At 42.6% G+C, this 268,390-nt stretch overlaps 1 protein-coding gene and 3 long non-coding RNA genes across 12 annotated transcripts; 2 read left to right on the top strand and 2 right to left on the bottom strand.

The window, feature by feature from the left end:
* The first annotated feature begins 37,687 nt into the window (after positions 1–37,687).
* ptprfa (protein tyrosine phosphatase receptor type Fa) lies at positions 37,688–247,150 on the top strand. Of its 8 annotated transcripts, none has more exons than XM_041070382.2 (34): positions 37,688–37,828; positions 70,543–70,700; positions 80,794–80,939; positions 96,078–96,219; positions 99,146–99,334; positions 100,651–100,668; positions 101,651–101,761; positions 121,075–121,086; positions 124,185–124,454; positions 124,639–125,220; positions 125,664–125,800; positions 126,228–126,372; positions 134,658–134,851; positions 159,134–159,251; positions 159,526–160,107; positions 164,507–164,604; positions 165,036–165,292; positions 166,072–166,153; positions 169,562–169,756; positions 184,215–184,375; positions 185,005–185,016; positions 186,413–186,522; positions 189,201–189,298; positions 191,687–191,810; positions 191,898–192,073; positions 194,700–194,819; positions 195,140–195,294; positions 232,201–232,486; positions 233,104–233,282; positions 243,073–243,199; positions 244,860–244,985; positions 245,164–245,318; positions 245,834–245,969; positions 246,155–247,150. In XM_041070382.2, exons 2-34 carry the CDS (start codon positions 70,556–70,558, stop codon positions 246,221–246,223), a joined length of 5,457 nt encoding a protein of 1,818 aa, XP_040926316.1. In that variant the 5' UTR covers positions 37,688–37,828; positions 70,543–70,555; the 3' UTR covers positions 246,224–247,150. The 8 variants fall into 8 exon arrangements, 7 of the variants coding, with proteins under 7 accessions (XP_040926316.1, XP_029003592.1, XP_040926319.1 ...); XM_029147759.3 differs by having other exon boundaries at positions 184,212–184,375; XM_041070385.2 differs by lacking the exon at positions 121,075–121,086.
* LOC129603950 (uncharacterized) lies at positions 85,794–89,183 on the top strand. Of its 2 annotated transcripts, XR_008694389.1 has the most exons (3): positions 87,103–87,577; positions 88,539–88,640; positions 88,895–89,183. It is a non-coding gene; the product is annotated as an uncharacterized LOC129603950 (long non-coding RNA). The 2 variants fall into 2 exon arrangements; XR_008694390.1 differs by having other exon boundaries at positions 85,794–87,577; positions 88,539–89,183.
* Positions 89,203–90,509, bottom strand: LOC129603951 (uncharacterized). Its single transcript, XR_008694391.1, has 2 exons — positions 90,003–90,509; positions 89,203–89,571 (listed from the first exon to the last, which is right to left on the bottom strand). It is a non-coding gene; the product is annotated as an uncharacterized LOC129603951 (long non-coding RNA).
* Positions 171,084–176,052, bottom strand: LOC129603953 (uncharacterized). The gene is made up of 2 exons (XR_008694393.1): positions 173,876–176,052; positions 171,084–173,720 (listed from the first exon to the last, which is right to left on the bottom strand). It is a non-coding gene; the product is annotated as an uncharacterized LOC129603953 (long non-coding RNA).
* Positions 247,151–268,390: the final 21,240 nt, after the last annotated feature.

Raw genomic sequence — 268,390 nt, 5'->3', positions numbered from 1 at the left:
AATTCTATCCTACATTTTACAGGCAGCCAGTGCAGAGAAGCTAATGTAGGAGAAATGTGATCTCTCTTTCTAAGTCCTGTCAGAACTCTGGCTGCAGCATTTTGAATGAGCTGTAGGCTTTTTAAGGAGCTGTTAGGACATCCTATGAGTAAGGAGTTACAGTAGTCCAGCCTAGAGGTAACAAATGCATGGATCAGTTTCTCTGCATCGCTCTGAGAGAGGATGCTTCTGATTTTAACTATATTTCTAAGGTGGAAGTAGGCGGTTCTGGAGATTTGTTTAATGTATGATGTAAAAGAGAGATCCTGGTCAAACATGACACCAAGGTTCCTCACAGTAGAATCTGAAGCTAATGTTATGCCATCCAGGGTGGCTATCTGACTCAATAGTGTCTCTCTCAGATTTTTAGGCCCAACAATAAGAATCTCGGTTTTATCTGAGTTTAGTTGAAGGAAGTTTTGGGACATCCAGGATTTGATGTCTTTTAAACAACCCTGAATTTTGACTAGTTGATCTGTTTTATTTGGTTCCAAGGACATGTATAGCTGAGTATCATCTGCATAAAAATGAAAATTAATAGAATGCTTTCTAATAATCTCACCTAGAGGAGACATGTATAGGCTAAACAGAATTGGACCCAGCACAGAACCCTGTGGAACTCCATAGCTAATCCTTGTGCGTGTGGAGAATTTATCATTAACATGAACAAACTGGAATCTGTTCAACAAATAGGATTCAAACCATCCCAATGCTGTTCCATTAATCCCGATTCTATGTTCTAGTGTCTGTAATAGAATGTGATGATCAATTGTATCAAATGCAGCACTAAGATCTAACAGGACAAGGACAGAAACTAGACCATTGTCCGAAGCTAATAGAAGATCATTAGTGACTCTAACCAGAGCTGTTTCTGTGCTATGATGTTTTCTAAATCCTGACTGAAAATCTTCATACAGGTTATTCCCACTAAGGTGGTCAGATAATTGTTTAGCCACGATTTTTTCCAGAATCTTGGAAATAAAGGGTAAATTTGAAATGGGCCTATAGTTGGCTAGTTGTCCAGGGTCAAGGGTTGGTTTTTTCAATAGAGGTTTGACCACAGCCACCTTAAAAGCTTGTGGTACATAGCCTAGTTGTAAAGATTGGTTGATTTGATTTAATATGGATGAGCTGATTAAAGGTAGAACTTCTTTGAGTAATCTGGTTGGGATTGGATCTAAAAGACAAGTGGACGACTTGGAAGAGTTAATTATTGAGGTTAACTCCATATGAGTTATGGGGGAGAAGCTGTCTAGGTAAGACAGAGGATTTAATAAATTTAAAGTTGATGGATCTAGACAGTGCTTTCTGTCATTTGGAAGAAGTCGCTGCTGAATGTTTTTTCTAATGATGATAATTTTATTAGTAAAGTAGTTCATAAAGTCATTGCTGCTGAGATTTAAGGGGATAGTAGACTTAATACAGCTATGACTCTTTGTCAGCCTGGCTACAGTGCTGAAAAGAAACCTGGGGTTGTTTTTGTTTTCCTCAATTAGGGAGGAATAATATGTTTTTCTAGCAGCACAGAGTGCTTTTTTATATTTCATTAGACTGTCCTTCCATGCAATGCAGTTTACATTTATTTTGTTGGAACGCCACTGTCTTTCTAGTTGTCTAGTCCTTTGCTTTAGACTGCGGATGTCTGAGTTATACCACGGAGCTAACCTCCTCTGATTCACTGTCTTCTTCTTCAGAGGAGCCACTGTGTCTAACATTGTACGTAGAGAAGCTGCAGCATCATCTACAAGACAGTCAACCTGTTCATAAGGATTAAGGTGACTGTTCTCTGTGTATCTGCAAGACATTGAGGCAAAAGATGATGGAATCATCTGCTTGAATCTGGCAACAGCATTGTCAGATAAACACCTGCTATAGTAACATTTCTTTCCAGCTGTTATAGGGTCAGTTGTGCTAAATTCAAAAGTTAATAAGAAATGGTCAGATAACAGAGGGTTTTGGGGAAGAACTATTAAATTATCAATTTCAACCCCATATGTCAGGACAAGATCTAGGGTGTGGTTAAAACGATGAGTGGGTTCATTTACCTGCTGTGTAAAACCAATAGTGTCTATTAAGGAGTTAAAAGCAGTGCTGAGACAGTTGCTGTCAACATCTACATGAATGTTAAAGTCTCCCACTACAATGACTTTATCTGTGCTAAGAACTAAGTCAGATAAGAATTCAGAGAATTCAGTTAAGAACTCTGAATATGGAGCAGGAGGACGGTAAACAATACAAAACACAACTGGTTTCTGAGTTTTAGAGTCTGGGTGAGAAAGGCTCAGAGTGAGGCTCTCAAATGAGTTATAACTATGTTTAGGTTTAGGAGTAATTAATAAATCTGATTTATAAACTGCTGCTACTCCTCCACCTCTACCTGTACTTCTTGGAACATGATAGTTGATGTGACTCATTGGAGTCGACTCATTTAAAGTAACATATTCATCCTGCTGCAGCCAGGTTTCAGTGAGACAGAAGAGATCTATGTGATGGTCACTTATCAAGTCATTTATTAAAAAGGATTTAGATGAGAGAGATCTGATATTTAATAAACCACACTTTATTAGCTTACTGTTACTTTGTTCCGTAAGAGGAACTGTTTTGATGTTTATTAAATTCTGGTAAGTCACTCCTCTTTGATTTGTTTGTGACTTGTATAGTTTAGGTGGTCGAGAAGCAGACACAGTCTCTATGCAATAACTAAGACTAAGAGTGGGTCGCGGCGGTTTAGCAATGTATTGGAACCAGAAGAATAAACAATTATTATAAGATTCGTGAAATATTTCTGTCAGCTCCCATTTCCTTAAAATTAAGAAAACAGGCAAAATGTAAAACAAATTAATGCAAAAGAAGTTTAGTTATGAAAAATTTAGATTTTTTCCCAATGTTTGCCTGGAAAATAAGGCTGTCATGCTCATTAAAACAACATGCATTCCCACATGGTGAATGGTCCGGCTCAATGGCAGTGATACAGTGCCTCAGATGTACAGGCAGGTAAGTATAGATAGTTTAATGGCATACTCGTAATTCAAGATACAGGCAGAGATTGGTACACAGGTTACGTCTTTTACAGTAGCTCTGACTTTTCAAGAGGAGGTAATTAATTAAATCATTTGGATGGAAGAGCAGAAGAAAGATTTCAGCCCTGACCCCTCAGGCTTGAAGGCCAAACTGTCAGAACGATGTCAACGACTGAACTGTGACAGACATGTTATCTTCTGGCACAACCAACGTTCTCTTCAAGAAAAAAGACACCATTGCTCAGTCAGGCCTTTTACACGTCACCCGAGGACCGGCATTGTGTGTTCATTAACATGAGCTGATGTTTATTGAGATCACTGCCCTGAATGACCCTGCTGACCTCTGCTGCTCAGGGATGGCAAGAGTGAGGCCTCTATGGGCTAGTCTACTGGAAATATCTTTTGATTTGGGTTTAATGTTTGTCGTCATTGTGTTTGGTGAGATTCACCTACAAAACGCACTTGGTGACAAGTCCTTCTCGTAACTTAACTGACTCCAGAAAGAGTCTCAACAATCACAAGTTTTCAATTAGTGGCTAAAATATTTTTGAACGGGGCGCACAACACATCAAAGACAAATCAGATAAACAAATGAACCTTGATTTGGTCAGCATCCTTGCAGTTTCTCTGCATGTACATGTGTACAGGTGAAAGAGTCATCATGGATGCATGAATGAGTTACATGTGATATGTCATGTGGACCAGCTGTACTTTGGTTCTACTTCACGTCTTTTGCTTCAGTCACTTCCTTAATTGTCTCACTTGGGTTCTCACACTTGTCTTCTGAAAAGTATTGTCTGACTTGTTTGTTTGTGCAAGCGATTAAAGTTCATGCCACATGAACTAACAGCACTTATACCCACTAACTAGTCGTATACAGGGATAATAACAACTATGCTCACTACTCTTCAGAGCCAGTCAGGACCAACAAACGAACTCGGAGAGGAGGACCTTAATGCTACCACCCACAGGTGAACTGGTACATTCAGTAGATTTAATTACAATAAACAGAGAGGTGACAAACACAATGTTTGCTGGACATGATCATCATTAATATAATAATGGTAAAAAAATTAAACAACACTCACTGCATACACTGCAATACAAACAAGTGAACACAAACTAATTATGATGGTTAATACCAACATCATAAAAAGGCAAAATGAGTAATATAGACTTGGACAATACAAACACCTCCATACAAACATCATACCACCACTTAACACCCAGAAACACACAATAACTTTAGAATCAATTAGATTTAACTTTATTGTCATTGTGTAAGGTACATGTACAGAGCCAATGTAATGCAGTAGCATCTAACCAGAAGTACATGAGTGGCCTATTTACAAATAAAACAATGGAACAAGGGAAAAATTTAATGTACAGTAACATGTATGAATATACGGTGACTGTATGACAGTGAATGTAATGTACATTAAAAAGTAAGCTCATTATTGAACAGATGTAGATAGACAGACATTCACTAAGTGTTCAGTTGAAACAGAAAGGTTTGAAAGGAACATTAGGTTGGCCTGTCGTTAGTTACTGTAAAAATAATGTATTGTTATTGTAATGTAATAATGCATTTATAATAATTTAGATTGTAAAATAATAATTAATAAAACATTTATAAACAATTTAAAATTATTAAGGAATGTCATGGTAACATTTTATAATAAAAATCTTTTATTAATTATTTTTTAAAAAATCGTTTAATTAGCACAAAATAAAAATGCAGTGTTGGCCAAGGCTCTGAACAAGAGGTAATACAACAATTAGAACATGATTAAAATCAATGCATCATGCCAACACTCAAGTGCTGTGGATAAATTTGAATGGCTCATTATTTCCCCACTGTGGAACAAAAAAAGGTTTATGTTATCTTAAAAGGTTTCTGATCCCAAGAGGGGCAGAGTGGATCTTGATTTGTAAGCTTAGTGCTTGCCTTGAGAGCATAGAACAGAGCTTGATAAGTCAAATGCAGTAATTATGCAGGAACATATACACGTATTAGACTGATTAAATAAGAACTTGCAGAGCCATGAGTCACCTTAAAGCAATCACTAACACACTTATAGAGCACAGGACTAGTGCAACAGCACTGAGGTCAAATATGGAGCTGCCGACTTGTTGATGCAAGTGTATGGGGTGTTACAGTAGTCCAGTCTAGAGATGATGAGAGCATAAATGACTCTTTCTAGGTGCTTCCCCCTCCTGAGGCGGTCAATGGTTTGTCCGAATCTCTTTGAGACCAAACGATAGTCCTCCTCAATGGCCTCCCTGAACTCCTCCCAGGCCTGAGTATGTGCCTCTGCAACAGCATGGGCTACAGCACACTTGGGCAATTGGTAACCATCAGTGCCTCAGAAGTTCCACAGATCATCCAGACCTGATAGGACTCCTTCTTCACCTTGATGGAATTCCTTAAATCTGGTGTCCACCGTTGGGTTCGGGGATTAGCACTACAACAGGCACTGTAGACCTCCACAGCTCCGAATGGCCTGGTTGACAATGGACTGATCACTTGATGATCGTTACTCGAGTATCCAAAACACATGGCCAAAGGTCAGATGACATGACTACAAAGTCTATAATTGACCTCCAACCATTCAACGACAATGAGTGACCTATCTTCAACTTGAAGATGCAGAGAAACAACCCTCTCATCTACCAGGGAAAACTTCAACACGTGGCCTCTCACCCTGGGCAACTCCAGAGTAGAGAGATTCCAGCGCCTCTCAAGGAGTTGGGTTTCGGAGCCCAGGCTGTGTGTGGAGGTGAGCCTGACTATTTCTAGCTGGTTCTGCTCAGCCTTCTGCCCAAGCCCAGGTTCCTTTCCCCTAGTGACGTAACATTCCATGTCCCAATAGCCAGATTGGTTGTCCAGAGACTGGGTCGTTGACGCTCAGGGCCTTCGACTACCACCCAATCTACTTTGCACTGCCCCCCTACGGCTCCTCTGGGGGTTTGGGGGTCCACATGAGGATGGTTCCACGTTGCTCCTTTGGGCTGTACCCTGCCGTGTCCCATGGGAATAGGCCCGGCGCTCGCATGCATGCCCCAACCCCGAGCCTGACTCCAAGGTGCGGTCATACCAGGCGATGTCTCCTTGGTAGTTTATCCATCATAGGGGGGTTTGTGAACCTCTCTTAGTCTGTGCCATAACCCAGGACCTTTTTGCCATGGGAGACCCTACCATAGTAATGTGCTACTACTATTAACACAGCTCCCAGAGTCCTTCGGACACACAAACTCCTCCACCACAATAAGGCGGCGGTTAATAATCAAACAAAAGCAAAGCTGCCAATATTACAATGTCCACCACTCTGTACCAGAGGTCAATTAATAGAATGCTTTCTAATAATCTCACCTAGAGGAGACATGTATAGGCTAAACAGAATTGGACCCAGCACAGAACCCTGTGGAACTCCATAGCTAATCCTTGTGCGTGTGGAGAATTTATCATTAACATGAACAAACTGGAATCTGTTCAACAAATAGGATTCAAACCATCCCAATGCTGTTCCATTAATCCCGATTCTATGTTCTAGTGTCTGTAATAGAATGTGATGATCAATTGTATCAAATGCAGCACTAAGATCTAACAGGACAAGGACAGAAACTAGACCATTGTCCGAAGCTAATAGAAGATCATTAGTGACTCTAACCAGAGCTGTTTCTGTGCTATGATGTTTTCTAAATCCTGACTGAAAATCTTCATACAGGTTATTCCCACTAAGGTGGTCAGATAATTGTTTAGCCACGATTTTTTCCAGAATCTTGGAAATAAAGGGTAAATTTGAAATGGGCCTATAGTTGGCTAGTTGTCCAGGGTCAAGGGTTGGTTTTTTCAATAGAGGTTTGACCACAGCCACCTTAAAAGCTTGTGGTACATAGCCTAGTTGTAAAGATTGGTTGATTTGATTTAATATGGATGAGCTGATTAAAGGTAGAACTTCTTTGAGTAATCTGGTTGGGATTGGATCTAAAAGACAAGTGGACGACTTGGAAGAGTTAATTATTGAGGTTAACTCCATATGAGTTATGGGGGAGAAGCTGTCTAGGTAAGACAGAGGATTTAATAAATTTAAAGTTGATGGATCTAGACAGTGCTTTCTGTCATTTGGAAGAAGTCGCTGCTGAATGTTTTTTCTAATGATGATAATTTTATTAGTAAAGTAGTTCATAAAGTCATTGCTGCTGAGATTTAAGGGGATAGTAGACTTAATACAGCTATGACTCTTTGTCAGCCTGGCTACAGTGCTGAAAAGAAACCTGGGGTTGTTTTTGTTTTCCTCAATTAGGGAGGAATAATATGTTTTTCTAGCAGCACAGAGTGCTTTTTTATATTTCATTAGACTGTCCTTCCATGCAATGCAGTTTACATTTATTTTGTTGGAACGCCACTGTCTTTCTAGTTGTCTAGTCCTTTGCTTTAGACTGCGGATGTCTGAGTTATACCACGGAGCTAACCTCCTCTGATTCACTGTCTTCTTCTTCAGAGGAGCCACTGTGTCTAACATTGTACGTAGAGAAGCTGCAGCATCATCTACAAGACAGTCAACCTGTTCATAAGGATTAAGGTGACTGTTCTCTGTGTATCTGCAAGACATTGAGGCAAAAGATGATGGAATCATCTGCTTGAATCTGGCAACAGCATTGTCAGATAAACACCTGCTATAGTAACATTTCTTTCCAGCTGTTATAGGGTCAGTTGTGCTAAATTCAAAAGTTAATAAGAAATGGTCAGATAACAGAGGGTTTTGGGGAAGAACTATTAAATTATCAATTTCAACCCCATATGTCAGGACAAGATCTAGGGTGTGGTTAAAACGATGAGTGGGTTCATTTACCTGCTGTGTAAAACCAATAGTGTCTATTAAGGAGTTAAAAGCAGTGCTGAGACAGTTGCTGTCAACATCTACATGAATGTTAAAGTCTCCCACTACAATGACTTTATCTGTGCTAAGAACTAAGTCAGATAAGAATTCAGAGAATTCAGTTAAGAACTCTGAATATGGAGCAGGAGGACGGTAAACAATACAAAACACAACTGGTTTCTGAGTTTTAGAGTCTGGGTGAGAAAGGCTCAGAGTGAGGCTCTCAAATGAGTTATAACTATGTTTAGGTTTAGGAGTAATTAATAAATCTGATTTATAAACTGCTGCTACTCCTCCACCTCTACCTGTACTTCTTGGAACATGATAGTTGATGTGACTCATTGGAGTCGACTCATTTAAAGTAACATATTCATCCTGCTGCAGCCAGGTTTCAGTGAGACAGAAGAGATCTATGTGATGGTCACTTATCAAGTCATTTATTAAAAAGGATTTAGATGAGAGAGATCTGATATTTAATAAACCACACTTTATTAGCTTACTGTTACTTTGTTCCGTAAGAGGAACTGTTTTGATGTTTATTAAATTCTGGTAAGTCACTCCTCTTTGATTTGTTTGTGACTTGTATAGTTTAGGTGGTCGAGAAGCAGACACAGTCTCTATGCAATAACTAAGACTAAGAGTGGGTCGCGGCGGTTTAGCAATGTATTGGAACCAGAAGAATAAACAATTATTATAAGATTCGTGAAATATTTCTGTCAGCTCCCATTTCCTTAAAATTAAGAAAACAGGCAAAATGTAAAACAAATTAATGCAAAAGAAGTTTAGTTATGAAAAATTTAGATTTTTTCCCAATGTTTGCCTGGAAAATAAGGCTGTCATGCTCATTAAAACAACATGCATTCCCACATGGTGAATGGTCCGGCTCAATGGCAGTGATACAGTGCCTCAGATGTACAGGCAGGTAAGTATAGATAGTTTAATGGCATACTCGTAATTCAAGATACAGGCAGAGATTGGTACACAGGTTACGTCTTTTACAGTAGCTCTGACTTTTCAAGAGGAGGTAATTAATTAAATCATTTGGATGGAAGAGCAGAAGAAAGATTTCAGCCCTGACCCCTCAGGCTTGAAGGCCAAACTGTCAGAACGATGTCAACGACTGAACTGTGACAGACATGTTATCTTCTGGCACAACCAACGTTCTCTTCAAGAAAAAAGACACCATTGCTCAGTCAGGCCTTTTACACGTCACCCGAGGACCGGCATTGTGTGTTCATTAACATGAGCTGATGTTTATTGAGATCACTGCCCTGAATGACCCTGCTGACCTCTGCTGCTCAGGGATGGCAAGAGTGAGGCCTCTATGGGCTAGTCTACTGGAAATATCTTTTGATTTGGGTTTAATGTTTGTCGTCATTGTGTTTGGTGAGATTCACCTACAAAACGCACTTGGTGACAAGTCCTTCTCGTAACTTAACTGACTCCAGAAAGAGTCTCAACAATCACAAGTTTTCAATTAGTGGCTAAAATATTTTTGAACGGGGCGCACAACACATCAAAGACAAATCAGATAAACAAATGAACCTTGATTTGGTCAGCATCCTTGCAGTTTCTCTGCATGTACATGTGTACAGGTGAAAGAGTCATCATGGATGCATGAATGAGTTACATGTGATATGTCATGTGGACCAGCTGTACTTTGGTTCTACTTCACGTCTTTTGCTTCAGTCACTTCCTTAATTGTCTCACTTGGGTTCTCACACTTGTCTTCTGAAAAGTATTGTCTGACTTGTTTGTTTGTGCAAGCGATTAAAGTTCATGCCACATGAACTAACAGCACTTATACCCACTAACTAGTCGTATACAGGGATAATAACAACTATGCTCACTACTCTTCAGAGCCAGTCAGGACCAACAAACGAACTCGGAGAGGAGGACCTTAATGCTACCACCCACAGGTGAACTGGTACATTCAGTAGATTTAATTACAATAACAGAGAGGTGACAAACACAATGTTTGCTGGACATGATCATCATTAATATAATAATGGTAAAAAATTAAACAACACTCACTGCATACACTGCAATACAAACAAGTGAACACAAACTAATTATGATGGTTAATACCAACATCATAAAAAGGCAAAATGAGTAATATAGACTTGGACAATACAAACACCTCCATACAAACATCATACCACCACTTAACACCCAGAAACACACAATAACTTTAGAATCAATTAGATTTAACTTTATTGTCATTGTGTAAGGTACATGTACAGAGCCAATGTAATGCAGTAGCATCTAACCAGAAGTACATGAGTGGCCTATTTACAAATAAAACAATGGAACAAGGGAAAAATTTAATGTACAGTAACATGTATGAATATACGGTGACTGTATGACAGTGAATGTAATGTACATTAAAAAGTAAGCTCATTATTGAACAGATGTAGATAGACAGACATTCACTAAGTGTTCAGTTGAAACAGAAAGGTTTGAAAGGAACATTAGGTTGGCCTGTCGTTAGTTACTGTAAAAATAATGTATTGTTATTGTAATGTAATAATGCATTTATAATAATTTAGATTGTAAAATAATAATTAATAAAACATTTATAAACAATTTAAAATTATTAAGGAATGTCATGGTAACATTTTATAATAAAAATCTTTTATTAATTATTTTTTAAAAATCGTTTAATTAGCACAAAATAAAAATGCAGTGTTGGCCAAGGCTCTGAACAAGAGGTAATACAACAATTAGAACATGATTAAAATCAATGCATCATGCCAACACTCAAGTGCTGTGGATAAATTTGAATGGCTCATTATTTCCCCACTGTGGAACAAAAAAAGGTTTATGTTATCTTAAAAGGTTTCTGATCCCAAGAGGGGCAGAGTGGATCTTGATTTGTAAGCTTAGTGCTTGCCTTGAGAGCATAGAACAGAGCTTGATAAGTCAAATGCAGTAATTATGCAGGAACATATACACGTATTAGACTGATTAAATAAGAACTTGCAGAGCCATGAGTCACCTTAAAGCAATCACTAACACACTTATAGAGCACAGGACTAGTGCAACAGCACTGAGGTCAAATATGGAGCTGCCGACTTGTTGATGCAAGTGTATGGGGTGTTACAGTAGTCCAGTCTAGAGATGATGAGAGCATAAATGACTCTTTCTAGGTGCTTCCCCCTCCTGAGGCGGTCAATGGTTTGTCCGAATCTCTTTGAGACCAAACGATAGTCCTCCTCAATGGCCCTCCCTGAACTCCTCCCAGGCCTGAGTATGTGCCTCTGCAACAGCATGGGCTACAGCACACTTGGGCAATTGGTAACCATCAGTGCCTCAGAAGTTCCACAGATCATCCAGACCTGATAGGACTCCTTCTTCACCTTGATGGAATTCCTTAAATCTGGTGTCCACCGTTGGGTTCGGGGATTAGCACTACAACAGGCACTGTAGACCTCCACAGCTCCGAATGGCCTGGTTGACAATGGACTGATCACTTGATGATCGTTACTCGAGTATCCAAAACACATGGCCAAAGGTCAGATGACATGACTACAAAGTCTATAATTGACCTCCAACCATTCAACGACAATGAGTGACCTATCTTCAACTTGAAGATGCAGAGAAACAACCCTCTCATCTACCAGGGAAAACTTCAACACGTGGCCTCTCACCCTGGGCAACTCCAGAGTAGAGAGATTCCAGCGCCTCTCAAGGAGTTGGGTTTCGGAGCCCAGGCTGTGTGTGGAGGTGAGCCTGACTATTTCTAGCTGGTTCTGCTCAGCCTTCTGCCCAAGCCCAGGTTCCTTTCCCCTAGTGACGTAACATTCCATGTCCCAATAGCCAGATTGGTTGTCCAGAGACTGGGTCGTTGACGCTCAGGCCTTCGACTACCACCCAATCTACTTTGCACTGCCCCCCTACGGCTCCTCTGGGGGTTTGGGGGTCCACATGAGGATGGTTCCACGTTGCTCCTTTGGGCTGTACCCTGCCGTGTCCCATGGGAATAGGCCCGGCGCTCGCATGCATGCCCCAACCCCGAGCCTGACTCCAAGGTGCGGTCATACCAGGCGATGTCTCCTTGGTAGTTTATCCATCATAGGGGGGTTTGTGAACCTCTCTTAGTCTGTGCCATAACCCAGGACCTTTTTGCCATGGGAGACCCTACCATAGTAATGTGCTACTACTATTAACACAGCTCCCAGAGTCCTTCGGACACACAAACTCCTCCACCACAATAAGGCGGCGGTTAATAATCAAACAAAAGCAAAGCTGCCAATATTACAATGTCCACCACTCTGTACCAGAGGTCAATTAATAGAATGCTTTCTAATAATCTCACCTAGAGGAGACATGTATAGGCTAAACAGAATTGGACCCAGCACAGAACCCTGTGGAACTCCATAGCTAATCCTTGTGCGTGTGGAGAATTTATCATTAACATGAACAAACTGGAATCTGTTCAACAAATAGGATTCAAACCATCCCAATGCTGTTCCATTAATCCCGATTCTATGTTCTAGTGTCTGTAATAGAATGTGATGATCAATTGTATCAAATGCAGCACTAAGATCTAACAGGACAAGGACAGAAACTAGACCATTGTCCGAAGCTAATAGAAGATCATTAGTGACTCTAACCAGAGCTGTTTCTGTGCTATGATGTTTTCTAAATCCTGACTGAAAATCTTCATACAGGTTATTCCCACTAAGGTGGTCAGATAATTGTTTAGCCACGATTTTTTCCAGAATCTTGGAAATAAAGGGTAAATTTGAAATGGGCCTATAGTTGGCTAGTTGTCCAGGGTCAAGGGTTGGTTTTTTTCAATAGAGGTTTGACCACAGCCACCTTAAAAGCTTGTGGTACATAGCCTAGTTGTAAAGATTGGTTGATTTGATTTAATATGGATGAGCTGATTAAAGGTAGAACTTCTTTGAGTAATCTGGTTGGGATTGGATCTAAAAGACAAGTGGACGACTTGGAAGAGTTAATTATTGAGGTTAACTCCATATGAGTTATGGGGGAGAAGCTGTCTAGGTAAGACAGAGGATTTAATAAATTTAAAGTTGATGGATCTAGACAGTGCTTTCTGTCATTTGGAAGAAGTCGCTGCTGAATGTTTTTTCTAATGATGATAATTTTATTAGTAAAGTAGTTCATAAAGTCATTGCTGCTGAGATTTAAGGGGATAGTAGACTTAATACAGCTATGACTCTTTGTCAGCCTGGCTACAGTGCTGAAAAGAAACCTGGGGTTGTTTTTGTTTTCCTCAATTAGGGAGGAATAATATGTTTTTCTAGCAGCACAGAGTGCTTTTTTATATTTCATTAGACTGTCCTTCCATGCAATGCAGTTTACATTTATTTTGTTGGAACGCCACTGTCTTTCTAGTTGTCTAGTCCTTTGCTTTAGACTGCGGATGTCTGAGTTATACCACGGAGCTAACCTCCTCTGATTCACTGTCTTCTTCTTCAGAGGAGCCACTGTGTCTAACATTGTACGTAGAGAAGCTGCAGCATCATCTACAAGACAGTCAACCTGTTCATAAGGATTAAGGTGACTGTTCTCTGTGTATCTGCAAGACATTGAGGCAAAAGATGATGGAATCATCTGCTTGAATCTGGCAACAGCATTGTCAGATAAACACCTGCTATAGTAACATTTCTTTCCAGCTGTTATAGGGTCAGTTGTGCTAAATTCAAAAGTTAATAAGAAATGGTCAGATAACAGAGGGTTTTGGGGAAGAACTATTAAATTATCAATTTCAACCCCATATGTCAGGACAAGATCTAGGGTGTGGTTAAAACGATGAGTGGGTTCATTTACCTGCTGTGTAAAACCAATAGTGTCTATTAAGGAGTTAAAAGCAGTGCTGAGACAGTTGCTGTCAACATCTACATGAATGTTAAAGTCTCCCACTACAATGACTTTATCTGTGCTAAGAACTAAGTCAGATAAGAATTCAGAGAATTCAGTTAAGAACTCTGAATATGGAGCAGGAGGACGGTAAACAATACAAAACACAACTGGTTTCTGAGTTTTAGAGTCTGGGTGAGAAAGGCTCAGAGTGAGGCTCTCAAATGAGTTATAACTATGTTTAGGTTTAGGAGTAATTAATAAATCTGATTTATAAACTGCTGCTACTCCTCCACCTCTACCTGTACTTCTTGGGAACATGATAGTTGATGTGACTCATTGGAGTCGACTCATTTAAAGTAACATATTCATCCTGCTGCAGCCAGGTTTCAGTGAGACAGAAGAGATCTATGTGATGGTCACTTATCAAGTCATTTATTAAAAAGGATTTAGATGAGAGAGATCTGATATTTAATAAACCACACTTTATTAGCTTACTGTTACTTTGTTCCGTAAGAGGAACTGTTTTGATGTTTATTAAATTCTGGTAAGTCACTCCTCTTTGATTTGTTTGTGACTTGTATAGTTTAGGTGGTCGAGAAGCAGACACAGTCTCTATGCAATAACTAAGACTAAGAGTGGGTCGCGGCGGTTTAGCAATGTATTGGAACCAGAAGAATAAACAATTATTATAAGATTCGTGAAATATTTCTGTCAGCTCCCATTTCCTTAAAATTAAGAAAACAGGCAAAATGTAAAACAAATTAATGCAAAAGAAGTTTAGTTATGAAAAATTTAGATTTTTTCCCAATGTTTGCCTGGAAAATAAGGCTGTCATGCTCATTAAAACAACATGCATTCCCACATGGTGAATGGTCCGGCTCAATGGCAGTGATACAGTGCCTCAGATGTACAGGCAGGTAAGTATAGATAGTTTAATGGCATACTCGTAATTCAAGATACAGGCAGAGATTGGTACCCAGGTTACGTCTTTTACAGTAGCTCTGACTTTTCAAGAGGAGGTAATTAATTAAATCATTTGGATGGAAGAGCAGAAGAAAGATTTCAGCCCTGACCCCTCAGGCTTGAAGGCCAAACTGTCAGAACGATGTCAACGACTGAACTGTGACAGACATGTTATCTTCTGGCACAACCAACGTTCTCTTCAAGAAAAAAGACACCATTGCTCAGTCAGGCCTTTTACACGTCACCCGAGGACCGGCATTGTGTGTTCATTAACATGAGCTGATGTTTATTGAGATCACTGCCCTGAATGACCCTGCTGACCTCTGCTGCTCAGGGATGGCAAGAGTGAGGCCTCTATGGGCTAGTCTACTGGAAATATCTTTTGATTTGGGTTTAATGTTTGTCGTCATTGTGTTTGGTGAGATTCACCTACAAAACGCACTTGGTGACAAGTCCTTCTCGTAACTTAACTGACTCCAGAAAGAGTCTCAACAATCACAAGTTTTCAATTAGTGGCTAAAATATTTTTGAACGGGGCGCACAACACATCAAAGACAAATCAGATAAACAAATGAACCTTGATTTGGTCAGCATCCTTGCAGTTTCTCTGCATGTACATGTGTACAGGTGAAAGAGTCATCATGGATGCATGAATGAGTTACATGTGATATGTCATGTGGACCAGCTGTACTTTGGTTCTACTTCACGTCTTTTGCTTCAGTCACTTCCTTAATTGTCTCACTTGGGTTCTCACACTTGTCTTCTGAAAAGTATTGTCTGACTTGTTTGTTTGTGCAAGCGATTAAAGTTCATGCCACATGAACTAACAGCACTTATACCCACTAACTAGTCGTATACAGGGATAATAACAACTATGCTCACTACTCTTCAGAGCCAGTCAGGACCAACAAACGAACTCGGAGAGGAGGACCTTAATGCTACCACCCACAGGTGAACTGGTACATTCAGTAGATTTAATTACAATAAACAGAGAGGTGACAAACACAATGTTTGCTGGACATGATCATCATTAATATAATAATGGTAAAAAAATTAAACAACACTCACTGCATACACTGCAATACAAACAAGTGAACACAAACTAATTATGATGGTTAATACCAACATCATAAAAAGGCAAAATGAGTAATATAGACTTGGACAATACAAACACCTCCATACAAACATCATACCACCACTTAACACCCAGAAACACACAATAACTTTAGAATCAATTAGATTTAACTTTATTGTCATTGTGTAAGGTACATGTACAGAGCCAATGTAATGCAGTAGCATCTAACCAGAAGTACATGAGTGGCCTATTTACAAATAAAACAATGGAACAAGGGAAAAATTTAATGTACAGTAACATGTATGAATATACGGTGACTGTATGACAGTGAATGTAATGTACATTAAAAAGTAAGCTCATTATTGAACAGATGTAGATAGACAGACATTCACTAAGTGTTCAGTTGAAACAGAAAGGTTTGAAAGGAACATTAGGTTGGCCTGTCGTTAGTTACTGTAAAAATAATGTATTGTTATTGTAATGTAATAATGCATTTATAATAATTTAGATTGTAAAATAATAATTAATAAAACATTTATAAACAATTTTAAAATTATTAAGGAATGTCATGGTAACATTTTATAATAAAAATCTTTTATTAATTATTTTTTAAAAATCGTTTAATTAGCACAAAATAAAAATGCAGTGTTGGCCAAGGCTCTGAACAAGAGGTAATACAACAATTAGAACATGATTAAAATCAATGCATCATGCCAACACTCAAGTGCTGTGGATAAATTTGAATGGCTCATTATTTCCCCACTGTGGAACAAAAAAAGGTTTATGTTATCTTAAAAGGTTTCTGATCCCAAGAGGGGCAGAGTGGATCTTGATTTGTAAGCTTAGTGCTTGCCTTGAGAGCATAGAACAGAGCTTGATAAGTCAAATGCAGTAATTATGCAGGAACATATACACGTATTAGACTGATTAAATAAGAACTTGCAGAGCCATGAGTCACCTTAAAGCAATCACTAACACACTTATAGAGCACAGGACTAGTGCAACAGCACTGAGGTCAAATATGGAGCTGCCGACTTGTTGATGCAAGTGTATGGGGTGTTACAGTAGTCCAGTCTAGAGATGATGAGAGCATAAATGACTCTTTCTAGGTGCTTCCCCCTCCTGAGGCGGTCAATGGTTTGTCCGAATCTCTTTGAGACCAAACGATAGTCCTCCTCAATGGCCTCCCTGAACTCCTCCCAGGCCTGAGTATGTGCCTCTGCAACAGCATGGGCTACAGCACACTTGGGCAATTGGTAACCATCAGTGCCTCAGAAGTTCCACAGATCATCCAGACCTGATAGGACTCCTTCTTCACCTTGATGGAATTCCTTAAATCTGGTGTCCACCGTTGGGTTCGGGGATTAGCACTACAACAGGCACTGTAGACCTCCACAGCTCCGAATGGCCTGGTTGACAATGGACTGATCACTTGATGATCGTTACTCGAGTATCCAAAACACATGGCCAAAGGTCAGATGACATGACTACAAAGTCTATAATTGACCTCCAACCATTCAACGACAATGAGTGACCTATCTTCAACTTGAAGATGCAGAGAAACAACCCTCTCATCTACCAGGGAAAACTTCAACACGTGGCCTCTCACCCTGGGCAACTCCAGAGTAGAGAGATTCCAGCGCCTCTCAAGGAGTTGGGTTTCGGAGCCCAGGCTGTGTGTGGAGGTGAGCCTGACTATTTCTAGCTGGTTCTGCTCAGCCTTCTGCCCAAGCCCAGGTTCCTTTCCCCTAGTGACGTAACATTCCATGTCCCAATAGCCAGATTGGTTGTCCAGAGACTGGGTCGTTGACGCTCAGGCCTTCGACTACCACCCAATCTACTTTGCACTGCCCCCCTACGGCTCCTCTGGGGGTTTGGGGGTCCACATGAGGATGGTTCCACGTTGCTCCTTTGGGCTGTACCCTGCCGTGTCCCATGGGAATAGGCCCGGCGCTCGCATGCATGCCCCAACCCCGAGCCTGACTCCAAGGTGCGGTCATACCAGGCGATGTCTCCTTGGTAGTTTATCCATCATAGGGGGGTTTGTGAACCTCTCTTAGTCTGTGCCATAACCCAGGACCTTTTTGCCATGGGAGACCCTACCATAGTAATGTGCTACTACTATTAACACAGCTCCCAGAGTCCTTCGGACACACAAACTCCTCCACCACAATAAGGCGGCGGTTAATAATCAAACAAAAGCAAAGCTGCCAATATTACAATGTCCACCACTCTGTACCAGAGGTCAATTAATAGAATGCTTTCTAATAATCTCACCTAGAGGAGACATGTATAGGCTAAACAGAATTGGACCCAGCACAGAACCCTGTGGAACTCCATAGCTAATCCTTGTGCGTGTGGAGAATTTATCATTAACATGAACAAACTGGAATCTGTTCAACAAATAGGATTCAAACCATCCCAATGCTGTTCCATTAATCCCGATTCTATGTTCTAGTGTCTGTAATAGAATGTGATGATCAATTGTATCAAATGCAGCACTAAGATCTAACAGGACAAGGACAGAAACTAGACCATTGTCCGAAGCTAATAGAAGATCATTAGTGACTCTAACCAGAGCTGTTTCTGTGCTATGATGTTTTCTAAATCCTGACTGAAAATCTTCATACAGGTTATTCCCACTAAGGTGGTCAGATAATTGTTTAGCCACGATTTTTTCCAGAATCTTGGAAATAAAGGGTAAATTTGAAATGGGCCTATAGTTGGCTAGTTGTCCAGGGTCAAGGGTTGGTTTTTTCAATAGAGGTTTGACCACAGCCACCTTAAAAGCTTGTGGTACATAGCCTAGTTGTAAAGATTGGTTGATTTGATTTAATATGGATGAGCTGATTAAAGGTAGAACTTCTTTGAGTAATCTGGTTGGGATTGGATCTAAAAGACAAGTGGACGACTTGGAAGAGTTAATTATTGAGGTTAACTCCATATGAGTTATGGGGGAGAAGCTGTCTAGGTAAGACAGAGGATTTAATAAATTTAAAGTTGATGGATCTAGACAGTGCTTTCTGTCATTTGGAAGAAGTCGCTGCTGAATGTTTTTTCTAATGATGATAATTTTATTAGTAAAGTAGTTCATAAAGTCATTGCTGCTGAGATTTAAGGGGATAGTAGACTTAATACAGCTATGACTCTTTGTCAGCCTGGCTACAGTGCTGAAAAGAAACCTGGGGTTGTTTTTGTTTTCCTCAATTAGGGAGGAATAATATGTTTTTCTAGCAGCACAGAGTGCTTTTTTATATTTCATTAGACTGTCCTTCCATGCAATGCAGTTTACATTTATTTTGTTGGAACGCCACTGTCTTTCTAGTTGTCTAGTCCTTTGCTTTAGACTGCGGATGTCTGAGTTATACCACGGAGCTAACCTCCTCTGATTCACTGTCTTCTTCTTCAGAGGAGCCACTGTGTCTAACATTGTACGTAGAGAAGCTGCAGCATCATCTACAAGACAGTCAACCTGTTCATAAGGATTAAGGTGACTGTTCTCTGTGTATCTGCAAGACATTGAGGCAAAAGATGATGGAATCATCTGCTTGAATCTGGCAACAGCATTGTCAGATAAACACCTGCTATAGTAACATTTCTTTCCAGCTGTTATAGGGTCAGTTGTGCTAAATTCAAAAGTTAATAAGAAATGGTCAGATAACAGAGGGTTTTGGGGAAGAACTATTAAATTATCAATTTCAACCCCATATGTCAGGACAAGATCTAGGGTGTGGTTAAAACGATGAGTGGGTTCATTTACCTGCTGTGTAAAACCAATAGTGTCTATTAAGGAGTTAAAAGCAGTGCTGAGACAGTTGCTGTCAACATCTACATGAATGTTAAAGTCTCCCACTACAATGACTTTATCTGTGCTAAGAACTAAGTCAGATAAGAATTCAGAGAATTCAGTTAAGAACTCTGAATATGGAGCAGGAGGACGGTAAACAATACAAAACACAACTGGTTTCTGAGTTTTAGAGTCTGGGTGAGAAAGGCTCAGAGTGAGGCTCTCAAATGAGTTATAACTATGTTTAGGTTTAGGAGTAATTAATAAATCTGATTTATAAACTGCTGCTACTCCTCCACCTCTACCTGTACTTCTTGGAACATGATAGTTGATGTGACTCATTGGAGTCGACTCATTTAAAGTAACATATTCATCCTGCTGCAGCCAGGTTTCAGTGAGACAGAAGAGATCTATGTGATGGTCACTTATCAAGTCATTTATTAAAAAGGATTTAGATGAGAGAGATCTGATATTTAATAAACCACACTTTATTAGCTTACTGTTACTTTGTTCCGTAAGAGGAACTGTTTTGATGTTTATTAAATTCTGGTAAGTCACTCCTCTTTGATTTGTTTGTGACTTGTATAGTTTAGGTGGTCGAGAAGCAGACACAGTCTCTATGCAATAACTAAGACTAAGAGTGGGTCGCGGCGGTTTAGCAATGTATTGGAACCAGAAGAATAAACAATTATTATAAGATTCGTGAAATATTTCTGTCAGCTCCCATTTCCTTAAAATTAAGAAAACAGGCAAAATGTAAAACAAATTAATGCAAAAGAAGTTTAGTTATGAAAAATTTAGATTTTTTCCCAATGTTTGCCTGGAAAATAAGGCTGTCATGCTCATTAAAACAACATGCATTCCCACATGGTGAATGGTCCGGCTCAATGGCAGTGATACAGTGCCTCAGATGTACAGGCAGGTAAGTATAGATAGTTTAATGGCATACTCGTAATTCAAGATACAGGCAGAGATTGGTACACAGGTTACGTCTTTTACAGTAGCTCTGACTTTTCAAGAGGAGGTAATTAATTAAATCATTTGGATGGAAGAGCAGAAGAAAGATTTCAGCCCTGACCCCTCAGGCTTGAAGGCCAAACTGTCAGAACGATGTCAACGACTGAACTGTGACAGACATGTTATCTTCTGGCACAACCAACGTTCTCTTCAAGAAAAAAGACACCATTGCTCAGTCAGGCCTTTTACACGTCACCCGAGGACCGGCATTGTGTGTTCATTAACATGAGCTGATGTTTATTGAGATCACTGCCCTGAATGACCCTGCTGACCTCTGCTGCTCAGGGATGGCAAGAGTGAGGCCTCTATGGGCTAGTCTACTGGAAATATCTTTTGATTTGGGTTTAATGTTTGTCGTCATTGTGTTTGGTGAGATTCACCTACAAAACGCACTTGGTGACAAGTCCTTCTCGTAACTTAACTGACTCCAGAAAGAGTCTCAACAATCACAAGTTTTCAATTAGTGGCTAAAATATTTTTGAACGGGGCGCACAACACATCAAAGACAAATCAGATAAACAAATGAACCTTGATTTGGTCAGCATCCTTGCAGTTTCTCTGCATGTACATGTGTACAGGTGAAAGAGTCATCATGGATGCATGAATGAGTTACATGTGATATGTCATGTGGACCAGCTGTACTTTGGTTCTACTTCACGTCTTTTGCTTCAGTCACTTCCTTAATTGTCTCACTTGGGTTCTCACACTTGTCTTCTGAAAAGTATTGTCTGACTTGTTTGTTTGTGCAAGCGATTAAAGTTCATGCCACATGAACTAACAGCACTTATACCCACTAACTAGTCGTATACAGGGATAATAACAACTATGCTCACTACTCTTCAGAGCCAGTCAGGACCAACAAACGAACTCGGAGAGGAGGACCTTAATGCTACCACCCACAGGTGAACTGGTACATTCAGTAGATTTAATTACAATAAACAGAGAGGTGACAAACACAATGTTTGCTGGACATGATCATCATTAATATAATAATGGTAAAAAAATTAAACAACACTCACTGCATACACTGCAATACAAACAAGTGAACACAAACTAATTATGATGGTTAATACCAACATCATAAAAAGGCAAAATGAGTAATATAGACTTGGACAATACAAACACCTCCATACAAACATCATACCACCACTTAACACCCAGAAACACACAATAACTTTAGAATCAATTAGATTTAACTTTATTGTCATTGTGTAAGGTACATGTACAGAGCCAATGTAATGCAGTAGCATCTAACCAGAAGTACATGAGTGGCCTATTTACAAATAAAACAATGGAACAAGGGAAAAATTTAATGTACAGTAACATGTATGAATATACGGTGACTGTATGACAGTGAATGTAATGTACATTAAAAAGTAAGCTCATTATTGAACAGATGTAGATAGACAGACATTCACTAAGTGTTCAGTTGAAACAGAAAGGTTTGAAAGGAACATTAGGTTGGCCTGTCGTTAGTTACTGTAAAAATAATGTATTGTTATTGTAATGTAATAATGCATTTATAATAATTTAGATTGTAAAATAATAATTAATAAAACATTTATAAACAATTTAAAATTATTAAGGAATGTCATGGTAACATTTTATAATAAAAATCTTTTATTAATTATTTTTTAAAAATCGTTTAATTAGCACAAAATAAAAATGCAGTGTTGGCCAAGGCTCTGAACAAGAGGTAATACAACAATTAGAACATGATTAAAATCAATGCATCATGCCAACACTCAAGTGCTGTGGATAAATTTGAATGGCTCATTATTTCCCCACTGTGGAACAAAAAAAGGTTTATGTTATCTTAAAAGGTTTCTGATCCCAAGAGGGGCAGAGTGGATCTTGATTTGTAAGCTTAGTGCTTGCCTTGAGAGCATAGAACAGAGCTTGATAAGTCAAATGCAGTAATTATGCAGGAACATATACACGTATTAGACTGATTAAATAAGAACTTGCAGAGCCATGAGTCACCTTAAAGCAATCACTAACACACTTATAGAGCACAGGACTAGTGCAACAGCACTGAGGTCAAATATGGAGCTGCCGACTTGTTGATGCAAGTGTATGGGGTGTTACAGTAGTCCAGTCTAGAGATGATGAGAGCATAAATGACTCTTTCTAGGTGCTTCCCCCTCCTGAGGCGGTCAATGGTTTGTCCGAATCTCTTTGAGACCAAACGATAGTCCTCCTCAATGGCCTCCCTGAACTCCTCCCAGGCCTGAGTATGTGCCTCTGCAACAGCATGGGCTACAGCACACTTGGGCAATTGGTAACCATCAGTGCCTCAGAAGTTCCACAGATCATCCAGACCTGATAGGACTCCTTCTTCACCTTGATGGAATTCCTTAAATCTGGTGTCCACCGTTGGGTTCGGGGATTAGCACTACAACAGGCACTGTAGACCTCCACAGCTCCGAATGGCCTGGTTGACAATGGACTGATCACTTGATGATCGTTACTCGAGTATCCAAAACACATGGCCAAAGGTCAGATGACATGACTACAAAGTCTATAATTGACCTCCAACCATTCAACGACAATGAGTGACCTATCTTCAACTTGAAGATGCAGAGAAACAACCCTCTCATCTACCAGGGAAAACTTCAACACGTGGCCTCTCACCCTGGGCAACTCCAGAGTAGAGAGATTCCAGCGCCTCTCAAGGAGTTGGGTTTCGGAGCCCAGGCTGTGTGTGGAGGTGAGCCTGACTATTTCTAGCTGGTTCTGCTCAGCCTTCTGCCCAAGCCCAGGTTCCTTTCCCCTAGTGACGTAACATTCCATGTCCCAATAGCCAGATTGGTTGTCCAGAGACTGGGTCGTTGACGCTCAGGCCTTCGACTACCACCCAATCTACTTTGCACTGCCCCCCTACGGCTCCTCTGGGGGTTTGGGGGTCCACATGAGGATGGTTCCACGTTGCTCCTTTGGGCTGTACCCTGCCGTGTCCCATGGGAATAGGCCCGGCGCTCGCATGCATGCCCCAACCCCGAGCCTGACTCCAAGGTGCGGTCATACCAGGCGATGTCTCCTTGGTAGTTTATCCATCATAGGGGGGTTTGTGAACCTCTCTTAGTCTGTGCCATAACCCAGGACCTTTTTGCCATGGGAGACCCTACCATAGTAATGTGCTACTACTATTAACACAGCTCCCAGAGTCCTTCGGACACACAAACTCCTCCACCACAATAAGGCGGCGGTTAATAATCAAACAAAAGCAAAGCTGCCAATATTACAATGTCCACCACTCTGTACCAGAGGTCAATTAATAGAATGCTTTCTAATAATCTCACCTAGAGGAGACATGTATAGGCTAAACAGAATTGGACCCAGCACAGAACCCTGTGGAACTCCATAGCTAATCCTTGTGCGTGTGGAGAATTTATCATTAACATGAACAAACTGGAATCTGTTCAACAAATAGGATTCAAACCATCCCAATGCTGTTCCATTAATCCCGATTCTATGTTCTAGTGTCTGTAATAGAATGTGATGATCAATTGTATCAAATGCAGCACTAAGATCTAACAGGACAAGGACAGAAACTAGACCATTGTCCGAAGCTAATAGAAGATCATTAGTGACTCTAACCAGAGCTGTTTCTGTGCTATGATGTTTTCTAAATCCTGACTGAAAATCTTCATACAGGTTATTCCCACTAAGGTGGTCAGATAATTGTTTAGCCACGATTTTTTCCAGAATCTTGGAAATAAAGGGTAAATTTGAAATGGGCCTATAGTTGGCTAGTTGTCCAGGGTCAAGGGTTGGTTTTTTCAATAGAGGTTTGACCACAGCCACCTTAAAAGCTTGTGGTACATAGCCTAGTTGTAAAGATTGGTTGATTTGATTTAATATGGATGAGCTGATTAAAGGTAGAACTTCTTTGAGTAATCTGGTTGGGATTGGATCTAAAAGACAAGTGGACGACTTGGAAGAGTTAATTATTGAGGTTAACTCCATATGAGTTATGGGGGAGAAGCTGTCTAGGTAAGACAGAGGATTTAATAAATTTAAAGTTGATGGATCTAGACAGTGCTTTCTGTCATTTGGAAGAAGTCGCTGCTGAATGTTTTTTCTAATGATGATAATTTTATTAGTAAAGTAGTTCATAAAGTCATTGCTGCTGAGATTTAAGGGGATAGTAGACTTAATACAGCTATGACTCTTTGTCAGCCTGGCTACAGTGCTGAAAAGAAACCTGGGGTTGTTTTTGTTTTCCTCAATTAGGGAGGAATAATATGTTTTTCTAGCAGCACAGAGTGCTTTTTTATATTTCATTAGACTGTCCTTCCATGCAATGCAGTTTACATTTATTTTGTTGGAACGCCACTGTCTTTCTAGTTGTCTAGTCCTTTGCTTTAGACTGCGGATGTCTGAGTTATACCACGGAGCTAACCTCCTCTGATTCACTGTCTTCTTCTTCAGAGGAGCCACTGTGTCTAACATTGTACGTAGAGAAGCTGCAGCATCATCTACAAGACAGTCAACCTGTTCATAAGGATTAAGGTGACTGTTCTCTGTGTATCTGCAAGACATTGAGGCAAAAGATGATGGAATCATCTGCTTGAATCTGGCAACAGCATTGTCAGATAAACACCTGCTATAGTAACATTTCTTTCCAGCTGTTATAGGGTCAGTTGTGCTAAATTCAAAAGTTAATAAGAAATGGTCAGATAACAGAGGGTTTTGGGGAAGAACTATTAAATTATCAATTTCAACCCCATATGTCAGGACAAGATCTAGGGTGTGGTTAAAACGATGAGTGGGTTCATTTACCTGCTGTGTAAAACCAATAGTGTCTATTAAGGAGTTAAAAGCAGTGCTGAGACAGTTGCTGTCAACATCTACATGAATGTTAAAGTCTCCCACTACAATGACTTTATCTGTGCTAAGAACTAAGTCAGATAAGAATTCAGAGAATTCAGTTAAGAACTCTGAATATGGAGCAGGAGGACGGTAAACAATACAAAACACAACTGGTTTCTGAGTTTTAGAGTCTGGGTGAGAAAGGCTCAGAGTGAGGCTCTCAAATGAGTTATAACTATGTTTAGGTTTAGGAGTAATTAATAAATCTGATTTATAAACTGCTGCTACTCCTCCACCTCTACCTGTACTTCTTGGAACATGATAGTTGATGTGACTCATTGGAGTCGACTCATTTAAAGTAACATATTCATCCTGCTGCAGCCAGGTTTCAGTGAGACAGAAGAGATCTATGTGATGGTCACTTATCAAGTCATTTATTAAAAAGGATTTAGATGAGAGAGATCTGATATTTAATAAACCACACTTTATTAGCTTACTGTTACTTTGTTCCGTAAGAGGAACTGTTTTGATGTTTATTAAATTCTGGTAAGTCACTCCTCTTTGATTTGTTTGTGACTTGTATAGTTTAGGTGGTCGAGAAGCAGACACAGTCTCTATGCAATAACTAAGACTAAGAGTGGGTCGCGGCGGTTTAGCAATGTATTGGAACCAGAAGAATAAACAATTATTATAAGATTCGTGAAATATTTCTGTCAGCTCCCATTTCCTTAAAATTAAGAAAACAGGCAAAATGTAAAACAAATTAATGCAAAAGAAGTTTAGTTATGAAAAATTTAGATTTTTTCCCAATGTTTGCCTGGAAAATAAGGCTGTCATGCTCATTAAAACAACATGCATTCCCACATGGTGAATGGTCCGGCTCAATGGCAGTGATACAGTGCCTCAGATGTACAGGCAGGTAAGTATAGATAGTTTAATGGCATACTCGTAATTCAAGATACAGGCAGAGATTGGTACACAGGTTACGTCTTTTACAGTAGCTCTGACTTTTCAAGAGGAGGTAATTAATTAAATCATTTGGATGGAAGAGCAGAAGAAAGATTTCAGCCCTGACCCCTCAGGCTTGAAGGCCAAACTGTCAGAACGATGTCAACGACTGAACTGTGACAGACATGTTATCTTCTGGCACAACCAACGTTCTCTTCAAGAAAAAAGACACCATTGCTCAGTCAGGCCTTTTACACGTCACCCGAGGACCGGCATTGTGTGTTCATTAACATGAGCTGATGTTTATTGAGATCACTGCCCTGAATGACCCTGCTGACCTCTGCTGCTCAGGGATGGCAAGAGTGAGGCCTCTATGGGCTAGTCTACTGGAAATATCTTTTGATTTGGGTTTAATGTTTGTCGTCATTGTGTTTGGTGAGATTCACCTACAAAACGCACTTGGTGACAAGTCCTTCTCGTAACTTAACTGACTCCAGAAAGAGTCTCAACAATCACAAGTTTTCAATTAGTGGCTAAAATATTTTTGAACGGGGCGCACAACACATCAAAGACAAATCAGATAAACAAATGAACCTTGATTTGGTCAGCATCCTTGCAGTTTCTCTGCATGTACATGTGTACAGGTGAAAGAGTCATCATGGATGCATGAATGAGTTACATGTGATATGTCATGTGGACCAGCTGTACTTTGGTTCTACTTCACGTCTTTTGCTTCAGTCACTTCCTTAATTGTCTCACTTGGGTTCTCACACTTGTCTTCTGAAAAGTATTGTCTGACTTGTTTGTTTGTGCAAGCGATTAAAGTTCATGCCACATGAACTAACAGCACTTATACCCACTAACTAGTCGTATACAGGGATAATAACAACTATGCTCACTACTCTTCAGAGCCAGTCAGGACCAACAAACGAACTCGGAGAGGAGGACCTTAATGCTACCACCCACAGGTGAACTGGTACATTCAGTAGATTTAATTACAATAAACAGAGAGGTGACAAACACAATGTTTGCTGGACATGATCATCATTAATATAATAATGGTAAAAAAATTAAACAACACTCACTGCATACACTGCAATACAAACAAGTGAACACAAACTAATTATGATGGTTAATACCAACATCATAAAAAGGCAAAATGAGTAATATAGACTTGGACAATACAAACACCTCCATACAAACATCATACCACCACTTAACACCCAGAAACACACAATAACTTTAGAATCAATTAGATTTAACTTTATTGTCATTGTGTAAGGTACATGTACAGAGCCAATGTAATGCAGTAGCATCTAACCAGAAGTACATGAGTGGCCTATTTACAAATAAAACAATGGAACAAGGGAAAAATTTAATGTACAGTAACATGTATGAATATACGGTGACTGTATGACAGTGAATGTAATGTACATTAAAAAGTAAGCTCATTATTGAACAGATGTAGATAGACAGACATTCACTAAGTGTTCAGTTGAAACAGAAAGGTTTGAAAGGAACATTAGGTTGGCCTGTCGTTAGTTACTGTAAAAATAATGTATTGTTATTGTAATGTAATAATGCATTTATAATAATTTAGATTGTAAAATAATAATTAATAAAACATTTATAAACAATTTAAAATTATTAAGGAATGTCATGGTAACATTTTATAATAAAAATCTTTTATTAATTATTTTTTAAAAATCGTTTAATTAGCACAAAATAAAAATGCAGTGTTGGCCAAGGCTCTGAACAAGAGGTAATACAACAATTAGAACATGATTAAAATCAATGCATCATGCCAACACTCAAGTGCTGTGGATAAATTTGAATGGCTCATTATTTCCCCACTGTGGAACAAAAAAAGGTTTATGTTATCTTAAAAGGTTTCTGATCCCAAGAGGGGCAGAGTGGATCTTGATTTGTAAGCTTAGTGCTTGCCTTGAGAGCATAGAACAGAGCTTGATAAGTCAAATGCAGTAATTATGCAGGAACATATACACGTATTAGACTGATTAAATAAGAACTTGCAGAGCCATGAGTCACCTTAAAGCAATCACTAACACACTTATAGAGCACAGGACTAGTGCAACAGCACTGAGGTCAAATATGGAGCTGCCGACTTGTTGATGCAAGTGTATGGGGTGTTACAGTAGTCCAGTCTAGAGATGATGAGAGCATAAATGACTCTTTCTAGGTGCTTCCCCCTCCTGAGGCGGTCAATGGTTTGTCCGAATCTCTTTGAGACCAAACGATAGTCCTCCTCAATGGCCTCCCTGAACTCCTCCCAGGCCTGAGTATGTGCCTCTGCAACAGCATGGGCTACAGCACACTTGGGCAATTGGTAACCATCAGTGCCTCAGAAGTTCCACAGATCATCCAGACCTGATAGGACTCCTTCTTCACCTTGATGGAATTCCTTAAATCTGGTGTCCACCGTTGGGTTCGGGGATTAGCACTACAACAGGCACTGTAGACCTCCACAGCTCCGAATGGCCTGGTTGACAATGGACTGATCACTTGATGATCGTTACTCGAGTATCCAAAACACATGGCCAAAGGTCAGATGACATGACTACAAAGTCTATAATTGACCTCCAACCATTCAACGACAATGAGTGACCTATCTTCAACTTGAAGATGCAGAGAAACAACCCTCTCATCTACCAGGGAAAACTTCAACACGTGGCCTCTCACCCTGGGCAACTCCAGAGTAGAGAGATTCCAGCGCCTCTCAAGGAGTTGGGTTTCGGAGCCCAGGCTGTGTGTGGAGGTGAGCCTGACTATTTCTAGCTGGTTCTGCTCAGCCTTCTGCCCAAGCCCAGGTTCCTTTCCCCTAGTGACGTAACATTCCATGTCCCAATAGCCAGATTGGTTGTCCAGAGACTGGGTCGTTGACGCTCAGGCCTTCGACTACCACCCAATCTACTTTGCACTGCCCCCCTACGGCTCCTCTGGGGGTTTGGGGGTCCACATGAGGATGGTTCCACGTTGCTCCTTTGGGCTGTACCCTGCCGTGTCCCATGGGAATAGGCCCGGCGCTCGCATGCATGCCCCAACCCCGAGCCTGACTCCAAGGTGCGGTCATACCAGGCGATGTCTCCTTGGTAGTTTATCCATCATAGGGGGGTTTGTGAACCTCTCTTAGTCTGTGCCATAACCCAGGACCTTTTTGCCATGGGAGACCCTACCATAGTAATGTGCTACTACTATTAACACAGCTCCCAGAGTCCTTCGGACACACAAACTCCTCCACCACAATAAGGCGGCGGTTAATAATCAAACAAAAGCAAAGCTGCCAATATTACAATGTCCACCACTCTGATCTCTGATTGGCTGTTTTGGTAGAAGCTGAAACTGCAGAATATATTTGAGAGTAAATCATCTAAATCATTATCTAATCATAAATATACAGTTTATACATACACACAGTATATACATACATATAGTATGGACTGTATAGATCTAAAACACAGGTGCCAGTAACTGCTGCAAACAGACTGCATGACAGTGGAGCTAACATCTAGAATATTTTGCAGCTCAAAGATGGCCTCTACACGGAATATGCGGATCATCACAATCGTACTGTAGCTAGTCAAGAATGTTCAGTGTCCAAAGAGTGTAATGTAAAATGAACAGCATTTGCTCAAAACCCAGTGTGTCAACATAAAATTCAGTTGCTTTATTGTAGTCAAGGACAGGCTTGGGTAAACATCCATCCATTTCCCATACCGCTTAATCCCATATGTTGGGTCGCGGGGATGCTGGAACCTATCCCAGCTGGCTATGGGCGAGAGGCAGGGGACACCCTGGACAGGTCGACAGCCCATCGCAGAGCAACACAGAGACAAACAACCAGTCACACATGCACTCACACCTATGGGCAATGGAGAGAGGCCCATCCATCCATCCATTTTCTGAACCGCTTACTCCCTAGTGCGGGGTCGCGGGGATGCTGGAACCTATCCCAGCTGGCTATGGGCGAGAGGCAGGGTACACCCTGGACAGGTCGACAGCCCATCGCAGAGCAACACAGAGACAAACAACCAGTCACACATGCACTCACACCTATGGGCAATGGAGAGAGGCCAATCAACCTAATGCATGATTTTGGACTGTGGGAGAAAGCCAGAGACCCCGCGGAGAACCTACGCGAACACGTTGAGAACATGCAAACTCCACACAGAAAGGCACCCGGGGCGGCTCCAGGAATCGAACCCAGGACCTTCTAGCTGTGAGGCAACAGTGCTACCTGCTACCTGTACCCAATATTACTCTATAGATGTTTGGATGTTTATTTCCCTATGCGGAGTGCAGTAAGAGCCCGACAGAATCCTGAATCATCCAAACCCCCACAGCAATTTTAAAACCTCATTGAAATTGTCCTAAGAAGCAGTGTCAACCACATGGAAGAAACCATGTGCTACATGGTTAGTTTTCATTCACATTGAGTCAAAGATGTTCACATGCCACCTGGAAGTACCTTGAGAAACATTCTAATATCTAATATTAGCTGTGTTTCCCAGCATACATGCCTTCAGATGCAGTATCCTGGGGGGGACCATCTGTTGGCTTTGTTCAGGACATGAACGAAATGTGAGTGGAGGAGGAAAGGAGCCGCACACAGACACACTGTATACGTAGAATGATCAAAGAGGGCCTTTTATGCCAGCTTCCATGTGTAAAGAAGAATGTGAATTCTGTTAATGAGCAACGTCCTTCAGCTTGCGATAAAAGAAAAAAGATCCAAACCACGTCCTGCAAAAGGTTGTGTATCAAGTGTAGGACTTCTCTGCATCAGTGAGTGTAAAAGAACTGCAAATTGCTTTTGACAAAACCTTTTGCCACAGGCATGTACAGTATGTAGCTGCATAGTCATATAGCGTCAGAGCACAGTAAGCAGTATCTAGTCACTGATCTGGAGGTAAACTCCAACAGCATAAAAGACGGAATTACAGTCTTTTCAGTATAAGCTCAGTACACCTGCTGCTGGGTGATATTCCTTTGTGCTTGCATAAGGCTGATATTAGAGAAAATATTTGCATTTAACTTCCAAAAATCTCTGATTATGTCTAATGATTAGAAGAGGATTAGGGTTTGTAACTAATAAGGTGTGATCACTGTTCATTATTTACACAAATCAGTGGCAACTGGACCTGCTTTTAGCATCAAAAAGGCCTTGTCGCTTTTGAAGGATGACCCCTGTGGTGTCAACAATTTGCCCATGGACTGTCTGTGATGTCTTTGTAAACAACTGTGGAACTGTTCATTGTCAGGATCACATAATCAGCAGGATTTCAACTTCATTCATAACAATTTTATTTCCTGTTTTATGTGGCCCATCACTTAAGTGTGTCGGACCCACATGCACAGCCAGAGACGGCAGGTATGAATAAAAAGGGTTTAATGGCACGGCACAGACAGGAATCAAGCAGAACGGCGGTCAAAGGCAGGCAACAGTCAAACCTAACACAGGCGGACAGGTATGGCAGGGACAAGACTGGAGATGAGGTCGGGTTCGGAACAGGATTAAAAACATGGCAATGGTAACAAGACAAAACGCTGGATAGTGGTGAGGTCACGTAAAAATCTGGCAATGGTTCAGGTGAGTACTGGATCTTAAATAACAAGAGACTAATGATGAATTAACTGCAGTTGGAGGAGTCATGACACGATGGCAACTAAACACAGCATGGTATGACCTGAAGTGGAAGTCGAACAAAATAAAACCGGAAGCAGCTGGAAACAAGATGCATGAAAAGAGTCATGACAACGTGCTGTGGTTTTGATTCACATACACTGGGCTCTAGTGACCCTCAAACACAAATTGCCACAGCTGAAGAGAGAGCACAGAGGGAGCCTGCACAGGTGTTAGTGTGGTGGTCAAGCCTTCGTCTGCCTGCTCTTCCTCTCACAGTTCTGTGATTTACAGCTACTGTACTATAGCATAGGCTCCAGCAGGCCTTCAGCCTTATGGGCTAAGGAAGCTCAGCGAGTGAGTTGACATGGTAGCTCTCCATAGCTTAACACCATTAATCAGACTGTTGACTTCAAGAAGTGAGTATTAACCTCCATAGTCCAAACACAAGTAGCCCCTGCACATCCTGATAGCAGAATAGTTTATACAATGCGCTGATAAAAATGTAGAATATTACAAAGCAGTTATGTCTAAATGAGATTTTGCTACTGAATGGCATATTTTTCATATTTCATTTCATAAACGCTAGAATGAATATTAAAACAATGTTTCAGATTACATTTAATGCAATTGACGTTGCATCTACAGCACATTTGAGTTTGAATGTGTTCTTGTTCCCACACAATGTTATTACTTAACTGCAGGAACATACAATAAACTGGTCCCAGAGCAGCCTGTGGTGCAGGTTTGCTCATGTGGAATCAACAAAGTGTCCAACAAAGTCTTTTTCAAGATAAATATTTTGACAGGTTTTTTGTTCATATGTTTGTTCTTAAAGAGACACATTAATAAGATGAATTGATATAAACTGATTATATGTCTCCAATTTCTCAAGCTCATCAAGAAGATCAAAAGCACGTCTCAGGTCCAATGACCCTGTAATGATGGATGCTTTTTGTTCACATACCGAGCCCATCGTTTACAAATGGGAGGACACAACTCTATGAAGGATAAATGTGTGGCCTTCAGCTAACTTTCCTCAGACTGAAGAAACTACTTGGTTGGTAGGTAGGCCGTCCTCTAACTGCAAGAATGGCAATTTGAGCCCAAGGCCGATATGACAAAGTCCTTGGGCAAGACACTGAACCCCAAGTTGCCTGTTGTCCTGGCAGTGTGAATGAGTGAGGGCATGGGTGAATGAGAAGCTATTTTAAAAGGGCTTTGGATCTCTAAAAAACATAAAAATATTTTATTTACACAATAAAACAAGATAACATATAGTAGTCCTTTATTCGTCCCACAATGGGGAAATTTCCACATTGCAGCAGCAGTACAGTACCCTTCATGCATGAGGCCCCATGTATTCAGTAATCCAAATTTTCTGTTCCTTCCATAGTGAAACCTGCACTACGTCGTCTACCACAAGTTGTATTGTTTACAGCTTGAACTTACTGTATGTTGTTGTGTAATGATTTTGACCAGTGTCAGTCTCTTCCCTTGTACCCTCAGTTTGCCTACAGGTCCCTGTAAGATTAGTGTCTGTCCTCTGTGTGTGCTTGTACTGAAGACAAGCTGCTGACCGATCTTGTAATAGGTTTTACTTTGCCGTGTCATTTTTCTTGTCAAGTGATTCATGTCTTCATTCTGAGCCTTGAAGGTTAAGACCTCTTGCCAAGTAGAGTACACTATACGTGTAACTCATAAGGTATTGAATGAACCATAATGTTTTTATGTTATTCACAGTATGGGAACGTTTGTGCACACAAACCATTATGATATTGCCTTACATGATAAAAATAACAAAACAAACAACAACAAAAAAAAACATAAACCAAGAAGACATCCCAGTTGCCGCCATTGAAACGTGTCCTCCTGAGCACGCTGCCCGTGAGCTTTTGAAATATTTGGTAGCATGATTCGCTAAATCATAGTGCTTTGTGCAATAGTGGCCAATTGATGTTAGTGCATTCGCGCCACTATAACATTCTTCCATTATGGCGTTTTGTGATCCGTGTTTTTTTAACTAATTTGTACAGAATCACACTTCAGGTTACTGCAACGTTAGGTATTGTGCTGAAGAAAACCCCTGGACATTCACCCACAGGCAGCAACTCTCCTGGGTCTTACCCAGCGGGGGTCACTGCTCCTTATTACTGGACCAGCTTCTGTGCATTTACAACAGTCTCCAGCATCATCCATTCTCATCAGCCTCATCACTTTGAGTTCAGGTTTCCTTCCCCTCTTCACCACTAGATCGCCATGTATGGTATGCATATCATTCTTGCTGCTACCTGTACCTTTTGTTCTGATCACTACAAAGATCGTACAGAATTGAAAAGCACAACTGTATGAAACAACAAAACAAATCCCACTTGAACAAGGTTCTCAATTTTTAAATCAACAAATAAATTCCTTGTGGATGGACCCTGGTACATTAGTGGCATCATTCACCTCTGTCTTTGCTTGAATAAGCTAGCTCTGGTCCAACAGTGACCTGACCTGGCCCCAGGTGCTCTTTTTGTAGCTACTGGAAACCTGGTCATGGAGGCAGTGGGTGCTCAGTCCTCTGGCCCCCTTGTGTTGTAATGCAATAGTGGTGTGCAATAGTCGTTTGACCCCACCCCCTTTCCCCTCCATTAACACAAATTTCCCCACTGAAATGAATGGAAAACCATTTTTCAAATCCTTTTCAGCCTTGTTTTATCTAATTCAGCATACTTCAAGCTACAGAAACCATTAAAACTACAAAACAATCTTCAACTATTTAACTATTAATCTCTTTTTCAGCTTTTTAACATTTTTAATACTTTCTGATCTATAGCAGTTTAAATGTGTGGTTCTGAGGAATTTTGAGCTTTGCCATATGTGTGTATTGCGTGAGTGCATAATGGGGACAAATTGTTTAAGCCAGAACATCTGTTTTTAACTGATCACTTGTCTAAAAATTCATAAAGTTTGAAAAGTAATTACTGTTGAGATTTAAGAAGACAATGTTACGGCACCTGCTGTACTACAACAGCACCCACTGTGGCAGGTGTGGATAATAGCACTCACTCAGTCACGTGTGTAAGGAGACCCGGTTATGCAACAGAAGTGTAGTAGCACCAAGACCATTAAAACTACAGTGTGTTTTACTGACCTAGATAGGGCAGGTGGGAGGAGTGCAGCTTCTGCTGCAAGCTCCTGACCTACAGTAACCTGACCTTGGGAAAGTGAAGGTTTGGAGGGGAGCTGCCCCGCCCTGGGAGAAAAGGGCAGAGCAAGTGTCTTCACTTTGTTTGGGATTATGATTGGGTAAAAAATACCCTAAAAAGGTCAAGATGATAAACCCCACCCCGTGAGCAACAGGTATATAAGGTGATGTTGTGACCAAAAATCCTCAGTCTGTCTTGTCTTCTGTCACTTTTCTGTGGAATAAACGCTTTGTCGACCCTTTATCTTACAGCCTTGCACTTAGTCATTTTTTGAGACCCTTCTGCTGGGACTAATAATTTTGGGATCTGGCTGCTGGGACTTAGAATAACTTTGGGATCTTGTTTTGGACGTTTATTTTCCACACATTTTTAGTTTTATCTTTTCACCTTTTTGGAAAGTTACTAATTTTCTGGAACCTTAATACTGTTAATATCTCTTCTTTTTGGGATTTATCATTTAATCTCTGGAATTTATATATTTATTATTTCATCACCTCAACAAAGGATAATATACACCTATTGGATTTATAAAAGCTCAGTCAGATTGGAATACAAATTTAAAGGCTTTAGTGTCGAACACGACACACTACAGCCACAGTTTTCACTCTATGAACAAATCTTTTTCACTCATTCGTAGTCATACGAATGAGTCTGTAGCTGTCAGGCAGCTTAATATGGCGGACCCACATGCCCGGCGCCTGAGACAGGTAGGCACGATTGAGGGCATTAATCACAAATCCAGGAATGCAGGTACAGTAATCAGACAAACAGATGATCAGATCAGGCAACAGTACAGACAGGGTTCAGGCAGAATCGGAGTACAGACACAGCTTTTACTGGTAACCAGGCAATCAGATTAGGCAACAGTACAGACAGGGTTCAGGTGGAATCAGAATGCAAACGAGACTTACTGGTAATCAGGCAATCAGATCAGGCAACGGTACAGACAGGGGTCAGACAAAATCCGAGTTCAGGCAAGGTTTGGTCACAGATTCGGTAACAGGTTAGATCTAAGAGAAACGCTGGAAAGTGGTGATAACACGCGACAATCTGGCAGAGGTATGAGGTAAGTACTGGAGACTAAATACAAGACAGATTGTTAATTGACTGCAGCTGCATGAGTCATGTGACCGTAAGATCTGGAGCGGCAGTAACTGGAAAAGCACAAAATAAAACAGGAAAGGGAACCAGGAAAAATAATAAATACAAACACGAGTCCAGAGTATGACAGTAGATGCCTTAAAGCATGGAAAGTTCCACAATTTCTCCCATAGACTCTAATGCATTTGTCTGAGAGACTTTTTTAGAGAAAACACAGCAGTACAAGATTCTGAAATCATGACTGTGGCCACAATATTTAGTCTTCAAACATAAAACTCATACCAGTTGCTCATTAAAGCCTTGGCATTCATAAAGTAAACTTACTTTTGAAAGTCATTATGGTTTTGCTGTAACAAGCCTGTTTAGCAGGAGTGCAACTCTGCTTTCACAGAGAAGAATGGAGCTGATTTTCACGCCTTTCGTCTCCAAAAGTACAGTTGCAGCTTTGACTGACAGGTCAATCTATCGATGCTCAGTGTAGCAACTCGATGCATGGTATTGATTAGTTCATTACACTGTTTGATTGTTTAGTAATTAATCAGACATTTCCTCTCAATCCTTTCAAAAATAAAAGCACCAATCCACCAATGGGTCCCTGCTGGTTTTCCAACTCCCCGATAATAACCTTGATCAGATGTGTCAGTTGGCATTTCCAGCTTGTCATTGACTGAACACACCTGGTCATGGTAATTAGTAGGAGCTGGGGCAGGGAGAGGTGGAAAACCAGCAGGGCAGTGGCCCTCGATGGCATCAGTTTGACACCCCTGCTTTAGCCTAAATAGCACCTTTTTCTGCTTTTGACCAGTTGAGAAGTTAATAAGACTATTTTGCTGTTTAGCAATTACCTGCACATGCGTCTATTTCTTCTGAAAACTTCAGCTGTATCAAATATTTCCACAACTTTGAGCTATTCTTTCAGCTCTTGAAATCAGACTATTACAATATTTCACCATTTTAATACATTTTGATATATTCCATCAAATTAAGCAAACCTTTATACACTTCCTTCATTTTCAGCAGTTCTTCAATTTCTTCAAATAATTCAACAGCATTATGTCCAATTAATTAATAAACTGTATATATTGATAATGTGTCTTTAAATTATTTGTTTAACATCTGAGCAGTAAAATGACAGAAAGCAGTTTCTTCATCAAACAGGCAGTGCAGTATCACAGCTAGAACGTCACTGATGGGACAAAACCTTAAGCTAGTGCTTCCGGAAACAGCCGACTGCAGCCGACACTTCTCGAGAGTGTGTACAGTATATTGATGAAGTGGTAGAGACGATGCTTTGACACGGCGGAGACACCGCGGACGTCCAAGCTGCGCGCGGCTGTGTAAAGCATTGAGAAAAGAGAAAGTCCACGACGGAGCGGAGGATTTAGCCCAGCAGCCGCTGCAGCTTCGCCAGGTTTTACCGGAGGATCTGCAAGACGTTTCTAAACCGTTTTCATTTTCCGTCTCAGGGTTCTTTCCAGGGAGACAAATGCCGAGGAACCGCCAGAAGATGGTGAGTTGTAGCATGTTTTGAAGTAGACCGGTGCATGCGTTGATATTTGTGACGCTGCAGAGCACTGACCAACAACTTCCACAGTCCATGAGGGGAATAAATCACAGCCTGTGGCCGCAGCGTCATCTCTGCTGCAGCTGCAAATATGTAAACATTGAACTTTCTTAATTGAATGGAGCCAACACGTTCCTGCATAAATAATTCAGCTGCATCACCACATCTCCATCTCCAGCGGATTTAATGAGAAAGACTAATGAGTCAAGAAATGACACTTGATGCATCAAAGTTGCACTGCACGCGCTACTTTCATCATGTGTTCACATAGTTTGCTTCGTTCTTTTGCTTATGCAACTTACATTGATAAGACGCAGGTGTCATTGTCAGTCCATCACATGTTAATTCACCAAGTGTTTTTGCTGGTTTTATGCTTTTTAATATGTTTGAAGCTGTTTGCTGTTTCTTCTAGAGACATGTTGTCTGCTTCTGTGATCCACTGGGCTCTGCAGTCAGTCCCAGCTCTGTAGCTTTGCCCAGTTCATGCTTAACATACAAAAATCCAAACGCTTCGAACTGGCATTAGACACTGAAAAAGAAGAACAGTGACTTTGCGACGTGGTGGTAATTAGCTGTAGGCTCATCTAGATTTTGAGTAAGCCTTAATTAGGCTGTATAGAGTATAGAGAGAGAGTGAAGAGTGCAACAGATGGAGAGAATAGACTGTGGGGGGTGGGGGGGTTGTGTAGTTCATCCACCCCTGACCAGCTGCATGATGGAAAGCCCTGGCTGTGTGCTCTTTACTAAGCGTGATGAAGGATGCATGCGAGCAGAATCAATTAAGCATTGCCACACACACACACACACACACACACACACACACACACACACACACACACACACACACACACACACACACACACACACACACACACACATCCCAGTACTTACATCGAGGTGAGGACCTCCATCCATTGACAACCAAGCAGAGTCAGTGGCGGTTGGGGTTAGTGGCAAACAGACAAAGAAAAGAGCACAGGCAGATGGGTTGGGCCCACCACTGGTGACACACAGGTCACTGGGACCATAGCAGCGCCTCCTTACTTTGTACAGACTTGGGTGAACATGGAGGAGAGATAGCGTAACACTGGAAAACTGATAAGTCATAAGCAGCTACAAGAAACAGTAAAATGTAAAAACAGTGAGAATTAGAAAATGTGTAAACATAAAAGCATTTAACAAATCTACAATTTATACAATAAATGTATATGTACAGTGTCCAAAACTGCTTTCTACATCGTGTGTATACAGTATAAGTCTGCTACTAAAGGAGATGCTCAGAGCCTCCACCAGGGCAGACTCTGGGCATAGGTGAACTAGGTGGTCGCCAAGGGTGCCACCTTCTGGGCAAGTGCTGCTCCAAGCCTTCAGAAAAAGAGGGGGTGGAGAAGTGGTGAGTAGAGGGCGCAAAATCAGGATCTTGCCTAGGGAGCCAACTTGGCCAGTGGCCTCCACTGTCTGATGTAGTGGATGTAAGAAATTGTCTTAGATGAAAGTCAGCTTGACCAACATCCTCCTCCACAGAGTTCAGTGGACAGTCCAGGACAGAGCTGACCTAGCTTGTTCAATCCAAAGGACTTCAATCTCCTCAGCAGGTGGTCAGACACTGTTTCCAGAACAGGTCTGATCCCCGATTCTCTTGGTGGCCAAGCCCCCATGACAGCTGTTTGTGACAATAAAATATCAATTGGACATTATTATAGAAAATTATTTGTATTCTTCTATGCGTATTTACCTTCGACATGCTTCTGGACCAGGTTCAGACATGTTTGTTCTTAAAGATGTAACGTAATGTATCACATTTAAATAAATACTTTAACTTGCAGATTAAATTTGAAGAAAGTGGGTTGTTAATGTTTGTATTTGTCTGCTCTTTCTCCTTCTATTGTTTCCGGCTGGATTCTAATAATTGTCTGTCTTTTACTCGTACTTCTGGGTCTTTGTGGACTGGTTCATCGAGTCAAGCTTGTCTGTTCTTTGTCGTTGGTTGGGTTTTGATGTTTGCCATATGTAGGTTAGCTTGTGCCACCTTAATGTGTAAGAACAGTTTCTTTTTTGGTTATACTATTTTCTAGTTATGCAGTCAGCTTGTTTTTGGACTTGCTTTGTATTTGATAGTCCTGATTTCATACTTTGCTTATTGGCAGTCAGTTGGTTAGTTTGCTACTAAGCTGCTGCTCTGTGAGTTTATTCCATGTTTGATCAGTAACTCTGTGATTGATACAATGCTATCTCCATTATTTCATTCCTACTACACTTCATTCCTACATTCCTAATGTAAACTGTTTTATGTTTAAACGTATCAATCAACTCATATAATTAATTAATTAATCAAACTAATGTGTTTCTTTCCCACCTTTAAAGATTTTTAGAAGTGTTGGGAAAGTAAATGTGTGGATTTTGGTGGCGTCCATATGTGTCCTGCATACAGTATAACACAATACTCAACTGATTCCTGTTTCACTGCCAGAACAGTCCTGGGCATCGGGACATGGTTTCTACCAGAGCCCTGATGGTGTGCTGGGACGTTAGCAGCATACCCAATGCGTCACATAGTGCATCCTGTTGGATGTGATCCTCAGGAAAGTGATAGACATGCATCCATTTATCTACGTGACCAGGTCTCCTTCTTCCTGAAGCTCAGGTGCTCATTGTGGGTGGACAGGAGCCTAACTGGTTTTAGGCTATGCTCCCTTATTAGCCTCTCCGACAGGTTACTGTATGTTTGTACTGGATAATGTCAAGGGCTGAATGCTAGTTCTAGTTGTGTATTCCACAAGTGAAACAGTTAGAGGGCTCTATTGTGTGTTGTTCAGGCAAGGTGCAGGGTTATTTCACTTACAGCAGAGTGACTGCTCAGCACTGACAGACCTGGGATTTGATCAGTCTGACATTGTTGGTGTTGCTGTCAGAAATGTATGTTTGCAATGTGCATTTGACCTGTGCAGAGTTTGATAGTGTGGGCGGCACGGTGGTGCGGTGGTGGGTAGCACTGTCGCCTCACAGCAAGAAGGTTCTGGGTTCGATTCCCGGAGGCGGACCTCGTGCCTTTCTGTGTGGAGTTTGCACGTTCTCCCCGTGTTTGCGTGGGTTCTCTCCGGGTTCTCCGGCTTCCTCCCACAGTCCAAAGACATGCATTAGGTTGATTGGCCTCTCTCCATTGCCCGTAGGTGTGAGTGTGTGAGTGAATGGTTGTCTGTCTATGTGTTGCCCTGCGATGGACTGGCGACCCGTCCAGGGTGTACCCTGCCTCTCGCCCGTAGCCAGCTGGGATAGGCTCCAGCACCCCCGTGACCCCGCACTAGGGAGTAAGCGGTTAAGAAAATGGATGGATGGATGGATGGAGTTTGATAGTATTCTGCTGGTAGAATGTCACTGACAATCTGCTGAGGCACTATGAAGAAAACCTCCAGACTGCAGTGGAAGAAATCTTTAGCAATGATGACACAGAAATATTCTATTAGGAGTAAACATCTGTCCACTGGATGGATCCTTCTTTGGCCTTTTATCCAGTAGAGACCTACAGACCTCTTCCTCTGGACACTACCTTCAGCTCTACTAAGGCATTCACATCCAGATTTGGAGACCAGCTCAGTGGAGTCCTCTCAATGTGGAGGAGCAGCAGCTGTACACCCACAAGCCTCTGATGTGTAGGTTTAAAGGTTGGCCTCCCTCAGGATCTCGTCAAAACTCCTCTAGAGGTAGATGTTAAAAGAGGTTTAGCTGCATGTTCCCATCAGATTCTCATCATACTGTACATTTGGGCCTGTCAAGTCTGTCTACCTATGTATTACCATGTAGGCCCTCATAGTGTATCCCAAAGCAATACGCCTTGAACTGGGAGCTGGGAGTCAAACAGGCCACCTCTGTCTATTGATGTGATGCTATACCGAGTTAGATCAGGAGCTTTCACTTCAGTTTGATTAGTAGTCCAGCGTCTCTGCAGTGACTCAAAGTGCCATTCAGCGCCTCTGCTTTCTCTAGAATCACGGCGCCGCTGGGTGATAAGGCTTCTATTTACTGCACTGCATCCATTAATGTGGCTCCCGACTGCCGGAGCTTATGGATGAATATGTCCCAGTGTTGGAGCTGTGACCTGCACATGGCCCTGAATGCTTTGTGAATGTAAAAGCTTTCCTTCTCATTAGTCTGAGACTGTGGGCACTATTTTGACATACAGTAAAAGTCGTTGGTAGTAGCCAAACAACATGAGAAGCAGTCATTACTCCCTTATTGTAAATCTGATTAAAGATTAAAGGTCAAACAACTGTTCCACAAACTGATAAGTCACGCACTGAAACTTTAGTCCATGATCTTTTGCCTCAGAATGTTATAGTGAAAAGCACAAACTAAAGCTAGATATTAAATCTATAGCAGCACTGTGATGTCCTGTCACCTGCAGCAGAGCAGGTTTACAGTCATACTAAGGTTCCGTACTGTATATAGCAGCGAATGTGTAGATACACAGAGCCACATAAGCATGTGCAGCAGTTCTGGAACAAGTTAAGGGACATGTTCGAGGCCTGCTTCTCCAACTGTCTGCTAAAGAAGATCAACTCCATTCACTACTGAATCCCTCGGAAATATTTTAGCTCACTATAATAATTTGGTTAACTAGGCTAGATCAACGAGCACTGGTCAGACAGACAAGGACCCCACACAGGGAAATTCTTCTTACTATTTTTACTTACTATATTCTAATTAGAAAAAATAATTTCTTGAGAAATGGGGGCGCTGTTATGTTGCCGAAAATATGCCAAATGCTGATAAGCTGCTGACGTAAAGACGTTGACTACAACAAAACAAAGTAGACTAACATTGAAGAGTTGACCAACATTGAAAAAGTGACCAAAATAAAAATGTTGACCAACATTGAGAAGTTGACCAACATTTCATTTTGACCAACGTTAAAAAGATGACAAAGGTTAAAAAGCTGACCGAGGGACATTGTTAAGGATCACAAAAAATCTAGGCTGATACAAATACTTATTTGATAAAGGAAATATGTAAGAAATCTAAGCAAAAGAACATAATAAACACACTCTGTGAATCAGGACACCTGCCAGTCAAACTGTTTCAGTTAATGTTGCCATGCAGACGAAAGGTGAGAAAATCAGGCTCACTCTGCTCTGTGAAAGAAGAGTTTTACCCCTGTTACACATGCTTATTACAGTTAAACCATAATAGTTATAAGATAAGATAAAAAAAGATAAGATAAGATAAGTCCTTTATTCCTCCCACAATGGGGAAATTTCCACGTTGCAGCAGCAGGATGGTTATAAAACAAGAGCAGGATCAAAAGTATGTACAATTTGAAATAAAATAAAGATGTATCATATATATAGACACATACATACTGAAGAGGTGATGGGTAAATCCACCATGGATTGTCTGGTTATTGGCTGTAGTGACGAATTAAAGATAGAAGTTCTGTCTTAAAAAACGAGCCCTCGCACGCTAGCTGTGACATACACACTAATGGAAATGCTGAAAATTGCTGAAAAAAACCCAAAAACTACCCGGTATAAAGCATTGAAAAGTAGATAGCAACAGAAAAATAAGATTGTAAAAGGAGCACGAATAACTAGTTTTCTCACATTTACCTAAATGACAGAATATATTTTTTCACATTTAGTTATATTTTACAAAGTCTAAATGTAAATGTAAATGTTAAATGTAAATATAAATATTAAATGTAAAAATAAATGTGGAATGGTAAATATAAATTTAAATGTTGAATGGAAATCTAAATAATGTTTCTAAATGTTAAATGTTAAATATAAATTTAAATGTTAAATGGAAATGTTAAATGTTTCCTAAGTGTTAAACTGAATATTCATGACATGTGCCAGTAGACTTCACCCCTACCCTCAAAGTGCTTGTAATGCTGAACTCAGATCAGCGACTCAAACACCTTAAACAATGCGTGCAAACCCAGCCCACATCTGACCTGGAAACCTTCGTTTATAGCTTGCAAGTAAGTTACAAACAACGGCTAGCTAATAAAGTTAACTAACTAGTTCTCCACCGGTGCAACAAAAATATTCCATTCCATTAATTCACTGTTAATGGTATTTACAGTGCCTACGGAACAACAGCTTAAAGCGGAACCTCAGCCTGCACACCTTTTATTACAGCCCCTTCAAACTCTGCTAACGGGAGGAAGCCGGAGTTGATGGCCATGATGGCTTTATTAGTGGGAGAGCTGGCAACAGCTCTTACACTATTGATATCTTTGGTCTTTATTCTTCTTCTTCTCATTTATTATTCCAACCCATTTTTCCATGGCAACAGCGCAGCTGCAGATTTGACTTACAGGTCAAACTGCTGTTGCTCAGTCTACACAACAGTCCCATGTTTATTACTGATTAGTCAACTACAATATTGGAATGTGTAGAAATTAAGGACACACTTCCTGTAAATCCTTTCAAAATAAAAGCACCAATTCAAACAATTAGCTTTTATAGCAATATTTCTAATTTTGCCGGGGTAATTATGACTATTTAAAGATTGCTTGACAGTTTAGTAATTACCCACTCATGCTTCCTTTAAATCTTTTCGAAATAAAAGCACAAATTCAATTTATTAGCTTTAATAGCACCATGTTTGCCTTTGAATGGTTACTTATGACTATTAAGACTAATTGACAGTTACATGATTCCCCCACACACTTCCTCTAATTTCTTTCAAAATAAACGCACCAATGGAAATAATTAACTTTAATAGCATTTTTATGCTTTTGAATGGTTAATTATGAATATTCAAAAACTGACTGATAGTTTAGTAAATACTCCCACACATTCTCTAAATCCTTTCAAGATAAAAGCACCAATGGAATTTTCAGCCTTAATAGCATTCTGTTTTTGCTTTTAAATGGTTAATTATGATGATTTAAAGACTAATTGACAGTTACCCTCACACACTTCCTCTAAATTCTTTCAAAATAAAAGCACCAATGGAATTTATTAGATTTATTAGCACAATTGTTGCTTTTGAATGATTAATTATAACTAATGACTAATTGACAGTTTAGTAAATACCCATGCACACTTCCTTTAAGTCATTTCAAAATAAAGCACTAAACCAAATCTTTATCTTTAATAGCACTATTTTTGCTTTTGAATGATAAATTATGACTATTTCAGGACTATTTTAAAGTTTAGCAATTACCCATGCACACGCCCTATAAATCCTTTCAAATAAAAGCAATAATGTAATTCATGACCTTAAATGGCAAGAGCTTTGGTAATTACTGGTTCATTTCGACTAGTTATTAAACTTTTTAAAAGTTAAGCAATGAACCAGAAATACTTCCTTCAATTTTTTAAAAATAGCTTTATCATGATCGTCAACGATGCACCTTGGTCACCTATTTAACCTGGTGAACTGTTTAATCTTTGTCATCTTTTTACCTTGGTTAACTTTGTAATCTTTATCATCTTTTTACCTTGGTTAACCTTTTAATCTTTGTCATCTTTTTACCTTGGTCAACTTTGTAATCTTTATCATCTTTTTACCTTGGTCAGCGTTTTAATAGTTGTTATCTTTTTAATATTTGTCATCGTTTTGTCGTAGTCAACGTGGCATTGTTTCGGCAACAAAACAGCTCTCCCACATAGCGTTTTTTTTTTCTTATTACTGTATTTCGCCCCGTTTTTCAGTCAGTTTCATTGTCTTAACGTTTCATCATAAAAATGACGTTCTTTCTAAATTTGTGTCGTCTTTAGGAGATGGGGGCTATTGCTTTTCATGTTTTCAGCTTTTCAATTTTTAATGTTATTCAACTTTTTTTGTTGTTTTTTTATAATGGTCATCTATGGGAAACATCGTCAACATTTTGTCAATTTTGCCTCATCAACTTTCCCTCGTTGGGCATGGCATTGTCATACTTTATCGTACAATCATCGTTCAACATTCTCAACGTGCATCATCATTAGACGATCAATGATATCAATTTTCACGTTTTTAGCTTTTCAACTTTTAACGTTATTCAACTTTGTTCATCTCTTTTTTATAAGAAGAAGAAGTGGACGATTAAGACGTCTGCATCAGAAGCCTGAGTGGAACCTCAAAGACAAAGTTATGAATGAAAGTCCTACAATAAGAACAAAAACCTAGAAAAGACATAAGTTAATACTAAGTTTATACAAATCTGTGTGTGAGCCACAGGGAAGCAGGGGTGTTTGGCTCAGAGCGTCCTCTGAAAAATAAAAATAAAAACAAAAGCATGTAATGTCATTAGAATGTGGAGGTACCAAGTTCACTGTTTGTTAAGCATGACAGGCAGAATAAAAATATTAAGAAGTTTTCTAAAAGCATGTAAAGTGGGTAAAAACGTTACGTGGGGTCAGAAATCGTCCACCAGTCTCCACCCCGTTGATATCTGTTCACGAAAGGACCCACATCCTGCCATCTGTCTCCATCATGGTTTCACAGAGGGACGTGCGGAACTGTAGAATAAAATTTTAAAATCTTTTCGTTTGTTAGTAAGAGAAATTGCAAGCGCAGACCTGTGTTCATCCCAAAAGAGGGAAGTTGAGGTCACTTTGAGTGTGTGTGTGTGAAATCACAAGTCTTCAAACTTATCATCAGGACCAGATGACACATGTGCTGTACAGGACCATTATATATATATAATTATAATATATATTTTATATATTAGTCTGGTACGTAAAGTAATTATTACTACTTTTCCCTAATAGTCGTCTTCCCTTTAATAGTCATTAATAGTCTGTTTCAGTCTTTTAGTATTCCTATAGTCTGGTTTTGTTTTGTTTTCTTCTAGTCTGGCCAGACAAACCTATAGTGTGCACAATTTTTTTTAGAAACTGAGGATTTTATTACTGAATTTGTTGCAAATTGAAATAGTTTAAACCATTCAGACTGTAAAGTCATGCAGCAGTTGTCATTTAGCTGTTTGTTATAATTTTAAAATCACTCTGTGGGATTTTTTTGAGCAAAAAGAGGTTCTTCATTGCAAGCAGATAAGCATGAATTTGGATTAATTGAGCAAAGATTTGGATCAAGATTTGCGGTACCGTCTTCTGTCACCTTCCTCCTTCCCCAACCATCAGTCTGATTTGAGCGCCAGAGTGGGTGAAGCCTGACGTAGATGGGACAGTGGTACTTCCATGACAGACATTTCCTGGATCCTTGGATGCAGCTCTATTGGGCCAATCACATCTGAAGCCTCTCCTGTTGTTTCAAGCGGCGTCTTCTCACATGGAGCTCACTCTGCTTTTTCTCTGTCCTTGTTTTCCTTTGCTGATTATCATAAGCAGGTGTCTGTGTCAGACACACACGCTTGTAGTAGATGGTTCATCTGATGAGCCCAGAACGTGATGGCGGCAGACGTTGTGGGAGTCGCTGAGGCCTCCATGCTGTGGTCTGTGTCCTCCAGCTGCTGTGGTATCAGAGCTTCCACCCTGTTCTGGTTGTTGATCAGGCGCTTCTTCTCCTTCGGTTCTTCTGCTGATGGTGGGAAAGGAGTCCAGATCCGGATTTACCCTCATCGCGCTCAGTTCTGCATTAGGACAGAGAGCAGAAACAATGGGAGCATTTGCCCTTGCCCTTGTGTGTGTGTGTGTGTGTGTGTGTGTGTGTGTCTGTGTGTGTGTGTGTGTGTGTGTGTGTGTGTGTGTGTGTGTGTGTGTCTGTGTGTGTGTGTGTGTGTGTCAGTCAGAGCGCAAACAATTCTTCCCCAGAGTTGTTATCTCCTTTTTTTCTGTTACTCTCATTTCTCTTTTGTTTCTTTTAGGGGTTTAGTTTTAATAGTTTTGCTTTTTCACATCTCATCTTTTGTATCTAATTCTTCTTTTAAGATGCGTATGTCCTTTACACTAAGCGGTTCTCCTTTTGAACCCATAATCAGTTTCCCGCTCATGGAAACATGAAACGCAATAATAACCATATTTACTTTTTACTTTAAATTACTTTTAATTTTGCAAGGTTGCTGTCTGGTGGTGAAGACTCCCCGAGTCTGCCCTGACTGCCCCGAACCCGTCTTTCAGAGTCTGGCGGTTTGCGCTCAGATCTGCACACTGGTCTGTATCCTCAGTACAGACAAAAGCTCGGTTCCACAAGCCAACCCTTAGCAACCATCGTCTCACCAACCAGAGCAGACTTTGACCTAATTAAGAACATGTATTATTGGGATTATTATTTTTTTTTTCGATCTAATTAATTTTCCTAATCAAATTTAGTGTTTCAACCAAATAGAAGATTTCTTTTTTTTTCTTCAACCAATTAAAATGTTTCAGCCAAATGAATAAGTAGTTCCAAACTTTTTTTTTTTTCCAAATCAAATCAATCACCACAAAAAAATCTCTCTTACCGGGCCGAGCCAAGTTAAGATTTGAGTTTGAATTTGAGTTCGTGGATCTCGCCAGAGGTGATCCAGACGGGTGAGCATTCCTTAGGACTATCGTCCCTGGTCACACCGTCCAGACAACCTCCAGCGGATCCTGTTTGTGACGCCAAAACTGTGGTGGAAATTTCCCATAAAGAGGCAGATGAAAGAGTTGTCTTTTGTGAGATTTATTATAAAAATAAAGGAAAATAAAAATAATTGGGAAAGCAAATCAAAAACATGGATGTTGATCGTGCACATCAACAAACCAAAAACCAGCTGGGGAGATCAGTGCATCACACCTTTGTGGTGTATGCAAAGAGCCCACGATCCTCAAGTTGCTTCTGCCTTTTAACCCCTTTCTCTGGCTATGGTGGAATGTCTCTCTGCAGCAATGGAATTGTTTGTGCCACCTTATCTTGCTGTGAGTAAGAATGTTTACATTCTCACTTCTGCATCGTCGTGTCTTGTTATCAGAAAGGAAGGAACACCAAGCTTTGAAGACAAGGTGCATTCGCTTTAACAGCCTTGGGTCTGGTGGGGAGTCAGATAGGATGGAGCCAGAGTCCGGGTATAAAAGACAAACATTTATCATAAATTATTACTCAGTCAAATGGAACATCAGATGTTTAGACTTGATGTACGACAGGGCACAAGAGATTAGATGTTTGTGTAAGAATGTTCAGTATTGCACCTAACCAGCACATGACGACTGTGTTGGATAAAAAATAGCACAAAGGCACAATTTTTCCATTACAGTCGTCTATGGGAATCATCGTTCCACTTTCTGTCAACTTGCCTTTTTTCGTCAGCTTCTGTCATCGTCATACTTTAGAGTAGAAACGTCATTTCAACGTCAAAGGCGTTTATCATCGTTCAACTTTCTCCTTGTAAATCAGTGTTCTCTTATGTTTTATACTTTTTGACTTGTGAGCGTCTAAATATCCTGTGGTTTTCAGTGATTCTTCAGCGTTTCCATTAGTGTGTATTGCGTGACCTAGAGTGCGTGATGTCACTATATAACTATTATGGTTTTGCTGGAATTACCCTATTTATCAAGGGTGAAAGTCTGCTTTCACAGAGCAGAATGAGCCTGATTTTCCCGCCTTTCATCTACATGGTGACTGCGCAGCTGCAGATTTGACTGACAGGTCAAACTCAACAATCTGACAAAATAAATACTCCATACCCTGTGCAGCTGTCTGGTCCAGCTGATCGTCCATGAGAGTAGAAAAGTAGATCCAGCATTAGCACAGGTACGCAGCCTTGATGTGAGGAAACAAGATGAACAGTATTTACAGCACTGAAATCCCACATTCATAAGCAGTAGCTTCTTCATTAGATTTAGTGTCAAGATCCCAGGCTGTAAACACCTGCAGTCACGGATAAATAACTATGATCTGCATTATTAGTGAAGCCATAAAATTATAAATTAATAATTAGAACCCATTACTGAATCAGACGGTTACTGGATGTCATGATATTGGTACAAATCGCTCTACTTTCGGCTGTCGGCTGCTAAGGCCAAAAGACTGAATCCCAAACTGAGAAATGTTAAACCTACTGCATTTGAGGCCAGCTCTGTTTGGAGCTGTGGACAAACCGACAGACAGAGCTGGGGAAGAACCCAAATGCAGGACCCACAATACACAACAATTAATACTTGAATTTAATAAAGAACATAAATAATATAGACACGGACAAGGCAATGAACGACGTTACAGGGTGACACAAGACACAAGACACAAACTAAAGTAATAAGAACTCAAACTCACTGCAGGAAACATAAAGGGAAAGCAGAAAAACACAGAACACCAGAACCGAATCACAGCACCTCTAAAAGCTGGAGAATGGGTATCACAAACTTTAGAGATACAAGATAATGAAGAAAAGTTAACTCCACTGTTCGCCTTGACCTGTCAGTGAGTTGGGACCAGAGTTAAACTTTCACCTTGACCTATAAAACCTAGTTAAACCGAGTGGCAGCGAATTTTACCTTAATACTGTGTGTGACAGCGTCAGTAGTAGTGTGTGGTACAGTAATACAATACACGATGAATTGAAGGCTTATCAACCTTCCACATTTGGACTCCAGATGAACCAAGTATATGTGAGTGTATTCTAAGACTTTGTTGCATACACATCAATCATTTCTACCAGCTTGTAGCTGCAGGTCTTTGGGTGCTGTGGCCTAATGAATCGACTGATACTAAACACTAGTAGCACATCCTGTAGTTGTTATGTGGTGGAAACATGCTTCACAAGCTTCCTTCCACTCAGGGACATTTGTCTCCTGGGTGAGTCAGTACTTTCAGACAGTGGCAGCTAACACTCCCAGGTATGAGACATTAACACAGCAGGTATATACACCCATCTGGTGTTTTTCTACATTCTGCATGAAGCAGAGTGCTTGTATGTTTCTAAGTCACATGTTTAATACGAGTACATTAACTAAGCATTGGGTTAGTGCTGCTTCTTGTTGTTGATCTGCTTCCTGATGCTGTGATATACAAGGCACTACTCCACAGCCCACAGTGACCAGGAGAGAAGCAGATTGCTGGGGCCATGGGCACTGCCAGGCTCAGTGGGTCACATCCCCTCAAAGCCTGGGCCAAGCTGCAGAGCCCGAAGCCAAAGCTCCTGCCACTTGGGACGTCACGAGGCCGGACACCCACTGGTCCTCTCCTTATTCATATGGGCACATTACGTACGGGACATATGGGAATGATTCATATCTGAGAATCACTCTCTCCAGAGTGGAGACAAAGTCAAAGAAGACAGTAGAGAACTGACAAGAATACAAGAAATGGGAGAAGTGATACACGACAACACAGAGAAGACAGTGGTCATGAACAAAACCCAGTGTTAACTGGGTGTTCTGTCAGTCCAGCTTCCTTCACTTTAATGAACCTGGACAGAAGGAAGGAATCATCCAGCGTCAGTGTCATAGGCAACAACCTGATGAAGAAAAGCTCGTTGTCTACAGCTCCAGCAGTTCTATAGTCTGTGACACTGTGAGCTATTGTATGGTTCAGTAAACTGCTGTCACGTTCTCTGGGATTAAAGTGTATATTAGACAAACCAGGCTTCTGATCAGTAAAGGTTTTAACATGTTGTTTTCACACTGTTAAAATTTTATTATTCAAGTTATTGCAGTAAATTAGTCCCTCTTAATGTTCCTCCTTCTGATGGCCCACAAAAGGGGTCCATAAATCTGTTACCACAACCAGGCAGTCAGAACTGAGCCTTTGGTGCCAAAACAGTATGTCATGTGCACACACCTGATACCTGCAGGCTATGTTTATATGTGACTGCACATGTGAGGAGGCGCAGAAGCTATGTCCACAATCTAGTTAAGTATCACATGTGGCCTGGTAGCTCAGTACTGTAGGTAGAGCAGGTTAGAACCCTGCTTCTGGCAGCAAAATATGTCCTTGAGCAAGACACTTTACATTAGCTCCCCACTGTGGCTGCCCACTGCTCCCCTTGGGATCAGTAAAAATGCAGAGATTTAATTCCCCATGTGGGATTAATAAAGTTTAATTATTATTATTATTTTTATGCTCTTACCTATAATTGTTACACTGGTAGCAGTCGCGAGTGGACTGCTGAAAGCTGGTTTCACTCACTGGTGTCAAGGTGCCCTGACTACGAAACAAGTAAATAATCTAATATTAATTATATTCACTTTACTGCAAAGTTTGCTCTCCAGGTGTCTGAGCAGTGTATGCCATAGTGGGAATCTGCGTGTGTGTGTGTGTGTGTGTGTGTGTGTGTGTGTGTGTGTGTGTGTGTGTGTGTGTGTGTGTGTGTGTGTGTGTGTGTGTGTGTGTGTGTGTGTGTGTGTGTGTGTGTGTGTGTGTGTGTGTGTGTGTGTGCTGAAAGGATGGGTGATGCCAGATTTACACACACTGCATCCTGTCTTCTGTCATAACCTGTATTTGCAATTTCACAAAATGTGAGAAACAGTGATCACAAACTGGGTTGATAAATACATTTCTCCTGATTGTTGGAGAATAATAGACACAGTTAGAGAGAAAGGAGCTGGGCATCAGTGAAGTTTAATGCTGTGTGAATGCAGACTAACGTGTTTAAAAAAACTCGTCTCTAAGCTCATCTGATTGTTATTGTAATGATGTAGCTGAAACTGGTGCCAGTCAGAATAATGCTTTTTCATTCATTCTGTGTAGCCATATAAACTAGCCATAGCCATATCCTCTGAATCTCTCTGGAGCCACAAAGGCAGATTCCTGTCCATGTGTCTGGTCTGGTGAAGGGTGCTCAGCTTTAAGGAGCTTCACCCTGGCCAGGATTGCCAGAAGAAAACACAAGTATTACACAACTATAAAAGAAGGTTTAAATTAATTTTTAAATACCTACTACAGTATATGCTAGTTAACAACATGATATAAACATCAAACTGCAGGTGAAAAGCAATGAACACGCAACCAAGCCCTTATCACTCTGCATGTTTTGCTTTTCACACTGTTTGGTTTCACACAGAGTGTAATAATAATAATAATAATCAAAGGCGGGGGGGGGCCACACCACAGACCCCGTTAGTTCACCGGGGCCACAGTCTGCTCCGTAAACAGCCACTTAGCTGGCCGAGCAACATGCTTTCCTCAAGGCTGCTTCTCACCCACAGCGTCCATGATTGCTTCAACGCTGGCCTGACAGGCGTCTTCAAACTATGCACTGCTCAGCATCTCTCTCCTTGTCTGTTACAGGTAGTCACCTCAGCGACTGGCCTGACATGATGCTGTATATCTGATACCACAGGGTCCAATCTGGCTTCTTCTCATAGCTTCCTGTTCGTCCCTGTGCTATCTACAGACTCCTCTGTGTTTTATTATCAAATAGACAACAATAGATGTTGATGAAAATGCATTTAATGCACATAGAGTATCTATTATAACACAGCAACACAGTTTCTTCAACAGGAGTTCCTCACATCCCCACCTTCATGTTTTCATGCTATGTTCAACTGATTTGAGCAGTGACTGAGTAGGCATGGATCTGTAAGCGCTAGCAAACCACTGGTCATTAGAACCAGCTGGTGGGATTGAGGCGATATAGATATAAGACTGTCACCTCTGTTAACCAGACTATTTGCAGCGTTGATGTGTCTAGCTACAGCTCCTAGTACTTATAAGTAGTCCAGGACAGACCTTTATATTTGCAGGTTTAGAATCTACAAAGCGTGTGTGTTTAAGATGAGCATTAGATGTCAGGATTTGGAAATGTATGGTGGAAATACAAAGTATTGCAAACTAGATATTAAGGTATTAAACAACAACAGACATCATCACATTCATAGGAGAAAGACCCCATAAGCAAAAGCCCTAGGCCAATGAAAGGTTGGAAACACTATCTGCAATTGAGTTTTTTGTTCAATATCTTTCAGAATTTACAGCTGAAAGTTGAACTGTGGCCAACCAAATGATCATTCCCCTGCTGGTATCACTGCTAAGGGCTAAAATTGTGCAGCTATAAATCAGCAGGGCAGGCTGATGACTTCTCATATCCATTTACCACTGATAATCCCTGTTGAGCCAGATCCCTTTGTACATTACAGACCTGCTCTGTCCTTCAGTGAGACTTTGTTCTGGATGCTGAAGAAGTCATAGAATAGCACCTATGCTTGTAAATCTACAGATTGTTCAGATTGATTCAACTTCAGGATTGATTATATGATGCACCGACTAAAACCAAAGGAGATAACAGGTGTCCTCATCCCAAGCAGTAACTGAGACGAAACATTCGAACATATGTTCACAAAAACAGCTGCATGCAGAATGCATATTATGGTGTATACATGTAGAGTATGATTTCAGTTAGGTTTAAATGTTAATCTGCATTTACTGCACATGTTCAAAAGGAAACATGTGATTTGTCTGTGGCTGCAGGTGAAGCCCAAACAAACCTTCATACAGTACATACACACAGCAGATAAATGTGTCTGTTTATCCTAGTGTCTGTTTGTAGAGTAGTGTCACATCTGGCCCATTTGCTGCTCGTGTTCCTCCCCTGCACTGTGTATTTACTCACTCTTGCCACCACACTTGTCGTTCACATGTTGTTTGTGGTCCTGGGGCCCGTTTCAAGAAGGTGGTTTTGTGGAAACTCAGAGTTTGTTAACCCCGAAATGAGGAAAACTGTAGGAAAACCCAGAGTTTCCTTCGGTCTCCGCCCCTTTTTTAAAGTGAACAGTGTTTAAATGCCTCGTTTAATCTTTCAGTACATTCATAGATTTCACCTGTTTCCTTCGCGCAGAGACCAAAATGTCCGTTTCTAGAGGATCCTGTAGATGAGGACGCTGTATTAATTCACACGGCATTGAATTTACGCCGCGAGAGGATTTTAACGCCACAAGTTAATTTTCTGTCATATCGCCGTGCATATTTATTTGAGCGGTACCGTTTTTATCGAGACTCCATACATATATTAATAATCTTATTCACCCATACGTCAAACACATCACCCATCGTGGCCGTGCTTTTACATCCGAACAGATTCTTTGTGTTGCGTTACGTTTTTTTTTTTGCAAACGGTAGTTTTCTTTATAACATTGGAGATGCTGAGCACATTAGTGAAGCCACTGTTTGTAGAAAAAATCGACCTCAAGCGCTTTCCTTGACACAAACTCCTTAAAGCCATTAAAGAGGAGTTTCACAGGATTGCAGGTATGTGGTAATTAATTTGTTTCATTGAGGCTAATCTGAAAAATGATGATCAGTTAATAATATCTTGCTGTGATCTGAAATAAACTGATAAATGTGCAGGTTCACTGACTACTCTTTCTAATGGTCACTGTAACTGACATTACATTGTTTACATCACCAAGATCATATGTGATGTTGCACATATAAACGTGAACTCATGAATATATAGTGAGTCAACCCTAAATACCAGGCTGCACTGTGGTAAGTACATCTATGTCCTATACACTTATTTCAATGCATGCACTCACACTCACAGGAACACTTCTATGCAGCACTAAAGTAATGTGAACTTTCTTTCTACCTGAAGCAGGCCCCCAGCAGCGCTTTGTCACTGCAGAACAAGAGCCCGGGTGGAAATGACCATAGGCCTGTTGAAAGCACGTCTTCAGTGTCTACGTCACCTCAGGGAAACACCTGAGAGGCCTGTGACATTAATGTGACATGTGTTGTTCTCCACATTATTGCAATTATTAGAGAGGAGCAACACCCTGCCCTACAAAGACCCTGAGGAAGACTCCTTCCATCACAGTAATCTGCAGAGTGGATGGACGGATTTGCTTTAATGTCTTAATCAACCATCACCACCACCACCAATAAAAGAAACTGAATAGATGTAAATCATAATTTATTTGTTTTTTTTTTTCATTTCCTACAAATACAAAGGCAATTGTTAGATTTTATGATTCTTACAATAATTCATACAATTCACCTTTAACTATACACTCATCTCCAGCTTGTGTTTGGGAATTTCAATTTCTAGATCTGGCTTTTCAATCTTGTGGTACAAGTATAACATTTCCTTGAGATTTAGTTTATACAACTCAATAACCGGTAACTTAAAATACAGAAGATTTAGAGTTACATGACATCTTGAAATGACATGTTCCTCATTACTCTTACAGAATTGAACTCTGGCATTTACTGAACATCACGGAACTGTGTGCATCTGTGCAGCAGAATGTGACTGACCTCCTCCTGCTGTTCTTTCACACTCTGGGGCAGAGGGGAGATAATAAAGTCACTATACTTGGAGATCAAGTTACATCCTTTAAGCTACGCAACACAAACATCAGAAATCATGTGATGTGTATAAACTGTATTAATATTACACTTTATAATACTGCTTATCATAATTTAAGCTTTATTTAGTAGTATACTTACAACATCCTGGGCTTCTGTTGTGACAGGAGGATTCATATATTACCATCAGAATCTGTTAAGACAAACAAAGAACCCAACCCAGACTCTAAGAAAAGTAAAAGAAACTAAGAAATGGATATATCAAAAGTAGCCTATGTAAAAAAATCAAATATATAGGTAGACCTCTTACATTTTACACATGCACTTGTATCCTGGGGAGTGACGGGTTCTGATGAATTCCTTCAGCCTCTGCTTTCCAGTGTTCAGGCTGAGTGCCTTCTCCTCTGCATGCGTCAGTGGTGGAGGTGCAGGTCCTCCACCAGTTGTTCTAGCCTCTGCCTTCTTTCTGTTGGCTGAGTAGAAGTCAAATGTTTAACTGTGTGAAAACATTACAGCCATGTTGAAAATGCTGCTGAACTGCTATACTCTGCATGCTATTTAGTTATTTAATATGTCAAATATTGTAAAGTCGGGTAGTCTACACCCATGACATGATGGTGCCTTATACCTGTTTGAATTATGTTTTTACATTTCATTTTTAGCCATGTTCTTCTATGTCTGCAGGATTGCGCCTACATAAAAACTGAAATTAATTTCTTATAATATTACGTGTTTTGGGTAACTTTTAAAAACCTAATTAGATTAATGTAATAATTGCTCTCCATAAAACGTATTGGATTATTGAATTATCATTACTTTACGAATCCCACATCAACCACAACAGGAATTTTAAAAATGCATAGACATAACACTGCACTTTTAATTCATACAAACGTCGGTATTTGCAATTACTGAAGTAACGCCTTAGATGAGTGAAAAAGTCCTTACTTTACGAGTGAAAAATAACAACAATACTAAAATTATTTAGTATTTAGTTAAGCTGAACACTGTATGATTCAAATGTAAACTTACGCATTGACTCGAGGAGCTATTGTCTTCCAAGCAAATTCTTTCTCTTTCGCCGCTGCAGCCGTGTTGCCTATTCTACGGATTATAGACTCGTAGTCGTTATATGCTTGACGTATCATATCCATTTCCGGACGTCTTTTGTTGTCCTGTTGCCATGGTGACTCGTAATATCTTCACTCTATTGATCAGGGCTTTGTATCGTTGCGGTGCACGCGCTTAACTCTGAGTCAGTCAACTCAGAGTTGCTTAAACCAACTCTTTTCAGCTGTTCTGGAACCGAAAACTCCAGGTTTGCAAACTCAGAGTATATCAACTCAGAGTTTCGTTTTAACTCAGAGTTTGTTAAACCTCCTTCTTGAAACGGGCCCCTGTTGCGTTCCACAACATGGTTTGTTTCTGTTTAGTCTGTCGTCCTGTGTTCACGTACAGCATGTATCTGTCAAGTCTGTGGTTAACTCTGTGCTTTGACTCGGTTTCCTGTATAGCGCTGTTGTTCAGTTCATTTCTTTGTGACCTGAACCATCCTGATGCAATGGCCCTTGGAGATTGAGTTGTAGTGTATATTTGCTGTTGCTGTATTTAAATTGTATTTAAATTAGTCATTAGTCATTAGGCAAAAGGCTGTGTCTTCCCTCCACTCTGATCCTGAGACTAATTATTGGGAGAGCTGGCAACACCTTCACACCTTCCAGCATTCACTGTATTGTTTTTCTAATCTTTATAGTCACTGTGAAGGCTTCCAGCATTCAAAATTGGAAACACTAACTGCACTTTTTTTTGTTTGTTCAATATCTTTCAGTGAATAGATATACAGAATAGATATAAAGTTAATGTTTCCAACATTCACTGTATTGTTTTTCCATTCTTTATTATTACTATTATTATTATTATTATTATTATTATTATTATTATTATTATTATTATTATTATTATTATTGAGTTTGATGCAGGAATTCCTATTTTGAAACCTGACTAGATCAAGTCCTTCAACAAAATTCAGAAGAAGGATTCACAGGACTGTAGTCATGTGTGAAACATTTAATAATTTTTATTGAAATCTACTTTAAACTACTTTATTTTTGCACATTCAGCTCTGCAACTTTTTCTTTGCAGATCTGATCAGGTATACATTTAACTCATCATTTACAGTTCTAGCACTTCAAAGTGACCATCTTTTTTAATGCAGTACGGTTGCGTTGCCACTGTGCAATGGGTGCGTCCCCGACTAAGGATTTTTAAATGTAGAGAAGTTCATTTTTAAATAATATAGATTATTATGCGTCTTTGCTTGCTAGTGCACGCTAGTCTTTGTTGTCAATTGCCGAAGCTGCTGATGTTTTTACACAGTTCCCAGTCCCTCCTCCAGCCAATCTAATAAAATAATATAAGTATAATAACATAAAATAGGAATCTATATTTATTTATCAATCTGTGTTAAAAATGTATTTTATCTGTATCTCTGTACTTGTCTTCTGGTGTATTGTTAATAAAGAAAAAATACAAACAAACTGTTTTTTCTTTTCTCTTAATATGAGCGCCAAACGGAATTTAAGTGTTTGTTTGGTTTTTTCGACACAAGGCACAGAGTTGGATTTAAAGCTGTTTTTTCGATTTGGGGACCACAGGATAGCATCTCTGCTTTTTGCAGATGATGTTGTCCTGTTGGCTTTATCCGGCCAGGACCTCCAGCGTGCGCTGGTGCGGTTTGCACCTGAGTGTGAAGCGGTTGGGATGAGAATCAGTTCCTCCAATCTGAGGCCATGGTTCTCAACCGGAAAAAGGTGGTTTGCTCTCCCCAGGTTGGAGAGGAGTTCCTGCCCCAAGTGGAGGAGTTCAAGTATCTTGGGGTCTTGTTCACAAGTAAGGGAAGGGTTAGGGTGAGTTTGACAGACGGATCGGTGCGGCGGCTGCAGTAATGGGGTCGGTGTTTCGGTCCATCGTGGTGAAGAGGGAGCTGAGCAAAAAGGCAAAGCTCTCAATATACCGGTCAATCTACGTTCCAGCCCTCACCAATGGTCATGAGCTCTGGGTCATGACCGAAAGGGCAAGGTCATGGATACCAGCGTCTGAAATGAGCTTCCTCCGTAGGGTGGCTGGGTGCTCCCTTAGAGATAAGGTGAGGAGCTCTGTCACCCGGGAGGAGCTTGGAGTAGAGTCGCTGCTCCTCCACATCGAGAGGAGCCAGTTGAGGTGGCTCGGGCATCTGGTTCAAATGCCTCCTGGACGCCTCCCTTGTGAGGTGTTCTGGGCATGTCTCACCGGTTGGAGACCCAGAGGAAGACCCAGGACACGCTGGAGAGGCTATGTCTCTCGGCTGGCCTGGGAGCACCTTGGGGTTCCACCGGAAGACCTGGAGGAAGTGTCCAGGGAGAGGGAAGTCTGGAACTCTCTGCTCAGTCTGCTGCCCCCGCGACCCGGCCCCGGATAAAGCGGATGAAAATGGATGGATGGAAAAAAGCAGAGAACGAAAAAATAAGTTCACGCGTTATAGCAGCTTTTAGGTTTGTGGAGAACCAAACTCTTAAAATTTATACAGACCGCAATGACCTATAGTTTGCTCTGACTCTGAATGAAATGTAAGAGCCCTAATGACAGATGATGTGTCTAGACAGAGCATAAACAGAAATATATGTGCAAATGCAGGCAACGAGAGAATTGGGGAAGTGGCGTCGCCTCTGAAACAGACAGTGATGTGAACTTGTTCTGCGTCGTAAACACGACATTGAATGTTTGTTCACAGTTGCTAAAGCAAACTTCACATCCCTTCCCCCTACCCCGTATTGGCACAAACACATGTTAACATCTTGTTACCACCCGGTCAAAAGGTGTACTTTAGCTCCGAGACAAAGAAAAAGCTCCATGGGAGATCGGGCAGCGTGATCAGCTGCACCTACGTAGCTGTGGGACGCCAAAACCTTTCACTTGACTTTTTTAAAACGCTCTTCTTATGGTATTTCAAACAAGTCTGGCAGACTACCACTGCTAACTTGTAAAGGACATTATATAATAGAAATAAATAAATTGTATTTAACTCTCTCTATGGTATGCCAGAACGCCAGGACTCAGCAGATCTCCGGCTTGTTTGTTCTGCATATATTGATTCTGCATGAGAAATAAGGACTGTTTTACGCTTATTTAGTTGAAGACAAAACTCAAAAGGAGATCGAACAATTCGCTCAGCTGCTCCTAGTCTGTGGAGCGCTCTCCCAGAGCACACGAGAATGCCACAGACTGTGGATGCTTCGTAAAACTTATTTATTTACCGGAGCTTTCAAAGTTGGAAATATCAAGGATCGCACATATTTATTTGCAACATCTGATTCTCCAGCAGAATCAAAATGTTCAGCTTTTTAAGGAGAAGTGTGCTAGAAACTCATCAACTACTTAGAATTGATATTTTAGTTCTCTGCTTTGAAAATCCTAATGCAGAAGTGCAGTACTTTACCCATGTGAACGTTTTTTGTGATTCCAATCCAATGTAAAGTTGTTGTTTTTTTCAAAGGCTGATCTGAGGACAGCAGCAGGTCCACAGCATGTGGGAGAGGGAGGACAGCATACAATAAGAGTCCGAGTGAGTCCAGCAGATGTTCTGTGGTTCCACATGTTCAGGAGTTTGTGACCCCGACAGGATTGTGGCTAAACACGTCATGTTACTTTTGACCACTGAGGTTGTCAGTGAGGATATGTTGTCAACATATGTGCCTAACATTGATGTGAATGATGCTTTAGTCTCTGACAACTGGAGAGTAGATGCATGGAAATCCATAGAATCAGTGGGTGTAGTGTTAAAGCCGTTTACCTTGATCTCATCATAGCATTTCTACCATGTTAGGTGGTTACAGCTGTGACAGCAGCTGATCACGGCTTCATGAATGGACAATCAGCATCTCTCTAAACATCCTCTGCTACAGCTACTATCTTTATTAGATGTCATTTATCCTGGTGAATAAACAGTTGTGTGTCGATGTGATGTCTTCTGCCTGCAGCATCTGCTCTAACAAAGGCATCATCACGTCGCCTGGGGAAACTGATCTATGGACTAAAGCACCGCCGGGTACTGTGTGCGAAAGGGCTGCTGATTAGCCCCAGTGAGCACAGCTGGATTCTTGTCAGCAATCATGCGGTTCTCTATGGTCTCGTCAGCTAATGGTCATGTTATCATGTAGTGACACATGTGGAGAAGCGATGATGGTGAATATGAAATGTTCCCACCCTGAGGTCGGAGGTCGTTCTGCTGAGGTTTGCTGCTGTCTAAAACAAAGTAAAAGTAGTGAAAATCTTTCCTCACCAGTGACTTTGCATCTACTGTATGTTGTAGTGTATGCTCCAATCTACACATCATAGTTTGAGGCGATGTTTGACTCTAAACTATGGTGTCAAATTAGAGTCAGATTAGATTTGTGCAACTGATCTGTGGGTGTGTAACCAGATGTGTGCGTGCGTAGCCAGATCTGTGCGGGTGTAACCAGATGCGTGCGTGCATAATCAAATCTGTGCGTGTGTAAACCGATCTGTGTGTGCGTAAACCAATCTGTGCATGTGTAAACCGATCTCTGCATGCGTAAATTGATCTATGCGTGCGTAAATCGATCTGTGTGTGCGTAAACCAATCTGTGCGTGCGTAAACCGATCTGTACGTGCGTAAATTGATCTATGCGTGCGTAAATCGATCTGTGTGTGCGTAAACCAATCTGTGCGTGCGTAAACCGATCTGTGTGTGCGTAAACCGATCTGTGCAAGCATAAATCAATCTGTGCGTGCGTAACCAGATTTGTGCTTGTAGACTTAGTGTGGCTATACTTACACTTAAATTTGGCTAAATTGTGGCTAAATTTACAAGTAAAATAATGTGACCTTAATTTGCCTCTACGCTCTGATTGGCTAATGAAACAAGGAAGTTTTAGTACACAGCAACAAGCTAGTCCACTGACTGATGACTTTAATCATATTTAATGACCAAACAGACATAATGGCTCATATTCATGTGTATGAAGTGTTACGTTACTCTCGTGATTTGCGGAGGTGATTCAGTTGCGCAAAAGTTAAACTGGTGTTTCTATTAGACGTTCATGTAACATGTTAGCCAACAGGCTATTAGCAATGCCATGCTATATGATGCAGCTGGAGTTAAGGTGGTTATGTTGTAGTAACGCTACCGTGACTCTGTGTGATCGTTTATTAGACCACAATAAACACGTTTGCTTTAGGTGAGCACTTTTACTTTAACAATGCCTTTAAACAGCCTGATATGTAATGCAGTTGTTAGACAGGCTTGGATTTCAGTGCAGAATCATGGTGCTTCTCGCTGAACAACACCTGTCTACAAGGAGATAGATGCTCAGTGTTGCTGCAATATCTGAGATATTGTGATTGTTTGTTTATTTATTCGTAGCATTCACTTTCGACTGGCAGCTGAGACCTGCACCACTCTGACTCTGCTTTGCTTCACCCAGTTTACTTAGGCACTGATAGCGCCTGCCGACAGGCAACTGGTAAATCGGTAAAGGACAATACACTCCTGATTGTTCACAAAAAACACTTAAACACTTAAACTTATCCGTCTATGAACAGAGAAGTTTAAGCGTTTAACTTGTGTTTTGTGTCGTGTTGATGATGACATGATGAATGCAGCTCATGAAAAACATGAGCTATAACTCTGATGTCTTCAGCCAAAGCAGAAGGAGACATGATTTTGTTGTTGCTCTCACAATATGAAGTTATTGTTTATTAACAAGAGGCTACATTTTCATACTGTAGCTTGTAACACTTTACACGTCTGTTAGCTGTTGTACGTCACACACACAATATACAATCATCATGACAAACCTAGGTGTCTGCATGTGACTCTAGAATAAAAACGCACACTCTAAGTTATAGTTCTGTCTATACTAGTGTCTGGTCCAGTTTTCAGCATGTCAATCATTCTACCATGAACATCTGCAGTAAACACGCATCTTCTGTCTGCTAACCTGAATAATCCTCACAGGTCTTCGCCTCTTCGTTGGACAAGAAAATGTGTTTGTAAAAACCTTTGTAAAAAGGTAAAAATTAGCTGCATAGGTGTGGAAGTCGTGACTGGTTTCAGCTCATTTCTCTTTGTCTGTGTCAGAGACCATGAAGTCCCATCCCTGTCTGTTTGTGGGACTTCCTGCTGTGTGGAGGTGAGCGATGAGCACCGCACTGGGCTTGTAGTCAAAAACCAATAGCAGCAAGACAAATGCGCTGCATGTGAGACATGCATGTAAAGCTAGGCGTGACATGTACGTGGCTAAACAACAAGGCTAATCATAAGGCTAGACATGGCATGAGCAACACTACACAAACGCTTATGGAAGTTTTTGAGACTCCAAAATCCAATTCGCAATACATTTGTCAATTGGCAATTAGAGCCTCAAAATTAAAAAGCGTCATTCAAACTTGATTGGCCGAGGTTAAACTCGTCCTAACCAATCAGAGTTCACTACTGCAACTTCAGCAAACAAACAGAATGGCAGAGGCAGCGTCATACAGTAGCTGCAAAACACCGTTGAGGCTTTTTTTACGAACACAATAGAAATAGCATTCCTCCACGGTCAGACAGGCCTGTGCACTGTGTTTACTACTGTATGCAGAGACTCACTCTAGTGAACAATGGAGATTATATTAAAGCTAACGTCCTACAGTGCAGGACTGGCGAGGCTTGACAGGATTCTATTATAAACTCCACCTGTCAGTACCAAACTGGCAGTGCTTGGCAGGGTATAGGAGAGGAGATGATGTGGAGGCGGAGGAATGAATTAACGGTCACTAAAGCGGGGAGTTACTACTCCTTACCAAGTGTAGGTTACACGCACTCTCACTGGGCTACTACGGCCCCAGTGCAAATGCACACGGCTGCGACTCTGTCGCGCTATTAAAACACAGTTTTACTCCTTAACCTTACATGTCTCCCTGGCTGCACCCACGGACCAGGTAACAGGTAAAAGGGAAGAGGGAGAACCTAAATGCACGACCCACTACTGAAGTAAAGTTAACGTAAAATGATTTATTAACCATACAACACAAAACATAAACTCACTGCACGACTGGACTAAGCTCTAACTAATATGTGAGGACTAAAAATCACTGCTATGCCAGAAAACTAAACACTACTTGAAAAACCTAACACTCCGTTCACTACGGGCAACACTAATACTAGACAGGGAACACACAAGACATAGACACTGGACAACTGAAACTAATCTAAGTGGCGGAGGAAACAAAACAGCGCCTTAAGTGACGTGAAAGGCCAATGAGTAAAATACTACTCATACGGTAAATACATAAAACACCAATGACCATACATTTAAGTAATGAAACTGCCACTTTTAATATTGAATTGCAAAATGTAAAATGCATTTTCAAATTGAACGACAACATTGCATATTGAATTGCCAATTGACAAATGTATTATGAATTGAATTTTGAGTCTGAAAAACTTCCATAGAGGGGAAGGTCCAGGTGTGTGGAATTGTCCTGATTGCAGTGAGTTTACTGGGGTAAAGAGAGGGAGTGGGCGTGGTCCAGAGCAGAAACGTGGTGAGGAGAGAGGGACACAGAATGGCTGGCTACAGTAGCAGAATGATGGACGAATACCAGTAAAAACACCAACAGGAAAGTAAACACCAACAGTAAAAAAAATGTGCAAAAGGAAAAAAACAGTAATAATAGTAAATACCCTACCCTGTACCCTACATATTCACAGTGGCAAACATTGTCATGATGATAGTGGAGACCCGAGACACTGCACAGCAACAAATCGTGACAATTGTAGAGTCTGATGGCTGTGGGGAGTAATGACCTGCGGTAGTGCTCCTTCTTGCACTGTGGGTGTAACAGTCTGGTGATGAAGGAGCTGGCCAGAGCCTCTACAGTGTGGTGCAGTGGGTGGGAGGGGTTATCCGTGATAGATGTCCTTCAGCATGAGACTGTTTAAAAAACTTCTATAGCTGACAGTGGTGGGAGTTGTAATTAAAGCCTGGTGTGTACAAAGTGAACAGAAAGGGGGAGAGCACAATCCCCTGAGGTGCCCCTGTGCTGCAGACTACCACACAGTCTGGAGGCAGCAGAGAGGAAGATGTTGAGGTTCTCCTTAGGAGTGACAAGGTTGGACAGGAAGGAACAAGCTCATCAGAGGGATAGCTCGCATTGCCATTATTAGCAACAAAGTCAGAGATGCTAGACAGAGGAGGGATAGTGAATATATTGGTAGAAGGATGTGGGAGATGGAGATGCCAGGCAAGAGGGCAAGAGGACGACCAAGAAGGAAATATATGGATGTGCTAACATAGGACAGAAAATGCCCAGGATAGTCTAAGGTGGAAAAGGATGATTGGCTGTGGCATCCCCTGATGGAAAAAGCCTTCTTCTTCCGCCTCTCAAGGAGTGCAGACGTGTTTTCTCTCTGCTCCTACTCTACTTTTGCTTGCAGTGTCCTTGTCTTGTCTTTTTTTGAGCATCCTGATCTGCTATTATGGAATACCATTTTTGAACATGGAGCTAATCAACTGGTTACTCAGTGCATTGGACAAAATGTTCTCACAAAGAAAAGAATCTCTGGGAGAACCACTCTGCTAGTGATGTGTCGTTCATGAACGATTCATTCAATATGAACTGATCTTTTTTATGACTCAGGAGGAACAAGTCCTCTCAGTGAACGACTCGTTCAGTATGTGTAGTACCTTCTCTCGCCACATGGCAGCAGCTGCTTAAGCTCAGTCAGCAGGACAGGAAACAGAAATGATTCGTTCAGGACTGACTCAACAGAGCAACGTTCCTCAAGGATTAGTTCTTTTGTCTCGTGGTCACCTGATAGATATATTATTTATTCATGGAATCATAATTAATTAGTGGTCTTTGATTCTTGTAGATGTGTGTAGTTTTATTATGTATATAATGTAAAGTGTGTTTGTAAATAAATACTTGCGAACATTATATCAACATGTTGATTTTGTGGTCCTGTATACTCTGCCACAATCATAAAATATGATAATAATAATATTTAATACTACTACTACTACTACTACTACTACTACTACTACTACTACTAATAATAATAATAATAATAATAATAATAATGTCACGTTTTGGCCAAGATAAATGCACCAATGCACAAGGTAAATATTTTAGGGAACTTATGGTTACTGTTTGCTTTAAAACTCTCACAAATTGTCAAAATAAGTTTTACTTTCACTTTACCAGCCGTCACGTAAATGGCAGTTCGGGCTGCACGGTTTAGTTCATCGTTCTCCTTCATCGTTCACAGCTCAGGCACCAAGTACTACAGTTCTTTTGGGACTTGTTCTTATGGATCGTTCGTTCACTTGTCATGTGACAGCAGAGCCCCGCAGGCTCTGTAGCGAGCAGCAAGCTGTCCAGTTCGTTACTACCGCTACCAAGCGACTGTCGCGCTGTTAAACAACAATGACAGGAAAGATGCAGGACATATGTCACGTTAATGTGGTGCGTATTTGCTAGGTTTTCATATGGTTTGAATTGCTAGTGGTCAGTATATAGTGTTTGAAAACCGCGGGCATTATCGAATGCCCACAGCGCCACCTGCTGTAAATGAACGAAATGAACGACTGACTCTAAATGATTTGTTCACTTTACTGAATGAGACTGAATGAGTCAGTTGAAAAAACGAAACTTCCCATCACGCCACTCTGCCCCTTGGGGACTCTTGCCTCTGGTTACGTGTGGGACGCGTGGGGATTCCTGGTGCCCTGTGTGTCTGGAGCCGCTGTCTATTGCGGGTGCAAAGGATCTATTCATATTTTGGACTTTGATAACAGAGCTACTCATGATTGGCTTTGGTGGTGCCCTGCTTTATCAGAAGATTGGAAAGATTGGAAAATTTGCGGCTGGCTTATTGACGTGTCCACCGGCCGTGGAGCTACAAACGCCGATGGGGGCCATGGTTACTCGGCTGACAGAATTACACCGGAGGATGGCCCGGATTGATGGACTGACAAGTAACATCTTAGCTCGTTCGGATGATATGCATCAGAGGATGACCCGGATGGAGGGACTGACTAATAAGATCTCAGCCAGTTCGGAGGAAGACAAAAGACTGATGGATAACATCTGCAGACAGACTGACCACTTGGTGACAGCCTTTTCTGACAGGCTTGAGAAGATCACGGTCCCACAAGAGGCGATGAAGCCCTGAGTTCTGACCGATTGGAGTATTGATCTAGACAAATTAGTCGTGGATTGTCAAAATGTATTAGAGTTGGCTGTGTGTTATTCTGTCCCTTCTCCCTCACCCCACTCTTCCCGGGTCCAATCTAGCTCACCAGCTGTGCCTCTATCTATCCTCTTTCCCTTGTTGTGGCTCGCTTCAAGGACAACTGTTGGACTGGCATGTAAACATGCCAGGAGGAGGAAGGAGCAACATGGGCCTGTCCTCAGGTGGACCCACCATCCGCAGGGGGAGCTGTAGGGGGCCGGTGCATGGTGAATTGGGCAGCAGTCGAAGACAGGAGCCTCGGCCACCCAATCTCTGGACAACTAATCTGGCCACTGGGACATGGAATATTACTTCACTGGACCTTGTGCAGGAGGGGATCCACTGTTCTGCTTGGGGATTTTAACGCTTACATGAGAAATGAAAGTGACACCTGGAGAGGCGTGATTGGGAGGAATGGCCTCCCGGATCTGAACGCTAGTGTGGACTTCTGTGCTAGGCACAGACTGGCCATAACTAACACCATGTTCGAACATAAGGGTGTCCATCAGTGCACATGGCATCAGGACACCCTAGGCCTGAGGTCAATGATAGACTTTGTAGTTGTGTCACTGACCTTCGGCCATATGTCTTGGACACTCAGGTAAAGAGAAGGGCTGAGCTGTTAACTGATCACCACCTTGTGGTGAGTAGAAACTGCTGGCAGGGAAGGAGGCTGGAATGTAGGGTCTGTTGGGAACGTCTGGCCGAACCCTCTGTAAGAGGGATCTTTAATTCACACCTTTGGGAGAGCTTCAACCAGATTCCGAGGGAGGCTGGAGACATTGAGTCTGAGTGGACCATGTCTTCCACCTCCATTGTCAACGTGGCCGTTCGGAGCTGTGGACGCAAAGTCTCCGGTGCCTGTTTGGTGGTGGCAAACCCCGAAACCAGTGGTGGACGCCGGAGGTAAAGGATGCCATCAAGCTATGGAAAGAGTCCTATGAGGTCTGGGTGACCTGTGGCACTCCTGAGGCAGCTGATGGGTACCGACGGGCCAAACATGCTACAGCCCATGCTGTTGCGGAGGCAAATACACAGGGCTGGGGGGAGTTCAGGGAGGCCATGGAGGAGGACTATCGTTCAGCATCAAAGAGATTCTGGCAAACCGTGTGACGCCTCAGGAGGGGCAAGCAGTTCTCCACCAACTCTGTTTTCAGTGGAGGTGGTCGAGTGTTGACCTAGACTGAGGATATTGGAAGGAGTATTTTGAGGATCTCCTTAATCCCTCCGACACACCTGCTGAGAAAGCAGAGCCAGGGGTCTCAGAGGTGGACTTGCCCATCACCCAGGCTAAGGTCACTGAGGTAGTTCGCAAGCTCCTTGGTTACAGGGCAGCGGGGGTGGATGAGATCCCTCCTGAGTACCTCAAGTCTCTGGATGTTGTGGGGCCGTCTTGGGTGGAACGCCTTTGCAACATTGCGTGGACGATGGGGACAGTTCCCTTGGTTTGGACAACTGGTGTGATTGTCCCTCTTTATAAAAAGGGGGACAGGAGAGTGTGTTCCAACTATAGAGGTATCACGCTTTGGGTCATGACCGAAAGGGCAAGATCACGGATACAAGAGGCCAAAATGAGCTTCCTCCGTAGGGTGGCTGGCCGCTTCCTTAGAGATCAGGAGAGGAGCTCTGTCACCCGGGAGGAGCTCAGAGTAGAGTCGCTGCTCCTCCACATCGAGAGGAGCCAGTTGAGGTGGCTCGGGCATCTGGTTCAGGAGCCTCTTGGACGCCTCCTTGGGGAGACGTTCCTCCGGGCATGTCCCACCGGTAGGAGGCCCCGAGGAAGACCCAGGACACGTTGGAGAGACTATGTCTCTCCGCTGGCCTAGAAATGCCTTGGGGTCCCACCGGAAGAGCTGGAGGAAGTGCCTGGGGGAAGGGAAGTCTGGAACTCTCTGCTCAGACTGCTGCCCCCACAACCCGGCCCCGGATAAGTGGATAAAAATTGCTGGATGGATGGATGGTGATGTAATGATTTTTCTTGGTGTGTCAGCTACTTTGCGTTCTTCTACAGTACTTGTTGGGCCCCTTGGTTCCTTTACCACTCAACATAACAAAACTAATAATAGGCTTCGAAGCTTCTGCAATAAGGACCATAGCTGGGCTCACACAATGTGAACAACCACTAGTTCCCATTTAGTTTGAGGTTTGAAAGCGAAACCATTTAAAGTCTACTTCCTGCCATTAAACTGCTCCAGTGGGTCGGTTACTTAGTACGTAAGCCTCTCCTCTAGCTTTAGCTAATCTACTGCATGCTGTATACCTACGGCAGCCGGTTTCCTCTGTATAATTGAGTTCAGACTCTCAGTACATGATGTGACAAACTTACCCACGGCCCCAGGATGCAGCCCTTCTTCATCCTGGGGATGAACTCTGTGCTGTGGTGTTTGGATGGCCCGTGTTGCATCTCAGCAGGTATTTTGACTTGATATACTGTGTAATTAATCAGCTTCTGTGTTGCTGCTAAGGGCAGATGTCTCTCAAGAGGAAGTGTCCCCCTTTCCCAGTTATCACAGTTTTTGCCTATTGCTTACACACTTTTTTGCAGAATTTGGCCCATTATGTCAAAATTCTACTCACAAACCAATTAGACATCAGAACTTGGGGATTAACAACTCACATCCTTTCCAAAATGAAACACTGCAAACAAAATTTAACAAGCCTTTCTAAGATTGAAATTTTTCACATCACCATCAACACACGGGTGGGCTTTATGGTTATGGATCTTGTTTTCTATTTTATTCTATTTTATTTATCTGGCCACAAGACCTCATCGACATTACAGGTGATGTCCTTGTCCTCTTCCATGTCCAACTCCCCCCTTTCTCTCTGTCCTCCTCTCACTCTACAGTTCCATTCTCGTGTTTACTACTGTGGGGTCAGGTCGAGCCAAGCCTGATCATCAGCTGGTTGCAGCGTGAGTAGGGCTGGAGATGTAGTTTGGCTTTCCTCTTGAGCAGAGCCTGGTCTGGACCGTTCTTCTACTGCGTCCAGCAGATGTTGGCTGTCGAGTAGAAGGAGACCAGGGGGAGAGTGTCGGGAGCTTTTATCCTTTGGGATTGTCCATCCTTCAATATTAATCCAGTCGCCTCAGGTGAAACTGGAAGCTGGTGTCCCAGCATGACCTTAGTTCAGAGAGAAGGCTGCAAAGCATCCTTGGTTCTTGGTAGGCACACGAGGGCCAGCATAGGTTTTACATATGACATATAAATCTGCATTTACAAATTCTTTTTGCATGTTCATGTGATGGTACATGTACATGCTGATCATTGGTTCTCTTGTCTTCTTGCAGTTGTCCCTCTGTGATGGATGAGGTCTTAGACAGCACCAGAGGAGGGTGTACCACTGGTCCCACCATGGATCTGAGATTCAAACAGCTGTCACTTCTGACCCAGGCAGTGTTTGACCTGCTGCTTTTGGCCACACTGGTTCTGCCATCTCGTACAGAGAGTGAGTAACTCTGAACGTCCTTCACAGCTCACATGCTGACTTTCATTACAGCTGCATTCACTTCCTTACATTGACATCACATTATTTCTAATACAGTAAATGCAGGCTTTCAATGAATCACTTTTTGCGCTAGTGTTCCGTGGCCTTCACCGTTTTCACACATCTACACACTGAGTCTGGTAGATGTGCACCTCCTCTTTTCTTCACAATTTTGTCTGATTAGTGCAGTTGTGACCCAATGTTCTGAACCTTGTTTTCATAGACTAGGGACGGTCTGTGGTCACAAAAGCACAACCTAACAATCAGCCCTGACAGAATAAACTCGGCAAGACATAAGAGATTTATTGCCTACATATAATCTAATCATTTAACAAGGCGGTGCTATGGGGTGCCGAATGTTAAAGGGAGCACCTATAACTAGTTTTCTCACATTTAACTAAATGACACAACATGTTTTCTCACATTTAGTTAAATGTGCAAAAGTCTAAATGTAAATGTAAATGTTAAATGTTAAATGTAAATGTTAAATGTAAATGTTAAATGTAAATGTTAAATGTTAAATGTAAATGTTAAATGTTAAATGTTAAATGTTAAATGTAAATGTTAAATGTAAATGTTAAATGATCGCAGAGTGCAATACTAAATATTCATGAATGTGCAAGTAGAATCCACCCCACCCTCAAACAGCGCTGGTCTCAGATCAGAGACGCGAACTTAAGTCCGTTTGAGTCCGCGTCACTGATCTAGGATCATAGAGGATGGAGTCTACTTAAATATTCAGTTCGATCATTTAACATTTACATTTAACATTTACATTTAACATTTACATTTACCTTTAGCATCTACATTTACCATTTACATTTAACATTTACATTTAACATTTACATTTTCATTTAACATTTACATTTAGACTTTTGCACATTTAACTAAATGTGAGAAAACATGTTTTTTCATTTACTTAAATGTGAGAAAACTAGTTATAGGTGCTCCTTTTACATTCGGCACCCCATACAGTGCAGCATAAGAAATGAACTTTTTCTGTTACAGCGGTCAGGGTCCTGTTCCTGGTCAAAAGGTTTACCATCAGTGCTCATAGCTTCATGGGGCAATCAACGCAGTGTACTGTAATTTAGCAGACAGGAACTCACCAGGACGCCCTGTCAGTAGACTGGAAAGCTCAGAACAATTAATTTGCTGCTTCAAGTTGAAAAATCCAATTCAGCTAAGGTGTTTTGCTAAAAAATGCTAAAAGGTCATAGTGATAAACAGTATGTGGTTTATGTTTTACTTCATCCGTTTCCTTTAGCAGTTTAAGATTTTAACCAAAATCTCCCTGCTAATGCAAATATGTCCATTTGAAATCTGAAAAATGTGGTTTTACCCATTTAAAATGCATTTATCACACCCTCAAATGTTCATGTGCTGATGGAGGCGGCCAATTCAATGTGAGGAGGGGTACACCTTGGACAGGTCGCCAGTCCATCACAGGGAAACACAAACAGACAGAAAACTGTTCACACACACTCACTGGCAATCTAGAGTGACCAATGAATCTAAGGCATGTTTTTGGAACGTGGGAGGAAGCTGGACAACACATGGAAAGGCACCTAGCCCGCCCCGGGAACCGAACCCAGGACCTTCTTGAGGTGACATGCTACCCACTGCACCACACTCGATTCAATTTAATTCAATTCAATTCAATTTTATTTATATAGCGCCAAATCACAACAAGGTTATCTCAAGGCAGTTTGCAAGGTAAGGTTTAAGACCAAACACAACTAAACCCAACAAATCCCATATACAGCAAGCCTTTAATTACAATTTGACAGCAACAGTGGGGGGGAAAAACTCCCTCTCTAATGAGGAAGAAACCTCCAGCGGAACTAGCCTGGATGTGGGCGGCCATCTGCCTTGACCAGCTGGGGTGAGGGGATGGACAGAGAAATAAGCACTACAACAAGCAACAACAGAGCACAGGCAGGGTGGTTGGACCAGGGAATGGACACAGGTAGGATGGTTGGATCCACAGCTGCCTTTCACAGACACATAGCTCTGAGTCTGATGATACCAATAGGTTAGGACAGAGTGGGGGAGAGAGAGAGGGAGTGGGATAGCAGCCCAACTACTGGAGAGGAAAAGACAAAGTTAGTTAAACATGAAACAATGATGGGGGGTGTTTAGACAGAAGAGGTAGAAAGAAACAGAGGAGCTCAGTGTATAAATGAAGTCCCCCAGCAGTCTATGTCTATTGCAGCTTAACTAACAGATGGTTCCTGTGACTAACAATCACAGCCTGTGTCCTGAACCATCACCCTAACTATAAGCTTAATCAAAAAGGCAGGATTTAAGTGTGATCTTAAAGGTGGAGTGTTTCAGCTTCTCGAACCTGAAGAGGGAGCTGGTTCCAGAGGAGAGGAGCTTGTAGCTATAGTAAAAGCTCTGCCTCCCATTCTACATTTAAAGACTCTAGGAACCACAAGTAGTCCAGCGGTCTGAGAATGCACTATTCTGCTGGGAGCATAAGGAACTATGAAGTCTTTAAGATAAGTTGCTTTTATTGGCAACAGCTCTCACAATATTAATATCTTCGGTCTTTATTATTAGTGGGAGAGCTGGCAACAGTTCTTACACTCTTACAATGCTTCCAGCAATCAGTTTTGTTTTTGGAATCTTTATAGTAAGTGGGAGAGCTCTCACACTATTGATATCTTCCAATTTCTTTATTAGTGGGAGAGCTGGCAACAACTTTTTGAGTTATAGCAGTTTAAGCATAGGGTGGCTTTCAAGGAATTCTCAGGTTTTCCATTAGTGTGTATTGTGTGAACTAGAGTGCGTGATGTCACAGCTAGAATGTGAGGACACGTTTTTTTAAGACAGAACGTTTCTCTTTAACACGTCACAGCCACAGTTTTCAATCTCTGAACATACTTTTTCACTAAGTCGTAGTCATACGGGTAAGCCCTTACACCTCTACTTTAGTCTGTAGCTGCCTGAAAGTGCAGAGAGTTCCAGAAATGACTGAGACGATTCCTATCTGTGTCATGTTTATGCAATCACATGATAATTTGTATTTGTATTTCCCAGATAAATTGAGTTATACGCTTAAGGTATTACTATATTAGTAATCCATATCATAGATGAAGACATTTTAGAAAGTTTCGTTTTTTTCAGTAGTATGTATATTGCTCCTCTTAGCAGTGCTTTAAAGGTCCCTACACATGCAAAATTCACTTTTTTGACATTCTGGTACATTTAAATGACTCCCTGGTTCACATTAGGACACTCCTGGTGTCTCAGAAGTACATTCCCTACTTATATCACATTTTGGGACATTATCCAATCCGGTTCAAGAACGAGCAGTTTCAAATTTCCCAGACTGTTTACGTATCCAGTCTTTAGACCACTCATAGAACCAGCTCCAGCCCCGCCCAGATAAACCTGGACATGGAAATTTACCTGCAACATTGCGTTTCAGTCACTCACTGTGACACAAACTGTCATGGGACCAATAGGGTTCAAAAACTGCTCTGTTGTTGGTTGTTCCAGCCAGCATCGCAGCCTTTTCATTTAACCAGCGGAGCAAGAAAGGAGAACTTTATGGATTCATTTTATTATAAATGGATTGGTGCCGGCACTGCTGCCTAAATGCTTGTTCGTGTGTGGACACCATTTCACCTCCGACTGCTTTGAAAACGAAGTTATATTTATTACTGGGCTTGAAGTTGAAGAAGGGCTCTGTTCCTACAAGACGTGATCCACTTGCATTCCAGCTATCAAAACGTAAGGAGGTTGCTTCTCAAACTGACATGCCACTGCAGGCTGTGGGCACACGGCTACCTTGTAGAAGAGTTGTTGGTCACCTCAGTAGCAAAGGTATGTAAATTTAACAGCAGTATTATAATTTGTTGGCCAAAAAGCAGTTTTATTTGACAGACATTTTGGATTTCACATTTCAGTAGTTGTAGTTGAAGTATTCATAATCTGATCTACATTATTGTCTATATATTTACTCTGTATGCAGTAGGTAAACTTATTTTGATATTTTTGTTTACTTTGTAATTCCCATGGTATGGTGCAGATTATGTGGAAAACCTGATGGAAACCATCAATAAAGTCCGTCTGGACCCAGGTTGTCATATCGAGGACCTTATGAACACCCCTGTCCCACTGATTGTCTGAGCAGACATTGAGCAGCCTGACAGAAAGGAGGTCAGTACAGTAATGCCATGCCAAGATCTAACAAACCATCACTATAAAAGCTTTAAAAGGTCCCCAGGGAGGCGTCCAGGAGACATCCGAACCAGATGCCTGAGCCACCTCAACTAGCTCCTCTCGATGTAGAGGAGCAGCGACTTTACTCCGAGCTCCTCTCGGTTGACAGAGCTCCTCACCTTATAGAAGGCATGTCGAAGGGGTTGAGGAGATCCTCAAAGTACTCCTTCCACCATCCAATAACATCCCCAGTTGACAGCTCCCCACCTCCACTGAAAACAGAGTTGGTAAAAGACTGTTTCCCCCTCCTGAGGCGCCGAACGGTTTGCCAGAATCTCTTTGAGGCCGAGCGATAGTCCTCCTCTCCTCCTTATGTTTGAACATGGTGTTTGTTATGGCCAAACTATGCCTAGCACAGAAGTCCAATAACATATACCATTCGGGTTCAGATCAGGGAGGCCATTCCTCCATATCACGCCTCTCCAGGTATCACTGTCGTTGCCCACGTGGGCATTGAAATCCCCCAGAAGAACAATGGGGTCCCCAGTTGGAGCGCTTTCCAACGCTCCCTCCAGGGACCCCAAGAAGGCCGGGTACTCCACACTACCGTTTGGCCCGTAAGCACAAACAACAGTGAGTGACCTATCCCCCACCCGAAGGCGCAGGGAAGCGACCCTCCCGTCCACCGGGGAAAACTCCAACACATGGCGGCTAAGCTGGGGAGCTATGAGTGAGCCCACACCAGCCCGCCACCTCTCGCCGCAGGCAACTCCAGAGTAGAAGAGGGTCCAGCCCCTCTCAAGGAGTTGGGTTCCAGAGCCCAGGCTGTGTGTGGAGGTGAGCCTGACTATTTCTAGCCAGTACCGCTCGACCTCCTGCACAAGCTCAGGCTCCTTCCCCCCCAGTGACGTAACATTCCATGTACCAATAGCCAGATTGGTTATCCAGGGATTGAGTGGCCTAGGCTCCCGCCTTCGACTGCTGCCCAATCCACTATACACCGGCCCCCTACCGTTCCTCCTGCGGATGGTGGGTCCACCTGAGGGCGGTCCCATGTTGCTTCTTCGGGCTGTGCCACGGGGCCTGGCCACCAGGCGCTTGCATGCAAGCCCCAACCCCGGCCCTGGCTCCAGGGTGGGGCCCCAGCTGCACCATACCGGGCGCCGTCTCGGTCCAACTATTCTATTCTCTATATTTTCTAGAGTAGTGTCACGGAAAACAGCTGCATCCTCCATTTGTACAGCTGCTGCACTCCTTTCAATCAAAATGTCTTCCAAAATGGGATGAGCACAACAAAGATCCTCACATCTCCCCAGCTAACTGCCCATGACTGTACCATGTCTGCTCCAGAAACTGTACTTTCAACTAACCGTGAATCCTACCCATTCATTCTGCAGTCTGCACATTGAACTGTGAAGGTAACTTATCCAGCATTATAGTGCTGAGGCATTGGTTGACAATAAAGTTGGCTTTGACTATTGCTGTTTCACTGAACTCTTTTTTTCTGAGGGGAAGAAATACAAATCTTTTATAATATTTCAGGTTTTATTGAGGTATTGCCACAAAAACAATAATTTAGGTATTTCACAGGTGGTCTAAGTCCAACATAGGTGCCTTGTCCCTCAGGAAACACTGCCCTGATCCACAAGACCAGGGAAGATGTGATGACAATTTGGAGTCTTCAACCTAGAAGTCCCCAGCACAGCTGACAAACAGACAAATACGGCAAAATATAAGCTGCAGCTAAATACCCCATTATGGAGAAATTATTTTGACACAGCAGCATCACAAGAAAGAAAAAAACGTGTAAAAATGAGTTTGTTTTAGTTCATCGAGCTATGCTCCCAAACAAGCTGGTCATGTTAGGAATATTCTGTTTTATTAATTCAGGCTGCATATTGGCAACCATTACTATTAGCATTAGCAGCCACTAATCAAGTTGCATATTATATAAATCAATAAATAAAATTTAATGTGAAATTGACAGTTAGACATACCTTGCACCAGTTGAAGTGTAACCACTTTAACAGCCTCCCATTTAACTTCAGAGTCAGATTTTGGATCAAACATATGGTTGAACTCCACTGCGGGATGAGGTAGCCAGTTTCGCTGTTACAATGGATTCAGTGACCGTGACTTTTGATCCTCGTGGCAGATCATGGCTATGCGCTTCCTCAAAGGGGTGTGGCGATCAACTTTGCTTGCGACACACCCCTAAAACAGAGCATTGTGGACGAGAGCTTAAAACACACATGTTCAGACAGGCCGAGTGGGCGATCGACAAAGCTTTTTGGCATGAAAAGTTACAGACACCTTATTGAGACATCAAGGTCCAATTTTTGGCATTATTAAGTGTGGAAAAAAGCATGTGCATAGACCTTTAAGTCATTGAGCCACAGGATATCTAAGGTGAATAAGAAGATAGTTAAAGAGCTTTCTCCAGATGAAGAGAAAGACCTTTTCTAAATACTCATTTTAACAAATTGTAGCAGGGCTATTCCTGTCCTGAACCGCTAAGGCTTATGGGTAAAGTAACCATAAAGTAACCATTGTTGTAGTGTTATAGTTAAAGTCAGGATTTAAGTAATGTTATAACTTTGGTGAAATTAATATAGCATTTTGTTCATGTGTATGTGTTTTTTGTTCTTTTTTTGCATGCTGCACCCTGAGAGCGGAGAGTGTGCGTGTGAGTGACCCTCAGGGCACAGTGATCCATCCATCCATTTTCCAAGCCGCTTATTCCCTAATGCGGGGTCACAGGGGTGCTGGAGGCGAGAGTCAGGGTACACACTGGACGGGTCGCCAGTCCATCGCAGGGCAACACAGAGACAGACAACCATGCACACACACACACACACACCCTCACACTGGCAATGGAGAGAGTCCAGACAACCTAATGCACGCCTTTGGATTGTGGGAGGAAGCCGGAGAACCGGGGGGGAGCCCACGCAAACACAGTGAGAACATGCAAATTCCACACAGAAAGGCACCAGGATTCCGGGAATCGAACCCAGAACCTTCTTGCTGTGAGGCAACCCACCGCAACACCATGCCGCCTGGGCACAGTGATATATGTGTGAAAAATAAATGAGATTTGCACTCTACTGACAGAGTGTTGAAAAAAAGACAATTTCTTGTTGTGTCCAGAAGTACCGTTCTGATGTTTACTTTTTTTAAACAAATACATGAACGTCCCAACAGTCTCAAAGGTGTAAACCGAAGGCGTATGTCAACGTTTTAGTATGAAATCATTTATCAATCATATTTATAAGCAAGATGAAAAGCTAAAGAGCCATAAGTAAAATGATTGGGCCAAAGAGCTATAAGTAAAATGACAAAACTAAAGAGCCATCTAAGCGTCTAATAGTATCAAGATACTTCAAGTAGTTTCATTGAAGAAACACTGATTTATACAACAGAATTTAAGGCGCAAACATGAAGAGTCTAATGCGAAAGTCATGTACCAATCATTGCCATGGTCACTCCTTCTCACACCAGTTTCTGTTAGGGTGCATTACCCATAATGCACTGCATTTTGAATTTGCATATAATGCTGAATGCTGTAATATTGACTTTGCTCCTCAAGAAAAGCTTAAGCATTTTGAAGAATAGCTAAAAGTGGCTTTACAAATAAAGTATAGGTGAATTGTTTTATCTAAAAAAGAACAAAAATCAGTCATCAGAAAATGTAACATTGGTAAGATCAAACACCACATACCACCACATTACCACCACCATAATGTCATAAAACAATGCAAAAATGCAGTTATCACACATTGTAGCTTACAAAAGTGGACTCGCAAAAACATTAAAACTTCAACGTCAATCGTTGGAAGGGTCACTCAATTTCACACAAGTTTCTGTTAGGGTGCCACAATTATTCACAATTTAATAACCATAATGCATTGCGATCTAATTTGCAATACTCTTAATGACTTAATATTGACTTTATTTCTCAAGAAACAACAATTTAACAACTTTTAAAGAATAGTTGAAAGTGGTTGATACAAAAGGGCACACTTTTGGATATATGGATATATTTATATAAGTTAAAGGGGCATAGGTTAAGAGGCTTTTTTCTGGATTAGTAAGTAATTTAGTAAATGTGTAATAGTATTAACATACAGTAACCAAGATAAGGGCAACTAAACAAAAAGCTAAATGTTGCAACCCTTTGAAAGTTACAGCTCTGACGTAAATGTTGTAAAAAAAAAAAAAAAGCTTGTAAGGCAAACTCATAAATAAATTCTCGCAAGGATAACTCATTCACACACTGTTAGGGTCAATTACCCACAAGACATTGCACATTTCTACATTCATTTCTAGCTTAAAGTACTAGTTAGATGCAGACGAAGATTAAAAGTACAATACAGTAAATGCTGGAAGCACTGTGATTAGGAACTTTATGATCCCACATTAGGGAAATTAGTCTCTGCAAGTTGTTTGCAATTTGATTGCAAGTTGTGTTGTTTGAAGTAAAAATTTTCTTTTGTTTCATATTTTCAGTGTGTCATGGTCAAAGCTTTTAGCAAAAGCACCATTTTGATGATGGTGCTGCTGTTTAGTCCTGTGTGTTGACTGTTTTGAAAATGTGGAGTTTTAGTTCACAGATACATCAAAGCAATCAAGAAAAACTGTAATAGTTAGGAACAGATGGTTTCTGTTTGGTCACCAAAGCTAAAACAATGGCGTATAGACTGCTCAAAAGACATCCATGGTAAAATGTTTTGATCCAATAAGAACGGGTTTACACATTTAGAAGACATGTCTTCTGCTCTGATTAAATAGTTATGATGAAAACTGAATGGAACTTGCTGCTCAAACTGCTCAAAGCAATCAAGAAAAGAGAGGTTCTTTTTACCAGGAGATGCATGGGGCAGCACTGTTTTTGTTCAGTGCTGTGAAGAGGTGTGTCTATAGATACTGACTCCTTTTGAAGGAGAACATTGTTATTGTTACAGTATTTGGCTATTGTTTACACACTTTTTGCAAAATTTGGCCCATTATGTCAAAAGACTATAGACAAGCCAATTAGACAACTTGAAGATTAACAACTCACATCTTTAGCAAAATGAAACACTGTAATCAAAACTAAACCCTCCTTTCTAAAAATGCAAATTTTGCAAAAAAGAACCTTACACACAAGTGCCATTTGCTTTTTTATTTTTACAGTTTTATTGGTCACTTTGACACAGTCGTCCAATGAAACATCACATTCTCTTAACAGTTCACACACAGGTCTACACAGTGCCACACAATGCCAAAATGACACACTTTGTTTGCAAAAGGCCCTATCCGTGTCAAAACATTTGAAATATGTAGCAAAAACTCATTTTGCCTTGAAAAAATACAACTATGTACAACCATGTATAAAAAATATATAAAAAATAAATCTTGCCCGTTTGACTCTCTCTCTCTGTCCTCCTCTCACTGCAACTCTTGTAGCCTTCATGTTTGCATAGGTTCTCAAAATGTCTTACCTGGGGCCTATTTGTAGTGCTGAGGCTCAGACTGATTGGTGTTCTGTTTTTTGTGCAGGTGCTTTCAGATGTGTATGTGAGTGACTACAACTGTCAGATGAACATTGCTTTTTGAGTGTTTTTCCAATGACAACAGGTTTTGAAGAAAATGCCTAATGTAAGACATGTAGTGTTTCGCAATGTGTTACAGAATTCAAGTACAAACTTGAAAATGTGTTTAAGTTATGGTTACACTTTGTTTAACACTGTGCTACAGGAAGTTTAAGTATTGAGGCTTTGGGCTAAGCATTTCCTTTTAGTGTGTAAGCAATAGGCAAAAACTGTATTGCAGAGATACAAGACACAGGTTCATCCCCCATGGTAGTTCCCTCTCATCTTTTTCTTCTTGTCTCTCTTCTTAGGTATGCCCAGCTTCATCAAATCCCCTGACGATCAGATAGGGATTTCTGGAGGAGTAGCATCGTTTGTATGCCAGGCAGTAGGTGAGCCCAAACCTCGTATCACCTGGATGAAGAAGGGGAAAAAAGTCAGCTCCCAGCGCTTTGAGGTGAGTCTGAGGTGTCAGCTATGTCACACTGTCACTGCTCATTAGCTCTTTGCTGCTGTTTAACTGAGTAAACGCAGTAAAACTAAAACGATTATGCCTGACGCTGCCATGTTAGCCCAGGAACAAACAGGCCAGCAACTGAGATGAACGGCCAAGCAGAGGGAGTTGTGGATGAGTGGGCCACAACACTTTTCACATGCTGAGAGATGAGAACAACAAAGCACAACAAGCCAACAACTTTGTTTTACTTGCACAAGGGGAGGCCGCCTGAGGTCTTAGCATTGTAAGCGCTTCACCCAGGTACTGTGAAAACTACAATGGTCTTCCCTTAGTGCAGGCTTTTTATTAACATGTGACACGCCTTGAAGTTGCATGATATGGGTACGTGGTATGGTTGCTATGAATACATGAAAATCATACTGCAGAGAAGGAAATTCCATATAAGGGTAAAAAACTTGATTGGTTTGTACAAGCATAGGCGTAAAGCATCATGAACTGTTTAACCCTAAGACTGCTGACCTTTTTCTGGCCTTTCAGTTATCCCAGCAGAAGTCAGCGGGCCCCCACCACTTCCTGTCTCCATGTTTGTATGCAGGGTGCAGCTTCAGCAAAGTATAACATGTTCCTGTTTCTGACAGGAATAAAACATTGAACACATATATCCTTTATAATAACAATAAGTATAAAACATTAAATCAGCCTTGTGAGTGACGTAACATCATAATAGGAAAATCATAAATCAGTCAGTAAATCTTATATACTCTAACATTTCCCCCTGTTTGTCATTATAAGGATTTACTATGAAGAATCAACATTACATCATTTAGTTTCCTATTTTCAATGTATGCCATCATTACACAGCATCCTCATACTGATAAAACTGGAGGGCAACCTTGTCGTAATCAAAAAACAGTTCATCATCCTGTTTAATCACAGTGGGGTCAGAAGCCTGTAGTAACAGGTTATCTTCCGTACCATAGCTCATAGGCATGGAATCACGCATGTCATTAAGGGGGAAAAAAAAGTATCACAATCAAAGGAATCAGTAGTTTTCAATAGCAAGGTAAACTATGCCGGTATCACATCTACTGTGAGTAGTTCTAGTCTCAACTGGTTCTGCAATAAAGGTATGGTCAGACACTCTCACAGGAGTGCAACGTCCAGACCACTTGTGAGGTAACATATGCTCTGGAACCACGAAGCCACCAACCTCCCTCTACCATAATAGTGACAATGGCCATTTTATGATGAGGTTGGATGGTCACACAACATAACGAGTCTTAAGAATTAAGAGAATCAAGAATGCCTTTATTAGTCCCACAGCGGGGAAATTCCCATCAGCAGCCAGGTTACCCGGCACTAGTCCGACAGTGGAAGCAAATTGCAGTACAAACGCACACACATACAGTATCACACAGTACAAGTGGAAACCTTGCTGGAATTTTTTCTTGGATTCATCAGGACAGATAGATAAGGTCGGAGAGCAGACAGTGAGACTGTAAGGAGGGGAGGGGGGGGGTGTATCTGAATCAGTGTAATGAAGTGTTGTTTATAGAAGTATGACCGAGGCCGACCAAGATGTTTACAGGTCAGCCCAACAGTTGTCCTTGAAGGGAGTCACAATAAGGGGAAGAGGATAGATAGAGGCACAGCTGGTGAGCTAGATTGGACCCGGGAAGGGAGGGGTGAGGGAGAAGGGACAGAGTAATACACAGCCAAAATTAATACATTTTAACAATCCATGACTGATTTGTCTAGATCAATACTCCAATGGGTCAGAACTCAGGGCTTCTTCGCCTCTTGTGGGACCATGGGTCACCCGTGACATCTCCTCAAGCCTGTCAGACAAGGCTGTCACCATATTCACCAAGTGTTCAGTCTGTCTGCAGATGTTATCCCTCTGTCTCTTGTCTTCCTCCGTACGGGCTGAGATCTTATTAGTCAGTCCTGTGATCCGGGCATCCGAACGGGCTGAGATGTTACAGATCAGTCCTTCAATCCGGGCAATTCTCTGGTGTAATTCCGTCAGCCGAGTAACCATGGCCCCCGTCGGCGTTTGCAGCTCCACAGCCGGTGGACACGCCAATGAGCCGGCCACAGATTTTCCAATCTTTCCAATCTTCCGATAAAGCAGGGCACCACCAAAGCCAATCATGAGTAGCCCAGTTATCAAAGTCCAAAATATGAATAGATCCTCTGCATCCTCGATGGACAGAGGCTCCAGACACAGGGGGCACCAGGAATCCCACGCGTCCCGCACGTAGCCGGAGACAAAAGTCCCCAAGGGGCAGAGTGGTTCTCCCGGAGATTCTTTCCTTTGTGAAAACATTTTGTCCAATGCGCTGAGTAACCAGTTGATTAGCTCCATAATGTTATTCCAGAATAGCAGATCAGGGTGCTCAGAAAAAGACAAGACAAGGACACTGCAAGCAAAAGCAGAGTGGGAGCAGAGAGAAAACACGTCTGCACTCCTCGAGAGGCGGAAGTAGAAAAAGAAAGTCTGAGAGTCGTCCTACTCTAGTGGCGTTGTTTGTATGTTGGTGTTCAATACAATACGGGAAACAATGCGGTGATTAGTTGGATTGAGTGGCAAAGCGCCATTTGGGATTGCTACTCTCTGGAGGATGGGTTCCCCACAAAAATTGAGATTGAGTTTTGTGACTGGCACATCGAAACAAGATGTATTTCTGAAATCAGAAACTTTGAGATTGCCCTGAAGAAACATGATTTGAAGATCTTTGGACGTTTTTGGTGGTAGAAATTACTCTTCTTGTTTTTGGCCTTGCACAGGATGAAATAAAAACAAACACCCCTATGATAGTCCATTGGGGTCGCATAAAGAGTTGGATGTGAGGAAGAATGTGGCATGTATGAAAATACATTACACTATACAACAGTTAGACTTAGTATAGGATTTGGCTAAAACTTTGACATTTAATTCAATAAAGTCTATGTAAAGGAACTGGAATGGATGCTTTGCCTCTGGGAATTGCCCTCTTTTTTTCACATTATGTTTATGTCAAACAAGCCTTTCGAACATTTGTTGAATAGTCATTAAATCCATGAGCATAAAAATGCTGTTCCACCACCTTTACCATTCCTCCCATTGAGACATGGCATGGCTTCCAGCATTCACTGTATTTTTCTAATCTTCATCATAGTTCTTCTGTCTGCATCTAACTAGTCCCGCATACTTTAAGCTACAGAAACCATTAAAATATCAAAACGTGCAGCTTTTTAAGACGACGCGGGCTCTTACTTTTCTCATTCATATGTTTCATATTTTTCAAGTTATTAAGCTTTTTTTCATTCATTTTTCCCATTGAAATGAACAACAACTTCTCAAATCCTCTTCAGCTTTGTCTAATTTTAGCTTTAACGACTTCCACATACTTTAAGCTACAGACACCATTTGAATTACAAAATACTCTATTAATGTATTGTTCAGCTTTTTAATATCTTTAACAGATTCTGAGTCATAGCAGTTTAAGTATAGGGTGTTTTTTAAGGAATTTTCCGCTTTTCCATTAGTGTGTGTGCGTCTGATTGATGTCACAGCTAGAGTATGAAGAGGCGCTTTCTTATGCAAGAACTTTTCTCTTTAACTTGTCACTACAGCCACAGATTTCACTCTATCAACCCCTTTTTTTCACTAGTTTGTAGTCATACTTGTCTTCTTTCCAATGATGTGCCTGGCTAAGCCATCAAAACTATACTTTAGTCTGTACAGATGGAGCGGTTCATTTTCGCTGATTTCAGTCGACCCTTTCTGACGCTGATCACACACTTATCACACCCTCATGAGCCGACTGTCAGCAGCCCCCCTGGTATTAAAAATGTTAATGAGGCCACCCCCATTTTAGCACCAAAGACCCAATTCCAGGGTAAAACATGGAGCTTTTCGTATCGGACCTGTATATCTGACCTGGGTCAAATTACAAGTTCTCTCTGTTCAGTTTCCTTGGTGGGTCTGCTCTGCTGATATTACCCTGCCATTGAGAGTACACTTTCGCAGGTTGTGTTGCGAACAGCCGGTTTATTCGTCTGGCTTCGTTGTCTCTGGTGTATCTCTTTAGGCGGCTGGCCAAGGCTTGTAGCCTTTGCTTGGCAGTTTCGAGTGCTTTGGTCTTTTCATTGCACTTCTCTGGGCCTCTGTCATTTGGCTCACTTCCCTCCGAGCTGCCTTGATTTTTGCCTCCAACCTTCGTTTCCATGGTGGGTATTGTTTCTCATGGCTCCCATGGTTGCTCTTATAGCCAAGCACCTCTAGGATCCCTGATGCTGAAGCGTATACCAGCTCATTGGTTTCCGTGATTGTTGTGGTAGGGATCGCTCTCAATGCTGCATTCACATCTTCCATGAGACTTTCTGATGGTACTTCACTTAGCCGTTGTAGTGGGGTTCGGGGTTGCCTGTTCAATCTCGCCATGATCTTATCTTTCAGGTCAGTTGCTGCCTCGCTCAGCGTATCTGTGCTTATTGGGGCTTCGTACCCAATTTCCGATTGGGGAGATGGTAAAACCTCCCCTCTGACCTGGCGTCCTGGCTCCCCCTTGCCGTAGCATTTGTGTTGTATCTCGTCAATCTCAAGTTGTGATAGCAGTTGCCGTTTGTGGATGTTGGAACACTGAGCTACTAGTTGCTTCGCCGTCAGCCTTGAATGTGGGTTTCACTGTTTCCATTTACCGCACATTCTTTGCATGTAACCCCTCTGACTAGGGTTACTTGAGTAGTAGCATTCCAACAGTTCTCTGTTCTCGCATCTCAGCCATTTCTTTCTTATATATATATATATATATATATATATGTATATATATATATATATATATATACCAGAGGCCAGGAAGCTTGAGGGTTCTGCGCAGTATCCTTGCTGTTCCTAGGACTGCACTTTCCTGGGGAATCATCGTTCAATTTTGCCTCTTTTCATCAGCGTCTGTCATCATCATACTTTAGCGTAGAAACGTAATTTAAACTTCATCTTTATCTTTTCAAGTTGTGAGCGTCTAAATATTGTGTGTTTTTTAACACACAATATGTTAAATTTTCAGCTTTTCCATTAGTGTGTATTGCATGAGCTAGAGTGTGATGTCACAGCTAGAGTGCGAGGGCTCGTTTTTTAAAGACTGAACTTCTGTCTTTAACTCATCACTACAGCCACAATTTTCACTCTAGCAATGTAATTTTTTCAATAAATTGTAGTCATACTTGTCTTCTTTCTAATGATGTGTCTGGCTATACCAGACATTTTTTAAGCTAGAATTGTTTATTTAACCTGTCACTATAGCCACAGTTTTCAATCTATCAACGTCATTTTTCTCTCATTTGTAGTCATACTTGTCTACTTTTTAATGACGTGTCTGGCTAAGCCAGAGGCTTGCAACACTGTCTATCTCTGTCCCTGTAGCTGTTAGCATCAACTGTTCTAGCCATTAGCATTCCTTACACAGGAGGGAAGCTAGATTATAAACAAAAATACTTCTGGAGTACATACCTATCAATCGTGCATCAAACATGTACTTACGTTTGGGGAAGCAGCAAGTTAATTACGTCTTTTAGGACCAGAGCCCTTCTTCAACCTCAAGCCCAGTAATAAATATACCCTTGTTTTCAAAGCAGTTGAAGGTGAAATGGTGTCCACACACGAACAAACATTTAGGCAGCGGCGCCGTCACAGGTCCATTTAAAATAAAATGAAAACATAGAGTTCACCTTTGTTGCTTCGCTGATAAAAACAAAAGGCTTTGATGCTAGTTGGCACAACCAACAGACTTTTAATGTTGACTTTATTTCTCAAGAACCACCAATTTAAGACTAGCTGAAAGTGGTTTATACAAAAGGGAACACCTGGATACAGTATATCTATATAAGTAAATGGGTGGCGTTCAAAGAGTCAACTCTGGATTAGAAAATAATTTGTGTAAATGTGTAATAGTATTAACATAATCAAGATACTGGTAACTAAACAAAAAGATGAATGTTGCAACAATTTGAAAGCCACAGCACTGATGTAAAAAGCTTGTCATGCAAAATCATGTATCAATCATTGCATTATCAATCATAACTTCTTAAAGGGCCCATATCATGCAAAATCCACTTTTTAGACATTTTGGAGCGTTCCTATGACTCTATGGGTCACATATACACACACTGAGCACGGTAGAAATGCATTTCCTGCTTTTTTCACATTTTGAAAACGTAAATTTTCTTATCCAATGAAAACAGCCACGACCTACTCTGAGGCCGTTCCCCAGTTCTCGTCACACTGGTTGAAAGTTCTCCTTGCAAATCCTGAACCACCACCCCCACAATGATCCCGAACCAAAACTGGACTTCCGCCATTTCCCCCCTCTCACTCACCGTGAACAGACCAGCACGGCAGCGCCCAAGTCCTCCCATAGAAATAGTTCGGTTCTTGGGTGTTCTAACCAACACCAAAGTCTATTCATTTTACCAGGGAACAACAAGTGAGGATTTGTGGGTCACTTTTATTTTTAACGGACCGGTGCCAGAAACACTGCCTCAGCATTTATACGTATGTGCATTTCAAACGAGGGTGCGTACAATGCTGGATTTGTTTCACGGCTCCTGTTGGAAAAAAATGACGTATTCCTAAAGTCCGTCATCCACTCACTGAAGTAAGTACATGCTTGATATTTATAATGTTTTAAAATGTTAGTTTGTCCGTTTAAAATATAGTAACCTATGTGTGAGTCAAGTTACTAGCTAGCTATGCTAACGGCTACAGCCATTCGACCGAGCCTTTGTCCCCTTCAAATGTGCTCATGTGGGCTCCTGCAGCCACACACCTGTGTGGAGAAAAGCTAATGACTAACGGCATCGAGCGGCTACAGGCAGGGAGCGGTGGGTCTAGCGTCTGTCCTTTTTCTGTAATCACATACACCTGCGGGGAACAGCTGATCGTTATCGCCCTTACAGCGGCGACAGACAGGAAGCGGTGGATCTAGCTCGCTGTAGTAAGTTTGTGCTTGATACTTGTGATATCTAAATATGTTAGTTGGGTCTGTTTAAAATGCAGTAACCCACATGTGAGACAAGCTAATCGCTAGCGTCGCTAACGGCTACAGTGAGTCAACTGAGCCTTTGTCCCTTTCAAATGTGCTACTCTGAGTTGGTGCAACCACACACCTGTGTGGGGAACAGCTAATAGCGATGGGCCTTCGATCGGCGACAGGCAGGAAGCGGTGGATCGAGCTTTTGTCCTGTTGACGTGCTGCCGCTCCTGTTTGTGTTGCGTTAGCCGTTAGCATGCCTTTAGGCCTTTGCACTTTAGAGCTACAGCTGGTCATCGCTACAAAAAGAACCTGCAGATGAACGCGGTTGTGTTTGTTATTACCCCGTCCTGTATCACAGCCTAAATCAACTTGTGATTTGGGGTTATGTCATTGTTCTATCAAATTCTAACATGATTAGTTGGAATGATTACTGTGTTGTGTTTCAAGCTTAGTTGCTAATTAGTCACATCTCTACAATACCTGCTGCTTATCTGGTCAGTTACCGATAGCTTGTACCATAGCCATTATATTTGTAGGACCAATACAATTTACAGTAAATGTAACAGTCTTTTCTATACTGTAGGAGGGCAAATCCCAGTTGCCCACATGCAAGGAGGCTGTCAAACAGAGAAATCACTGCAGACTGTTGGTACACAGACATCTGCTGCCCAGCTCAGGAGTAAAGGTATGTAAGTTTGTATGTACCAACAGTAAGATAGGTAATAGAAGATTTTAATTGGTATATACTGTTTAGATTTTATATTTGAATTGTAACAACTGTTTATCTGTTGTTTTAGCACAGACAGGCCTGTCCTCTTGTTTGGTTTAATTTTTTGTCTGGTATTGTGTGTTCCTACATTAGAGAAGGTTTTGACCTACATAATAATTAACATTTCACTAATCTACAATTCTGATTGCACTACCTTTTGTTTTGATGAGGTGATGGTGAGGACAGCCACAGCTTCCATCTGGTAGAGGACTGCTTCCGCTCAGTCTTCCAAATAGTGATGAGAACAAGGATCACCACATCTCCCTGTTTACCCTACTTTCATGCATTTCGTCTGCAAGGCCCTGCAAAAGCTTCTCCTTCGTCCTCAAACCCCCAGACTTCTTAATTAACTCAGTAACCTATACATTGCACATTGGAGTGTGAAGGTAACAGTTTGTTCTAGCTTTGGCGTAGTGGTGTATTTTTTTTGGTTTACAATAAAGTTGGCTTTAACTATTATGTATTTCACTGAACTCTGTTTCTGAAGGGAAAACACTTTTATTTAGGAAATCATAGTATTGAAATTACATGTTTTTCTCTTTCTAATATGGTAAGCTATAAAGTTGAAGCGGCCATAAATAAAACGCATATAAATTATATATAAATAAAGTTAAAAAAATTCTTAATGAGTGTTGCACTCACAAAAAACACATTTTTACTCAAACGGTAAAGGAGTTATTCTACAGGTGGTCTACATCAATCATACTATGAGTGTTTTAGTGTTTTATCCATCAGGAAACTGCCTTCATCTACAACCCAAGCATGAAGAGATGGCAACTCAGATTCTTCACCCCAGGAATCCTCAGCACCAGCTCACTAGCCTCTGTAGACAAGATACCTGTAACAACTTCAGATACAGAGACATATTACTGTCAAATTTATCATGAATGACAAAAAACATAATTAAAAGCAGTAAAAATACGTTAGGTCAATATATAATTTGAACCAATGCTTTTTGTTCCCAGGTAGGTCATGCAGTGATTGCTCTAAATATTAATGCACATTTTTTAAATAAAATTGTCAGAGCAGCAGCACAAGTAAGACAAAAACAGTGAAATGTGTAAATGTAAAATGTATTTATATTATTTCAGCTATGCTCTCAAACTTATTTATTTGTATAATGTGAGCTAAAGTAGTGTTTTCTATTAGTGAGAGTTTTCCAGGTAAGTCGTGTTGTGAATATTGAAGCTGCACACGCCATTTAGCATTCGCATTAGCAACCGCTAGTCGCTTTGCAAATTACATAAATCAATTAAATTGAAGTAAATGCGACATTACCAATGAGACACATCTTGCATCAGCCGAAATGTGGTGACTTCAACAGCCTCCTCTTCAGCTTCAGGGTCAGATTCGGGATCGTAGACGTATGGTTCTACTACGCTATGAACCAGCTGACTAATGTCGTGCAGTTCTGTAGTGGGTCGTCTTCTTCTGTGGTGGATTGCATTCTCAATGTCGCACTACTGCCACCTATTGTATCCTAACCGTGCGGTGGCTCGTATCCATGGAGCCAATTTAAAAAAAAAAAAACAACAACAAAAAAGGTATGCGCTTCCGCACAGAGGTGTGGTGAGCAGCTTCGCTTGCGACACGCCCAGAAAACACAGCGTTTGCTGATGGAGAGTGAAAACCACATATTGACAGGGGCAGTGTGGACGATCTAAAGGGTTTTATGGGATGAAAATTTACAGAGACCTTACTGAGACATTAAAGTCAAATATTTTTTAGAATGAAAAGCATGATATGACTCCTTTAACACACTGTTAGGGTGCATTATCCATAACGCATTGCACTTTTCTTCATTAATATCAATGGAGCAAAAAAAGTTGGAAAAAGCTTATAATTTTAAAATCTAAAACAGATATAAAAAAGTTGGATAAATCCGCACTTTTCCTGAAGTAACTAAACATTTTGATATTTGAATGGCATCTATAGATCAAAGCGTGTAGGACTCGTTAAGTGCCAAAATACGTATCTAAGGAAAATAATAATTACAAATTTTTACAAAGCATTTCCAGTGAAAAGATGCACATAGAATGCTTCTATGATGAATGTATTTATGAGGAATTGCTGAAAGTAGCTGAAAAAGAGCTGAATATGCCCCAAAAAGCAAAAGCAGTTTGATTTTAATAAAAGAAGTAACACATGGTATTATAAGTCTTAAAAGTCTTGAAACTACTCAGCCACACTAGTTGCTCATGTAGCTGCTTAGAGCAAAACTATACATACTATTTGAAAAAATGTAAGTTTCCTAAGACATTAATAATATAGGTGAACATTGGTGATACATTACCATTTAATACTGAAAATCAAGGAAGTGTGTAATGGTTTGCTGAACTGAGTTAAAGAGCTGAAATAATAGTTGAAAGTTGTGTAAACGTTTAAAACAGCTGAGAGTAGCTGCAGTGGACGTAGTTTTACATTGAGAAAAGTTGAAGCATACGAGAAAGCGTGCACAGGTAATTGCTAAACAATAAAATAGGCCCATTAAGTAATCATAATTAACCATTAAAAAAGCAGAAAAAGTACCATTAGGCTAAATAGTTGGATTGGTGCTTTTATTTTGAAAGGATTTGGAGTGTGTGTGTGTGTGTGTGTGTGTGTGTGTGTGTGTGTGTGTGTGTGTGTGTGTGTGTGTGTGTGTAGTCTCTTGAAGCAGTCGAATTTAACCAGTGAAAACCAAAAATCTTATATATAAAATTAGTTTTAGTTGGTGCTTTTAGTTTGAAATGTACAGTATTTGGAGAAGTTGTGCGGACAATTGCTACATTGTAAAACAGTCTTAAAAATTTGAAGTCATTACCCATTCAGAGGCCTAGAATCAACTAAAAAAGCTGACAAATTGAATTGGTGCTTTTATTTTGAAAGGATATGGAGAAAGTGTGTGTGCCTAATTACTAAATTGTATAATAGTGTCATGAGCTATTCATAGTAAATCAGGTGAAAGCAGAAATATTGCTATATATGGAGGATATGGAAGAAGCATATGTATTATTTAATATGTATATTTATATGAAATAACATGAAATTTAAATGTGTCAGAACGTCAAAGGCGGCGGACCCACATGCACGGCACAGACAGACTGGGGTATGAAAACAAAAGGAATTTATTCCAAAGCTCAGAGTCAAGATCAGGCAGGGTCATACACAGGTAAGCAGAAAGGCTCAACACAAGGGTTCAGGCAGGCTCGGTTCCGTGGACAGGCAGTGTTCGTTAACCGTGTTGGCAGAGATAGAAATACCGTTCAGGACAAGGCAGAATCGTAGTCATAAAACAGGCAGGGTAATTACCAGGCAGGTTCAGCAGACGATGCAGGCAGGGATCAGGCAAGACTCGGTAATGGTAGGAAAAACAAGATCGGAAACACAGGTCAGGACAAGAATAAAACCGCTGGGTGATGGTGAATACACGCAAACATGAACTAACAATCTGGCAAGGTACTGGGGTGAGAGCTGGTGCTTAAATGCTAGGTGACTGATTACTGATGAAGTGCAGGTGTGGATAATTACCGGTAGAAGCAGGGAACAGCTGTGACATGACGTAAACAGGAAGTCCTTTCAAACTAATATCGGAAGTGAAACCAAGACGTGACAGGAAGTCCTTCAAAATAATGGCGAGAAATAGAACCTTACTGACAGGAAGGACTAGAAAATAAAACCAGGAGCAGGACCAGACTGTGACAAAATAAAGTAAAGTAGTCTCATTAAGTACTCATAATAAACCAGTTGAAAGCAGAAATGTTGCTATTTTTTTTAGGAGGAGGGGTGTGTGTGATTAATTAATAGTTTGATATTAATGCAGAAACTTTAATATTCCTCGAAGTTGGGGCAGTTCATTAGCCAATCAGAGCGTGGAGGCAAATTAAGGTCACATTATTTTACTTGAAAATTTAGCCATGATTTGTGCGTAATTTTAACGCCCCAAATTATAAGTGTAAGCATGGTATAGACCCACTAAGTCTACAGGTACAAATCTGGTTACGCATGCACAGATCTGGTTACGCACGCACAAATATAATGTGACCCTAATTTGACTCCATAAACATTGACTTACTTAAAAAGACAACACAATGAGGTTACATAATTTACCTGCTGTGCCTAGCATATATGTATGGTGCACAGATTAAAAGAAAAGGGTGAGTATCTTTATTTCAATTTTATACATTCACACAATGGAAAGCATGATGATAAGTTGAAGTCCGTTTGTTGTTCTTGAAGAATTTCCTTGCAAATCTGTAGATCAGGCATTTAACATAACACAGAAACCAATCTAATATCAAATAATAGCATTTTGTACACAAAATACAATGGCATCAGTTTCATGACAGTTGAAAGTTCTGGTGCATCTGAACCAGAACTTCCAAATGAAGAGTTTTCCTTTTATTACTTCACATTCCTGTTTTATGATCCAGATCTCATGGACTAGTGGGAGAGTCCATGAATAAGTCTTGGTAGAGAAATTATGAGACAAGTCTTGGTCTGGTTACTGATAAGTGTTACAAACCATGATAGAGGAAGGACCCAAATGCACAGCGTCGACTTGGTTAAGATCAAAAGTTTTAATACTCAAGGTCAGGCAGGCAATGATCATACACGCAGCAGGCAGAACTAGATCCGACAAGGAGTAGGCAACGGCGAGGTCAGAATACAGGCAAAGGTCAAAACTTATGTTACTGGATTCTCAGAGGCTGGACTAAACCAAGGTCGTTAGCAAACTGGGTCAGACATGAAATACAAGGTGCTGGAATGCTGGTCAAAACAACGCAGACAATCTGGCAAGGTGCTGGGGTCGCCTTCGGAACCGGACAGCCGAGGTGGCCAACGATGCAGGAGGCAGCACCATCCTTGCCAGAGGATGTACCCAGGGCAAGACCCCCCATCAGACAGACAAGACGAGAGCCGGCGGGATGCCGAAACCAAGGAACAGGTCAGACCTGGGACCAGAACCAGAGATGAGGGCAGATGTGAGGTCGGATCCACAACCAGAGACGAGGACAGACAAGATGCAGGAGCCATGGACCAGGACAGACGGGGGACTGGAACCAGAGACGAAGACAGACTAGACGTTGGAGCCAAGACCAGAGACAGAGACAGACGAGACAACGGAACCAGGACCAGAGAAAAAGACAGCCGAGGCGTCAGGACCAGAGACGACCCCAGACATGGAGCCTTGGCGGACGTCGTTCGTGCTGGACCATCAGGAACTGAGGCAGGTGTGGCCAGGGCTGGGCCACCAGGATTCATTGCGGGTGTGGTCAGTGCCGGACCACCAGGAGCTGGGACAGACGTAGCCGGATCCGGACCGCCAGGACCTGAAGCAGACGTGGTCGGGATCTGACCGCTAGGAGCTGCACCTGCACACAATGGACCAACAGACACTGGAACCAGGAGTGGAGCAGCCACCTCCAGTTCACCAGAGACTGGTCTGCCAGCTGTGGTCACCTGAGCACCCCTACGTCCTTCGGAGGTGCCAGACACATGCACAGAGAGAAACAGAGGGCTCGGAGCCCCAGGCTGGCATTCGCCGACCCTGCTCCTGGGACTGGGGTGGCCCATTCAGGAGGGCCGACAGGAACTGGAGCAACCTCCTCAGGGAGGCCGACAGGAATTGGGGCGACCTCCTCAGGGAGGCCGACAGGGGTCGACAGGAGCATGAGCGTCCTCTTCTGGGTCGACAGGAGCATGAACGACCTCTTCTGGGTCGACATGAGCATGCGCGACCTCTTCGGGGTCGACAGGAGCATGAGCGACTTCTTCGGGGTCGACTGCTGGGGCTTGAGCGTGACGTGGCTGAGCTGGAGTTTGAGCGTGATGTGACTTTACTGAGGCCAAGACAGGCCTGGGGCGTGAACTGTGACGCAGGAACCGATACAGACTGTGACGCAGGAACCGATGCAGACTGTGACGCAGGGACTGATGCAGACTGAGGCGCTGGAACTGATGCAGACCGAGACGCTGGAACTGATGCAGGCTGAGGCACGGAGATTGATGTACTCTAGGCTGGACCGCAGACTCTGACTGCGGCTCAGTGAATCCCAGGGCCTCACGCAGTGCAAGTTTTCTGATGGCAAGCGCAGTTTCTTCCCGGAGCAGATTGTCTTTGAGGTCTGGGTCGAACGTAGCCTCAGCAGAGTTAAGTAATGGGCGAACAGAAACGGGACTGGAGGGGCACATTGGGAACGGATCCTCTGGAAGATGCTGTTCGGGATGCCTGCGATGGAGGTGGGGATGTCGTCTGGGGGAATGAGGAGGCCCTCTGCTGGAGGAGAGGGTTGCTTGGTTACAGAGACCGAGGCCTCTGGAGCCTGGACAGGGGAACCCGGCTTTCGCTGCCGCCGTCTGGGCCACCGCCGACTAGACGTGGGCTCCATCTCTTCAACCGCCGTGGCTAAAGCAGGAACTGGGGCCAAGGTACGGACTGAATCAGACTGGAGAGCTATGGTGGTAGCGTGGGTTCGGGCTTGGGCCGATGAGATGGAACATGAGCTGGATCTGACTGAGCGGCGGCAGGAGCTTGAGCTTGATCTGACGGAGCGACGACAGGAACGTGAGCTTGACCAGACTGAACGACAACAGGAACGTGAGCTTGAGCCGATTGAGCGGCGACAGGAACGGGAGTTGGAGCCGATTGATCGGTGACAGGAACGGGAGCTTGTGGCAATGAGTCGGCAGCGGGAACAGTTGGAAAGACGCCGGCGGGTGCCGCACGCGTACCAGATCCCGCCGCACTGACCTGAGCCCCTCGAAGAGCGCCTGTACTCCAGGGTACTCACGCCACCAATACTCCTCCTCCAGGATAGCGATTGATCTTCTGGTGAAACGCAGCTTTGTCTCTGTAAAAGGGAGTGAAGCTCACACGTGGTGTTAAGTTACCTAGGTCCAGACGTGGATTGCTACAATAGCTAAACTAAAATAGTCTCATTAACTAGTCACAATTAACCATTAAAAAGCAGAAATAATGCTATTAAAGCTAAGAATTTGCTTTGGTGCTTTTATTTTAAAATCATTTGGAGAACATATGAGTCCCTTTACCAGACAACACTGAATGACAATGTGTACAGAAGTGCATCCAGTTGTTATCATGTTGAAAGATCTGACACTCAAACCATTCATGTGGCATCTAGTATTGCTGTGGCTCCATCTGCTGTGCTGGCCGCTTGTTACAAAACCTTCAGTCTTTTTACATTTTACTGTGTCAATAAGAATAAGAATATCTTTATTGGTTCCACAGTGGGGAAACGATCTTTAGGTCCTCATCCATTGACCACAGTGCACAGACAAAAATGAATTTTAAACATGGATGACTGATGATTACTTAAATCCTGGACTGCTGTCATCTCTGCAACTCTGCAGGTAATTGAATTTGATGATGGCTCTGTCTCAGTGCTGCGTATCCAGCCTTTGAGGACACATCGTGATGAAGCCATCTATGAGTGCACAGCCACCAACAGTGTGGGAGAGATCAACACCAGTGCCAAGCTCACTGTCCTAGAGGGTAAGTCCAGTTCATCTTCTCCCCTACATGTTCATGTTCCGTGGTGGCTTGTACGCCAGTTGGTATTCATGTGAACAGACAACTCCAGATTTATCCAAATCCATTTATCCTGTGTGCCAAGCTTTCTGATGGTAAAAAAACTTTCAGGGTTCTGTGGCTCTTATGATGCATGTGCTCACCACTGCTCAACTGTAAGTACACATAAGGTCCCAATCTGTAAGTCCATAGAGTCAGATCATATTCAGATAGCAAAACTTGATGCTAGGGGGTAAATACAACCTGAAGGCAAGATCCAATCCTTGGCAGCAAAACACAGCTCTCTGTGTGTCTTAGTTCTATCTGTAGAGTAACTTACAAGTGATAGTTAGTTTGTGGCAAGGACAACCATGCAGGTTTTGTACAGCAATGGTCCCGAACCCCCGGGCTGAGGACCGGTACATAATAAATTTGCAGCCATGTTTATTAAACAGTAATGAGTACTGAAGAACTGGTCCTGGCTGGGATGCTCCTGTAGGTGTGCCTCTAGACAGACAGACAGACATGGAGTCCAAACACATAATCAGTAATTTAATCAGCGTCTGGTCATAGAGTGGATAAATGGGGAGTAGAGTAGCAAAATCTTTGAGAAAGTCGTGTGGTTTAGGGGGCATTTGTTGTCGGAATAGGAGCAGGTAGTTTTGAGTGCGATACAATCCAGTGAGCTGTATTGGTAAAGTGTCAGGACTTTCCACATCCTCCTCTATGAGAGCCTCGGGGTTGACAGATGTAAACAAACCTCAGGGAATTGTAGTCATTGAGTTGGCAAAAGTCATTATACTGTTGCCATGTTGCAGTCAAATAACTTAGCTCTACATCTTGCTTCATCAAGAGTCCATGTCATAATAAAACCTGATGTCATTCAAGTCACTGTTTTGTGTGTGTGTGAGAGTGAATGTGTGCCTACCAAAGAGAATAGTGGTCCAAGTTAAAACACATTTATACAGAGTGGGCAGGAATGTGAGAGGAGAGAGAGAGAATGAGGGAGAAAGAGGATAAAGACATGAGGCGTCGACAGCAGGACTTTGGGTAATGAGAGTGCAGCATTACAATCTCCTCAGAAGTTAGATGCGACTTTGGCCCTTCTTGTACAGGGCAGCAATGTTGTGCTGCTCAAAGCCCATCAGCGATGCTTCAAAGCTACAGAACAGCTGGCCATTAATCGTGGGCAAAGGCAAATGCTTCACTTGGTTGAAATGTGTAAGATGGGTGGAGGCAGACAGTCCCTTCCCAGGCCAAGTGGAGGAGGCAGTTACTGGAGAATCCATGGCAGCACAGTGTGGAAGTTACCTGCAGGGGGTTTGAGTGTGGGGCATGCAGTGATGTGAATGTGTATGGTTCCTGCAGCATTGGTTTGGCATTTTGTCAACATGCATGGCTGTGCGGAATGGCACCGCTCTGGGTCATGGGTGAAACTTCGTACGTTTTTAGTCACATCTATTGGGTTACATTCAAATCATTCAGTTTGTGTTTTTGTGTTTACCTCATTTAGGAGCCTTTAGGGCACTATGCGAGTCGCCGCAGCCCTTAGATTAAAGCATTCCACACATTATGTCTCCACAACCCACTGTATGCACATTTGAGATGGCATGTGTGTGGTTTCTCCCTGTGACGGTTATCTCTTCAAAGAAGGCTCACACTCATACCAGATATACCAGCAAATATAATGTGCAGTACATTGAGGCAACCATGCAAGACACCGGAGGTTGGAATCTACTTTCTAGTGACAGGATGTTGAAGTTCCTGTTTGATGTCTGTAGTCATGCTTTAACTTTATGTGTCTGGTAGCTGGAATCACAAGACACAAGGACTGTCCACAAAGTGTGCAGCTCTGCCTTACAGTCACTCTGGGCAGTAAATCACAGATTCATAGCTCACAGGTATCCTTTGTTGAATGTGTGTCATAAATCTTAATGTTAGGATTTTTATTTTATTATTGTTGGTCACCCTGAAATGGAGAAAAAGCACTACACTGTCCAGCAGCCGCTAGGCTCCGCACTGTGGCTTTCTGCTTCACAAGCTAAATGACATCTCTCACCAGAAGTTTTTAAGATGTGGCTCAGTCCATGTCACAACACACATTGCAGTGATTGATGCCAAGGGTTGTTGTAACCTTTGTTTTTGAGGGAGGCTGGAGTAGAGAGTGGCGGCTGGAGGCTGGAGTAGAGAGTCCAAGGTGGCGCAGCGCTTCATAGCAGTGGCTATGGTCCAGGGTTTGATTCCTGGAAGCATAAGGTCATAAGTGTAAAGTGGTCAATGTAAAATGTAGGCCTACATTGATGTGTGGATGGCTGTTGTGTCTGCCAGTCCAGGGTGTAACCCGGCCTCTCTAAGGTATATAGTGAGGGAAAAAAACAATAAGTCAATAAAATACTAATTTTAAGTGCGGTGCATTTGAATAAATGAAAAACACAAAACATTTTAGTTTAAATAAATTTGTTGTTTTAAGTTATTGCTTACTTAAATATTATTATTCATTGACTTAAATATTTTGAGGTAATCAGTTTCCTCATAAGTTTTGAGTTCTGTTAACTTGTTTGGTTTTACGATGTATCCGATACACCATAGATGTGACAACACATCACCTAATGAACACTGATGGCTAGGCCTTCAATCACATCCTAGTGTCAAGTCGCTGGATCGTTGCCTGGTGGCTGCTGATCATAGTCGTGGTGGGCTCTTGAGGGCAACATGTCTACATTACAAAAGGAGTGTCATACATTCAGGTGTCGTTGTCTTACATACATTAAGACATTGCGTTACAGACGATGGCAGCCTTTCTAATCCTCTTCCACATTTACACTACGCACTTTACTAAACGTCTAACGTGTTTGGCTGTTGTACCTGTCCAGTCCAGGTGTCTGAAGCAAGTGTCCTATCTCTTTCTCAGAGGACCAGATCCCTCATGGCTTCCCCACCATAGACATGGGGCCGCAGCTTAGGGTTGTGGAGAGAACACGTACCGCCACAATGCTGTGTGCAGCAAGCGGGAACCCTGACCCAGATATCTACTGGTTCAAAGATTTTCTACCGGTGGACATCAACAGCAGCAATGGGCGCATTAAACAGTTACGTTCAGGTAAAGCACTGGGTCACACAAATATCATCAGCTTCATTTCCTTTGATTACAGCGATGATTGATGGATTCTGAAAGTGTTCAATGTGAAGGTTTGTAATTGAACTGGATGTTTTTAGACTGTGATAGTTACCCATGTGGGGATAGTGGCGTGCCAGCAGTGTTAGGTACAGCACAGACTGCTGCATGTGAAGGCATGGGCCTTCCAGCACCCAATAATAATGATGGACGCCCAGAAACACAAGCACCTGCACAATGTGGAGCCTTCTTGCTATCATTCCATTGCTCTTTGGGGGGCAGCTCCAGTCTCCCAGTCACTTTGAGGAATCAGCTCCTCAGGGGTCTCAGAACTGCAGTGACAACGTTTTCTTTTCTGTGGGATGAGAGTTTGTTGACTTCATCACTTAAAAAAGGACAGAAGATTAATGCAGGTTCTCAACAGGAGGAACCTGGGGTCTCAACTGAACCAGTGTCTTCCCAATCCTCACATTGTGAAAACATAATAATAGCTTATTATTTTTCACAATCAAGCCTGATCTCTGTCATTTCACCCTGAGGGTAGGTGTCAATGTTGACCAGCCCTTGGAGAGCTGCTGGGATCTCCCACGGGTCACACAGCTTCCAGGGCCACCTACCAGAGAGCAGCTCGGTTCATTATCCAGATCAGAGCATCTGCATAGTAACTGCCTCTCTCGTCACTGTTTGATGCATATGCCATCAGTGCTTATGCCCAAACAGCCCCGCACTAATGCCCCGTGGACTTACAACAGCATTCCAAAGGCTGGGCGGTCAGTAATAGTATTTCTGCATCACTTTGCCTGTAACATGCTAGAACTGGGACTGCTAGTAGACATTCATATGTGAAAGAGAGTCTGCAGCTGTATGAGGCATCAAAGCTGTGTAACAGAATTTAATGAATACACACAGACTTAGAGCTAGGTGGCCAGGAATCCTATCAGGGCTAACTGAAACTGAAACCAGTTGCTAAGCACTTACTGGAGTCACTGGTTAGTCTCGGATCTTTGAGACAAATGGTTGGCAGTAGGTTGGATGAGCCAAGTAACATGGAGATGATGTAAAGAATTTTACAATATTTCCAGCCTCACATGCAGGTTTATTTGAGTTGCATCAGAGAGAAAAGATGTCTTGTGTTAGCAGGATGCAGCAGAATCACAGCAGCAGGTGTATAGAAGAGCTCATGCTGCTGCTGCTCCCTGCTCTCCTTAAACGGGTGTCTCTCTCTGTTTCATTCTTGCTCTGTCTTCTTTTAATACTAATGATTATCTCTAATCTTATTTGCATTCAAATTACCTCACCAGGTGGTACACCGATCAGAGGTAAGACAATGCACACATCTGTCCTCCATTGCATCTGTCTTCTTCCTTCCATTACCTCTGTCCTTCTGCCTGCTCTGACACTAACCTTTCACAGCTGTGTACTGTATGGTTCTCACACCTGCCTCGTTAGTGAGTTCAAACATTCACACACACATTCAGCCTGTTTCATCAGACACCAGGCGAGATCGAAGCCCCTCATCATCCTGTGCAGTTTTGGCTGCAGTGTGATATTTGCTCAACTGCGAGACATTGGGAGCCAGTGAAGATCCATCTGCTTGAGTATCACTTGCATACGATGCCTTGTGCTCACCTACATACATCCAAGAACCTTGGAGGACACACAGGTCTGGGTCTGGAGGATCTCTAGGCTTGTGTCAGGCCTTCGAGACATTGCTTGTTCAAACCCATCCCATGATGCGTTTCAGGATTTAATTCTGAAATATGTACATTCTGAACATTTCACGTTGCTTATTGTCTGTTACAAAACTGCATGTGTTACATTCACAGCCAGAGTATAATCCCTCACGGTCCTTGAAAACATTCATACTTTGTATCTGACACCAAAGCTCCCGACTTTATATTAAATGTTTGTACAAAAGCTATTAAATACAGTAGTTTGTTCTGAATTGTGGTTTCAGGTAAGTTACAGCTTATTTTGGGGGTCTTCACACAAAAACAAACCTCCCAGCTACTGTTAGTAGTTAGATTCTGAGATTTAACTTTAATTAATTTTTTTTTTAATTTAAATTTTTTTATTTAATTCAGATTTAATTTGCTGATGTAAGTACACAGGCTGGTATTGTATGTAGGTCACCTCTTCACTGGAAGAAAACGTCTGCAACTCATGGTTCATCGTGTCCTGCAAGGATCTTCTTACTTCTATCAGCTCCTTGTATTATGGGAAGAGAGCGTGTGACAGGATTTGGGTTGATGACACACAGCATGTGGTTCAGTGATGACATTCTCTTCCTTCCCTCCTCAGGAGCGCTTCAGATTGAAAGCAGCGAGGAATCGGACCAGGGAAAGTACGAGTGTGTAGCAGTCAACAGTGCCGGGACTCGGTACTCAGCTCCAGCTAACCTCTATGTTCGAGGTAAGATCCCCCCTCCTGACCCTGATCAACATCCTCACACGCCTCCTCCTCTGGACCGATGCTCTGCTTCCTGCTTGCTAATACAGACGGTGACTTCCTGGATTCATTTAACACTGTCACTTCTCTCATAGTTTTCACCTGCCTTGACTCGCTCCATGTGAGAGAGAGCTTGGCTCCATTCGTGCCATAGATTACATGTGTAGACAAGCTGATATATGCTGTTGTGGGATCGGATGGCCCACAGATCTCTGCACGCACTGATCTAAAGTGACACATTGTCACATGATACGTCTTTTGAAGGGTGTTCCTGGTTCCTCAGGGTAAAACAGTGGTTCTTTGTGACTGGGCGTGAATACAGTGGCAGCAGTTAAAAGTGTCAGCCTCCACTGTGGTTTGCTTTCGTGTCCGATGCCTCATCACCTTGTCAGAACTGCGTGAGAGAAACATTGTAGTTGAATTTGTCATATAGCCTCTTGTAGAACAGCCGCTGATCAAGTCTTGGTGGCCTAGTGGTTAAGATGCATGGCTGCAAAGCTTCTCGTCCGGGGTTCGAGTCTGAGTGGGAGCAGTCTTTCAGTTTTAATTATTGGAAAACAACGTCTCATCATTATCATTTGACCCATGAGATAACATTGTCATATTATTTAGTGCATTGATCGCCAAGAATACGAACTGCTAGTCCCCTGTTGCGGAAGATTATAGTATTTAGTATAGTTATGTACGTAAGTAAATTATGGAAAATTATGACAGTTTAAAAACCGAAAATAAAAAACTGAATGGTGCGCCCTCCTGCGTGCAGCGTTCAATTTGTGGACAAGCTGCTACAATCTAAAAAAATGACTAAGGATGATCTAGACCAGGGGTTGGCAACCCGTAACGCCTACATTTTCCACGAAAAGAAAGAGAAAAAGGGAGCTGCGGGGGGGCGACAAAATTATATTATTTGAGAACATTCAACATTTGGTTTTTAATCCAAAGAAGACATAAAAGACAGAGCTCATAGATTTAACATTTTATATTTTATTGACAGAAGATCGTAGCAATTAACAGCATATTTATTCAGTCCTCGTTCTCTTTAAGCTACTGCCATAAATGGAATACAAGCAGCAACGATCAAACGTAAGCGTCATATTATGACTTGTAAAACTGTAAAGACCGTTTAGATTTTGTACAGATGACAAAACATTGTTAAGGCATCGACAAGAACAGCTAACTTGCTTTTCCCTGCTTCAAACAGCTGCTGTAACTGAGACCAACCAGTGCGGCTTCACCAGTCAATCGGGAAACGCATTCATTGGCAGCAGTTAGGACACTTTAGGTGTGTGAACTGGGGAGGAGACAGCAGCAGTGACTGAAGAGCAACTGAACAGAGTTGATGTCTTCCACGCTGACAGGCGCATTCATTTGATAATGCACATACATTGGCTGACAGTTCAGTTGAAAAACAAACTGAATCTTTACCAAACCATTCTTGAATAACATCTATGAACTGCAGTTTCTTCCCTAATTAGCCATGACTATTACAGAAAAAGCACAAATCATCAACAGTCCAAATTGTTCAATTAATACTGTGTTTACAATAAATGTAATAAATAATAATAATAATAATTTCAACTCAAAATGCACTGCATATTTGTGCTACAACTAAATTAGACCAGAAAGCTATGATAAATACATACATTTTTTTTTGCAGAGTAAACATATGTAGAACAAACTACTTGCCAAAAGGAGACAGAAAGAGAAGAAAATGCAAGCCACCCACATCAAACTGTGTAAACAAGGCAACACCCATAACATGCATGCAACAAAACAGCATCACATGCCAAGTATAAGATTCAATTCAATTCAATTTTATTTATATAGCGCCAAATCACAACAAAGTTATTTCAAGGCACTTTACAAAGTAAGGTTTAAAACCTCACACAACTAAACCCAACAAATCCCACATACAGCAAGCATTTAATTTGACAGCAACAGTGGAGAGGAAAAACTCCCTCTCTAACGAGGAAGAAACCTCCAGCAGAACCAGACTGGATGTGGGCGGCCATCTGCCTCGACCGGTTGGGGTGAGAGGATAGAGAGAAAAGCACAGCAACAGCAACAAGCAACAACAAGTGTCAAGGAACGCTCGGATGAGGACCCAAATGCACAGCAAAACACAGGTTGACGGTGATCAGACGGTGGTTTATTCCAGATTTTAGGCAGAGGCAGCGTCAGAAACAGGCAAGGTTCATACACGAAATCCAGCATACAGCACCAATTCGTCAGGCGGAGAATCGTGGTCAGGCAGGCAAACGAGTTCGGTAACGTGCAGAGCAGAGAACGGGGTACACAAAACACGGCCGGACAGGAACAGCGAACTGGGAACAACGGTAAACACACAAACAACGATCTGGCGGGGAACTGAGGACACTGGTGGTGGTTAAATGCAACGTGACTTGATTACTGATACAGTGCAGGTGTGGATAACGATCAGGTGAAGCAGGGACAGCTGTGACAAGAACAAAACCCGGAAGTAAAGCTAAAACAGGAACAGAAACCAGGAGATTACCAAAATAAAACAGGAACAACTAGACACAAAACCCAGATCGTGACAGTACCCCCCTCTCAAGGGCGGATTCCAGACGACCAAAAAAAAAACAACAAACCTGAGCAGGGCGGGCGGAGGGAGGACCGGCGGAGGGACAGAACCAAAGACAACCCGCACAGAACACGGACAGAGCGGGCGGAGGGCGGACTGGGGGGAGGGCAAAACGGGAACCCCCATAAAACAAAACTCACGCCCAAACACGCCAAACCAGAGAACCTAACAGAAAAACAAACAAGACCGAGTCCCAAAATCAAGAAGACAACACGAATGTCCGTGAAACAAGAACAGAGTCCATGACCAGGAAAACAACAACGACGTCTCGCCGCTCCCTCTTAAGGCGGGTGGAGACGCGGTGAGATCCTGCCCAGCCGCCGCTGAGGCAGAGGGGCACACCCAGTGCCCTTGGGCTTGGCCAGCGTCCACGGGGACCCCCCCGAACGGCGATGTCCTCCTGGCGGATGCTGATCTAGGAGGTTGAGGAGTCGAGGCGGACGGCGCCGCAGGAGGCAGCGCCATCCAAGCAGCATGCTGCGCCGAGGGCGAGGCCACCCGTCCAGCAGCAGAGGCAGAGACAAAGACAGACGTGGAGCCGAGCCGCCAGGAACCGATGCAGGTGCGGCCAGAACTGCGACGGGCGCGACCCCCTCCTGGAGGTCCGCCGGAGCTGCCGCTGGCGCGACCCCCTCCTGGAGGTCCGCCGGAGCTGCCGCTGGCGCGACCCCCTCCTGGAGGTCCGCCGGAGCTGCGGCTGGCGCGACCCCCTCCTGGAGGTCCGCCGGAGCTGCGGCTGGCGCGACCCCCTCCTGGAGGTCCGCCGGAGCTGCGGCTGGCGCGACCCCCTCCTGGAGGTCCGCCGGAGCTGCCGCTGGCGCGACCCCCTCCTGGAGGTCCGCAGGAGCTGCAGCTGGCGCGACCCCCTCCTGGAGGTCCGCAGGAGCTGCAGCTGGCGCCGCCTCCTCCTGGAGGTCCGCAGGAGCTGCAGCAGGCGCCGCCTCCTCCTGGAGGCCGGCGGGCGCTGCGGCTCCGAGGGTGACCGGGACTGGAACGGCCGCTACAGGGCCGACGGGAACCGGACCAGGGATGGGAACGACCTCTACATGGCCTACAGGGACTAGAACGGCATCTGCTTGGCCGACAGGGACTGGAACGGCATCTACTTGGCCGACAGGGACTGGAACGGCATCTACTTGGCCGACAGGGACTGGAACGGCATCTACTTGGCCGACAGGGACTGGAACGGCATCTACTTGGCCGACAGGGACTGGAACGGCATCTATTTGGCCGACAGGGACTGGAACGGCATCTATTTGGCCGACAGGGACTGGAACGGCATCTACTTGGCCGACAGGGACTGGAACGGCATCAACATGGCCGACAGGGACAAGAACTGGATCTGGAACGGCCTCAACATGGCCGACAGGGACAGGAACTGGATCTGGAACGGCCTCAACATGGCCGACAGGGACAGGAACTGGATCTGGAACGGCCTCAACATGGCCGACTGGAACGGCCGCAACATGGCCGACAGGAACAGGAACGGGGACTGGAACGGCCGCAACATGGCCGACAGGAACTGGGACGGCGTCCCCTCCGGAGCCGGCATGACTGCTTACAGCTGCCGAGCTCGACGGAGGAGACGTCGGGCCTGATCGGGTGTGCACAGCACCCGTTCGACAGGTGGAGTCCTCTGACTGGGGTAAGACCTGCGCGTGACTGGACTGAACTGGGACAGGAGCGTGACTGGACTGAACTGGGACAGGAGCGTGACTGGACTGAACTGGGACAGAGCTCGACTGGACTGGGCTCGACTGGACTGGGCTCGACTGGACTGGGCTCGACTGGACTGGAACCTGAACTGGGCTCGACTGGGCTGGAACCTGAACTGGGCTCGACTGGGCTGGAACCTGAACTGGGCTCGACTGGGCTGGAACCTGAACTGGGCTCGACTGGGCTGGAACCTGGACTGGGCTCGACTGGACTGAGACCTGGACTGGGCTCGACTGGACTGAGACCTGGACTGGGCTCGACTGGACGGGAACCGGGACTGGGCTCGACTGGACGGGAACCGGGACTGGGCTCGACTGGACGGGAACCGGGACTGGACTCGACTGAACTGGAACCGGGACTGGAGACTGAACAGCTCGCGGCTGGACTGGAGACTGAACAGCTCGCGGCTGGACTGGAGACTGAACAGCTCGCGGCTGGACTGGAGACTGAACAGCTCGCGGCTGGACTGGAGACTGAACAGCTCGCGGCTGGGCTGGAGACTGAACGGAACGCGGCTGAGCTGGGGACCACGGAGACAGGGGACCGCACGAGTGCAGGAAATCCTCCCAGCGGAGCAAACGTGGGGCTGGGCAGGCTGGTGCAATCGTGACGGTCCGACGGGGCTGGGAGGAGGAAACCGAAACCATCGGCGGTGCGACCGGCGCTGGCGTGGTGCGGAGCGCGTCGCTTAGCTCCTCGAACCTCGCGCACAGCCGCTCATAGAGGCGACGAACACTGGGGCGCTCTAACGCGCTGTCATCGTCCTCCAGCGTCAATATCGCCACCTCCACGGCGCTGCGCTGGTCCTCCGGGTTAATCGCCCGTCGTAATCCTCCGCGAGGATTTGAAAATAAACGCGTAGGTCGCTGGGTAGCTCGGCGCAGGTGAACTCCATACTTCCTCGCAGGTGAAGGAGACTCGCCGCCAAAAAAAAAAAAACAAGGAACAAAACAGTCACTGACCTGGGCGACGGCTGAGTGCTGGCTGGGTCCAAGTTGGGCCAGATCGTTCTGTCAAGGAACGCTCGGATGAGGACCCAAATGCACAGCAAAACACAGGTTGACGGTGATCAGACGGTGGTTTATTCCAGATTTTAGGCAGAGGCAGCGTCAGAAACAGGCAAGGTTCATACACGAAATCCAGCATACAGCACCAATTCGTCAGGCGGAGAATCGTGGTCAGGCAGGCAAACGAGTTCGGTAACGTGCAGAGCAGAGAACGGGGTACACAAAACACGGCCGGACAGGAACAGCGAACTGGGAACAACGGTAAACACACAAACAACGATCTGGCGGGGAACTGAGGACACTGGTGGTGGTTAAATGCAACGTGACTTGATTACTGATACAGTGCAGGTGTGGATAACGATCAGGTGAAGCAGGGACAGCTGTGACAAGAACAAAACCCGGAAGTAAAGCTAAAACAGGAACAGAAACCAGGAGATTACCAAAATAAAACAGGAACAACTAGACACAAAACCCAGATCGTGACAACAAGCAACAACAGAGCACAGGCAGGATGGTAGGACCAGGGACTGGATGCAGGCAGGATGGTTGGATCCACAGCTGCCCATCACAGACACCAAACTTTGAGTCCTATGATACCTGTAGGTGAGGACAGAGAGGGAGAGAGAGTGGGGGGAGAGAGAGAGAGAGAGAGAGAGAGAGAGAGAGAGAGAGGAGAGAAGCACAACTACTGGAGAGAAAGAGACAAGGTTAGTTAAACATGGGACAATGATGGGAGGTTATTGGACAGAGGAGGTAGAAGGAAACAGAGGAGCTCAGTGTATAAATTAAGTCCCCCAGCAGTCTATGTCTATTGCAGCTTAACTAAGAGATGGTTCCTGTGACTAAAAATAATTGCCAGTGACCTGAACCATGTCCTGAGTGTGTCAGCTTCTCGAACCTGAAGAGGGAGCTGGTTCCAGAGGAGAGGAGCTTGGTAGCTAAAAGCTCCGCCCCCTGTTCTACATTTAAACACTCTAGAAACCACAAGTAGCCCAGCGCATCAAGATGCATCTGCCCACATAATAAAATAAACAACAACTCAAGCCAGGGCAAAGTCTTTCAAATAGATAGAAACACCTGATGACAGTCCAGACTTCGAGTCCTGCCCATTCTCCACAGAGCAGGAGGAATCCAAGAGTTCAGGTAAAGGTAGCTGGGGCGGAGTCCACACAGGTAAAGGTGGGGGTTCCAACTAAACTGGAGGTGTTGGGAGTACTGGTGGAACTGGTGTGGTGGCGGGTGGTAGAAGGCCTGACAGAGTGTTCAAGGTGTTTGACTGAGCAAGCGAAGAAAGGGGGATTTGTGTGGGAGTGTGTTGTGGATGAGTAATGTATGGTTTCATACGGTTGTAGTGTATGATCTTGGCTTTGGCCTGAGGCTTAGTCACGTCACGAACCTCAAAATTGACAGGGGTGGAGCTACTGGAGGGGCATATCGACCGCAAGACCTCATAAGGGCCCACCCAACGGTGGTCTAGTTTGTTGTGTCGGTGGTCAGGGTCATCCACCAGAACCAAATCACCCTTGTTGTATGGTATATATTTCAAATGGCGATCATAGTTCCCAGAAAGCGACTGCAGTACGATAAGCATAAGCTAGCTTCTTGTGCAATGTGCGTGCATAGGCGGCAGGTGTACCAGCAGTAGCTGAACTGTAAGTGTCATTGTCCTGTAGTAGTGTATGCATGGGGACACGGGCTTCCCGGCCATGAGCTAAAAAGAAAGGGGAATGTCTTGTGCTAGTGTGTTTAGCTGTATTATAAGCCAATGCAATTTGTGGAAGGCACATGTCCCACTCTGAACCCGGGTCAAAAATAAATTTGGAGAGCTTGTCTTTAAATGTCCGATTAAAACGTTCAACAGCACCATCACACTGAGCATGGTAAAGGGATGTGCAGAGTTTCTTGACTGACATCAAGGTACAAAGCTGTTTTATGAGGTCGGTCTCAAACTGTCTACCCTGATCTAAGTGAAGGGCCTCAGGAACACCATGCTGTGGAATGTAGTGGTTGAAGATGCAACCTGCCACTGAAACTGCAGTCTGATCCTTTAACGGTTACAGATTGACAAATTGGTGAACAGGTCCATCATCACTAGAACATAGCGGTTGCCTCTGGTTGAAATAGGCAACTCTGTTATATCTGCAGCCACAATCTGGAATGGACGCTCTGGCGAGATTGGGATGAGGGGTGCCTGTTGTCTGGGCACCGGGGAGCGTTGTGATTGACAAGCTGGGCACTGAGACCAGTCTCTGCCAATGTCCGAGGACATGCGCGGCCAGTAAAAGGACTCCATAGCTCTGTTTAGTGTCTTAGCCTGGCCGTAGTTACCAGAACATGGGTGTCCATGGACATGTTTAAGTATGTCTGGGATCATCGATGTGGGGATAATCACCTGCCAGGTATCACAACCTGAGTTGTTTATGTGCCTACACAGCATCCCATCGGTAATGCTAAGTCAGCTAAACTGTGTCCACAGTTTCCTAAGATATGGGGAAGCATTGCGTAGCCTCCATAATGGCGGTCTATGCCCTACTTCTACCCAAAAGAGCACCATTGACAAGTCTGGGTCTGACCTATGTTTTTCCCTCACATTCCAATCGCTTTGTATTAGAACAAGATTAGATGTTGTTTTATCTGGAGGAGTTGTTACCAAAAGACCATTCCCGGTCGCCCTTGTTGTTTGTGTGTGTATTGAAACTGGGTCTTCCTGTAAAGGTAGTGACGTGGTCTGCGTGACCACAAAAAGGGTGGACACAATGTCCCACGCAGGGTTACCAGATTGTACAAGATGAGCGTTAAGGTGTTTCGCCCCATCACGGTGAATGACCTGCCAATCGTAAAGGTCTAATTCAATGGCCCAGCGAGAATCGTGCCAGTGGGATCGTGATCTAGGGATAGTTTCTTCAACCCGACCAGAGATTAAATGGGTGACATTCCAGCTAGTGGCGAAAATGACGAACCGACCATACAATGGTAAATAGTTCCCGATCAAAAATAAACCATTTTCTCTTTGACGCCGATAAAACGTAATTGGCGTAAGCAAAGAAGCGTTCCTTCCCGTCCACCTGTTATGACAGGACAGAACTGACAGACTGCAGGGACGCATCTGTGTGTAGTAGGAAGGGAGCTGAAAGGTCTGGGAAGGCCACAATAGGTGATGAAGTCAGTGCATGTTTTAAAACATTGAAAGCTTCATCAGCTTCAGGTGACCATGCAAAAGAAACACCCTTATACGTGAGGTGGTGCAGGGGTTCTGCTGTCCGTGCAAAGTTTTTGATGAATCTACGATAATATGAGCACAGACCTAGAAAAGCCCTGATCTGCGTGGCTGATGTTGGAATGGGCCTTGTTTTAACCTTGTCAATGTTCATGGGTCAGGCTCCACTCCAGCAGTGGAAACACGATGACCCAGGAAGGTGACAGAGGGACGGGCCAGCTGGCATTTAGGTGGTTTAAGTTTAAGACCAGTTGCGCGGAATTGCTGGAAAACCTCACGTAGGTGCAGTAAGTGTTGCTCAAAGTCAGCACTGTAGACAATAATTTCGTCCAGGTAGATCAAACAAATGCTCCAGTGTAAACCAAGGAGCATGAGTTCCATTAACCATGCACCATGCGCACCTTGCAAAAGTGATGAAGCCCGCTGCCAGTAGAAAAAGCTGTTTTTCCTTGTCGTGTCAATGAAGTGGAACCAGCAGTCAAATCAATTGTGCTAAACACTTTAGCATCCGAAAGTCTGTCAAGGGTATCATCGACACGCGGAAGGGGATGTGAGTCTTTAATCGTAACCTCATTAAGCCGCCTGTAATCAACACAGAAGCGATGTGTGCCGTCCTTCTTCTGGACAAGCACAACTGGGGCTGACCAGGGACTGTGAGACTCTTGAGAGATTATATTGTGTTCCAAAAGGCTTTTCACCTCCTTCTGCAATATTGCTTGAGTAGCAGGTGACGTTTTGTATGGGCGAAGCTTTATTGGGGAAGCATCCCCAGCGTTAATGCTGTGTGTGATTAAGTTAGTCTTGCCATAACGAGAATGAGAACTGAAAATGTCAGCAAATTCTGTCAGAATTTTCTTGAGCTGTATCCGCTCCCCAACATTTAACTGTCATTGTGTGATGTCTGAGCAAACATTTCTCTCTGTTTGGGTCAGTGATCATCCCCCCACGCGTTCCTTTTTATTCCTCAGCTGCTTATCCTGGTACCAATACACTAAAGGCAGCTGCTTGTCATTCTCTCTTCTCGTGCACACTAAAATGATATTTTAGTTTTGCTCTGCTGTGTGTGAGAGATTGTGCTTATCTACATTGTTGTGCTCTATAAGACTTTCCTTGGAGAGGTCAATCTTTATGGAACTAAATTGGGCCCATATGTCTTGAAAGAAAAATTTAATTTGAAACTGAAAGCTTAAATACTTGTGTTGAAAAATGAAAAAACTTGTGTATGCAAACTTTTCAATTAAAATATATTTTCAGCTTCAGTTTTTATGTTTTAACGATAGGAATACTGGGTTTCCTAAATATACCAGTTTCATCTACAAGGTGTTCAAATGACCTGCTTGGCTACCTGCCTGTGTAAAGTGCTTTAGTCACTTTATGTAGGTGGATCAACAGGCCTCACAGTCGCAGGAGCAGCACAGCTCTGAACTCCAAGGTATATGTTGGGCAAACGCTTAGAAGCCAACTTCAGGGCTCAGTGTGTTTACAACAAGTCAGTCTGTGTGTGTGTGTGTGTGTGTGTATGTGCGTGCGTGTATTTGTGTGTGCGGGCAACAGCCTGGTGACTGCAATTATGAAGTTATAGAAATTATTGGATAACAGAAAATGAGAGGGGGCTGTGAGAGAGATAATGTGATGTGTGAGAGAGCGCAAGTTTCTGCCAGAACAGCGCAGAGAAAATTAAAAAAACCGGTAGTAAACAACAGCTCGATAAACTATTGGTCAATAAATATAAATAAATAACTACCTCATCTTGCGGACAACAATCAACCATTTACCATTCTGGATAACACAGAAGAAAGTTTCGAGTACATCAACGAGTGCTTCGAGCGTGTGGTAATAGGGAAGAAAGACACGGCTCCAAACAAAAGATCCGGTCCGTCTGACTCACCTGAGTCACCTGGAGCTTGCTCGGCGGATAAAAACAACACAGACATCCTGAAGTTCATAGAAAATAAAGCTAGAAAGTTTCGACGCGCATTCCAGGCCCTCCGTGACTCCCTGGAGTTCAGCCAGCAGCAGGTGGTTTCCCTCGCCACAGAGAACGAGGCCCTGAAGGGAACGGTGCAGTCCCTGAAGGAGGATGTGGCTCAGCTAGCGGCAGAAAATAAAAAAATAAAAGAAGGCATCATTGATCTGCAGGCCCGCAGCATGAGGGACAGCCTGGTGTTCTCGGGGATTCCGGAACATGTGGAGAAAAACATGGAAACCACCGTTAAAAACTTTCTCAAACAACAGATGAAGCTTCCAGCTGATATTGTGGACAACATGGCGTTCCATTGTGCTCATCGCCTTGGAGCAAGACGACCCGATGGCCAGCGCCCTCGACCCATCGTTGCCAAGTTTCATGACTTTAAGCAGAAGGAACTGGTTAAGAGCAGCAGCTGAAGGGAACCGACTACAGCGTCAACGACCAGTTCCCCAAGGAGATCCTCGACCGCCGCCGATGACTGTTCCCCATCCGTAAAAGTTCATGGCAAAAGGCTGCAGGGCTGTCATCAGCGTCGACAAACTGTACGTCAACGGAGAGCTCTACCGGGACCGGGAAGCAACTCCATGGCTGCACTAACAGGTGGTATGTAAAAAAAGGGTTTAATATAAAAGGTTTGTTAAAAGAAAATATTAGATGCAAAGGTAACTAAGTGTCATGGCTTTACAACTAATATTCAAACTCGTTCTCTCGCAGATGTCTCACCTAAATGTTTGTCATTTTAATGTCACTCACTTCACGGTTTGAAAAGTGCTCATCAAGCTCATCACTTTCCTTCCACTTCAATTTTCCTTTCCTTTCCTTTTTTCCATCACCTACTTTCACTCCACACTGTTCATCCCTTTATTTTCAATTTATTTCTTACATAGTCAGCCAGCTATGTAGCCCTGCAGCAGCAACACACAAACATCTACTGCACAGGCACAACAAGTTCAGTCACACACCTAACATCTGTCACACTACATACACACAAGACTAGTGATCCACAGCAGTCAGGTAAGATATGACACCACTGAAGATTGTCACTTGGAATGTGCGTGGAATCAATAAGAAGGAGAAACGATTTAAAACATTTAACCATTTGAAAACCCTACAAGCAGACATTGCTTTACTACAAGAAACTCATATTCCCAAAACTACAGATTACACTCTGGCATCAACAGAGTTCCCACATGCTTACTTAGCCGGTTACAATTCTAAACAAAGAGGGTCGCCATCCTGATAAATAGAAAGATTACCTTTAGTCACAATGATACTTTTGACCATCCAGAAGAAAGATAAATAATCATTTATATCTTGATATCGTATCATCTTGATATGATATGATATGATATGATATGATATGATATGATATGATATGATATGATATGATATGATATGATATGATATGATATGATATGATATGATATGATATGAATATTGCATAGCTAATGTGTATGGTGTATGGTGACGACCTCTTTTTTTGTCACAGCTTCTTCACATCACTGTCTGCTCACTCTGGTTCCAAACTTATAGTAGGAGGGGACTTTAATATAGTATTTAACCCAGAGTTGGACAGGCTAAGCAAAGCTGTGACCAACAGAAAATCAGTACAGACCTTAAAACAGTACATGGATGATTTCGGTCAATGTGACACATGGCATTCTCTTCATCCTACCTCCAGGGAATATACGTTCCTCTCGGCCAGTTCACCACTCTCATTCCTGTATAGATTATATTTTAGTAAACAACTCAGTCTTACAAAATGTCTCTAACACCACTGTTCACTCCATCACAATCAGTGATCATGCACCAGTGTCCATGTCTTTGATTAAGACAGTTACACCATCAACCAGTAATTGGAGGTTTAATACATCATTATTTAAGACTTCATCAGCTATGTGAGGAGAGAATGGGCAAACTTTGTGGAAATCAACAATACACCAGGAACCTCACCCTGTGTTCTCTGGGAGACTGGGAAGGCAGTTATGTGTGGTAGAATAATTTCATATTCATCACAAACACAAAACCATTCACACACACACACTCACACTCACACCTACGGGCAATGGAGAGAGGCCAATCAACCTAATGCACGTCTTTGGAATGTGGGAGGAAGCCGGAGAACCCGGAGAGAACCCACACAAACACGGGGAGAAGGTGTAAACTCCACACAGAAAGGCACCAGGGCCGCCTCCGGGAATCGAACCCAGAACCTTCTTGCCGTGAGGCGACAGTGCTACCCATCGCACCACCCAGCCGCCCCAAAAATAAATAAATAAAATAAAATCCCTAGAGATTAAATATGCTGCCTCTCCAACCAATGATGTCCTAGAAAACCTAAGAAATCTAAAGCTGAAATTAAATAATTTAATCTCAGTTTCAGATAGATCAGTTACGCTAAGAAAACTTAACCTCGCTAACAAATGTGGTATATTTTTAGCCAACCCATTAAAAAAGAATAAAGAAAAACATATCATCCATTCAATAACTAATAAGAAAAGGAATATTACTCATAATCCCCATGAAAAATAAATAATGATACCTTTTAAAAAGTTTTATTAAAGAGTTATATATGTCCCAAATAGATCCATCCACCTCAGCCATAGAGGCGTTTCTGAATAAACTAGAACTGCCAAAGTTAAAGGAAGAACAAACCAGAATGCTAGACTCGTTGTCTTTGGCAGAACTGCATGAAGCTCTGCAAGAGATGCCAAATAAAAAAGCTCCAGGGCCAGATAGATTCCCAACTGAATTTTATAAGGAGTTCTGGTCCATGCGCGCAACCAGCTTTTATAAAATGGTAGTTGAAGTTAAAAAAGAGCATTAATTACCCACAAATATGAATTCAGCCTCTATAAGCCTGCTCCAAAAACCAAGAAAAGACCCTACGCTTCCTTTAAGTTACAGACCAATTTTACTAATAAATGTAGATCTACAAATAGTGTGTAAAGCACTTGCTAGAAGATTAGAAAAAATCGCTTCATATACTGTATATTTCACTCTCATCAAACAGGCTTCATTAAAGGCAGACAATCAACAAACAATATGAACAGAATAATCAACTTAATGATTATGTAACCACCCATAAACTAGAGTCAGCCATCGTCTCCTTAGATGCAGAAAAAAGCTTTCGATAAAGTAAACTGGAAGTTTTTTAGCCACTCTGCGTAAATTCGGCATTAGGAAATCATTCATTGACTGGATCCAAATATTATACAACTCAGCAAACGCCGCAGTCAGAACAAACAACCAGATCTCACCAAGGTTTAATCTGCATAGAGGGACAAGACAGGGCTGCCCGCTTTCTCCGTCACTATTTGCAATATTTATTGAACCTGTAGCCGCAGCAATAAGACAGCATGAAGGAATTACTGGAATATCGACCAAATCAGTAAATCATAAAATAAGTTTATATGCTGACGATGTGTTACTGTTTCTCCTGGAGCCACAGACGTCTCTTCCTACAACTATCAGCCTCATAGATGAATTCTCAGGACTTTCGGAATACTCTATTAACTGGACCAAATCTATAGTGCTACCACTTAACCTTAAGGTGAATAACATCTCTTCTACCACACTCCACTCAGGGAAAATTAAATACTTGGGCATTGAATTGTCGTCTAGTCTATCAGAGCTTATTGATCTAAACTACAAACCATTATTAAAACAAATAGAAGCCAACTTCAAAAGATGGCATTTCTTACCCATTTTACTTACCATAAAAATGATGATCTTGCCAAAAATTAATTACATATCCTCAATGATTTCGACTCAGCAAGGCCAGGTGTGGTTTAAGACATTAGACCCATACATCTCACAGTTTCTATGGAAAACCAAGGCACCACGATTAGTTAAAAAACTTGATGCTGTGGCCTAGGACTACCTAACTTTCACCACTATTTTCTTGCCAACAGACTGAACCATGTCCACAAATGGATAAAACCCATGCCAGCAGACTCCTCCTGCATAGACAGTGAACAAACATTTTGTGGAAATATTAAAGTTGCCGATCTGCCCTTTATCAGCACCAAAATCAAACATCATAGTTGTTACCAGAGCATTAGCATAAAAGCATCTCTGACAGCCTGGTGGGATTTAATTATATATCAGGGAAAAGGACAGTATCAAAAATCTATATTTAAATTTCCAATGTTGATCAGACAGTGAGCCTTCCGATCTCTAAATGGGAAGCTGATCTGGGCATCACCACTAATCAGACGTTCTGGAATAAGATATGTTCTAATTTATTAGAATGATATGATGAATGATGAATTTACAACTAATACAAGATGAAATTTTTCATAGAACACATTATACAGGACAAAGGATGTTTCAAATTGGTCTCACAAACTCAAACATTTGCCTTCACTGTAACACAGATAACACAACAGATAGATTCCTACATGCATTCTGGTCATGGTCACCTGTGCAGTAATTTTGGCAAAGAGTATGTGAACACCTGTCAACCTGGTTAAACTGTCCAATCCCAGCAGCCCCTGCGCTTTGTCTTCTAGGAGACCTAAGTGGGCTTGATCTAGAGACAAACTCATCACACACACTTCTTTCTGCCCTCTGTGTCGCAAAGAAAATCATCATTATGAACTGGAAAACTAAAAAGAAATTAAGCATTGCTCAGTACTCGAGCAGCCTGTTAGATTACACCACCGTAGACACATTTTCTGCTTGTTCAAATTAATAATTATAATAATTATTAACCAAAACTATACTGATTCATTCCATTTCCAGGTAGAGATGCGTGGAGCTCCGGTGCTGCATCGTGTCTGGCACAGTGGTGGGGGGATGCCTGGTGGTTGGGAGTGCCTGCCTGCCTAAGGAACCGGGACAACGGGGCTGGTGGATTCTGGGCTGGCCGCAGGGGTCCCCAGCAGTGGGGGTTTGGTGACTGCTGGGACCGGCAGTCCAGTGCCAGAGTAGGGCCCTTTGAGGGTTGTCGTGTGCCTCTCTCCGGGAAGCGGAGGCGGGCCTCCCTGCCAGTGTGCGGGGGCAGACCTGGGGATGGAGACCTGGGTGACCTGTGTCCAGGGAGTCCCTCCTGGGATGTGTGTGTCTCCTCTGGGACGCTGCCCCTGCTCGTGCCGGGAGCTGCCTGCTCTAGCGGTCCGATGCCCTTTGGTCATCGGGCCCTTCAGGCTGGCTCTCATTGCACAACTGCAGAGTATGTGTGTAGGTTTGAGTGGAGCACTACACAGGGCTGTCATAGTCTGGGCTTTTGTGTTATGTTTTATTTTGAAGTCACTTCCGGTTTTTGTTGTCACTCCACATCCCGCTTTACATTCTTGTATGCTTGTGTGCCCTGTATTTAAGCACAAGCACTTACCTGAGTTCTCCGCCAGATTGTTTGGCTGTTCCAGCATTCAGCTTTCTCAGCTTACCTGTTGTCACTCTGTTTGATTACGATTCGTCTCCTGGATTTTGTGCGCGGGTGCCAGGTAAAAGCCCAGGCTCACCACTAATTCGGAGGCTAGTGGTGAGCCGTACTATCTGTCCAGAAGCCCCCACGCAATCCCTGATTACAGTGACTCTTAGTTCGGGCTTCAACTCCATCCAGCAGCCCGTGTTTATTGATTCCGGGGTGGATGCCAGTCTCATGGATACAGAAATGGCATAACGGCTAGGGGTGGAGTTGTCACCGATCTCACCCACTCTGGAGACCATGGCGTTGGAAGGACGCTGCCTTTGGTGGGTTACTCACCACACGGCTCTGGTCACGATGGCTTTTCCCGACGACCACATCGAGAGCATCGTGTTTCTGGTGGTACCAGCATGCTACCACCCCATCGTTTTCGGCCACACCTGGCTATGGTTACACAACCCCCGGCTTTATTGGAGAACAGGAGAGATCGAAGAATGGGGTCCGGACTTCTCCCGGACCTGCCGCCGGGGACCCAACAACCAACTCGGTCAGGATCACAGAAGCGCCATCTGAGAAGGTATGCTTGGCTAACGTACCTGAGTGTTACCATAATTTATGGTCTGTGTTTAGCAAGCAGCGCCACATCTCTTCCAACAACTTTGCTGTTAACCTGCGACCTGGCACGACACAGGAGCGCGAGGCCATACGTGCCTATCTGGATGAGGCGTTGGCTGTGGGTCTTATCCGTCCATCCTGCGGGAGCGGGCTTCTTCTTTGTAGGGAAGAAGGAAGGCTCGCCTCGCCCATGCATTGACTATAGTGGGCTTAACGAGGTGACGGTTCAGGATTCCTACCCTCTGCCACTTCTTTCCTCTGAGCTTTTGCCAGTGGCCAAGGTTTTCACCAAGCTGGATCCTCGCAAAGTTTATCACCTGGTGAGCTGCAAGTGAGGGGGATGAGTGGAAGACTGCATTCAATACGCCTAACGGGCATTTTGAGTATCTGGTCATGCCTTTTGGGCTGACCAATGCACCGGCCGTTTTTCAGGGGCTGGGGAATAACATTTTAGGGCCCATGACAAACGACTTTGTGTTTGTCTACCATGACAACATTTTGATATTTTCCAGAGACGATGAGGAACCATGTCCGTTGTGTAAGCTGAAAAATGTGAGTTTCACACAGAAACAGTATCATTTTCAGGGTTTGTCCTCTCCCAGGGGCAGGTCCTGATGGACCCTGCAAAGACCCGAGCGGTGGAGGAGTGGCCGACCCCACAGAAGTAGCGAGAGGAGCAATGCTTCCTGGGATTTGCGAACTTCTACTGCCGGTTCATCCGGCACTTCAGCTCGTTGGCCACGCTCTTACATCTCCCAAGGCTCCCTTTCATTGGACGGAAGAAGCTGAGGGGACTTTCCGCTAGCTAAAGGAAAGCTTCACTTCAGAGCATCAGAGTAGTGTTCATGGGTCTCCTTTGGCCTCATCCTTGACTCCGACCTCATACAAGAGTTCCATCGGCTTGGGTCTCGGGGTCATCAGTCTGCGCTGCTTTCTGGTTTTCAACCTGTGCCTGTAATTGAACAAAAGAAACATTTAGCCTCTTATCTGCTACCACGAGTCTCCGAAGCTGTGAATGTGGGTCCGCCATCTCTGTTCTAACAATGCTTGTGACAGGCGAGCATTAGCATACTTGACCGAGAGAATGGGCAAGTGTGACAGAGGGTTGAGGATGGGTCTGGCTGCGCTGCGTGTGGTGCCTAGGTGGGCGGGTTTCGGGAGGTGCTGCGATCCCTGCCTGGGGCCTCCCCATTAATGAGATTAAGCGAATGGCGTGGTTGTAAAAATCTATCTGAGAGTGCATGGGTTCACGTGTGATTGACTAGTACTGAGAGTTTGTGGTAGTGTGTGTCAATGTATGTGTGGGTGTGCGTCTGTGTATGTGTGAGTGTGTATGCGTGTGGTGCGGTTAGTTTGTTGGGGGTCCCGTTTTCCGCCCGGGGTACATGGATCCGCTACCTGGGTGGTTTCTCTTCTGCCGGCCCTCATCAATTGCCAGCCTTATGCTGCGAGCCTGATGTGGTGCCAGGGACTATGGTCGGGCTGACTGAGGTTGAGACCCACTCTGGGCGCAGGGGCATCTCCTAGCGGGCTCCCTACGGGCCGTGGGTTCTTGGACTCCACTCTCTCAGGCCGACCCTCCCACTGGGGGGAGTGTTTGCGTGTGTGTGTGTGTGGCCCACTCTGGCCTTGGGTGCTGTCTCTGTGGGTGCTGCAGCTCTGCCTGGTTGGCTCTGTGTGGGCAGCTTGGGTCGCAACACCCGCCCCCCTGGAACTGAAGGTGTGTGGGCTCCCTGGCTGCTAGGGTTCTTTCTTCTGCTCGTTGGCTGGGTGTTGTGGCTGAGCTCTTCCCATCATTCTGGCTTTCACAAGTGGCATTGTTCATGAACCAAAGTTTGCCTCACCCTTTGGGTGAACAATGTTAAGCTACTTTACTAGCCTTGTAGTGGGACACTGAACACCTGAGCTGATAAAAAGGCTTTCTAAACCTAACTGTAAGTATTACTGATACGTATCACTACCAAGATCAATAATGTGTAAATATGGAAATTGTGATGATGTATGTCATAGCTATTATTAAGTAATATGAGATTATGTATAACAATGCATATGTGTATGTATATAATATATAGATATATTTGTATGAGTATGTGCACATACCTTAACACTATTATTGGTATTAGTATTAATCTCAAAGGTAAACCACAGTACAGATGTTTAGTTATGAATGTGTTAGCCTAAGGTACATCCCTACTGATTGTTTGCTTAACTGATTTGCTAGGTTTCAGCAGCTGGTTGCATCCCCACAATCACCCCCCACCCCCATGATGATTAAGATTGTCTAAATAAAACATAAAAATTAAATTAAACAATTAATTAATTTCTACAGTTATCCAATACCAATAATGACATTTATTAATTGTTCAATATATTTGCAGGGTAGCAATAGCTTCTTTGTGCGAGTCGAGAACCCACTTTGCTTTTCATTTAGGAGAGTAATAAGGGTTTGTAGAGAAGTCTTTAGATATGGTTTCCTTAGTGGGTCCTGACGTCCCATAACCTGGACCTCCATTGTGTGGCTTTTTGTCTCAGCTCAGCTGCCTTTGTTCCGTGTTAACGCTGGGGTGGGAGGTGCTTTGTTGTGTGTCTGTTTCCACTGTGACTGGTAAATCATGAAAAGATAAGCAGATATTTGCCTGTTTTACTCTCTCTGTTTCTCCTTGTCTTCTTCCTCTCACTCCTTATTTTGCCCCTCTTGTTTTTTATTTTCTCTTTTTCACCTTTTATTAAATCCCTCCATCATCATTGCATATAAACTCTTTCTCACCACTCAGATCAACGGGAAGGTTGGTTTCTTCACTCTTTATCCTCCTAAAGATGAGGCCTGGCAGACAGGAGCCGTGCAGCGCTAGCATCTAGTGTGCGCCTCAGGCCCGTCCCGGCCTCTTTTCCAGGACCCCATCATGCACCTGTTCTCTTGCTCCTCCTACTGTATTAATGTTGCCTTGCATGCATCCCATGATGCTCTCTGCAACCTGTCTCTGGCGTTTTGTGAAATGAGCACGTGTGATTTGATTTATAATTTTTATAACTGCCCTTTCCTTCTGATCAACGACTGATGAAAACCATCCACTGTGCCAGTGGATGTTTTCCCCATACCCATCCCCATACACAAACTATGAGTCAGGAAGCCGACTCATAGTTTGTGCTCAGTTCACAAAGCCCCAAAATCTAGTCCAGCATGCTGCTCAGTCTTGGCTCTCGGGACTTCTCTTCTCTCACCCGCTGCCTGACCATCATCATGCGGCAGCTGCTTTTACAGGAACCAGGCCCTGCTTTTATCTGTGGGCTCCAAGAGAACAAAACTGCCTCTAATGCGTTGAATGCATGTGGTGGATGTTAGACTGAAGGGCCGCCTGAAAAGTGACTTCATTTGAGCTTTATGTAGTATTATTGTAGGAAATAAAATAACACAAAGATAAGATGTGAATGATTTTGCATGTTATCAACCAGACAAAACTATATTCTGGCCTGAATTATTAGATAAAGTAGATTTGATTTTCCAAATTACAACTTTACTAGAAGCAAAAATCGGCTGAAATGCAAATGAACAGCTTTTGCTTAGAGTAAAAAGGATTTTAACAATAGGAACCTTGTGTTGAGTTCCAACAAATTCCTGTGAAGCTCTGAGTATGAAACAGGTGAGGTTAGAAACATATCTAACACATATAAGAAAGATGTACTGAGGTGTACACAAGTGCATGAACTGTCAGGACACCTGACCTGTAGCTTATTCAGGTGTAGCAGAACACCCTGACAGGAGAAGGCAGCATTAGTGGGGCCACCATCTAACAGCAGTGAGCACAAGAACCACGTTAACTCTTATGTTGTGTCAAGGTGACATCGCTGCTGTGAGTTGGAGTCTGTTTTCTCCATAACACAAGGAACAGACTTGCTCTGGGCCAAAAACAGCATCCAGCCCAGTAAAAACAGCTGGAGACGTTTGTAAGGCCTCTGCATGACCTTCTGAATAATTGTCATCATCCCTCCCTCCATTCCTCCTGCTCCAATATTCCCAGGCATGGGTTTGTCTGCATTCTGTCATTACATTAGCTGAGTGATGCCATGGTGCTAAGAGTAACATCTTTACCTCCATTGCTTCCAACTAGCTTCTAACTAACTGACTCAGTAACAGTGACTTACTGCTTGTACTAATATGGGAACATGATGCTTCCTACAGATATGTGATGATGTTCACATATGCTCTAGGATCACAATGTACAATCATACTTATCAACAAGCATCGCAGGGTCTCTTGGTCTGAACCAAGCTGAAGTTATTTCACAGAATGAAAGGTCAGAAACACATTTATTACTAAGAAGCTTAGTGTCTGAGCCTCACATCATATTACAGTATGTATTATTTCCACATACTGGATGGAAATGCTTGGAAACACAAATACAAAGGTTGAAAGTCAATTGTTCAGATCATTGCTCCCATGAGCCTCATTATTAGTTCAGCTTCAACTCAAGCTGTGTGAACATGACATGCTTCTTAAAGGCCGAGTAGTGAAGGCTTCTCATTCTACATCTGCTGTGTTTGCTGTGGTGGGGATGAGGGGTTGTTGTTGCTGTTCGGTACAGCACAGGACTAAAACTCCCCATCAAATGTGGTGTAAACCGTCAGAGCACCTCCTCTTGGTCTGCAATGCAATAACAGTCATTTGTTGATGTGTAACAACACATTTGATAACTGACTAGGACTAACCAACAGAGCTGTTTCCTCACTGATCATAGGGCAGGCTGCTGATTCCTGAGCAGACTGTGAACCAGGAGTCACAAAACCTGGCCTATGTGTGTTTATGCTTCTGGTTTAGGAGATGGAAGATGGAGAAGAGGAGAGCTGTAAGACAGGAGCAGGGAAGACATCCTTACATCCAAACCCCAAAACATAATGAAATAGCAACGACTTACTGACAATTCATTCATGACTGACTCTGTAAACCGTTCTGCCATTACTTCAGTCTGAGTTTAAAAGAGACATCCTGATACAGGTTTAGCAATGGGTCATTCATGCTGGGTCATGTTGTCGCCATCCTGATGCCTCACCCTGTCTCACCCTGGCATGCTGCATTTCAGAGCCAGCAGACGATGCTGTATTTACTACAGTAACATTTACAGGAGCCAGCAGAGCAGTGCTTCTTCTACTTCTACTACTACTACTACTTCTACTTCAGTTCATCATTAGACACAGTGGTCACATTTCTCTGCCTATGTGCCTTTAGCTGAACCAAGACGAAAAGCTTTAAAAGTCTCTGATGCAAAGTGTAAGCTCTTCAAACTCAAATGACATGTTGTGAGTCAGATAACTGGCTTAGTCCATACACTGGGGAATTCCTTTATGCCCACTCAGATCTGTTTTAAAGAAAAGAGCTAAGCATCCCTCAGTATTCTAGAGAATCCCAGTTTAATCTGTGTAGCACAGCAGGAACCCAGAGAACTACAGTTGCTTTCCAAAGGCTGTGCCCTCGACTGTTAGATCTGCCAGCGAGGAGTCTGTGTAATCGCACGTAATGCCATATTAATCTGCTTTGGTCTCACTGTGGTCCAGAGTGTGTTAGAAATATCATCATCCCAATCTGTTCTGAATGACCTTACGTGAAACACGAGAGGGAAGACTGACATGGACTGTATGATGCTACACCTGTACACAGCATGAAAATCACAGCTGGGCCCTAATGTGGAGCTATCCTTCCAAATATTCCTAAAGTATGTGTGTGAAATAATAAAACATATAAGAACATAGATAACGATAGTGACAGTGAACTGTAGTAAGCTACAGGTCAGTCCACTTAGTGAGGCCTCATCCAGCCTGACCACAGAGCAGAACAGTCGCACTGATCTATTGCCTTTTCTGTACATCTCTCCTCTATTTACCCCCGCAGTCCGTCGGGTGCCTCCCCGCTTCTCCATCCCCCCCACCAGTCATGAGGTGATGCCTGGCGGCAGTGTTAACCTGACCTGTGTGGCGGTCGGTGCCCCCATGCCGTATGTTAAATGGATAAGTGGCGAGGTGGAGCTTACCCGCAAGGAGGAGATGCCTGTTGGCCGGACCACCCTGGAGCTCACCAAAATTCACCAGTCAGCCAACTACACCTGTATGGCCATATCCTCTCTGGGCGTGATCGAGACCACAGCCCAGATCACTGTGAAAGGTCAGAAAGAATGGCACACAATCATTATTTTAGTTTACATACTACGTATGAAGGGATGGCAATCATAATCAGTAGTATAGCAGGTAGAGGTTACTTATCTTAAAGTATCAGACACAGACAGACAGTAGAGAGACCTATTGGTCTGACTGTTGGACTGTCGGTATGACTGTTTTGTTTCTAACAGCACTCCCAAAGGCACCCACGTCCCTGACTGTGACGGAAACCACGGCGACCAGTGTTACTCTGACCTGGGACTCTGGGAACCCAGAACCTGTGAACTACTATGTCATCCAGTATCATGCCAAACTGTCTGACAACAAATTCCAGGAAGTAGATGGCGTAGCCACCACTCGGTACAGCATAGGTGGCCTTAGCCCATTTTCTGAATACGAGTTTCGAGTCATGGCTGTCAACAGTGTTGGCCCGGGCCCTTCCAGCAGCATTGTGGAAACCCGTACAAGTGAGCAAGCACCCACATCACCTCCTCTTCACGTTCAGGCACGAATGCTGAGCTCCAGCACCATGCTGGTCCAGTGGGAACCTCCAGAAGAACCCAACGGCCAAATTCGGGGATATCGGGTTTACTATAGCATGCAGCATGACGACCCACTCAGTGCCTGGGACAAGCACAACACAGATGACAGCCAGCTGACCACCATCTCAGGACTAATCACAGATATCACCTACAGTGTGAGAGTGCTGGCTTTCACCTCGGTGGGAGATGGACCTCCCTCTGAGGTTCTGCAGATCAAGACCCAGCAAGGAGGTGAGAATGTGCCAAGCAATCTGAGTACTCCAGGCAGATTGTTGGCTTGTGTGTGCAAGTGTGTGACATTGCATCAGAAAGAACAGACACAGAACCTTTTAACCTCCATCCAGTAGCTTCTTCAGTCTGATGGGTGTTGGCTGAAAGCCACTCATTTGTCCACATTTAAAGTTTCCCCTACCATCGGTAAACGATGGGCTACTACTTGGCTCCTCCTCCACCGTTACATGATTGGGTGTGTCTTTCTTGTTGGACCTGTGACATGATCTTGACCTTCTTGATAAAAGAGCAGCATGATAAATGTAAGATATATTATGTCTGAGGCTTCCTGTTGTCTTCAAACGAGGCCTTTGTCATTCAGATAGAGAGCCACTGCTGAAACTGGGTGTGATGTGTTTACCCCTCCGTGGTCCTGATTTGAAGTCTTTGTTGTTTTTGTGCAGTTCCAGCTCAGCCGTCAGAGTTTGAGGCAGAAGCCGAGCTGGACTCGCGTATCATGCTGTCATGGCTTTGGCCAGTCCAGGATACAATCATTAGCTTTGAACTGCTTTACGGGGAAGCCAACAATCCCATGGACAAGGTAACAGCTCTCCTTACTGGTGATGACTTGATGAATAACACCTTTATTGGCTCTATTTTGTGATACTTTCACCCCTAATATTTGATTTGCTCTGATTAAGAAGCATTGACCAACACTAAACGTTAACATAACGTGTGCTCTGTGATGTAGCTCAGAGAGACAGTGATGGTTTCTGAGTCAAACCTGTTGCAGTGTTGTGCATGAATGAGCTTCTTTTGAAACATGTACAGTAACTGATTTGTTTTAGAGCTGAGATAAACTGTTCGGCTTAGATGGATGTTGCTAAGGTAGACTGTGGTTTAGCTACTGACCAATAAAACATGCATCTTTACTTGAATGTATTTCTCTGTTTTAAGTGTGTGGCACCTGAAGCACTAGGTTATGATGATAGTCTGCAGTTTCTCCACTAGGATTCTTGTCTCCACAGCGCCGCATCACCTTCAATCCAGCAGGCTCCTATGCAGTGGAAGGGCTCAAGCCTGACACGCTCTACAAGTTCTCTCTGGCAGCACGGTCTGAGATGGGCCTTGGAGTCTTCACACAGCCTATTGAAGCCAGGACTGTACGGTCCAGTAAGTCCTACAGCCTTATTATGTCACATGTGAAAAGAAAAACAGACATACCACAATGCAGCCTCTAGAAACAGCTGGACAGACTGAAATGAGACAAGATTTTAAGATTTCAGCTTTTACAGTATTTCCACTAACGTGAGCTAGGTTTGTTTTGTTGGTAAATAGCACAGAATGACTCTGCATCCTGGTCAGACTGTTTAGAGAGGGAACCACATGAAGTTCTTTCAACACAGAAACAGCAGCAGAGGTGTGCGTGATGTTTATTCTCTGCTTTCAATTTAGCGTTACCCAGACTTAGACTCATGAGCCTGCTGTGCGAACAGTTGGACCAACAACAAGTGTTTGTGTTTTAAACCAATAAAGACAATAAAATGACTTATGTCCTGCATCTTCCTTGCCATTGTTGTGCTACAGTCAGTAGCTACAGTGCTACAGTCGCTTGATAGCTGTCACGTGACAAATAAACAAACGATCCATAAGGATCTGTCTGAAAGAATTGCAAAGAGGCTGGTAGAGGACAAGTGAAAGTAAAACTTATTTTTACAATTAGTGAGACTTTTAAAGCAAAAAGTAACGCAGGTTCCCTAAAATGTTGTTTTAAAATGCATTTATTGTGTCAAAAAAAGTTAAAATTTAATTATTATAGTTGTTATTATTATTAATATTGTTGTTGCTGTTGTTGCTTGTTATTAATATTGTTATATTTTATTATTTTGTGGCAGAGTATAACATAAAATCAACATGTTGATATAATTTTTGAAAGTATTTATTTACAAACATACTTTACTACTTTACATACTTATGTACACAATAACACTACACACATCTACAAGAATCAAAGACCACAAATCAATTATGATTTCATGAAAAATAGATATCAGACATCATTCATTTCCTTGTTTCTCAGATCCCCCAAACCCCCTAGCTGAGCTACAGCTGTCACGGGACAAAAGAACAAAAGAACAATTTTCAATGAGGGTTGACAAAAACATGTTGGGTAGTATTTAAGAATGAAGGGACACTCTGATTCATCCATTATTTATATGCAGAGACGTTATCAGTCATTCCTCCTCCATTACAGACTGGCGGCTTAGTTGCTATGGGCTCACAGACTACACATAGTGCCTCAGTCCGCCATTGTTTTCCTCGCATACACTTACAGCACTAATATTCAATTGCCAGAGGTCCCGCTGTAGATTATTTAGAAGATAGCGAGTACTTCAGCACGCATAGTCTGATATTCGTAGTTAGTTGTATGAGCCAGAGTACAGCGCCGACGAGTTACGCCGTTTGGAGGAAGACAAAGCTGCTAGCACAGCAGAGAGCTAGCATCCAACAGAGATGTATCATGTCTCTGCACTGAGAGAAGCACAATTGAATCTGACAGACAAATGTTCAGACATTGCTTTACATTTTTAACAAACTGTTATATTACGGTATATAAATAAGTGTTTGAATAAAGACATAATTTCTAAGTTGTTTAGCAGCTTTTTATTTTGAATCAAAGCAGACAGTTGTTAGAAAGCCACAGATTTTTCATTAAGCCAAAACCTTTTTTTTTCTCCACCTGCTGTTTAGTGGTTGGCAAAACAGCCAATAATAATAATTTGTTTCATCTGATTAATCGATTAATCACAAAAGTAATCAGCAGATTAATCGATTATCAAAATAATTGTTAGTTGCAGCCCTATTTTTGACTGAGCTTATGCAGCTGCTGCCAGGTGGCGAGAGAAGGTACTACATGAAAATGACCAAATGGCTCTCTGAGAGGACTCATTACTCCCATTTGCGTTCATGATGCCGTTCACGAATGACACATTACTAGTCTGTATCCATAAAAAACAGGGAAAAGCAGCAGTATTATTTGTTTTAGTTGAAAATGGTCATATCCAACAACACCCAGAATGTATTGTGCTCTGACAAATCTTTCAACCCGTTATGACTGGACCTACCTGTTCCACCAACACCAACACTTTTCCTAGTCATAAAGCAGACAGCTGTTAGAAAGCCACAGATTCTTAATTTAGCCAAAACCCTCTTTTTTTTTCTCCACCTGCTGTTTAGTGGCAAGATGGCTTCTAAGAGTCTCTGTGACGATATGCAACCGGCCAATATTACCAAAAAAAGGATGGACTAAAAAATTTGTTTTAGTATGTATTAGAGTTGCTGCCTGCCCACCTAATGCACAGGTCAACATTAGCACTATTCCTGACAGTCCAAAACAGTGATCTCCAACCCCGGGCCATGGAGCTGTACCGGTCTGTGGATCATTGGTACCGGGCCGCAAAAGAAATCTTAACTCAAGCTCAAGGCAACAGATGAACAACCATGACTAGCTGGATCTGTGTTGTCTTTCCGTGGGTGAATGGGCTTGTACTGCATGATAATAAAACACTAACTTACAAATTGCATTAACAGGACCATCCATCCATCCATCCATCCATCCATCCATCCATCCATCCATCCATCCATCCATCCATCCATTTTCATCCGCTTATCCGGGGCCGGGTCGCGGGGGCAGCAGTCTGAGCAGAGAGTTCCAGACTTCCTTCTCCCTGGACACTTCCTCCAGCTCTTCCGGTGGGACCCCAAGACGTTCCCAGGCCAGCCGAGAGACGTAGTCTCTCTAGCGAGTCCTGGGTCTTGCTCGGGGCCTTCTACCGGTGGGACATGCCCGGAACACCTCCCCAGGGAGGCGTCCAGAAGGCATCCGAACCAGATGCCCGAGCCACCTCAACTGGCTCCTCTCGATGTGGAGGAGCAGGGACTCTACTCCGACCTCCTCCCGGGTGACAGAGCTCCTCACCTTATCTCTGAGGGAGCGCCCAGCCACCCTGCGGAGGAAGCTCATTTCAGCCGCTTGTATCCGTGACCTTGCCCTTTCGATCATGACCCAAAGCTCATGACCATAGGTGAGGGTAGGAACGTAGATTGACCGGTATATTGAGAGCTTTGCCTTTTGGCTCAGCTCCCCACGATGGACCGATACACCGACCGCATTACTGCAGCCGCCGCACCGATCTGTCTGTAAAACTCACGCTCCTTCCTTCCCTCACTCGTGAACAAGACCCCAAGATACTTAAACTCCTCCACTTGGGGCAAGAACTCTCCTCCAACCCGGAGAGAGCAAACCACCTTTTTCCGGTCAAGAACCATGGCCTCAGATTTGGAGGAACTTATTCTCATCCCAGCCGCTTCACACTCAGCTGCAAACTGCACCAGCGCACGCTGGAGGTCCTGCCCCGATGAAGCCAACAGGACAACATCATCTGCAAAAAGCAGAGATGCTATCCTGTGGTCCCCAAACCAGACCCCTCCGGCCCCTGGCTGCGTCTAGAAATTCTGCCCATAAAAATAATGAACAGAACCGGTGACGGGGCAGCCCTGCTGAAGTCCAACATGCACCGGGAACAGGTCTGACTTATTGCTGGCAATGCGAACCAAGCTCCTGCTCCGGTTGTACAGTGAGCGAACAGCCCTTAGCAAAGAGCCCTGGAATCCATACTCCCGGAGCACCCCCCACAGGATGTCACGAGGGTTGCGGTCAAATGCCTTCTCCAGATCCACAAAGCACATGTAGACTGGTTGGGCAAACTCCCACAAACCCTCAAGCACCCTGCTGAGGGTGTAAAGCTGGTCCAGCATTCCACGACCAGGCCAAATACCACATTGTTCCTCCCGTATCCGAGGTTCGACTATCAGCCGAATTCTCCTTTCCAGGAAACAAGTAACAGTAAACAGAAGCAAACAAGTAATAAACAAAGTGGCAGGTTACACACAATTATGCTGTACTTCGTACTCTGTACTCCGCAGAACAACGTCTGTGATGTGATGGAGAGGACTGACACACATCTCAGGCCACGGTGAAGCTGGAAATGTTCACCAGGTCACGGGTGACCAAGCCTGAGCAAATGAACTAAACCAGTACTTCAGCAGATTTGATTCTGCCCAGCCCCCAGTCTCCATCCACAAGGCCCGCTATTCACGCCTTTCTATACCAAGCGTCTCCTCCCAGCTGCAGCAGTTCGCAGCTCAGCAGGAGGCACCACCTCAGGAGGTCCCCTCCACCACACACACACATCCAGGGCCTGGACATTGATACTACGAACACATTTAAATACCTGGGTGTTCACCTAAACAATAAACTGGACTGGTTAAACAACACAAGCTCTTCTGTTTTTTCCTGTATTTGTAATTTCTCACAGGACATGGCACAGAGCAGCTCAAATCTTTTTCGCATAATTGGCTGATTATTGTTGCAAAAATCAACCTATACACCACGCTCACACGCAAATTGAGTAATGTATTTATATTTTCCTTTCCAAACGATATTGACTGCAATCAAGCTGTCTTCTGGTTAATTTGTCCAGGAGATAAAATACAAAATACATCCATTTTCTTGTTTCTCTTGATATGAGCGAAAAGCGGATTATAATCAAAGCAACGTGCTAAAAACTGACAAACCACCTGAAAATATCTTTTTAAAAAACAGACACAGAATTGGATTAGATTAAAATACGAAAAACGAGAAAACGACTCGTGTATTTAGATTTTAATTTGGTAGGAAAATCAAAATGGTACAACATACACGGTCCCTGCCCCCGCGATCTGCCCCGGATAACCTTTCATTAAAAATTAAAAGCAGGGGTAATGAGTGAACAACTTTAAACAGCTTTAAATCCAATTATTTTTGCCTGGTTTATTGGTTTGTAAGGCGGTGCTTCGATTAAAATCTGTTTGCCGCTTATATCACGACAAACGAGAAAGCCAGTGAAAGTGGATGGATAGACAGATGGTAAATCAAACTGTTGAAATGTACACGGGCCGACTAAGTCATCTCAGCCACTCATTCAGTTACAATGACAAGCACAGCCAAACAAAGTCTTGCTACATCTAGTGCGCCACACCAATCTTTCTCTCGTTGAGTGCATTTGCAAATGCATCCATTTCTGTGTAACGGTCAAGCTCTGTTTGGACACATGACTTCGAAACAGGTCACTCAGGCCTCTATTGTTTTATTCAGAGTCAACGATTGGTCATTTATGCAAACCATAGACCATTAAGGTGTGTGTAAGTTTGATGTCTCTACCAAAATTAAAAGCTGAAGTAACGAGAGATCTCAGCCACTCATTCAGTTACAATGAAACGCGCAGTCCAAACATGTCAAACTGCAGACACAGAGTAAACACATACAAACATGTTGTTGTAATGCGTCGCTGTAGATCTGCTGCAGATCTCTACAATCGACAACTGCTGTAAAACAAATTCCTATGATTATTATGGTTATTTACGTAAAATCTACGACTACTCAAAAACATTCATTAACAAGTTGTGGAGGTTTAAAACCAAAATAGCGGCTGTAGTCACAGATGGACTGCGCTCTACGTCTTTAGTTGGCCATGCACATTCAAATTATATTAATTAAACCGCGACCCATAATCACAGAATTATGTGAAGCCAATATATTGTATCAGATTTTAGAGCGGTGGGTATGTACATATTCTTAAGAGACGTCTGCTCTTTAAAGACACAAAAAAGCTGAGGAGAATAAAAACAAGTGTGTGGCGCAGGTCTGTCTTAAACTAGACAGAACGATTATAACTTTGCAGTGAACAGAAAATAACTAAGCCATCAGCTATTGCCTAGTTAGAGCAATAACAAGGAATCAAACTCACGCCAACTTAAACAAGACAATCGCCACTCAGCTTATCCACTGGACTACCGGAGGACATCGGAATTACCCTGTAGAAGGATGGTCATGGATAATGTCTCAATTAGACGATATTTATTTGATAGCAAGTTGTTGCGCTTCATACTCCCCACATTTGAGCACACAACAGATACTTTATAGCAAAAACTTAATAGTAAAATAGGTCTGGTGTAATAAGTACAGAAGAAATAAATTGCATAGTAAAAGCAATAAAAACGGATCAAACTCACGCTAACTCAGCCAAGACAACAGTCATTCAGCTTAACCACTGGACTAACAGAGGATATAGGAAGGGTACCGTAGAATGACTAGTCATGGATAATGTTTCAATTTGAATGCGACAATATTTATTTGAAATCAAGTTGTTGCACTTCATACTCCCCACATTTGAGCACACAACAGATACTTCATAGTAAAATAGGTGTGGTGTAATATATGTGTGTTACAGCAAGAAATGAACAGTCGGACCTCAGTTACTCTGTAGTGCATTGGAGTCTTCTAATCAACGCTGCGTCACCTGGTGGTTAAAACGAGACTAGCGTCCAGATTTTTTTACCCCACTGCAGTATTAAAAACCTTTAGTCAGCGATGCACCCGCTGCACCGTGACGATGCAACGGTACTGCAGTGAAAACGCTAGTCGCTTTGATCTGCTACCACTGTATCTGAAAACGCTATGAAGCTGGTTACCATTTAAATTAGAAACTAGGTAAACTTGAACACAGGTACATGATATTGTGTGACATTAAACCGGTCCATGGTGCTTACTTACTCAGTGCTCATTCCGCTCATTCCACATTACTCTTCAGCAGTAGAGTCCGCAACATCATCCAAGAGAAACCGGCAGCAGTAAAGCCGATATTGTCTACAAAATATAGTAGTAGTACTGCATTAGTTGCTGCTTGGCAATCAAAGCTAATGCACAAGCTACCCTTAGCAATGTAAGCTAATGATACTCCCGACAAACACATGCATCAGCTCGTAACTTTATGCAAACTTCACAGCACAAGCTCAAAAAATACAGTGGTAGCAATTAATCTATCTACAGATGGAGTGGCAAATTTTCTGCCTCGTTGCTGCTGGATTTCACGCTGATCTCGTCATGACATTAGCATGACTTAGGCACCATTCCACCTCGCTAGGTGGAATGGTGAGAACAAAAAAATAAGTCGTTCTCTTGTTATAGCAGCTTTTAAGTTGGTGGAAAAACCAAACCCCCTAAAATTTACACATACCGCAATGACCTATAGTTTGCTCTGCCTCTGAATGAAATGTAAGAGCCCGAATGACAGATTATGTGTCCAGATAGAGCTTAACCGGAAATGTATGCATGTGCAAATATAGGCAACTAGAGAATCAGGTAGGTGGCGTCAACGTCTGAAGCAGACAGTAATGTGACATTCCAACACTTTGGTGCTGAAGAACCACTTAATCATTGGCAGATGAAGCCAATATATTGTTAGATGTTCCCAGATGACTTGGATCAAGTTGTCAATGCATGCTAGTTTTTGTTTGCTGAAGTTGCTGCTGTCTTTATACAGTATGTTCTCGTGTTTAAGTACTGTGTCTGATCCGTGTACGTTCTAACAGTTTGATTTCCCCCTCCAGAAAAAAAGTTGTTTTAGAATGTTTTACAACCCGAGGACCTGTTAATGTGTCTGAACACGCTGGTAACAGCACGTGGTTGTTTGGCTTGGCTGTCATGGCAAAGTAGTCTGGAGCACAGCTCCCAGTAAGTCCAGTAACTTCGTATTGTAACGAGAGACCCCCCCACCACACACTGTGTAAGGTTTGCTCTGACAGTATGCACGTTAGACGCCAGACGCGTGGCCTTTGATAGTGAGACTTTTATTTTGAAACACAGTACAACGAAGACAGGAAGCCGGAGTTCAAGGGACACTTAACTAATGGATTTATATTTTCCTTTCTAGACAACATCGGCTGAAATCAAACCATTTTCATGAGTAATAAGGACTGTTTTACACTTATTTAGTCGAAGACAAAACTCAAGAGGACAATTCGCCTAGCTGCACCTAATCTGTGGAACTCTCACCCAGAGCACTCGAGAATGCCACAGACTGTGGAAGCTTCGTAAAACTTATTTATTTATCAGAGCTTTCAAAGTCGGCAAAATCCAGCGTCGCTCAGATTTATTTGAGACATCTGATTCTCCAGCAGAAATAATATAATAAAATCAAACGCTGTACCTGGGAGCGCGGCACTCGTCTGTCTAAGCATACAGCTGCTTTTTTCGGTCATCCTCCTGGACGTTTCCCCACTTTTAATGCACTCCAGTTCCACACAGTCACATTCAAGCTGGGCTGTATGGCCTTGTCCACTGTCCCCTGCTTCTCCCTGGTTGGGGAGGGAGGGCCACAGTTCTAGAGGTGCTGCAGGCCCTGCCTGATCCCTTTGTTCTGTGCTATTTCCTGTCCACATCTTTCCACTAAAACACCTTTTTCTATTTTTATTCAGACAGTAAAAACGCTTCTAACATTTACGACATTTAATAACAATCCATTCCATCACATTTGGGCTGTAGCAGAAGATAAATGCAACATTTCCTTGTGCTGCAGTGCCTGGAGCTCCTCCCAGGAAGGTGGAGGTAGACGCCCTCAACTCTACTGCTGTCAGGGTGACATGGAAGCCGCCTCTGTTTGTGAAACAGCATGGCCAAATCAGAGGCTACCAGCTAATCTACTCCAGGCTGGAGAATGGGGAGCCCCACGGCTATCCAGCCATCTTGGACATTTCTTTGCCTGAAACCCAGGTAATGTCACACCAAAGTCCACTGTGTTTCTGCCTAGTGGTCTGTCCTAAGGCTGCTTTAGCAGACATACTGTAGCAGGCATTTGTGTTCATCATTTTTCACACATCCACTGAGGGGAGCAGCAGGCAGCCACAGTGCAGCGCAGCACCTGTGGAACTAGTGCGAGGTGTTTTACTCAACACTCTTGCTGCTTTCCCAAGCCAATGTTCAACCAACTGAGCCACCAAGCAGAATTTACCTTGTTTGCAGCGCTGAGAATGAGAGGTTTAAAGACCGGAGAGGGTAGACCCTCTAGCCTAACACCTGCCTCAACAGATGTAGGGTCTCCCCTTAATGAAATGAACCTGCTGGTATGTAGGTCGCTTTCATTTAAAGTTGCTTAGCCACACAATACGAAACATTTCTAAATGGAGAATGAAAGCAAAGTGGAAAATCTATATTAGATGTAAAATATTTTAACATTTAAAAAAAATACAAGTCACTAAAATTCCAAAACACTATAACATGAAAGCAGCTGACATTAACCTTGCAAATGCTTTTATGCACATCAAAGTTAAGCACATGAAGGCAGTCTTATCATAGATAAGACTAATGCGTGCAAAGAATGTCTTATCTTACCCTGGAAGAAATCTTACCCTGAAGAAAACAGACGAAACAGATTAACAGGGAGTGTGGGCTGTTTTATCCTGCTGAAAATACATTTGTGATTAGATCCAGATGCCCTTCATGATATATTTATATGATGAGAAAACATAATTTGCCTTATTCTATCACAATCAATTCGTTTTATGTTTTATGTACTGCTTAGACTGCAAAGTCAAAGACTTAAGACTAATTAACACAGCCAATGTCAGCGACCTGAGGAGAACGTTGGTGGTGTTTAGATCGTGGTCCCAAATCAGAGCGTTCCTGTCCTATCTGTGTAAGCCACAGGCCACATAAAGGGATGACATCAGGACCCATAAACAGCTTTGTACAGCCCCCTCACACCTCAGAGCTTTTCTTGAGGCAGTTGTTTTAGCTAATGAGCGTCAACAGACTGTGATTCTCTGCACCTCACAAATGCCAGACTTACTGGCCTTTCTGCTGCAAGGCTCCATCTGGACGAGGTCAACCTGCTTCGACTTTTTGTTTCACTGTGTCCACTGCATTTTAAAAGACCCTAGTCAGTGTGTGTAACTGTGCAGCATCCCGCAGCTGTTGTGGGCTTTGCTGTCACAGAAAGTATTTAAGTTCAACTATGTGGTTTCAGTGGATGTCATCACGGTGATGGACACGAACTTACAACTTTGACACAGCTCTGTTTTGTCACAACTATACTATACTGTATTTTTTGAGGTGGATGGGCTGAGCTTAATATGCAGTAGCTTGACTTGCCAGCCATCACAGGTACACATGTAGTAAATTTACAGCTGCCAGTTTGAAAATGGACAAACTCGAACCACCACTACGTTAATGTTTAAACAGATACATATTAAATTTATTACAAGTGGTGACATAATATTATTAGCAAGGAAGAATAAAAAAATAAATAAATAAAATAAAATAAAATAAAAATTTCATAAAAATGTATATAGTGCCAAATAACAACAGGCTTATCTCAAGGCACAACTAAACCCAACAAATTCCACATACAGCAAGCCTTTAATTACAATTTGACAGTAACAGTGAAGAGAAAAACCTCCCTCTCTAACGAGGAAGAAAACCTCCAGCAGAACCAGGCTGGATGTGAGCAGCCATCTGCCTCCTCCGGTTGGGGTGAGGGGAGAGAGAGGGAGAGAGAGCGGGAAAAGCACAGCAACAAAAACAAGCAACTGAGTACAGGCTGGATGGTTGGAACCGCAGCTGCCCATCACAGACACGTAGCTCTGATTCCGATGATACCTGTAGGTGAGGACAGAGTGGAGGAGAGAGAGAGAGAGAGAGAGAGAGAGAGAGAGCAGCGGAGAAGCACTACTGGAGAGACAGAGACAAGGTTAGGTCAACATAGAACAATGATGGGAGGTTATTGGACAGAAGAGGTAGAAGGAAACAGAGGAGCTCAGTGTATAAATTAAGTCCTGCAGCAGTCTATGTCTATTGCAGCTTAACTTAAGAGATAGTTCCTGTGACTAACAATCTTTGCCAGTGACCTGAACCATCTCTAACTATACGCTTTATCAAAAAGGAAGGTTTTAAGCCTGATCTTAAAGGTGGAGAGTGTGGCAGCTTCTTAAACTTGAACGGGGAGCCACAGGAGAGGAGCTTGGTAGCCAAAAGCTCCCATTCTACATTTAAAGACTCTAGGAACCACAAGTAGCCCAGCGCTCTGAGAACGAAGTGTTCTGCTGGAGCATAAGGAACTATGAGGTCTTTAAGATAAGAAGGAGCTTTATCATTAAGTGCTTTGTAGGTGAGTAGAAGAATTTTAAATTCTATCCTACATTTTACAAGCAGCCAGTGCAGAGAAGCAAATGTAAGAGAAATATTATCTCCCATCAAAGTCCAATCAAAACTCTGGCTGCAGCATTTTGAATTAACTGGAGGCTTTTTGAGGAGTAGTTATGACATGCTATAAGTAAGGCGTTACAGTAGCCAGCCTAGAGGTAACAAATGCATTGATTGGGTTTCGCTGCATTGCTTTGAGACAGGATGCTTCTAAATTTAGCTATATTTCTAAGATGAAAGTAGGCGGTTCTGGAGGTTTGCTTATTGTTTGATAGAAAATAGAGATTCTGATCAAAGATGACACAAATGTTCCTTACAGTAGAATCTGAAGCTAATTTTATATCATCTAGGGTGGCTATAACTACCATGATTGTCGTGTCAACATTTATTCCCTTGAAGTTGAGCGTCTTAAAATATGAAGTGCATTTTAAATTGAAATTATTATTATTTTTTATTATTATTTGTTATTTTTTATTGTAAACAGTATTAATTGCACAATTTGGACTGATGACACCGTAATAATCATGGCTAATTAGGGAAGAAACTGCAGTTCATGTTGATTGACTGGTTGCTCTTAGTTAGCATATGACTACAATTTAGTGAAAAAAATCCGTTGATAGAGTGAAAACTGTGGCTATAGTGACGAGTAAATAAAAAATTATGGCTTAAAAAGATGTGCTCTCACACTCTAGCTGTGACATCACACACTCACGCTCATGCAATACACACTAATGGAATCACTGAAAAATCACTGAAAACCACATGATATTTAAACACTCACATGTTGAAATCTATAAAAGACACAAGGACACTGATTTACACAGGTATGATGATGGACGTTTTTGAAGTTTAAATGGTGTTTCTACGCCAAAGTATGACGAGGACAAACGCTGAAAAGGGAAAGTTGATGAAAAGTTGAACAATGATTCCCATAGACGACCATTATAAAAATACGATTTTAAAAGTTGAATATCGTTAAAAGTTGAAAAGCTGAAAACGTGAAAAGTACTAGCACACCTCTCCTAAAGAGGACACGTTTAGAAAGTCGAATGACGTTTCTACGATCAACCATGGAGACCTTGAAAGTTGCAGTTAGTTTGGACACTCCTAAACCTGCAGGACTGGACACACTTGACCCTTTCTTCCTGAAGACAGCAGCTCACGTCATTGCAGCCTCCATTTCCTGCCTGTTCAATCTATCTTTAGAATGTGGTGTTTTTCCACAGGATTGGAAGTCTGTAGTGGTCACTCCACTTTTTAAAGGTGGTGACACCTCTAGACCAACCTCACCTGTCTAGACCAATTTCTATCCTCACCTGTATTGCCAAAATATTTGAGACATTGATTAATAAACAGCTTATAAAACACCTGGAGATTAACAATATTCTCAATCCATTACAGTCCGGTTTCAGATCAAGACACAGTTGCAATTCTACTTTGCTCAAAGTCATGAATCATTTCAATCAATCATCATAGATAATAAACAGTACTGTACAGCTATATTTATCGATCTGGCTAAGGCTTTTGACGCTGTGGATCATTCAATATTGTTGGACAGGCCTTTCCGAGGGCTGCCTAGCTTGGTCTAGGACAGGCCTTTCCGAGGGCTGCCTAGCTTGGTCTAGAAACTACTGCTTTGACCGTTTTCACTCAGTGAGGGGGGAGGGTTTTCTCTCTGATCCAGTGTATTTATCTAAGGGTGTTCCTCAAGGATCTGTACTAGGTCCACCATTATTTAATACTTATGTTAACAATATTCCATGAGTTACTGGTGACTCACATATACTTTTGTATGCCGATGATACTATCATTTACTCTCAATTCATCGTTGACCATTGCACTAGCTTCTCTGCAGAAAGGTTTCGATAGCATTCAACATGGTTTTTCTGAACTACAGTTTTAAACACAACCAAAACAAAATGTTTGATTTTAAACAGAAGTTTACCACAACCTCATGGTGCCCTTAAAATCTCTAGATGGTTTTAACATTGATTTTGTTAACTGTTATAAGTATCTGAGCATATGGCTTGACAGCACACTTTCCTTTAAAAAAAACATAAATACTCTGCTTACTAAAGTAAAATAAAAATTAGGCTTTCTTTTCCATTAAAAATCTTAATTTCCTCACTCTGCAAAACATTTACTGGTTAAGCTGTTCAGTTCTCCCTGTTTTCGACTACGGGGGGCAATGTTGTTTATAGGTCAGCCTCCAAAACCCTTATACATAAATTTGATGTTATTTTCCACTATGCCATTCTCAATACTCACCAATGTAATTTGTATTCACTGGTGAATTGGCCTTCTCCTCACTCCCACAGACAGTCTCATTGCTTCCTGTTTATTTACGAAACCCTTACTGGGAAAACTGCTACATACTTGAGGTCACTTCTCAAAATCCACAACTCTAGTCATAGCCTTTGTTCAAGCAGTTTAACTAGTCTGGATCTTCCAAAAGTCCGGACTTCCTTCGGTCATAACTATTTTAAGTTTTTTACACCGTTTGACTGGAATATGATATAAAAGGGTAGGGAGTTGTTATCACAAAAATAATTTCACTTTATGAGTCCCGAGGCTTCATTAAGCACCTGGTGTAAGTTTTATGTTTGAGGAGTAACAATTGTGGCCACAGTTGTGATTTAAAAATGCTGTTTCTCCCCAGAAGTCAGCAAAACATTTCCACTGGAGTCTACAGGAGGAATTCTGGAACTCTCTGTGCTTTGAGGCAGATACAGACTAATGTGTAGTTCTGGGGGCTTAACCATGTACATTATTGGAAAGAAGACAAGTATGAGTAAGACTGAGTGACAAAAATATGAAACTGAAACTTTCTAAAATTTCTTCATCTATGATATAGATGAATTAAAATAGTAACACATTAAGCGTATAACTAAATATATCTGAGAAATACAAATGTTTATATTATAATGTGAACATACGGAATAATAAACTACAAAGATTAGAAAAACAATACAGTGAATGCTGGAAGCATTTCCATAAGAAAATTGACAGTGAATGCTTCCATGCTGAATGTATTCCTGAAGAATGAAGCATGTAAAGCATATCATAATCCATCCATCCATTTTCCAAGCCGCTTATTCCCTAATGCGGGGTCATGGGGGTGCTGGAGCCTAACTCAGGCGGCTATGGGCGAGAAGCAGGGTACACCCCTGCTTTATTTTAAAAGCAGAAACCAAAAAAGTTTAGAGCTTAGTTAGTAGCACTAAAAGTTTAGCGATGATTGATGAAAATGATTTACAGGAAGCTTGTGTGTCAGAGACGAAGACAGACGTGGAGACGGAGCTAGGACCAGAGACGAAGACAGACGTGGAGACGGAGCGGGGACCAGAGACGAAGACATCCGTGGAGACGTGGCCGGAACCAGAGACAAGGACAGACGTGGAGACGTGGCCGGAACCGGACCACCAGGACCCGATGCAGATGTGACCGGAGCCGGACCACCAGGACCCGATGCAGACGTGACCGGAACTGGGCCACCAGGACCCGATGCAGACGTGACCGGAGCCGGGTCACCAGGAACCGATGCCGGCGTGACCGGAGCTGGGCCACCAGGAACCGATGCAGGCGTGGCCGGAGCCGGGCCACCAGGAACCGATGCAGGCGTGGCCGGAGCCGGACCACCAGGAGCTGAGACGAGCGTGGCCGGACCACCAGGAGCTGAGACGAGCGTGGCCGGGACCGGGCCCCCAGGAGCTGAGGCAGATGTGATCTGTGCCAGATCACCAAGAACCGGGGTCAACGTAGCAGATGTCGGACCACCAGGAGCTGCCTCTGCGAGTGTGGCTGGACCACCGGCGGCCGGTGCAGATGGATCTCTGCAGGAACCTCCCTCGGAACGGCTCCTGTGCACAAAGGAACAGAAAAGTCTCTGCAGGACCACCAGGAACTGCAGCAGGAACGACCTCCTCCTGGAGGCCGACAGGAACTGCAGCGGAAGCGGCAACAGGAACGACCCCCTCCTGGAGGCCGACAGGAACTGCAGCGGAAACGGCAACAGGAACGACCCCCTCCTGGAGGCCGACAGGAACTGCAACTGAAACGGCAACAGGAACGACGCCCTCCTGGAGGCCAACAGGAACTGCAGCGGAAACGGCAACAGGCGCGACCTCCTCCTGGAGGTCAGCGGGAACCCGACAGGAACAGGAACTAGAACGGCGCCCTCTGTGGGGCCGACAAGAACAGGAACTAAAACATCGTCCTCACAGGAGACGACAGGAAGAGGAACTAGAACGGCGCCCTCCGTGGAGCCGGCAGGAACAGGAACTAGAACGGCCCCTTCAGGGCCGACGGGAACTAGATGGCCCCTTCAGGGCCGACGGGAACTAGAACGGCCCCTTCAGGGCCAATGGGAGCTGGAACGGCCTCTTCAGGACCGACGGGAGCTGGAACGGCGTCCTTACCGGGGAGTGCTGCTCGTGGACTCCTCACTCTGAACGTGACAAGGCTGGACTGGAACCTGAACGTGACAAGGCTGGGCTGGAACCTGAACGTGACAAGGCTGAGCTGGAACCTGAACGTGACAAGGCTGAGCTGGAACCTGAGCGAACGACCCCCTCCTGGAGGCCGACAGGAACTGCAGCGGAAACGGCAACAGGAACGACCCCCTACTGGAGGCCAACAGGAACTGCAGCGGAAACAGCAACAGGCGCGACCTCCTCCTGGAGGTCAGCGGGAACCGCAGCAGGCACTGCAATAGGCGCGACCCCTTCCTGGGGGTCGTCGGGAACCGCAGCAGGCACTGCGACAGGCGCGACCCCCACCTGGGGGTTGTCGGGAACCGCAGCAGGCACTGCGACAGGTGCGACCCCCACCTGGGGGTCGTCGGGAACCGCAGCAGGCACTGCGACAGGTGCGACCCCCACCTGGGGGTCGTCGGGAACCGCAGCAGGCACTGCGACAGGCGCGACCCCCACCTGGGGGTCGTCGGGAACCGCAGCAGGCACTGCGACAGGGGCGGCCTCTCCAAGTCCGACGGGAGCCGGGACGGCCCCTCCAGGGCCGACAGGAACAGGAACTAGAACGGCGTCCTCACAGGAGCCGACAGGAACTAGAACGACGTCCTCACAGGAGCCGACAGGAACAGGAACTAGAACGGCGCCTCCCGTGGAGCCGACAGGAACAGGAACTAGAACGGCGCCCTCCGTGGGGCCGACAAGAACAGGAACTAGAACGGTGTCCTCACAGGAGCCGACAGGAAGAGGAACTAGAACGGCGCCCTCCGTGGGGCCGACAAGAACAGGAACTAAAACGGCGTCCTCACAGGAGCCGACAGGAAGAGGAACTAGAACGGCGCCCTCCGTGGAGCCGTCAGGAACAGGAACTAGAACGGCCCCTTCAGGGCTGACGGGAACTGGAACGGCCCCTTCAGGGCCGACGGGAGCTGGAACGGCGTCCTTACCGGGGAGTACTGCTCGTGGACTCCTCACTGGAGCCGGCAGTGCTGCTCGCAGACTCCTCACTGGAGCCGGCAGTGCTGCTCGCGGATTCCTCACTGGAGCCAACAGAGATTGGGACGGCGTCCTCTTCAGGAGCCGGCAGGGCTGCTTGCAGCTGCCGAGCCCGACTGGACTGGATCCTGAGCGTGACTCGACTGGACTGGATCCTGAGCGTGACTCAACTGGACTGGACTCTGAACGTGACAAGGCTGGACTGGACTCTGAACATGACAAGGCTGGACTGGAACCTGAACGTGACAAGGCTGGGCTGGAACCTGAACGTGACAAGGCTGAGCTGGAACCTGAACGTGACAAGGCTGAGCGGAGCACGACTGAACTGGGGCTGGAGCCTGAACGGAGCACGACTGAACTGGGGCTGGAAACTGAGCAGAGCACGACTGAACTGGGGCTGGAAACTGAGCACAGCACGGCTTGGCTGAAAAGTGAGCAGAGCACGGCTGGGCTGGAAACTGTGTAGAGCACGGCTGGGCTGACTGAGACGCGGGGACTGATGTGGTTGCTGGTTGCAGTTCTGTGGATAGAACGTGGGCATGAGGCGTGAAACCGTACCGGTGCAGGAATTCCTCCCAGTGGGGTAAAACTGGAGTTGGGCAGGCTGGTGCAGCAGCAACGGTCAGACGAGGCTGGCAAAAGGAAACTGAAACCGGGACCGCGGGCGGGAGGAGCAGAGAAGTCAGCTGAATCCGGGAGCATCGAGGAGGCGACAAGGACCGGCGTAATCCGAGCAGACGGCGTGGGGGCTGGTGCGGTGCAGAGCGCGCTGTCTAACTCTCCGAGTCGCGCACACATCCACTCGTAGAGGCGACGGACACTGGGGTGTTCTAGAACGCTGTCCTCGTCCTCCAAGATGCACACCGCCACCTCCACGGCGCTTCACTGGACTTCCCGGTTGGGCGCCATTCGGTAATCCTCCGCGAGGAGTTTAAAATATTGCGGAGGTCGCTGGGTAGCTCGGCGCATGTAAACTCCATTCTCTCCGCGAGCAATTGATACTCGCAGCCAAACAGGCAGGGAGGACAACAAAAAAAAAACATTCACTGACCTGGATGGAGGCTGAGCACTGGCTGGGTCCAAGTCTGGCCAGATTGTTCTGTCAGGAACACACGGAGGAGGACCCAAATGCACAGTGCGGACGAGGGTTATAGTTAACAAACAGCGTTTATTGTCCAAAACGTAGTCAGGCGATCCAGGTCATATACGTGAGGGCTCAGTTTAAAGGCACAAAAGAGGCAGGCAGGATCAGGTCCGGGAAACATGCAGGAGTTCGGTACACAGGTAAACACGGCAGAGGGACAGACTAGGGCTAGGCAAAACTCGTGGTCAGACCGTCGGAAAAATTACCGGTAGATCCAGGCGAAGGTACAGACAGGGTGTTGACATGAATCGGCGGTCAGGTACGGACAGGATCGTGCAACAAGATTAGCTATACGGCAACGCTGGAATGGGGTACTGAGACTCGACAATCTGGCAACTGAGTGCTGGAGGAAGTGAATCTTAAATAACGGGTTTGATTGCTAACAACTGGCAGGTGTGCTTAATGAAACAGAGATATTAAAACGTGTGCTCTGGGTGTGTCATAGTTCACGCTATTTCCTGTTTTAATTTGTAATACTTCCTGTCTCTCAGTTCAGTTCCTGGATCACTCAGCACACCTGCCAACAGTTAATTAATCAGCACCAGTATATAGCCTCCACCTCTCACAGACTCCAGATGCCAGATTGTTAGGTTCAGTACTTCTTTCCAGCATTTAGTATCTTGTCTCCCGTGTATTGATCCTGACTCCCTTGACTACTGCATCCTGCCTGAACCTTGTTTGTTGCCTTTGCCTGGAAAAGAACTTTGCTTGAACATCTGACCGTGAGTTTGCCTAGCCCTTGTCTGTACCGTCACCGAGATCCTCTGTGTACCGAACCTTGCCTGTCTACTGGACCTGAGATTGCCTGCCCCCCGTCTGTGCATTAATACCGTGCTCTTTGTGTATGACCTGGACCGCCTGACTCTGCTTGTAGAAATAAAGCCTGTATTTATCCTCAACCTGCCTTTGTGCTGTGCATGTGGGTCCGACGTCTGCCCAAGCCTGACAGGGAAGTCCACAAAAGTAAGACAGGAACCAGAACCAAAACATAACAACATAAGTCCCTTCAAAATAAAACTTAAAACGAAACCAAAACCTGACAATAATAAACCAGTAAGTACTTGATTTTAAAATAAAATCAATACCGATTTACAATTAACCATTCAAAAGCAGAAATGATTCTATTAAAGCTAAAAATTTGGTTTGAGGTTTTTTTTTTAAAAGGACTTGGAGATGTGTGTGCTTCATAGCTACACTGTAAAATAGTCTTATTACTTGTCACAATTAAGAACAGCTATTAAAGCTAAAACTTTGGATTCGTGCTTTTATTTTGAAAGGATTCAGAGGAAGCCTGTGATTAATTACTAAACAAACAAACAAACAAACAGTGTAATGAACTAATTACTCTGCTGTGCTGTGCTCTGTGCTGTCCTTCTGCCCAGCCCTTTCGAGCCTTTGGTAGGATTTGCTGAGATCAGCCACTTCAGTTAAGTTCCGGTGGTACATTCGATTTTTGACATGAGCTTCCATGTTGTGGAGAGACAGGTTATTGGCCGGTAGTTGGATGGGGCTGTACCCTTTGAGGGATCCTTCATTATCAGGATCGTTTGCCCTTTGGTTAGCTAATCAGTGTGAGTCCTATCCCTTAGCAGCTGGTTCATTTGTGCTGCCAGGCGCTCATGGATTGCAGTGAGCGTATAAACAGGCTTGTTCAAGCTAAACCATAATAGTTATCACAAAAATTATTTCATTTTACGAGTCCCAAGGCTTCAATGAACAAATGAATGAATTTTATGTCTGAGGATTAAAGACTGTAGCCACAGTCGCATTTCAAAAAGTGCCTATTTCTGCGTTTCTCCCAATCGTCTGCCAAAAATGATCATTAGAGTTACAGATGGAGCGGCAAATTTTAGCTGCCTCGTTCCTGAGGTTTGTGTGTGGATAGCTCAATCCGTAAAGTTGCAGGACTTGTATACAGGTGGTCTCTCCATCTCTAACCTGTCTCTCCACAACATGGAAGCCCATGTCAGGCATCATCGCAGCTAAGATAAATGGGCACATGGGTCAACACATGAGCGAAGCACAGAAGGGCATTGGTAAGGTTACCAGAGGAGCCAAACACCAACTCCTGGTAGACAGAACAGTCGCCCAAGACTGCAGATTGCAACACAACAACCTGTGCACAGCCTGGATCGACTACAAGAAAGCTTATGACTCAATGCCACACACATGGATCACTGAATGCTTGGAGCTGTACAACATCAATAGAAGGGCCTTCATTGCAAAATCGATGAGGTCGTGGAGAACCACCCTTGAAGCCAATGGGAAGCCACTTGCCCAAGTATCCATCAAATGTGGCATATACCAAGGAGATGCACTGTCCCCACTGTTGTTCTGCATAGGTCTGAAGCCAAATAATAACCCTAAGTCACCTTCTCTGCATGGATGAAATCAATTTTTACGCCAAGAATGAGCGAGAAATTGACTCACTGATCCACACCACCAGGATCTACAGCTCGAACATTGGGATGTCATTCAGACTCGAGAAATGTGGGAGGATGGTGACAAAGAGAGGCAAGGTTATCCACAGAGAAGGGGTCTCACTCCCAGAAGGAACAATAGCAGACATTGAGGACAGTTACAAGTACCTTGGAATACCACAGGCGAATGGCAACCTTGAACAGGCAACAAGGAATGGAGCAACAGACAAATACCTCAAACGAGTAAGGCAAGTCCTAAGAAGCCAGCTCAACGGCAGGAACAAATCCCAGGCAATAAACAGCTACGCCCTGCCAGTGATCAGATACCCTGTGGGAATAATAAGGTGGCCAAAGGAAGAGATACAGACCACAGATGTTAAGACACGAAAGCCCCTCACCATGCATGGAGGGTTCCACCCCTATTCCAGCACCCTGAGACTGTACGCTAGCCGCAAGGAAGGAGGCCGAGGACTAGTGAGCGTGAGAGCCACTATCCAGGATGAAACATCATTCGAGGAGAAGATGCTGGAACCATCATGGGAGGACAAGCCCTTGCACGGGATGTACCACCGGAACATAAGTGAAGTGGCTGATCTCAACAAATCCTACCAATGGCTTGAAAGGGCTGGGCTGAAGGACAGCACAGAGGCACTCATCCTGGCTGCACAGGAGCAGGCCCTGAGCACAGGGCACAAAGTGCACACAAAGTCTTGTTCAGCTTTTTAATATCTTTAATACTTCGATTTATAGCAGTTTAAGTATAGGCTGGTTTTTGAGCAATTTTCAGCTTTTGTTTAGCAAATACCCTCACAGTCATTTTCCATACCCTTTCAAAATAAAAGCACCAATCCGATTTTTTAGCTTTAATAGCATTATGTCTGCTTTTAAAAAGTTATTTTTATGACTCGTCAACGAGATTACTTTACAGTTTAACAATTAACCACAGACACTTTCTCCAAATCCTTTCAAAGTAAAAGTACTAATCCAAATATTGAGTTTGTATACCAGTGCTTCTGCCTTTGACTGTTTTTATTATGACTAGTTAATGAGACTATTTTACATTTTAGTAATTAGGCAAACACACTTCGTGCACATCCTTTCAAAATAAAAGCACCAATTCAATCCTTTGCCTAAAAAGCACTGCTTTGGATTGGTTACATATGATTAATTACTGAGCCTTTTTTATTGTTAACCTCTGTTAACCTATGAGTGATGGTTCAATTTCCATTACCATATTCACCTTTTTATCAGGTCTATTTTTTTAAGTTTTGCAACCTTCAGCTTTTTGTTTGTTATGCATATACACGTCGTTCAAGTCATTTTAAAATAAATGCACCAATCTATATATTTAACCTTAATAGCAGTATTTTTGCCTTTTAATGGGTAATTGTGTTTAATTAATAAGACTATTTTAAAGTTTAGGTCTTAAGCATACACGCAGCTCAACAAAATCCTTTTAAAATACCAGTCCAAATCTTTCGCATCATCACCATTTTTACCTTTGAAAGGTTAACTGGGACTAGGTAATAGGACTATTTCATAGTTTAGCAATTAAGCACACACACCTTCTACAAATTATTTTAAAATAAAAGCACCAACCCATATCTTTAGCTTTAATTGCGCTATTTCTGTGTTTGAATGCATAAGTTTGACTAGGTAATGAGACTATTTTACTGCTTAGCAATTACCTTCCTATGATTACTCATTATCCTTTCAAAATAAATGCAGCAATCCAGATTTTAGCTATAAATAGTAATATTTCAGTTTTCAACTAGTTTATTATGACCAATCCTCCAATGCTCCAACCTTTCTACATTTAAAATTCAATTAATTCCTATGCAATTACTCTCTGTTCTAAATGTTTACAAAACTTTCAGCTGTTCTTTCAGGTTTCTGACTGTTTAGCTGTTTTAAAACATTGAGCTACATTTTATCAACTTAAGCAGACCTTTTCAATCGTTTAGCTGCTTCATCTTCTTCTGCAAATAACGAGTTCTATTTAACTCCTCATACTGTACTTTCAATTACATTCATCCATGCTTTAAATGGCTCAACTACTTTCAGCTATGGTGTAAATATTACTCCTATTTTTAACAATTCTTTCACAATACATTGAGCATGAAAACATTCACTGTGCATTTTCTTATGGAAATGCTTTATCTAGTCTAGTTATTGTTTTTGCACATTACAGTGCAAACAATATGTAAACTTTATTTAGGTTTTTTGTAAATAAACAAAGCTTTGCCACATTTGAGAAAGATCTGAAACTGTCTTATTATATTGTTGATGTCTTTTATTGCTTCCTTTGGTGAGACCACAACAATGACACTCGTCCTTTTGCCTTATAAATCCAAGCACATAGCGGTGGAACATTTTAACAGTGGATGTCACTCATAGACTCATGGGAACTGTTCAGCCTTGCAGGCCCACCACCTAGAGTGCATCGGTGATGGCCCTCTTTACGTAACAAAAGCAGCAGTTTACAGATGATTCAGGGTGTCATCTAGCCAAGCAGATCATTTGAACACCTTGTAGATGAAACTGGTATATTTAGAAAACTCGTTACTACAACCACAACGGTTTTCTCTCTATAAACGTATTTTCTTCACTTGTTTGTAGTCATATTTGTCTCCTTTTCAATGATGTGCCTGGCTAAGCCATGAAAACTATACTTTAGTCTGTATCTATCTGAAGGCGAACACAGTTCCAGCAATCCTTCCATTCACTCCAATGGAAAATATTCACTTACTTCTGGGTAAAATCACAGAGGGACAGGCATTTTGAAATCGCGACTGTGGCCACAATTTTCACACCTAAAGCACAAAACCCACACCAGGTGCTCATTGAAGCCTTGGGATTCATAAAGTTATTTTTGCGATAATCTTTATGGTTTTGGTGTAACAAGCCTGTTAAGCTGGGGTGGAAATCAGCCTCACTGCAGCTCTTCTTGTGCTGATCAGTGGAGGTTCCTGCCTGTTCCATGACAACGGTGCAGCTGCAGCAGATAAGGGATTGAGCTCAGTAGCGCTTTGACTTACAAGTCAAACTTCTAATGCTCAGTGTCCACAGCAGCTCTATGCATACAGTATTACTGATGAGTTCATTGAACTGTTGATTCCCCATAAGAGCAGTTGTAGACATTAAGCTTTTTTAAACTACCTGGTCTTTCATATAGTTGAGGGGGTGTTTTTAAGGAATTATTTTAACATTACAGCATTCAACAATATATGCAAATTTATAGCACAATGCATTGTGGGTAATGCACTATTACAGGAACTGATGGTAATAGGAGTGGCCATTGCAATGATTAATAAACAATTATTGCATTAGACTCTTCATATTGAAATAAGAGACTAATCTTTGTGTTTAATATTTTAGGCATGTCAATATTATAAATATTTTAATTAAATTGTTTTTTAGTCACAGAATGCTCTTCAGCTTTGTCCTTTTGCCTATACAGCAGAAAAATCACTGATGCATGATTTTGTAATAAACTATGCACATTAGACTTAATTTATACTTTCGAGACTACAGCAACATTCAATAAATTAATGTAAGAGTCCTTCTTCTCACACAAGAAGCTAGGCCAATCAACTAACTGTCTAGTTAATACTTGTGCTTATCTGGAGGTGAAATCATTTATGGCTCCATTGCTACAAGAACTCAGATTAGTCTGTGCAGACAAAGTGACTTGAAACAATAGCACCTATTGGTGTGGTCCCTTGGCAGACAGCAAGCACCATTTATTTTTCACACACCCAACAAATCACACACAATCCCCTCACTTACGGTGTACCACACAAACAAGAACAAAAACAAAAAGAACACATTACAACCGTAAATGAACAAGATGCTAAATAAATTTCACCAAAGTTATACATTTTTTTGAATCCTAACTTTAACTATAAGACTACAAACACAAGAACGGTTCTTTTACCCATAAGCCTTAACAGTTCAGTGCGGGACTAACTGCTGTGAGCCACTACAATATGTTAAAATTGAAATTGCAATGACTGATGCATGATTTTGTATTAAAATATTCTCATTTGCTTTAGGTTTAGCGTTTTGGGACTGTTGCAACTCTCAAGTCGTTGTTTGAACCAATAAACATGTTATATTCACACACACATATCTCTCTCCATTGTCACAAACAGATGATGGAGGAAGGACCCAAATGCACAGCGTCGGCTTGGTTAAGATCAGAAGTTTAATAATCAAAGTCAGGCAGGCAGAGGTCATACATGTTGTGGCAGCAAACAGGATCCGACAAGGAGTAGGCACAGACGAGGTCAGAGTACAGGCAAAGGTCAACTTACGGCACAGGACTGTCATAGGTTAGGCAAGAGGCAGGGTCAGTAACAAGGCAAGGTCGAACACGATAAGCAAGAGTACAAGAAACACTGGAATGCTGGTCAGGAACAACGCAGACAATCTGGCAAGGTACTGGGGTGAGAGGTGGTGCTTAAATGCTGGGTGACAAATTGCTGATGACATGCAGGTGGTGTTAACAAGAACCGGAAGTGAAGCTGGGTTAACTGGGTATGGACCTAAACAGGAAGTAGTGACAAAATAAAACCGGACATGACTGAAAACGGGACTAAGAAACATGGATAATGACATCAATGTGGAGACACCTCTTCAGCTACAGTGAGTCCTCTTTCAACTACAGTATAAACTGTGGTTCAATGGCTTCAGTCCTTGGCTTGCACCATTTGTTTTGCAGATCCAATCAGCTATACATTCAACTCATTAGCTCGTTTCAGTAATGTTTCAACTGATTAATTACAAATAGTTAATAGGATATAATGTAGCAATATTTCAACTGGTTTGTTTATCATCTTTTCCATTAGTGTGTATTGCGTGAGCTAGAGTGCGTTATGTCACAGCTAGAGTGCGAGGGCATGTTTTTTAAAGATAGAACTTCTGTCTTTAACTCGTCACTACAGACACAGTTTTTACTCAGCTCTATGCATATTACTGATTAGTTCATTACAATGTTTGTTTAGTAATTAATCAGACACTTTCTCTGAATCTTTCAAAATAAAAGCACCAATCCAACTTTTAGCTTTAATAGGACTATTTATGCTTTTGAATGGGTCATTGTGACTAGTTAATGAGACTGTTTTACAGTTGTTAGACTAATATACTGTTTAGCAATTACCTGCACAGGCTTCCTCCAAATCCTTTCAAAATAAAAGCACCAATTCAGATCTTTAGCTAAAAACAGCAATATTTCTGCTTTCAACTAGTTTATTATGAATACTTAATAAGACTGTTTTAACGTTTAGCAATTACCTGCAAGGGCTACCTCCAGATCCTTTCAACACCAATCACCAATGAGTAGGTAATAAGACTATTTTACAATTTAACAATTACTTTCATATGCTTCTTCTACAGTCATAGCACTTCAAAGCGACCACCTTTTTTACTGCAGTACAGTCGCTAGTGCGTGCTAGTGTTTATTGCCAATTGCCAATGCTGCTGATGTCCTTACACAGTTCCCAGGCCAGCCGAGAGACACAGTCCCTCCTCCAGCCAATCCAATATGACAATATAAGTATAATAACATAAAATAGGAATCTATATTTATTCATCAATCTGTTATAAATGTATTTTATATGAATATCTGTACTTCTGGTTTGTTGGTCATGAAGGAAAAATACAAAATGATTTAAAAGATGATTTAATAAAAAGATTTATTATAAAAATAAAGTAAAATAAAAATAATGCTGAAAGCAAATCAAAAACATGGATGTTGATTGTGCACATCAGCAAACCAAAAACCACCTGGGGAGATCAGTGCACACACCACGAAGGTGTGATGCAAAGAGCCCACGATCTTCAAGTTGCTTCTGCCCTTTGACTTCTCTGTCCGACTACGGCGGGAACATCTGTGTCATCATGCGTCATCATCAGAAAAACTAAGATCATCATCAAAGTCATTAAGTGAATTAAAGTCGGAGTTTCTAAACATAGTGCATGTGATATGAGAGTGCTGCTGAGAGTACGCATGATGAGACCTCTAACCAGTGGGATAACGCAACAAGAGAATCACAGCCATCACAAAGATAAAGAAAACAGCTGTGGACATGAAAACAGATTTGTATTTTCCAGACATTTCATCTAGCAAATTCCAAGGTGTAGAATCTATACCAGAGTTAGCTGAGACTCTGAAGGCCGCGGAGCGCCTTCGCCACAATAACATTAGAATCAATGTTATTCAGGATGTAAGTACAACATGCCTCTCCGAACATAACAAACGCCTCCATTCTCTGCTATCAACATGTCTATGGCCATACAACTGTAATGTAATAAAGACAATTAATGTATGTTACTCATTAGTTCCCGGTGGGGTTCTCTTTCATATAATCTTAAGATAGTTTTCATGGTTTCAGATCTTTAATTGTACATTTGGGTGTAAAGTGAATAGGAGAATTAGGGCTTTAACCAGAATGACGATGTGTATTGCTGCTTGTGTTGTCTTATAACCTCTATCATCTGTCGATGAAGGATAAAAGCTAATTGTAGCAGTGAATAAAGTGATTTTGAGCAAACACCAAATCAACTTTAGGATATTTAACCTCAGTGTTGTTGTAAAGTTACATGGAAACATCATATGATTAAGGCACTAATCAGAGTAACATAAAATTAAGTCTAACAGTATGTTTACAATTGATGTTTCGTAACAATCGACTTCGTCCTGTTAAACAGTAGCGTTAGAGTGTTTCCAACCTGTGTGTTGACGCATTGACAGTTTGTTGGGGTTCTTCAGGTTGTGATCAGCTGATCACATAGACACTTGGGATTTGTTATTACCAGGTTTCCCCCCGAATGTCGTCTGAGTCACTTTCACTCCCGTAATGTGAAGAGTCTACACGTCGTCCAGCGTCGCCAACTCAAGGCTGCTTGTGTGTGTGTTTTCTCAGGAATGTGTGTGTGTGTGTGTGTAGATGTATGGTCTGATAGTGTGATTCATCGGCGCAGCTTCAGGCAGCGCTTAGCTGAACGGTCAACGCAGCCTCGCCTCAGTGCCTGTGTGAGCACAGCGAGGGTCGTCCTTCTCATATCTTTTTGTTAGTGGTGGTTTTCTCCGTTGGATGTAGATGTCTATGTAGGGTAGGGTCGTCTGTTGGATGCGGGACCTTCCTGCAGTAGATTGAGTGAATCCAAGTCATCTGTGTCTGTGACCTTCACAGCTGTGTGGGTCGTCAGAAGGACCTGGAAGGGGCCTCGCCACCGTTTGGAGTTCCAGTGTTTCCTCCTGAACTCTTTAGCGATCGCCCAGTGCCCTGGTTGGATGGTGTGTAATGGTCCTGTCGCCTGTTTTCACCTGTTGGGAAATTGTGAATTGTGGGGAAAGCAAAAAGTGTTTGGGCGGCACAGCTTGCCATCAGGCCCAAACCAGACTCCATGGCTACAGGTGGAACCATTCGTCTGCCAAAGTCTGCTTTCCTGTGAGGTAGAAAACGTTTAAAGCAAAGGGAGAGAGAGGAGAGGATAGAGAGAGTTGGAGAGGGGACAAGGATCAGGAGAGGGAGGGGTTGTTGGGCAGCGACCTTCGCAGTAGCGTCGGCAGCTGCATGTCTGCATGTTGCTTCAATTGTTTTGGGTGAGATGGATTTGCCATCAGCTGTAATTACAATGACCCAGAAAAATAACCTTAATCTGAACAAACTGTAATTTAGACAGGCGCTTTGTGGCCTGTAGCATCCAATGTTTCAGTAGCTTAGTAGTGTCTGCAGTTTTTTGAATTGTGGTCAGATTTAGGTGTGACCACCACTGGTTCACATCCTCTGATCAAACCTACATCATATCTGTGTGTGAGCCACAGGGAAGCAGAGGCTTCCTGTAAGGCTGAGTGTTGGGTCAGAGTGTCCTCTGAAAAATAAAAATAAAAACAAAACCATGTAATGAGTGTCATTAGAATGCTGATGTACCAAGTTCACTGCTTGTTACGCATGATGGACAGAATAAAAAAAGTTTTCAAAAAGTATGCAAAGTAGGTGAATACGTCACATGGGGTCGGAAGTCGTTCACCAGTCTCAACCCCGTTGACATCTGTTCATGAAAGGACCTACGTCCTGCATCTGTCTCCATCATGTTTTCACAGAGGGACATGTGGAACTGTAGAATCAAAATCAAAAATCTTTTTGTTTGTTAGTAAAAGAAATCGCAAGCGCAGACCTGTGTTCATCCCAAAAGAGTGAAGTTGAGGTCAGTTTGTCAGTGTGTGTGTGAAATCATAACTCTTCAAACTTATCATCAGGACCAAAAGACACATGTGCTGTACAGGACAGGTCAGATGCAACTCTGGAGGTCGTATCACATGGAAACAAGCTGTGATGCAGCCTTTGTGAGGGCCTCAGTTACAGCCCCCCCTCAGCAGCCAATGTTAAGAGTGCAGCTGAGCTGAAGTTAACACCAACAAAAGAAGGATTATTTAGAATGTCTGTAGACGTAACCTGCACGCCGTCTGGAGTGAAAATCAATTAAATACCTAAATTACACATGAGATCTCTTCCTAAGAATTTAACTGGGCATAGGTTTGAAAGCAAATATGAATCTTAAGGTGGGGCGTGTCAGGGACACGCGGAGGAGGACCCGAATGCACAGCGCGGACGAGGGTTATAGTTAACAAACAGCGTTTATTAACCAACGTAGTCAGGCGATCCAGGTCATACACGAATAGTCACAGTTCTCAGGCACGAAAGGGAGCAGGCAAGATCAGGTCCGGGAAACATGCGGTAGTTCGGTACACAGATAAACACGGCAGAGGTACAGACGAGGGCTAGACAAAACTCGATGGTCAGACAGCCAGGAGAATTACCACAAGGTCCAAGGCGAAGGTACAGACAGGGTGTTGACAGGAATTGGCGGTCTGGTACGGACAGGATCGTGCAACAAATTTAGCTGATACGGCAACGCTGGAATGTGGTACTAGGACTCGACAATCTGGCGAGGTACTGGGGTGCGAGGTGGTGCTTAAATCTACGGTCAACTGATTACTAATGAATTGCAGGTGTGGATAATAACCGCTGGAAACGGGGACAGCTGTGACATACGGTAAACAGGAAGTGAAGCTAGAACAGAAACAGAAACCGGGGGTACTACCAAAATAAAACAGGAAATGGAAACTGGAACCAAAACATGATGACATGGCTGACAAACTAAGTCCTTACAAAACAAAAGCAGAACTGGAACCGGATCGTGACAGGGCAGCACGTGGTGTAGTGGGTGGCACAGTCGCCTCACAGCGAGAAGGTTCGATTCCCGGAGGCGGCCCTCGTTCCTTTCTGTGTGGAGTTTGCACTTTCACCCCCCGTGTGGGTACATGGGTTCTCTCCGGGTTCTCCGGCTTCCTCCCACAGTCCAAAACATGCGTTAGGTTGATTGGCTTCTCTCCATTGCCCATAGGTGTGTGTGTGTGAATGTGTTGCCCTGCGATGGACTGGCGACCTGTCCAGGGTGTCCCCTGCCTCTCACCACATAGCCAGCTGGGATAGGCTCCAGCACCCCCGCATATGGGATTTAGCGGTTTGGAAAATTGATGGAATCTTAAGGTGTCTTGCTGTCAGATAATGCACAAGACAGTTTTTCTTTTTTTACAGTAAATATAATTACTTCTCTCTAATAGTCGTCTTCCCTTTTAATAGTTATTAATAGTCTGTTTCAGTCCGTTTCAGTCTTCCTATAGTCTGTTTTGTTCTTTTCTTCTATAGTCTGGTTTTGTTTTTCTATAGTCTGTTATTGTGCACAAATCTTTTTAGAAACACGGATGATTTTATTACTGAATTTGTAAATAGTTGAAACAGTTTGAAATAGTTTAAACCCACCAGACGGCAAAGTCATGCAGCAGTTGTCAGTTAGCTGTCATTTAGTCATCATTTTAAAGTCACTCTGTGGGATCTTTTGAGCAAAAAGCGATTCTTCATTGCAAGCAGACAAGCAGGAATTTGGATCAGTTAAGCAAAGAGTTGGACCAATTGAGCGTGTATCAGCTGTAAGCGTGTTTCTTCATTGCGTGTATGGATGTGTGTGTGTGTGTGTGTGTGTGTGTGTGTGTGTGTGTGTGTGTGTGTGTGTGTGTGTGTTTGCGGTACTGTCTTGTGTGTGTTTGCGGTACTGTCTTCTACGTCACGTGAAAAGTAACCGTCACCTTCCTCCTTCCCCAACCATTAGTCTGATGTGAGCGCCAGTGGGTGAAGCCTGACGTAGATGGGACAGTTCTTCCTCGATGACAGACCTTTCCTTGATCCTCAGATGCAGCTCTATTGGGCCAATCACGTCTGAAGCCTCTCCTGTTGTTTCAACCTGTGTCTGTGTCAGAGCACGTCTTCTCAGATGGAGCTCACTCTGCTGTTTCTCTGTCCTTGTTTTCCTTTGCTGATTGTCATAAGCAGGTGTCTGTGTCAGACAAACACGCTTGTATGACAGTTTCACGGCCTCTAAAGCTTCAGAGACAGTCCTTTCATGCTGGTGTAGTGCTTGTAGTAGCTGGTGAGTCTGATGAGCCCAGAACGTGTCGAGTCGAGTCGGTGAGGCGTCCATGCTGTGGTCTGTGTCCTCCAGCGGCTGTGGTATCAGAGCTTCCACCCCATTCTGGTTGTTGGTTAGGCGCTTCTTCTCCATCGGAGTCCAGATCTGGATTTACCCTCATCGCGCTCAGTTCTGCATTAGGATAGAGAGCAGAAACAATGGGAGCATTTGCTCTTGACATTTTTTTGAAATGTTTTTCTTTTGTCTCTAGTTCTTCTTTTAAAGTGCGTATGTCCTTTATACTAAGCAATTCTTTTTTTGAACCCATAACCAGTTTCCCACTCATGGAAACATGAAACGCACTAATAACCATATTTACTTTTTACTTTTAATTACTTTTAATTCTGGAAGGTTGCTGTCTGGTGGTGAAGACTCAGATTGCCCCGAACCCGTCTTTCAGAGTTCGGCGGTTTCGTGCTTTAGATTTTTTGTGTGTTTCGGCCGGAACATTTGGACGTCTCCGTAAAAAGGGAACCAACCTGATCTGGTGACAGAGTCTTTTCTAAAGTAATATCTCAACATTAGGCCTCTCTAAGATCCGGGTCCCTCGTATTTTGAAAATACTTCACTCTGCAAATGCGCTCCATCTATCAGAAGCCGTCTTTTATACTCAGTCCCCCACATGTGGACCATGCAAAGATCAAAAAACCTTGTCTGTACCCTCAGTACTGACTAAAACTCACACAAGTTTCACAAGCCAACCCTTAGCAACCGATGTCTCACCACCCAGAGCAGACTTTGATCTAATTAAGAAACGGTATTGTTGTGAGTTTTACTTTAATCTAATCAATTTTCCTAAACAAATGAAACAAATGTTGGAATTTTTTTTTTTAAATTAAAATGTTTCAGCCAAATTAAAAATAAAAGTTCCAATCTTTTTGTTTTTTCAAAATCAAATCAATCACCACAAAGAAATCTCCCTCACCGGCCCAAGCCAAGTTAAGATTTGAGTTTCAATTTGAGTTTGTGGATCTCGTCAGAGGCGATCCAGACGAGTGAGCAGTTCCCCCATTTTGAATGTCTGTAGAGGTTTGGAGGCTGAGCGACCCTAGTCCTCAGGACTATCGTCCCTGGTCACACCGTCCAGACGACCTGCAGCGGATCCTGTTCGTGGACGCCAAAATTGTGGTGGAAATTTCCCATGAAGAGGCAGATGAGAGAGTTGTCTTTTGGGTGATTTATTATACAAATATGGGAAAAGAAAACTATCAGAGAGGAAGGATCAGTCTCAAAAGACTGAGGGACACAACTCCCAGGCCTTGGGTTTGGGAGCTAGAGTCCTGAGTTTATCAGGCAGAGACAACCGTTGAACAATGTAGGTGAAATGTCAAATACATAAAACAGGAGTAAGACAAAACACAAGATATTAATTGCAGAACATATGCCATAAATCATATAATAACTGCATAGAATAAAGAAGAAACAATTTTTCCCATAACAGACCGCAATGACCTATAGTTTGCTTTGACTCTGAATGAATCGTAGGGGCCCCGAGAATCGGGGAAGTGGCGTCACCGTCTGAAGCAGACAGTGATGTGACGTTCCAACGATTTGGTGCTGGGCTCCTCAGCAATTGCAAACAATGTTTTCAGCTCGTTTATTCGTTTTTAACACAATGCTTTGATTAAATTCTGTTTGTTAGTTTCCCAGCTTTTATTCTGAAGGGGGAAATCAAACTGTTAGAACATACACAGACCGTTTTCTCGTTTCTCATTATAAAACTGACAAATGTAATTTAATCAACGCAGCATGTTAAAAACTGAAAACAATGTTTTCAAAATCAGACAAATAAATGGATTTAAAGCCGTTTCCCATACCCAGACCGTGTCGCCCTGCTGCCCAGTCTTTAATTGCACACATTAAGAGAAGAGACTTTTTTACTGTTTAGCAAATACCTGCACACCTTTCTGCCAAAGCTGCAATTTTTTCCTTTCCAGCTATTTTCAGGTGTATTTAATGTTTCCATAACTTTAAGCTATTATTTTATCTCTCTTCAGTTTAAAATTCGACTGCTTCAGCTTCTTCTGCAAACATTCAGCTCTGTTTAAACATCTCGTTCTCTTCAAATACATTCATCTGTGCTTTACATGCTTCAGCTATTTTCAGCTGCCTTAAGTGTTTCAACTACTTTCTGCAATTCTACAGGTATACTGTACATCCAGCCTGGCAGCATTCACTGTGCAATTTCCTATGGAAATGTCGGCCTAGTGGGTCATGCCTTTGGGTTCCTCCTGTCTGACGGTCTGGCCCAGCTCTAATCTTTATCCTTTCTCCTGTGCCCGCTGTGCAGGAGGCTGTTGTAACAGACCTGCTCCCAGAGACGAGCTACTCCGTCATCTTGGCTGCATACACCACCAAAGGCGATGGCGCTCGCAGCAAAGCGAAGGTGGTCACCACCACAGGAGCAGGTGTGTTCCAGCAAGTGGAAACATGTAAAGAAGGAGTGAAACATTTGGCCCAAGGAAGGTTTGCAACCACCATGTTAGCCTGATGACTGTATATGTGACCTAACACTGATTAGAATGTGCTGACCCATCTTGTCTGTTTGACAGTGTAGGATAACAAACCTATACAAGGAACAGCATTTGGTTCAGGCACGGAATTACGCATTCAAGCTAAAGGAAGTCTTGCTCATCATTTATGTGTTTAACTCAGCAGTCACACTCAGGTGTTGTCTTCCAGTGCCTGGCAAGCCCACTATGATGATCAGTACCACCATAGGAAACACTGCTCTAATCCAGTGGCAGCCCCCTAAGGAGATGGTGGGAGAGCACATGGGATACCAGCTGCAATACAAGAGAGCAGAAGAAGAAGCTTTCACCATCAGAGACTTCAGAAAGACAGATGATCATTTCACGGTCACCGGCCTCCACAAAGGCGCGAGCTACATCTTCAAACTGTGCACCAAAAACAGAGCAGGCAATGGGAAGGAATGTGTGAAGGAGATCAGCACCCCAGAAGACATTCCTGGAAGCTACCCTCATAACCTCAGTGTGGTTGGCTTGACTGCCACATCCACAAAGCTGTCCTGGGATGCGCCACCACTGGCTGAGAGGAATGGAAAGATTGTCAAGTACATGGTGGTGTTTCGTGACATTAACAGCCAGCACAACAACACCAACACCACCACAGAAACTCATATGACCATCCAAGGTTTGCAGCCTGACACAACCTATGACTTCAAGGTTCAGGCTTTCACCAGCAAAGGGGGAGGACCCCTCAGCCCCAGCATTCAGAGTAGGACTATGTCTACCTCTGTGCCAGGTGAGGAGCAGCCTATGATGTTGCTGCTGTGCCATTAAACAAAAAAGAAACCTGCAGATTTTCTGGTTAATTCCATGTCGCTGTAATTTTCTCTTTTGTAACATCTCTACTTTGCAAAGCAGTTTCAGGTGTTTAAAACGAGTTGAAATATATCTGTTATCTATGATATTTAAACTATAGTGAAGGCTGTCTCAGATGCGTGTGTCTAATCCTCTGCACGGAGCTGCAGAGAAGTATTGATGTCTAATACATACAGTGGAGGGTTGCTCCATCTAATGTAGCAGCAGTCTGTCCTGTCTGATTTCAGTTTAGGGTGGTGGCCTGAGACACTTCTCCCACCAACTCATGATGTGTCACTCATTACCTCTATTGATGGGCTGAGTATCTGCCTTGTCTCCTGTTTGCTAATTTTTGTCTTAGTCTGTCGCTGGGTTTGAAATGTTCAGGCGTTTATCAATACACTACAGGGCAGCATGGAATTATGTTTGAGTGCTCCTACCTCCTTTGGGAAAAGTCTGATTCAGGTCCATATGTTTTAATTACACCCTCCCTCTGTCATGGATGGTAAACTTCCTGTGTGTGGCTTCTGAACAACGGTCCTGTTGTTGTTCACAGCGCTGGTTTCAGTGAACATCTACATACAGTATCTACATCAGTGGTTCCAATGGCTCTGTTCTCATGTAGAGCTTTGTCGTAATAGAGAAGAGAGGTGGAAACAGAGTCATGTTTGCCTGTAAAACAGTCATTGTATTTGAAATAACTGGTATTGGGGCAGATGTCCATAAGAGAGTGTGTGGTCCTGGTTGAGATTGATTCTCTGTAGAGAGGGAAGGGGGTGAGAGGTGACGTCATAAGACCATGGTTTAGGAATTTACAGGTGGTGGATGGGCTGGTGTTGTGATACTGGAGTGGTTTGTAATTCACTGTCAGCACCTCTGGCTTGTTTAGTGCTGTCACAGACTCTGTTGTTGATCCAGGAAGCCAATGGACACCTGATAACATCAAACAATATTTATTTACCAATAGAATATCTGACCACAGTTTAGTTCTAATCACATTTTGGGAAAGTAAAAAATATTAAATAAATGACCCACAGAAATATGTGGATATAAATAAGGCTCATGATAGCAGACGTGTGATTCCACTTAACAGAATTTTAGGACATGGCACAATTCATTTAGTTGTGTCAGGTTTGACACAGATAAGTTTTATTTATTTTATTTTATTGGTGCTGAATTGGTGGTGAAAAAAATTGAACTGACAATAGAACTAATTTTTCAACAATTAATATATTTATATATAACATATATATAACATCACAGCTGCAACCAATGATGTAAATGTATAAAGCACAAATGAAGTTTTTCTACATACAGTAAGTACATACATTAGACATTTTCGAACATTATTAGCTCTACGTTATAACATTTCCATGGATAAAGACGTCTCATATCCTCAGCAATGATGACGGATTGTTTCATCTCCACTGAGCGGGAAAACAGGCTACAATGGCCTACAAACTGGACTGGGATGAAGGACCCAAATGCACGACCTGCAGACAGGACTGACAATAAATGATTTAATGGATAAACATACAGACAGAGGGCAATACAACTAAGGACACTACGTATGCAGGATTGGTCAGAAATTTACAATGCAAAACTAACACATATAACTCACTGGGTAACTAAGATCACTGCTGAGCACGAAAATAAATCAGCCATACTGGGAACACAAAACATGCAAACTGTACCTGAGATCAAAACCTAAATAGCGCAAAACTAACACAAGTACTTACTGGATAACTAAAGGTCACTGCCGAGAAGGAAACTAAATAAACTATACTAAGAACACAGAACATGCAAACAACAGTACCTAAGACACTCACAGTGAACAAACAAGCAAACCTAGACCGAGGGGGCACGATGACGCGATACCATGTAATGCACCAACAAAGACTGTGCACAAACTGAGAGATTAAATACAAGACAAGACAGGTGAACCCAATCAAACTAATTACAGGAAACACAAGAAAGAACAAGGACACAAAACCAAAGGGTGAAACAGGGGGAGCTGTTCTGTTGCTGGAACGATGCCAAACACTGAAAAGTCGCTGACATCAAGACATTGACAAAACGATTTGACAAAACGAAAATTCAAAAAGATAACAACGATGAAGAACGCTGACCAAGGTAAAACTATGATAAACATTACAAAGTTGACCAAGCTAAAAAGCCAAAGTTCACCGGTGTAAAAAGGTGACAGAATAAATAGGTGACCAAGGTGCATCATTAATGATCATGAAAAAACTTTTAAAAGGACTGAAGGAATTTTTTGTGGTTCATTGCTTAACTGTTAAAAAGTTTAATAACTAGTCAAAATTAACCAGTAATTACCAAAACTCTTGCAATTTAAGGTTATGAATTACATTGTTGCTTTTATTTTGAAAGAATTTAGAGGGCATGTGAGTGGGTAATTGCTAAAATTTAAAATAGTCTTAAAATAGTCTTAATTTATCATTCAAAAGCAAAAATAGTGCTATTAAAGCTAAAGATTTGGCTTGCTGCTTTTGTTTTGAAAGGACTTAAATCAAGCGTATGCGCGTATTTCCTAAACTGTCAATTAGTCTTTAAATAGTCAAAACTAGCCATTCAAATTAAAAAATAATGCCATTAAAGCTAATGAATTATGACTATTTAAAGACTAATTGACAGTTATGTTATTACTCCTACACATTCCCTAACCCTCCTTTTTAAATAAAAGCACCAATACAATTTATTTGCTTTAGGTTTCTGGTTCTGATTGAATAATTACCAATCGTTAATGACACTATTTTACAGTTCAGTAAACCACCACACACACTTATTATGGTGCTTTTATTCTGAAAGGGCTTAACCTAATTCTTTTAGCTTGGCTATTTTTGCTTTTTTTTTTGCTTTGCAATTAATTACAAATATTAATCCTTTCAAATTAAAAAGCTAGTCATCTTTTTCATGACTGCCAAAAATGCACCTTGGTAAACTTTTTAATCTTGGACATCTTTTTACCTTGGTCAACTTTTGAGTCATTATCATCTTCTTAATCTTGTCATCGTTTGACCTTGGTCATCTTTTTAATGTGATATTTTCAATCGCTGTCATCGTTTAATCTTTCTTAATGTTTTGTTGTTTTCATCGTTTTGTCGTACTCAACTTTTTAACGTCAACAGCTTAATCAGCGTTTGGCATCTTTTCAGCAAAAAAACAGCTCTCCCATGTAATATCTCAAGAAATTACTTTTTCTAGTTTTATGTTTGAGGACTAAAGATTATAGGCAAAGTTGTAATTTCAAAATGTATCTCCATCTACGTTTCTCTGCAACGTGTGCCAAAAATTGTCAATAGTCTATAGGAAAACTTCAGGATGTCTCTGCGGTTTAAGGTCAATAGCAACTAAAGTATTGGTCTCCGGGTCACATCATAAAAAAGAAGACAAGTATGACTACAATAAATTGTAGTCATACTTGTCTGGCCGCAGTGACGAGTTAAAGACAGAAGTTCTGTCTTAAAAAACGAGCCCTCACACTCTAGCTGTGACATCACAAACTCTAGGTCATGCAATACACATTAATGGAAAAGCTGAATATTTAACAAAAAACACCCAATATTTAAACGCTCACAAGTCGAAAACTATAGAAGCTACGAGGACGCTGATTTACATGGATGAAGTTGAAAGATGATAGACTGGAGCGGGAAGCAGGTGCCAGCGCTCCCACTATTAAAGAGCAAAGATAACAATAGTGTGAGAGTTGTTGACAGCTCTCCCACTGGTAATGTGTTCAGCCACACTCCTACAGGCAGTGGCGTGCGGTGAGGTCCTCTGAAGTTTTTTAGTCATGTTATGGTACTGTCAGGCGAGGTGAGACCCCACCTTCCCTGCCAACCCTGAACGGACGTCACTGCCTACAGGCCATCTTGATGCCCTAGGCGAGATTATGATTTTGCACTGACCCCATCCCCTGAGGAAATGTTTTAATTTGCACTAACCCCCTCCAACAATGTCCAGAGTCTGCCCTGCATACACACATGAACACACCCATGCTCACACCCAGGACAGGGCTCTGACCACAAGTGGTCCTAGTGGTCCCTTCATTTTGTAATTGTTTACTAGTGATTTAATGTATATTACAGAGTACGAGGGGAGACCTCTAGATAGGTTTGACTGTTGTTTTAACTGTGGCATTTTTAGGACTGTACAGTACATGGATCCAGTCCAGGAATGAATAGAATTTGTTTACTGTATAGATTAGGCCGTGCTTCCAAATCACTATTAAAAGGGGATAAAACTAAACCTTAGCCTTAAGCAGAGTACTCTACATACACTAGGTACACCAACAGATTAAACATAATGATCATCCACAGGTTTCACCAAGAACTTCGGTGTGAAAGCTGTAATGAAAACCTCGGTCCTGCTGTTCTGGGAAGTGCCAGAAACCTACAGATCTCAAGTCCCACTCAAGGTTAGTTCCACCCATTGCAACTGCACAGAAACATATAAGGCTGAGCTAAAATAACAAGGGCCACAGTCTCCTTATTTGTGGATAAAGCAGTTATTTACCCAGCCAGAGATTGTAGTAGCTCCTTGTAGTACATGAGCATTAATTGTAATGTGACACAACAGCAGCCTCACATACTGTAGTGCTAACGATAAACACATAAACTGGTGTCGCTAACTTGCTATGTAGCAGTCTGAGGTCCAGCTGGAGACAAGCTGTTGCCTCCCTCATTGCTCACTGTAGAAGGAGCATCTAGGTCCTAATCTGAGCAGGTGTAGTTTCTTCTCATACTTTCTCACTAAAGCTGATCCTTTTTTATAACTTGCATGGTTCTAACTCAATAACTTTCAGCTTAGAACTGAACAGCTTAGAAAGAACCTTCATTCTGCCTTCAGATCCTGTACAACCAGCAGAGCGTGGAGGTTCCAGTCACCCTGAAGAGAAAGCTAATCACACAGCTGCAACCAGATACAGATTATTCCTTTGTTCTAATGAGTCGGGGAAATAACGCCGGAGGTCTTCAGCAGCAGGTTTCGATCCGAACAGCTCCAGACCTAATGAAGATGAAACCAATGCAATACCAATACAATGTGGAGGAGTCTGGTAAAGTGACCGTCAGCCTGCCACTGGTGTCTGCAGGAAGCCTCGTCAGGTTTGTCTGACAATGAGTAAACTCTAGTTTAACATGGTTCTGGTCTCATTTTGGTCACATGTAGGACACAAGCAAAGACAAGACTTCACAGCTACAGCTCAGAAAGAAGCACATGTTGTGCTTCTTTACTTATCAGTTGTGCATCAGCTCAGCACTCTAACGCTTATGTGTATTATGTGTATGTTCTTCCATGAGTTACAGTGAGGGTGGATCCCAGCGGGTTCTGCCTCTGTTCATGAAGTCACACTAAATACAGTGAAGGTCCACAATTAGAAGTCTGCTTTATTTACCAGCCAATTAGAGAGTGTGTTTCAAAAGATTTTAACCTTGTCAATGTGAGATCACAGCTCGTCCCACCCCCCACAAACACGCTCACACAGCTCCCTGATACCATAAGGCTGTAGATTTGTTGTTCAGCAGTTGTTCAGCAGAAGCTCGTTGTTGCCCAGCTTGGTCAAGAGCATAGAGGCTGTAAGTATTTGTTTTACTGAAGAAATTGCCCACAAGCCCATAATAAATAATGAAGTAGAGCTCATAGCAAAAAACAATACGAGCATATTGTCTAAACCTTTTCATTAACACAAAAGTGAAACGTGTGCAGAGGATGTTTATGTGAGGGAGGAAAAATATTTAAAGCTAGTTAATAGCTAAACCACTTCAAACTATGGGAGCAGAGCAGAAAAAGCTCTCACACAGACCTTACTCTATGCAGTCAAATGTATACTACTGCAGTCTTTCTCAGCAGCATGTGTGCACGTGTCGTGTTTCCTTTGGAACAGGTGTTACTACGTAGTGGTTGTGCCTGTCACCAAATCCTCCCCTAAGAGGATGGAGAACCCTGAAGACATGGACATAGATGAGGTAAGTAAAGGAACATGTCATCAGGATTCAGTCTCTACATTCCTGAATGCTGAAATGCCAATGTTAGAAAGTGCTTAGGTTGATTGCAGTTTCTGAAGCGCAACTTTGACAACCTTCTGTGTAAAATACAGCTTCTCAGTTGATCGCACTAGTGTCAGTTTAACACTACACTACCTCATTGGATGCATCAGCACCACTATCCACATGTACAGTAAAGTGTACAAACATGTAAAATTCATCAGATTTGCTCAACCTAGAAATTCATGCTGTGGTTCTAAGGCTGTGTATGGAAGTGGTGCTGGACAGTTTTTGTGATCCAGATTCATCATACATTGAGTATGTTCTCAAAAGTATTGGTGCATCAAAATGGAAACTAGAAAAAGTAATTTCTCGAGAAATTACGTGGGAGAGCTGATCTGCTGCCGCAACGATGACAAACGCTGATTAAGCTGCTGACGTCAAAAAGTTGACTACGTCCAAAAGTTGACTACGGCAAAACGATGAAAACAATGAAAACAAGAAAACGTTGACAAAGATTAAAACGATGACAAAAGATGACGATCAAAAAGATGATGATTAATAGGATGACCATGGTCACACTAAGACAAGATTAAAAATATGTTAATATATGAATATATAAAAATATATTAATATATGATTCAAAAGTTGACCAAGGTAAAAATTTGTCAAATATAAAAAAGTTGACAATCATAAATAAGCTTTTTGATTTGAAGAAAGTATTTGTAAATAATTACCCGTGGAATAGTTTAATAACTATTAAAAATTTACCAGTCAGTAACAAAAATCTTGCCATTTAGGGTAATAAATTACATTGGTGCTTTTATTTTGAAAGGATTTAGAGGTTGTGTGTGAGTCATTACTAAACTATAAAATAGTCATTAGATAGTCATAATTTATCATTCAATAGCAAGAATATCCCTATTAAAGAAAAAGATTTAGATTTAGCCCCTTCAGAATAAAAGCACCCTAATAATTTTGATTGGCTATTTACTGAACTCTAAAATAGTCTCATTAACGATTGGTAAGTATTCAGAACCACAAATTTTCTAATCAATCTTGCCATTAAAGGTAATAAATTGTAATTGGTGCTTTTATTTTGAAAGGATGTAGAGGAAGCATGTGTGGGTAATTACTAAACTGTTAATCTATCTTTAAATAGTCATAATTACCCATCTAAAAGCAGAAATATTGCTATTAAAGCTAATTGTTTGGCTTGGTGCTTTTATTTTGAAAGGATTTAGAGGAAGTGTGTGCTTAATTACTACACAATCCAATAGTGTAGTTGAGTAATCAGTAATAAGCGTGGAACTGCTGTCTACACTGAGCATCAGGAGTTTGAACTGTCAGTGAAATCTGCAGCTGCGCCGTCGCCATGGAGACGAAAGGCGGGAAAATCAGGCTCACTCTGCTCTGTAAAAGCAGAGTTTCACCCTGTATAAACAGGCTTGTTCCAGCTAAACCATGATAGTTATCACAAAAATTATTTCATTTTACGAGTCCCAAGACTTCAATGAGCAAATGGTGTGAATTTTATGTTTGAGGACAAAAGTTTGTAGCCACAGTGGCAATTTCAAAATACATATCCTATTGTTTTTTTCACCAGACGTCTGCCGAAAATTATCATTAGTCTATGGGAGAATTTCAGGATCTCTCTGCGATTCAAGGTCCGTAGCGACTGAAGTATACCGTAGGTCTGAGGGTATAGCCAGACACATAATTAGAAAGAAGACAAGTATGACTACGGTTTTGTGAAATAATTACGTTGATAGAGTAAAAATTGTGGCTGTAGTGACGAGTTAAAGACAGAAGTTCTATCTTTAAAAAGCTCAACCTCGCACTCTGGCTGTGACATCACGCACTCTAACTGACCCAATACACACTAATGGAAAAGCTGAAAATTTAACAAAAAACACCCAATGTCTAAACGCTTAAAAGTTGAAAAGTATAGAAGATACGAGGACGCTGATTTACACAGAGAACGTTGGGAGATGATTGACGCTTTTGAAGTTGAAATGACGTTTCTACGCCAAAGTATGACAATGACAGACGCTGACGAAAAGAGGCAAGTTGACAAAAAGTTGAACGATGATTCCCATAGACGACCATTATAAAAAAACGCCGAAAAACGTTGAATAAAGTTAAAAGTTGATAAGCTGAAAATGTGAAAAGTAATAGCCCCCATCTCCTAAAGACGACACACGTTTAGAAAGTTGAACGGCGATTCTACGATGAAGCGTTGAGACGATGAAAGCGACGGGGCGAAATAATAATAATAAGAAAAATAAAGAGCGAAGATATCAATAGTGTGAGAGCTGTTCAGCTCTCCCACTAATAATACAAGTTTGGCAATTCTACATGTTAAGAAACTTGTTCCAGCTACTTCTGAAAAAGATGTTGTCATACGACTGTTACTACATTTAATCATTGAAACATATTTTGTTGAAGCCTCGTTAGCTGTGCTATATCCTTGAAGTTTTCTCTCTTCTGCTCTGCAAGAAATAGGGAGTACCGGTGGTAGCATCCTTATCTGATGAGCCCAATGCTTGCTTTGTGCAGAAAATATTTCCCACGTACTGTGTGACTATGCACCTCCCAAAATACTGTAGAGTACATATTATGAGCTGAATCCTTGTCTTCTCTTTAGCGAGAGGAAGTTGCCTTTGCTGTAAACTGCTCACTCCTTGCAAGTAAAATCCTAAAGAAGGTCTCAACTGATTGTGTCTGCTTTATTTAAGATTTACAAAGGAAACTAACAATTTCCCTAACAACGACAACACTAAATTATTAAATATGTTGTGTTTTCCTGTTGGTGAAGTTCAAATTCTAGTGTCAGGACATTGGGAACAAGGCCCAGGGTTGAGCGAAGCCTCTACTGAAATCATGCGTGTGTCAGTGTCAACCCACACATCAGTGTGTGGCATCAAATTGTAAACCAAATCAGGAAGCAACTGAGCCTCGATGAAGCCATGACCTGCTGGACTCTGCAATAGGGCTGAGTAGTAAGTCATTGCTTAGTGGAGGGACATTACTACATTACTGTAGCTTCATACTGAAGGTGTTGGATGTGGTAGATCAGAACTTTGTTTAGGCTTTGTCATTCATCCATCTGTTGGCAGTGCCTTCAACCACTGGGAGATTTAATGTTCATTATCATACTATTAAATATCACAGATCACCCAGAGTTTGATTTTGGAACCAGGCATAGGGAAAGAGATGTGGCTCTACTAATTATCATGCCTTCACATACTGGAACAGCTGAGATCACTTTATGTCTTATAGCACTGTGGACCCTTCCCCAGCCACTGACCCCTGTGCAGGAGAGAGAGGACAACCACATCCTTGGTGTGAACCTGGTGATCCTGACCTCTTATGTCATCCTCCCTGCAGCTCCTGGAGCCTGACGACAGCCGTTCTATAAGGCAGGACTTATTGCAGCCCTACATTGCTGCCAAGCTGGACACTCTGCCTGAGCTCTTCCACCTGGGAGATGAGAAGCAATACAACGGCTACTACAACAAACCCCTCCCTGGACAACAACAGTACCGCTGTTTTGTCTTGGCTGAGCTCAAGCAACATGAATCTGTGAGTGATTCCTCATCTTCACACATAACAAAAAGGCAGAGAGAGGCCACAACTTGATTGTTCATTGAAAGGAGAAGTTCAGCTGCTTCTGCGTTTGCATTTACCTCAACATAAGGGTTAACACAGCGCTCAGATTACGCAGTACAAAGCATGTTGTAATTGTTCCTCTTGATACAGGTCCTGGCTTCATCTGGCCATGACCCACTGCTCATCAGCAGACTGATGCACTGATCCAGCATCCTTCTGCCCGTGCTGAGCACGACACAAAGATTCCTGAGCTCCTTCATCTGAGGCAGGAACTAGAGAGCAAGCGTTTCTGAAAGAGCTGTGGCCTTGGACTTTAAGCTGCTGATTCCTAGGTTCACTCAGAAACAAAAGCATGTGAAACAAGTCCCCTCCAGCCACTAACATCCTGCGTATGAAATTTCCTGTTTTATTTTGGTATCTGTGTTGGAAATTTCCCACAAAGAGGCAGATGAGAGAGTTGTTTTTCGTGTGATTTATTATAAAAATAAAGGAAAATAAAAGTAATTGGGAAAGCAAATCAAAAACATGGATGTTGATCGTGCACATGAACAAACCAAAAACAAACTGGGGAGATCAGTGCACACACCAAGAAGGTGTGATGCAAATCCTCAAGTTGTCTTTGCCCCTTTCTCTGGCACCGGTGGCCCCTTTCTCTGGCCCCCGGTGTCTCTCTGGACCAATAGAATTGTTTGTGCCACCTTATCTCGCCGCGAGTGAGAATGTTTACATTCTCACTTTTGCATCATTGTTATCAGTTATTGTTATTGTTATAAGGAAAAACACCTATCTTCGAAGACAAGATGCAATCGGTTTTACAGCCTTGGGTCTGGTGGGGAATCAGATAGGATGGAGCCAGAGACCGGGGTGTAAAAGTCAGACACCCCAGCAGGCATTTTAACGTTGAGACAACGTTGAGGCAACATTATAACTATGGTTGAATAACCATTGGATTATATTTAGATTTTGAAAGGTGGATCAACATTGATGGGGCAACGTTATTTCAATGTTGCATTATGGTCAATCGTCAACGTTAAATTCACGCTGATTTATGGTCGTTCATCAACGTCCACCAATGTTGTGTCTACGCTGATTTATGATTATCTATCAACGTTACGTTTATGTTGATTTATGGTCAATTATCAGCGTTACATGTACGTTGATTTATGGTCTTCCACCAATGTTGTGTTTATGTTGATTTATGGTTATCTATCAATGGTTACGTTTACGTTGACATGTTTTTTTATCAACCTCAAAATGGCTTTGTACCAAACTGTGAGTGAGCAGACTCAGACCCAGAGACTAGTTGCAGAACAGGCAATATTTATTGTTGGAGTTCAGAGGTGAAACGGGGCCTATGGAAGCTCACATCAGGAGCTAAGGAGTCCAAAGAGGAGAGGAGCTGCCAGGAGTCCGGGACAGGTGTGGGAGCCAATGGAGAGGGGGAGGAGGCAGAGATGTCCTCAGGGGTTTAATCCGTAAACAGCTGCAGGTGGATCCAAACGAGGAATGAGATGGAATTATCAATTGAGTAATCACCAAATTTAAGCCTATAGTGTTGATACAGACTGGTCAGGTAGCATGACAATGTGGACGCTCTGGTGTCCACATGCCGCCTGGTTGATGAGCCGTGCTTAGTGCTCCTTATTTTCTTTTGTCATCCACCAAAATCCACCACTGTCCACGTCAAACTACAACATATACGTAACACGCTAAGCATTTATTATAAGAAAAAAACAGTATGTAAGTACATAAATTAATGAACGACAGGAAACAAATGTTAAATAATCATACCTCAATGGCTGCACACACACATAAGGGGAAATGGAATCGTCAAATACATCAAAACATACACTGTGTAACTTTAGCATCTTGTCTTTTACTGCCACTTTCTTTCACATGCTTACCTTTGTGCACCTATAAAATATGTTCAGACAGAACGCATGAAATTTTGTTCCAGACCAGCATTGAACATTAAATAAATACAGACACAATGAATATGCAAATAAAAATGTAAAGATAACATTTAAGTCAGCTAAATGTAGCATCATCAATATGCAACTCACACTGTCATTGACATTGAAACTGATAATAAGTGAACATGAATCAAACTAACTTACCAAACTAATCCCACATGTAAAACAAGTTACCTCTATTACAAACAGGAACCAAACCTGAAAATCACATGACAACAAATGAACAAACAGAGCAAACACTGAATGAAACAGCGTCACCTGTCTGCTGGAAGACCAAGTGGAACAGAAACACTTAGTTCTACAGTATGTTTGTTCCACCACCCCCACCCAACAATTCTGTGTATATGTTTTCATTGTCTTCCATACATTTGATGATGTAGTATCATAATTTGTGATGACAGCATCTAAGGACAAAAATCAAAACACACGTTTAGATAATTTTCATAAATTCTGCATATTTAAACATACAGTATTTAAAAAATCAGGACACTTAAGTTCAAAAATATTAATTTAAATAAGTATTTACATGTACAGTAAGTAAAGTCTGATTAATAATATATGTTAAAGACAATCTGTCATTTTAACTTTAATAATTTTTAATTTAATGTAAGGGATTTTTTTGCCTTTTTACAACCTTTAGCATCAAACGTTGTTTTAATGTTTCCTCAATGCCACAGAAACAACTGACATTATTTCCACCCTATGTCAACGTTGATTTATCAGTATTTTGTCAACCTTTTTACAACAGTTCGCATCAAATGTTGTTTAAATGTTACATCAACATTACAAACATAACTGTCAGTATTTTAACCATATGTCAATGTTGATTTATTAGTATTTGTCACCCTTTTTACAACTGTTAAAATTAACGCTGTTTCAATGTTACGTTGAAGGTCGGTTGTGTGCCCGCTGGGAAGGTTTGGAGCTGTTTTTGTTGGGGCCTTCATGTTTAACATTAATGAAACGCCATTGATTGTTATAAAAACAATTAATGTACGTTAGGCATAAATTTCAGATGGGGTTCTTTTGCATATAATTTGAGCTAGTTTTCATGCTTTCATTTGTATATTTAGGTCTAGAGTGAATAGGAGAAACAGGGACTAACTAGAATGATGATGCATATTGCTGCTCGTGTTGTCCTATAACCTCTATCATCTGTACATAAAGGATAAATACTAATTGTAGCAGTGAATAAAGTGAATGTAAGCAAATTAAACACTAAATCAACTTTAGGATATTTAAACTCAGTGTTGTTGTGAAATTTTCTTCTTCAAAGGTAGTGTGTAAAGTTACATGGAAACATCATTTATGTCATCCATATGATTAAGGTAATAACCAAAATAACACAAAATGAAGTCTAAAACAACAGGGTTACAATTGATGCCTCATAACAATCTGCTTCGTCCTGTTGAACAGTAGCATTAGATTGTTTCCAACCTGTGTGTTGACACATTGACAGTTTGTTGGAGTCCTTCAGGTTGTGATCAGCTGATCACAGAGACACTTGGGATTTGTTATCACCGTGTCGCCTGCGTCACTGTCACTCCTGTGATGTGAAGAGTCCACACGTCGTCCAGCGTCGGCAACTCAAGGCTGCTCGTTTGTGTGTTTTTTCAGGAGCGTGTGTGTAAATGTATGGCTCACACCTTTAGCTGAACGGTCAACACAGCCTCGCCTCAGTGTGTATGAGCACAGCGAGGGTCGTCCTTCTCACGTCTCCTCATTTCTGGTGGGTTTTCCATGCGGTGTAGACGGAGGGTTGTCTGTCGGATCCGGTACCTTCCTGCAGTGGATGGAGTGGATCCAAGTTGCTCTCTCTGCGACCTTCACAGCTGTGTGGGTCGTCAGAAGGACCTGGAAGGGACCTCGCCACCGTTTGGAATTCTAGTGCTTCCTCCTGAACTCTTTAACGATCGCCCAGTGCCCTGGTTGGATGGTGTAATGGTCCTGACGCTTGTTTTCACCTGTTGGGAAATCTGAATTGTGAGAAGAAAAAATGTTTGGGCGGCACGGCTGCCATCAGGCCCAAACCAGACTCCATGGCTATAGGTAAAACCATTCGTCTGCCAGAGTCTGTGTTCCTGTGAGGTAGAAAATGTATGGGGCCACCATAACTCACCTCCTCTACATGGATGACATCAAGCTGTACGCCAAGAGTGAGCGAGACATCGACTCGCTGATCCACACCACCAGGATCTACAGCTCGAACATTGGGATGTCATTCGGGCTCGAGAAATGTGGGAGGATGGTGACAAAGAGAGGCAAGGTAATCCACACAGAAGGGGTCTCACTCCCAGAAGGAACAATAGCAGACATTGAGGACAATTACAAGTACCTTGGAATACCACAGGCAAACGGCAACCTTGAACAGGCAACAAGGAATGCGGCAACAGCCAAATACCTCCAACGAGGAAGGCAAGTCCTAAGAAGCCAGCTCAATGGCAAGAACAAATCCCGGGCAATAAACAGCTATGCCCTGCCAGTGATCAGATACCCTGCGGGAATAATAAGGTGGCCAAAGGAAGAGATACAGACCACAGATGTTAAGACACGAAAGCTCCTCACCATGCATGTAGGGTTCCACCCCAAATCCAGCACCCTGAGACTGTACGCTAGCCGCAAGGAAGGAGGCTGAGTACTAGTGAGCGTGAGAGCCACTATCCGGAATGAAACATCCAAGATCCATAAGTACATCAAGGGTAAGGCCCCGACAGATGACGTGCTGAGTGAATGTCGTGTATTCTCTTTTCTTCAATCATGGCAAAGATTTCCAGGTCGTCACTGTAGAAATCAAAAGATCAGAGAATATAAAAACCCACAGTCGTAGCAGGTCATAAGACACACCCTCCTCTGATACTGAAGTAACCTGTGGATGGAGGTTAAGAGTAGGAGAGAAGTTGGTTAGGAAAGAAAATTAGTTTGAGATGTTTATGCTGACACAGTTTCTCCACTGCTGTTCTGTGTAGAGAGAAGGGTTGAAGTTGTTAATGTGAGCTTCCTGTGTACAACAACACACTGAGATGGAGAATGAAAATGGTTAAACCCTCATTATATAAAATCAACAACAATAAAACATCATTGACATGTGTCATAGTCAGTCCGTAGAGCATATACAATATCAGTCAGTCATGTCATGAGCTCAGGGTTTTTGTTGTGCACGTGAGCTAAGAGAGAAACCTCTTGCTGTATGAGAACTATAATTTAGAAAGGCTAGCCTGTGACCTTGTTCTGCTAAATGAGTCAGCAGTGTCACTCAGGGCCCATCAGTGATCCGGAGTTTGATCTTCTTTGTCCTCTTCTTTCCTGCAATGGAACAGCACAGCTTTCCTGCGTATATTAATCATCTGTTTCACATAGAAACTTGGTTGATGCATTAAACACTATTTTATCAAGCAAAGTTTCATGCAATGTTAGTCTATGTATCAGCATATTTTTACAAGCTACACACTGAAATGCAATGTTCACAGTACTTTTTCATCCCTCTATTGTCATTGTCACATTTACACTTTCCTTTTCATTCACTCCTTGACTTCCCTTAACTCCTTTTCTCCCTCACATACCCTGCTCCTGTCACTTTACCTATCACTCCACAATGAGTCATACTCCTCTGTAGCGTAAGCTATTTACAGTATATACCAAATCAAATTTTGTGCCAACTCGACCACAACCTTTCCCCCATGGATTAAGTTCACCAAAATAAAACACAACAGAAACAGAATAGCCCATTCTCACAGCAGATGCCACACAAACAAGTTCCCCAGTTACTAAGGACGGACCTAACACAATAATCAAAACAATTTTTTACATTACATTTTTCCCCCCTCAATAGACAGATAACTGTCCATTGAATTTGAAGCCGATTAAATCACTAAATTAAGATGGATGGATAAAAGAACACTAGCAAACCCCAAAAAAGTAATTTCCTACACTTATTTATCCTACGTATTTATCCTTACCAGGGATCATCATCAATCCCTGAATAAAACTGAGTGAAATTAAGGACGATGTCAATAGAAGGAACAAGAATGTTTAGACCTTAATAACTACAACATCAACACGAACTAATCTCATTATGAACACAGAATCACTGCGTTGTAGGAAACCTTATTGAATTCACGACGCCCTGCAGATGCATGCATTAAGTGACTTTATGACAAAATTAATGTAAAGACTAAATAAGCTGAATCCTCACAAACTATCAGAAATGACACATTGGACAGTAACACAACCTAGTGAACTGTTGAAAGCGCAAAGCTATACCCTAGGAATTCAAACAACCCCACAATTATTGCTACATCTAATTATAATTAGATTAGTGTCTGTGACTGTCAGTGACTGTTTGTAGTGATAACAAAACAGCTGTGGACGATAACTGAAGTATTGTAACCTAATAAAGAAAGTCCATATAAACCCACATACAGTCAAACCTCTTGGAGGATAAACTGTCACTGTTGCTACTCAGTCTCTTCCCCAGACCTCCTCCTTCCATGCCGTAAAGAACACCACAGCCCTGTCACATTTGTTTAAGGCCTGCAGACTGATGACATCTATGTTAACTGTTTAGCAAAAGGATGGAAAGAAAAAATGAACTGAGACCTGGTTTACCCATTTGCTAAATGTGTCTTCTGCTCTGTTGGAATATATTGATAGTGATAGTGATGATAAGAACTAAGTGGAACCTCATCAAAACATGTCAAGGTGATCATTAAAACTGCAGCCCTGCTTAAACAGTAGACGTAGTGTTCAAATACTAAGTGTAGTGTAGTGAACTGTAGCTGCTTGCAGCACCACAATCCGTAGCATTACAATACAGTACTATAGAAGGCTAAGCATTGTTGCAACAGTTACACCTTGCGGGTTCTGAATGGTTTGGTTTTTCTATCTATTGGAGAACTGGCACAGTAGCAATGAAAGGCACACCTGGTTTTAATGTCCTTAAAGTTTGATGTTTTCTGTAACACATGAGAGCATGATGCGTTATACTAGCTTACATATTGTAGGGATCAAACTGCTGTTTACTGTATGAGGGAAACATTTACACTCTCCTCATTCCCTTTTTAGCTGATTGACCTCCTCAGATACTTCACTCACTTTATGGTATGTGGGAGGCACTTCCTACAGTGTTGAGGCTATTCTAGGGAAACCTTCTTACCTAAATAATGTGAATGAGTCTTTACCAGTATCATGAGAGAACTGTCTATAGTTAGTGTTAGTTGGAGAGATGAAATGAGGCATGTCTCAAAGTCTGGTGCACACAGTCTCTTCATCCACATACTTCACATTCACATTGTTTTTAACACCGTCAACCACTGAGCATCAGGTGGAGCATTTGTCAGCATAGGGATTGAATTGGGAACTTTATCTTCAAATATTCTCTATACCTGTGTCTTTCCCTTGCCTAGTAAAATTGGCATATTTTTAATTTTTGACTCTTTTGGCAGGTTTAAGGACTAAGTCATTCTCACCAGCCGACTTGTTTATTTTGTTTCCAAATTTTAGATATTTGTCTGAGTCTCAAAGTACTAAAGTGTGCAGCAAGGTGAAGTCACAGATTCAGAGGCCTCAGGCTTTTTGGCTTTTGATGGAGCCCATCAACAAAGTTCATGAATCCTGCAGGTGTCTGGTCCTCTCTTGTAACCAGCTGAGGGGCCTCCACATTGATAAGCGGACCCCTTGTTCTAGGCACTCCTTGTGAGTTCAGGCTGAACCTGCCTCGGAGCCAATCAAAGCAATGGCTTCTTACGTGACCAGTCTTCCCACAGCAGTAGCATCTCCCGCCTCCTTTGTGGCTGCCTCCTGTTCCTCTGCCTTTGTCCGCAGGGAACCCTCCTCTCCTCACAGGAGGTCGTCTTGTCCACCCTCCTGGTAGAATGTACATCACCTGAGGTGTGGCCATGCCTGGTGGTGTAGTTGGGGTCTGAGGCACGCTGGCTGGTTGAGCTCTTTTCTCCCCCTCTTTTTGCCGCTGCTGCTGGCGTGTTGTTTCTTTCACTGCCTCCTTTGCCTGCTTCTGACGCAGCTCAACAGCATGAATCACGTGCTCAGTTATTTGTTCTAGTGACATGTTGCAAAGTCCCACAGTGTCAGTGAGATCATTCTGATCCGGTCTTGAAGGCCAGGGCAGATTTTGACGCTTTGGCCCTTTGACCAGCAGAGGAAGTCCATCAGAAACCTCATTTACCCGTCCGTCACCCACACACACTAATTCCTCATCTGACCCAGCCCACAGTGACCTACCTGCTCTGTCTGTCTACCTGATCACTTTCACTGCAGGAATTTCCAATTGAAATTTTCTCTGTTTTTAAATAAATGTCGGGCAGTTCTAACAACTCATCCCTTTTCACTGCCCTGTCTGTCCCTTCTAGATCAGCTACAGGGTGAACTGGCTTCTTTGTCCGTAATGGTTTTATTTCTTCTGCATCCATCTGGGACGCATCTGAAAGAGACATAGTTATAGAGATCTGATTAAATTGATTATCACCACATTGAGTCGTCTTTTTGCCCATCATTTTTGCACAGTTAATAAACAATTGCAACACCGCATTTTCTCTTTCCCATTTAAGGCCTCGCTTTACAGATTTGTCTTTTGTCTTATAGGTTTTTATAAAACCCTGCATCTCTGCACACTGCCTCAGATCAAATGTCCCCTCTGAAGGCCAGGGCGGCGTAGATTCATGTGTCCGCTTGCTCCATTTGTGTGAGCATTTCTGAGTTTCCTTCATCAACACCTTGACTGGAGACATGTTCCCATCCACAGATCTCATTATTGAATATGTACCTTTACTGAAAATATGATTTCAACCCCTAATTACACCTAATTATACTTGTAACTGAACTCAGTCAGTGTTTATAACTGAAGTAAGTTCCCTGTCTTTACAACCCATAGTTAGTGAAAAGCAACATAAATATTAAACAGTTAAATTGTAATTAGACGCTCTTCCTTTCTGGGTATCTTGGTTTTCCCTCTGTTTTAAGCAACTGGCCCGATAATCATTCCTAGTGACTGTTGAGCTGATAAGTTTTGATTTGTTCTGAATAAACGAGTAAGTCTGAAGCAAAGATAAACCAAACCACTGCAGAAACGCCCACTTAAGAGCAACTGCTGAAGAACAATTATAAGCGTCTTATTGGAGCTGATCATGTGCTTTGTTTATATTACTAGGTTTACACAAAATCAGCATAATTGAAACACTTGATTTAACGTGATAGTGATGTCACATGCTGTGCCTAACCCACATTAGGTCACAAATGGTGGTCTTGCTCATGAGAATGCAGCTGCTACAGACGCGTAAGCAAAGAAAGACCTTTAATATAAATGGAGGAATGTTTATTAACTTTGCCCAAATAACCTAGTTAACCTAGAACCAGACAAAAATGGAAACTGAAAATGAAAAAAAAGAAGCTAAATCCCACCAATACACACTGACAGAAAGTATAACGAACACGCTGCAGACCACTACTAGTACACTAGCATGTAACAGTAATAATAGTAACAAGACTAAGACACGTAGACTGCGGCAGACTGCGGTAAAGCCTATGTTTCTCCAATGCACACTCACACACACAAACACCCCCGAGCATACTGCTAGGACTAGAAAGACACACACACACACGCTTGAGCTTAATGCTCTGAGCAGTAAAAGACACACACACACACACACTCTCTCTGGAGCGTAAACAACAGAAGAGGCACACAGCTGACGCCTCCACACCCAATTTAGAGACCGCGCCTCAATTCACAACTCCCCCCTTTTTTATTTTCTAATAAACAAAGCAGCCGCGGTCTTCACACACCGTGACCAGCTTGACCACTCCCAACCACAGTGCGGACACGTCGTCACAAAAAATGCACTAAAATACTCAGATTACGTCAAAATGATTATAAAAGTACAAAGAAAAGTAAACACGACATAGGACAATAAAATATGTCAAGGTATTAAACTACTACAAAATTAAAACTTTTCGTCTCCACCTGGCACCAAGCCAAGTCACCCGCCCTACTGCTCTCTTTTCCTCTCTTGGTAGCAGAGGATCGATCCTGTTTCTTCAATCACGGCAGAGATTTCACACGAACTCAACTTTGAAGTTTAAATCAATAGCATACAGGTTTATTATATGACAAATTAAAACAATCAGATAATGATTACAAAAGAGTAATAGCAAGAGAGACAGAGACCGAATTCACCTGCTTGTTCCTCTGCAGAGAGAACTGAGAGGTCGGAAAAGGTCAGCTGCGTGCTACCAGCGGACCCTCTTCGAAGCGCTTTGAAAACCCCAGCCTGTGAAGGCCTGCTTATAACCACCACCTAAAGTCTTTCCACATGTCCAAATAAGGCTACTTGGAAAGTCCTGGCGCTGGGCCGTGTTATCTGTCCGGCTCCCAGATCCATCTGGCCCAGCTTAAACCTCTCATTTCCTTTCCCAGGTTGGCGTGACATTTTCGAATAGCTCAGATAACCATTGTTAGACAACAGATTCTGCGAACACAGACTCTGTGAACCCAGTTTAAGCAAACTCTCTAACCCCAGTCACTAAGGACACACAAACCCATCTACTCTATGTATTTCTCTCATAAGCAACGATCAATTTTACTGCTAAAAGTAAATGTAAATGATATGATATGACAATGATACATAAATATACTACATGAATGTCTCAGGCAGTGGAGAACAGAGGATGAGATGCTTTAAGAGGGACCATCATGGGAGGACAAGCCCTTACATGGGATGTACCACCGGAACATAACTGAAGTGGCTGATCTCAACAAATCCTTTCAATGGCTTGAAAGGGCTGGGCTGAAGGACAGCACAGAGGCACTCATCCTGGCTGCACAGGAGCAGGCCCTGAGCACCAGAGCCATAGAGGCCCAGATCTACCTCACCAGACAAGACCCAAGGTGTAGACTGTGCAAAGAGGCCCCTGAGACGGTCCAGCACATAACTGCAGGGTGTAAGATGCTGGCAGGGAAAGCATACATGGAACGCCATAACCAAGTGGCTGGCATAGTACTGTATACAGGAACATCTGCGCAAAGTATGGACTGGAAACCCCAAGGTCAAAGTGGGAAACACCTCCAGACAGAATGGTAATGGAGAACCAACCAGACATTGTGGTGGTGGACAAAGAGCAGAGGAAAGCCGTAGTGGTGGATGTGGCAATACCAAGCGATGGTAAGATCAGGAAAAAGGAACATGAGAAACTAGAGAAATACCAAGGGCTCAGAGAAGAACTGGAGAAGGCTTGGAAGGTGAAGGCCACAGTGGTGCCTGTGGTGATTGGAGCGACGACGCTCGACCCGACGAGGGTGCTCCAAGGATCGAGGTGGAGGATGATGGTAGAGGCCATGTCATCACCGCGGCAGGAGGGGACGTTCCCCAGGCAGCCGGCTGTGACGACAGAAGCGGACGACGCCGAAGGAGGCAGCGCCACTCCAACGGCAGGAGGTGCCGAGGGCGAGGCCACCAGTCCGGCAGATGAGCCGAGGACAGACGGGGAACCGGAGCTGGGACCAAACAAAGAGTCGGGATGGACGCAGCTGACGCCGGACCAACAGGAGCTGAGGTGAAAGTGATCGATGCCTGACCACCGGGAGGTGAGACAAACGTGGCCGGACCACCGGGAGCTGCGCCGAGCGTAGCCGGACCACCAGGAACCGATGCAGGCGTGGCCGGTGCTGGGCCACCGGGAGCTGCCTCTGCAGACGTGACCGGTGCCGGACCACCGGGTGCTGCCTCTGCGGACGTGACCGGGCCACCAGGAGCCGAGATGAACGTGGCCGGAGCCGGACCACCAGGAGCAGAGGTGAATGTGTCTCCGCAGGAATCTCCGGCACCTCCCGGAAAGGCTCCTGTGTGCAACGAAAAAGAAGAAACCCCAGGTTCCGGGCTGGCTTGAACCAGTCCGGGCTCACTGGGACGAGACAGGACGTGGTCTCCACAGGACCACCAAGAGCTCCAGGAGCGATCCCTGGGCTGGTGTCCCCGAAGCCCATAACCTCCTCCTGGAGGCCGACAGGAACGGAAGCTGGAACGACCTCCTGCTGGAGGCCGGCGGGAACCGAAGCTGGGGTGACCTCCTCCTGGGGCCCAAAGGAACGGAAGCTGCAACGACCTCCTCCTGGAGGCCGGCGGGAACCGATGCTCTGGCGACCTCCTCCTGGAGGCCGGCGGGAACCGCTGCAGGTGCGACCCCCTCCTGGAGACCGGCGCGAACCGCGGCAGGTGCGACCTCCTCCTGGAGGTTGCCGGGAACAGGGACGGCGTTCTGACTGGAGCCGACAGGAACTAGAACGGCGTCCTGACCGGAGCCGATGGGAACTAGAACGGCGTCCTGACCGGAGCAGACAGGAATTGGAACGGCGTCCTGACTGGAGCCGACGGGAAGTGGAACGGCGTCCTGACCCAGCGTTGTTATGCAGATGATACTCGTGGCGCGTTATGCTCCTGTCGCCCAGGTCGTGGGTTCAATCCCCTCAGAGAGGGGTTGCATTAGAAAGGGCATCCGGCATAAAAACTTGCCATGCGAACCATTCGCTGTGACGACTCCTGACAGGATAGTCAAGGTAGATAACGTTTTACACCTAAGTAAATATTGCAGCAAAAATCAGACAAACTTTTGAACGGTAGTGTATAGAGTATCATCTGCATAACAATGAAAATTTATAGAATGGATTCTAATAATCTCACCTAGAAAACACATGTATAGACTGAACAGTATTGGACCAAGCACAGAACCCTGCGGTACTCCAAAGCTAATCCTCCAGACAGCTGTTACCGGATGATGAGGGTTAGATACTGCACACATGCTGTAAATTCTCCACCTCTGATAGTGTTAATCCTCTCTAAACCATCCCATGATGCTGATACATGATTCATTCATTGTACACACAAATTCAGAGGAATCAAACAACTCTCAATTACCCTGTGGAAACAGGAATTTGGTAACAGGCAGGCGCCAGCCATAGTCACTGTCGGGCTTCGGCAGGTGTCGGACCCACATGCACAGTGCAGATGAGGTGTAACAGACAACGTTTATTGTTTGAGCGTAGTCAGGCGATCCAGGTCATACACGTTAAAGCTCAGGTTAAAGGCAGAAAAGGAAGCACGCAAGATCAGATCCAGTAAACAGGCAGGGGTTCGGTACACAGGTAAACTCGGCAGAGGTACAGACTAGGGCTAGGCAAAACTCGAGGTCAGACGGTCAGAATATTACCACTAGATCCAGGCAAAGGTACAGACGAGGAACAGGCTGTCAGGGATCGCTCGGAAGAGGACCCACATGCACAGCACAATACACGATTTTCTGGCGTTAAAGAGTGTAGTTTATTCCAGTTGCAGAGTGAAGTCCAGGCAGGGTCATACACAGGCGATCAGGCAGGTTACATGGGATTAGGCAGAGACGTAGTCAGGGGCAGGCACAGATCATAGCCGGGAGGAGAGTATAATACCCTACGTAAGACGGTGAAGCGTGGTCAGGCAGGCAAACAAGTTCGAGCATCAAAACCAGAGAACACGAAAACACGGCAGGAACAATGAACTGGGGAAAACAACGATGAACACACGAACAACGATCTGGCAAGGGACCTTGGCAACAGGTGGTGGCTAAATACAAAGTGACTTAATTACTGATAAAGTGCAGGTGTGGGTAATGACCAGGACAGCTGTGACAAGACGTAAACCGGGAGTGAAGCTAAAACAGGAACAGAAACCAGGAGACTACCAAAATAAAACAGGAAACAACTAGACCCAAGACCCAGATCGTGACACAGGCAGGAATCGGAGGTCAATGACGGACGTGATCAGTGGATAAGATGACTATACTAGAACGCTGGAATGTGGTACTGAAACTCGGCAATCTGGCAAGTGTGTAAGAGGTGGAGGCTATATACTGGGGTGGATTACTGATTACAGACAGGTGTGTATAATGAGGACCGGTAATGACGGAGAAAACAGCTGAGATGAGGTATGAACAGGAAGTCCTTCAAAGTAAAATAGGAACTAGCACAGATCGTGACAGTTACCACGGTATCACAGGAATGTTAGCAGCTGTTTGAGACGCCTTAAGTCACTACAAATGTCTAACACCGAAACGAATGAGCTGGGTTCATTCTATAGACAGATATTTGAAGGTATTGCTTATGTGGAGACGCTTTGTCCGTAGTTTTGATCCATATGAATCCATTTGTCACTGATTTAGTAGCTCTGAACTCTTACACTAGACTTTCTGCTGACTCTACAACTTGTCTGACATGACAACATAACACAACCACCTCTACGTGTAAGTAAAGTGTAAATAAAGAGGAGGTCAAGTATTGACAGGTATTGACCTCCTAGCCATGATGTTTGACCTCAAGTATTAGGAATTCCCCTAATAATGTTACCTCCCCTTTATTGCATGAAGACCGGACCACACTCTTTTTCTTGACGCATGTGAACTCACACTTTGGTCATTTGCAGCAGAGAACATATGCAGCCAGTCCATTTTCTGATATCATCATGATGAAGCTCCCCCACGGGATATCTCGTCAGACCGAGGAGCCAGAGATGCTGTGGGTGATGGGTCCAGTTCTGGCTGTTGTGCTTATCATCATCATAGTCATTGCAATTCTGCTCTTCAAGAGGTGAGTCTGACAAACTACTGTAAAGAGCATAATATGTGTTTACTAAGTAAAGCTTCATGTTGTTCTGCAAGAAGGACACATGACTATTTTTGTTTCAGTGTGTGGGGGGGCTGCATGTGAGAGAACAGTGATTGTGATGAGATACTGAAGTTAAGTAGAGGCAGGTGAAGCGCACACACACGACAGAAGCCCTGCAGGCTGCTATTCCTGCAGGCTCACTGTTGGCCTGGCTTCCTGTGCTCTGACCAAACATCTGCATCTGCTGACGGCGCCTCCATATGGCTGCTGCTCTCACACTCAGAGCTTTGTTCTTTCCTGTATGTCTTGTTCCTTTATGTCATGTTTCTGAATAATTTGACTCTAACAGAAAATAAATTATAGGTCAAATTTGTCGCTTCTTAGTTTGTGCGAACCTATACAGACACAGATTCCGTCTGTTTTCAGTCACCACATTTGTAAATTTGGTTTGATTTCATGAAGGTTTTACTGTACAGAGCAGTCACTTGTAAAAACAGGTGCAGCCTCATCTCTACATGCAAACAAAACTTGGAGGACTAAGGTGTGACCGCTGTAACTGAATCCTTCTTTTTCTGCTCTTGTTTGATGTATGCCTCCGTCTGTGGATGTAGTAGCCAGGAACGGTGAGTGCCTCTGTCCACCTCCCCACATGCCCTAAGCTGTGCCAAACATTCTATGTCATGTTTGTGTTGATGGCAAACGACAGATCATTGCAACCGTGTCCCAAGCTTCTTTCACACATTTGAGTTTCATTCGTCAGCACTAAAAGTGTCTGTGTCAGGCTGATTTTTCTGCTGCTCTTCATCCCTCAGAGCTTTCCTCACCTCTTAGCTACCAGTCAAACAAAGCCATCTGACCCTGGTATCACTGAGGGCTAGAGCTGGTGTCACAGTGAATGGTACCTTCCATTTCATCACTAGGATACATCCCTCTGTCTATAGTCATAAGGCAGTGCTTCCATCCTGATGTGACCTTGCCTCCACCGGTTTGCTAGTCCCTGTTTCTCTGGCTGCCATTTTATGTTTCCTGACTAATCTGAACATCTCACTAACAATGTGACAATTTATAGCCAGACTAACCAGGTTTTCTTTGTTTTCAGTGCAATGTTCCAAACTAGTTAATATGAATTTGAATAGGCAGTGTTTCAGTATGTTAAAGCTGTTTGTTCATAGAAGGATGTCACAGAAACATTATCATTGTCAGTTGAATCATATTGATGGAGAGCAGTCCTATAGGTAGTTTAAATACTAAAAATAGCTACACACACATGCAGCACATTTATTCTTACACGGGTCAAAGCAGTCAGTGAGTGAGTTAGGAACAAGAGGAGCAAAATAAAACGAGGCACATAAATCAGCGGCTCACTATAAAGAAGAGAAGCTGCTAGAGCCAACAAACTAACATACCCATACATTACAGTAAACACACTTCCTTACAAGGACGACCACACTGACAAACATTAGAGCTGTTGGCCATCAACCTTAAGGTCAGTGGTTCGATTCCTGGCTTCCCCGAGTTATGTGCCGCAGTATCCTTGGGCAAGACACTGAACCCCAAGTTGCTCCCAGTGTCAGCATAAGATGCATTGCAGTTCTGTCCGCAGTGTGTGAATGGGTGAATGTGAATGCATTGTTAAGGCTGCTAAAAACACTATACAAGTGCAATGCCATATTAAACAGCTACTATCCAGTGAAGCAGAAATGGTGCTTCGAATACAAATTAAACATGTAAACCTGAATACCCACAAACAGGAAGTGACAGAACCAAATAAAATCAAATCAAACAGACATGACAACTGAGCGGTGAGATGAGCAGGTGCTACAGAGTCCAGGTGAAGTGATTAATCTTTTTTGTGTGGGAGCACCAAATGTTACTCCTGGAAGTGTGATGACCAAGGAGAGTGAGTAAAAACAGATTAACCCTAACCAAAACAAACAAACAAACAAACAGTAACAGACCTCCTAAACATGTCGTCTTTGTTTTCTTGTTGTAATACGTCACCTGACTGTTTTACTGCAGGAAGCGAACGTGTCCGGCCAAGGATGACCACATGACGGGGGTCAAGGACTCACTGATGGTCCATTGCTCAGACCCGGTAGAGATGAAGAGACTTAACTATCAAACACAAGGCATGGACATACACACACACACACACACACACACACACACACACAAACACACACACACACATACACACACACACACACACACGCAAACAATGCAACAATCTGGCAGAGGACTGAAATGATTACTGATTACAAACTGACTACAGCTGATGAATCATGTCATGTGACTCGGATAAGTAAAAACAGAATAAAGGCAGCCAGGATAACCAAACAATGATTCCATATGAAAGAAGACCAAACTTCATTCAGGGAGGATGGAGGCAAGGCGAGCCTCTACCGAGTAGCCGCTGAGCCAAAACAGCACCCTTGGTGCCCAGGACAGAACATTAAGTTCTGGGAGGCTTACATCGAAACAAGTCATGTCCAGGGGCCTACAGGGAGCAACAACGTCCTACAGGATGAGGAAGACCCAGGAGGCTGGGGAGTTGAGGTGGGCAGCGTCGAAGGAGGCAGCACCACTGCTGCAGCTGAAGGCGCTGCTCCTCAGACAGCACCACTGCTGCAGCTGAAGGCGCTGCTCCTCAGACTGGCTCTGCTGCCAAACTGGCAGCAGAGCCAGTCTGAGGAGCAGGACGCAGAACCAGAGAGCTGAATGGAGCTGAGGCTAAGTAGTATTCAGGAACCTATGGAGAAGCCTTTACTGGAGCTGGAGCTGAGGGAAGGAGCTGACTAGCTGCAGTACTGCCAACAGGAGGTCCGGGGAAGTCACCTGGAGACATTAAAGCAGAGGAGACAGGAACGATGGCCCCCAGGAGCCGGGCAGCGGCTAGACAAGGACCAGAGGACAGGACCGGAACCGGTAGGAAGCAACTGGGTGCAGTCAGCAGAGTGACCTTTGAATGCCAGAACAAGGGAGCTGTGTGAAGCAGAGGCAGGAGTGCGTACAGGGAACCATGAGGGAACTTTTGCAAGCGAAATGGTCACTTCCAGACCAACAGGGACTGGAAAGGTCTCTTCTGGACCAACAGGGACTGGATCCTGAGCAGGAGCTTGGCTTGACTGGGCAGAAGCTTGAGCTTGGCTTCACCTGCAGAAGCTTGAGCTTGGCTTCACCGTTCAGGAGCTTGACTTGACAGGGCAGGAGCTTGACATAGCTGAGCTGGAGCTGGAGCTTGCCATGGCTGAGCAGGAGCTGGAGGTTGAACGCAACGTGGCTGATCTGAAGCAAGATGGCTGCACAGGAGCTTGGGCTGGGCAAGATGGCTGCACTGCAGCTTGAGCTGGGCAAGATGGCTGCCCAGGAGCTGGAACTAGCCGTGGCTGTTGCGCTAGAGCTTGAACTGGCCTTACTGTAGCTGCTGCGCTGGAGCTTTGCAACAGCAACAAATAATCATGAACTAGATTACCGACAGGCTAGGGGTGGCTGGGTCTAAGTTTGGACAGATTATATTGTCATGGAATGGAGCAGGAGTGAGGAGAGGTAGGACCCGAATGCACAGTTCGAGAGACAGGACTTGAGTGAAGCTGATTTTTTTAATAGCACCAATATCCAATCAGCAGGCAGAAGCATGGCCAGGCAGGCAGCCCCCAAACACAAATAAATACAACACTGGCAGAGGTACCAACAAGGACTAGACTGGGTCTTGATCCGAGTGCAGGTACGAGATCATACACAGGCTGGTAAACGAAACTGCACGCTGGAAAGTGGTGACAACAGGCAACAATCTGGCAGAGGACTGAGGTGAATACTGGAGGCTAAATACTATGACCGATTACAGATTGACTACAGCTGATGAGTCATGTGACTGGATAAGGAAAACCAAAACTTAGGCAGACAGGATAACCACACAAAAAATACCAAAATAAAACCGGAAATGTCAAGTAAGAACTAAACAGCGCAGAAGTAAACCGCAAAGAGCAAAAAATAAAAAAAGAAATGACAAACGAAAGACCGGGTTATGACAGTAACATACAGAACTAAACCACATTACTTACTGTATCTTCCCCCCTCCACCTGAACCATTTAATTTGTTCTCCCACGGCTCTCCATCCGTGTTGCTATCTAAGCCAGATGTGTGATGTTTCCTTTGATAGCAGGAGAAGGATTTTACAGATGCTGTTTACACCAAGATGCTTTCATGAAGTCATCTACTGTACCTGCCACCTTCCCCAATAGAAGCTTACTGGGTGGTCTAGAAGGACAAATAACCACCGTCATCCTGACAGACATTCTGTATCTGAAGATGCATGATGCATTTTCTGCCGTTGGGACCAAGGGTCCTGACATTTACAAGCTTAGGTTATTCTGACCAGCCTCAAGCTTGTTTCTCCTGGATATTTCAGACGTATCTAGGTACTAACACAAAAGGGACACAGAGTCAGAGAGAGTACAACCAACACAGACTCCATAACAAGAATGCAGAGCAGCAGCCCTGACAGATAGCAAATATTCATGTCCACAGCAGTACAAACTGAGTTAGTGTTCGTTCCTAATTTTTCTCTCCTCATCTTTGCCTCTGTCTATTCTGCTTTTTGTTTTGTCACTACCTATACACCACACTGAAACGCTTGAGTCTGCTCACCTGCTATCACAGGCATCTCACCTGTGTGTGTGTGTGTGTGTGTGTGTGTGTGTGTGTGTGTGTGTGTGTGTGTGTGTGTGTGTGTGTGTGTGTGTGTGTGTGTGTGTGTGTGTGTGTGTGTGTGTGTGTCATCATGCTAAGCACTGCGTCTCACTTCAGGGATGAGGGAGCATCCTCCCATTGCTGCCTGTGGCTTGTCAGACCACATTGAGAGACTCAAAGCCAATGATGGATTTCGCTTCTCTCAGGAATACGAGGTAACACTTAACCTCTTATTGATGGCTGTCGGGTGAAATGACACACACTTTTTAAGCATACATTACTGTATGTGGAGTAATGTAAACAGCAGGCCAGTTGTTCATTCACATAGAAACTTTTCTGGATTCATCTTAACTTAATATACAGTGTTAGAGTAGGCCAAGTGGAAAACACTTATTAGTCAAAGGCTTTAAATGGTGAGATTGGATAAGCTTAAATTTATGAGTTGCACACTGTTGCTGCTGCACAGCTCTAGTGTAATTCAAATGCAAACATTTGTATATTAAAACATTTATGTACATTCATTTGCATTCAATTGCAAATCCTCAAATGCTGACAGTGTTTGATTTATAACCGGTTGTTTGTTGTGAAAAGTTCCATTTACAACTACTGAACCGACTGCTGATATGCAGTGATGTCATCAAAATTATTTATTTATTAGTTGTGTAAGGTCTTGAACCTTACCCTGTAAAGTGCCTTGAAATAACTTTGGTGTGATTTTGATCAGAACACACCAAACACTGACGTGCCTCCTTGACATGTTTCTGTATGTTGTTGCAGCTCTGCCTTCTTTCTAGGAAGGATATTCGCTGCTTACCTACTGTACAGTCACTAAGGGATTACAGCTTGTTGATGCCCACAAAGGAGGGTCATTTGCATTTAAAGTGGTGAATTTCTATGTGGATAAACTAGACAGGATACTAACAGGAGCAGAAGGTTGGGGGCATATAAATTATCAAACAGTGGCTGGATCAACTTATCCTGAGACACTAGCTGTGGGAGACATGACTGAAGTGATCTCCAGTGCTCATTTGATTTGAAATGCATTTTGTCACATCTCAAATCCAGGTGCACAGCTTATAGCAGACTAACTGTGACTTTTATCTGACACCTCCTGCTTAAAACCCAAAAAGTCAGAAGGATCGTGAGGCCCCGCTTTCACGGTCTTTCATACCTGAGGTCACAGGACATAATGAGATTAACCAGCCAACCCGAAAGCAGCACACAGACAGAGGAGCCACACAGCTGGTCTGACCCAGTTAGGGAGAGAGGTCCATCACAGCATGTCAGTGAGCTCTGCATCTAATCTGCCTGCATGTGCCTTGAGTGTGGGAGGAAACCAACCATTTAGAGATCATTTATATCCACTGCATCAGCTGTAGTGTGCCTGCATGCTGTCTGTTTTTTGGACACATGCTGGCTGGTTATGAAGGACTTAGTGGCCAGTGTGCACACTACTCTATAATGTGCCCTACAACAAACATACAGTAAATGCCTGATATGCCTGACCTTTCACAACCTGACCTCCTGCTGTAAATACTAAGGGCCCAGGTCTCTTACCAAGTCAGAGCCATCACATTGTTACAAGTGCATACCTGCTGTTGACCATCATCATATGGTCCGTACTGTACATGCAGGAGTTTGGTTTGGTTGAACTGATAGTCAGTCAGTGCTGTATTTTAAACCAAACCATTATCTCACACCAAACACGAGCTTTTCCTGGACATACCCAGTTTATTTACGTGTCCTGTGTCTGATCAGATATGGTAAATGGTACAGTAAATGGTTTGAACTTATATAGTGCATTTAAACACCCTTCCGGGATCCAAAGAGCTTTACACTACTTCTGATTGACCCATTCTTTTTCACTTTCATACTCACACACTGATGCCAGACATGTACATTTTTTTGTGAAGGCTTTTTAAAAAAAGCTAACTCCATTCAGCCTATGGCAAGTTTTTACACTAGATGCCCTTCCTGACACAACCCCTTACTAAGGAGATTAAACAGGGGGGACAAGATTGCAATGCGCTAACTACTGCGCCACAGCCGAGGGACATGTGAAGGCATTTTATTATTGTTGATTTTCTTCCAAAACGTAATGTCCAGCTAAATTATTGTAAAGAACCAGAGGGACTATGTCAGAGATGACACCAAGGTTCCTCAGCAAAACCTGAAGCTACATTATGTCATCCACAGTAAAATCTGATTCAATAATGTGTCTCTATGATTTTCAGTTCCAATTATAAAAACCTTGGTTTTATTCAAATTTTCTGTAGTTGAAGAAAGTTACAGGACGTTTTGGATTTGACCTCTTTAAACAAGGTTGAAGTTTGTTTAATAGATCGATAGAACTGAGTGCTATCAGCATAGCAGGATGATTCCTATTAATTGTTCATGCTCTCTGATTACTCTGATAACTTTATTTTCAGTACTAATGCTGCTTCAAATTCAAATGCATGCAGCCCAAACCTTCATTCTTGAACTGCAAACTAAAGAAGAAAAGCCCTGGTCTGGAGCATGTGATCTGAATGCTGGTAGATTGAAGATACTAATGGTTTCGTGCTCACACGCTCTCCCTCCTTATATATTCCTCTGTCTGTCAGTCTATAGATCCAGGACAGCAGTTTACCTGGGAACACTCCAACATGGAGGTTAACAAGTCAAAGAACCGCTATGCAAACGTTGTTGCCTATGACCACTCCAGGGTCCTCCTCACATCTGTGGATGGTAACCACATACAGATACATACAGTTTATTGGGCAACCAAGCCTTATATATTTATGAATAGGTTGCATTTATTATTCTTATCTGCAGGAGTTCCCGGTAGTGACTACATCAACGCCAATTACATTGACGGCTACAGGAAGCAAAATGCTTACATTGCAACACAGGGGCCACTACCAGAGACAGTGGGAGACTTTTGGAGGATGGTGTGGGAGCAGCAAACCTGCACCATTGTCATGATGACACGTCTTGAGGAAAAGTCAAGAGTAAGTCACTGTCATCCACTGATCACAGGTTCATGAACTTTAATTTATGCTGAGACATGGATTTCCGTTATCATAATAATAATAATAATAATAATAATACCTACGGGTATCATCAGACTCAGAGTCTCCACTGTTGCTGTCAAATTGTAATTAAAGGCTTGCTGTACGTGGGATTTATTGGGTTTAGTTGTGTAAGGTCTTGAACCTTACATTGTAAAGTGCCTTGAGATAACCTTGTTGTGATTTGGCGCTATATAAATAAAATTGAATTGAATTGAAAAGTGAATTAGACAGTACTGGATTTAAGTCCTATGAGGCTCAAAATGTTTAAAGCAGTTTTCAATCATTTCAACACCCATATTCAAGGTGACAGACGTCCAGTGTCTGAAACCGATCTGTGCGTGCGTAACCAGATGCGTGTGTGCATAGCCAAATCTGTGTGTGCATAAACCGTTTTGTGCGTGCATAACCAGATACGTGCGTGCGTAATCAAATCTGTGCGTGCGTAAACTGATCTGTGCATCAGTAAACCAATCTGTGTGTGCCTAAACCAATCTGTGCGTGCGTAACCAGATTTGTACTTGTAGACTTAGTGGGGCTGTACCATGCTTAGACTTACTGTATAATTTGGGCCGTTAAAGTTACGCACAAATGTTGTACGTAAAATTGCGCGCAAATGTTGTTAGACAGACTTGGATTTCAGTGCAGGATCTTGGTGCTTCCCGCTGATCAACACCGACTACAAGGAGACAGATGCCCAGTGTTGCCGCAGAATCTCTCAAGATGTCACTGATACCAAAGACACAGGGAGAAAGCTTGGTCTGCGAAATCGCGATCGTTTATTTAGTTCACTCCTTCATATGGAACACCAGTTGACGTTAGCCACTTATCCTGCACTGAAAGCCTGTCTAACAACTGCATTACATATCAGGCTGTTTAAAACCATTGTTAAAGTAAACATGTTTATTGTGGTCTGATAAGTGATCATACAGAATCACAACAGTAGCGTTACTAAAACACACCCACCTTAACTCCAGCTGCATCACAACATAGCATGGCATTGCTAATTACCTTCGGCTAACATGCTACATTGATGTCTGATAGAAACACCAGTTTAATGTTCGCGCAACTGCTTCACCTCTGCAAATCACAAGAGTGACGTCACACTTCATACACATGAATATGAGCCGTCATGTCTGTCTGATCATTAAATATAATTAAAATCATCAGTCAGTGGACTAGCTTGTTGCTGTGTATTGTTGTGGAGCTTTCAGGATCTGCTGTGCCACATCAAATGACTGCAACAACTTCCTTGTTCATTAGCCAATCAGAGTGTGGAGGCAAATTAAGGTCACATTATTTTACTTGTAAATTTAGGTACGATTTGTGCGTAATTTTAACGCCCCAAATTATAAGTGTAAGCATGGTATAGTCCCACTAAGTCTACAAGTACAAGTCTGGTTACGTACGCACAGATTTGATTCCGCACGCACAGATTGGTTTACACACGCACAGAGCGGTTTACGCATGCACAGATCAGTTTATGCATGCACAAATCTAATGTCACCCTAATTTGACTTCATATTTATTGACTTCACATTTATGGCCTTGGCTTCCTTTCATCAGCTTCTGATTGGGGGAGTTTGAGACAGGGGAGTCGTAGACAAGTTATGAGGCAGTTTTGGGTCTGGTGAGTGAAAAACAACAAGGGGAGATTCTAAAACCACATGTGGTTTATTTGTTTTTTTGGTGGGTCACTGGCAGAGTGTTGGTTCCAGGAGCCGAAGGACCCAGGTTCTATGCACCAATCGCAGTAGCTCCCTGTGCTCACCAATTTCAACATTAACCAACAAATATGTGAATCCTCAAGATGGAAACCAGGAAACTAGGTGTAAGTGAGGGACAATAATGACCAGACAGGAACATTAAAAAATACAAATGCTGCAGGGCAGGACTTTAACAGCTACATTATAGTTTGGAAGAAGTCCTTTATGAAGACAAAGTCTTATTTCTCAGATTTCATTCAAGTCAGTTTTGCTCCAGCCTTTAACTTAAAATATATTGATGAGAGCAATGATGAAGTGACCTCTGGGTGCTTCATCCGATGCCAGACAGAAGGCTCATACCATCTTTAAGATAAATGGCTTTGACTATTATGATTATTATCACGGAAAACAATGGATTATCAAACTGATTGGAATGAGTTGATCACACAGACCAAAGAAGGCAACAGCACAGCTGGTCAAGGAAAAGGCAAGGCAGGTGTTACTCACTTTACCTGAGATTGACTGAGTCTGTTTTGGCGGAAACAGTCTTTAGATAGTGGGTTGTTGTACAATATGTGTAAAGGCTCTAAAAACGCTGCTGCTTCAAGAGCTAGATGGGGACATATAGAGCAGGGGTGTCCTGCTAGTTCTCCAACTCTCTGCTGATCACCTTAATCAGGTGTTGGGTGGTTTATCAGCAGCTGACTGACTGATCACACATGATCAATGTGACTAGCAGAGAGAGTTGGAAAACAAGGGAGGAAAGGAGTGGTTTGAGTTTGATGCCCCCGTAGAGGTGGCAAAGCGCCATTTAGACAGTTAATCATTTAGCAATGCTTCTTTGGCTTGTGTCTATGAAGGTGAAGTGTGACCAGTACTGGCCGAGCCGAGGCACAGACACTTATGGAATGATACAGGTGACCGTGCTGGACACAGTGGACCTGGCTACATACAGCGTGCGCACATTCACCCTTTATAAGGTAAGGACGCTTCGTTCTTCATCAGGTAGATGTGGTGCGGTTTAACAAGTGTAGTTCATTACCACTTGTCAATTAGGGCAATTTGCCATCTGAGGTTCCCATTAGATCAGATCAGTCCACTGTAGTACAAACCAGTACAAAACAGATGTAATGATGAATGCTAAACTATCATGTGTTGGCAGAAGCCAACAGGGAAATATGTTTTATTAGACCTCATGTCTTGTAATCGTTTAGCACATTTAGTCGGTTACAGCAGGAAGCAACGTTGCATAAAACCAGCAGGTGTGGGTCATCCTTTGTGTGCTGAACGTGTGCTACAGAATGGCTCCAGTGAGAAGAGAGAGGTTCGACAGTTCCACTTCATGGCCTGGCCTGACCATGGGGTGCCTGAGTATCCCACCCTAACCCTGGCTTTCCTACGTAGAGTCAAGGCCTGTAACCCTCCAGATGCAGGACCCATGGTGGTCCACTGCAGGTATGGTCTCCTTTACATTAACACATACAAAGTGAAAGGTGTTCATTTAATCATTACACACCTCTGGGCTGATTGGATGTGTGTTATGATAAGTAAAACTGCTCAAATGAATGCGTAGTTAGCAGTAGTTAAGGAAAACTTCACAGATTTTCAAAGGGGGTTGACCAAAACGACCTGGGGTAATATTTAAGAATGAAGGGACACTCAGATTGCTCCGTAATTTCTATGCAGAGAAGTTATCATTTGTTCCCCTGGTAAGACACCTTGGCAGATGGTTTGCCGTGGGCTGAAAAACTCCAACTAGTACTTACTGGTTTTCCCTGTACCTGCCCCAGCAACGGTCAGACTGAGAGGCAGGCAAAGGCAGCCTGCTGGAGCAAAACTGCTCTGTCCGCTATTGTTTTTTCTTGCGTACATATACAGCACTAAAATTTAGACTGTAGATTATTTATAAGTCAGACAGTTCTTCAGCACAGTCTGATATTTGTGGTAAGTTGTATCAGCCAGAGTACGAGTTATGCCGTTTGGAGAAGGACCAGGCTGCCTGTAAGGAACAGGCACCCGCAGCAGAGCCAAAGGCCAGCATAAGATAAGATAAGATAAGATAAGATAAGATAAGATAAGATAAGATAAGATAAGATAAGATAAGATAAGATAAGATAAGATAAGATAAGATAAGATAAGATAAGATAAGATAAGATAAGATCTTTATTCGTCCCACACTGGGGAAATTTCCACATTTCAGCAGCAGTACAAAACAAGAGCAGAATCAAAATTATGTACAGTTTAAGTAAATTAGAAAATGTATCCTATGTATACACAAATGCACACTGAGGTGTTGGGTAATTCCACCATGGACTGACCGGATATTGCACAAGGTAAAGGTTTGCCCAAACATTTGTATGGTTACCACAATATAAGGTGACAATTGTAGTAACAATTACAATAACAGTGATGTACTAGGAGCAGCTTATGTTGTAAGGTCTTACAGCAGCAGGTCCTTCAGACACTTAGGATGTATCAGTCTGTCACTGAAGGAGCTGCATAGTGATAACACCGTTTTTTACAGGGGGTGGGCATCGTTTTCCATCATGGATGATAGCTTAGCTACCATCCTCCTTTCTCCCACCTCCTGCACTGAATCAAAAGGCAGCCCCAGACTGGAGCTGGCCTTCTCAACCAGCTTCTCTATTCGCTTCCTTTCTGCTGCTGAGATACAGCTGCACCAGCAGACCACTTCATAAAAGATGGCTGTTGCCACAACAGAGTCATAAAAGTTCTTTAGGAGTGGTTCCTGGACTCCAAAAGACCTCAGTCTCCTTAACAGATAGAGTCTGCTCTGTCCTTTTTTATGAAGTGTGTCTGTATTGTATGATCAGTCCAGTTTATATTGTTGAGGTGAACACCCAAGTACCAAGCTCGGGTCCTCTACCAGAGGCCAGGGAGCTTGAGGGTTCTGCGCAGTATCCTTGCTGTTCCTAGGACTGCACTTTTCTGGACTGAGATGTCGGATGTTTTTCCAGGGATCTGTTGTAGCCACTCCTCCAGTTTGGGGGTCACTGCCCCCAGTGCTCCAATCACCACAGGCAGCACTGCAGCCTTCACCTTCCAAGCCTTCTCCAGTTCTTCTCTGAGCCCTTGGTATTTCTCTAGTTTCTCATGTTCCTTTTTCCTGATGTTGCCATCGCTTGATTTGCCACATCCACCACTACGGCTTTCCTCTGCTCTTTGTCCACCACCACAATGTCTGGTTGGTTCGCCATTACCATTCTGTATCTGGAAGTCCCACAGGATTTTGGCTCACTAGTTCTCTACCACCTTGGGAGGCGTTTCCCACTTTGACCTTGGGGTTTCCAGTCCATACTCTGCGCAGATGTTCCTGTATACTATGCCACTCACTTGGTTATGGCGTTCCATGTATGCTTTCCCTGCCAGCATCTTACACCCTGCAGTTATGTGCTGGACCGTCTCAGGGGCCTCTTTGCACAGTCTACACCTTGGGTCTTGTCTGGTGTGGTAGATCTGGGCCTCTATGGCTCTGGTGCTCAGGGCCTGCTCCTGTGCAACCAGGATGAGTGCCTCTGTGCTGTCTTTCCGCCCAGCCCTTTCAAGCCATTGGTAGGATTTGTTGAGATCAGCCACTTCAGTTATGTTCCGGTGGTACATCCCGTGTAAGGGCTTTTCCTCCCATGATGGTCCCTCTTCCAGCATCTCATCCTCTGTTCTCCACTCCCTGAGACATTCACTCAGCACGTCATCTGTCGGGTCCATGTACTTATGGATCTTGGATGTTTCATCCCGGATAGTGGCTCTTACGCTCACTAGTCCTCGGCCTCCTTCCTTGCGGCTAGCGTACAGTCTCAGGGTGCTGGATTTGGGGTGGAACCCTCCATGCATGGTGAGGAGCTTTCGTGTCTTAACATCTGTGGTCTGTATCTCTTCCTTTGGCCACCTTATTATTCTCGCAGGGTATCTGATCACTGGCAGGGCATAGCTGTTTATTGCCCGGGATTTGTTCTTGCCATTGAGCTGGCTTCTTAGGACTTGCCTTCCTCGTTGGAGGTATTTGGCTGTTGCCGCATTCCTTGTTGCCTGTTCAAGGTTGCCGTTTGCCTGTGGTATTCCAAGGTACTTGTAATTGTCCTCAATGTCTGCTATTGTTCCTTCTGGGAGTGAGACCCCTTCTGTGTGGATTACCTTGCCTCTCTTTGTCACCATCCTCCCACATTTCTTGACATCCCAATGTCCGAGCTGTAGATCCTGGTGGTGTGGATCAGCAAGTTGATGTCTCGCTCACTATTGGCGTACAGCTTGATGTCACCAATGTAGAGGAGGTGACTTATGGTGGCCCCGTTCCAGAGTCTGTATCCATAGCCAGACTTGTTTATTATTTGGCTGAGGGGGTTCAGACCTATGCAGAACAGCATTGGGGACAGTGCATCTCCTTGGTATATGCCACATTTGATGGATACTTGGGCAAGTGGCTTCCTATTGGCTTTGAGGGTGGTTCTCCACAACCTCATAGTTTGCAATGAAGGCCCTTAGAGTTCTATTGATGTTGTACAGCTCCAAGCATTCAGTGATCCATGTGTGTGGCATTGAGTCATAGGCTTTCTTGTAGTCAATCCAGGCTATGCACAGGTTGGTGTGTCGCACTCTGTAGTCTTGGGTGACTCTTCTGTCTACCAGGAGTTGGTGTTTGACTCCTCTGGTAACCTTACCAATGCCCTTCTGTGCTTCGCTCATGTATTGACCTATGTGCCCACTTATCTTAGCTGCAATGATGCCTGACATGAGCTTCCATGTTGTGGAGAGACAGTACTGACTGTACCTTTTGAGAGATCCTTCATTATCAGGATCGTTTGCCCTTCGGTTAGCCATGTGAGTCCCATTCCTTAGCAGCTGGTTCATTTGTGCTGCCAGGCACTCATGGATTGCAGTGAGCTTCTTTAGCCAGTAGGCATGGATCATGTCAGGGCCAGGTGCTGTCCAGTTTTTCATACCTTTCATACCTCTTATAACAAAGACACTCTTTGTTGGATGTATGCCACTGTGATAGTCACTGGATTCTGTTCAGGGAAGTTGCTGTGGTCTTCTCTCAGATCCACCAGCCACTGTGCATCACTTTTGTGTGATGCCTCCCTTTCCCATATACCTTTCCAGTACTGTTCAGTTTCCAGCCTTGGTGGGTATGCTCTGCTGTTATTACCCTGCCATTGAGAGTACACTTTCGCAGGTTGTGTTGCGAACAGCCGGTTTATTCGTCTGGCTTCGTTGTCTCTGGTGTATCTCTTTAGGCGGCTGGCCAAGGCTTGTAGCCTTTGCTTGGCAGTTTCGAATGCTTCAGGTATGGTATTTGGCTGTACCTCTTGGGCATCGGTCTTTTCATTGCACCTCTCTGGGCCTCTGTCATTTGGCTCACTTCCCTCCGAGCTGCCTTGATTTTTGCCTCCAACCTTTGTTTCTCATGGCTCCCATGGTTGCTCTTATAGCAAAGCACCTCTAGGATCACTGATGCTGAAGCGTATATCAGCTCATTGGTTTTTGTGATTGTTGTGGTAGGGATCGCTCTCAATGCTGCATTCACATCTTCCATGAGACTCTCTGATGGTACTTCACTTAGCCGTTGTAGTTGTGTTCAAGGTTGCATGTTCAATCTCGCCATGATCTTATCTTTCAGGTCAGTCGCTGCCTCGCTCAGTGTGTCTGTGCTCATTTGGGGCTTTGTACCCAATTTCCGGTTGGGGTGAAATCTCCCCTCTGACCTGGCGTCCTGTCTCCTCCTTGCCGTAGCATTTGTGTTGTATCTCGTCAATATAGCAGTTAATGTTTGTGGATGTTGGAACACTGAGCTACTAGTTGCTTCGCCGTCAGCCTTGAATGTGGGTTCTCCGTTCCCATTCACCGCACATTCTTTGCATGTAACCCCTCTGACTAGGATTACTTGAGTAGTAGCAACAGAGCCTTGTTCTCGCATCTCAGCCATTTCTTTCTTGTTCCAGTAGCCCACTTCTCACCAAGGTGCTCTGGTTCCCCAACACCTGACGCAGACCTTGTTACAACGACAACTGCAACGGCTAAGTGAAGTACCATCAGAGAGTGTTAGCTTATTTTGCTAATGCTAGCCTGTATATTAGTTCTGACTGGCTGGCAGCAACTAATTCAATATTACTACTTCATTTTGTAGCCAAAATCAGCCGTTTCCTTCCTCTTGGATGAAGTTGTGAATTCTACTGCCAACAGGGGAAAGTGTGTTAGGGAACATTTAGTTTTGCTTGCAAACAAAGTGAAGCTTAGCTTCGACTAGTTTCAGGATTCCATGGACAAACCAGAAAACAGAAGTTTGAGTACAGTTAGTACTCAGTGTTTTGGACTGTTAGCAATAACTGTATCATTTTTCTAATCTTTATAGTTTATTATTCTTCTTCCATACGTTTTTCGACATCTAACTAGTCCCACATACTTTCAGCTGTGATCTCTCCACCAGGGCCAGACGCCAGTGAAAGAGCCCACCCCCGGCCCTAAATGTATATGTATTTGGCTAAGTATGAGGAACTTTGGGAGATTGCCAGTTCCCCGAGGGGTCCAGCAGACAGAGCCATCAACGTGAAGGCTCTGTCCACTGGCCCCCCCGGAGTGAGCCCCCAAATTCCTGGACGAGTGTACACAGTATGACTAATGAAATTAAAACTGCAGCGTATCCCACTTGGGAGGGACGCAACCACCTTCCGGTAGCCCCTTGCAGACCTAAGTGGATGAATGTGGAGAAATGTAGTTTGGAAGCAAAGCACCGCGGTCCGCAGAGCCAGGTTCCCGACTAGCTCTGCTACCCATCCCACGGCCCCCCAAAACCCCCAGCCAGGAAGAGACAGCCGAGACCTGGGTACCGCAGTAGTACTGCCCACGCACCACACGCAGCGCAGCAAGGGCCATCCTCACCCTTCTTTCACACTTACCCATTCTCTCGCTCAAGTATGCCCATGCTCGCTCCGTGTAGTGCTACACTCAAACCTACACACATACTCTGCGGTTGTGCATTGAGGGCCAACCTCCGCCCAGGGCCCAATGAAGGCCGCAACCCGAGTAATCCGCCAACCCCCCCCCCCGGCGACAGGCCGGAGCAGTTACCAAAATGTGTGTTCAATGTCTATCTGTCAGGTTTTAGTCCTGTTCCTAGTCATGTCCCAGTTTTATTTTGAAAGGACGTCGGCTCCACGTTCCAGACGCCGCCGTGTCGGTTCAAGCCCAGGTCTACACCGCCGTCACTGTTCCTCAGCCTGCGCCAGTCACAGACACTCAGCCGACAGCCAGTCGGCGCTCGGGGCGACATCGACGGGGGCCCGGTTCCAAGGTGCAGGGCCCAGAGACCTTGGTTGCTGCAGAGGAACTGTCTGGTTCTTCAGACATCTATCCCACATCCATCGCAGGCATTCCAGACAGTGTCCACCAGCGGATCCGCCTCCACTGTACTCCAGTTTTGTTCCTCTTTGCACATTTTTCGGACACAGTCGATTCAACATCTGACCAGAACACCAAGGAGTACCTTTTCCAGGAAGCGGCCGCTCTCATCCTGAGAGAACCTGCATTGCACGCGAGGCCCTGGAACTCTCGGAGCCGCAGTCAGCAGCCGCTTCAGTTCCTGCGCCTCAGCCTGTTTCAGTTCCTGCGTCTTAGTCAGCATCAGTCCCTGCCTTGACGTTAGTGCAGACATCACATTACGCTCAGGCTCCAGTTCAGTCCCGTCACGCTCAGGCTCCAGTTCAGTCCCATCACGCTCAGGCTCAAGTTCAGTCCTGTCACGCTCAGGCTTCAGTTCAGTCATGTCACGCTCAGGCCCCAACCTCAACCCTGCCAGGTGGCACAACACGCCGGTCAAGCTTTGCTTTAGCCCTCCAGGCGGAGGTCGTTTCAGCTCCTGTCGGCCCCCAGGCGGAGGTCGTTTCAGCTCCTGTCGGCCTCCAGGCGAAGGCCGTTTCAGCTTCAGCTTCTGTCGGCCTTGAAGAGGTCGTTCCAGTCTCAGTTCCTGTCGGCCTCGAAGAGGTTATTCCTGCCTCTGTTTCTGTTGGCCTCGAAGAGGTCATCCCAGCCTCAGTTCCTGTCGGCCTCCAAGAGGTCGTCCCAGCCTCCGGTCCTGTCAGCCTCCAAGGAGGGTTAGTTTGGCCCTCAGACGTTCCTGAAGGGGTCCCTCCTGCTCCTGTTCCCGCCGGCCACAAAGAGGTTCCTCCAGGCTTCGGTGACACCAGCCAAGGGGTCGTTCCTGGTGGTTCTGGTGGTCACGCCCCATTCCATCCCAGTGAGTCTGGGCCGGTTCAGGCCGATCCGGAGCCTGGGGTCTCTTGTTTCTTTGTGCCCAGGAGCCGTCCCTGGAGGTGCCGGAGGTTCCTGTGGGGACCAGTCCGCATCGGATCCTGGCGGTCCGGCACGGACCGCGCTTGCATTGGTTCCTGGTGGTCCGGCACCGACCGCACCTGTATCGGTTACTGGTGGTCTGGAACAGTGGTAGAAGTCCTGGGGGGAGGGGTACTGTCAGGTTTTAGTTCTGTTCCTAGTCATGTCCCAGTTTTATTTTGAAAGGACTTTGTTTTCATTCATGTTGTCATGTTTTGGTTTCAGTTTCCGGTTTTATTTTGAAGCACTTCCCATCTCACCCACGTCTCAGCTGTTTCCATGCCAGTCCCAGTTAATCACGCACACCTGACAATAATCATGTAAGCACCACCAGTATTTAGTCACCACCTCACACAGCAGTCAGACGCCAGATCGTCGCGTGTACACACCACTTTCAAGCACTCTCGCATATCTTACCGTTTTTTTGATTGTGTTTCTGAACCTGACTGCTCTCTGCCTGTACCGTCGCTGTGAAAATCCTGGTAACGTACCTGACCGTCTGACCAAGAGATAACCCTTTTCCTTACCTGTACTTCTGCCGTGCTCACTCGATGTCGAAACCTTGCCTGTCCCCGGATCTGAGTTTGCCTGTTCCCTTGTACTCACAGCTGTGATCCTCTGTAAATAACCCTGCTTACGTTGTCTTCACTAAAACCACCAACCTGTCCGCGCTGTGCATGTGGGTCCAATACGTGCACTCCCTGACACTATCCAGGATGAGTCTGCTGGCATGGGTTTTATCCATTTGTGGACATGGTTGAATCACATTTACTTTAAAATTTCCCCGTTTGTCATTTTAAGGATTTAATATGAAGCATTAACAATACATCACTTAGTTTCTTTTTTTCTTTTTTTCTTATTTTTAATGTATGCATCATTACACAGCAGTTAGACTTATTATAGGATTTGGCTAAAACTTTAACATAACGAGACCACATATTGGTCTCAAATGGGTGTAAGTGCTCAGCTTCCAGGTCTTTCCAGACCAAGTCCTTAACAAGTGTCGTCGACCATCTCCTGGTCCAGTTTCGATGACGTCCATCATGACATTCCCCTGTTAAGATTCCTTCCTCATAGAGAACAAAGAAGATGAACATGATAACTGTGCAGAATACTGCTATGAGTGGTCGACTTCCACCCCTACTCAGTGTCAGCCAGAGGAATCACTCCTTTACAGTGGCTCTGATGGATCCACATGGCACGTTCAGCTATCTTCACTGCAGTGGGTGTGGTGAGTAGGGCAGTGTAGGGGCCTTCCCACCGTATATGGGACCAGTTCTTTCTTTTGATGACCATTATCAGGATCTGCTCACATGGCTTAATGGCTGAATCCTGTGGAGACAGAACACAATCTCAAAGATAATTTGTATTTACAACTTTTTTCCTTTAACATTTTGCACATCCAATCTGCTAGGGTGTGAGTGTCTTCTGGCTTTTCTATCACATCAGTTAAGATGGGGAGTATCTCATAGATGATCTCAAATGGGGTTATCTCCTGTAGGAGTTATTCTCATATATGTCTTTACTAGGTCCAAGCATGGGCCATGGTCTCCCTGTCTGCTCCATAGTTTTCTTCAATTCAATTCAATTCAATTTTATTTATATAGCGCCAAATCACAACAAAGTTATTTCAAGGCACTTTACAAAGTAAGGTTTAAAACCTCACACAACTAAACCCAACAAATCCCAAATACAGCAAGCATTTAATTTGACAGCAACAGTGGAGAGGAAAAACTCCCTCTCTAACGAGGAAGAAACCTCCAGCAGAACCAGACTGGATGTGGGCGGCCATCTGCCTCGACCGGTTGGGGTGAGAGGATAGAGAGATAGAAAAGAACAGCAACAGCAACAAGCAACAACAAGCAACAACAGAGCACAGGCAGGATGGTAGGACCAGGGACTGGATGCAGGCAGGATGGTTGGATCCGCAGCTGCCCATCACAGACACCAAACTTTGAGTCCAATGATACCTGTGGGTGAGGACAGAGAGGGAGAAAGAGTGGGGGTGGGGGGGGGGGGAGAGGAGAGAAGCACAACTACTGGACAGAAAGAGACAAGGTTAGTTAAACATGGGACAATGATGGGAGGTTATGGGACAGAGGAGGTAGAAGGAAACAGAGGAGCTCAGTGTATAAATTAAGTCCCCCAGCAGTCTATGTCTATTGCAGCTTAACTAAGAGATGGTTCCTGTGACTAGCAATAATTGCCAGTGACCTGAACCATCTCTAACTATAAGCTTTATCAAAAAGGAAGGTTTTAAGCCTAATCTTAAAGGTGGAGAGTGTGTCAGCTTCTCGAACCTGAAGAGGGAGCTGGTTCCAGAGGAGAGGAGCTTGGTAGCTAAAAGCTCTGCCCCCTGTTCTACATTTAAACACTCTAGGAACCGCAAGTAGCCCAGCGCTCTGAGAACGAAGTGTTCTGCTGGGAGCATAAGGAACTATAAGGTCTTTAAGATAAGAAGGAGCTTTATCATTGAGTACTTTGTATGTGAGTAGGAGAATTTTAAATTCTATCCTACATTTTACAGGCAGCCAGTGCAGAGAAGCTAATGTAGGAGAAATGTGATCTCTCTTTCTAAGTCCTGTCAGAACTCTGGCTGCAGCATTTTGAATGAGCTGTAGGCTTTTTAAGGAGCTGTTAGGACATCCTATGAGTAAGGAGTTACAGTAGTCCAGCCTAGAGGTAACAAATGCATGGATCAGTTTCTCTGCATCGCTCTGAGAGAGGATGCTTCTGATTTTAACTATATTTCTAAGGTGGAAGTAGGCGGTTCTGGAGATTTGTTTAATGTATGATGTAAAAGAGAGATCCTGGTCAAACATGACACCAAGGTTCCTCACAGTAGAATCTGAAGCTAATGTTATGCCATCCAGGGTGGCTATCTGACTCAATAGTGTCTCTCTCAGATTTTTAGGCCCAACAATAAGAATCTCGGTTTTATCTGAGTTTAGTTGAAGGAAGTTTTGGGACATCCAGGATTTGATGTCTTTTAAACAACCCTGAATTTTGACTAGTTGATCTGTTTCATTTGGTTCCAAGGACATGTATAGCTGAGTATCATCTGCGTAAAAATTAAAATTAATAGAATGCTTTCTAATAATCTCACCTAGAGGAGACATGTATAAGCTAAACAGAATTGGACCCAGCACAGAACCCTGTGGAACTCCATAGCTAATCCTTGTGCGTGTGGAGAATTTATCATTAACATGAACAAACTGGAATCTGTTCAACAAATAGGATTTAAACCATCCCAATGCTGTTCCATTAATCCCGATTCTATGTTCTAGTGTCTGTAATAGAATGTGATGATCAATTGTATCAAATGCAGCACTAAGATCTAACAGGACAAGGACAGAAACTAGACCATTATCCGAAGCTAATAGAAGATCATTAGTGACTCTAACCAGAGCTGTTTCTGTGCTATGATGTTTTCTAAATCCTGACTGAAAATCTTCATACAGGTTATTCCCACTAAGGTGGTCAGATAATTGTTTAGCCACGATTTTTTCCAGAATCTTGGAAATAAAGGGTAAATTTGAAATGGGCCTATAGTTGGCTAGTTGTCCAGGGTCAAGGGTTGGTTTTTTTCAATAGAGGTTTGACCACAGCCACCTTAAAAGCCTGTGGTACATAGCCTAGTTGTAAAGATTGGTTGATTTGATTTAATATGGATGAGCTGATTAAAGGTAGAACTTCTTTGAGTAATCTGGTTGGGATTGGATCTAAAAGACAAGTGGACGACTTGGAAGAGTTAATTATTGAGGTTAACTCCATATGAGTTATGGGGGAGAAGCTGTCTAGGCAAGACAGAGGATTTAATAAATTTAAAGTTGATGGATCTAGACAGTGCTTTCTGTCATTTGGAAGAAGTCGCTGCTGAATGTTTTTTCTAATGATGATAATTTTATTAGTAAAGTAGTTCATAAAGTCATTGCTGCTGAGATTTAAGGGGATAGTAGACTCAATACAGCTATGACTCTTTGTCAGCCTGGCTACAGTGCTGAAAAGAAACCTAGGGTTGTTTTTGTTTTCCTCAATTAGGGAGAAATAATATGTTTTTCTAGCAGCACAAAGTTTTTTTTTTATATTTCATTAGACTGTCCTTCCATGCAATGCAGTTTACATTTATTTTGTTGGAACGCCACTGTCTTTCTAGTTGTCTAGTCCTTTGCTTTAGACTGCGGATGTCTGAGTTATACCACGGAGCTAACCTCCTCTGATTCACTGTCTTCTTCTTCAGAGGAGCCACTGTGTCTAACATTGTACGTAGAGAAGCTGCAGCATCATCTACAAGACAGTCAACCTGTTCATAAGGATTAAGGTGACTGTTCTCTGTGTATCTGCAAGACATTGAGGCAAAAGATGATGGAATCATCTGCTTGAATCTGGCAACAGCATTGTCAGATAAACATCTGCTATAGTAACATTTCTTTCCAGCTGTTATAGGGTCAGTTGTGCTAAATTCAAAAGTTAATAAGAAATGGTCAGATAATAGAGGGTTTTGGGGAAGAACTATTAAATTATCAATTTCAACCCCATATGTCAGGACAAGATCTAGGGTGTGGTTAAAACGATGAGTGGGTTCATTTACCTGCTGTGTAAAACCAATAGTGTCTATTAAGGAGTTAAAAGCAGTGCTGAGACAGTTGCTGTCAACATCTACATGAATGTTAAAGTCTCCCACTACAATGACTTTATCTGTGCTAAGAACTAAGTCAGATAAGAATTCAGAGAATTCAGTTAAGAACTCTGAATATGGAGCAGGAGGACGGTAAACAATACAAAACACAACTGGTTTCTGAGTTTTAGAGTCTGGGTGAGAAAGGCTCAGAGTGAGGCTCTCAAATGAGTTATAACTATGTTTAGGTTTAGGGGTAATTAATAAATCTGATTTATAAACTGCTGCTACTCCTCCACCTCTACCTGTACTTCTTGGAACATGATAGTTGATGTGACTCATTGGAGTCGACTCATTTAAAGTAACATATTCATCCTGCTGCAGCCAGGTTTCAGTGAGACAGAACAGATCTATGTGATGTTCACTTATCAAGTCATTTATTAAAAAGGATTTAGATGAGAGAGATCTGATATTTAACTAGAAAAAGTAATTTCTCGAGAAATTACGTGGGAGAGCTGATCTGCTGCCGCAACGATGACAAACGCTGATTAAGCTGCTGACGTCAAAAAGTTGACTACGTCCAAAAGTTAACTACGGCAAAACGATGAAAACGATGAAAACGATGAAAACGATGAAAACGAGAAAACGTTGACAAAGATTAAAACAATGACAAAAGATGGAGATTAAAAAGATAATGATTAAAAAGATGACCAAGGTAAAAAGATGTCAAAGATTAAAAAGTTGACCAGAGTGCATTGTTGACAATCATAAATAAGCTGACTATCTTTTTGATTTGAAGAAAGTATTTGTAAATAATTACCTAACTGTGTAATAGTTTAATAACTAGTAGAAATTTACCAGTCAGAAACGAAAATCTTGCCATTTAAGGTAATAAATTACATTGGTGCTTTTATTTTGAAAGGACTTAGAGGTTGTGTGTGGGCAATTACTAAACTATAAAATAGTCTTTAGATAGTCATAATTTATCATTCAATAGCAAGAATAGCCCTATTAAAGTAAAAGATTTAGATTTAGCCCTTTCAGAATAAAATCACCCTAATAAGTGTGAGTGGTTATTTGCTGAACTCTAAAGTGTCTCATTAACGATTGGTAAGTATTCAGAACCAGAAATGTTCTAATCAATCTTGCCATTAAAGGTAATAAATTGTAATTGGTGCTTTTATTTTGAAAGGATTTAGAGGAAACGTGTGGGGGTAATAGCATAACTGTCAATTAGTCTTTAAATAATCATAATTAACCATTCAAAGGCAAAAATGGTGCAGTTAAAGCTAATAATTGGCATTGGTGCTTTTATTTTGAAAGGATGTAGAGGAAGCATGTGTGGGTAATTACTAAACTGTTAATCTATCTTTAAATAGTCATAATTACCCATCTAAAAGCAGAAATATTGCTATTAAAGCTAAATATTTGGCTTGGTGCTTTTATTTTGAAAGGATTTAGAGGAAGTGTGTGCTTAATTACTACACAATCCAATAGTGTAGTTGAGTAATCAGTAATAAGCATGGAACTGCTGTCTACACTGAGAATCAGGAGTTTGACCTGTCAGTGAAATCTGCAGCTGCGCCGTCGCCATGGAGACGAAAGGCGGGAAAATCAGGCTCACTCTGCTCTGTAAAAGCAGAGTTTCACCCTGTATAAACAGGCTTGTTCCAGCTAAACCATAATAGTTATCACAAAAATTATTTCATTTTACAAGTCCCAAGTCTTCAATGAGCAAATGGTGTGAATTTTATGTTTGAGGACAAATGTTTGTAGCCGCAGTCGCAATTTCAAAATACTTCTCCTCTTGTTTTTCTCCCCAGACGTCTGCCGAAAATTATCATTAGAGTCTATGGGAGAATTTCGGGATCTCTCTGCGCTTTGAGGTTGATAGCGACTAAAGTATAGGTCTGAGAGTAAAGCCAGACACATCATTAGAAAGAAGACAAGTATGACTACGATTTACTGAAATAATTACATTGATAGAGTGAAAATTGTGGCTGTAGTGACGAGTTAAAGACAGAAGTTCTATCTTAAAAAAACGTCCCCTCGCACTCTGGCTGTGACATCACGCACTCTAAATAACCCAATACACACTAATGGAAAAGATGAAAATTGACCAAAAACCACCCAATATTTAAACTGCTATAAATCAGAAACTATTAAAGATATTTTAACGATTTCTGGAAGATTAATAGTTGAATAGTTGAAGATTATTTTGTAGTTTAAATGGTGTCTGTAGCCTAAAGTATGCGGAAGTAGTTAAAGCTGAAAGTAGACAAAGCTGAAGAGAATTTGAAAAGTTGTTCCCATTCATTTCAATGGGAAAAAAAAGTTAAAAAAAGCTTAATAACTTGAAAAATATGAAACATATGAATGAGAAAAGTAATAGCACACTTCTCCTTAAAAAGCTGAACATTTTGATATTGGAATCGTTTCTGTAGCTGAAAGTATGCGGGACTAGTTAGATGCAGAAAAACGGGGGGAAGAAAAATAATAATAACTAGAAAAAGCATTTCCATAAGAAAATGCACAGTGAATGCTTCCAAGCTGAAAATATTCCTGAAGAGTTGCTGAAAGTAACTGAAACATTTAAAACAGATGAAATAGCTCAATCATGTAAAGCATAGTTGAATGTATCTAAGGAGAAATAGGAATTGATTAAACAGTGCTGAATATTTGCAGAAGAAGCTGAAGTAGTTCAATTTCATATGGAGGAAAGACAAAAAAGATTTGCTGAAATTAACAAACTGCTGAAAATCAATTAATTAATTTGTTGAAATATAGCCAAATATATCAAAATGGCTAAATATTGTAATTAAATAGTTTTAATTTCAAGAGCTGAATGAGTAGCTAAACGTTTTGGAAATATTGATTACGGCTTAAATTTGCTTCAGAACAAGTATTTGGATTTGAATTGATAAAAGTTGAAGCTTTGAAGGAAGTGTGTGCAGATAATTGCTGAACAGTAAAATAGTTTCATTAACTGGTTATAATTAACTAGTCAAATTCACAAAAGCGACATTTAGGCTAAATAATTAGATTGGTGCTTTTATTTTGAAAGTAATTTGAGGAAGTGTGTGTCCTAACTTGGTAAACTGGAAAAAGCGCTCATTAAGTTGTCCTAAATAACAAAAAAGCAGTCAAAAGCAGAAATCAAAAAGGTTTAGAGCTTAGTTAGTTGCACTAAAAGTTTAGTATTCTTATTTTGAAATGACTTACAGGAAGCTTGTGTGAGTAATTGTTAAATTGTTTCATTAACTAGTAATAATAAACCAGTAATTACTGGTATAGACTTATTGCTGAAATTGAATTGACCATTCAAAAGCAGAATTTATTCTATTAAAGCAAAAAAATGGTTTAATGCTTTTATTTTAAAACGATTTAGAGATGTGTGTGTTTATAGCTAAACTTTAAAATAGTCTCATTACTTGTCACAATTAACCATTCAAAAACAGAGTTTATGCTATTAAAGCTAAAAATTTGGATTGGTACATTTATTTTGAAAGGATATTGAGGACACCTGAGCAGGCAATTTCTAAACATGAAGATTGTCTTATCATCTAGTAACAATACACCAGCTGAACGCAGAAATATTGCCCTTTTTAGCTAAAGATCTGGAATGGGGCTTTTATTTTGAAAGGATTTGGAGAAACTGTGTGTGCAGTATTTTAGTCTAAATAAATAGTCATGATAAACCTGTTGAAAGCAGAAATATTGCTATCTTTAGCTAAAAATCGGGATTTGGGCTTTTATTTTGAAAGGATGTGGAGAAGCTGTGTGTGCTTAATAGCTAAACTGTAAAACAGTCACAATAACCAGTCACGATTACCCATTCAAAAGTATAAATAGTCCTATTAAAGCTAAAAATTCGGATTGGTGCTTTTATTTTGAAAGAATATGGAAAAGGCCTGTGCAGGTATTTGCTAAACAGTATATTAGTCTAAATAACCAGTCATAATACACCTGTTGAAAGCAGAACTATTGTTATCTTTAGCTAAAGATCAGGATTGGGGCTTTTATTTTGAAAGGATGTAGAGGGGCTGTGTGTGCTTAATAGCTAAACTGTAAAACAGTCACACTAACCAGTCATGATTACCCATTCAAAAGCACAAATAGTGCTATTAAAGCTAAAAATCTGGATCGGTGCTTTTATTTTGAAAGGATTTAGAGGTTGTGTGTGAGTAATTACTAAACTATAAAATAGTCATTAGACAGTCATAATATGTCATTCAATAGCAAGAATTGCCCTATTAAAGAAAAAAAAATTAGGTTAAGCCCTTTCAGAATAAAATCACCCTAATAAGTGTGAGTGGTTATTTGCTGAACTCTAAAGTGTCTCATTAACGATTGGTAAGTATTCAGAACCAGAAATGTTCTAATCAATCTTGCCATTAAAAGAAGTAAATTGTAATTGGTGCTTTTATTTTGAAAGGATTTAGAGGAAATGTGTGGGGGTAATAGCATAACTGTCAATTAGTCTTTAAATAATCATAATTAACCATTCAAAGGCAAAAACGGTGCAGTTAAAGCTAATAAATTGCATTGGTGCTTTTATTTTGAAAGGACATAGAGGTAGCATGTGTGGGTAATTACTAAACTGTTAATCTATCTTTAAATAATCATAATTACCCATATAAAAGCAGAAATGTTGGTATTAAAGCTAATTATTTGGCTTGGTGCTTTTATTTTGAAAGGATTAAGAGGAAGTGTGTGCTTAATTACTACACAATCCAATAGTGTAGTTGAGTAATCAGTAATACGCATGGAACTGCTGTCTACACTGAGCATCAGGAGTTTGACCTGTCAGTGAAATCTGCAGCTGCGCCGTCGCCATGGAGACGAAAGGCGGGAAAATCAGGCTCACTCTGCTCTGTAAAAGCAGAGTTTCACCCTGTATAAACAGGATTGTTCCAGCTAAACCATAATAGTTATCAAAAAAATTATTTCATTTTACGAGTCCCAAGTCTTCAATGAGCAAATGGTGTGAATTTTATGTTTGAGGACAAATGTTTGTAGCTGCAGTCGCAATTTCAAAATACTTCTCCTCTTGTTTTTCTCCCCAGACGTCTGCCAAAAATTATCATTAGAGTCTATGGGAGAAATCCAGGATCTCTCTGCGCTTTGAGGTTGATAGCGACTAAAGTATAGGTCTGAGAGTAAAGCCAGACACATCATTAGAAAGAAGACAAGTATGACTACAATTTACTGAAATAATTACGTTGATAGAGGGAAATATGTGTCCGTAGTGACGAGTTAAAGATAGAAGTTATATCTTAAAAAAACGTCCCCTCGCACTCTGGCTGTGACATCACGCACTCTAAATAACCCAATACACACTAATGGAAAAGATGAAAATTGACCAAAAACCACCCAATATTTAAACTGCTATAAATCAGAAACTATTAAAGATATTTAAACGATTTCTGGAAGATTAATAGTTGAATAGTTGAAGATTATTTTGTAGTTTAAATGGTGTCTGTAGCTTAAAGTATGCGGAAGTAGTTAAAGCTGAAAGTAGACAAAGCTGAAGAGAATTTGAAAAGTTGTTCCCATTCATTTCAATGGGAAAAAAAAGTTAAAAAAAGCTTAATAACTTGAAAAATATGAAACATATGAATGAGAAAAGTAATAGCACACTTCTCCTTAAAAAGCTGAACATTTTGATATTGGAATCGTTTCTGTAGCTGAAAGTATGCAGGACTAGTTAGATGCAGAAAAACGGGGGGAAGAAAAATAATAATAATAATAATAATAATAATAATAAAGCTTAGAAAAACAATACAGTGAATGCTTTGCAGCATTCACTGTGATAAAGCTTAGAAAAACAATACAGTGAATGCTTTGCAGCATTCACTGTGATAATAAAGCTTAGAAAAACAATACAGTGAATGCTTTGCAGCATTCACTGTGATAATAATAATAATAAAGCTTAGAAAAACAATACAGTGAATGCTTTGCAGCATTCACTGTGATAATAAAGAGCGAAGATCTCAATAGTGTGAGAGCTGTTCAGCTCTCCCACTAATAAACCACACTTTATTAGCTTACTATTACTTTGTTCCGTAAGAGGAACTGTTTTGATGTTTATTAAATTCTGGTAAGTCACTCCTCTTTGATTTGTTTGTGACTTGTATAGTTTTAGGTGGTCGAGAAGCAGACACAGTCTCTATGCGAGTCTTAATTTGATTGTACCATTTGTCCATTCTACCAACCCAGCACTTTGGGGGTGATATAAACAATGATTCTATAAAATGATTCCCAAGTGTGTAGCCATTTGTTTTATGACGTAATTTACAAAATGTGGTCCATTGTCGCTATAAATGACTTAGCTTAGCTTTAGCTACTATTAATGCATCGGCATGTTTACTTGGTATGATCTCTACCCACTTATCTCTACCCAGATCAGTACAAGGCAGTATTTTATAGTACATGCTACAGTTGCTATGCTACATTTGTTTAGTTCAATAAAGTCCATGTGTAGGAACTGGAATGGATGCTTTGCCTCTGGCATTTGCCCTCGTTTGGGTCGCACATTCCCCTGCACATTATGTCTGTTTAACAAGCCCTACAAAAAGTTTTTAAATATGCATTAAATCCCTGAGCATAGAAATGCTGTTTCACCACCTTTACCATTCCTCCCACTGAGACCTGGCATTACCCATGACTCAAATCTGCGCAAAGTGGAACAAGCTTTTTGGAAGAAATTATTTATTTTGTATTCTGTAGACGCCATCTACTTTAACTGCCCATTTTTTACCCATGAAGTTTGCTCTGGTATGGGTGCATTCTGCTGCATGCCTGTGATAATCTGTAAATCAAATGGTGTCGCTGTTTGTGTGTCCTGCACTGTGAGTACTAAAATTCCATGCTTGCCTTCAGCTGCTTCTTTAGCAGTTTTGTCAGCAAAAGCATTACCTCTGGAAATTGGGTTTTAACTCTTTGTATGTACTGCACATTTGCAGACTGCTACAGTAAGGTTTGTGGTAGCAAGACGACTTCTAGAAGCGCTGTTGACAATGCTGCATGTTTTACTGACTTTCCTGTAGAAGTGGTCATACCTCTCCTTGCCCGCTGGGCTACAAAGAAATGAAGTGTTGAGAAAGCATATTGGCTATCTGTGTGAACTGTTAAGTCTGGTCTTGGCTTATACTGTTGCTCCTACAAGGGCTTGTTTTAGTGAGGTAAAGGTTTCTTCCCTTTCTGGGGTCCACGTGATTTTGACTCATTGTCATGGGCATCTGATAGATAAGATCTAACAAATGGTTGTGTGATTTGAGCATAATTTGGGATCCACAACCTGCAATAGTTAATTTGTTGCTTTGTCTGTGGTTTTGGCGCATCTAGGATAGATGTCTTTCTGTCTGCTGTCAATAATGTTCCTTCAGGTACCAAGTCATGTCCTAAAAATGCCTTTCGTTCTTTTGCCTATTGTAACTTTGACAATGAGGCCTTGTTCCCTGTTCTGTGAAGGTGGTTAAATAGAGCTACCACAGTTTGCCTGTTGTTTTGCTCTTTGTCTGATGCTATGTCATCAGATGAGAATGTCATCTATGTATACCAGAACTTCAGCTATGTTCTTCGGCTATTAGAATTGAAAAAAAAAAAGCATTACTAAGATCAACTACTATAAACCATTGTTCATCTGGTTGTAACTGGTTTAACAGAGTGTGAGGGTCAGGAACGCAAGGTGCTTGACTCTCCACTGATTAACTGCTCTTAAATCTTGGACCATCCTCCATATTCCTGATTGGGCTTTTTTAACTGGAAAGATGGGAATATTGCATTGGGAGTCGGGCGCATCCACTATGATTTCGTTGGCTTTAAGGGGTAGTCTGTCTTGGGTTTTTTCACTTCCCGTTGCTAAAATGCCCTTGGAAGTGGGTACGATGGAAGGCCACTGGTACTCCCTGTACCAGAAGCTCTCTTGTTGGAACTTGGCTTAATTTTGATGAGCTAAAATGCGTTTCAAGTGGGATGGTTAAATCTAATAGTTCTGATGTGATCTCTTCGTTTCTGTGTTCTCTGTGTCTTCTGGCGGGCGTAGTCAATTACCATGAGGGTTATGTGGGGGTGGCCTGTAATATTCTCCTGTATTTTTATCATAGGGATTCTTTCCCTTAGGTTTTTTGTGACATTCTCTAACGTAATGTCCTGGCTCATTACAAATGAAACATCTGTCTTGGTTTAGCTCTACTCAGTTCTATCACGTCCTCTAAATCCTTCTCTACATTTCTTATAATCATGGTCTGCTGAACTCCATCACTTCAGTGATTTACATTGTTTTTTCTGATAAACTCAGGTAGCTGGGGGAGGAAGCCAGCCATCAAAGCTTGTTTTAATTGTTGTTGGTAGGGAGTACCTTCTCCGGGCTCTTCCTGGAGACCACTATGGTCTTTGCAATGTAGATAGAAGGAAACAAGGATATGTTTGAGTTCAGGGCAAGAGACATTTAAAGTCTTCCCGTAATCAGGTGTTCTCTTCCATATTGTCCTTTCACTGATCTAGTGTGTTGTGCTACAGGGGAGATGTTTGCACCATCCTGCACTCTGACTTTCTTTCGTCTTTCTTTCCTTTGTCTCACCTCTATCTCCTGCAACTCTTCTCTAAGCCTGCTCTTGTTTCTGCCGCTCACGCATCTGTTTTACGCCTGTGCTTGGCCCTGTCGTTTCCTCATCAGGTTTCACAAGTATAAGCACCTGCAGTGCAGCTTGTACTTGCTTATTCTAAATATCTGTCTTCCTCTTTTCTGCCTGCTCTACATAGTTTCTAATAACTGCAATTGTTTACGTGACTTCTTTTTTGTAAGAGGCGCTAGCAACCTCAATTTTTTATTTATTTACCAAATTGTTACAAGATGACTCAAGTCAATTTGCCATCAAATTTATGTGTCTTTTCCCACAATTTCAAATATCGGGTACTGCCAGGTGAGAATTTCTCCATATATTTCTCATCGCCTTCCAGGGGAGGTTTACTGTTGTTTCCCGCCATTATTAAACTATGACCTTAATTTACCACACTGTGTACTTCAACAGACCACTGGATTGCGTAAACAACATTAGGTTTCTTTTAGTGCTGCTGTCCACGTCAATTGGTGACTTTCACACTCACAATCATGCACTTTCGCACCACAACTAATAATAATACTTCTAATTTTTATAGTGGCTTTAAGGGTCCCACCCGACCTTTCAGTGGCTTTCAAGTCCTACCCGACCTAACGCACAATACTCAATTAATGTTGCTGTGCTGTCCGTCTCTTGGGAACGCATCGACGTGCTGGTGTGAGAAGGAGTGTTCCTGTTACTGACAGGATTAAAACATTGAACACATATATACTTCATAATGCCAATAAGTAAAAAACAATAATCAGCCTTGTGAGTGACGTAACATCATAATAGGTAAATCATAAATCAGTCAGTAAATTATATTTACTCTTTATAGTAAGTATTTCTGGCACCCTAAAAGAAACTGGTGTGAGAAGGAGTGACCATTGCAATGACTGATGCATGGTTCTGTATTCAAATATTCACATTTGTCTTAGGTTTACACCTTTAGGTTACAACATTCAAGGCTTTGTTTAATAAAATAAATATGTTGAAATTACTAAGCATTTGTTTCCATCTGGAGAAGGCTCTCCAGCTAACTTGTCTTTCAGCTATTATATCCTGTAGCTCAATGGCATAAGTTCTTGACTTTGGAGTAGGGGGATCTGGGTTCTATTCCCGACAAATTTATGCAATCACTATGTAATATAAATATTTGTTTTTCCCAGATAAATTGATGCATATACTTAATGTGTTAGTAATCTATATCATAGATGAAGACATTTTAGAACGTGTCAGTGTTTCCAGTAGTATGTATACTGCTCCTCTGAGAAGTGCTTTAAGCAGCTATTGTGGCTGAGTGGCTATGAAGCATTACTCTGATCCAGGAATTCCTGATTTGAAACCTGACTAGAACAAGTCTTTCAACAAAATTCAGGAGGAGAAGTTTGTGGTCATGTGTAAAACATTTTATAATTTTTAATGAAAACAAAATGCTTTTGTTTTATTTGTGCACATTCAGCTCTGCAACTTTTTCTTTGCAGATCTGATCAGCTATACACTCAACTCATTGGGCAGTTTCAGTAATGTTACAACTGATTTATTACAACTAGTTAATTAGGATATTTTACAGTATAATAAAAACCCACACCCTCTCTCAAAACCTTTCCGCAATAAAAGCAATCCAATTGCTTATTAGCATGTTTTCTGCTTTTGACTGGTTAGTTACTGACACTGTTTTAACTTTAGCAGTTAAGAACACACATCCTCCAAATCCTTTCAGAATTAAAGCATAAGTCAAAATCATTCGCTTTCGTAGAAGATTTTTCAACTGCTTCAGGTTTTCCTCATCCACCACTCATATCCTGTGCTCAATGGTATAAATCCTTGACTCGGGAGCAGGACATATAGTTTTGATTCCCATTGGAGGTGAGATGGAGATGTTTATGCATTCAGTTCTTAACTACATTGATTTCCTTCAGATAAATTGAGTTATATATTTAATATAACAGCATCTTTCAGCTATAATGTAAAAGGGTCATCTGTGACTAGTTATTCACATTGTTTTACACTTAAGCAATTAACCACACACACATTTCAAACTATACTATAGACTATATTATATGATTATTTTACAGTTTAGTAATTAGGCACACGCTTCCTCCATATCCTTTGAAAATAACAGCACCAATCCAAATCTTTAGACTAAATAGCACATTTTCATCTTTTGACTGGTTAATTTTGATTAGTTAATGAGACAATATAACTGTTTAGCAATTACCTGCACATGCTTACTCCAATACGCCAACTTTTCCAAAATTAAAGCTGCAGCTGTTTTAACTATTTTTTACTATTACTATTACTATTACTATTACTATTACTATTACTATTACTACTATTTACTACTGTTTTTAACTATTCTTTCAGGGTGCAACCAGCTGCTGAAACCAAGCAAATCGGTTAAGTAAACAATCGGAGCAAAAAAATAAAAATAAAAAAAATAAATAAGAAACAGGGATGTACCTTAGGCTAACACATTCATAACTAAACAATTTTTGTACTGTGGTTTACCTTGGAGGTTAATACTAATACCAATAATAGTGCTAAAGTATGTGCACATACTAATAGAAACATATACATACAATATACATACATATGTGCATTATTATACATATCCCATACTACTTAATAAAAGTCATGACATACAACACCACAAATTCCATATTCACACATTATTCATATTGGTAGTGATAAGTATCAATAATACTTACAGTTGGATTTGGAAAGTGTCCCACTATAAGGTTAGTAAGGCTGTAGCTTAACATTATTCACCCAAAGGGTGAGGCAGACGTTGGTGCATGAACAATGCCACTTGTGGAAGCCAGGGTGATGTGAGGGGCTCGGCCACTACGCCCATCCAACAAGTAGAGGAAGGAATCCCAGCAGCCAGGGAGCCCACACACCTTCAGTTCCAGGAGGGCAGGTGTTGCGACCCAAGCCCTCGCACCCACACCATTCGCTTGATCACATTCGTGGGGAGGGTAGGTCTCCCGCCTGCCGTCCATGTGGCCCCAGGCAGGGACCGCAGCTCCTCCCGAGCCCCGCCCAACCCCCCCAACCCGGGGGAGGCAGAGGGCAGCAGAAAAAGGCACCCCAGAACCCTGCAACCCAGCTTGGACGTGGGTGTGTGGAACTAAAGTGCACTGAAGGTGGGTGACACCTCCAGGAGCACAACCGCTGGCTGATGGTGTGTCTCCCGGACAGTGCCCCCCCTCGCCCTAAATGTGTTTTTGCAGTTAAAACTGGGTGGTGATCTCTCCACCAGGGCCAGTGGCCGAGGCCACAACTGGCCTCAGCCCCAGGCCCCAGTGAAGGAGCCCACCCCCGGCCCTAAATGTATGTGTATGTGGCTAAGTATGAGGAACTTTGGGAGATACCCAATTCTCCGAGGGGTCCAGCAGACATCAATGGGAAGGCTCCGTCTGCTGGCCCCCCTGGAAGGAGCCCCCAGATTCCTGGACAAGTGTGTATGACTAATGCAATTAAAACTGCAGAGCATCCCACTTGGAAGGGACGGAACCACTTCCCAGTAGCCCCGGTCCCTCCATCAGCAGGACGCCCCTTGCAGACCTAAGTGGATGAATGCGGAGAAATGTAGTTGGGAAGCAGAGCACCAGGGTCCGCAGAGCCAGGTTCCCGACTGGCTCTGCTACCTATCCCACCACCCCCCACAACCCCCAGCCAGGAAGGGACAGCCGAGACCCAGGGACCGCAGTACTACTGCCCAGGCGCCACACGCAGCACAGCCAGAGCCATCCTCACCCTTCTTTCACACTTACCCATTCTCTCGCTCAAGTATGCCCATGCTCGCCCCGTGTAGTGTGACACTCAAACCCACACACATACTCTGCGGTTGTGCATTGAGGGCCAGCCTCCGCCCAGGGCCCAATGAAGGTTCTAGCCTGAGTAGTCCGCCAACCCCCCCTGCAACAGGCCCGAGCAGTTACCAGAGGGCGTCGGACCGCTAGGGCAGGCAGCGCCCCACCCGAGCAGGGGCAGCGCCCCAGGGGAGAGACACCCCTCCGGGCACAGGCAGGCACCCCCAGAGGGAGTCCCCCGGACGCAGGTCACCCAGGTCTCCACCCCCAGGTTCGCCTCCGCACACCGGCAGGGAGGCCCGCCTCCGGCTCCCCGGAGACAGGCACACGCCAACCCTCAAAATGGTCCAACTCCGGCACAGGGCCGCCGGTCTCAGCAGCCACCACACCCCCGCCGCAGGGGACCCATGCGGCCAGCCCAGAGTCCACCAACCCGTTGTCCTGGTTCCTTAGGCAGGCAGGCACCCCCAACCACCAGTCACCCCCCCACCACTGTGCCAGACATGTACCAGTGCAGTACCCGAGCCCCACGCATCCTTACCTGGAAATGGAATCAATCAGAGTATAGTTTTGGTCACTGATTTGATGAAGCAGACAATGTGTCTAAGGTGGTATAATCTAACAAGCTGTTCAGGTATTGAGTAATGCTTAATTTTTTTTTAGTTTTCCAGTTCATGAGGATGATTTTCTTTGCGACACACAGGGCAGAAAGAAGTGTGTGTGTGATGAGTTTGTCTCTAGATCAAGCCCACTTAGATCTCCTAGAAGACAAAGTGCAGGGGCTGCTGGGATTGGACAGCTTAACTGGGTTGACAGGTGTTCACATACTCTTTGCCAAAATTGCTGCACAGATGAGCATGACCAGAATGCATGTAGGAATCTATCTGCTGTGTTATCTGTACAGTGAGGGCAAATATTTGAGTTTGTGAGACCCATTTGGAACATCCTTTGTCCTGTATAGTGAGTTCTATGAAGAATTTTGTATTGTATTAGTTGTAAATTTGTATTTTTTGTCATTCTGAATAAATTAGATCATATGTTATTCCAGAACGTGTAATTAGTGGTGATATTGAGATCAGCTTCCCATTTAGAGATCGGAAGGCTCACTGTCTGGTCTACATTGGAAATTAAGATATAGATTTTGGATACTGTCCTTTTCCCTGATATATCAATAAATCGCTCTATTACTGGTGGTGGTTGCATGTGGATGGCAGTATTCTTACTTTTTGCATTAAGTATTGACTGTAGTTGTTGGTATTCTAAGAAATTGGCACTAGTGATTTCATAGTGAGACACTAGTTCTTCAAAAGAGGTAAACTTGTCTTTTGTGAAAACGTGTTGCAGATGTGTTATCCCTTTGATATGCCAAGTTGGAAAGTGTATTGCCTTTTTGTTTTGTATGATGTCTGGATTGTTCCAGAGAGGTGTGTTTTGGCAAAGAGTAAGCGAAGACCCATTAATTTTAAGAAACTCCCACCAGGCTTGCAGAGATGCTTTTATGCTAATGTTCTGGTAACAACTATGATGTTTGATTTTGGTGCTGATAAAGGGCAGATCTGCAACTTTAATATTTCCACAAAATGTTTGTTCAATGTCTATCCAGGAGGAGTCTGCTGGCATGGGTTTTATCCATTTGTGGACATGGTTCAGTCTATTGGCAAGAAAGGTAGCAAGGTAGTTCTAGGCCGCTGCAGGGTCTGGATTTTTGAAGAGTTTTTAAACTAATTCGTGGTGGCTTGGTTTTCCACAAAAACTGTGAGATGTAGGAGTCTAATGTCTTACACCACGCCTGGGCTGGCTGAGTTGGAATCATTGAGAATATGTAATTAATTTTTGGCAGGATCATCATTTTTATGGTGGCAATTCTTCCCATAAGTGAAATGGGTAAGGACTGCCATCTTTTGAGGTTGGCTTCTATTTGTTTTAATAATGGATTGTAGTTTAGATCAATAAGCTCTGATAGCCTAGACGACAATTCAATGCCCAAGTATTTAATGTTCAATTCAATTCAATTTTCAATTTTATTTATTTATATAGCGCCAAATCACAACAAAGTTATTTCAAGGCACTTTACAAAGTAAGGTTTAAAACCTCACACAACTAAACCCAACAAATCCCACATACAGCAAGCATTTAATTTGACAGCAACAGTGGAGAGGAAAAACTCCCTCTCTAACGAGGAAGAAACCTCCAGCAGAACCAGACTGGATGTGGGTGGCCATCTGCCTCGACCGGTTGGGGTGAGAGGATAGAGAGATAGAAAAGCACAGCAACAAGCAACAACAAGCAACAACAGAGCACAGGCAGGATGGTAGGACCAGGGACTGGACGCAGGCAGAATGGTTGGATCCGCAGCTGCCCATCACAGACACCAAACTTTGAGTCCAATGATACCTGTAGGTGAGGACAGAGAGGGAGAAAGAGTGGGGGTGGGGGGGGGGTTGAGGAGAGAAGCACAACTACTGGACAGAAAGAGACAAGGTTAGTTAAACATGGGACAATGATGGGAGGTTATGGGACAGAGGAGGTAGAAGGAAACAGAGGAGCTCAGTGTATAAATTAAGTCCCCCAGCAGTCTATGTCTATTGCAGCTTAACTAAGAGATGGTTCCTGTGACTAACAATAATTGCCAGTGACCTGAACCATCTCTAACTATAAGCTTTATCAAAGAGGAAGGTTTTAAGCCTAATCTTAAAGGTGGAGAGTGTGTCAGCTTCTCGAACCTGAAGAGGGAGCTGGTTCCAGAGGAGAGGAGCTTGGTAGCTAAAAGCTCTGCCCCCTGTTCTACATTTAAACACTCTAGGAACCACAAGTAGCCCAGCGCTCTGAGAACGAAGTGTTCTGCTGGGAGCATAAGGAACTATAAGGTCTTTAAGATAAGAAGGAGCTTTATCATTGAGTACTTTGTAGGTGAGTAGGAGAATTTTAAATTCTATCCTACATTTTACAGGCAGCCAGTGCAGAGAAGCTAATGTAGGAGAAATGTGATCTCTCTTTCTAAGTCCTGTCAGAACTCTGGCTGCAGCATTTTGAATGAGCTGTAGGCTTTTTAAGGAGCTGTTAGGACATCCTATGAGTAAGGAGTTACAGTAGTCCAGCCTAGAGGTAACAAATGCATGGATCAGTTTCTCTGCATCGCTCTGAGAGAGGATGCTTCTGATTTTAACTATATTTCTAAGGTGGAAGTAGGCGGTTCTGGAGATTTGTTTAATGTATGATGTAAAAGAGAGATCCTGGTCAAACATGACACCAAGGTTCCTCACAGTAGAATCTGAAGCTAATGTTATGCCATCCAGGGTGGCTATCTGACTCAATAGTGTCTCTCTCAGATTTTTAGGCCCAACAATAAGAATCTCGGTTTTATCTGAGTTTAGTTGAAGGAAGTTTTGGGACATCCAGGATTTGATGTCTTTTAAACAACCCTGAATTTTGACTAGTTGATCTGTTTCATTTGGTTCCAAGGACATGTATAGCTGAGTATCATCTGCGTAAAAATGAAAATTAATAGAATGCTTTCTAATAATCTCACCTAGAGGAGACATGTATAGGCTAAACAGAATTAGACCCAGCACAGAACCCTGTGGTACTCCATAGCTAATCCTTGTGCATGTGGAGAATTCATCATTAACATGAACAAACTGGAATCTGTTCAACAAATAGGATTTAAACCATCCCAATGCTGTTCCATTAATCCCGATTCTATGTTCTAGTGTCTGTAATAGAATGTTATGATCAATTGTATCAAATGCAGCACTAAGATCTAACAGGACAAGGACAGAAACTAGACCATTGTCCGAAGCTAATAGAAGATCATTAGTGACTCTAACCAGAGCTGTTTCTGTGCTATGATGTTTTCTAAATCCTGACTGAAAAACTTCGTACAGGTTATTCCCACTAAGGTGGTCAGATAATTGTTTAGCCACGATTTTTTCCAGAATCTTGGAAATAAAGGGTAAATTTGAAATGGGCCTATAGTTGGCTAGTTGTCCAGGGTCAAGGGTTGGTTTTTTCAATAGAGGTTTGACCACAGCCACCTTAAAAGCCTGTGGTACATAGCCTAGTTGTAAAGATTGGTTGATTTGATTTAATATGGATGAGCTGATTAAAGGTAGAACTTCTTTGAGTAATCTGGTTGGGATTGGATCTAAAAGACAAGTGGACGACTTGGAAGAGTTAATTATTGAGGTTAACTCCATATGAGTTATGGGGGAGAAGCTGTCTAGGTAAGACAGAGGATTTAATATGATGTTTATTAAATTCTGGTAAGTCACTCCTCTTTGATTTGTTTGTGACTTGTATAGTTTAGGTGGTCGAGAAGCAGACACAGTCTCTATGCGATAACTAAGACTAAGAGTGGGTCGCGGCTGTAGAGAACATGCAGAGAGGCGTGTAAGACTGCGACTCTGCGTCCTGGGCTCCACTCTGAGTTGTCAAGCAGTGGGGGGACTAAGCAACATGGCCATGTTACTAGAAAGCAGAGAGGCTCCGTTCAACGTGGGATGGACGCCGTCTCTTCTAATCAGCCCAGGTTTTCCCCAAAAAGTGCTCCAATTAGCCACAAAGCCCACATCGTTTGCAGGACACCACCTAGACAACCAGCGGTGGAGCGATGACAGCCGGCTATACATGTCATCACTGGTCACATTGGGGAGGGGTCCAGAGAAAACTACGGAGTCCGACATTGTTTTGGCGAACGAACACACCGACTCAATGTTAGTTTTAGTGACTTCCGATTGGCGTCATTAGCTCCTGCGTGTATTACAATCTTAGCGTACTTACGTTTATCCTTAGACAGGAGCTTAAGATAAGACTCAATGTCGCCCGCTCTGGCCCCAGGCAAACACCTAACTATGACCGCTGGATTCTCTAACTTCACGTTTCGGACTATGGAGTCACCAATGATCAGAGTGGGTTTCTCAGCGGGTGTGTCGCTGAGTGGGGAAAATCTGTTTGAAACGTGAAGCGGTTGGTGGTGAACCGTGGGCGCCTGCCTAAAGCTACGTTTCTTACGAGCCGTGACCCAGTCGTTCCCCAGCTGCCTGGGACCTGCTGGGGGACTGGTAGCAGCTAAGCTAGGAGGCTCCGCACCGGCTAAAGGGACCTGGCTAGCTGGCCTGTTTTCTAAAGTGCGAAGCCGAGACTCTAAGTCTAACAACCTCGCCTCCAACCCTGCATCTAGCGTACACCTATTACAGATACCATTACCATCACTAAAGGAGGCAGAGGATAAGCTAAACATAAGACACACCGAGCACTGAACAGAGCGAGAGGGAGAGGAAAAGGGGGAAGCCATAGCAGGAAAGTAAGCTAGGAGCTACGCTAGCGGAGAAAACACTTAGATAACAGTGTAAATTAGCAGGACGTTTAATGAAAGGAAAAGATGCTTGAGTGTTACAAGCTTGTTTTGCAACGTTCAGCAGTCGCTATCAGATATAAAACGATGATATTTAGAAAAGAGCGGAGAGTAACGCTGTACACACACAGCGGCAGCAAACCTCAGTAACCGGAAGTGACGCGATACGCTTACCGTCAGTCAGCCAACCAAGTGTTGTAGTGTGTTCCCTGAATGGAGTGTGGTAGAGGAGATGTTAGTCACCTTAAAGTTAAGTGGTAGCACTATAGATTTGGTCCAGTTAATAGAGTACTCTGAAAGTCCTGAGAATTCATCTATGAGGCTGATAGTTGTAGGAAGAGACGTCTGTGGCTCCAGGAGAAACAGTAACACATCGTCAGCATATAAACTTATTTTATGATTTACTGATTTGGTCGATATTTCAGTAATTCCTTCATGCTGTCTTATTGCTGCGGCTAGAGGTTCAATAAATATTGCAAATAGTGATGGGGAAAGTGGACAGCCCTGTCTTGTCCCTCTATGCAGATTAAACCTTGGTGAGATCTGGTTGTTTGTTCTGACTGCAGCGTTTGCTGAGTTGTATAATATTTTGATCCAGTCTATGAATGTTTCCCAAATGCCGAATTTGTGCAGAGTGGCTAAAAGAAACTTCCAGTTTACTCTATCGAAAGCTTTTTCTGCATCTAAGGAGACGATGGCTGACTCTAGCTTATGGATGGTGACATAATCAATTAAATTAATTAGTCCGTTCATATTGTTTGTTGACTGTCTACCTTTAATGAAGCCTGTTTGATCAGAGTGAATTATATATGGAGTGATTTTTTCTAATCTTCTAGCAAGTGCTTTACACACTATTTTTAGATCTACATTTATTAGTGAAATTGGTCTATAACTCAGTGGGAGTGTAGGGTCTTTTCCTGGTTTTTGGAGCAGGCTTATGAAGGCAGAATTCATATCTGTGGGTAATGAATGTTGTTGTTTAATTTCAGCTACCATTTTGTAAAAGCTGGGTGCCAGCATGGACCAGAACTATTTATAAAATTCAGTTGGGAATCCATCTGGTCCTGGAGCTTTTTTATTGGGCATCTCCTGCAGAGCTTCATGTAGTTCTGCCAAAGATAACAATGAGTCTAGAGTTGTGGATTGTTCTTCATTTAGCTTTGGCAGTTCTAGTTTATTCAGAAACGCCTCTATGGCTGAGGTGGGTGGATCTATTTGGGACGTATATAACTCTTGGTAAAAGTTTTTAAAGGTATCATTTATTTCATGGGGATCACGAGTAATGTTGCCTTCCTTATTAGTTATTGAATGGATGGTTTGTTTCTCTTTATTATTTTTTATTCGGTTAGCTAGAAATTTACCACATTTGTTAGCATGGTCAAAGTTCTCCCAGCGTAATTGATCTATCTGAAATTGAGTTTTGCAATCAATTTAATTTCAGCTTTAGATTCCTTAGGTCTTCTAGGATTCTATCATTGGTTGGAGAGGCAGCATATTTAATCTCTAGAGATTTTATTTTTTGCTCTAATTCTAATTCAAGTAGCATGTCCTTTTTTTTCTTATGCGATGAATATGAAATAATTCTACCGCGCATAACTGCCTTCCCAGTCTCCCAAAGAACACAGGGTGAGATTTCCGGTGTATCGTTGATTTCTATAAAGGTTTTCCATTCTCTCCTGACATAACTGATGAAGTCTTGATCATTGAGTAATGATGTATTAAACCTCCAATTCCTGGTTGATGGTGTGGCTGTCTTAATCAACGAAATGGACGTTGGTGCATGATCACTGATTGTGATAGAGTGAATATTGGTGTCAGAGACATCTTGTAAGACTGAGTTATTTACTAAAATATAATCTATACGGGAGTGAGAGTGGTGAACTGGTGAGAAAAAGGTATATTCCCTGGATGTAGGATGAAGAGAACGCCATGTGTCACAGAGACAGAAGTCATCCATGTACTGTTTTAAGGTCTGTACTGATTGCCAGTTCCTGTTGCTCACAGCTTTGCTTAGCCTGTCCAACTCTGGGTTAAATACTAAATTAAAGTCCCCTCCTACTATAAGCTTGGAACCAGAGTGAGCAGACAGTAAGGTGAAGAAGCTGTGAAAGAAAGAGGGGTCGTCAACATTAGGGCCATACATATTAGCTATGCAATATTAAATGTTTCCTATCAAGATATTAATGATTATATATCTCCCTTCTGGATCTACAATGGTATCGTTATGCGTAAAGTTAATCTTTTTATTTATCCGAATTGCGACCCCTCTTTGTTTAGAATTGTAACTGGCTAAGTAAGCATGTGGGAACTCTGCTGATGCCAGAGTGTAATTTATAATTTTGGGAATATGAGTTTCCTGTAGTAAAACAATGTCTGCTTGTAGGGTTTTCAAATGGTTAAATATTTTAAATCGTTTGTCCTTCTTATTGATTCCACGTACATTCCAAGTGACAATCTTCAGTGGTGTCATATCTTACCTGACTGCTGTGGATCACTAGTCTTGTGTGTCTGTAGTGTGACAGACTTTAGGTGTGTGGCTAAACTTAAGTACCTTTGTATTCTGAGTTGCGTGTTATCTATGTATGTGCACGTGTTTCCCCTGTGCAGTAGATGTTTGTGTGTGGCTGCTGGAGGGCCACATAGCTGGCTGACTATGTGGAAGAAGAATAGAGAAAAGGATGTAGACAGTGTGGAGTGAAAGTAGGTGAAGGAAAAAGAGTAAAGGGAAAGAAAATTAAAGTGAAAGGAAAGTGAGTGATTACGTATGGTGAGCGCTTTGCAAAGTGTGTGGGTGAGTGACATTAGATTGACAATAAACATTTACATGAAACATCTGCGAGAGAACGAGTTTGAATACTGGATGTAAAGTTATAACACATAGTTGCATTGCATCTATTATTTTTTTAACAAACCTTTTATATTAAACCATTGTTGTTACATACCACCTGCTAGTAGAGCCATGGAGTTGCTTCCCGGTCCCGGTAGAGCTCTCCGGGAGCTCTTTCTCTTTCGCCGCACTGTGCATTTTCTTATGGAAATGCTTTTTCTATTTTTCTACTTCTTATTTTGCCCAATTTTTCGGGCAGTTTCATCGTCTCAGCGCTTTATCGTAGGATCACTGTTCAACTTCCTAAATGTGTGTCATCTTCTCTAGGAGATGGGGGGTATTACTTTTCACGTTTTCAGCTTTTCAACATTATTCAACTTTTTTCATTGTTTTTTTATAATAGTTGTCTATTGGATTCACTGTTCAACTTTTTGTCAACTTGCCTCTTTTCATCAGCTTCTGTCGTCGTCATACTTTGGCACTTTAACTTCATAAGCGTCTATCATCTTTCAACTTTATCTGTATAAATCAGTCCTTGTATCTTCTATAGTTTTCGACTTGTGAGCGTTTAAATATCGGGTGGTTTTTGTCAAATTTTCAGCTTTTCCATTAGTGTGTATTGCGTGAGTTAGAGTGCGTGATATCACAGCTAGAGAGCGAGGGCTCACTTTTTTAAAGACAGAACGTCTGTTTTTAACTCTTCACTACAGCCACAATTTTCACTCTATCAACGTATTTTTTTTACTAAATTGTAGTCATCCTTGCTGTCTTTCTAATGATGTTGGCTAAGCCATCAGAGCTACATTTTAGTCACTATGGGCCTCAAAGAGCAGGGAGATCCTGAATTTGACTGACAGGTCAAACTCCTGATGCTCAGTGTATACAGCAGTGTATACAGCAGTTGTGTAGTAATTAAGAACACACTTCCTCTAAATCCTTTCAAAATAAAAGCACCAAGCGAATAATTAGCTTTAATAGCAATAGTTTTGCTTTTGTCTGGGTAAATATGACTAAAGACTGATTAACAGCTTAGTAATTAGCCACACGTGCTTGCCCTAAGGCATTTCAAAACAAAAGCACCAATGCAAAATATTAGCTTTAACTGCATCTCTGAAAATCTCTGGTTCTGACTAATTAATTACCAATTGTTAATGAGACTATTTTACAGCTGAGTACATAACCACACACACACACACACACACACACACACACACACACACACACACACACACACACTTATTATGGTGCTTTTATTCTGAAAGGGTTTAATCTAAATCCTTTGCCTTAATTGGGCTATTTTTGCTTTTGAATAGTAAATTATGACTATTTAACGACTCTTTAAAGGTCCATGCACACGCTTTTTTTAATGCTCCACAATGCTAAAGAATTGGACCTTGATGTCTCAGTAAGGTGTCTGTAACTTTTCATGCCAAAAAGCGCTGTAGATCGCCCACACGGCCCATCTGAAAATGTGTGTTTTAAGCCCTCGTCCAGAACGCTCTGAATCCATTGTAACAGTGACACTGGCTGACTCGTAGTGGAGTTCAACCATACGTTTGATCCAAAATCTGACTCTGAAGTCGAATGGGAGGCTGTTGAAGTGGTTACACTTCGACTGGCGCAAGGTACGTCTAACTGGCAATTTCACATTTAATTTAATTTATTGATTTATATAATACGCAACTTGATTAGCTGCTAACGCTAATACTAATGGTTGCCAATAAGCAGCCTGAATTAATACAACAGTATATTCATAACACGACTACAGCTTGTTTGGGAGCATAGCTCGATAAACTAATATAAACTCATTTTTACATGTTTATTTCTTTCTCGTGCTGCTGCTGTGTGAAAATAATTTTTCCATAATGGGGTCTTCAGCTGCAGCTTATGTTTTGCCGTATTTGGCTGTAATTAAGTACCAATGTGGGAACGGTGAATGCCTACAGAGGCATGGTGTGACAGCAACTATTGCTTTCAAGATATTGCTTGTGTTTATTACTTTTATTAATAAATTAAAATAAAATTTCGAATAAATTATTAAATTATTGTTTTTGTGGCAATACCTCAATAAAAGTTGAAATATTATAAAACATATGTCTGTTTTCCCTCATTAGGTATATACACACAAAAATAGTTTAGTGAAACAGCAATAGTCAAAGCCAACTTTATTGTCAACCAATGCACCAGCACTATACTGCTGAATAAGTTACCCTCACAGTTCAATTTGCAGACCACAAAATGAATGGGTAGGATTCATACTTATGTTGAAAGCATAGTTTCTGGAGTGGAACAGGTACAGTCATGGGCAGTTGCCTGGGGAGATGTGAGGATCTTTTTTGTCTTCACGTGTTGGAAGACATTGGAAGCAGTGCAGCTGCTGTACAGATGGAGGATGCAGCTGTTTTCCTTGACACCACTCTAGAAGGTATAAAGAATAGAATAGCAGATTAATGAAATGAACAGTATTTCCTATGTATATCACAACCTTCACAAATGTAAACAAAATATAGAGGTAGTAAGATCAGTTTTAATGGTGTTGTGGAGCAAACACGTTTTCAACTTAGCTTTTATAGTGCTGGTTTGTTAAATCTTGGCATGACATTAATGACTTCCTTTCTGTCAGGTTGCTTAAATTCTGCTCAGAGGGCCGGTGGGACAGGGATGTTTACAAGGTCCTCCATATAAAGACCTGGGTCCAGCAGGACTTTATGGTCTCCATCACATTTTCCACATAATCTGCACCATAACACTAGAGTTACAAATTACCTGTCAACAGACTAAAATATCAAAATAAGTTGACCAACTGCATACAGAGTAAATACATAGACAATAATATAGATCAGATTATAAATACCACAACTACTGAAATGTGAAATGCAAAATCTCTGTCAAATAAAACTGCATATTGGCCAACAAATGATTATACTGCTGTTAAATGTACATACCTTTACTCCTGAGGTGAGCAACAACTCTCCTACAAGGTAGCCGTGTGTCCACAGCCTGCAGTGGCGTCAGTTTGAGAAACAACCACCTCGCGTTTCGGTAGCTGGCATGCGTCAGCCTGTATTAAAAAAATCACGTTTACAGCTAGCTGACTAGATAAGCAACACATATGAGAAGACAGCAACAACATACATGTTAGACTTAGATAGGATTTGCCATAACCCAAATTCACAGGTCTACTTGGGCCTTGACGTACACACGACAGGCTCGGTAGTAATTACAAACACAGCTGACTCTCAGAACTTAGTATCGCAGCCAAACCAACTTTATGTGGAGGCTAGTGCTGTAGGCTAGCGCTAGCCGCTAACGCTGCGCTAGCATTGCGCTAGCGACTAACATGACGCTAGAAGCTACAATGTGAGCTGAGTGAATGACCTCAGTACCATATATCACACGATTCGAACCGGACTTGATACTGGAGCGGTTTGGACTCATCCAAATTGCGTGGCAACGCAGAGGTTCTAGCAATTAGCATTCCTTACACAGGAGGGAAGCTACATTATAAACAGAGAAACTTCTGGAGTACATACATCAAATAAGAATCAAGCATGTACTTATGTTTAGGGAAGCAGCAAGTGGGCACTTCTTCAACCTGAGTGACTTCTTCTTTTTGTCTTTTAAATGGCGGGTGGCAACCAACTGAAAGATGCATTAGCGCTACCTACTATGCTAGCACAAGAGAGTGAATGAAACAAAATGTTTCAGGTACATTTAGGGGTTCAGGTTTGTCTGTGCGGGGCCGAAGCTGGTTCTGTGATTTGTCAAGCGAATGCAGACGTACCCAGTCCGCCAAATTTGAAACGATGGTTCTTGAACCGGATTGGATAAACTCTCAAAAATGTGAAACAAGTAGGGGGCGTACTTCTAACACACCAGGAGTGTCTTAACATGACTCAGGGAGTGAAATAAACGTACCAGAATGTCCAAAAAGTTAATTTTGCGTGGGCAGGCACCTTTAATAGTTTAGTAATCATTCACACACAACCTCTAAATCCTTTCAAAATAAAAACACCAATGTAATTTATTACCTTAAATGGCAAAGTTTTGGGTTCTGACTGGTTAATTATGACTACTTATTAAACTATTACACACTGAAGCAATTAACTACACATTAAAAGGCTAGTCAACAATGCACCTTGGTCAACATTTTAATCATTGTCATCTTTTTACATTTGTCATCTTTTTAATCGCTGTCATCGTTTTAATCTTTGTCAACGTTTGTAGTTTTCATCGATTTGTTGTAGTCAACTTTTTGGCATCGCAGCAGCAGATCAGCTCTCCCACGTAATTTCTCAAGAACTTACTTTTTCTAGTCTGTCTGTCTGTGATCTCGAGGCTAAAAGGCCTATGTCCTGTTTCATAGACGTTTTGCAGGGGAATAAGTGATCATTTCTCTGCATAGAAAATATGGTGGAATCTGAGTGTCCCTTCAGTCTTACATAGTACAGTGCATAAGTTCTTTTCAGTACCCTAATTAAACTGTCTGTTATGCCTATATACAGTTCAAATGGGTGATCAGTGCAATGCACACGCACTAGAACGTTTGACATTTTGCAGAGGAACTTCAACATTAACTAGCAAATATATGAATCCTCAACATGATTAGCGTAGCAAAGAGGAGCAGAGGATGCAAAGGCAACCTAAAGTCAGTTTGCCTGGCGTTAGTCTTGCACTAACCACAATATGCTACTGATTATAGTAGACAATTATACTAGACTCCTATATTGAATCAGCTTCCTCAAAGAAATGAGAGCAAACACAGTCTGCCACCATGTCTGTGCTCTGTGCTCCACCAGCGCTGGCGTGGGCCGGACAGGCTGCTTCATTGTGATCGCATCCATGCTGGAGAGGATGAAACGCGAGAAGTCAGTGGACGTTTACGGTCATGTGACGTGCATGCGGGCTCAGAGGAACTACATGGTGCAGACAGAGGATCAATACATATTCATCCACGAGGCCCTACTGGAAGCTGCTGAATGTGGCAGCACAGAGGTTCCTGCATGCAACCTGTACTCCCACATCCAGAAGCTCAGCCAGATGCCGCCTGGGGAGACGGTCACAGCCATGGAACTTGAGTTCAAGGTACGAACCAGAGCATGTCTCCAAGCTTCTCCAAGTCGTCAATTTATTGCTTGTTCAAGAATAATTATCTGGTGAAATGACAGTAATGAATAAAAACCTCTGCCAGCCCATGTAAAAAGAAAAGCACATATATGATGCCTTGAAGCCTGTGTTGATGTTATTACCCCTTTTGTTGACAGGTCTCGGGGTAATTTACCTAAAACATGAAATGTAGTTTAAGTAAACAATACAATGTAGATTTGTTTTATTGCAGAATCTTCATCATTTCATCTACATTACTGTTTCAATCTTTGTTCCGTGTCCTACAAATATTTGAGCTCTGGAGAAGTGAATTCCTGGATGAGACAGAGGATGATTAGGATGAGCTGCAGCACTTATCCGTCTGAGATGTGCTGCTTGTCTAAACAAGCAGGATGACTTTTATCCCACTGTCATCTTCCACAAGCACTTCTGACATAATCAATAATCAGTTCTCAACACAATAAATGTGGTTGGGTTTGTGTAGTGAGCATCAGTTAGAGGGTTAGCAGCACACAACATCAACCTTCACCAAGTCTCACAGTGGGTGTAACTATGGTGCATCAGTGGTCTTACATCCTTCCTCCTTCTCCCTACAGAAGCTGGCCAACTCCAAAGCACATACCTCAAGATTTATCAGTGCCAACCTGCCATGTAACAAATTCAAGAATCGCCTGGTGAACATCATGCCTTTTGAGTCCACACGGGTTTGCCTGCAGCCAATCAGAGGAATGGAGGGCTCAGATTACATCAACGCCAGCTTCATGGATGGATACAGGTGAGTGCTCTGTGATCACACTGAAAAGGACTGCAATTAACTAAAAAGGGTCAGAACTGTGCTTGCAAGAATCTATGCCCCACTAATGAGAAGTACTTCACATAAAATGTCAGCACTAACATAGTAACAGCAGCCAATCAAAGGCCGTTCACAGAAGTAGGCTTTCTCAACATGTGTAAAGACTAACTGGGGAAACTATATGTTCCAGTCTAGTAATGTAGTGGAGCCCAATTAATCAGGAGCTATCCTTTCAGCTTGTAATGAATCCCAAGGCACCCCCACCCAAGGGAGGGCAGGGTAGAACCTTGTCTATTGCTCATACCATCTATATAAATGACTGCCACTGAGAAGCATCTGTGAAATGTGTGACTGTAAATTGACCTTGATGCAGGTAAATAAAACTCCCATTAATTATCTATCATCATGGATTAAAATGGATTATCAAACTGATTGGAGTGAGATGATAATGCAGACGAAAGAGGGCAACAGCTCAGCTAGTCAAGGCAAGGCGGATGTTACTCACTTTATTTGTTGACAGGTGGTCAGTCTATAATATGTGGAACGTAACACAACATGTCCTGCCTTGACTCCGGCCGCATGCAACTTGCTTAACTGATTTAAATGATGGTTTTAATAAGAGCTAAACCTCTAAAATAAGTGAAGTGATAGTACAAACACATATACGTTCCTTCCACAGTTCCAGATTTGTGCATCGACTGTGACTCGGCTTACAGTATGGTGTTGTGGAAAAAAATACCACGAGAGCTTCTGACGACTCAATGAAGAGAAGAATTCAAAAAGTTATCTTTGTGAATTTATTTCTTCATATGCACATAGGGAAAATTACTTTTTTTGCAATGAACGATTCAGAAATACACTGCTTACATGACTAATCTGGTAAATGACTATTCTAGCTACAAATGTCTGATTTTTGCTGCAATATTTACTTAGGTGTATAGAGGCCAATTTCCAGCAACTGTTACTGCACTGTAGTAATGGTACAATGTGTCTGGTCATTGCGTCAGAAGGCTCAGATTAGTAGATTACCTCAACAAATTAACATCCACAATGCCAAAGGCCTGCAATGCTGGGATTGCTGCAAATGGAGGGTTGTTTGACGAGAGCAAAGTTTGAGGATTAAAAAAAGTATTATTTCAATTTTATTTGAATTTTTATTTTATTTATTTTATTATTTCAGTGTCTAAGCAAGTAGAAAATTACAGCTGTTATGAATACAATGTCCTTTAGTCAAACATTCAGTCAACATCCACATGGATATTTTATTTGTTTTAATTATACTGTATTGTATGTATTACTGTATTGTAATGTTTGGCACTAAATTTACTGGCGATTTTTGACAACTGACAAAGACCAAAGCTTCCTCAGTCTGAGGGAAGTTCCATATTATCCTCCAGTTTGGCTTCACTTCACACTCGCAGAGAACTGGCTCGTTACTTGAAGAAAAGACACAAAAGTGAGTAGGTGTGATGAACCCTCCCCCAAGAAGAACACCAGACTGAAAGAGTTGACATGACTCAACTTCCACACAACTTCACCTGAGCCATGAAAACCGGATATATTTGTAAACTGCTTAACAAGAAAATTCTTCATGGATCCTAACTTTAAAGGTTCCACTCAAATCAAGGCTCTGTTAACATAATGCTGTATGAAGGAATTTAGTTACTGTCAATACAGTAGGTCTAATTCAAGTGACACAAAATACAGAGATCTGCATACATATGTGTTATGAGTTATGCCAGCTGATATTCTTTCAGTTCTGTGTCATTTAAGTCACCTTTAACTGCCAAATGTCACCTCAATCGGCTGATTGTGACTGCTCAATAATTTTCAAGTTAACTTACAGACTTTTCTTAAAGCAGAAACATTACCAAAAGTTCAGGAACCTTCAGTCTGAGTAAAGTTAGGCACTATCCTCTATTTACAATTGGCTTCACTTCACACCTGTAAAGAACTGGCTCACCGGTAAACAAAGGACTGTGAGAAGGTGTGAAGACCATGCCCCACATGAAGGACATATAATGTAGAAGCTCCTTGAGAAACATTTCTGCTCTAAAAGAATGTAGTGACCCAACTTTCAGACAACTTGGTTTAGAAAATAGTCAAATAAACTGGACGTTTATAAAATCTGTAAATAAACCTTGTTAAAAAGAAAGTGTTAAGTCTATGGCTTTAGGATATAAACGTTTTCTTATTTTAAACCACCAACTAACAAAAACAGTTTATTTAAAAACTGTGGGTGAGAAGTTGTGTGCTTTAACCACTAGGCTCTTAAGTGATGGATGGATGAAGTAGTTCACAAATGTATCTGGTTACATCACATCAGGTAACAGCACTGCAGGACTCTGGTGCTTTGGGGAGAAGGGGGTGGTGTGAAACCAGTCTAACTAATGCTGTGGATTAGTCGTTCTGTCTGAAAAGAGGCTCTCTATTGTTATGTTCATCTAAGCTTGATTAGAACATTGAAATGTTCTTTTTTTAATTTAAAACAGCTCCTGAAGCAGGCAGACTGACACACACTACATTCAAGTGAATATGAATAATTAATAGAATGAGAATTTAATAATTTCATTAGGTCCTTTTGTGAAGTCCAACTCAAACTTATACAGCCAGTAACTGATAAACCTTCAGAAGGTAGTTTGGCAGGTGTGGCAGCTTGAACTGCCGATGCTTATCTATGATTAAAAAAAAGTTAGTACAACATTCAATTCTGAAATGAAGTCAACTTTTCAAGTTTTCTCAACTTTTTAGTTGACTGTTTAGATAGACTATTGTCTGTCTGTCTGTTTGTCTGTCTGCCCTAGCAAACAGTGTTGAACTGACATTATCAGATCTATGGCCTGTTCTCAGAACTGTGCCTATACTTGCTGTTTGACCCTAACTCTACAGGTCAGATACTAAAGCTCCACCTTTTGGTTTTACCCTGAAATTGTGTATTTGGTGCTAAAATGGGGGTGGCCCTTATTAACATTTTTAACACCTTCCCCAGACAGACCAAGGAGGGGGGCTGCTGACAGTCGGCTCATGAGGGTATGATAAGTGTGTGATCTGCGTCAGAAAGGGGACTGACAGTCGACTGAAATCAGCGAAAACGAACCGCTTCATCTGTAGAGTCTCGGATTCAAGGGTTTAAAGGTCCATGCACATGCAAAATTCACTTTTTGGACATTCTGGTACGTTTATTTGACTCCCTGTGTCACATTAAGACACTCCTGGTGTGTTAGAAGTACGCCCCCTACTTATTTCACATTTTTGAGAGTTTATCCAATACGGTTAAAGAACCATTGTTTCAAATTTGGCGGACTGGATACGTGTGCAATCGCTTTGACCAATCACAGAACCAGCTTCGCCCCCCCCAGACAAACCTGGACCCCTAAATGTACCTGAAACATTTTGTTTCAGTCACTCCAGTCACAGACAAAAGAAGAAGTCACTCACTGCGAAGTCTACCATAGGAGGTGGCGCTAATGCACCTTTCAGTTGGTAGCCACCCGCCATTTAAAAGACAAAAAGAAGAAGTCACTTAGATTGAAGAAGCGCCCACTTGCTGCTTCCCCAAACGTAAGTACATGCTTGATTCTTATTTGATGTATGTACTCCAGAAATTTCTGTTTATAATATAGCTTCCCTCCTGTGTAAGGAATGCTGATTGCTAGAACCGTTGAATCTAACAGCTACAGCGACAGGGAGAGACAGTGTTGCAAGGTGCTGACACGCAATTTGGATGAGTCCAAGCCTCTCCAGCATTTGTCCGGTTCGAATCTTGTGATATATGGTACTGAGGTCATTCACTCAGCTCACATTATAGCTGCTAGCGCGATAGTAGGGCAGCTTTAGCGGCTAGCGTTAGCGGCTAGCTCTAGTAAGTTGTGAGAGTCAGCTGTGTTTCTAATTACTACCAAGCCTGTCGTGTGTATGTTGTAGCCCAAGTAGACCCGTGAATTTGGGTTATTGCAAGTTCTATCTAAGTCTAACATGTGTGTTGTTGCTTATCCAGTCAGCTACTTTAGCTGTAAACATGTTGTGTTTTTTTATACAGGTAGACGCATGCCAGCTACCGAAACGCGAGGAGGTTGCTTCTCAAACTGACAGGCCACTGCAGGCTGTGGACACGCGGCTACCTTGTAGAAGAGTAGAAGAGTGCTCACCTCAGGAGCAAAGGTATGTACATTTAACAGCAGTATAATCATTTGTTGGCCAATATGCAGTTTTATTTGACAGAGATTTTGCATTTCACATTTCAGTAGTTGTGGTATTTATAATCTGATCTATATTATTGTCTATGTATTTACTCTGTATGCAGTTGGTCAACTTATTTTGATATTTTAGTCTGTTGACGGGTAATTTGTAACTCTAGTGTTATGGTGCAGATTATGTGGAAAATGTGATGAAGACCATAAAGTCCTGCTGGACTCAGGTTGTTCTATGGAGGACCTTGTAAACATCCCTGTCCTACCGGCCCTCTGAGCAGAATTTGAGCAACCTGTCAGAAAGGAGGTCATTAATGTCATGCTAAGATTTAACAAACCAGCACTATAAAATAAGTTGAAAACGTGTTTGCTCCACACACCATTAAAGCTGATTTAACTACCTCTATTTATTGTTTAGATCTGTAAAAGTTGTGAGATACATAGGAAATACTGTTCATTTCATTAATCTGCTATTCTATTCTTTATACCTTCTAGAGTGGTGTCAAGGAAAACAGCTGCATCCTCCATCTGTACAGCAGCTGCACTGCTTCCAATGTCTTCCAACACGTGAAGACAAAAAAGATCCTCACATCTCCCCAGGCAACTGCCCATGACTGTACCTGTTCCACTCCAGAAACTATGCTTTCAACATAAGTATGAATCCTACCCATTCATTTTGTGGTCTGCAAATTGAACTGTGACGGTAACTTATCCAGCATTATAGTGCTGGTGCATTGGTTAAAAATAAAGTTGGCTTTGACTAATGCTGTTTCACTGAACTATTTTTGTATGTATATACCTAATGAGGGAAAAAAGACAAATGTTTTATAATATTTCAGCTTTTATTGAGTATTGCCAAAAAACAATAATTTAGGTATTTCACAGGTGGTCTAAGTCCAACATAAGTGCCTTGTCCCTCAGGAAACACTGCCCTGATCCAGACCAGGGATGGTGGAATGACTTGGACTCTTCGCCCTAGAAGTCCCCAGCACCAGCTGACAAGACTTCTTGGCTAGATACCTGCAACAACTTGAGATACACACAGACATAGTACTGAAAAAAACAATAACTACATTTCTATTAGTTATATATTAGCACTTGATATATCGTACACCTTACTAAAAGCACAAAAAAATATTAGGTCAATATATATTTAGAAACAAAACTATGTTTGTAAACCAGAGTTCCAGGTACATTATGATTAATCTGTAAATAGTAAAATCTTTCAAAGTTTTTATGAATTTCTGAGATACTGATTTATTCCATGCATGTGTAATTGTCTGATATACTGTATATTAAAGGTGTTCTGTAATGAATACACATTCAATCTCACTGGCTCCAGTCCTGGATCATCAACCATACATGACAGTATGTAAAATTTATCAAAATTTTAATTTATTAATAAAAGTAATAAACACACGCAATATCTTGAAAGCAATAGTTGCTCTCACACCATGCATTTGAAGGCATTCACTGTTCTTACATTGGCACTTAATTATAGACAAATACGGCAAATACTATAAAAATCCAATTCAATAATCCTGAATCTGCCAGTTAGACGTACCTTGCGCCAGTCGAAGTGTAACCACTTCCACAGCCTCCCATTCGACTTCAGAGTCAGATTTTGGATCAAACGTATGGTTGAACTCCACTACGAGGACGAGTTAGCCAGTGTCACTGTTACAATGGATTCAGTGACCGTGACGTTTGATTCCCACGGCGATTCACGGCTATGCGCGTCCTCAAAGGGGTGTGGTGATCAGTTTAGCTTCCGACACACTCCGAAAATAGAGTGTTGTGGACGAGAGCTTAAAACACACATTTTCAGACGGGCCGTGTGGGCGATCTACAGCGCCTTTTGGCATGAAAAGTTACAGACACCTTACTGAGACATCAAGGTCCAATTCTTTAGCATTGTGTAGCATGAAAAAAATGTGTGCATGGAATTTTAATACAGAGTTCGTAGTCACAGACAGTCCAGGTAATGCACGGGTAAACACAGGATTGAGGTACAGAAGGAGCAGAAGTAATCGGTTCCGATAGCAGGCGTGGGTCAATACCAGAAGGCTCAGATTTCCGAGTTTGAATCGACAGGCTTAGACAGGTTCAGTAACAGGCAGGGTTTAGCAACAGAAACAAGGTATTTTCAATACCGGTCAGGATCAGACGAGAAGCGGTGGTCAAGGATACGGAAATAGGTCGGCAACGGGATAAACTGAACAAGAAACTGCTGGAACATGAAGACATTGATTCAACGATCTGGCGGATTACTGTGATAACAGGTGGTGGTTAAATATCCTGGTAAGTGACAGTAAAAGACAGGTGCGTGTAATGATAACCGGAAGTAACGCTAGCGTAAACAGGATGAGACTGGAAACCGGGACTATGATAATAAAACAGGAAGTGAAAACAAAAGCCTGACAAAACAATGTCAGACTCCGTAGTTTTCTCTGGAGGTGTGGTGGTGTCCTGCAAACGATGTGGGCTTTGGGCCTCTCTGCTCTCTAGTAACATGGCCATGTTGCTTAGCCTCCCCACTCCGTGACAACTCTTTCTTAGCACAGATAAAGTCATTGTAGTGGGAGACATTCATGTAGATGTTGACAGTAACTGTCTCAGCACTGCTTTTAACTCCTTAATAGACACTATTGGTTTTACACAGCAGGTAAATGAACCCACTCATCGTTTTAACCATACCCTCGATCTTGTCCTGACATATGGGGTTGAAATTGATAATTTAATAGTTCTTCCCCAAAACCCTCTGTTATCTGACCATTTCTTATTAACTTTTGAATTTAGCACAATTGACCTTACAATAGCTGGAAAGAAATGTTACTATAGCAGATGTTTATCTGACAACGCTGTTGCCAGATTCAAGCAGATGATTCCATCATCTTTTGCCTCAATGTCTTGTAGATAAACAGAGGAGAACAGTCACCTTAATCCTTATAACCAGGTTGACTGTCTTGTAGATGATGCTGCAGCTTCTCTACGTACAATGTTAGACACAGTGGCTCCTCTGAAGAAGAAGGCAGTGAATCAGAGGAGGTTAGCTCCGTGGTATAACTCAGAGATCCGCAGCCTAAAGCACAGGACCAGACAACTACTGTAGAAAGACAGTGGCGTTCCAACAAAATAAATGTAAACTGCATTGCATGGAAGGACAGTCTAATAATATATAAAAAATCAATCCGTGCTGCTAGAAAAGCATATTATCCATAATTGAGGAAAACAAAAACAACCCCAGGTTTCTTTTCAGCACTGTAGCCAGGCTGACAAAGAATCATAGCTGTGTTGAGTCTACTATCCCCTTAAATCTCAGCAGCAATGACTTTATGAACTACTTTACTAATAAAATTATCATCATTAGAAAAAACATTCAGCAGCGACTTCTTCCAAACGACAGAAAGCACTGTCTAGATCCATCAACTTTAAATATTCCAAATCCTCTGTCTTACCTAGACAGCTTCTTCCCCATAACTCATATGGAGTTAACCTTAATAATCAACTCTTCCAAGTCGTCCACTTGTCTTTTAGATCCAATCCCAACCAGATTACTCAAAGAGGTTCTACCTTTAATCAGCTCGTCCATATTAAATCAAATCAATCAATCTTTACAACTAGGCTATGTACCACAGGCTTTTAAGGTGGCTGTGGTCAAACCTCTATTGAAAAAACCAACCCTGGACCCTGGAGAACTAGCCAACTATAGGCCCATTTCAAATTTACCCTTTATTTCCAAGATTCTGGAAAAAATCATGGCTAAACAATTATCTGACCACCTGAGTGGGAATAACCTGTATGAGAAAATTCAGTCAGGATTTAGAAAACATCATAGCACAGAAACGGCTCTAGTTAGAGTCACTAATGATCTTCTATTAGCTTTGGACAATGGTCTAGTTTCTGTTCTTGTCCTGTTAGATCTTAGTGCTGCATTTGATACAATTGATCATGGACGGTTTAAATCCTATTTGTTGAACAGATTCCAGTTTGTTCATGTTACTGAGATATTCTCCACATGCACAAGGATTAGCTATGGAGTGCCACAGGGTTCTGTGCTTGGTCTAATTCTGTTTAGCCTATACATGTCTCCTCTAGGTGAAATTATTAGAAAGCATTCTATTAATTTTGATTGTTACGCAGATGATACTCAGCCATATATGTCCTTGGAACCAAATGAAACAGATCAACTAGTCAAAATTTAGGGTTGTTTAAAAGACATCAAATCCTGCATGTCCAAAAACTTCTTTCAACTAAATTCAGATAAAACTGAAATTCTTATTGCTGGGCCTAAAAATCTGAGAGAGACACTATTGAGTCAGATAGCCACTCTAGATGGCATAACATTAGCTTCAGATTCTACTGTGAGAAACTTTGGTGTCATCTTTGACCAGAATCTCTCTTTTACATCATACATTAAACAAATCTCCAGAACCGCCTACTTCCATCTTAGAAATATAGCTAAAATCAGAAGCATCCTCTCTCAGAGTGATGCAGAGAAACTGATCCCTGCATTTGTTACCTCTAGGCTGGACTACTGTAACTCCTTACTCATAGGATGTCCTAACAGCTTTTTAAAAAGCCTACAGCTTATTCAAAATGCTGCAGCCAGAGTTCTGACAGGACTTAGAAAGAGAGATCACATTTCTCCTAGATTAGCTTCTCTGCACTGGCTGCCTGTAAAATGTAGGATAGAATTAGATATTCTCCTACTCACCTACAAAGTACTCAATGATAAAGCTCTTTCTTATCCTAAAGTCCTCATAGTTCCTTATGCTCCGATCAGAACACTTCGTTCTCAGAGCGCAATTAAGCTGCAATAGACATAGACTGCTGGGGGACTTAATTTATACACTGAGCTCCTCTGTTTCCTTCTACCTCTTCTGTCCAATAACCTCCCATCATTGTTCTATGTTCAACTAACCTCTTATTAATAATCTTAGTAATTGTGCTCTCTCTCTCTCTCTCTCTCTCTCTCTCTCTCTCTTGTCCACAACCAGCCTGGTTCTCCTGGAGGTTTCTTCCTCGTTAGAGAGAGAGTTTTTCCTCTCCACTGTTGCTGTCAAATTAAATGCTTGCTTTATGTGGGATTTGTTGGGTTTAGTAGTAGTCTTAAACCTTACTTTGTAAAGTGCCTTGAGATAACTTTGTTGTGATTTGGCAATATATAAATAAAATTGAATAGAATTTAATTAGATCTGCCAGTTAACACATCCATCCATTAGTGGGCCAGCCACTTAGCAGAGGTAAAGCTGACAGATGATTTTCAGCCCTCACTGTCTCACACAACAGAAGTACTGAACATGTGCTCTAGAGCACTTTGTTGGATTGTGTAACACTGCCCCCTGCTGCTGCTCTTTTCTTTACCTTCTCCAGCATGGTGCAGTCTGGCTGAGCAGTAGAAACCAGGTCTGACATAAATTAAAGTGTGCTGTTAAACCCCAACTTTTACATGCAAACATGCACCTGTAAATCAAAACACCTGAGAGTTTCATTGAGCTGCTGCAGGCTCATTCTCTGTTACAGCATTCATCCCAGGAAGGAATTGGACTAAACACAGGTGTGTCTGTTCCACCGTGCAGGCACCAGAGAGCCTATATGGCCACGCAGGGCCCAATGGCTGACACCACAGAGGACTTCTGGAGAATGCTGTGGGAGCACAACTCCACCATTGTGGTCATGCTGACCAAACTTCGGGAGATGGGACAGGTAAGCCATCACGCTTTGTGTCATATCTCTCACATCATCTTCAAACCAAGGCTTTGACTTCCATAGTGATAATTTCTTTGGAATTAAGTTTACCTTCATTATTATCAGTGTGCCTTAGCAAACACACTGAGCGATTCCTTGGACCACTGTAAGAGACATCAGACTGTAAAGGAACTGTACTGTAAAGGAATCAGGGCCGTGCACAGACATTTTAAGGGGCAGTGGCCCAAAATAAAAAAGGGCAGTTAAAAAATATCCAAATAAAAGCCAAGGCACTCTCTTAAGTTTCTGTCATAATGATATAAATAGACCTCCTCCGTCCTCCTGAAATTTGCAGGAATCTGATTTTATTCTTAAATATTACCTGCATTTGTGTCAACCCCCATTGAAAAGCTGTGAAGTTTTCTTTTAACCTCAATTTTCTAGTTAAATATGAGTGTCTATCATCTAGTCACACTCAGGTTTTGGTCAAACAATTATCTTACCTGTAACTTCCTGCTCTGGCTGATCCCTCACTCTTTGACTCTTCCCCTGCCTCATTGTGAATGAAGGCAATTACATGAAATATCATTATCACTGATACTACTTAACTTGCTATACAACACACATATGCAGGTGCACACGTCAGACACACACGTCCAACAATACTTTGAGTAGACAAGGGAACCTTTGAAGACTTGGATATTTTGTTACTTACAAAGCAAAACAAAAGTCCCGGTGACCGAAGCAAGTGACTGTGTGGTGAAAATTTCCCATAAAGAGGCAGATGAGAGAGTTGTCTTTTGTGTGATTATAAAAATAAAGGAAAACAAAAATAATGAGAAAAGCAAATCAAAAACATGGATGTTGATCATGCACATGAACAAACCAAAAACCAGCTGGGGAGATCAGTGCACACATCGCGAAGGTGTGATGCAAAGAGCCCACGATCCTCAAGTTACTTCTGCCTTTTAACCCCTTTCTCTGGCTCTGGTGGAATGTCTCTCTGGACCAACAGGATTGTTTGTGCCTCCTTATCTCGCCGTGAGTGAGAATGTTTACATTCTCCCTTCTGCATCATCATGTCTTGTTATCAAAAAGAAGGAACACCAAGCTTCGAAGACAGGATGCATTAAGTGTATGGCCTTGGGTCTGGTGAGGAATCAGATAGGATGGAGCCAGAGACTGGGGTCAAACAGAACATCAGATGTTTAAACTTGATGTAAGACAGGGCACAAGAGATTAGTTGTTTGTGCAAAAATGTTTAGTATTGCACCTAACCAGCACATGACTGTGTTGGATAAGAACAAGCACAAAGGCACAATTTTTCCCATTACAACTGTCTGACACAGTCATGCTTGTGTTCGGATGTAAGTGACTGATAGCTGATTTGACCAGAGATGTCAATGCTGTTGATTAGCTGCGAAAAAAAGTCTGTGAATAGCATAATTGGCTGGACCGCCAGTCACTGGTCACTCACTGACTCACTTCGTAAAATAACACAGAAGTGAATTGTTATGCGTTTATTGTACTTTCAATTCAGGGTGTGTTTTCAAGTGTTTTCATGATTACAGGTCAAATTCAGTCTGCTTCTGTTTACCCTCCACCATCACTGACAATTTATATGATTTTATACATATATTCTGCTCTTGTCGTGATAACACACATCTCTTTTCTGCAGGAGAAGTGCCATCAGTACTGGCCCGCTGAGCGCTCAGCACGCTACCAGTACTTTGTCGTGGACCCCATGGCTGAGTACAACATGCCTCAGTACATCCTGAGAGAGTTCAAAGTCACAGATGCGAGGGTAGGTTTGTGCGTAGACGTGTGTGTGTGTGTGTGTGTGTGTGTGTGTGTGTGTGTGTGTGTGTGTGTGTGTGTGTGTGTGTGTGTGTGTGTGTGTGTGTACAGAAACGTTATAGCACTTCAGTCGGGCCAGGCCAGGCAGCTGTCTGTGTGAGTGAGTTCTTGTGTATGTTTGTCAGGATGGACAGTCAAGGACCATCAGGCAGTTTCAATTCACAGACTGGCCTGAGCAGGGAGTCCCCAGGACTGGGGAGGGATTCATCGACTTCATCGGTCAAGTCCATAAAACCAAGGAGCAGTTTGGACAAGATGGGCCAATCACTGTGCACTGCAGGTATTGTATGTTTAGCCCTGTTGCCACTAGAACTGTTGGATCAGACACATTTGCATTTCTGTTTACTTCTGTGTGAATCTGACAGTTTTTCTAATAAATTAATATCATAATAATGTTATGTATGAACGAAGTCATCCAGGCTGTAGTACATCCAGCGTGGTATTTCTGCCCTGTGGACTTATGATCTGACCAATGAGGCAGTGGCGCCCCCAAAGGGTGGCCATTTTTCTACAATTAATGTTTGTGTGTTTCTCAAAATTGTTTGTTTATTGTCACTTTAATCGAAAAGAGTCAGAGAGCATGCAATGAAAGCCATGATCTGTACTGAATCTGATCAATATAAGCCCAATTTGGCATGTCACCCTAACATTTTCTGTGCCCCCTCTCTGGCCACCCCACTGAAAATTTTCTGGTGGCACCACTGCAATGAGGCACATACGTCTCCTCAGCACCTATTAGCCTTGTTGTTTGATGTGTGGTCAGTAAAAAGGAGTCTGACTGTGTGTGTCTATTAGTGCTGGCGTTGGGCGGACTGCTGTGTTCATCACCCTGAGCATTGTGCTAGAGAGGATGAGGTATGAGGGAGTGGTTGACCTTTTCCAGACCGTCAAGACCCTGCGCACCCAGAGACCAGCCATGGTGCAGACAGAGGTGCAGACTGAGATGAGACATCTTACTTGTATTCTACCTTAGCCCTGTCAGTTTAACATTTATTTAGAGTATGTGACGTTAAACCTTTTGCACGGTAATAACGTGTTGGTCGGGCGTCACTTAGCTGAAGAAGAATGTTGACAGCATGTATTACAAACTAATCTAATATTGTCCTGTGGCACTAGGACCAATACCAGCTGTGCTACCGGGCTGCTTTGGAGTACCTGGGAAGCTTTGATCACTATGCAACATAATCCCATCCAGAAGGTTCCTCTGAGCCATATCCACTGAGCCACTTCAGCCCCCATGGCCTGATGAAGCGGGTACGAGGGACACAGCAGGAAGACAACAGGGCACAACGGCCCGCTTCTGGACTGGTGCCATGTTTCTGCCATAGACCCAACACCAAAACCTCCCAAACCTGACCCCAAAGGCCCATAGTCATGCCTCATCCCCACTTTTGACTGAATATGCCAGTCACCCTCTCCTAACAGCAAAAAATATTTCTGTGCTATTTTTATTTACCTTACTACTCAATTTACAGCATTATAACTACCTAGAATCGATTTTTTGCCACTTACAATGGTTATTGTGTCTTAATGGGCCTATTTTAAATGTGCTTATTTTATCTTAGCATGAAGGGCGTGTGTTTCCAACGTGCTACTGTAAGCATCAGACTGCATACTCACAGCTGCTAATCATTTTATATTCAATATTCAGTAATATTCATTTACTATCATTAATTAGTTGATCTCATCTAAGGGGAAATGTGGGGTTGATGATAATAATATTATCACCAAACAGATAAAATATAGAGAGTTTGTGAATTCCGGTATATACATGTGTGATAGAAATGTGCTCAGCTGTTACAGCTGCTACTCTAACTTTGGTTCTGGTTCATCACTAAAGAACAGGAACTGTAGGAGAGGGTAGAGAGTTAAAACAGACCCACATCTTCTTACTGCTCCAGGCATTCTACATGCATTTCATCGCTTTGGTTTTCACTAACCGGGATGACAAAATGTTTGAGAAGTGAATCATGCAAAGAACGTATTTCACAGTTAAGCTACAAGGCTTCTAGCTGTTGTATAGACCATGACTTTTTTATTGTTTATAAATGCAGTCAGCTGTATTAAAGACGTTGCTCCTAATAAATAGCAGTCATTGAGTTCAATTATAAATGTGCCTCCTACTGTAGCTTTTCATATTAGCAAGGAGAGCCTCCTCTGGATGGAGATGAGCCAGGTAGTAGGTTGAACCTCCTTAAGCCCAGATAATAGAAAGGAACCTCGAAAAGGTCAGCACTGGTGTGCGACAAGGTAAGTTAACAGGTAGCTAAGCTAAGTGAGATCTACAGTATGCGCCTAAAGCCACAGTAGCTGAGACAAGTGACTGCTCAGAGTTGCCTTAAACATGAAAAGTTAACTCTTTTCTTAGACGTTTAAAGTTCTTAAATGTGTTTTAATAAGGTCTCTCTCTGAATCACTGATCCAAGCGAGTCATTTCAGTTAACCCCCAAGAATTATGATCCAAGGCTGAGCAGTTGTATATACTAAGAAATCAAAGTGCAGTAATGTACCTAAACAGATAAGCAAGCTTTGTTGCCCCAGCAGTACCCTTATGGGGTACAAAAGTGCCAAGGTGAGAAGACTGTTGTCGCTAGAAGCTCAAGCTCGTTGATTAGAAGACTCCAATCACTACAGCGTAACTGAGGCCCGACTGTTCATTTCTCCCTGTAACACACATATATTACACCACACCTATTTTACTATTAAGTATCTGTTGTGTGCTCAAATAAGGGGAGTATGACGCGCAACAACTCGCTATCAAATAAATATCGTCGCATTCAAATTGAGACATTACAGGCCACCGGTAAGAACGGTGAGGGGCAATGCTGTGAGAAGGCGCGATGCTGTGAAAGAACGCGAGACTCTGCGAGAACAGCACAAGAAATTCAACAAGGCAGCGCAACACCGGTAGTAAACAACAGCGCGACAAACTATCCGCCAATTTAAATAAATAAATAACTACCTTATTCTACGGAAAATAATCAACCATCTTACCATTCTGGATAATTCCGAAGAAAGTTTTGAGTACATCGACGAGTGCTTCGAGCGTCTGGTAATGGGGGAAAAGGACACTGCTCCAAACAAGAGGTCCCGTCCGTCTGACTCACCTGAGTCACCTGGAGCTAGCTCGGCGGACAAAAACATCACGGACATCCTGGAGTCCATCGAGAAAAAAAACAAGCTAGTGGCGCTAGTGGAACTCCTCCACAAAGAGTTTACGTCCCTCCGCGACTCCCTGGAATTCAGCCAGCAGCAGGTGATTTCTCTCGCCACCGAGAACGAGGCCCTGAAGGGAACGGTGCAGTCCCTGACGGAGGATGTGGCTCAGCTAGCGGCCGAAAATAAAAAAATAAAAGAAGGCATCATTGATCTGCAGGCCCGCAGCATGAGGGACAGCCTGGTGTTCTTGGGGATTCCAGAGCAGGCGGAGGAAAACGCGGAAACCACCGTTAAAAACTTCCTTAAACAACAGATGAAGATTTCAGTGGAAGTTGTCGACAAGATGGCATTTCACCGTTCGCACAGACTCGGAGGAAGACGACCGGATGGCCAGCGCCCTCGACCCATCGTTGCTAAGTTTCATGACTTTAAGCAGAAGGAACTGGTTAAGAGCCGAGGCAGACAGCTAAAGGGAACCGACTACAGCGTCAACGACCTGTTCCCCATCCGTAAGAGGTTCATGGCAGAAGGCTGCAGGGCTGTCATCAGCGTCGACAAACTGTACGTCAACGAAGAGCTCTACCGGGACCGGGAAGCAACTCCGTGGCTCTACTAGCAGGTGGTATGTAACAACAATGGTTTAATATAAAAGGTTTGTTAAAAAATAATAGATGCAATATAACTTTACATCCAGTATTCAAACTATTCAAATTCGTTCCCTTGCAGATGTTTCATGTAAATGTTTATTGTCATTCTAATGTAACTCCTCCACTCACTTTGCAAAGCGCCCATCATGCTTAATCACTCACTTTCCTTTCACTTTAATTTTCCTTCTCTTTACTCTTTTTCCTTCACCTACTTTCACTCCACACTGTGTACATCCTTCTCTTTCCTATTCTTCTCCCACGTAGTCAGCCAGCTATGTTGCCCTCCAGCAGCCACACACAAACATCTACTGCACATGGGAAACACGTGCACATACATAGATAACACACAACTCAGAATACACAGGTACTTAAGGTTAGCCACACACCTAAAGTCTGTCACACTACATACACACAAGACTAGTGATCCACAGCAGTCATGTAAGATATGACACCACTGAAGATTGTCACTTGGAATGTACGTGGAATCAATAAGAAGGACAAACGATTTAAAATATTTAACCATTTGAAAACCCTACAAGCAGACATTGTTTTACTACAGGAAACTCATATTCCCAAAATTATAAATTACACTCTGGCATCAGCAGAGTTCCCACATGCTTACTTAGCCGGTTACAATTCTAAACAAAGAGGGGTCGCCATCCTGATAAATAAAAAGATTAACTTTACTCATAACGATACCATTGTAGATCCAGAAGGGAGATATATAATCATTAATATCTTGATAGGAAACATTGAATATTGCATAGCTAATGTGTATGGCCCTAATGTTGACGACCCCTCTTTCTTTCACAGCTTCTTCACATCACTGTCTGCTCATTCTGATTCCAAACTTATAGTAGGAGGGGACTTTAATTTAGTATTTAACCCAGAGTTGGACAGGCTAAGCAAAGCTGTGAGCAACAGGAACTGGAAATCAGTACAGACCTTAAAACAGTACATGGATGATTTCGGTCTCTGTGACACATGGCGTTCTCTTCATCCTACATCCAGGGAATATACCTTTTTCTCGCCAGTTCACCACTCTCACTCCCGTATAGATTATATTTTAGTAAATAGCTCAGTCTTACAAGATGTCTCTGACACCAAGTTTCACTCTATCACAATCAGTGATCATGCACCAATGTCCATTTCGTTGATTAAGACAGTCACGCTCATCATCCAAGAATTGGAGGTTTAATAGATCATTACTCAATGATCAAGACTTCATCAGTTATGTCAGGAGAGAATGGAAAACCTTTATAGAAATCAACGATACACCGGAAATCTCACCCTGTGTTCTTTGGGAGACTGGGAAGGCAGGTATGCGCGGTAGAATTATTTCATATTCATTGCATAAGAAAAAAAAGGACATGCTAATTGAATTAGAATTAGAGCAAAAAATGAAATCTCTAGAGATTAAATATGCTGCCTCTCCAACCAATGATAGAATCCTAGAAGACCTAAGGAATCTAAAGATGAAATTAAATAATATAATTGATTGCAAATCTCAGTTTCAGATAGATCAATTACGCTGGGAGAACTTTGACCATGCTAACAAATGTGGTAAATTTCTAGCTAACCATTTAATTAAATAATAAAGAGAAACAAATCATCCATTCAATAACTAATAAGAAAGGGAATATTACTCGTGATCCCCATGAAATAAATGATACCTTAAAAACTTTTACCAAGAGTTATATACGTCCTAAATAGATCCATCCACCTCAGCCATAGAGGAGTTTCTGAATAAACTAGAACTGCCAAAGCTAAAGGAAGAACAATCCACAACTCTAGACTCATTGTTATCTCTGGCAGAACTACATGAAGCTCTGCAGGAGATGCCCAATAAAAAGTTCTGGTCCATGCTGGCACCCAGCTTTTACAAAATGGTAGCTGAAATTAAACAACAACATTCATTACCCACAGATATGAATTCTGCCTTCATAAGCCTGCTCCAAAAACCAGGAAAAGACCCTACACTCCCACCGAGTTATAGACCAATTTCACTAATAAATGTAGATCTAAAAACAGTGTGTAAAGCACTTGCTAGAAGATTAGAAAAAATCACTCCATATATAATTCACTTTTAATTCAATTTTAATTGAGTATGTCACCATCCATAAACTAGAGTCAGCCATCTTCTCCTTAGATGCAGAAAAAGCTTTCGATAGAGTAAACTGGAAGTTTCTTTTAGCCACTCTGCACAAATTCGGCATTGGGAAATCATTCATAGACTGGATCCAAATATTATACAGCTCAGCAAATGCCACAGTCAGAACAAACAACCAGATCTCACCAAGGTTTAATCTGCATAGAGGGACAAGACAGGGCTGCCCACTTTCCCCATCACTATTTGCAATATTTATTGAACCTCTAACCGCAGCAATAAGACAGCATGAGGGAATTACTGGAATATCGACCAAATCGGTAAATCATAAAATAAGTTTATATGCTGACTATGTGTTACTGTTTCTCCTGGAGCCACAGACGTCTCTTCCTACAACTATCAGCCTCATAGATGAATTCTCAGGACTTTCAGAATACTCTATTAATTTGACCAAATCTATAGTGCTACCACTTAACCTTAAGATGACTAACATCTCTTCTACCACACTCCATTCAGGGAACATTAAAAACTTGGGCATGAAATTGTTGTCTAGGCTATCAGAGCTTATTAATCTAAATCAACTCTTCCAAGTCGTCCACTTGTCTTTTAGATCCAATCCCAACCAGATTACTCAAAGAAGTTCTACCTTTAATCAGCTCATCCATATTAAATCAAATCAACCAATCTTTACAACTAGGCTATGTACCACAGGCTTTTAAGGTGGCTGTGGTCAAACCTCTATTGAAAAAACCAACCCTTGACCCTGGACAACTAGCCAACTATAGGCCCATTTCAAATTTACCCTTTATTTCCAAGATTCTGGAAAAAATCGTGGCTAAACAATTATCTGACCACCTTAGTGGGAATAACCTGTATGAAGATTTTCAGTCAGGATTTAGAAAACATCATAGCACAGAAACAGCTCTGGTTAGAGTCACTAATGATCTTCCATTAGCTTCGGACAATGGTCTAGTTTCTGTCCTTGTCCTGTTAGATCTTAGTGCTGCATTTGATACAATTGATCATCACATTCTATTACAGACACTAGAACATAGAATCGGGATTAATGGAACAGCATTGGGATGGTTTAAATCCTATTTGTTGAACAGATTCCAGTTTGTTCATGTTAATGATAAATTCTCCACACGCACAAGGATTAGCTATGGAGTTCCACAGGGTTCTGTGCTGGGTCCAATTCTGTTTAGCTTATACATGTCTCCTCTAGGTGAGATTATTAGAAAGCATTCTATTAATTTTCATTTTTACGCAGATGATACTCAGCTATACATGTCCTTGGAACCAAATGAAACAGATCAACTAGTCAAAATTCAGGGTTGTTTAAAAGACATCAAATCCTGGATGTCCCAAAACTTCCTTCAACTAAACTCAGATAAAACCGAGATTCTTATTGTTGGGCCTAAAAATCTGAGAGAGACACTATTGAGTCAGATAGCCACCCTGGATGGCATAACATTAGCTTCAGATTCTACTGTGAGGAACCTTGGTGTCATGTTTGACCAGGATCTCTCTTTTATATCATACATTAAACAAATCTCCAGAACCGCCTACTTCCACCTTAGAAATATAGTTAAAATCAGAAGCATCCTCTCTCAGAGCGATGCAGAGAAACTGATCCATGCATTTGTTACCTCTAGGCTGGACTACTGTAACTCCTTACTCATAGGATGTCCTAACAGCTCCTTAAAAAACCTACAGCTCATTCAAAATGCTGCAGCCAGAGTTCTGACAGGACTTAGAAAGAGAGATCACATTTCTCCTACATTAGCTTCTCTGCACTGGCTGCCTGTAAAATGTAGGATAGAATTTAAAATTCTCCTACTCACATACAAAGTACTCAATGATAAAGCTCCTTCTTATCTTAAAGACCTTATAGTTCCTTATGCTCCCAGCAGAACACTTCGTTCTCAGAGCGCTGGGCTACTTGCGGTTCCTAGAGTGTTTAAATGTAGAACAGGGGGCAGAGCTTTTAGCTACCAAGCTCCTCTCCTCTGGAACCAGCTCCCTCTTCAGGTTCGAGAAGCTGACACACTCTCCACCTTTAAGATTAGGCTTAAAACCTTCCTTTTTGATAAAGCTTATAGTTAGAGATGGTTCAGGTCACTGGCAATTATTGTTAGTCACAGGAAGCATCTCTTAGTTAAGCTGCAATAGACATAGACTGCTGGGGGACTTAATTTATACACTGAGCTCCTCTGTTTCCTTCTACCTCCTCTGTCCCATAACCTCCCATCATTGTCCCATGTTTAACTAACCTTGTCTCTTTCTGTCCAGTAGTTGTGCTTCTCTCCTCTCTCCCCCCCCCCACCCCCACTCTTTCTCCCTCTCTGTCCTCACCCACAGGTATCATTGGACTCAAAGTTTGGTGTCTGTGATGGGCAGCTGCGGATCCAACCATCCTGCCTGCATCCAGTCCCTGGTCCTACCATCCTGCCTGTGCTCTGTTGTTGCTTGTTGTTGCTTGTTGCTGTTGCTGTGCTTTTCTATCTCTCTATCCTCTCACCCCAACCGGTCGAGGCAGATGGCCGCCCACATCCAGTCTGGTTCTGCTGGAGGTTTCTTCCTCGTTAGAGAGGGAGTTTTTCCTCTCCACTGTTGCTGTCAAATTAAATGCTTGCTGTATGTGGGATTTGTTGGGTTTAGTTGTGTGAGGTTTTAAACCTTACTTTGTAAAGTGCCTTGAAATAACTTTGTTGTGATTTGGCGCTATATAAATAAAATTGAATTGAATTGAATTGAAACTACACTCCATTATTGAAACAAATAAAAGCCAACCTCAAAAGATGGCAGTCCTTACCCATTTCACTTATGGGAAGAATTGCCACCATAAAAATGATGATCCTGCCAAAAATTAATTACATATTCTCAATGATTCCAACTCAGCCAGCCCAGGCGTGGTTTAAGACATTAGACTCCTACATCTCACAGTTTTTGTGGAAAACCAAGCCACCACAAATTAGTTTAAAAACTCTTCAAAAATCCAGACGCTGCAGCGGCCTAGAACTACCTAACTTCCACCACTATTTTCTCAATAGACTGAACCATGTCCACAAATGGATAAAACCCATGCCAGCAGACTCCTCCTGGATAGACATTGAACAAACATTTTGTGGAAATATTAAAGTTGCAGATCTGCCCTTTATCAGCACCAAAATCAAACATCATAGTTGTTACCAGAGCATTAGCATAAAAGCATCTCTGACAGCCTGGTAGGATTTTCTTAAAATTGATGGGTCTTTGCTTACTCTTTGCCAAAACACACCTCCGTGGAACAATCCAGACATCATACAAAAGAAAAAGGCAATACACTTTCCAACTTTGCATATCAAAGGGATAACACATCTGAAACATGTTTTCACAAGAGACAAGTTTACCTCTTTTGAAGAATTAGTGTCCCACTATGAAATCACCAGTGCCAATTTCTTAGAATACCAACAACTAAAGTCAATACTTAATGCAAAAAGTAAGAATACTCCCATCCACATGCAACCACCACCAGTAATAGAGCGATTTATTGATATATCAGGGAAAAGGACAGTATCCAAAATCTATATCTTAATTTCCAATGTAGACCAGACAGTGAGCCTTCCAATCTCTAAATGGTAAGCTGATCTCAACATCACCACTAATTACACGTTCTGGAATAATATATGTTCTAATTTATTCAGAATGACAAAAAATACAAATTTACAACTAATACAATACAAAATTCTTCATATAACTCACTATACAGGACAAAGGATGTTCCAAATGGGTCTCACAAACTCAAATATTTGCCCTCATTGTACAGATAATACAGCAGATAGATTCCTACATGCATTCTGGTCATGTTCACCTGTGCAGAAATTTTGGCAAAGTGTGAACACTTGTCAACCCAGTTAAACTGTCCAATCCCAGCGACCCCTGCACTTTGTCTTTTAGGAGATCTAAGTGGGCTTGATCTAGAGACAAACTCATCACACACACTTCTTTATACTCTGATTGATTCCATTTCCAGGTAAGGATGCGTGGGGCTCGGGTGCTGCGTCATGTCTGGCACAGTGGTGGGGGGGTGACTGGTGGTTGGGGGTGCCTGCCTCCCTAAGGAACCAGGACAATGGGACTGGTGGATTCTGGGCTGGCCGCATGGGTCTCCTGCGCTGGGGTTTGGTGGCTGCTGAGACCTGCGGTCCTGTGCCGGATTAGGGCCATTTTGAGGGTTGGCGTGTGCCTGTCTCCGGGAAGTGGAGGCGGGCCTCCCTGTTGGTTTTCCGGGGGCGGACCTGGGGGTGGAGACCTGGGTGACCTGCGACCGGGGGAGTCCCTCCGGGTGTGCCTGCCTGTGCCCGGAGGGGTGTCTCTCCCCTGGGGCGCTGCCCCGGCTCGAGTGGGTCGCTGCCTGCCCTAGCGGTCCGACGTCCTCTGGTGACTGCTCGGGCCTGTTGCGGGGGGGGGGGTTGGCGGACTACTCGAGCTGCGACCTTCATTGGGCCCTGGGTGGAGGTTGACCCTCAATGCACAACCGCAGAGTTCTGCAGTATCCTGCTGATAGAGGGACCGGGGCTACCGGGAAGTGGTTCCGTACCTCCCAAGTGGGATGCTCTGCAGTTTTAATTGCATTAGTCATACACACTCGTCCAGGAATCTGGGGGCTCCTTCCGGGGGGGCCAGTGGACGGAGCCTTCACATTGATGGCTCTGACTGCTCGACCCCTCGGAGAATTGACAATCTCCCAAAGTTCCTCATACTTGGTTTGAGGTGTGTGGGCTCCCTGGCTGCTGGGATTCTTTCCTCTGCTTGTTGGATGGGCGTAGTGGCCGAGCCCCCTTTTTGGACATTCTGGTACGTTTATTTGACTCCCTGGGTCACATTAAGACACTCCTGGTGTGTTAGAAGCACGCCCCCTACTTATTTCACATTTTTGAGAGTTTATCCAATCCGGTTCAAGAACCATCGTTTCAAATTTGGCGGCCTCGATACGTCTGCATTTGCACTGACCAATCACAGAACCAGCTTCGCCCCCACCCCCAGACAAACCTGGACCCCTAAATGTACCTAAAACATTTCCTTTCAGTCCCTCCAGTCACAGACAAAAGAAGAAGTCACTCACTGCGCAGTCTACCATAGGAGGTGAATGCACCTTTCAGTTGGTTGCCACCGGCCATTTAAAAGACAAAAGAAGAAGTCGTCACTCAGGTTGAAGAAGCGCTTGCTGCTTCCCCAAACGTAAGTACATGCTTGATACTTATTTGATGTATGTACTCCAGAAGTTTCTCTGTTTATAATGTAGCTTCTCTCCTGTGTAAGGAATGCTAATTGCTAGAACCGTTGCGTTGCCAAGCAATTTGGATGAGTCCAAGAATGCTCCAGCATTCGTCCGGTTCGAATCGTGTGATATATGGTACTTAGGTCATTCACTCAGCTCACATTATAGCTGCTAGCGCGATAGTAGCGCAGCGTTAGCGGCTAGCGTTAGAGGCTAGCACTAGTAAGTCAGCTGTGTTTCTAATTACTACCGAGTGTGTATGTTGTAGCCCGAGTAGACCCATGAATTTGGGTTATGGCAGGTTCTATCTAAGTCTAACATGTGTGTTGTTGCTTATCTAGTCAGCTACTTTAGCTGTAAACGTGACATTTTTTTTTTTATACAGGCTGACTCATGCCAGCTACCGAAACGCGAGGAGGGTGCTTCTCAAACTGACAGGCCACTGCGGGCTGTGGACACGTGGCTACCTTGTAGAAGAGTAGAAGAGTGCTCACCTCAGGAGCAAAGGTATGTACATTTAACAGCAGTATAATCATTTGTTGGCCAATATGCAGTTTTATTTGACAGAGATTTTGCATTTCACATTTCAGTAGTTGTGGTATTCATAATCTGATCTATATTATTGTCTATGTATTTACTCTGTATGCAGTTGGTCAACTTATTTTGATATTTTAGTCTGTTGATGGGTAATTTGTAACTCTAGTGGTTTGGAGCAGATTATGTGGAAAATGTGATGAAGACCATCTTCAATAAAGTCCTGCTGGACTCAGGTTGTTCTATGGAGGACCTTGTAAACATCCCTGTCCTACCGGCCCTCTGAGCAGAATTTGAGCAACCTGACAGAAAGGAGGTCATTAATGTCATGCTAAGATTTAACAAACCAGCACTATAAAACCTAAGTTGAAAACTTGTTTGCTCCAAACAACATTAAAACTGATCTAACTACCTCTATTTATTGTTTTGATCTGTAAAGGTTGTGAGATACATAGGAAATACTGGTCATTTCATTAATGTGCTATTGAATTCTTTATACCTTCTAGAGTGGCATCAAGGAAAACAGCTGCATCCTCCATCTATACGGCAGCTGCACTGCTTCCAATGTCTTCCAACACGTGAAGACAAAAAAGATCCTCACATCTCCCCAGCCAACTGCTCATTACTGTACCTGTTCCACTCCAGAAACTATGCCTTCAACATAACTATGAATCCTACCCGTTCATTTTGTGGTCTGCAAATTGAACTGTGACGGTAACTTATACAGCATTATAGTGCTGGTGCATTGGTCAAAAAAATGGTGGTTTTGACTATTGCTGTTTCACTGAACTATATTTGTATGTATATACCTATACCTGAGGGAAAACAGACAAATGTTTTATAATATTTCAGCTTTTATTGAGTATTGCCAAAAACACAATAATTTAGGTATTTCACAGGTGGTCTAAGTCCAACATAGATGCCTTGTCCCTCAGGAAACACTGCCCTGATCCAGACCAGGGAAGGTGGGATGACTTGGACTCTTCGCCCTAAAAGTCCCCAGCACCAGCTGACAAGACTTCTAGGCTAGATACCTGCAACAACTTGAGATACACACAGACATAGTACTGAAAAAAACAATAATTTCTATTAGTTATATATTAGCACTTGATATATCATACACCTTACTAAAAGCAATTAAAAAATATTAGGTCAATATATATTTAGAAACAAAACTTTTAAAAAATTTAAATTTATTATTAAAAGTAATAAACACATGCAATATCTTGAAAGCAATAGTTGCTGTCACACCATGCCTTTGTAGGCATTCACTGTTCCTACATTGGCACTTAATTACAGACAAATATGGCAAAATATAAGCTGCCGCTACAGATCCCGTTATAGAAAAATTGTTTTCACACAGCAGCAGAACGAGAAATAAAAAAACATGTAAAAATGAGTTTATATTAGTTTATCAAGCTATGCTCCCAAAAAAGCTGTAGTCGTGTTATGAATATTCTGTTTTGATTTGATTTTGGATCAAACGTATGGTTGAACTCCACTACGAGGACGAGTCAGCCAGTGTCACTGTTACAATGGATTCAGTGACCGTGACGTATGATTCCCACGGCTATGCGCTTCCTCAAAGGGGTGTGGCGATCAGTTTAGCTTCCGACACACTCCGAAAATAGAGCGTTGTGGACGAGAGCTTAAAACACACATTTTCAGACGGGCCGTGTGGGTGATCTACAGCGCTTTTTGGCATGAAAAGTTACAGACACCTTACTGAGATATGAAGGTCAAATTCTTTAGCAATGTGGAGCATGAAAAAAGCGTGTGCATGGATCTTTAAGTAGTATGGGATATGTATAACAATGCACATGTGTATGTATATGACATGTATATGTTTGTATGAGTATGTGCACATACCTTAACACTAATGTTGGTATTAGTATTAATCTCCAAGGTAAACCACAGTACAACAGTTGTTTAGTTATGAATGTGTTAGCCTAAGGTACATCCCTGCTTCTTATTTATTTTGCTCCGATTGTTTACTTAACAGATTTGCTTGGTTTCAGCCGCTGGTTGCACCCCTTAAACCCCCCCCACCACACACCTTCCCCACCTATATATATTTATATATACTCCTTGTTAAAGCAAAGCTGTCTATCACAATATGGCATTCGGCGTAAAATCTGCTGCTTATTAAACTGCTGGACAGAACAAAAAAAAAAAGAGACATTATCCATGACTAGTCATTCTACGGTGCCATTCCCACAGTATATCCTCTGTTAGTCTATGGGGTGCCAAATGTAAAAGTAGCACCTATAACTAGTTTTCTCACATTTAACTAAATGACACAACATGTTTTCTCACATTTAGTTAAATGTGCAAAAGTCTAAATGTAAATGTTAAATATAAATATAAATGTTAAATATAAATGTAAATGTTAAATGTTAAATCTAAATGTTAAATCTAAATGTTAAATGTTAAATGTAAATGTTAAATGTAAATGTTAAATGTAAATGTTAAATATAAATGTTAAATGTAAATGTTAAATGTTAAATGTAAATGTTAAATGTTGGCCGAGTGTAATACTGAATATTCATGAATGGGCAAGTAGACTCCACCCCTACCCTCAAACAGCGCTTGTAATGCTGATCTCAGATCAGTGACCCAGACTCAAACACCTCAAACAGTGCTTACAGCCCCGCCCACATTGGACTCTGGATCGACAGAGTGGATGACAATACTGGAGAGAAACCTGAAGTTGAAGCCATCATGGCCGTCAGCTCCGACTCCCTCCCGTTAGGGGAGATTGAACGGGCTGTAACGGCGAGTGTGCGGGCTAAGGCTTCGCTTCAAACTGCTGTTCTGTCGTAAACACCACTAATGAGGAATTAAGTAGGCCTGAATAGAATATTTCTGTTGCACTGGTGGAGAATTAGTTAGCTAACTTTACTAGCTAGCCAAAGTTACTAGATTTCCAGGTCAGATGTGGGCGGGGTTTGCGCGCACTGTTAGAGATGTTTGAGTTTGCATCTGAGATCAGCATTACAAGCGCTGTTTGAGGGTAGGTTTGGGAGTCTAATTGCACTTTCTTGAATATTCAGTTTAACACTTGGCAAACATTTAACATTTCCATTTAACATTTCCATTTAACATTTCCATTTAACATTTAACATTTACATTTAACATTTACATTTTAACATTTAACATTTACATTTAGACTTTTGCAAATTTAACTAAATGTGAGAAAACATGTTGTGTCATTTAGTTAAATGTGACAAAACTAGTTATAGGTGCTCCTTTTACTTTTGGCACCCCATATAGACATGCTAATGTGTTGCTACTACTCGATCAGCAGGTGAGAAATGTCTCAGCTCCTGGACAAAACTCCATGGGAGATTGGGCAGCATCGGACGGCATGATCAGCTGCAGGTGCATTATCAAATGAATGTGCCTGTCAGCGGGGAAGACATCAACTCTATTCAGTTGCTCTTCAGTCGCTGCCCCAGTTCACACACCTAAAATGTCCTAACCAGATTGGCTGGTTGCTCTCAGTTACAGCAGCTGTTTGAAGCAGGGAAAAGCGAGGACATGAGGACAAAAAACACAGGCAAGGCACCAAAATGTATTGAAAGACAAACATTTACAATCTGCACCTGTTAGCCTTGTCCACCAGTCCATCACAGCGAAACATACAGAGGGACTCACTCACACCTATGTGCAGTTTAAAGTCTTCCATCTCCAGGAGACAAACCCGCCCTGCTATACTTAGCATCCACAACATTAGCAGTAACAGATTGTGTTTCCATTGCTTCAGTGCTGAGCCTTTCACCAATTCAATACAGTACATGTGCAAAACACTGAAGCAATTTATTAACACATCTATTCAATTCAACTTTTGAATTCAATTTTATTTATATAGCGCCAAATCACAACAACGTTATCTCAAGGCACTTTACAACGTAAGGTTTAAGATTTCACACAACTAAACCCAACAAATTCGACATACAGCAAGCATTTAATTTGACAGCAACAATGGTGAGGAAAAACTCCCTCTCTAACGAGGAAGAAACCTCCAGCAGCACAGCAACAACAACAAGCAACAGCAAGCAACAACAGAGCACAGGCAGGACGGTTGGACCAGAGACTGGATACAGGCAGGATGGTTGGATCCGCAGCTGCCCATCACAGACACCAAACTTTGAGTCCTATGATACCTGTAGGTGAGGAGAGAGTGGAGGGGAGAGCATGAGAGAGAGAGGGCGGGAGAGAAGCACAACTACTGGAGAGAAAGAGACAAGGTTAGTTGAACATAGAACAATGATGGGAGGTTAATGGACCAAAGAGGTAGAAGGAAACAGAGGAGCTCAGTGTATAAATTAAGTCCCCCAGCAGTCTATGTCTATTGCGGCTTAACTAAGAGATGGTTCCTGTGACTAACAATCTTTGCCAGTGACCTGAACCATCTCTAACTATAAGCTTTATCAAAAAGGAAGGTTTTAAGCCTAATCTTAAAGGTGGAGAGTGTGTCAGCTTCTCGAACCCGAAGAGGGAACTGGTTCCAGAAGAGAGGAGCATGGTAGCGAAAAGCTCTGCCTCCCGTTCTATATTTAAAGGCTCTAGGAAACACAAGTAGCCCAGTGCTCTGAGAACGAAGTGTTCTGCTGGAACATAAGGAATGATGAGGTCTTTAAGATAAGAAAGAGCTTTATCATTGAGTACTTTGTAGGTGAGTAGGAGAATTTTAAATTCTATCCTACATTTTACAGGCAGCCAGTGCAGAAAAGAGAAGAGCATGAGAGAGAGAGGGCGGGAGAGAAGCACAACTACTGGAGAGAAAGAGACAAGGTTAGTTAAACATAGAACAATGATGGGAGGTTAATGGACCAAAGAGGTAGAAGGAAACAGAGGAGCTCAGTGTATAAATTAAGTCCCCCAGCAGTCTATGTCTATTGCGGCTTAACTAAGAGATGGTTCCTGTGACTAACAATCTTTGCCAGTGACCTGAACCATCTCTAACTATAAGCTTTATCAAAAAGGAAGGTTTTAAGCCTAATCTTAAAGGTGGAGAGTGTGTCAGCTTCTCGAACCCGAAGAGGGAACTGGTTCCAGAGGAGAGGAGCATGGTAGCGAAAAGCTCTGCCTCCCGTTCTATATTTAAAGGCTCTAGGAAACACAAGTAGGCCAGTGCTCTGAGAACGAAGTGTTCTGCTGGAACATAAGGAATGATGAGGTCTTTAAGATAAGAAAGAACTTTATCATTGAGTACTTTGTAGGTGAGTAGGAGAATTTTAAATTCTATCCTACATTTTACAGGCAGCCAGTGCAGAAAAGCTAATGTAGGAGATATGCAATCTCTCTCTCTAAGTCCTGTCAGAACTCTGGCTGCAGCATTTTGAATAAGCTGTAGGCTTTTTAAAAAGCTGTTAGGACATCCTATGAGTAAGGAGTTACAGTAGTCCAGCCTAGAGGTAACAAATGCATGAATCAGTATCTCTGCATCGCTCTGAGAGAGGATGCTTCTAATCTTAGCTATATTTCTAAGATGAAAGTAGGCGGTTCTGGATATTTGTTTAATGTATGATGTAAAAGAGAGATCCTGGTCAAAGATGACACCAAGGTTCCTCACAGTAGAATCTGAAGCTAATGTTATGCCATCCAGGGTGGCTATCTGACTCAATAGTGTCTCTCTCAGATTTTTAGGCCCAACAATGGGAATTTCAGTTTTATCTGTTTTGGGGAGTTATGGGGAAGAAGCTGTCTAGGTAAGACAGAGGATTTGATAAATTTAAAGTTGATGGATCTAGACAGTGCTTTCTGTCATTTGGAGGAAGTTGCTGCTGAATGTCTTCTCTAATGGTGATAATTTTATTAGTAAAGTAGTTCATAAAGTCATTGCTGCTGAGATTTAAGGGGATAGTAGGCTCAACACAGCTATGGCTCTTAGTCAGTCTGGCTACAGTGCTGAAAAAAAACCTGGGGTTGTTTTTGTTTTCCTCAATTAAAGAGGAATAATATGTTTTCCGAGCAGCACAAAGTGCTTTTTTATATTTTATTAGACTGTCCTTCCATGCAATGCAGTTTACATTTATTTTGTTGGAACGTCACTGCCTTTCGAGTTGTCTGGTCCTGTGCTTTAGGCTGCGTATCTCTGAGTTATACCACGGAGCTAACCTCCTCTGATTCACTGTCTTCTTCTTCAGAGGAGCCACTGTGTCTAACATTGTACGTAGAAAAGCTGCAGCATCATCTACAAGACAGTCAACCTGTTCATAAGTATTAAGGTCTGTGATGTCCATTGATGTGGCATCAGCGAGGGGAGCTTCAGCCCCAATGCTATAATTGTCAGTAAATGGGCTAATACAAGGCACAATCCCTTTCTGTTTCACACTTTGTCTCCAGTATTGCTTGCAGCCTTCAGACGGATTTATTCTACACCATGACTTTGTACCTGCCTAATGTGTTTACCGATGTTTTTGTAAAATTATTACTTTACTGATCGCGCTAAAACCGTCGGAGAAAAGTCATCAGGGGAGGCTGGACAGGTCTGCGCCTCATCCAGAAGGGGACACTGCTACCATCCTTTAACAGGGTATCCCCACAAAGGGATTTTACTTTTCTAAAAAGACTTACTGAATGACACTAAGTAAAACAATTCAAGTGCTTGAGAAGTAAATTTGAACCTTGAGTGAAGAATAAAGAACAAACCTGTAAACTGATTAAAGAAGTATTTAACGTTTTAAAAACAACATAAAACTTCACTAAAGGTCAAAACTGAACATTTACACCTCTCTATACTTTTGAATGAGTATGAATTGTGAAAAATACTGTGCATGGAGGCTACAGGTCAGGTCTCTTACTGCTATAAAAGATATGTTCCTTCAAGACCAAATATGTTCCTTTAGGTGAGATACTGTAGGAATGATGATAAAATGTGAAATGTGGCCAGTATTTATATGCATTTTGACAATTAAATTGTAAAAAATACACACTTTCACAGTATTATTATTGTAAAATCTGATTCCAGAGGATTTTGCGCCTTACCAGCCATGAACCTCAACGCACGCCACTGGTTTGGTAAGTGAAACACTAAATTACTATTAATTAATAATTATTAATTGAATTAAAAATTAATTAATTTACGTGACACCACCCTGTTGCCAGGGACCAATAAGCAATTAGGAATAGCCAATACAGTCTTAATTGTATTTAAGTTAGTTTAAAAAACTAATATTAACTGGTCTGCAAGTACTGTGTGTGTGTGTGTGTGTGTGTGTGTGTGTGTGTGTGTGTGTGTGTGTGTGTGTGTGTGTGTGTGTGTGTGTGTGTGTGTGTGTGTGTGTGTGTGTGTGTGTGTGAGTGCGTGCGTGCGTGCGTGAGAAAAAGAAGAAGGAAGGTGAAAGAGGAAGAGAGAAAGCGCACCCCCCTTTTAGAGGCGTGGGGAGACGACACGGCTGCATGGAAGCTGCGCGTGCCGGTGAGTTCTTTTAATGGAGCACGTGTGTCTGGCGCTCACAGGGAATGGAAGTGTGTGAAGCAATGTGAAATGGAACTAGCAAAACTAAGGTTTGCAGGCTCAGAAACATGTGGGGCTATATTCAGCGATATAGTCACATGATCGCAGAAGCACACAGTGATTAAATTGTGCACTTGGCATGGTCACAGCAGAAACACATCAATAGCACAGTACCACAACAAGAAATCTTAAGATAACAAAACACAAATTACAGCACTCCAATATGCACCTCTTAGATTCATGCACTTATGACAGTGTTATAGTCACGTGATTGCAGAAATGCACAGTGATCAGATCACATGTTTAGCGTGATCAGAACAGGAAAAGAAAACAACACAACAATAAAGCAATTACTTATTCCCTATGTCATGGACTCTGTCATTACACCACTGTTTTATGTTATTTCCGGTTTTATGTTTTTGCGAATTCCTGTCTCTGTCATTGTTAGTTTCAACCAGCTTTACTTCCGGTTCTAATCTACTCACCTGCTACCCATCTAGTCATCATCACTCAGTACTTAAGCACCACCTCCCACCCCAGCATCTTGCCAGATTGTCTTTGTGTTATAGCCAGCAGTCCAGCATTAGTTCTTGTCTTGTTTTGTGACGACCCTGTTTTTCCTGACCTTGCCATCTGCCTCATCTGTGATACTGCCTTGCCATAAGTCTGACCTAAGCCTGCCCCTGACCACCGACTGTCTGATCCCTGCCTGTACTGTAACTGCTGCCGTTGTGTACCGACCCTTGCCTGCCTGACCACGAGTACAAATTAAACCTTTTTTCATCACCGAGCTGTTTCCGCCGTGCATGTGGGTCCACTACCTAGAGCCCCGTGACACCCTAAGAGTTCTACTCTGCTCAAACTTAAAAGAATGCCTCTGCCTTACTGCTTTAGCAATCCACGTCTGGACTGAGGTAACCTGACCTACATGTGAACTTAACTCCCTCACTAAAGAGCCTCAACGTCCTTTCCAGACCCCAGAGATAAGGGACCCTGAATCTTTCTCCACCACAGGAGACTGGTTTCTATCACAACAGGCACCAATTGGCGCCAACATCTCAAATGTCCATATCAAAGAACCATGAGTCCACTTTATTGATCTACCTGTAACTCTCACAGGACTCCACCTCTGCTTATCATGCCAAAAGGACAGGCTGTCACATTTATCACTGAGAAGCTGCCTCTCCCAGAACTGGGACCACCAGCCATAAAATGTGGAATGTGCTCATCAAGAGAACAAGAGACTTCATTTGGACCCACGTTCTGGTTCCGATGCACCAGAACTTTCAACTTCAATGAAACTGATGCCATTGTATTCTGTGGACAAAATGTTTTCATTTGATATTAGATTGGTTTCTGTGTGATGTTTAATCACAGATTTGCCAGGAAATTCCTAAAGTCACAAAGAAACTCCAACTTATCACCATGCTTTCCTTTGTGTGAAGGCACAAAGTTGAAATACAGATACTCTCCTTCTTTACTTCTTTTAATCTGTGCAACATACACATAGACTATGTCCACCAGCTACAATTAGGTATCCTCATTATTGTATTACATTTTTAAGTGTTACAATTGTTTAATTAGTAATGTCCAGATTAGGTCATTTATAATTTGATTTTGCTTGCATTTATTATTTGTGTATGTTTTATTGTTTACTGGGTGTTACATAAGACAAGACCAGTCATCATGAATAACATTTCATTTGTTAAAGCGTTGTTTTTAGGTTTTGGTTTTCATTTCCCGTTTTATTCTGAAGGACTCTGTTTTCACCCGTCATGTTTGTTTCCTGTTTTATCGCTGTAGTTCCGGTTTCTAGTCCCATCCTGTTTCACGCTAACTTTACTTCCGGTTTTCAGTACACGCACCTGTGTTGCATCTGCCATTACTTACCAGGACATTTAATCACCACCTGTTACCACAGTTTTTCGCCAGATCGTCGTACGCATGTCGTCACTTTCAAGCAATCATCTGTTCAGCTCATCTCGTCTTCGACCCTGTTTCGCGTTCCCGACCATTGATTCTCGCCTGATCCTGACCGGTACTGTACTCTGTTGATTCTGTTGCTGAACCCTGCCTGTTGACTGAACCTTAATACGCCTGCTCCCTCTGTGCCTCAATCCTTGTGCTTACACGTGAATGACCTTGACTGTTTGTGACTACGATTCCTGCATTAAAGCCCTTTTTATCGTACCATCTGTCTGCTGCCTCAGCACTGTACATTTGGGTCCTCTCTCTGCCGTTTCCTGACATTTGTAAGGGACCACGTAGAAGACCTTTATATTCTATGCATTTAATATTGCTGTTTAACCATTTTGAATTTAAGACGTATCTGTTTAAACAATGACGTAGTAGTGGTTTTATTTTGTCCATTTCAATCTGCCAGCTGTAAATTTACTACAACATAACACCATTTGGGTTCATTTTGTAACGTTAGAAAGTGATCAAGAACCTCAGCGAAACTTAAACTATTATAACCAGTCCTTAATTGACTCGCTATTTTTGATCGAACTAATTAAATTAGATCCCAGTCCGTTTCATTTTTGGGCTTGTTTAAGTAGCGCTGACGCTTTGAAACACGTTGGAAAGTCCTGTCTGGCTGACGATTCCTGGCCCAGAGGCCGTGGCACCTGGACCAGAGAGGGCACGTCTGCTCAACCAAGCCGGTAACGGGAGACGCTGCACAGCGGCTACAGCTCCAAACTAAGGCAAGACGAACGTCTCTAATCTGAGAATTCTGGTGTTTTGTCAAAGCGCTAAAATTGAACATTCCAAATTCATTAGTTGTCCTTAGATTTGAATTAGTTAGAGACAAGTAATCTTTTCGCTTGATCAAAGCCATCGCACTCAGGTCTTGACCATTCTTTTTGTTTTCACTCATTGATTCATTCACTGTTGATCATCTCATTCTGATTGCTTTCTCATTTTCTGTTCTGTTATTTGAGTATTTCCATATTATGTTATTCATATATCCAGTAGTGTTAGATTATTAAAACATTAAAAGGAATCTGGTTTTGTGTGCATTGTTCTCCAGATTTAAGCAGAGGTCACTGAACCGCGACAAGAATTCACGGCATAAGAGACTGATTTGATTTTATCACAAGAAAGTTGTTATTGTCGTTTATAACTAGTAACTCATTGAAGTGACATCTGGCGTTTACTAGATTGATGCAAGCATGGTTTCACCTTTAAAACAAACCTGGTGCCCCAACATCAAGGTATATTAATGTTTCTGCATTAATATCAAACTATTAATTTGAATCCGCTACACTGCTGAATCCTGGTGAGATGGTCCGGTGTTGCGTGTGTGCGTCATGTGCGTGTCTACACTTTTGCGGGCCGACCCAGGTGTGCGTCGTGTTAATCTTGTGATGAGCTGATCCTTGTCTTGAGGCAGCAGCGACGGTAAGCGAGACAGGCTAATTAAGCTGGCGGTTGCCTACCGGGTGGCTGGGAGCAGATAGGTGATCAGGCCCGTTTTCTGGACGATGTCCACGTTGAATCAGTGGCTGGCTGCGATGGAGGCTCTGAGGCGTGCCGGGGGTAGAGGGGAAGCTCCAGGTGGTCAAAGGTGAAGGAGAGAGGAGAACACGGGTCCTGGTGGTGACCGTCAAGAGATTGGACAGAACAAGGGGGAACCAAAGATAGAACAAAAAGGGGAGTGAAGAGAACAAGGAAACAAGTCTTTGGTCATGGCAGCTTTTTATAACAGAGTTTTCGATGATGCCCGTCCCATTGTGTCGTCCAATCAGGATGGCTGCCGCCGTTTGTCGCTTGTATCAGCGGGAGTCTTGACATCTTAGCAGGGGAGCCAGATATGGTTCCCCAGCCTGGTACCTGGTTTTGGCGATCAAATCTGACATCTCTTTGTTTCAACTCAAAATGATCAGGATGAAGACGTTACATGCAGGCTGCAGTACTTCCTTTTGAGCATAACAGTTTATGCACATGAGGTCCCCCAACACAGATGTGCTTAATAGCATTTAGAAAAGGTGCCAGGGTGTGTGTAGCAGAACTAAACATTCTTCTAAACCAATTGTTTCAATCCAAGAGACAAATGATTTTCCTCCTTTAGCAAAGGGATGCAGTGCAATCAGCTATGTTGAGTATAGCAGTCCTTACATGGGGTGGAGGTCAGCCAGTAATACCCTGCACACTTCAGTCACTGTAGTAACTGTAG

Source organism: Betta splendens, chromosome 4 (genome assembly GCF_900634795.4).
Source record: "Betta splendens chromosome 4, fBetSpl5.4, whole genome shotgun sequence".
Taxonomy (NCBI): domain Eukaryota; kingdom Metazoa; phylum Chordata; class Actinopteri; order Anabantiformes; family Osphronemidae; genus Betta; species Betta splendens.
The sequence above is the reverse complement of the archived record's forward strand: the minus strand, read 5'-3'. Positions and strand labels throughout refer to the sequence as shown.

Excerpts from the sequence above, each read along its gene's own strand:
- ptprfa (XM_029147759.3), top strand. The coding sequence starts at position 70,556 with ATGGATGAGGTCTTAGACAGCACCAGAGGAGGGTGTACCACTGGTCCC. Across the intron at positions 166,154-169,561 it reads AAGACATGGACATAGATGAG|CTCCTGGAGCCTGACGACAG; the intron begins GTAAGTAAAGGA and ends TCCTCCCTGCAG. Across the intron at positions 192,074-194,699 it reads GTCTTGAGGAAAAGTCAAGA|GTGAAGTGTGACCAGTACTG; the intron begins GTAAGTCACTGT and ends GTGTCTATGAAG.